General features: G+C 38.1%; 1 protein-coding gene and 1 long non-coding RNA gene across 12 annotated transcripts; both read right to left on the bottom strand.

The window, feature by feature from the left end:
* Positions 1 to 83,239: 83,239 nt before the first annotated feature.
* On the bottom strand, positions 83,240 to 268,141 carry RAPGEF2 (Rap guanine nucleotide exchange factor 2). Of its 11 annotated transcripts, none has more exons than XM_036381574.2 (30): positions 267,716 to 268,139; positions 210,752 to 210,822; positions 207,191 to 207,247; positions 192,928 to 193,011; positions 173,086 to 173,161; positions 170,764 to 170,931; positions 168,098 to 168,115; positions 129,405 to 129,536; positions 120,737 to 120,914; positions 118,916 to 119,052; positions 118,224 to 118,382; positions 116,460 to 116,612; positions 115,919 to 116,083; positions 112,818 to 112,925; positions 112,523 to 112,726; positions 112,313 to 112,421; positions 109,876 to 110,122; positions 105,316 to 105,473; positions 101,139 to 101,379; positions 100,502 to 100,885; positions 98,737 to 98,948; positions 98,533 to 98,656; positions 97,893 to 97,916; positions 96,681 to 96,904; positions 95,663 to 95,842; positions 93,773 to 93,925; positions 91,522 to 91,747; positions 89,376 to 89,935; positions 86,507 to 86,812; positions 83,240 to 85,345 (listed from the first exon to the last, which is right to left on the bottom strand). In XM_036381574.2, the coding sequence occupies exons 1-30, from the start codon at positions 267,782 to 267,784 to the stop codon at positions 85,320 to 85,322; spliced, it is 4,953 nt and encodes a 1,650-aa protein (XP_036237467.1). In that variant the 5' UTR covers positions 267,785 to 268,139; the 3' UTR covers positions 83,240 to 85,319. The 11 variants fall into 11 exon arrangements, with proteins under 11 accessions (XP_036237467.1, XP_036237469.1, XP_036237470.1 ...); XM_036381576.2 differs by having other exon boundaries at positions 89,376 to 89,869; XM_036381577.2 differs by lacking the exon at positions 267,716 to 268,139 and adding an exon at positions 232,073 to 232,168.
* Positions 268,142 to 271,901: 3,760 nt separating this feature from the next.
* Positions 271,902 to 278,737, bottom strand: LOC118686421 (uncharacterized). The gene is made up of 4 exons (XR_004980169.1): positions 278,638 to 278,737; positions 277,172 to 277,257; positions 274,334 to 274,401; positions 271,902 to 272,377 (listed from the first exon to the last, which is right to left on the bottom strand). It is a non-coding gene; the product is annotated as an uncharacterized LOC118686421 (long non-coding RNA).
* Positions 278,738 to 288,358: the final 9,621 nt, after the last annotated feature.

Here is a 288,358-nt window from a genome sequence, read left to right as displayed (position 1 = left end):
GGAAAGAACTCACAAAGAGTGCAAAATGAGAACAAGAGTCTATCCAGGACTGAGACAGCCTGAAACAGATGAAGGCAGAGGGGAGGCAGGAGGGGAACCACACAGTAGGACTGTCAGAGCTACTGAAGCAATGAAGAAGAAGCAGAGAAGGAAGGGGGAAAGACAGGTTTTAATTCCCTCTCAGTAAGCTTTGGCAATTTTCCTGCAGTATAGAAATGCCCAAACTAATTTCCAAATGATCAGTCTAGCTTGTCAGTACTACGTAAGGACATGATGATTAGTGAGGACTAATTTATCCTGTTTTCAGCCTCTATGAGAGTAGACATACCTGAAAGGCATGAATACACACAGTTCCAAATATAGTTCATTAAAGTATGAAATAAAGCATGGCTTAAATAAAGCTTGACAAATTTATAAACCACATCACCATGAGCTTATAGGCCAACACTCTACATGTCAAGTTATCACAGAACAGCTAATGAAAAAAAAATTGCTGACATAAAATATTTTAGTTTTTTAATAGCAATTTAAAATTGATTAATTCCAGAGCTTTTTCTGTGGTCTTTTGGTTTTGGAGTTTTGTTTGGGTTTTTTAACATGTTCACCTTGTCAGCTGTATTATTTGCAAGTACAGAAGGAAAGAACCTGACCCTCGCTCCAGACTCTTACCTGGACTCTCGTCCTGATTTTAGAAGATAGTTTCAAGCTTCAGAACAGAATATTCAAGTTGAAGAATGTAAGGGTTTTCCTTTCTGTGAAAGGAATGCTTTTGGTAATTTATTCATTGGAGAATTTCCCTACAAATAACCAGCTGTAGCACAGCCAGCTGCTCAGGGCAACACCAAGGAAGTTAACAGATACTTTTATAGGAACATTACTAAGCAATTCAAATAGTGGAATCAAAATGCAACTTTCACTAGAGGCAATCTTTGCAGAGCTGCTTCGTTGTTAGCTACTAGTTTTGTACTAGCTACTAGGTTTGTGTTGTAAAACTGTTCTCTTTCACAAACCCAGAAGGGACCCATTTGTGTCTCTGCTGTAACAAAAAGCAGGACATACAGTAAGGCAATAATCAGCAACAGCAAATGTGTTGGTTTTCTTGGTGCACTGTAGAGACCTGGCCACCAGTAAGCTCACATAACACAGACACAGTACAGGTGAACCAGCTTGGGAAATCTACCATTATTTTCTTATCACACATTATGGAATATCTTTTTTCTTCTCACCCTATGGTGATAGGCTATAAAGTGGAGCATTACATATATAATTATGCTATTTCACCAGTAGTGTATTCAGTATATAGTAAATATGAAAAAAGAGATGGAAAAGCTGTTCTTATAGAAGCACTGATTTTAGACTACACACTGGGACTTGAGGCCATACCTAAGATCTTGATTTAGATTAAATAGGTGTCAAGATCTTCCAGCTTCACCTGATCTCATACAATCTGCTCCACTTGGATTAATTTGGAAGAATGTAAACTCCTTCAAGGAAAGTTAAATGCTTTTTCTAGCAAGAGAGAAAATGGGAATATGTTTTGTCTGTAAAAGTACAAAGATAATGCCACATTGCTCATCCTCAGAATCCCAGGGAGTTTAAAATGTATCTAATTCAGAACTAACTCCTTTATTTTATATAAAAACAACATGTTAAATAAAAAAATTAAATAAATGAATAAAATGAAACAAAAAAAATCTGTCAGTCTGAGATGTACCCAAAAAAGAAAGAAAGCACAAAGCAGCTGATATTGTTTAAGGACCTACACCTTTATAAGTAAGTAGCAGTGAGTAATGAAGAGAGGAATGGTCAGGAACACAGATCTCCAGTGAAAGCATTTGAATGGTCTATCTTTGAAAGTTTATCAAAGCAGGAAGTTACTGACCATTCAGCATCATCAGTTTTGCTGAATTTTCAGAGAAAAAGGAAAAAAAAAGGTACCTCTTGACAGAAGTATTAAGGATCTAGTTACTGACATTGAAGGGAATAACATCCATATGCAGACTCAAATTTATGTAAAAAAATTCTCAACCTAGTTTTATGTAGACAGCAGCATTACATGTCAGCTTAAGTTTAGAATTATGCATTTTGTCCTTCACTGGGACAAAAGCAAAGCATTTCATATATTATTGCACCATGTCCCAGGGTCTGTATTCCAAATATAAGAGTTCAAATTTGGAGCTGTTTTGGTTTTAACTAAAATTTCTCTTTCCTCCCATTCACTTTCTTTTTTCTGGTCATAAGTAAAAAAAGAACTTTGAAATCCCAGAAATACTCAAATGTTATCAGAATTAATTCAAATCCTTGAAGCAGCATATTTTGAAGACAACAGATGTAATTAAATTCTTTTTGACCGGTATCCCAGTATCTTAATTTTTTACTGGTACATCTGTTAATGTGCATTTAAGTGTGTACAAGGAAAGGTCAAAAATAGCTAAGTGCAATCTTTAATTAAAGCAGCATTGACAAACATTCCATCAATTTGGCTGACAATCTCACTGACTGGAAAGGGATTTCTGAGAGGGTTCTCATTTAAATCCTTCTCACAATACAATATAAATGTACAGGAGATTTTTCTTTTCTCAGATCAGATCACCAATCCTTAAAGAATCCTATAATAAACCAGTAATACTTGCTAGAGTAATTTTTTACCATTTACTAAGATGACAGACAGCACTGACAAGTTTTAAACTCATGAGCACACATGGTACTGAACAGGTTGAGCACAGACACAGGATGAAGTCAAATTTAGAAAACACCCATGAGTGTGAGCTAATGAACAGCTTTAGGTGACATTATATTCTTTTTAGATATATTTCCATAAGGAAACTTTGGCTGCAGCCTGTAACTGAGCCTGGTGTAGGGAGACTCGCAGGCGTGTCTCTTCTACGATGACCAGAGATGAGTGTGCATAGAGCTTCCCTGGGAAGTTCACAAAGCCGCTGCTGTCCTAACTCTGAAAATCCTCCGCACAGCAAACAAGCATTATACCTCACACCTTGAGACAGAAATGTTACTCATCGAGAACAAAGCAAAATAATCCAATACTAATCAAAACAATAAGGTTTTACACAAATTTCTATAATAACTCAGGAATTTGATGACAAAATCATACCTATCTCAGTGTGATGCCCTTCCAAGCAAAATGTGGCACATCTTCAAAACACAGTACATTTATAGCAGTATCCAGTTTACAACCTGAACTGTTCTGAAACTAGTATTATTTTCTACACCATCGTTGGTATGAAAATTCTGTGCCAAATCCTATTCTTTTGACATTAGTATCAGAAGCAATAATTATTGCAATTATGCAACCATTTAATAAACCTGCCTCTGAAAATTGCTCCTTATATGAGACTAGCAGAGTCTACCAATGTTCATATTTGTGATGTAGCATGATAGTGCTGGCCTGAGAGCAGAAGACAAAGACATATTGCAAAATATACATTTATTCCCAGTACATACTTTTAAATGTATAGTTGGATGATTTAACACTATGATAATCTCATTCTTATTAATGCAGCGATCACAGTTGCAATCTCAATTTATGAGACTCATTCATTCACATCCATCAAGCTGCTAAGTCTCTGATTGCCACTGTGTTTTCTAAAAGAAATGTATTCAGAGTAATTTTAAATTTTAATGCCAAAGTATATTGCATTAGAAACCTCTCCCAAATACATCGTTTTCTTCTCAGTCAGTTTAAAATTGATTATTCATTCTACATTTTCCTTTGGTTGGCACAATTCAGAAAACATTTCTACTGACACGTTCAGCTCTCAAGCAATTGAGGTCCACCATGTTTCTAATGCCATGCTATTCCTGATGAGATATTAGAGGTTACTCCTACCCATGCAAAACATAGATTTAAAAAGTGGCCCTTGTTTAAATAAAAAACTCATTTGGATTTTTCTCCAGAATATGACACTAATGATATTTAAAAGGACATGTATTTTGATCACAATCAAAACAGTTTTTTAAAAATTTTTCTGTTGATCATTGATCATCCAGTTCAAAATTATGCTTCTTTCTCTTAACCCACAGTATCAAAGCTGGCAATGTATATCCCAATTTGTAAAGCATTTAAGGACATGCTTTTCTTTGTGTATGCAGAAAAAGCACTTTCCTAGGTTGAAAATAAGGATATTCATAAAAATGAAAGCATTCCCCAGATGAGATGTGAGAAAGTTAGTGGCTAAACTGCTAAAATGCAGTCAACACAAGCACGTGCTAAAAGTAATTGATTTATACACATTGTTAAATCAGAGCCTGAATTACAATTGCAGAGCCAATTTCCATGTCCTCAGCATTACAATTAATACTGTCAGGCAGCAAGGACTTACTAAAGGGTCTCTGATCCCTTTATTAGCTGCATTTAGTGTGGTCCATTGCTCATGCTCAAGTGATTAAATCATTTATCTGAACGGAATATCACATATACCATCACTGCACTGAGCCCAAATGTAGAATTATAAAACCATAGCATAGTTTTTGTTAGAAGGAGCCTTAAAGATCATCTAGTTCCAGCCCCCCTACCTTGGGCAGGTATGTTCTTCACTAGACTAGGTTCAGTACAAGCACCTGGAAAGTAATTTGTGCTCGAGGGCAGCCACATCAGCACACAAAAGATACAAAAATGCAAAGAAATCATTTGAAGCCATTGGTTTCTGAAAAAAGAAGATCCGCTGAGGATCCCCAATGTTACCACTGATCAGAGTCACCTGAAAGCATGGATCAGAGACCTGCTGATTCATAGCACATATCACACAATATTTTTGTCTGCCTTTCCAGGACTAACTGACTTGCAACCATGTATATTTTATTGCAATACAGAGTTTGGGATTTCAAGATCTATCCAAAATGGTCAGAAAACCGGACAGAGCTGGCTGTATCTAAGCAAGCTTTTCTTTGCAGAGACAGCGGAACAGGCAGTTCAGCAAATGTCAAGAAATAATGCCTCGCTGCCACCTAGGGGCAATCCAGACATTCCCTTTCTTACTGTCATAAAATCTTTTCTGAATCTTCTGCTCAAAATGCAGATATTCTCTATTGAGTTGCAAGGATAAAGCAGATTAATCTCAAGTTTGTTAAGCAGGCAATGAAGTAAATCAATGCTCTATTGGAGAATGGGTATTAGTTAACTCTCAGTCAAATATCCAGGTCCTTCTATTACCAGCAATGTTGTAACTAAACCCAAAGACTCTGCCATCCTGCCCTAGGGATCTCCTTCAGAAGCAAAAAACTGAGGTAAATGTAAGCATGTACATTTTATAACATACAGGTAAAATCTTGATTAATGAGCATCAAAGATGCAAAATCACATCGAGGAGGACAGTCTGAAACCAGTAATACAGATCCCATATATTAGTCTTTAATAAAAGGACAAGAAATACTTCAAAGAAGTCTCCAGAATTTTTTTTTCACTATTGCTACATTAAAATGCTTGCTGGCTTCTTGAGTGTTGAAATGTTGCTTCAAAAAATAATTTAAACACACAAAGAAAGTCTAGATATGTATAAGTAAAATTCTCTGTCTTCATTTATTTTTATAACTTTTATTAACATTATAATTTTAGCTGAAGTTTTCCATGGTGAGTGTCTGCACAGACTAATGGATTTGGGGAATTTTTGGTTTTAATAATTTAATATTTAATATTACTAATAAATCAACATTACAAAATGCAGAGTTTGGGTTTTTAACCTAATTTACTTTATGTGCTTTTCTCCTAAATTAAATATGTGACATTTTGATACTGTTAAGTAAACAATTTGTAAAGAAACTTGAGAGAGTTTGCAGGGATGGTGGCAGAAAGGTCCTTAAAAACTATTAGTTTAGTTATTACACTAAAAAATTCTAGTACTTGCTAAACTTCAAATTTAAACTCAAAGCTTTAAATTTTCTCAGGAGCCATCACTCACCCTATCTTTTGAAAGACTTGAGTTCACCTACATCTAGCCAGGTTCTACAGCCATGAAATAGGCTGTCACTTGCATGTGTCCAGCAGAAATTTTCAAAGAGCTCAGCAGTTCAGTTCTTCAAGGAGTCTGCCTAGGATGAGTGTCAAAGCTCCTAGAAACCAAAAATAAAGGACTGTATTCACAGACCATTGTCATTATGCATTTTCCAGCCAGTTCATGCAGGATTTTCCCTATAACTATCAAAGAGGTTATTCAAGCGATACTGGAAACCAACCAAGAGTAGAATTACTAGGAAGAATATTCTGAAGTGTCTCAGCTACTCCATTTTCTTTTTCTCCCTTTTTTTTTTTTTTTTGGTATTCCTTTTTTTTTTTGAACTCCCAGGGTTGTTTTTTTTCCTTGTTTAAAAAAAAAAATTATCAGAAGTTATCTTCAAGAGTTTAATCCCTGTTTGAAACAGACAAGAACCTGCAGTAAATTTCAGAGACCATGTTGATTTATTCAGGACACAATGATTATACTGGGACAAGTACCAGGAAGCTCAGTGCAGTCATTATACAGGAACTGCATCCATTCTGCATATGACATTAAGCTTATTTATTAGCTACTGAGTTTTTCCCTTTTTAATGACCATGTAAAATGGAAGATATGGAGGTATTTCAGTTCAAATTCTGTCCTAGAGAGAAGAAGAAATACAAAGCAGATGGAATGGGGAGGAAAACATCCCCCATGAGAAGAAGGCTAAGTGCAAGACAGGAATGATGGTTGTGACTGAACTGCAGCCTCTTCATGACAGTATGCTTTGAATACCATCTAACTTTATTACTGGTTAGGAATACCCAATCTGCATGACAGTCTCATAAAAATATCCTTCTCATGAAATGTATGCTTTTCACAGCACTGAAAATACACAAGAAACCGTTCTTTTTGCACAGGGAGGTTGAAATGACAGCTACCTCTCTGCTGTCAGGAGAACTGTAGTTGCATTTGTTCTCTATCTTCATGCAGGCTGCAGAGGACTTAAGGTCTCTGCTTTCTTTACCAGGTATTTTTAATCATATGTGCCTATGCAACCAGCAAGACTGAGACCAGCATTTTGTTCACTACCTTAGCCTCCCCAAAAGTGAACTGTGACTGCATTTACTGCCTGGTTATTCAGCTACTGATGTGAAAGGCTTTTGACTTTCTGTCTGCAGAAGATGATTCAGCTGACCATAACTTTCTGGCTGAATAGTCTAGAAAACAAAGGTGTGCTCTCTGGCACATCTTAAAACATGAGACACGGAATACAGACCAGATAGCTACAAAAAGAAAGAAAAAAGAAAAGCAACAAAAAAAGCACCATTGCATTCAAATACCAAACAGCCAGAAAAAGACTGGATAGAGTACCAACCAGAAAGATGCTCTGAACTGTGAAAAGGGAAATTATTTTTCATTGTTTGTTTCACACTGTGTTCAGGACAATAGAAAATTCCTTCTTTGAAATGATCAGCATTACGTGAAAGAAATATGATTCCATTATCAGTTTATTCCCCTCTTGAGAGGAACCCATAAACTTCTCTAAAATTGACTGTTTGGGTCAGAAGTATGAGGTCATTCTATTCTCTGACATAGACAGTATTGGTTCATAAAGAGGAATTTAAATGGCAGGATTATCTGTTTATCAATACATCTTAATACTTGGCATTATCATTGCCTTTCCCTCCTGGGGCTTACCTTCTAAAACAGATTTAACAGATTTAATTGTTCACCTCATATTATACATTATTTTAAGGACTGAACTCAACTGAAACTGCCTCAGCTGTAGTTTCAGATACTTACGACAGTCAGTAGAAATGCTATTCTATTTTGTCAGAGCTTTTCTCAAACATCTTTAATGGTACCCTGAGATGGCAGTGGTTCAGTGACTCTAGGGCTGAGAAGTGAGAGGTAGCAAAAATCCTCTTGTAAAGTGTTTATACTTATTCCCTCACTTTGGAGCACTGGAGCTCCTGCCAACTATTTGAAGTGTTTAGTTCTTCTTCGGTTACTGGAAGCACTTAAGAAAACTTTTTCTCACTCTTCATTTTAAAAAAATTAAAAACCCACATAGAATTGGATGATACTAATATCCAGGAGCTCACACTCTCTAGCTGGCAGTGATACCACTGCTTCCTCCCTCTGCACCACCCCAGCTGCTGTGTACTTGTATCAGTTGAAGCAGCCACAGCATTTGTTGGGCCTTCCATGTGATAGAAGCTGGAGCCTTAATCTAGCAGAAAATTAGTTATAAAAAAAAAATAAAAAACCACCAAGGGGTAGGGAGTGTTTTATCTTGGCTTATGGAACTCAGCTGGCTCCCATAAATGTCTGACAGGCACCAAAGCTGGCATGAGGGAAGGGCAGAACTGTGGAGCCAAGAAGAAGTGAAAAGGCAGAAGCAAAGAAATAGAGTGAAAAAAATTTTCCAAATACAACAAAGATTAATGTTTCCTAGGTCTATATCCTAAATCTCATGTTCACATGACCCTTTTTCTACAACAGATTTTCCTAATCTAGCAGGCATGTCAGTACAGTATCCATTTACTTCATCCTTGCATATCTGAAAACCAAATAAATTTACTTGGCATGAAAAGTTTTGGTTATATTTCTGGCATTCACTCCAAAGACATTCTAGTATTCAGAATAACACTTTATCTGCAATTCAGTGCACTTCAGAGAAGCAGGAAGATAATATGAATTCAGTTTGTTATCAGTATGGATCAAGAAATTGGTTCCATTTCCATAGCTGCAGAAAAATCAAGCTAACCCACATCATGATGCTATTACATCAAAACAAAATTTCCCAATAAACCACATCGAAAAGAATCGTATTTAGTAATGGTAATTGCAAATGTTAATGAAATTATTTGCTCTCAGACCATTTGAATGTGTGAAAGCTAATAATGGCACTGAGATACAACTGCTAATCATCGCAAGGTCCTTCTCATTGTAGTAATAAGCCATTTGCTATCAACTGTTTCCCTAGTTATTTCTGGTCCACTATTATTTTCAAAATAACTCTCTTACTGTTTGTCTTATTCGAACAAATTCCCCTTAGAGTCCTTTTACATTGAATAGTAATTTTGGACTAAAAGTAAAAGACAAGATATGGAGTGATTTGCAAAGAGAAACTAAGTCCTGGTCATAGCTCAGGGTAGCTGTGACAGCACTATGTAGGTGATAAAAACTGATTTATAAAATATAACCGATCATTAGACACTAATGTGCTATCGAGTTTAAGGGACATTTGTTTTTTCTTTGGAGTATTTTCTTTGCAACAACGTACAGCTGTCAGAGCTTCAGCAGATCTTGATTTTTTTGGCAGGAAAAAAAAAACAATCTGCAGTTCACTGAATATTTTCCAAGCATATTCCCAATTGCCACAGAGGTAGTAGACATCCTGGAGGGACTCCAGCTGAAGCTAAAACCAAGTAGTTCTTGGCATTGCAAAAATTATTTTGATACTGTCGAATACTCCAATAAGATCCAATAGAGAATTACAAAAATTCTGCTTCAAAGATTTCACAAATCCTTCTTTGGAGTTGATTAGAAGCCTCCAAAATACACAAGTGTTGCAATATGGGAATACAATAACTTCAGAGCTATGAATGTCTGAGATCTGCCACCATCTGCATCATACTACCTGTGGAGCAGTATCATACTAGGTCAGAAAGTTGGGCTACCTTCTAACAGTCAAGTACAAGAAAGTTTTGGATTGTTCTGTACTTTGCAAAATGCTTGCTGAGTAATTCTTACAGAAGTCTGTTCAGTGATCCTGACAGAGTTGGTGCTCAGGACAAGCTGCCAGGAGACTGCCATTTGTGTGAATTTAATGCTCAGATTTGATTCAAATATTGATCTTGTTTTCTAACTGAAATAGTCAAAGTCCAAGCAGTGTGTATGTGCAGCTGGTCAGCCATGTTGTGGGATATTTGCATACACTCCCAAATGGATGAAATTACAGGCATATCCAACAAGTGTCATCCAACTCAAAAGAAAATGCAGCTGTTTCCCACAGTGCATGAAACCTTGGGGTTTGCATTCTGTGAACGTTTAGGATTGACAGACTATCTGGGCAGCAAGGAGAGGTGAAAAGAAGGAGAAAGCTTGTTTGAAACAAATTAATTTAACAGTTCAAAACACTTCACACTATTTTCCCCAGCCTTAATTATAATTGACTCTGAAAGACACATTTTGCACATAAGAGTACTGAAGCGATTTAATCTCTTTTAACACTCATGGGCATAAAGACCTTATCATGGGATATCTAGAGAGAGATAACAGGCCCTAAAAGAAAAGTCAGAATATATACAAATGCTATGAAAACCTTATTCTCTCCTCCCAAAAATAAATTCAAGGGAGCTTAAAGATCTTTTTCAATCTAAATGATTCTATGGTGCTAAGACACACAAGCCCTCATTAACATATTTCAAACTCATAAAAGGGCCTATAAAATCCCACATATTATATGCAGTACTCCTTCTAAAACTTTACAAAGACAGTTACTAGCATTTGGAGTGATGAGTCTGACTACTTCTGACACTTGAACTGAATCTTATCTGAATCCTGGTCCTTAAAACATATTCTCTTTAGATGACGTACCTTTACAAGGATGTTGCTCTCATGCAGATACAGTTGTTCCAGCCATATGCATATCAGAACATAATCTTGGATATAAAAATTAAATAAAACTAAAAAGCAAACACCTACATGACCTAATTATCATGAGGTCTTGGCACAGTTTAACATAGCAGGCAGCAGAATACCACACAGCTGCTCCCTGCTCAATTCCCCTACATCATCCAAGAGGGATGGGAGACAGAACTGGGGGAGAAAATGTCAAATTTGTGAGCTGAGACAAAGAGACACTGTAACAGGACAGAAAAGAAAGAGGAACTAATAATAGCAATACCAATAATACTAAAAATAGGATTAGAATATACAAAGCAAGCAATTCACCACCTGCTGAATGATGCCCAGCCATACCCAAACAGTGGCCTCTGACCAGCTTTTGTCCTAGTTTATACACTGGGAGTGCCATTATATGGTATGGAATATCCCTTTGGCCAATGTGCATCAGCAGTCCCAGCTGCATATTCTCCTCCTGGTGGGGTGAGATGAGAAGCTAAGTTCTTTACTCTGTGTAAGCATGGCTTAGCAACAACTAAAACATCAGTGTGTTATCAACATCATTCTCATCTTAATTCCAAAACACAGCACTATACTGCTACTGGGAAGAAAATTACCTCTAATCCTGGACAACACTGCGACAGGTCTCCAGCTCCTCTTCACCCAGCCAATGGGTATCAACGAACTCCAAGTTTTCTGCAAGCCAGACAGACATGTTAAATTATTTCATCTGTCATAATGTCCAGATGTGATACTTTCCCCTCAAAATCCAGAACTATTGTCTTAACAATTATTTCTGTACTGAACCAGCTCAGCCTTCAGTCACCTTTTTTTTTTTTGAATTGCAGAGCAATTAAACTGTCCAATTGCAACAGATGAGATCCTCTAGAAAAGGTAAGCAATTCCAGTCTAAATCTCTCATATTGATTAACATCTTGTAGCTAGTAGCTTTCATTAATCACTAATAGAGCAATAGTCAATAGTTAATATTATTTTCAATGGGAAAAATCATATTGCATTTCTCAGCATTTCATCCAGCTATTTCAAATTTTGCTTTGGAGTCAGCTATTCACTTTAGTTTTATAGAATATTTTGAAGCTGGTCCTGTTACCAGACATTCACATTCTGATAAAAAGGCATAAAACTATTTTATACAAAATATACTTTTTACAGCTGTTAGACTAGATCTTATAAAAATAGCACCCCAAGACTGTTAATCAGGACAAATACAGAGATACTATCTCATCCATAAAAGCAGAATAGGGCATTGTATTTTTAAGTAGGACTCAAATGTATTGTTTGCAAATTTATAAATTTTTAGACATCATTTTCCCACCTGCAAATGAGAAATATTATTTTCAATTTTGCAAACAACTAAATAAACATCTCTCTTTTAAGCTTTGTCTCTTTAGATTAGAAAGAACTCATAGTGCCAAAGTACCAGCCCTGTGCATTAATACATCTGGCACCTAAAGCTAATGGTCAAGTTATGTATAATATGAAGATTAAAACCCATAAGAGAAAAAGATGGAATAAGTCGCTTGGGTTCATGGCCATTAATCTTTCATTTTCTGAGCAAATCTTTTTGCAAAATACACTTAAGTCACTTATGTTTTGAAACAGAAAAAGAACAAATATAGAAAGTTATCTTCAGTTAAGATTTGAAAGTGAAACACCTAGATCCTACAAGAGAAAGCAAGCACTGATCATAAATAGCCAATTCAAAGTTTTAAAAGAGTAGTGCATTTCATATTATCATTAAAATAACGCTAGTGCAGCCAGGTGCCCAATAGGACTATTCGTAAATACTGACTAATTTTAATATTTTGATAAATACTGACTTTTAGAAATCTTCTATTTCCTGAGAATCCTGTTGATTATTTCATGTCTAGGAATCTACTTGCATCAGGCAGTAGAAAACTTTCTTTTCCACCCAGTTTCATTTGCAGGTTTACTTGGGGTGAAATTATTTTTTTGTCCTTGTGAAAGTCACAAGGTACCTTTGGAACACCATGGGAAATTCCGAGAACAAGGTGCACACAGGGTAGCAAATCATATGGAAGAAAATATCCAGTGAAACAGGCAGCTCTCTCTACTCAGCTTTTCATACTTGGATGCTGGCAGTAATTGCTGACCAGTGTACTGTGGGTTATTGCACTCCTGCCTGATGGCTTTGCAGTAATACACTCCTGATAATCCTAATAAAGTACAACAGGTGAAACTTTCTATCTTCTTGTGGGGAAAGGAAGTGATATTTATTCTAAATCAATCTCTATAATAGCAGGATTTTAAAACATCGTCACTAATTAGCTCTAGCTGCTTGAAGGACTGTTTGGGGCTTTTTTTCCTCTTAATTATGACAATTTTCTAACCTCGTTTAGCTCTGCTATTGTTTGCTAAAATTTAAAAGCACAGCTGTCGCAGAGAAAACTTTGAGGCTCTGCAGCCTTTTGTATTTTTATTTAATTTCTTCCCTTCAAGAAGGACTTACATTAATGTCTGAAGCATTTAATGTCTGTTTACTAGTTAGTGGTCCAGTTAATGAAGCAAAGCACAAACTTCTGATGGATGGCCTGGTCAGGAACTACTTCAGAAATATAGTGCCGAACACAAAACTATTTAAATTAGAACCCCTTTCATTTTAAATAGACTATTTTATGCTTCTGAGGGGAAAAAAATTGAAAACACTCAAGTTTTAGATAACGATAATAACAACAATTATATATTATGTTGGTTTTAATCAGTATTTTGAAAGATTGAACAAATTGCTGAAAACTAAAAAAAAATCCAGATATTTCCCGATTTGGTTTCAAAAGAAAAACCAAATGTTCATCCTCCATTGAATTACTTTATTAAAAAAGCATGTTAATTTAAAACATGTTTTAGCAAAACACGTTCAACATGCTCTTGCAAGCCTAACATCAAGCATAAAATGTAACTGGATATTGCAAAAATGGAAACAGGCAGAAAAATTACTTGTGATTTGAGTAAAAAAGCTAAACCTTTCAATTATCCAAGGACAGAAATAAGACTGGAGTGAATTGGGCAGCTCTGCATTGTTATAGAAATGGATGAGAACAGCATGAAGGTGTTGAGGGAGAATTTAGGTATTTAAGCCTATTGACACTAAATTTGCCTTTCTAATTACCCTCTACTCATCCTAAAGACATGGATGCTGGAATTCCCTGGTCCTGTGGACCATGGGTTGAAAACTAATCCTGCAGTGAAAAAAATCCATCTCTTTAGGATAAAATTTGAAAAGCACCAGAAGAGAAAGCTTTGGAGTGCTGTCACAGAAATATTAATCTTGGGATGGAATATGAAGAGAAATCTCTGTAAGATTAAGAAATAAAGAGTAGTGATTGTGAGAGCTTGGGAAACTAATCACCCCAACTTGGATGCAATATAAATGCCATCATTAGGAACTGAAGGCTTAGGTAGTCTTGAACCTGCTGTAAGACAGATTTCCTTAATAAATACCCAGTGAACCAATGAAAATTGATGCTGCTTTGGACACGGGTTTAGCAAGAATCAAGGTCTTACAGAACAGCTTTTCATAGAAAATAATCTTGGCTGTGGTGATCAGAAACTGAATCAGTCTCTATCAAACTGCAAGACACACAACAGGCCTGCCTATGACTAATGTTTGAGATTTTAGAAAGGAACTAATGAAAGCATACACAGTAAATTAGGAATGCAAAGCTTTTAAAACACAGAAAGTAAGGAATTACTTTAAATCAAAGAGCAGGCACTATTTAGGATTTAAATTGCAAGGAAGAAAAAACGAAAGAAGCTAATAGAAAAAGCTTATGAGTTTTACTTCAGTGAATTGGCTGCTTTTGTAGACATGCAAATCTACCAAGAACAAAGACAGAACACTGTTTCTCAGGAGCTACAGGATATAGAAAAGAGGAAAATAGCTATTTTTTTGTGTGAGAGATTTCATTTACCATTAAAACAATTAGCACTAAGTCTTTGCAAAAATAAAGGAGCATGGGGGAAAAAATGTTACAGTGTGCAAATATAGATTTTATTGTTAAACAGAGTTTCATTAGAGATTAACGTTACTCTGATCCGATTACAGTTCTGATCTACATATTAAATGCATAATTTGCCTCCATCTTCTATAAAGTTAATGATGAGGACATTAGTGGAGAAAGGAGAAAAAAGGAAGGTAGTGCATAAGAAATTATGGCACCTGAGGGAGAAATAAATGCTAACATTCTTAATACCTCATAAAGCAAAAATAAGGCAGTCTGATAGGCCACGGTGGAATATAGAAATATGAAACTGTCACATGAAATTGACACTCCAATTGCTAGAATTTTTGGGGGCAGTATCTTATGACTGGAGAACAGTAAAGGTAGAACTAAATTCAAAAGAACATGAACAAAGACAACTTCTGGAACCACTAGACTTAATAAACTGATTTACAAAAATGTACCCAGAATACCATTTGAAGGAAGAGTTAAAGACAGAGAGACAAATAAAAGGCAGTAGAAGTTATAATGTGTCTTTATCAAGGGTAGAGCATCTCAAACCAATCCAGTATCTCTTTTCAAAAGTTATCTGCTTTATTAGACAGGAGAATATTATTTATCAGATATTTAAATAAGGCACTTGATTCATTCTCCCTGCAAAGAAAGTTTGCTAAAGGTGGAGAAGCCAGATGCTAATATTCAATTTCTAAAGCAGCTAAAGATGTGTGTTTCTAAAGCAGTTAGAGGAATCAACAACAACTTATACTGGTAAGTTAGACAAGGAATGAGGATAGTTTACTAAGTGTCTTATCAGTCCTGTGCAGTAATTTACTAAAAGATCTTCAAAAAATACAGGTGAAATCAGCAGACAATATAAAGTTGTACAGGATTATTATTTTTACAAAGACCATAACATCTTATAAAAGCATTAAAATACTTATGATTTAACCGATAGAATTAAATATAAATTAATAGTAGGAAAAGCAGATTCATGCCACTGGAAGATGATTACGAATAGTGATTACTGAAGTTATGAATGGGCTAATGAGTTCACAAATGCATGGAGAAAGACATTTGGAAGCAAAAGGCCTAATCAGAAATATTGTGTATGGTTCTGGACAACTAGCTTCAGTGAAGTTTACTTTAATTGGAATATCTGCTAAAAAGATTAAAATTATTAGAGAGAGCTAAGTAGGGCAATATCAGCCCAAGACTAAATGATAATGTCAGCTATAAATGCATATTTACAACAAATTCAGGAAAAGGCTTCCAAATAGAGTAATGATAGCAGGGAGAAAATTCTATTATTTCAAGACAAAGACTTATGACTTTATATATAATATTGTATGAGTAGATAGAAGAGTTATTTGTGATAAGAGCTCTTTTTCCTCTTACAAGCTTTCCTAGACAGCTACATATGTCTAAGTTACATGCACACATGGGAGTTATCCAAATCAAGTATCCAGGAGGGCTGGTAATCATCACCAGACACTGTATATAGAAAGGAATTCTTTCCTTATGATGGGTCTGCAGAATTCAGCGTTTGACTTTTGGGTGGTTTGGTTTTTCATGTTCACCACTGCAGCATGCAGCATAGACTAAACTCAGATGGGGGGTTTTATTATTTCTCTAATAGAATGTTAGTGCAGTGGACAGGACATACATGAGCATTCACATTGTCTGAGACTCATTACTTTTGTGCCTTTGCCCTTGTGCTACAAACCTTAATGTTATATGGTAATGGGAGCATTTCAATACAAGTGGAACACAATAGCATGTTAGCAGACATCTTCAAATCTCACTGAACTGGCTGTCTGTGCGGTTGCACACAGCTATTTCAGACTGGACATATCACCAAATGTTGCCTTCCTATATAATGCTGGAGTGTGAGAGAGAACACCATCCAACTCACCAACATCAGACAGATTATCAAAACAATGAGTGCTCAGACCACGTTGAATTTCAAACCTGGATACAGCTGAAGCAATCCATATTTATACACATATACATGGCCATATATATGTATGTATATGTGTATGTATACATTCCACATCAAATTAACACAAAAAAGGGGAATTGGCAAAGGACAAAAATTGTCAGGAAATCGAGAAGAAAATGAGCAACATTGAATTAATTGAAAATTCACTCTCAATAAATGGGAAAAAGCTGCATCAATTCCCATTATTGCCTTTATGAATGGCAGCAGAGGAAAAAAAAAGATACTGAATTATACAAATTTTTTTTGCTATTTTAAGTTAACACTCATGAAATTTTCAGTTTATTTTTATTTCTGATGCCCTTCCCATACATTTCTCACTGTATTTTAAAAAGTATAGTACATGAGGAAACAGTTCTCATTTCATTTTTCTGCCATCTAAATAAACATGAGCTCCACTGCAATTGACAAATTTGCAAGGGAGATAAAGCAGAATTCTTGGTGAAACAAACAGAACACTTTCAGCAGGTATGTCTAAGTGATGGTGACAGAATCATGTTGAGAGCAAATGGCTATTGGACCCAAGAGTTTTCTTAAATTTGAGACCCAAGGCAACAAACTCCCCCATTCTATCACCAGACAAACAGCTTATTGGGCTGAAGAGGAGAGTTAGATACCATGGAGCAAGGTGAACCCTCCACAATCCCCATTAAATCCCTAAGTGACCTCCCTAGAGCTGTCACAAAACCCATGTGAGAACAGTCACACACAAATGAGGAACCCATGATGTCCCACTGTCTGCTACAGTAGATTTCACAACATTAAAACCAGTGATTAGAGGATCCATGACAATGCTTAAACCTTAGCTAGCTGCAAAATGGGATGAAATAGAAAGAGATAATGAATATAATAAAAACAACTCCCTAAATGGGTGGAATTAATGTGAGGCATTGCTAGGTCCAACTGTGAAATCGGCTGGGACAATGTACCAGCTAAAAAACAAAGCCCCCAAGGGAGATTACAAAGACAGACCAGTGAAAGAGAGAAGGAAAACTAGACCAAAGATTAAAAAGGCAAGAACCCTTGAACAGAATCTCAAGAACAGAGAAATGAATTATTGGATTCCCGAAGCATTCCTATGCATTCTTATAGCCTCAATTCAAGGTCAGCCTACTGGCATTACACTGAGTCTAAATGAAGCATTACAGAAAGAAAAATAACAGTGGAAGAAGCATATTTCAACTCCCTAAAAAGGGAGGCAACCCCTTCCTCCCACTTAGGGAGAAACTGCAAGCCATTAAGTGAGAAAATGAGTAATTGGGCCTGATTGTCCAGGATGTGGAGGCTGATCAGTGGATAGATGATGATGGTCCATACATTTAAACTCCACTTAGTCCTCAGGGACAATTGGCAACATTTTTATTAAATACAGGAGCACAAATTTCAACAGTAACACAAGAAGCTAAGAAGCAGGGGCAGGAGATCCATATGGCAAGCAGCTGAGGCAAACAGTGTGAACTGTACAAGTGTGTGTTAAATTGCCAAGGGCAGTTTATGGCTCCCTAATGAGAGGCACATGGCAATTGCTCACTTCACAATTAAGGGCCATCATGAAAATATTTTAGGTTTTGATGTTTTAAATGGACAAACCTGGCACATGGTGACAGGCAGTGCACGTTCCTTCGGCTCAGACAGAAAGAGGGAATCTGCTCTGTGGCTACTATGCACAGCCCTTGCAGCACCTGACACAAAAATTACTGACGTATTGAAGTATCCAATCTCTATTGTGGCATGAAATAAAATTTCTGAAATCACAACTGGTGTGGAGAAAAGACAATCATCTTCAGAACCACTTCCAATTAGCTCACCTGTCTGGCCAGTTTGGTCACCAAGGTGACTGAGCAATTGACAATTTAGCCCCATTAACAGCTGCTGTACCAAACATGGCAAACTTAATATCTATCTTGCAAGCAGCTGCACATCCCTGGATGGGCAGGAGTCAGTACAAAAAGTTATGTTCTCTATGGATCCCATGAAGGGGTAGGATGAAGAGAAGTTTGTTGGGAAGGAATACAACATGCCTTAACAGATTCTCATAAGGATATAAACATTTGCCCACCACCACTCACACTGTGTTGGCTGAACTTCTACAGACAGTCACCTGCCCCGAAGATACAAAATTGTACCAATATATCAGTGATACCTTGTTGCATTAGTATTGATTAAGTTACAGTATCTGGATTGGTGAAACTTCCCCTGAGAAGGTAGGGAAAGGAGAAGGAGTAGCATGGCAAGTACTCAATAAAGCAGAAATTAATATTCCACCCAGAAAATGTCACAGACCAAGTAAAGAAATATTTTTAGGTACTTGGTGGATAGCAGGCAGTGCAGTGATTACTCCAGACATCCTATGAAAAATCAGAGATGTAAATGCCCCAATCAAGAAAGGAGTTACGATAATTAATGGGAATTTTAGTATATTGGAGGGTGTTTTATCATTTCCCATCCATTATATTCACTCTTTGGTTCCTCCAGCATATTTGCATTCTGTCTATAATAGTTTATGTGATCTTGAAAGATTTTAAGTTCTAAACATAAGTGGGAGCAGTGAAGCTCCTTTTAATGTGACATGAAGGCTACTTGGTAATCACACACCAGTCTTCTAAAGCTCTAATCAGAAAGTGATGCACAAAAGGCCGACATTTGTTGTTTTTTATTGACCTGATGAAACATTTTTAAAAAGGGGATACTCCTTCTGATCTGAAGAGGGCATCAGCTCAAATTAACTCTGTGCTTAAGGACTCTGATTAACCAAACCTTCCAGAACTTCATTTGCAAACCAAATTGCAGAGCGTACCTCTGCTCTACTGTTAGTCTACTCTCATTAGAAAAATTGGTGTGGAAATCTTGAAGTGATTAAATGTCAGTGTAACACATTTCATATACTGAAAGGCAAAAATGCCAAAGTGTCTAAGTTTAAGTAAGTGCTCTATAAGATAAGTGAAGAAGGCTGAAGACAAAATTTATGCTGCAACCAATTAATTAAAAAGAAAATTCTACCAGAACAGCTTGGGTAGGCAAACACTTTTGATTCTATGACAAGTACAACAGGAAATACAAGCAAACCGATTGACATATTTCTTGTGGTAATGGGCATTTGAATCCCATGGGCAGCTGAAAGAGCAAAGAGTAGAAAGTCTCTTCATGTGTCTTGCTCATGTATTTTGCCCATCTACAGCATGAATTGCTTCATCCAGATTTGAATTGACCTACTGTTCCATAGGAATGAACAGTGACTTGCAGGGGTATATTGAATGCCTAGAGTAAATCATACAAATTTTTGCTGCTTATTCACTTCATTATGAGATAGGGTTTTAACAACAGTCAATGACAGAAAAAAAAACATGAGTCACCAGCACTTTTCAACAGTGTCTGCTGTCTGAGCTATTACCCAAATATAGTGACTGCTTCAGTAGTTCTGCTATTCTAGGTGATGGAGAGGTAACAACAAAAGAACAAATGTGCCTTACTAGAAAATTTTATTTCCTTTGTTGTCATAGATATGTCATGATCAGAAAAATGATAGAATGCTGTTCTTGACCAGCCATATAATTTTTCTATTATCTTTTCTCAATTATAAAAGCATTGTATGTATATGAGAATTTCACAGCTCATTCAAAATCAGGGATAAATTTTACCACCAACTTTATCAGAGTGAGATCTTCCAACAACAAATCAATCATTTAGTAGAAGTCTTACATGAATATAATTTAACTGAAGACACACTGCAGTTACTCCTCCTGGCATTTCAAGTGAGAGAGTTAAAGAGAGAATCAGCCTTTGCTCATAACCAAATATGAATAAATCCAAACCAGAACAAAACCCAGCACTTCAATAAATAAAATCACTATGGCCCATGACCCCTTCTCTGCTTAAAGATAAATGAAGAAGCTCTAAAAGAACTTGCATCTTTCTTTCCTGATTTTTTTTTCTTTTATCTCTGTTATATTTAAGTTCTTTTACAAAGTCACTAGAAGGCTGGGCCTTAACAAGTCTTCTGCTCTATTTTTACTGACAAAGCTGTAGAGATAACATCTTAGAACAGGAGTGGGTGCAATGAAAGTTCCAAGTTCTCTAAGTGTTTTTTTGCCATGTGACTGATTATGTTCGATATTTCATGAAAATAAAAAAGGGAATGACTAATAACACTATCAACTGCTCACAGTGTATTAAGGATATAACACAATAATGGTTCCTTTAACTATCCTGTTTTCCCCCCCTTCACTCAACCAGGACTATGACAGTTGGTTAGTATCTCCCACAAAATAGGCACCTTTGTGACTGAAGACAGGAACAGGACACTGCATGCTTTAAGCAGAGTTTCTCATGATTACAAGAGAGATTGAAATTGTTATATTGCAAAGCATGCCTAACATCACTACCATTTTTATTGCTATAAATTCTTTGTTGATCGCTGTACAGCTGCCTTTTTTTTTTTTTTTTAACGCAGGCCTTTTTGGAGAAATTTGGACATTTGGCAATGAAAGTCATATGTAGTGACCATGCCCATGATGGCAGAAAACACACGCATCTGAATCTGATCTTCAAAGTACCCCTGTCAACATTCCAACAAATTAAGTCTTCCCAAAGACATCCTGACATCCTTGGTCTGCTTTCTCACAAAATCCATCTGGTAAATATCCTATAACCTAGATGAGATTTTCAACTTTAAATATTTCACTGTAGTAATATGTATTACAAATTATTAGCATGATAATTAATAGTTACAGCATTTAAGATCAGAGAACCTAATTTTTCATTTTGAAAAATAAGCAATATCCAACCTTAAAACACCTAAAATACAGCAGTTATATCCAAAATAAGCAGACTGAAATCAAAGTTCCTATCAGCCTCTTTATGCCTTTGGATTTTCCATATTTTATCAATGAGTATACAGCCACCAGGTACCTCCTCTTCTAAAGGTCTTATATCACGAAAACCCTCGACAATTTGGACTGCAAATGCCTTCCTTACAAGTCCATCCCCATTTTTTAATCAAGCCAACAAACAAGGAAGTAAAAGACCAATTAAAATGCACTGGATTGACTTAATCTATGCTGAAAGACTAGGAAGGACAGGACTGAGAAACCACTAATAACTGAGACGTATGCTTTTTACTTCAAAGATTTCAATACTTGGCTCAAACTTAATATTTTCCATGAGCATTTTGGAAAAGAATTAAAACAAGGGAAAAATAATCCCTAGATTTTGAATATCAAGTTAAAATCAAATAGAGTATGGGAATAGTGACTTGTCCAAAACTTCACAGCACGTCAGTAAAAGCAGCTTTGTTAAAGGAAAGTAGTAAGTAAAACGTGTATAAGAGTTGCGTTCATACTTTGACTCATCTTGGATGGCACAAGTTGAAACTAGACAGCAAAACTATTGCAGTTACTGATAATAATTTACAAATTTAACAGAATCCGCAGAGATGGAAGGGACCCACAAGGTTCATTGAGTCCAACTCCTAATCCTCCATAGAACAGCCCTGAGAGTCACACTATCAGCCTGAGAGCATTGTCCAAATACTTCTTGAACTCAGGCTAGAGTTCAAGAACTCGAGTTCACTTCTTGAACTCAGGCCGTGACTACTTTCCTGGGGAAGTTTATTATTAGTTTATTATTAACTGTAAGATTGAATAATTTATTTATAATAAATACACTCCACAACTTGTAATGAGTTGTTGAAACAAACATGGTGTTCTTTTTTTTTTTTCTGTTCAAGGAAGCTCTATTTCCTTGCTTTTTGGTAATTCCTGTGTTAGGGCACTGCCAAGTAGAAAAAGTAAATAACTTTGCAGTCAGCAGTGACTGAAGTGAAAAGGTAAAGCGTAAAAAGGAAGTTTTTCAGACATCCTTTGTTAATCATCATTAAGTCCAAAAAGAGAGTAACTCTCTTTTTCATAGCCAGACTCACATGTTTAAGAGAAAAAGGACAGTTTTCACACACACAGTCATTAGACAAGGAGATTATTTAAGATTTTTAATGTTTGAGTAAGTATGACTCAGAACGTAGGAAAGTGTAAAATGGCAGAAATAGGCACTGTGCAAGAGTAAAGCATTGCAGCATGGAAAAAATCATGGTAAAAGCCAACCTGATGCAACACATCATGATACATGAGATAAACTGATGTTTAAATACACTGGCAAAAGCATCTGTTTTAATATCAGTGTGTCCTTGACCTGGTGCATTAGCATGTCCAGCATGACTCCAGACTTAAGATTTTAACAGCTTAAACACTGTTCAGCGTGACTCCAGATTTAAGATTTTAACAGTTTAAATACTATCTGGATAAGAATTTAATCTGACATAGATGTAATGTATGTTACAATCGCAAAGGCCACAAAACTCCAACTAACAAAATTTGTCTTACTACCTTCAACCTTTCAATCTCTTTTTATAACAATCACCCTCCATTCAGCTACAAAGGAGCACTGGAGATTTATCTTTCCTGGGAGTTAGGATGAGTAATCTTTGTTGGCCACGCAGCACCCTCTGTTTAAGTTTCTTGAATTAAAAGGGCAAAGGATGCTGCACTGTTAATGTGCAGTAGCAAACCTACTCACCTCTCTAGCTCAAGGTATCAAGTACTTCTATTGTGTTTAGGAGAGTGGGTTTTTCACCACATTATGGTGGCTTTCTTTGGACCAAGTTATCTCTTCTTGTCGTCTTATTGCATAAGTCCCATACCTTCTCAGTGATTTCTCGTGGGCAGCACAACCAACAAACTCCAGCTCTCTCCTCACCCAGCTAACCCACTCTTTTGTGGCACTCGTCTTCTTATTGGACACAGCTGTTGCCTATTAAGGGCAGGGCTGTTCCTAATCTTTGGTGATTGGTACAGCTGCAACTCCTCAGGTGTGAGACTGCCTTCTGCACTATTCTCTTGCATTCTTATCCCTCCACAATCTCTGTGCCTTTTTTTACAATTTGTTGGTCTTTCTTCTGCATCAGACTTTAGCTGCCAATGTAAAAAGTTCTGACCTGCTGCTGTAATTCTTGTATATCTGCAATCGGATGATACTGTCAACCCCCAGAATTTTTAAGTAAATTTTCCGTCTTGCCATCCTTGCCTTTACAGCCACAGCCACAACCTGAGCCAAGTTATCAAAGATCAACTATTTAAAAGGTGTACACAAGCCCAGATTATTTTAGTTGAAACAGGTACACAGGTACTCATACAAACTGTTCAACCAGAAGCACAGAATAATCTCTCAAAGACAGACCCATTCATCAAAGTATTGCCTATAACCAAAAGAGGAGAAAAACCTCTTGCAGCACTTTTAGAATACCAAAGTAAAAAAAAAACAGACCTTTATTTGGAAGCTTCTAGATGTCCTGCTAGAGTTGACTACCAGGAACACCCAGCATCTGATTTCCACAATTTTATAAGGTTAACTAATTAGGCTATCTAACAGGTACATCCAATGGGAGATTCAGCTGCCCCAGTAACCCACCCCTGGGTCAGCCCCCTTGGAGCTAGTCCAAGGGCTTCTTTGCCCCACTTTTTGTTATGACTTCTCAGATTTTGGTTGGAAAACAGTGTTCTTCTTGTAGGTCCTCTTCCTGACAATAAGACTATGCAACATTTCAGGAATGTTTTTAGAAAGTCAGGTTATTGTTCTAAAATCTAAGACCAAGGGTAGGAAATTTACTAGAGTCAATTAAGGAGATATGGAACTATATAATAGTAGTTTACTGAGCTAGGAATATAAGAAAAATTTATAAAATCAAAAGTCTTTTGGGCCTCAAAAGTAATTCCTTTTCTTGGCACAGCTGTCACAGTTACTCATTTGTCCCAGAAAACAAACTAACTCCTCCAGTAGATCACAACACAAAACTGAGCAGATAACAAGAGATAACACACATTTCTAATAAAAATGTAATTATTATTTCCTCTGAAGTAATATGATTTCTGCATTCTGACCAGTCACATCCCAAGGTCAATAATTCAGCATTTCTGCAGAAGCCCTGAGAAAGGAACCCAGCTGTTTAGTCTCTGTTCTGCGATTCTTACCCACTGTTAACACTTTTTCAGTTTTGCAAGGTCTATTTACCGAGAGAGGTTCTAAGTGCTCAAAGGTAGAAACCAGCCTTCCTGTTAGCTTTACAGAATACTGTATTTAAGCAGTGTCAGATCAGCTGGAAAACCAAATACAAAACATTATTGAATAAATTATCATCTGTTTACATACTATCCAGACATACATGATTGCTAACATATGGAAAGAGAGGAGGGATAAGACCAGGTGAAGCCTAAGATAGGTTTGAAATAGACAAATTTTGAACCTGTTCCTTTCAAGCTTGCCAATATTGAAAAAGTGACCTGGGATTTCAGAACAAAAAGGTAGTTCTTCTCTTTGCTACAACTACTCACCAGCAATGCTTAGTTTCAGACAAGGAAGTAAATGCCTAATTCCTAAAGGCACTTCGAGACTCCAGTCATAATTTCATCACTTCCTGTGCAGAAGGGGAGGAGGAAAGGTGGAAGGATTTGTGGCTAAGGCAAAATCCTTCAGCTGGCTGAGAGGGGACCACACAAGACAGGACCACACAGCAAACAAGCCCGGGACAGCTGTCCTTCTCAACTGTGATGGTGTCAGCTGTGTGTGATACAATTGCAGCCTAACATGATCATCAGTCTCCTAGAGGCCTTGGCATGGGTTATCAGAGGCCAACCATATGGAAATCTGTTAAGGGCTGTGGAGTACTGTTTACTGCTCTTGTGGTTTCAGGCAAATGGATGTGGTGCTTCAATGCATAATTGCACTGATCAAAGGGTTTAAATATTCATGTGCTGAACTTAACTGGTCTTACTTGCTCCTGTGTTTTCACTAACTGTACATTTCGTTGTAGATCAGTAGGAGTCACTAGTTTCCTAACCACTGCTTTTTCCAGAAAACATATTTTCAACAGCTGAAATTGAAAGCAAGATCTATTCCTGCTGAAGAAATCAAATGCCTAAAAACCTATTAAAATGCCTTTTCCTTCTCTGTTGCATCTAAGCCAGCTGGAAGGTGTTGTCACCAGCACAATTTCTATGTAGCACAGCTAAATGTTGAGCAGCTTGGTGATGTTTGCATACTTTTTGACATGCCTCTCCATCCCACATGGTTCTTGAAGACTGCATTCTTTAGGATCTTAACATTAGCAAAAGATGTTTCATGCCAAAGAATTTCCCTCAGGACAAGTTGTAGTTTGTCAACTCCTCTAACTTGTTACTACTATGCTGACATTGACAAGTATAAATGCCTACTAGACTATCAGATTAATTAATTTTCTTCTTTAATGTCTTCTATAATTACAGACAAATAATTTTCAGGGCTAAATCAATGTCTAAACTAGATGCATTTTCCTCCAGAAAACTGGAATAAATAGTTATTTACACTTTAGCTCTGTAATGGTCTGTTTTGAAGAATAAGTACTTATTTTAATGTTGAGTTGAAAAAAAGAGTAAGACAGCTTTGCAGTTTAGACAGCAGGTTTTTTCAAAGCCAATTTGGATCACTAATTTCTTCTGAAATTGGAAAAAATCAACGTACCATGCAGAATTCAGCTGGAGTATCACTTATTTCAATTCAGTTCTATTGAGCAAAACCAAATTATCAGTTTATTCTAAGACTGCATATTATATTTAAGTGTTAAGGAAGCAAATAAATGAACATGACTTAACTACCTTTTTTGTTAATATATAGCCTGCTAGCTTATCTCACTCTAATAGTACACTCATACACATCGATAACAAATTTATTCATCCCAGATGTTGAGTATTTCTATCACTAATATCTAGAATTATCCCTTTTCTTAAAAAAAAAAGATTATTAAAAAAAACTAAAATAAAATGATGAGTCTACAAGTAAGAACTCAAATACATTTGAATTGCCTGAAAATTGAGGTTTCTTGTAGTTCTTGGAGGGATGATTCACTTGCTTTCCTCTCCTATGGCTAAATTGAAAACTATGATCATTCTTATTCTAAAACTGCATTTTATGCCATTACCTCTGCTTTAACCAGTATGCTGTAAATAATCATTGACCAAATCTGGCTTCATTTAACTTCACTGTTTCCATCACTCTGCTGAACATCCATGCATACAATCTTCTGGATTTGATATGTAACCAAACATGCAACGAGTTACTATGTTTGGAAAGCTAATGTAGGATAACACTTGAATTTCCTTAGGTGTTGCTTGTTTATATATGAAAAATAATGCAAAATTCTCAAATTCTTCTATAAAATATAATCTGGCAGTTACCTGAAAGAAATTTGCTAAACACTCAGGAAAAAAAAAAAAAAGCTTGCTATAAAATTTTGGCTATATAAAACTCTGTCAGAAAGCTGTAACATTGAGTGAGATGAAAAGGGACATTAAAAGGGACAGATAATTCCCATTTCCAGTGAAAGCTATAGCTGTTGCCACCAAAAGAAGGGACCACAATTCCACAATAGGAGCTGAAATTCATATGTGGCTGATAGAAAAAGCCTGATGGAGCATGGGTAAGGAAGTATTCTGTGATTGAAAGGAGTAGACAGTATGACAGAAAGATGTACAGTTGACAGAAATATATATTGCTATTCCTCTGTATTGTAATAGATACCATGAAATCATTTAAAGAATCCTTTTAATCCCCTACAGATTCCACTGACCCAGCAAAGCTATATCCTCACTTCAAGCTCTAAGAAAAACCACAGGTTTTTATGGAGTTTTCAGACTCACTTTTACATCCAAGATTTTTCTTCTTGTATGGGTCATCCATGGCAGAGTAACAGGTGTTTGTAAAATTGGATTACTTATCAGAAAATAAGCATTCAAACCTCACATAATTTCACAATGAATTTAATCACTTACAGTCTTGGTAAGTAAGTATCAGCTTGAAAATGCCATTTTTGTTTGGCCGAGCTGACTCAGGTTGCATGCACATGGTTACACAGAAATGATGCCTTATACTAGTCTCCCTGTTTCCAAAGACAAATTTTACTTATTTTGCTCCCACTGGAAAGATTCCAAAGTAAATATCCATTCTTCCTGCAATTCTTATTGAAAATGTGATGACTGTTGCTTTGCAAACTATCCCATTGAAACCCTGTAGGACATCTGGCATTCAGGTGATTTTGTGTGGATAGTCATTATTGCAATCTAAATTTAAAATAATCTGGCATTACCACTTTGCTACAAATTTCCCACTTCAGCTGTATTATATAGTTATGGAATAATTTAAGCTGGAAGGGATCTTTGGAGGTCATGTAAGCCAACCTACAAACACACACATAATCAAGAAGAGAGACATTGTCTCAGCACAACCTGTTTCACAGCTTTACAAAAGGGTTGAGCTTCACAAAAAGCTGGGTTGTGGGTGTTACAGAAACCAGTATCATGTATTTGGAGATAGGTAATATATAAGAAATCTGGTAAAAAGTCATACTAAACTTAGGTTTTTTTTTAATAACCTATTGAATTTCTTTATGTTTGAACCTGTCTGTAATTCACCATGAAATAAAAAAGTCCTCTGTAAATAGTGTTGATAAGTATTAATACGCCTCAAAGAGGATACAGTGAATTTTCACCTGTAAACATAAATACAGAATAATGAAATATGCTGAATTGGAAAGGACCCATCAGGATCATCAAGTTCAACTTCTGGCCCTGCACAGGATATCCCAAGATTTACCCCATGTGCCTGAGAGCATTATCCAAACACTTATTGAACTCAGAGAGGTTTGGTGTTCTGACCACTTCTCTGGGGAGCCTGTTTCAGTGCCCAACACCCACTGTGTGAAAAACCTTTTCCTGACATCCAGCCTAAATGTCCCCCAACTCAACTTCATGTCATTTCCTCGAGTACTGCCTCAGGTCACAAGAGTGACAAGATTGGTACTTGCCCCTCTGCATTCCCTCATGAGAATGTTGAAGACAAAAATGAGGCCTCCCCTCAGTCTCCTCTTTTCCAGGTTGAACAGACCAAGTGACTCCAGTCACTACTCATACTGCTCCTCCTCCTCCCTTCACTATCGTTGTTGCCCTTCTTTCAACACTCTCTAATAATTTAACATCTTTCTTACATTGTGTCACACAAAACTGCCCCTAGCACTCAAGATGAGGTCATCCCAGCTCAGAGCAGAGTGGGACAATCCCCTGCCTTGCCTGACTGGTGATGCTGTGCCTGATGCCCCCCAGGACAGGGTTGGCCCCTCCTGTATGTATTATACATACAAGGGTAGAAGAAATATATATTAGGGGAAAGAATATACAGCACCCAGAAAGAAAGACTTGCGTGTCCCTTTAAACAATGTGCTGTATCTTAGTTTTCTTGTGGTTGTCACTTTCTTCTATGCAAGAAATGTGGGCCTAGTGAAATACTCTGTTATTTGAGTACCAGAAATATTTCTTTTAAATACACCACAGAAAAAAAACTACTGAAGGAGAAAGAAAACCATCCAAATGAAGGAAGAAAAGATAGTTTGTTTACATGCTTTTCAGCTGCCTGTAATGTTTTTAGTTAAGTCACTTTAGACTTAATTAAATTTAAATTACTTCTGCTTATCAGACTGAATGGAAGTGCTTAATACTGATGTTTTACTATACTGTACTATAAAAAAGGAGTTTTATCAATCCCAAATAAGCACAAGGACAGAGGATATGGATGCTAATGCATAATTTTGGCATTTTGTGATTTTGCAAGCTGATTTGCAAGGCACTTTGGACACCAAAATTCCATTGAAGAAAATCACTGAAGAAAACACTCTTTTACCATTTCAATTATAAAATGATGCAAAAATTCAGCATGTATTTGGTGTGTCCTTGGCTAAAAAAGGACATACATTTTCTCCTGACCTGGTAACCTGGGATCCATCTACATCATTCTGCTTACAATATAAAACAGGACTCTCACTGACAAACCAAAAATTTTATGAAATACTGGAGCTATTTTTTTCTAAAATATCTCTAATTAGAGGAAAACATACTGAAGTTGGAGACCTCTATCATTTCAATAACCTGGTTTGAAATATGAACTCAGAAGTACTTACATCAGTAAAAGATAAAATACAGCATGACAGCAGAACGAATAGCAAGTGGGGTGCACATACTGTCTTTGATGACAAAGTATGTGAAAAGATCAATTCCATTTTAACTGTGTGTAAACCTTTGATCAACATGCTCATCCCATCAAAGGACAACTGGATTTCTCCTGGGATTCACTGTCTTCTAAAGTGACATAGGCACTACATAGTTATGCTGTAAACCATATGCTCAAGCTGAGGATACTTATGTGCTACTAGGATCTTTTAGGCTACAATTCTTCCACAATTTTGACAGAGATTTTAAACAAACAAACACCACACAAAGCTAATTTGCAAGGCAAGGAGCCTTAAATATTTTGATTCCTAAGACAGGAGGAATTCATAAAGATACAACATAATGCGTCCATATGTTAAAAGAAAGAATGTGGAGAAATAGATTAGAGATAGATTAATAGACTATAAAGGACAAAGTTTAGAGTCTTCCAATGATTTTGTACCAAATCACAATATCTTTGCAAAGAACCTAAAACAAAGACCCAATTGTTAACATTTTCTGAGAAATTCCTTAGTTCTCAATGCAATTTTAAAGACATCACATATTATTGTGCACTTTATTCACTCTGAGTAGGAACAAATGAATACCACCACTAGACCTGTTTCCCAAGCAGATGAATGTGCAAACACTCCTGGTGACATCACTTTATGTATATAAATTTAAAATCCATTTTACTTTAATTGTCAAGCACATGACTTTGAAACTCACTTTTTGCAAACTGTCATGACACTAAAGCTGAATTACATAAATGTAGATTGAAAGTGAACAAAAAGGGAACATTAAAAAGTTCTATAATTTAAAAATATGAATGACCTTTTGAGTCTGCTGCTACCAGAAAAAATTCAGTCATCTGTGTCCTCTTCAAAATCATGACCTAAAAGTGAAACTGAGAAATTTCCAGTCAGCTATTCAAAACTTTTTGTTCCCAAAAATGGTGCTGTATTATATACACTGTAAAGTGTATACTTTAATGCAGCTAGTTTATAACTCCATCAGGTGTAATGCTCTTAACATCATTCTTCTAATGCATAAGGCACAGCATACTTCCTCTTCCTTACAATTTTCATTGGTAGTTTATATTCCTCAAGCACTTCTTAAACTTGATATCACAGTACACCTCTGAAAATCCATAACAAACTTTACTGTGTCATTGCAATTGATATGCAGGCATACTGCATATAGCCAGCAGTAAATTTTTGCATCTAAGGATTTTCTCAGGCAATCTGTATATTTGTCAAAAGACATATTTAGAACTCAATTTTTTCATATTCAAGGGTATAGGCTCTAGAGTAGAGTATACACAATTTTATACCTATTTGGTACGTACAAACATGAAATGCAGATTTGTGGATATAGACAGAGTGTTTCACTCTAGCTATTCACAAATGTAATACACACATATCCAGAAATGAATATGCAAATCCTGGCTCCCCTGACGCAGTTGGCAGAATTTTTATTGACACCCACAAGGCCTAGTTTTCGCCTGTGATTACTGACCAGTAGACAATGTTTCCATTAGTTCAAATTACAAAAAGACTGAGGAGACACCTAATTCTTAAACAACTTAATATTTTGAGGAGTCCGTGTTTTCTTTCTGACTGAAAATTTGAAAAGTTCTCTTTTTATAGCTCAGTTGAAAGTCTCAGGAGCCTAGGTGTATTTGCAACTCAGCATTCCTTTTGTTCCCAGTAAATAAAAATGTACCTATTTAGATGCTCATCAATATTCAGAATAACTTAAAAAGGTAGCCAACTTCTAATATGGCTGAAAGAGCAAGTAGTTCCCCAGACAGTAATTTCTGAGTCCTAATGTTATACACATTATCCCACTGGTAGTAGACTAACTAGTAAGTAATGCATGCATAAACCATATCACATTAGCACCAGATTATTCCTGTAGAGATGTACTCTGCTTCTTTGATCACTAAGTATGCAGCCACACACACACAAAAAAACACCATCAGAAAAGTCTGGATTCAATACATTCTACAGTTCTGACTTTTTGTTCTTTCATTTTCATAGAATAATGTGAGTTTAAACCAGTCATATCAGTTCCACGTTACAAACTTTTTACACTTTGAAGATATTCAAGAGATACGGACTTCTTTCTAACAGTGAGTAATATTGCCCTTGGGGCAATATGTTTTCCTGTCCCTGAAATATTAGTTCTTGTGTCCCCCATTACTTCCAGCTGTGATGCCCCTGGTTATGTACTCATTATAGTGCCAATCTTGACACAAAATTGACAGTTGACTGAAGTAAAATTTAAATGACAACATACCTTGTTCACATTCAGAGATAAATTTTTTGCTGGAAATTCCAGTTGTGTTACAGTATTACCTCGATTCTTCCTTTTCTATAACTCTTCACTGATCCTTGACCCACAAAACTCTTACAGAGATGATAATTTTTACTTCCACTTTTGCAAATATTCCTGAGAGTGTGCAAACATTTAAAGACCATTACTGAACCTTTGCCTAATCCAATTACATTTTCAGACTGGTAGGGGTTAATCTGATTCTGTGCTGGACTTTTTGTTTGGTTGGTTTTGCTTTTGAAAGAATGTGCAACTCTCTTCCACAAATGCTGTACTAGAACTATAAGCTAGAAATAAGGCAAGAGACCATGTAACAGACAGAGCTATATCTCCACTTAGTATTATAGATACCTGCAAATAATGTCCTGGAGCCTACAAGCATCCAGGTAAATGTTATGCCTCACTTTCTGTCCCTCTATTATTTGAATTAACACCAAATATAAAGATGACATTATCTATGTCCATGAGAAGAAGGAGCCATATGAACACAAAACAAACAGCAAACAAAAGCCACAAACATGCAAACAAACAAAAAACCCCTGACTTAGTAGTATATTTTCAATTTTCATGTCATTGAATATGCCAATCAAATAACAACACTATTCAGTCATCAAGTAAAACTTGCCTTCCTTACCTTCATTCCTCTGCATATCAGTGTGATAATTGAAAACCCTATGTTCAATCCAACTAGACTCCAACTTTAATGGTCCACTAATCCTAGAAAATATTTGTCGCCTTTTGCATAGATTAAGAGATTACTTTAGCATCAGCTGAAGTGACATCCTACAGAGTTAGGTCAATATCTTCCTTCCTTTCCTGTTCCAGTTCTCCTTTCTTTTTTCATTACCAGCCTTCATCAAGTAGTAAGCCTGTACCTCAAAATCCCTTTGGAATTATGCACATTCTCTTCCCCTACGTTAGCAAATCCAGCAGGTTCCCAAAGACCCAGGATCTACTGTTTCTTTCTATTCCTGTACACATCAAAGAATTGTTTTGTTACTTTTTCTCCTCTGTGTGAAGAATCTGTAAGTTGCACACATTTAATCAGAAGAAATAGTTTCTGAGAATTGTTTTTTATAGTCAATCTTTTACTTTGTTGGGTTTTTTTTGATCTTCATGCAGTTATTGTAAATAGTGAGCAAATCCTCTTCTACAGCATGTCTCTGGGAGAGATACCACTACTCCACCTTACTTTCACCTCCATCTATTTCTGCTAAATTATTTTTCCACTTTGAGATATTTCCATTTTCCTTGCACCATTACAAGACAATTTTTCATATGATGACTGATGCAATTTCTCTAATTTAGACAAAGGAGCTTTGATCAGCATTCCAAATACATCTAGCTGTTGGATATACAGAACTCCAAATTTTATTTAACAGCATAGAACAATCATCTCAACAGGGCTGATCTATTCAAAATCTACATTCCTTGAACCTACATTGGCATTTCATTAAGCACTGGAAAAGAGCCTTTTCTGCTATTTCCTTTGTGCATTTAATATTAACATAAAAGAAACTGCTAAGCAGAGAGGTGTACTTAAGGTAAAGGGAGTACTCAATATTTATTTTTATTCTTTTGGGGGTTTTAATTCTGCCTCTGTCATGGATTTTTTTACCAAGGGATCTTAAAAGAAGACTTAACCAGGAAAATAATCTAGTTGAAAAGATTTTTTTATCAGCATATCTAAATTTAGGAGACTTCAAACATAAATTCTAATTAACATATCTAAAGCGATTGTAGCCATTTGCAAATGTTCAGATTAATTTCCCTAGGGTAAATACCGAGTACTATAGACATTCAGGAAAGTTTTCCAAGCTCAGGGAGACACTCTGGCCACTTCAGTGAAGATGTATTGTCTTAAAAGGACAGAGTCAAATGAATTAAATTTTCAATTTCAGAGCTACATCCAGGTATAAAACCTCTCCAAAAAATTGAGATATTGAACTAAAAATTTTGCTGTTGATCTGTGTTTAACACCTATTATAAGTACCTACCCTGCAACATTCTATCTTGTGAAGTTAATTTTACTCATAACTAAATAGCACATGCTCACTTCAGCAAACCACAAAGCTCAGAGCTCCAGGGACACTGCAACTGCAAAAGCCAAGCCAATGAGAGAGCAGCACTGCCCCAACATTCCTCTCTCCACATGCTTGGTGCCACTCATGTGCTTGGCACCTCAGCAAAAGGCAGCTTTTACTGCTCTGCTTAGGGTTAGTCTTGTGCTCAAGGGTAGGCTTCAGAAAACCACAAAGCCTAGACATCCTGGGACAAGGCAACTACAAAAGGCATGCAAAGGGGAGCACTTCATGTCATCTCATTACATTTCATTACAATCCTTTCATTTCAGAATTTTCCTTTATTTATTTCTATAGAATTTCATTTCATAAGAAGTCCACCCAAATCAGTTTGTTTTGATTTGTTCTCTGACGTTGAGATTTCATTTCCTTTTATGAAAGGAAATTCTTCATTTCATGAAACGAAATGAAATCTTGCAATTTCAATGTGGATCAATTTGGCAAAGTCTGGTCCATTTCCCTGCACTTCATGTTACCACATGCCATTTTATTGTTGGCCCTTTGGTGAAGAACTTTTTTATTTTCTTGAAGCATTTCGTTTCATCAGTTTCTTCTCCATTTTTTTTTTTACTTTGTTCCCTGATTTGGGGATGTCAGCAAAGTTCATTGTGTTATGTTTCAGTCCTTTTCAGTCCAGTGCACCTCGTTTAATTGTAATCCATGTGGTTGTAGTCACTCCATTTAATTTTTTTTTAATTGCATTTTCGTTTATCATCTCTCCCTTCCAGAGTGATTGTGAAACTTTCTCTTATGTTTTCAATATTTCGTTTTGTTTCATGAAAGAAATTTCTTCTCAGCACTGTCCCAAGATTGCTCACGCCTCACCTTGCTACTTGACACCAGCATCGGCCCAATGCTGGTTTTAGAGCTCCACCTAGGGTTACGATTAGGGTTCAGGAAACCACAAAACCCAGTGCTCCAGTGATACTGCAATTGCAAAAGGCATGCCAAGGTGAACATGGCACTGCCCCAACATTGCTCCCTCTTCATCCTTCTGCTTGGCACCAGCCTCGGATGAATGATCTACTTACTGCATTGCCTAGGGTGAGGGTTACACTTAGGGTTTCGGTTCAGAAAACCCCAAAGCCCAGAGCTCCAGGGACACTGCAACCACAATAAAGCATGCCAAGAGGAGCACAGTGCTGTCTTAACCTTGCTATCTCCTTGTCTTTCTGCTTGGCACCAGCCTCAGCTGAATGCTCTGTTTTTAGAGCTCCATCTAGAATTAGGGTTACACTTAGGGTTAGGGTTTAGAAAACTGCAAAGTCCAGAGCCAAAGTCCAGGGACACTGCAACTGCAAAAAGAGTAACAAGGGGAGTGCTGAACTGCCCCAGCATTGCTCCCTCCACACCTTGCATCTTGGCATTACCCACACGCCAGGCACCTCAGATTTAGGCACAACAATGTTGGGGCCTTTCCAGGATCACCTTTCCATGCCTTTTTCAGCCCCACTGTTCCTGGAGGTCTAGGCTCTTCTACTCTCTCAATGCTGACCCCAACCCTAATGGCAGCTAGGTGCTGTGGCAGAGGTCCTTATTGCCATATGTGGCACAGATTAAAAAGTGAGGAGCCAGCAATGTCACCACCCCACCATGAGGAAAATTCTTTGTTACATGAAAGGAAATGAAATCTCAATAGTTCAAGCAGTGTAATTTCATTAAATTTTGATTAGTTTTGTGGCACTTCATTTCATTCAATTCCATTCCAGTGATTTGACTTCCTTAAGTATTTTCTTTTTTTTTGTTTTAATTTTGTTTCATTATCTTTCCTCTTCTGTCTTTTCATTTAACTTCTCTACTTGCTTCCTCATTCTATTTCCCTTCATGAAACAAATTTCATAAAAAGAAACAAAATCTCAATATTTCACTGAGTATCATTTCATCCTGTTTCCGTCCATTTCTCTGCACTTTGTTTCATTCCATTCCACTCCTGCCACTTCATGGCAGAATTTTCTTTTTTTTCCATTTCATTTAATTTCATTATATTTCCTTTCCTGTCTTTTCCTTTAACTTCATTCCTTGATTATTAGCCATACCAATTAAATAAAAACCATATTATTTTATTTTCCTCACCTTCAGAAAATTGCTGCATTATGACAATTTATCAGAGGGGAAGGCTTAAGAGAAACTTCTATTTCACAACTCTGTATTTTTACTGTATTTTTTTTTTTTTTTTCCATTTTCTGGACAGCTGGATACCAATGAAAAGGGAAGAAGATGTATATTAAAAAATGATAACATTAACAATTCAGATTTCTCCAAATCTAATCCTTTTTTTCTCCTTTCAAGAATTACTGGCCAAATTCTCTCCACATTTTCAAGTCTTTTCCACTACATCACAAATGTCATTTTCAGCAATTAAAAAATGCCTGCAAGCAATTAGATTTGAGTTACAAACCATCTCTACCACAGTCAAAAAACATTTATAGTGCCTCTTACTTCCAAGTTCAGAATAAATATAATCTTCAGTTCATTGTCAATTAGTCCAGACCCCATAGTTGCGTGAAATCCAGTGGTAGGCTAAGTTGAACTCCATGACTTCAAAAATCTTTTCCAACCTAAGCCATTCTCAGGTTCTCAGAATACTCACCTCACTCCTGGCATTCACCTTTATTAGGATGTAAAACTTTACTTTAAATGAAGGAAAGATCAGACTAAACTAAAAACCACATGCTATGAAAATCCAGGTAGCTATTTTTTAAAGGAAATAAGTATTCTATATCACAAAATCAATTTTAATTGAATACTTATGCTTCAGCTGTTCTCAAAACACTGAGTCTAAAATGATAAGTAATATCAGAAATAGAGGCAAAACCTTGTTATAGACAAATGGACAACAATATTATGACATTATCTGTTTCTCATATCCATATTAAATTCCTACACATACTTTTGTAGTTGAAATTCTGGTTTATTACTTCTCACCTATTTCAGTGAGTTTATTTAAATGCAGATTTATCTCTCAAGTCATTTTGCTGCTGTAGGCACTCACCTAGCTCAAAATACTTACATTAGGTAACCACAATTTTACAGAAATGTGTCTAGTAACTGTTGGAGGTGGAAAAGGGAAGATTAGTTTTCATGTTTTCATACATTACTATGTGTATTGCAATAATGTTCTTAAATTGATCCTAACTTAAAACAATATTAAATAGAATAATTTCAAGTCTATATGAAAATGACATTAAAGTGCAACTGAAAGCAGCTTTTAAATGTCTTTTTTTTTTCTTTAAATTCCTGTGATTACCAAAAATATATTAGACCTGTGATAGGCTTTTTTGAAGAGCTTTAAAAGCCCATTAACCTAAAACTATTACAAGAAGCAGATATTTCTGAATAACTAGGTTATATTTCTCTAGGACAAGCTCAGCTTTCTTCCTTACAATCAAATTATTAGCAGGTGTTAGTTGCCTCAGGGAAGTACTATCTGCTTCTTAGTGACCTTCTCCTTAAACCCACCATCTATAGAGAAGCATATTTGCTTACAGAATAACAGAATTTTTACCCAGGGCAAGGAAATCTGTAGAGAAAAATTTTGCAATCACCTTTGACTAGAGAAAAAATAAAAGAATGTTTTGCAATTTTTAATGTCATTTAAGTTCACAAAATCCCAGGAAGGATGTAAATTTGCAGCAACATAGCAAAGCATAAAGTAAGAATTTCTAGTTCAAAATTGTGTTTGTTTCATAAATAATGAATGGTGTTTGTCACCATAATCAGAACCCTGATCAATTTTATTTTAATGCTAAGCTGAAATCAAAACCTCCTCAGGCAGCTGTGTCAAATCACTGCTCCAATGCAAAAAGCTCAGCAAAGGAATAGAGTACATGAATGCCCCTTTTCATATCTTGAAGGTCTCCTTGCATTGGAGACCACATCTTATTTTTTACAAATTTTTTATCTGCCAGTCTTTGCTCTTCTCATAAACTCAGATAAGACCCAAGTAAGCAAACCTAACTACCTGGATTGACTCAACTTCTTCAGCACTGAAATAGGCAACATGAATATGCCTACTTACTTAGGATGCCTGCATGTTGGCATATATTCTCCTCTGCTTCCACAGGAGCCATGGAGAACAGGAAATGCCGTTTCTTCAAACAGTGACTGCATATACTTCCATTTCCTGCTTCTGCTGCCAAGAAAACAGCTTCAAAAATCCATTGTCAGGGATGGACTCTATGGCTGCACAGCACCACGTGCACACTGAAAAAGATCACAGAATCACAGAATATATCAAGTTGGAATGGACTCACAAGGATCACCAAGCCCAACTCCTGGCCCTGCACATGACCATCCCCAAGAGTAACACCATGTGCCCTGAGAGTGTTGTCCAAATGAAAATGCATTGGTGAGAAGTCCCAAATTGCACAAAGTATACTAGCAACAGCATAGGGCTCCTTTTCTTTTTTGCCCCAGGGTATGGCCAATTTCAAAAATTCATGGCCAGATAACATTGCTGTAAGTATTTCCCCAGTTTAGCAAAGTGATATTCCCAAGAGTAGGATACAGAGCAGCTTGGATATTGGGCAACTTGACTATGCTGCAAGTCTGCATGTCACAATTCTTGTCAAAGTAGAAGAGGACATAAGGCAGCTGCTAACCAATCCAGGCTGATACAGCACAGTGTATCAATCCCTTCATAACTGCAGCTATCTCAGGAAATAATCAACCCAATAGAAGGAACAGCCACTGTTTAGCCCTCAGAACTATTTACACATTACATGATACCGTACCTGTAATCCTTCTGCTGGAGCACTACTAAACTCTCTAGTCAGTTAGGCCCTGCACAAATTCAGCATGTGACAACATTTTGGCACACTTCAGAATTATGTGTAAAACTCCATGCAATGTAATTCAAAACTACTACTACCAAGCTTCATCCCCAAAGTTCCTCAAATTGTTCAAAATTCATATATAATTTGGCATACTATGCAGGCAGAGGCACATGTATGAAGGGAAAATGTAACAGCATATTGTACCATCAAATATAGAGCATAATAAACTTTGTCAGCAACAATCATAGATGATCTTAGCATCTACACAGTTTTACAGCTCCATAAACCTAAAATTAGAGAAATTACCTTTTCCACAAAGTATATTTGGAGCTAACAACAATCCATGTTATTTCTGCAATTTTCTTAATGTAAAGAGATATAAGATGTAACTAGTAATATCAACACAATCTGTGTTTGACAAATCTGTTTTCCCAGATAAAACAAACAAAAAAATGCACAAAGATACACAGTCGCAAATACAGCGAAATTTCCATAAAAAGACACATATGCTTACATCCTTCAGTGAAGACATCTGGTGACATAAATCTGATTACAAATTTGATTTTCTGAAAGCAATACTTGCCCTAATATATGAATCTTTCATGGAGAAAGAAGTGTCTACAGAGCAAGTAACCTACTAGTATCAGAAAGCGCTGTTCAGTCTCATGCTCACCTACTTCTATCAACAGAACCATTTAAATTGTGGCTGATTAAACTACCTTTGCTGTTACCATGGGTTTATTCAAAAGTAACTACAAATAATGACCTAATACAAGCAAGCAACTACATATGTATAGCAAGCCTTCATCTTTTAACTACACCATATAATCTGCATAACAGACTGTTCAACAGGCACCCAGTTCTGTGTGAATCTGTGAATCTGCTACCCTCTAAACATTCCTCTTCCACATCCTCTTCATTCCTCAGTCTGCTGCCTCTTCAACATCCCTCCCAAACCCAATCCATCACATTCTATGATTCTATGAAAAACACATTGTATCCCTACACGTGGAATTCAATGAACCTAGGTAAAACATGCTGGTTTAGTGGAACAAAACTTATAAAATTAAAGTGGAAAATGCAGCTTAATGTTAACAACTGGAGTAGCAAGACTAAGTCCATAATAAAATGAAAGTCTACAGAATGAAGATATTATCTCTTGCATAATTGTGTGTCTTAGCTCTATGATCATGGTTCCTAACAAATGTGATTATCAGCTGCCAGAATGATAAGCATTTTGTCATTTCTGCATCAGTCCACTAAGCATTAGTGCTAGAAGCAGTAAAATTAAGAAGATGCAATAAAATGAAATGGACTTAACAGAATAAATGGTTACCAGAATTACTGAACCTAGTGCTCAACATACAAAAATACTACCACAGAGTACTCTGTAGTGCATTATCCTTTTTTAGCTACAATTCTTTCTTCATACTAAAAAATATTCTGAATTAGGGACATAATTTCTCACTTCAGCCTAGAATTTTTGCCTCTAACCACTGTGACTACCACTATTCAAGATGGCCAAATATAAACATTTACAGGACAAAATGTAGTCTTTCTACCTTGTAATTGATGGGATGCTGTACAAAACAGGAGGAAAAAAAAAACCAAGAAATTTTAATGTCCATAGAATTATTAAGGCTGAATACTTTTACAATCTTCTGGTATATTTCCAGGATGATAATCTGAATGGGGAACTCAACAGCCATCTCTGCCAGTATTTCAGAAAAGAAACTAGACAGGCTTATTATACACCTACACAATGGTTTAGACAGTTAAAGATTTTGTGAAGGCCCAAGAAATTGTTCTCCACTACCATGGTTTCAATTTTTTTTTTTTTATGCAAGAAAATGTTCATCAGTATCAAGGTCAAAACTCCAGACTCTCCCAGAAGCAGTATTCTATTCCAGGCCAACGATCATCTCATCAGGTATCTTAATTTTTAATATATTTCAGATAAAGCCTTTCAGAATGACAGAGTTTTCTTTTCTGCTGACAGTAACTGTTCAGAATTGCCAATAATCAATTCACAGAAAATAAACCATGTTAAGTTTGAAACAATCCTTTGTTTTCAGGTCTCCATTATCTTTTAAATTGTTATTACAGCACTGTGAAATCAGCTCCATGTAAAATAGAAGCAGTAGTGCTTTATTTAAACTCTTTTTTCCCCAATTTTTATGCCTACAAGCATGAATTTTTTTTAGATGTTTCTGCATTCCCCACTGTTTAACAAGAACCCACAACTGATTAATACTCTCACCTTCTCCTTTATTCCAGCTGTGTGAACTAAGCAGAATACTCAGGGTCATTTTATCTAAAGTATCACCTGGATTTATTAACTCAGAGCAAGAATCAATTGATCCTAAGCATATACTAAGAGATTTTTTATTTCCCCCCAAAAACCCTGGTGAAATTGGTGGTTGGGTCTGGAAGAAAAATGTGTGAGGGCCAGGAAAGGTGTTTGATGCACTAAACGATATTAATGCTAGTACAATTAGGAATTTAATCCCCCCTTTAACACTCAAAAGTCAGGAAATACAAAATTATGGTTCCTGTAAGTGTCATAACTCATGCTCTTGCATACATGCTTTATTTTATATTACACCCTGTTAAATTTCTAGGAACTACATGGGTAAGTTATAGTTCTTTTTCAAGTATTAATTTGAAATTCTTGACTGGAGAACATGAGGGCATGAAAGAAACATTCAGCAGCATGTTACAGAGCTACAAGCCTGTCTTGTCTCTACAAACAAGCAAATTATATGTAAAACTTGGTGGGTTTTGCTGGACCTTTACTATACTGTACTACATCATCAGACTTAACTAGCAGAATGTTCAGCAAGGATCAGCACTCCACATAGTCAAAAACTTCTGTGGTTTGAAGAGCATCAGCTGGAGAGGAGTTACTCAGTAGTCAAGATAGGGAAGGTTGAGTTCTTAAATTTCTACCTGTTGATACATCATAAAAACCAAAGAATTGCAGATATCCACTTGAGGGAAAAGGAGTGGAGAAAAACAATTCAACCTTTGACACTGAGGATCAAAGAAGTGGATAGAGAAGGAACTAATCTGAAAAACTAAATCATTACATTTATTCCACACATAAGTGCAACATGCCTCAAGAGAGAGCAACTTTCCAGCCTGTTAAGCTCATGAAGTTGCATGTGACTTTTTAAGCAAAAAATTGTTTACTGTACTTTACAATATTCAGTAAATGTTCACTTTCTTGAAATTTAAATAAAGTTAACTTTTCAGGAAACTCAAGATACTGCTTAAATTCTTACTCGTGGACAAATAACATCTAATAAAGTTATGCAACACCATTTTTTATTTTCTCCATCTTCATCTAATTGTTGCTTTCCAGGTGACATTAACTTATGTTAACATTCTTCACAAGCCATTGGCTTGAGTAGTTTTTTTATAAATGTGTTTGCTACCTCTCAAATGTCAGAACTCTCTAAGCCTAAAGTCATTCACAGGACTTATATTTTTTCTACCGTACTTGAAGCATATCCTGATATAACTAGGAAACAGAACAGGAGTGTAACACTAATCTCATATTAAAGCATACATAGCCACAGGCATTTAAAGACATTGTCATGCTATATCATAGGAAGAGATAGTACAAATCACAGGACTTCTTCCTACATTTAACACATTTCTCAAACTACTCCTTTTAGCTCTGCTCTCTCATTTTTTATCCATCATCCTGCAACAGCAGCATTTGGTAATGCTCCATGTTTAATCCATGCGGCATAAACTATTTTACATGTTTTGGCAGAAGGTAACTCTAAGAGAAGGATATCACCTGACTCCAGAATATTGGCACTATATTAAAAAATATTTTCCTCAAAACCCTCTCTCCTTCAGAAAGTTAGAGCATCTTCAGAGTCAACAGGTCATGCTCCATTTGGCATTTCTATTACTCTCCAGCTGAAGTGGATCAGCTACAGAAGAACCTGATTTTCCTTTGGGGTTTTCAGCATTGTGTTTCAAGCCCTTCTTTTAAAACACAGAAAAATCTGGAAAATAGAACTCTTTAAGTTTCAACAACAATCCAAATTTAACAAACTTAATCATTACACTTCATAATTTTAGTGTTTGAATTGTGAGATTGAGCTCCTGAGCTGGCGATGTTATAAAATGCTAATACTTACCCTGCATTTTTCAACACTCAGAGAAGCAAAAGATTTATTTAAAATAGCACTGGTTGCCAGTCAACTCCAAAAAGAGAGACTTGACAGACCTGTCCCTGGCATAGAGATGTCATTTGATATAAAGGAAGCAACATTCTCTTTAGCTCACCCCTCAGAAATACCTTTAGTACCAAAACAGCCTCTAGAATCAAAAGCAGGTTTTGCTCATCTGCAATGACCAGAAAGCTTTGAGCAACTTCAGCTTATGTGCTGTGTTCTCTAGCAATTCCTAGCAGACTGGTACACAAAGCAGCTAGATCCTGTGCCTTAATGACCTTCAAATGCTTTTTGCCAACACCCAAACTCTTGAATTTGGCCTGGCTGCAAAGATGAGCCACTTGCCCATTACCGAGTGACTGAGAGATGGGACTCCAAAGAAAAGAAGGAGTGCAAAAGTAATCCAAGCAAAAAAGCCAAAGCCTGGGCAGAAGTCAGAGTTGAAGCAGTTTATTGAAGCCAGAGCATGTGAAGTCCGAGCATAGAAATAGAGGCTATTGAAGTCATTGAAGTCAATTATTGTTCGTCAAAGATGAGTTTATACACTGTTGCAGCTCCAAACAGTTACAGCTCTAAGCAGTCATATCCTTAAGTAAGAATTTTCCCACTAGTTACAGACAGTCTATTGTTTTCATTACTTAGCAGCCTTACAAAACTACATGGTTTCAAAAACTTTGATATGCTGTACTTTCCCAGTCTCATATCTGTATTCACTTATACCACAGCCTGTATCCAACCAAGGCCAGAATATCTTGATCCATAAGCTCCACTATGCTCCCTGTTCTATCTCCCATTTGGTTTCCCACAGCCCCTGATAAACACAAAAGAAGAGAAGTACTTCAGCCTTTACCATGTGCTTAACAGCTTTCCCATTCCCATATCCACCTTAGCAAAGTAAAGAGAATAGAACCCTTTTGAATGGTCCTTGCGAGCCATTTAAATTTTTTTATTATTATTTAGTCATCTAATTACAACCCTTTTTTCAGCCTTTGTCTGTGAACTTACAAGCATTCTGCATTTCTCTGTCCACATATGGTGCATTCCCTGCCTTACTGTACTGGGGCTCCCTTGAGAGCAAAGCCTCCAAGCATTGCTACAATGCATTCAGCAACAAACCCAGCAGGATACTAATGGGCTGTCTTCATTAACCTTTGCTGATCTAACTGTGCTCTTGTACTTGCACTCTGCACATTTGTGATGTCTCATAAAGATTCATAACAGGAACTTTAATGGCAAAAGAGCCTGTACACTAAATAGCTTATGCAACAAAAAGGAAGAGTGGCTGCAAGAAACAGTACAGTTTCTAATTTTTCTCTCATCAAAGCAATGGCAGCACTTGAAAGAGCAAACTGAATATAGGAATGGATCAATAGAGGAACGGCACAGGTGATGATTAATGCAGGGAAATGTCTACTTAGGCACAGTAACAGAAGCTGCATTCACTAGGTATCCAAAATAAAAGGCAACATGTTCTGAGAGAAAGCCATCAGACGGCATCAGTATTAGCTCATGAGGTACAGACAATCCAGCATAACATCTGCCTTTCTCAAAACATTGCTGTCATCCCCCATAATGCACCATGCAAGCGAGAAAATTGAGTTGTCACCAACAGAGGTAACTTTTGAGGTTAAATACCTTGCCTTTAAGATACTTGTGTCATTTAAACTCCACATCAGATTTTTCAAATACTGCACTCATAAAAGTTGACTAGGTGAAATTCAAAGGAATTTTTAAGCCATGAAGAAGGATGATCAGGACAACTTAGAATTTTATATATTTTATATATGAAAACAATAAAATCTCCTTCTCACTTTCTTAAGTAAAGATCCCATACAAGTTAGTCTCTTAGTTTCTCACCTTCTTAGTGTGATAATGAAAAGTCTGTAGGTTACAATGTAAATTAATTAATAGTACTTGATTACTTGTTTGATACAAAGGGAAGAAAAACAAGAGCTATGATACAGTTCAAAGACGTGGTACACCATAAGTAGACAGTTACAGTTGAATGAACATAAAAGCTATGAATTTTGAGCTCATAAAAGCTATGAGTTAAGACAGCTATGTCAATAAAAACAAGAAAGATATTTTTAGAGCCATCAAAGATATGTTCTGTAGGTCAAACAACATGATGATGAGTTATTAGCATTAGCTTATATTAAGAAAAAGAGAACAACATAATAATTTTTTATATTCCCTCTTTTATTAGGCATTTGGTAACTTTTTAGCTGCCATCTCGAGGAAACTCAATAGCTGCTCTCAGTTGGAAGCAGCACCTTTGCCTTAGACCATGAGGAAAATTAAGCCACAGCTCTCCTTTAATTTAATCAAAGTCTGCAGAAGCCTAACTGCAATGTGCAAGTGGGAGAGAAAGGGTATAAGCACATAAAGTCTGCAAAACCTAGAGGATGGAGACAGAATTCAAGCTTCAATAAGTATTTACTATTTCTGCTTTGTTGAAACAAAGCAATCCAAAACATTAGCAATTCATGTCATGTTCCTGCCCTGATTGCCACACCTTGTGAAAGTGCAACATGTCTTTACAAATACTCTTCTAAGCAAAGGAAAAGCTTCATCGCTCATTAATAAACATAAAAGAGTAGCTTTACAGAAATTTAGCCACAACATGTTCAATAATTTCAATGGAATCAAGCAAATCTTCATATTACCCTTTAAAAATGAACTGAAATAAGAGAAAAACCTCTTAAAGGGTCAAATGTTTTAAAGGTTTTGCAATACACCATGGTGTGGCATACAAAAATATTTTAAAATGGTAGTCTTTTTGTGGCTGTTTCTATAATTTTTGTATATTATATGAATAGTTAGTAGATATTATTTTCATTAAAACTGTACTGTTGAGGAGGAAGGACCATACTTCCTCCTAATTACAGTTCTTCATAGATGAAAAAGATTACAATAATTTGTAACGATAACTAGTGATCTGGAGTGTTGTTTCTCTTTCATTTCAGAACTCAGAAATATTTAAGACTTAAATTACCTTTTGGATACTTTGGGCTTATTAACACCAGCCCCACCCTCCCACACCTCCCTCAATGCTGTTAAAATTGATTCACTAATGTTTAATCTAAAAACAATTAATGTATGATGTGAAAGGTTAAGTTTGAGATAAGGTGTGGTACAAAGGGGATGGCAAGCACCCTGATGAGAAGCAGACTGGCTGAGATTTTGCAAGCCAAGTGTTGACGTTGTTGTTCTGCCATGGATGAAGGGGCTCATTATCCCAAAGATAATTGCCACACCAGTGAGGTCACACGAAACATGGCTGTGATTGCTGAACCAGTATTGGAACTAATTAACAGTCAAGGCTGCAGACAGCTGTTATGTACAGACCCCCACTTAGATGTACAGCCTGCCCATCCCATCAGTGTGAAGCATTAGGTCACACTCTTTTTGCTGCTGAGTGAAAACATCATCCCACCCATCAGAAGAATAAACACTCTGGTGTTACTTTTACAGCATTAATATTCATTCTTTCAGTCATCTTGTACATATTGATGGTCATCAATCATTTTATCCCCATATCAATTAATGATTTGGCATCTCCTTTGTTTAATGTAGAAAAAAAAAGCTGTATCACAAATTAGGAGTAAACCTGAAGTTCTAGAAAGGGCTAACTCACACTAAGAGGAAGCAACATTTTAATTTTCCATCATGACCATATTTTCTGCTGTCTCTAATTCTGTATTACATTCCTTACCTAACAAGTTGAAAGCATGAATTGAGACCTATCTGGTGCTTTCAGAGACCTATCTATTTTTCAGCCACACGCACTTTACAGGGTTTTTTGAGCCAATAATGCAGCAGTAAATTCTACACTTGCAAACTTACAGGCCTCTGCAGACTCACCCTTGATTTTAGCGGGTATTTCAACAAGAGCACACACAGCCAGCCAATGGAGGTCACTGATGCAACAGGGGATTTTCCATAACAGCAGTAGGCAGGCCAGATAAGTAGTATTTAAATAGTGTTTTCCAGATGCTTTAATTTCTTCCAGCTTCTTCGACTGACTTCTGGTATGTTCTTAACGCCTTGAAAAGCAGCCATTGAAACTTGACAATTCTGTATTTCTGTAACAAAATTGAGAGAAGTTTCAACTTTTTGCCCTCGTGAATTCAAGTCAAGCTTGGTATATCTTTATAGTCAAGAAATACTTAATATCTTTAAAAAATTTGGATTACCTTGGAAAAAAATGGGTATGTTTTCCCTTTCAAAGTTGGTTACATTTAATCAGAATAATCAGAATAATTTTCTAAGAGAAAGCGAATTATTCTGGGGGTTTTTGCCTTTTTCACCAAGGGGAAAAGATTTTGCTTTTAAGCTGTTGTGAGACAGTATCTTTCCTACTTTTTTTTCCCCCTCATTTCACTCACTGAACCAAAAAAACCCCAGCTGTCTTGATCCCAAACTTCTAGCTTTATTCTCTGAATCATTTAACCATTACAGGATCTCCTTCCCAAGACTGATGTCATTCCTACACAAGGAACACGTAAAAGCCTGAATCCCAGAATGGGTAAGGTTGGAAGGGACCACAGTGCGTCATCTGGTCTAACCTCCCTGTTCAAGCAGAATCATCCTAGAGCACCTGGACAGGATTGTTTCCAGATGGTTCTTGACTACCTCCAATAAGGGAGACTTCATACACTCCCTTGGCAACCTAGTGCTTTTTTACTGTGCTCAGTCACCTGCACAGTAAAAAAGTTATTCGTATTCAGGGGGAATTTCCTGGGCATCAGTTTCTGCCTGTTGCCTCTTGTCCTATTGCTCAACACCACTGAGAAGACCCTGGTTCATCCTCTAATCTCTGAGGAGGTCCCCTCTCAGTTGTCTCTTTTCATGGCTGAACAGGCCAAGCTGCCTCAGCCTTTCCTCACAGTCCCTTCATCATCTTTGTCATCGTTCACTGGACCCACAAAAAGACATGTCTTTTTTGTCCTGAGGAGCCCAGAATTGGACACAGCGCTTCAGATGTGGCCTCACCAGAGCTGAGCAGAGGGGCAGGATTACCTCCTTTGACCAGCTGGAATGTTCTTCCTAATGCGCCCCAGGACACCACAAGGACACAAGGGCCCTGCTGGCTCATGGACAGCTTGGTGTCCACCAGGACCCCCAGGTCCTTCTCAGCATAGCTGCTTTCCAGTAGGTCTCTCCCAGCATGTTCTGGTGCAGGGACAGGTTATTCCTCCCCAGGTGTATGACCCTGCATTTGCCTTTGTTGAATTTCAGTTGGTTCTTCTCTGTCCATGTCTCCAACCTGTTGGGATCCTTCTGAATGGCCTCAAATGTAGAGAGGCCCTGCTTTCACCTAACATCTATCTGTGCTCTGCTTTACTCTTGCCTGCCATTTGGAATTTCTGCCACCCCCTGCAGTTTTTGAAATCCTTGCTTCTTTTCAGAAGGCTTATGTTACACCGAGGCTAATACAATATTTCTTCTCTTGGCCAATAATGTTAAATAAGTTCAGTTTTTGCTTCAGGTATGTCTTTTTCCCCCATACCTTCTCTCTAGTTTTTTTGTCAGGTTTGCTTATCATAAATATGTATCACTTGGGCTAAGACTGCCTAGTTTTAAAAGCTAGCCATGCATTTAAATATGTATATTATACGTACATAAATACATATACATGTATTTAAGGGAGTATTTATGTATTACACTGCATACTCTTTACAGTGATCTGCCAGGTTTTTCTGACCATATGAAGGTAATCAACAGATTCCACTCTTTGGAAAAAAGTCAAAGGTAAGTAGTATAAATGGTTAGTGATAGCAAAGCAAAAATAGAAAGAAATCCAAGAATGAACCTCTGGAATCTATAACAGCTGTCACAGAATGGCTGTAAATGGGTAAAACCTACACTGGTAAGAAAATACAGTGATAATAGTTGTAGGGGCTGCAAGAGGACTCCATACAACACAAATCTAACTGGAGAAAACTTCCAAACATTAAGAATAGCTATTTTGAATACACAGTAGCTAGTAGGGAATCTTTTGGGTATCTAAACCTGGAAATGACAGCTTTCAAACAAATCCCTAACTGTAAAATTGTCATTGTCTTCTTTATCACATATACATGTGTTTTCATGCCTTTGCCTTTTCCACAGTTCAAAGACTGATTTATTACCAGAGGAAAACCTATTGAGAAAGGCAAAGAAGCAAATGCAGGATTCATTCAGGCTCTGCTCTAGTTCCAGGTCCTGAGATCCTCCATCTCACTAAAATTATTCTGCGTGTTTGAGCTTTAGAAGTTCTGGAGATTTTAACCTGGAATAGATAAAAGATAGAAGAAGAGAGCAAACTCAAGGCCTGACATAGGGAACATGATACTGACTTCAGATTTTTAAATGCTGATTCAGTGCTTGCCAGACCAACTTACTAAATAATTTCTAGCAAGAATCTAATTTATTCATATACTGCTCTAGAGTGCACAATGTCTGTGTGAATCTTTTGAAAAGTCTGCTTTTAAAAAAGTTATTTGATTTTTTTTTATGGAAGGGCTCAAAATGTTTTAATCATTGAAGCAGCCTTCCTAAAAGAAATCAAGTTTGGGTTTAAAGGTATAAGCATATTGGCTATGCAAAGCTCTAGGTTTTACCTGTTTTTATGTTATTATGTATAACATCACATCACTATAATCTAATATTCTGTTATGGTGTCACAAAACAGAAAAAAAGTCAGAGCAAATTGATTACAGATCAGCAGGAACACAGCAGCTGAAAAGGCATTACAGCATATATGCATACATAATGTATATTGAAAACCTGAAAATACTGGAGTCCTGGATTTGCTTGAAAATGAGAGCAAACATTTTATAGATGTATCAGTTAAATGTATAAAGAACCTCCAAAGCAGTCAAGAATAGGAAGTAAAAGGAGAGATTTTCAAGTTTCATGTGAATCCATCTCTCGTAACAGCTAGTTAAGGTGGATTTGCACAGCAACAAGATGGAACACAATGTAAATATTTTTAAGGGGAAATTTGGAGTAATTAATTTTTTTATCAGTAACAGAAATGAAAGTTACAGTGCTGTGATGCTAGGAAACTATACACTAGCATCTTACTTGATCAAGCATGTGCACACCGTGGAAGAACCACTGGAGAGCAACAAAGATAGGGAACAGAAGGTCTATTAAAAGAAAAATGACAACATGGCCCTGGAGAAACTGAACGTGAGCTTGACATTCTCTGCTTCCCATCACAGTTTTGCCTGCAGTGCAAATAAGCAAATTTTAAGCAGATAGATGCTTAAATTCTTGACAACTTGCCTTTTAGCACTCTGATGACAGAAGTTTGCTGCTTCTGCAGATGGTGAAGTTGGCATCTTTGAAATAATTTAACTTACACTCATGAAAATTTAATAAATAATAAAAATTTATATAAATACATTTAATAAATTAAAATAACTTTTAGAATTTAATATTTTAATAAAATAATTATACCTACTGGGTCTCATAAACCATTCTGTTTCATCAGAAGGTGAGTGAAGCTATATAAACTACAATTACATCATTCACCCTCCTCACACTACACAGAGATGCCTGTTTTGAAGACTTATCATAAAGTGGGCTCAGTAATAACTAAATAAAGAGGTGCTCTGTTGCTTCCCAACAGTATGACTATTCATATTGTGCTTCTGTCCATCATATATATTTTACATTTATTCTCTATAGGGTCAAAATGTGATCCAATATACGGTTCCCTGGTTGAAGTACCTTAATGATAGTTTAAGAAAATGTTAAAGAAAATACTGAAACACATGCTCATTAGGTCTGCAGTGTAAGAGTCTGTTCTGCTACAGTGTTTGGATTAAAATTTAGATAAGCATTAGTAATGACAGTACTACAGTTGGTAGAATATTTGCTGCACAAAAAGAGCACTTTGAATAAGTATGCAAGAAACTATACTGAATTATATTGGAAACAAACTTCAAGGGACTATCGGTATAGCAGAGCTATGGGAATGAAAGTCCATCTGTATTCCTGCTTGGCTAGTTTTGGACAACTTGAACAACTGTATGTTTATATTTGTAGATGAAATATGCTGTTCAACAGCAGTGGTTCATGGTAGCACATAGAATCCAATAATAAGGATATACATTTTTGCATTCATTTTACCACTTTATTGCATGCTGCTTTAAATTTTGTTTCTGTTTAGTAAAGATATACAAAATCACAAGATGTTAGGAAACTATTTTGAACTTAGTAAAAGAGGCTGTACAGATGATAAAGCAAATTATCATTGAAAGGTAGCAATTAATTCTTTTTTTTAAAAAAAAGGTAAAACATTCTAAAAGTTCCACAACCTATAATAGCAGGCATAATGGTTAACCACCAGAGCATTCTGGGTCCAAGCCCTAAGGCAGCAATAAGTGCTTACCACAAGCTGTCCCTAAATTGTTGAATGGAGTCAAGTGGATGCTCCATGATGGCAAACATGAACATCTGGACCATGACCTAGGTTTGTTAATTTTTTCCTGTTTTGTTCTAGACTGAATATACCATAAATTTTCTCTGATATTCACTATCCCTCTCTGTCATCTCCAATTCATGCAGCAAGCAACCAACTATCACCCTTCTACCCCACCTCTGTCATATACTGGGGCCTGGCTCTCCCACTCTGCTCATGGAGACAGCAAGATTTGCTGACTTCTTTACTTGACAGGCTCAATTTACACTATTTATTCTTAAAAAATATAAATATCTTTGACTAAAGACAGCAGTGTTTCTGAATGTATCAGAACATCATGGCTTTGAAGTGTTCTTCCACAGTACAGAGAAGTAGTAGACATAACTTGAGCTACTACGGAGGAGCACTTTTTGGCAACACTACTAAACTGAGCAATTTTCTAACCTTTAACACTGTTAATGTTGGTTGGGGCGGGGGGGGGGGGGGGAGGGGAAGACAGAAATTGCCCCTTTGTCTCAAATCTAATTCTATGACATCCTGAAACAACTGTGCCTATTTCTTTCCTAGGATACTTGCTTCCCAGTGAAAAATTAATATATTTCTACCCCAACCTGTTTGACAGATGTATGCACTTGCACTTGAATGGGGTAAAAGTACAGGAGGGAGTCAAAATTCAGGAAACGGAAATCAAAGGCATTTCCATGAAATGAATGGGAGGGGAAGGAAGGAACAGGAAACCAACAGGAAACACCAAGTAAACCAAAAACCAGCCCTCCCAGTTTTCCTGAACAGTGATAAAAGCAATGAGATAACAGTGGGGTTTCTGAGAAGCACTCTGGCATTTCAAAGTAATCCCCACCCTGTTCTCCACAGGAAATTGGTCTTCCTTGCAACAGCAGAGTATAGAAGGATACATCTTTTTTGGGCTGAGAAGCTTCCAGGCTTTTCCAGAACCACAATCTGCTTCATTTCTATGTAGAAGTCATTGTGGTAACTGAACCCAAACTAGCTTCTTTTACAGTGCCTCAAGAAAAAGAAACTAAGGTAGTACCAGCCACAGTATTATCCCTGATATAACTCCAGTCACGTTCCCTTCACTGGTGTTCAGTTCTCCCACCACCAGTAACACTCACCATAATCTTCAAACCATGTGATAATGCAATCCGATCCAGAGAAGCAGTCTGGCCTCGGGCAGCCCTCCTTTGCTCTTGTCTGAACTCTCCATTCTTCCTCTTCTGCCCATGCTCAGTTCAGGAAGCGCAGCGCACTGCCAGCCTCACAGACCAGTAGAGGACGAGGTTTGGAAAGGCTGTACATGGCACCAGGCGAACATAATTGTCTATGCACAGCCTGGCTGGAAAGAGGAAGAGAAAAGCAACACTCAAGGAAATTAACTCAGCCTGTCTGGCTATGTAAGTGCCTGTTGCCCAGGGTGTGCTCCTCTACATGAATCACTTACATTCTGTCCTGTCTTTTTTGCTGCTAGCACTGATTAAAATTCCTTTCCAATTCTTCTTCATCCTTCTTTTGAATCAAAGTCATCTCATAATAACCTCAGCAAATGCTGCCACCACACTGCAGCTATTTTTTCTTCAGACAAAGCTATTTGCCCATTTTATTCCAAGTAGTTTCACAGTAATGGAAACGCCATTCAGAGATGAATAACTTAATCCTTCCTCTTAACAGCCTTCCCTATCACTTCTATTTGATTTGGTGTCTTTGCCAGCAAAGTATATATTTAACAGATATTTTTTGGGGTAAAGAGCTTATTTTCTAAAATATTTGTACAGTAGTTAGGCAAAATTATGCTTTTTTAACTGCTTTCATTTCAAGGATAGCGTTATGGACAAGAAGATAATTTAAGTCATTACAGCCTGTCAACCAAGATCTGTTCACTTTGACTTTTCAGGTAATTACGCTTTTTTAATATTTATAGTGTAAAGGATATAGAGAAACAAATGGATGGGATTAACAGCATAGAGCAATTGCTGATTTTCTAAGCTCTAAAGCAATGAATATAGAGGACAAGAATGAGATAGTATATTTGAAGAAAGGCTATCCAATATAATTGTTTGAAAAATAAGTATATTGCCATTTACTGGACAGTCTCATCTAATTCACATTAAACTTTTATAAAAAGGCATTACTATTTTGGAATTTAGTCTTCCTGACACAGCACAGACTGGTATGATACCGACATCAGTCACATACGTGTCTGTCTTGTGCAGACTGTAGAATTTAGAAATCTAATTCGAGGAGAGATCTGCTACATTTGGTGTCAGACTTCTAACATGGCTCTGTTCAACACAAGTAGGCACACAACAATCAGCAGCCTGTTCCAGAAACTCCTAGGGGGACAGTTGGCTTTCTCTTACCTCCCCATGCAAATGTAACACTAAATAACTACCAGTATATGCCAGGTATTTCTCTTAATGCCAGAAATATACATATATGTATGTTAGCTTAAAAGGAATGTTAAGGTATCTTTGTGGATCATTTCATTCTTGTGGTCTCCCTGTCATAAGGGCATCACAGTTATCGGGTGATACCAAGGTTATTAATTCCACAAATTAACACTGCTCTGTCTGTTGCCTATTCCTTGGTCAGGCCAGCTAATTCATATCTCCTGTATTTTTTTTTCCTTCTGGAAGCAGCAGAAACTGCTACTTTTGAACATGGGACTGTCTGGAATGACAACCTCACTCAATGCAATGGTCACATCTCAAGACACTCCTGTTGTTCATAACTTTCTTTCTATTGCAGGTACTTCTAGCCTCATTTTTATGGATTAAGGGTAGCGACCAGGATCCTAGAAAATACCAAGGTTTGGTTTGATTTGCTTTCGTTGCCTCGATCTATACCTACAATTCCTTGTTCACCCAGACATTTGTTGTTTGGTTTGGTTTTTATATTATGGAGCCATTTTTTGTTTTCAATTTCTATTTGAACAAATGTCACAGATGATAAATCCCACTTCACTGTCCCCCTCCTGTAATTTAGCAGAGTTTAGAAGGGATCACAGGTTGAACCTACATACTCCTTTAATAGGCATTCAAGTATTTTGATGTCATTTTCCACCAAATTATTATGTATGAACTCATAGACTTTACATACTACGCCACTACTTCACTGCAACCTCATAGATTCTTGACTGGTGCATTCTCTAATACTACTACAGCTCTTTCCTATGAGTAGCCCAATTTTTTGGGAAAAAAAATTCTTTTTAACCTCAACATTACCAGATTTAGCAGTCACAAGTCCATTTTCACAGAAACACATTTTTTGCTTTTTTCCTCACGTCTTTTAAATATTTCTGTCTCGTGTTTCTTTTTATCATAGAGAAGCAGCTTCCACTAACACATTTGTACAGGTAGCACTGCCAGAGTACATGAAGTGCTCCAAAACTAGTGACACATAAGACTAATACCAAACAATCTCGGTGTTTGTTGTAATATAATGCTTATAGACATGATAGAAAACAAAACACTAGTTAAACTGTGTCCTGATTATTTTCCAGAGAGCTCCAACTCTGAATGGGTCTCTTCTTGCTCAGATTCTTCTTCTCAGATTATTTTTTTAGTTTGTTTTCTTCTTTTATGGTGTATGAACCAATAACCACTTAGGCACAGATTGGCAGAGGGAGTCGATTTCATTCAGTGTCTGCATTCTAACCTCTCAGCTTTTCATCATCAGGGTCTCTGTGCTTCAAAAGTCTATCGAGTTGGCTTACAGGATGGCTATGATATAAGTCTGTCACCTCAAGCTGATTTACTAGCACCTGTCCCCTGATACCACAGGTACTAATGCACTTCTGCACCCAATAGAAGCAGAGAATTAGCACTACTTCTGATGACTTTTGGATCAATTTAATCAGACTAACCATATGGATCATTTCAGCTCTCTTCTCAAACCTGTAATAATTATACTCTTTTTCAATCAATCATTGCCAGCCAGCTGCACTGAACTAGAGTTCTGTGACTGGCTCCTAATTAATTCTCTTTAAAATAATTGTAATTTCTGAGTAAATAACAATCAGGATCAGATAGATGAAAAGAATTTTCCTTTCCACCCCCAATTACCAGCATAAAAAAAAATAGTGGATGTATCCTTGGCATATCTTGCCCAGAACAAAAAGTTGGAACACGTTACCATCTATAACAAATGCCACTTGTTTATACAGAGCAAAGCTTTTTCAACCCAGAACTCTGTCTCTTTCTTGAAGGAAAGCTACCTCCAGCACATCAATTAGGACAGGGTAATTTGAGTTCAGCCAAGTTAACATAAGATTTTCTTACAAAAAGGAGGAGAGCCAGACTAAAAAGCATTTTGAAGGTAACATGCTTGTTAACATGCTTGTTGCAGGCAGATATGGAGAGATCCTTGGTTTACATCTTGCAGCATTTTCATTATTAAATGAAATTATTTCATTAAAAAACAAACAAACAAAAGAAAAACCAAAAGAAACAAAAAACTGAAAAACAACAACAAAAAAAAAAAAAAAAAAACCCCACATTCCACACAAAGCCCAGAAATCTAAACTCCACACCAGCCTCTAAAGTAGTAGCCTATCCCTGCCAGTAGTTGCTGTAAGTTTTATATTCAAGTTAGCTCACAAGCCCTTCCTGCTGGCTCCCAAGCGCCTGTGATGTGTGGCACAGAGGGGCTGGGGCTGAATGGGATGGCTTGGCAGCACTGTGGCTCCAGAAGCACCCACACCCATAATACAACCCGTGTGCTAACTTAAGGCAGAGCAGGTATTTGGGTTTTGTTCCCCTCACCACATCAATTATGTATATAACAAAACAGGGTTTCACAGAATCATAGGGAGGTTTGGGTTGGACCCAAAGGGACCTTAGAGATAGATCATCTACTTCCAATGCCCCTGCCATGGGCAGGGACACTCTTTACCAGACCAGGTTTATTATCTCAGAGCCCCATCCAAACTGGCCTTGAACACCTCCAGTGATGGGACATGTACAGCTCATCTGGGCAACCTGTCTCAGTGCCTCACCCTCACAGCAGAGAGCTTCCTCCTAATAAGCTATTCTAAACCTCCGGTCATGTAATGTGAGCAGTTAAAAAAATCATAAATATATACCAGTCTATATTTTTATCCATCTGCGTGCATGCTTTGACGCAGAAGCCGCCCAGCAGCACCGCACGACCAGCGGGGCTGTCACGCCGGCGGCCCCGCAGGGCGGCGGGGGAGGCAGCTCTGAGGCGCCGTTCCTGAGGGCACATCGCCACCTAGCAGCGGCCCCGCGCAGCCGGCAGCGCCCAGCAGAGCCGCCGGAGCCGGGTTAAATCAGGGCTCCCAGCACCCCGAGCCTGCCCTGCTGCTGGAACCCTGAAGGGCAGGGCGGCAGCGGCCCCTGCGCCCGCCCCGCCGGGCCAGCCCCGTGCCCGGCCTGGGCAGTCCCCGCAGAGGGCAGGGCCTGGCGGGCCCTGGCAGCGCCCTTATCCCTCGGGTGTCTGCGCAGCACTTGGCAGCACCCAGCTCCTCGCTGCCCCTCCGCCCTCCTCGGGGACTGATGTGTCCCCGGGTGAATCTGTTCCTACGTGTCAGTGCCCTAGACCATCTCACGTGGGTGAGATAGTGGCATCAGCCTCCCTTTTTCACCACAACCCAGTGATCAGGCCCGCTGTAAGGTAATTTGTGGGCAGCCACTCTCGTGGAAAAAATCTCAGTAAAAGTTCCTTGGATTACTTTCTCGGTTTCTTCATTGTGCGGCTCGGACCCTGCATGTGTCTGGTCGTGGCCGCCTCTCCCAACACCAGGCAGTAATTCCCTGCAATAAGCCTGTGTCAGGATGTGGCTGTGGAGCCGCACCCGTCTCGCTCCCGTCTGCGGGGTGGAAGGGAAAGAGTTTTGGTGTTTGCATCCTGAGTGTTTCCAATAGATAGACATAGCTGGGGTGGTGTAAAACCACACACTTGTTGAGAAGGAGGGCTGAAGGAATGAATGGAAGCTCAGCAGGTAGAGAAGAGAATAATTTCAAATATTATTTCAAGATGAAATAATTATCAAACTCTTTTAACCATCCTTTGTGGTCATTTTTGCATGTGAGCACACAAGCAAGACAGAGACACATTCAAGGATATTTTTAAAATGTCTTTGAGGTGGGATTAGGAATATTTCTTCATGCATTTCCTAGGCAAAAAGTATGGAGCTTTCCTTTCCAAATTGAATTTATTATATCTTGCAAGGTTTAGACTGCTGAGACTGAAGTGAACAAACTCTTTTGTGAACCTGAGCAAACCTGAAGTCAAAGACACCCCTCACTGATTTAGTGTGCAGTACTGTACACTGACACTAGCTATTTTTTGCTCTATAAACCACCTTCAATAGTGCACAAGCAAGTTCTCTGTTACAGAACCCTTACAACTGAACATATTGTTGAGCAGCACAGCGAGCTTAGAATTAGCAAACTGCATTGCAAATATTTATTTCAGTGTCTCCTCCAAAATGCATTTTAAAAAGAACCTCTCTTTGAACTTGCACAGTGGCTCTATTGATCTTTCTCCAATACATTTTTAGAAAGTGTGACACTCAGCTATGAATAAAATACCTTCAAATTACAGCTGTGGCTCTGCCCCAAAACAATGCAAACAGAAAGTCATCTCTTCCAACTGTAGAGAAAGTTATTTCATCCCAGACACAGATCTATTGCAGGCAACATTTGGGGGTTTATCTTTATCATGGTCTCTCACATTTCAGTACCACTATAAATTCCTTTAAAAATATGCCCCAGAAAGGGAGAGTCAAATATATGAATAAGGTTGAGATGATTGCATGTCCATATACAGAAGATTATACAAATGGATGGATATATGCAGCTATTCTAAGAGAGCATTAGAAGTAACAGGAAGAAGGAACAGTAATTGTTTCTTTCTCAGATAAACAGAACACTCATAACCTTTTATTCTTAACCTCTTTCTGTGAGGAGCAGAGTAAATGCACTGCATATTTCTAGGGGATGAAAACTTTCGTAATTATAGGAAGTTGCTTCTCTACAACTGTCCTGGTAATTGCACACTGCTTCATTGCACAGTGTAGATTCATTCCCATTGTTATTTTCATGAAATAGGGAGAGCTCTCTGCACACTAAATCAAGACAAGCTTTGTTAGGTAGGGGTGTTTGGGGATGATTTCCTTATCTGTGTCTTCATATGCCTCCATGTCCCAACAGACATCTTTCTAAGCAGCAACCAAATTATTAGTACATAACTTATGCTTCATTAACATTACTCTGCAATTTACCAATATTAAATGTGTATCAGAGTCATTTTCTTGTTTCTTCTAGCTAGCATGACCTTAATTATTCTGATATCATTTCCCAATAGTCTGTGTCATAGTTTTAAGTCCAGCTGGAGATGAAACACCACACAGCCACTCACTCAACCCCTCCTCTCTTCCTCCCTCATCCCAGTGGAATCAGGAGGAGATGTTGAGATAGGAATAGATTAATAATTGAAAATAAAGAAGAATACAATAGTAAGGCTAAGTAATAATAACAATGATAATGAAAAGGGGGAAAAAACACCAACTGATGCACAAGGCAATTGTTCAGCACCTGCTGACCGATGTCAGACCTCCCTTCCTGAACCCAAACCCTGATCCCCACTTTCAGGTAACTCCCTCCTGTTTATATACCAGGCATGACATTATGTAGAATATTCCTTTGGTCAGTTCGAGTTCCAGACATGCTCCCACCCTGTTTGTTTTTTGCATTCAGAGCATGAGACAGGAGAAAAAATGTCCTTGACTTAGAATAAACTGGACTTAGCAAAAAACCAAAACACCAGTGTGTTATCAACACCATTCTCATTGTGAATCCAAAACACAGCACCGTAACAGCTACTGAGAAGAAATTAACTCTACCCTAGCTGGAACCAGGACACGCTGTTACACTGGAGATGACTGGCTCTAGCAATTTCATATCTAAGCCTTCACTTTTCCACCAATTTACTGTATTTATTTTCAGCAAACTCTGTCCTATTGTCAAAGACTGCAGCATCTGGAAAATAGGAAATATACGGCAAAAAAAATTTACTAAGCATGATGACTTATTTAGTTGTAAGAGTATCTAGTGAGTTTATCACAAGGAAATAAACACAATATCACAACAAGTAACTTATTTGTGGTCTTTTTTCTCTTCAGTGCAAGAAAAAAGATTCTCTGTATACCATATTGCTGGTAACATTTTTTTTTTCCTTTAGCAGAAAATATGAGGTATAATGTTCAATTTAACCTGTGTTTTTGGCTTTTGTGAAAGTCTGAAGAATTTTTGCAATGTCATAATTATCTAGATGCTAATATAATTCTGTTCTCTCAATTAGATTTTCCAATGCCAAGTCTTCTTGTCAGATTTGTAGGTAGATAATGTAGTTCTGAACTTTCCAGTGGCCTTTTGTTAACTCCTTACAACCACCTATTTTCTCTAGGGCTCATGTTCCCTGTAAAAGTCATGCCCTGTAACAGGAAAAAAATTTTCTGCAACTATTTACAGCTCATCCTTCTGGTGAAATCTGGTGAGATTTGAGTGAATCTCAACAAAATAGAAGTTCTTGTTGCCACATTTTCGCATCTTTGGAGTTTGCATGTTTGTTCCTTTCATGTTCCAGTGTCACTCAGTGCACAGTCAGTGGAGATCAGCTTTCTCTGGTGAGGCTAGAGAAACAACCTTTCCATGTAGGGCAGGGAGCTACTGGAAATAAAGAGAAAAAAAAATCTATACGAAAATACAAAATTAATTAGTATTTATCTGAAATAGTTAACTTGAATGCACCATTGTCAGCACAGAAAATAGTTCATGTTATCAAAATTAAACACTTAATGTAGCTGATCTATGGAGTTTCTGGAGTTGTTAATGTTACTAGCTGGTGAATTTAGCTGTCAACAACAGGTAGTGGTGAGACACCCTTCACTTCAGCACTAAGGATACTGAAGAGGAGGGGAATTGTGGAACTCAATGGTGGAACAAGAAGCACAGATGAAAGAGTCTTGAGCTGATGCTACTGGATACTTAAAAGAATTCCTTATGGATATGTCTGTAAAGTACAGACTGCTCCACACTCCAGCTTTACTGGTGACACACAAAGGGAACAGTCCCTACCATTACCTTATTTTCATATTCGATGGGAGAACCCAAACGCACGTGGCTGGTCTCCCCTGATTTAGCAAGCACCTAAAGTTTGAGAATGACTCTGTGTGTTTCAGGTAGGTCCAGAGACCAGAGAGGTAGCAGCAACATTTGGGTACAGTGAAGAATAGTTCAGTTGCCTACCCACATACCAACCAAGTACTGCTACTGCATCATCTCTAAGGTCTGAGAGCTAGATTTCATAGCAAATACAGATATCTAACACCTGATCTCATTTTCTCTATTATAACAGAATCCAACAGCAACCACTCTTGTAAACTTTAATTCTTGTTCTTCTAGAATTGCAGTGTGGTGGTCCTCCATTTTAGGCACCTGTGGAAGTAAGTATTACACACTACACTGAAACAGTGCAGAAAACTTTAACACACTGTAGAGACAAGTGCCTTTAACATTGTTATTTTATGTCATTAAAGATTATTAACAAGAGGAAAAAAATAGTCATCTTCCTTTCACTAATTGTCTAATGAGCAGAAAACTTACAATGCAAGACTACAAAGACTCTTGTTATATTAGTCATTTTTGATACAAGATTAAACTTTAATAAAAGGACTGTAAGATCTCTCAGATGTTCCTTTTTCATATGATAATTAAACTCATAGTAGATATATGCCTTCAGTCCTAACTACAATATCCTATTACACTAATAATATCACTGCTAGTAACATAGAAGATACTATTAATACATTGTTATTTCATCATTCATGTGCAAATCAATTTGCTTGAATCCAGTAAAATAACATTTAGGATTGAAACATCAGTAATTTAATGAGGAACATATACACAAGATCTTTCCCCCAAAAATCAATGTCTAATTTGTTCGTGGAAAGAGCAGGTGATTAACTGAAGACATATACTTGAAAATAAATTGCTCTAGCTTAGGATAAAGACATCTTTCTTTTTCTTGTAGGCTCTATTTTAATTATTTTTAAGTTTCTTTTATCTTACATGGGTTCCTGAGGGAGAAGTTCTGTCCACTTCTGTGCACATCCAAAGTAGTATACACTACTTTGAATCCATGACAATGCTTTCATTTGGGACAGGAAGGCTTAGGTGAATTTAAAAAGAGTATTTGAAAGGGGTCCCCTCTCCCACTCACTATACCTTCATGCTTCTTCACTCTAACTTCAAGTTTCAGGCTACTTACCCAAAACTAGTATCAGGGAAGTTCACATCTTGCCAAGCACTGCTGTAATTCTCTGACAGCCAGGACAACCTTTTTTGAAGTCACAACTTACCAATGAAGCATGGCAGCATGTGGCTGCATGACACTGTAGTCTACCAGGAGACACTGTGGTAAAATAGGAGGAAATTTTTTTAATGAAAACTACTTAGTCCTGTGAACCTGACATGGTTAGGGTTGTCTGTTTATTCATTTCAGACTTTTCCTCATGAACAGAACACTCATCTGTGTCTGGAGAACATTGAATAGTTCCTGGAGCACTTCTGTCAGTATTTCACCCAAGAGGAATCCATTTCACTCACATTGAGAATGCTCCAGGATGCAAAGCAAAGTACAGTAGGTGGGAATAGTCAGCAGATTGATCTCAAAGGAACACACGAATATGCACTGGCACACTGACATCAGCTCAGCTCTTGAACATCAAACTCCCTCCTACTCAGATGCATTCATGCTTCTGACCAGTGACTTTTGATTAAATCCAGACCTTAATATTAGATTACTTTTCAGCCAGGCATTGTCTTTTTACGTGTATATTTTTATAACCATTCAAACTACAAAGGAATCCATTCTGAGTTGGATCTCCTGAGTGCTGCCACACAATAAATACTAGGCAACAAATGTGTAGCTGTTTCACACCAGAGACCCTTTTCCAAAAGGGAAATTTAAGTTAAATCACTTGCACTTAATTCTGATTCATGGCAGTGTAAGGATACTTACACCATTTTCTTTGTAAATACATCTTCCAACAGAACATTATGTTTGCATAACTCAGGGTAATATATCCCTATATTGATAGTCTACATATGCAGTCAACTCAGTCTCTCTCTGCAGAAACACAGGATCCTTGCAGTCATTCCTTCCAACACAGCAAGGCCTGGGCTGTTCAAATGAGTCATACAGCTCAGTTTTCAGAAGTTTTTAGGTCACTTTGGACACATTTAAGCAGTAAATCTTGCGGAAACAATGGAACTTGTAGTATGGCAATATTATAGCAACAAAGCTTAGCTACTGTAGCATTCAATATTTTGGTACTCTAAAATTAAAACTTGATTTAGAATATTGGACATAACAAAGAATCAGCAAATGTTTCTTGGTTGGTATGAAGGCTTTAAGAAAAGACTAGAAAAAGAAAGAAACAGGTTCATGTCACAGAATAGCTGATATTTGCAGTAGCTATTTTGGGTGGAAAAATTTTAGGACTCAGTTTAGTTGCCCCTAGCTCATGTCCAAGTATAGCATACACATACTCACTGCAATGCCAGACACCTTTCATAGACCAGATGGGATTCCCTGTGGCACCTCCAATAAATACCAATGCAGGCACAACTGAACTTAGCTCCAAGAGTGAGAGCCCTTACAGACAGAGGTACTGAATGTAGGTATCTAAAAGCCCCCTAACCTTGTATCGAAGAAAACAGGGACTTCAATCAACAATCTGAATGGAGAGTAGACCCAGACAGTTACTTGATAAAAATTAATGTTAACACTTATTCACCTCATCTCCCTGGTGCACTATTTGTAGTTGAGCTATATCAGTATTTTGCTCTAAAACTGCAGAGGACATAGAAGGAAAGCACCTCTGTGCCAGATGCAAGCCTGTGAGCCTGCAACATTATATTACCCAGTTAGGTAATATAGAGGATAAATAGTTCAAAATGGTAAGAGGTACTGATTTGAGGGTTTTGGGGTTTTTTTGTTGGTTTTTTTTTTGTTTTTTTTTTTGTTTGTTTGTTTGTTTGTTTTTGTTTTTTGGGTTTTTTTTTTGTTGTTTTTCGTTTTGTTTTTTTAATTAAGTGCAAAAATAATTAGGGAAGGTACACTAACCAGTGTACCATATGCTCCATGTTATGTGGAGCAGTTGGCAGCTGAAGCCTTTTAACATGTAACTTACCTAGGGATTTTACGTTTGAAGCCTTACAGAGAGAGGTGATGTTTAGATTGCAGAAGTGGTAATCTACAGAACAGCGCCCTGTTTAGGTACATTTCCTTAAATTCCCCTTGGATTGCAGCGTCCTCTGGCTGTGAACTTCCCGCGTGTGGCCCGGCCCGTGGGGAGCAGCTGCTCTGCAGTTCCCACCAGCCACCGCTGCGAGGCGCCCGCTCACCGCGGCACGCAGCACAACGCGGCTGGGAGCGCCGGGAGCGGCCGCAGGGAGGAAAACTCCAAAAGTCTTGGAGAAACCGAAACAGAAAGAAACCGGCTCTCTAAATCAGCTTTACATTCCTGCAACGGGTGCTTCAAATTTAAAGTCATCCTCTCCCACTCTCCTCCACCTTGCGATAATCCAAACCAATAGAAAACAATGAGCCAGAACTCTTTCGAAATAAAATTATTTTCAGACCTGAATTCTAGCTCTATGTTTATTCTACAAACACTATTAAGCTTCATTTTCCAAGAAGAATTGCTAACACTAGATTAACTGATCTTAAAAGTTACTTTGTGTGTTGGGTTCATCTGTGTTGCAGTAAAAAAAATTCATTCTGCCTAGAACAGATATACATATATAAAGAGAGAAATCCTGAGCATCTTAGGGCTGAATTGAATTACCTGCAGTATTAGAAGAGATGTGTTAATTAAGATCAAACTCAGAACTCACACACCCATATGTACATACACAGAGACCAAAAAAAGCGATTATTACTTTACCTTCTGAAAGCTCAAAGGCCCTAGAGAAGGAGAATAAATTTAAACTGCAGACAAACCCAGGTCAAAAGTGTTAAATGCTTCTTCATCTCTCCTAGCTCAAACAGCCACTATGTTAAGTCTAGTAATCATCTACCTCTCTCTTGCATGACTGCAACAACACCCTTCAGCTGAATCTTTTTAGATCCAACAAAAGAAAACACCGATCCTCAGCCTGGGAGTTGCAGGTGCACAGGTGGCTGTTGTTGCTGGAGTTCTCTGTGGCCACCTTGAACTATTTCAATGGTATTCAACTTGCTGACACAGGTGTCAATAACACCTTCTACAGCACACCCACAACCACACAAAAAGGTATGATCTCAGGAGGAGCATGCTGCTTTTAAAATTATATCCCAAGAAATATTCACTTTCAGCCAGGCACCACAAGGACCCTGTCAACCCAGTTGCCAGGTACCAGCACAACATTATTGGTTAACTCTGCCCCTGAGCAGGCCTTCTAAGTTATGGTCAAAATCAAGCTGCAGACCCTAGGTGGGCCCTCTCTGTAAACTATTCTGTAAGATAAATAGCACTGACATATTAGGTTAATGTGCCCAGTTTGGCAATAAATGTAATTTCACCTGAGTTAACTTCTTGCAGTACCAAGAGTTTTACAAAGTCTGTCATAGAGTAGTGAATGAGTTTGAAGGGCAGTGTCCTCTCTCTTTCACATTTGAGGGTTTTCATCAGATAGTCTCATGTTCTTCACAGACACCCATTTCCTTAGAATATATATTCTTGCATTCCCTCATAACACTTTACTGACAAAGTCTTGGGGTTTTGATGTGATATTAAACATTATGATTGACTTCATTCCTCTACCTCATTGGATACCAGAGTTTAGCTCCTAACTTCTGAGAAAGTAAACTGAAGGTAACCAATTTGAAATCAGCTACCTGAAACTGAGAACTGAATTTTTGTTTAGTTTTTATTTGTTTGGTTTGGGGGGGTTTTCATTGGGTGTTTTGGGGTTTTTTGGGTTTTTTGGGGGTTTTTTTGGTTCTTTTTGTGATGGTGGGTTTGGTTTTTCTTTTTTTTTGAGAGTGAGTTAAGGGAGTTTATTAAATTTAGCATTATTTTCATTACACAATCTATGTTGGAATTTTGTCTTACTTTAATGACTTGAGAATCACTTTTATTAACTATTTACTCACTGCCTTTAGATTTTTTATGTAACTGTAATCAGGAGTTCCTCTCCGCTGAAAGCAAGATGAGCCTTTTGCCTTTGCATTAAAAACATAACTTCAGTTTATGCCAAGAAAAAGACTCCAAAGATGGAATCAAAAATTCACTGGGCTCACTTGCTAAATACATACAGAGAGTACAAATGTTGTCATTTGTGCACACAGGCAGCTTAAGTAAAAGACAAGAGAGAGCACAGATGAAATACAAGGAAAGTACTTAGACTAATATTAGCATATATCACCTGCATTTGCATCTAGGGTCTAAATGGAGAAAGTAAATCTCATGTTTAATCCAGTACCAGTTTCTCCCTTCTTATTCTTCTTTGAAGATCCACTTGCAGCGTCACATAATTTCCAGAAAAAGCTATTGTAACCAAGAGCTTGGCTGCAGTGTGAGTATGGCATCATCTGATCCAGCATTTTACAATACTGGGGAGCAAGCAGACTCTGCGACACAGGCAGAACCCTACACTCCTGTGCATACCTGGCTGCACTGCCTGCCCAGGCCTGGGGACAGGGCAGGAAGCTGCTCGAGGTGGCAGGACCAGTCAAGTGCTGTGCTGTGTATTTCCATAGATCAGTGAATCAGCCAGTCCCCATGCAAAGATAGCCAAACCTGGAGAGATAAAGAATGATAACATGAGTGAAGGCTGCAGTTGCCAAAATGGGATCATTTTGCTCTGCACCACACCCTCCCTGGCCACAGATTACTTTTTCTTCAGCTGTGTTACCCCTCACTCTGGGAAACTGATCCAGCTACACTTTTTTCCCCTGAGGTTGCTTCTAGTCATATCAGTTTCTGTATCTGGCATATCAAATGTCTGTGCTAACACAAAATGCAAACAGTTTTCCCAAGATGGGGCTTAGATTGATTTAAGTAACTCTGGGAAACTGCACATTGTGGGGTAGGAAGGGACACACAGAAAGGAAAAGCAGAAAAAGCTAATTTTGCTAATAAAAAGAAATTCAAACTCAAATATTTTTCATCAAAATGTCTAATAATTCTGCACAAAGGATGCACTGGTTTACGTCCTATTTTGGATGTGTGAAACTTGTCATCTGAGAAGTAATTTCTTCTTAAAATAGACCAATTTCTATTCAGTTATACCCTCATATTTTAGGATTGAAAACTTATTATTAGACTCTACAACATTAGGATGATGACTGTAAGAAGTACATTGTTTGAAGACAGCTTTTTGTCAGGCTCGTGAATGAATCTGCTAATAAATATTACTTTGAAACATAACTACAGCATTTTTAAAACCTGCATGTGACAGTTTTGCAGCTGCAAACATTCTCAGCTTCCAAGTACACATTGCAAGCTGTGCACACAGAGATGTATAATGTACTGAAGGCACTTGAAATTTGGCTGATGTTATTCTGCAGGAAAAAAAAAGATAAAAATTGCTGAATAAATCCTAGAAATACCAATAAGGAGAAAAAAAAAAAAAAAGAAGAAACCTAAAAAGCCCACCTCATTTTCTCAAAACATTTTTTTAAATCTTCCCACTGAAATAGACTATATTTTTTCTATACCTAAAATAGGCTATAGTCAACTGATACAAGTACATGGAGTTTCATATTATACAATTAATCTGTTGAGATAATAAGTACCAGCTGGATCTATCCCCAACAGCAATAACAGTATGTAAAGTATGATTATAATGTAACAGATTGTGAAACAGAAGAGATGGTTTCACTTATTAAAAGGCCCTTATGTTAATTCAGTAAGAGAAGAGAGTTCTGCTAGTACACAATGCTTCTAGCAAGGCCTCTATGGTAATACAGTAAATCACTTAAAAGGTGAATTCTCCAAAAATATTGCCCATTAATATTTTAGGAGCTTTATTACACATGCACTTATATGCAAATGTGGGCCCGCTGCTGAACGAAGCAGAGTCCCTGGTGACAGAAAAGGCAGATTGGAAAAGGCTGATGTACCAAATGCTGCCTTCACCTCAGCCTATTCTAGCAAGTCTGGCCTTCAGAACCCCCAGCTGCCAGAGATCATGGGGAAAATCTGTAGCAAGGAAGCTGTATCCTTGGTAGGAGGTGATGAAGTCAAGACTACTTGGGCAACCTGGATTTACACATGTCCATGGGTCCTGATATCCTACAAGTCCATGACAACCTATAAGTGCTGAGAGAGCAGGTAGTTATCATCACAAGGCCACTTTTGATAATATTTGATTATGGCAATTAGGAGAAATACTCAAGGACTGATGAAAAGTAAATATCCCCCCTGTCTCCAAGAACGAGGACTCCAGGTCCAGTCAGCCTACCTCAGTCTCTGGCAATATGATGGAGTAACAATTCCCAGAAACAGTTTCCAGTCGTATTAAAGACAAGAGTTTTAAAGGAGTCATCAGCATCACTCAGAGAAAGTAATGCTCAATACCAAGGAGATAAACTTCTAAAATGACTGGTCAGATAGATGAAAGGAGAGCAGTAGATATTATTTACCTGGACAACAATAAAGTTTTTGCATTGCTCATACAAGAACCTCATAGAGAAAACTGAACAAGCAATGAGATGGACTGAAAACTGGCCGAACATCCTGGCCCAGGGGATGGAAATTGATTGAAATCTAGCTGAAGAGCAATAAATAAGCAGTACATATTTAGGTCAACACTCCTGTGCAACATTTTCAATAATGGTTTGGATGATGGGGTGGAGTGGACCCTCAGCAGGTTTGCTGGTGACACTGAGCTGGGAGGAGTGGAGGATACGATGGAGGGTTGCATTGCCATCCAGAGGGACTTGGACAGTCTGGAGAAATGGGCTGCCAGGAACCTCATGAAGTTCAATAAGGGTAAGTGCAAAGTCCTGGGTCTGGGGAAGAACAACTCTATGCACCATTGTATGTTGATGGTTACTCAGGTGAGAAGCAGCTTTGAGGAAAAGGACCTGGGAGTCCCTGTGGACACCAAGCTGACAATGAATCAGCAATGTGCACTTGCAGTAAAGGATAGTGGATTCCTGGACTGCATTAGGTGTGTTGACAGCAGGTTGAGGGAGTTGGCTCATCCCCTCTTCTCGGCACTTGTGAGGTAATGCCTGGACTACTGGCATCCCCAGTGCAAGAGAGACATGGACCTATTAGAGAAACTCCAGTGATGGATCATTAAGATAATTAAGGGAATGGCACATTTTTCCTCTAAGGGAAGGGTTGAGAGTGGCTGTTTTTCCTATGATTCTATGTTTGTCCTGGAGAAGAGACGTTTCAAGGTGGGTCACATATATGTGCACATACATCTGGAAGGAGGGTGTAAAGGTGACAGAACCAGGCCCTTTTCAGTGATGCCCAGTGAGAGGACCAGAGACAATGGGCACAAACTGGAACAAAAGAGACCCTCTAAACACAAAGAAGTACCTTTTTACTGTGGGGGTGACTGAGCACCAGCAGAGGTTGCATAGAGAGATATAGTCTTCCTCCTTGGAGCATTCAAAAGCCATCTGGCCATGGTCCTGGGCAACTGGCTGTACGTGATAATGCTTGAACAGGTGAGTTTAACCAGATGACCTCCAGAAGTCCCTTCCAACCTCAGCCTGTGATCCTTGAAAACTTACACATGCTATGCCTTGCAAATGTTACATGTTTTAGCAGGCAAGAACATGTACGCAGGCACAGCTAAACATCATGCACAAGGAGCTGGCAAGCAGAGACACAGAAAGCCATTCCAAATGTCAAGTAGCTTAAAGGCAGATCTGTGTTCAGCAATGAGTAAAAATGAAAACAGTTTACATTATTTGAAAAGGAAAATTTTTGTTTCAATCTTTTATGAACTGAGTTTGTTTCTTCTTTAGGCTTTCCAAAAACCATTCTGCTGAGCAGCATTTACCTTGATTTTGAGATCTTTAGAGCTATTCTAGTTTATGACAGATTTTGAAGTTATGTGTTTACCACAGCTCTTGTTACCTTCCAGGGCGAAGATTTTTTGTCTTGCTATTGGCAACTCCTAATACATCACTGTTCCTATGTGTCTTCCACTACTAAATTATATTTGCAGATTTCGTTTTTTTCATCTAAAGGCAATGACCAAGTAGTCAAGTGGAACACCAGCTTGGAAGCAAAGCTAGTGGGAATAATTGGCCTGTTTGCCAAGTGTCTGCATACCAGTCCCCATCCAAGATGGCCTGCTGAGTGCCAAGAAAATTCAGTCACACACTTGTTGCTGATAGTTCAAGTTGAAAAGAGCCACCTGCTGTCAGCTTGCATGATGTTGTTTTTCTAAACAAGGCTTACAGCATTTGGTGCATGTTTTTTCCAAAAAAACTCCAGTGCCCAGATTTTTGCTTCCCATTACTGATATTATAATAAAGCAGCTTGAAACAGGCTTCTTAATAGCATGTTTTGCAGAAGGCAACTGCTTCCCCAAGGATTTAGTAATTTCTGAAGAAAATCCATAAATGTTGATCATTTTAATGATTTGTTTAAGATATTAATGTCTATTCCTGAATAAGCAAAATTTACTACACTATATTGTACTCATATACAACTCTCATCTCTTTGAAATGTGACAGCACACCTGGGATTATTTTCAGTATTCTGTTGATGTATAGGAAATTGCATGGAAAAGCTTATTTGGCTTGAAATATCAGAAAATCCATGCAGGAAACAAGACTTTAAAAAAAATAAAATTCAGTATTTTCTTTCTCACTTTGCAGTTGCTGTCTCATTTTTGGGTTGTCTTTTGATACTGGTGCAGAACAGCACCTGACATAGACACCTACTGTAACCAAAAAGTTCTAACACTCAAACAATCAGAAGTGGCATCCATGAACTTATACTGGAAAGTTAATATAATTGAAGTAAGTTTACAGAGACAAATATTTCATTCCAGAAAAGAGACCTCAGCTCTAGAGATTACTTATTGGCTAGTGACAATGTTTTCCTGTGATAAAAGCACATTTTTGATGCAATAAGGTTTGGACACATACACAGATGTTCCTGGAAGTACTGAAAAGAATGATTTCATTCACTCACCTCACATCACAGGTTTCATCTTCAGAGTAACAATCTCCAAATGTAAACAGGATACGTGTGCTCCCAGAACTTGGGCTTGAAGGCACACTACTCAAAATGGAATAATAAAGACATTGAAGCTGTGTTATTTGTAATAGTTTAAGTAGGATTAGACAGGTAAGAACATCACATTCTCAACTCTTCTATTCTCCTTGGACATGCTAACCATTGCCAGGAACTCAGGGCTGCCTCATGATCAAAGAGGCCAAAAAAAAACAAAGAGAGAAAAAAAACCCTCCTGCAATTTCAGCATATCTGAAGTTTACTCTATAATAAACATAGCTCTTTAATACACAAGTAGTTACCATGTGTGGATACCATATCATTTTCTAAACTTCAGCTTTTTTTTTAAGCCTTGTTCCTACCTTAAGAGAAGATTCTCTTTTTAATTTTCTTTACAAAACTGTTACTTCAAATTGAAGAATTGTGCAGCAGTATCTTCAGGCAAAATACCTCCTCCACAACTAAGCAATCATGTTAGGATTTTTTAGGCAGAGACATGCAGCACTCTAACTAACAGAGAAACCCAAATAAACTTCAGGCCTTCCCAGAAGAAATGCAGTTCTGCAGAGCCAGCACAGGAGGTCTCCAGCACACGCTGACACTCATCCTTCAGCCTGTCCTCATACATAAAGAGGAATAATACATAATGCATTTATACAGAATGCTTATAAAGCATTTCCAGGTTAGCCTACCTCTCCCTGGAACAGCTCGGTCCACATAAGTGGTGTGAAGCACTTAAGTTGCAAATCTTGCAGAAAAGACAAAACAGATGTGGGAAGCATTGGGGCCCATCAGCTGCAGGCACACAGGCACACCCTCAGAGCAGTCCAGTTCTCATTGCTGGAGTTCCAGCAACTATAGTCCTTCCTCTTCATCCTGTCTTCCTCTTCATCCTGCCTTTCCCTTCCCTCATTTCTGCTCTGACTATATGCAATTATACCATCTACCTGTAATATTCACGTGTAATGCTCTTTTTGGAGCACATTGCAATACTTGGGCACAAACTGGTATCAGGAATATCAGGAGTACAGCCTTGATTTCCCTATTTCTCTCTGTCACTTTTCTAAACACAATATCTCAATGCCATTTTATCCCATCCATATTATTCTCCAGATGTTTTCTAGGTGTCTTAAGAAGGTAGCAGATATTTTGGGTACAGGTAAGAACCTGATATTTTGTCAACATGTGGATTATCATAGGTCAGTTTGGGTTCAAAGGGACCTTTAAAAATCTTCTAGTCCAACCCTCCTGTAGTGAGCAGGGATATTTTCAACCAGACCACGTTGCTCAGAGCTCTGTTCAACCTGACCTTGCATGTTTCCACAAATGGGGCATCTACCACCTCTCTAGGCAGGTCTTAAATGTTCCAGTGTTCCACCACCCTCACTGTGGTGGACATTTCTTCCTTATATCTAGTCTGAATCTATCCTTTTTAGTCTAAAATCATTACTCCTTTGCTGGGATTGAGAGACACAGACCATTCTATGCAAGTAAAGCCAGATTATTACACTAATCACTGGTATTTATAGTTCTCTAAATTCCATACAAAATTTTCTACTCAGACCCCTTTGCCCCTGTTAACATAGCAACACAATCTTTTTGGTTATCAAGTCCCTGTTACATTCTTTTGTGCCAGCAATGTCCTTGTTCCATCTTCTCTCATCAGAGTGACCAGACATGAATGTCTTCTCACTTTTGTTCTTGCCTTGAGTTTCACTCTCCCACAGCTTACACTGTACCAGGGCCAAGAGGTCGGCAGCACTACCCAGCTCAGTTTCTGTAGCTGTCTCATCTTCCACACTCCTTCACTCCTACCACTACAAGTCCTGTTAAATTTTCAGCCCTGAAAGGCCACAGCAAGGTCCCCCTGGAGTCTTCTCCAGGTTGAACAACTCCAATTCCTTCAGTCTTCCATCATAGCAGAAGTGTCCCATGCTTATTATTATTTTTCATGGGCCTCCTCTGGACGTGCTCCAATATGTCCATGTATTTCCTGTGTTGAGGGCTCCAAAACTGAAGCCAGAACTGCACCAGAATGGAGTAGAGGAACAGAATCATTTGATGTGGCCACTAGGTGCAGGACGTGCCCTTGGTGAAGCCATGGTGGCTGTCCCAAATCACCTCCCTGTCCTCTATGTGCCTTAACACAGCTTGTAGGAGCATCTTGTTCCATGATATTGTTGAGTAAATCAGCCTTCCCCTTGTCTCTTGTCACCCATTTGCCAGATTTGCTCATCATGGGCAGGACGCTTTCTTTGATCTTCCTTTTCTAGCTGGCTACCTATATATGGCTCATCTTTGTAGAGCTTCAGGTGCTTCAGTGCAGCCAGCAGATCTCAGAGCAACAGGCTGAGGGCTCTCAGCAGCACCCTGTCCTTCTAACCTTGGTGTGTCATCTCACAGCTTGTCACATGCAGTCCTGCTATTATCCCTCTCCCTCGTCAAGTCTAGATTAAAGCTCTGTCACTGAGCCCCACTAGCTCATGAGGAAAGACCTCTCTTCCCCCTTTGAGAAATGTGAATCCCATCTGACACCAGGATGTCTGGTGCTGTGTAGCCCATCCCATTATTGAAAGATCCAAAACTGTTAGTAGCATCAGTCATGGAGCCATGTTTTAATGGTATGGTCTCATCTGTTTTATCCCATGTAGCTGCCTGGAACTGGAAAGATAGAGGAAAGAACCACCTGTGCTCCAGATTCCATTACCAACCATGCCAAGGGCCTGAAGTCTCTTTTGATTGTTCTTGGACTACACATTGCAGCTCCATCGCCACCCACACGGAACAGCAATAATAGGTAGCAGTCCAAGGCTGGGAAGGTTCCTGGTGATGTCCTTAACCTGGATCCCAGGGGAATAGGCCTTGGCAACACCTGCACTGTACACTGCAGCCAAAGGAGACCATAAACATGCCAAACACACTGTGCTTGCCTCAAGCCTTGTTTGTCCCAGCCCCCTACCCTTCTGTAAATGTGTGTAGATGGGTTATGAGTTACCACATCCAAGATGAAAGGGAGACCCAAAAGCAGCTCAACGTAATAATCGTCAGGCAGAATCAGCCTGTCAACTTAAAAAATATGTTATCATTATGAATACAAGTCATTTGATTTTAAAGAACAAGATTCCAGTACTGTTTTCTTTGGGTATTAATTCTTATGACATAATTTTAAGTAGTAATTTTCTCATTTTATTTTATGCCTTATTTTCTGAATTGTATTTTGTTCTTTGTATTAGTTTGAATTAAATTTACCACTCATTTATGACAAGAAATGAGACACGTAAACTAAAAAAAATCTAATCTCACCTGTTTCTAGCACTAATGGCTAGGGAAAAATTTGTTCTCATCCTCTCTTCCAAAACCAACTGCTTTCAAGCCTTTATTTGTGTGTATTACACATGTTTTGCATGCTTTTTATTTGGCCAGAATGTGAGTATACCTAAAGATTAATGAGTGAAGGCCAGATTAGCATGATGTCTGTTTTGTGGTTTGGAACAATGCTCTTCCTCGTACATTTTTCTCCTTGGAATGAAATATGCCATTTTCTAACAAAAAAGTTGGAAGTGCTAAGTTCTTTTTTTTCTTTTTTTTGTGCTGGGGAAAAGTTGGGGATTGAAGTAAGCATTCCATTTGTTCAAATTGTGCAGACCATTATACAATTATCAGTCTTAGTCAATTTATCACTATTTTTCTTTCTTATGTATGAAGAGGTCAATAACTTTAACTGAACTCTCATCTTTGAAAAATCCAATTTATTCTAATAAGAATAAATGCTATGTCATCAACATGCAGTATTCTGCAAGTACATATTTTTAGCAGTTTTGTGAAAGTTATTGATTGGGTACATCTGGCCAATTCCATGTTTCTAAAATCCCAGCACATTTCATTTATAAAATAATATTTCAGAAAAAAGGTGACCTTCACAGAGCAAGCAGTGTATTTTAAACTATTTAAGTGTGCATCTATAATTTAAGAAATCTGCAGAGAACTGGGCGCTTTTTTTTTTTTTTTGTAACCTTGGTAATGCAGAGCATGGTTTGGGAAAGAAAAAAGCCAAGAGCTATGCACTGATATTATTTTATAAATGCCTACTGCCTTTCTTACAGGGTCTCCAGTCTAAATTAAGCATACAAATTGGATGTAGTAAATGAAGGTAAACAGTGAGGAGGGACTGAAATGAAGGACAGATTGTGCTGGTACAGTGCAGTGAAAGATTATATATGGAACAAATATTGGTATAGGTTAAATTGACAAAGACTGCAAGATATATAGCTGAAGACAGAAGAAAAGCAGTAAAATAATGTATAAAACATTAACCTACAACCCTGAAACTCCAAACAGCAGCAACAGCAATTTACTTGACTATCCTAGGTGAATAATCAAAAGAACACCACTGATCACTAGCTAAGTCAGCTTTATGCCCTTGTCTCCACAAGGACACAAGGCAGGCAGGGATCCAGCAAGGCACGGGAAGTGGGACAGCCCACAAGAGAGCCTTCAGCCCAGCAGGGCACAGGAGCTTGAACTACTGTCAAGCAGCTCATTTGGATGAAGGGGGGACATGACCGCTTTCAGCAGGTCAGCAATTTGCATTCTTCCCATTTATTTATGTGTCCCTTTCACTTATGCGCACTTTCAGAGCCTCAGAAATATGAAGAAGCTCCTGCTTCAACCACAATGCCTTTTTGGCATGACCCACACCAAATGGCAACTTTCATAATTTTGGACAGGACCCTCTCAGCTCAGAGCTACAGGCACACCAGAATGAACTGAGATTTCTGCTGTGATGAAATTATATAGCAAATCATAAACCATTGGGATAGCTCACTAGAGCCATATGAAACAGGTCTACATCATAATGAAACAGTGTTAGAACTAAAACACTGGATAATACAGTTGGAATATCAGGGAGCATGATCAGGGAATTAACAGAAGATTATCCTAATAAAAAGGAGTGTAACTTTTGCTTTTAGAAATCTTGTTTAAAAATCCACAGCATTATTGGTCTTCCACTGTTTAGAAATAAGCAAGTTTATTCACTTCACAGTATAAAGTGTTGAGAATGCCAACTACATTCCCTAGAAAATGATGCACTTCTTACTTTGTCTTTGCCAATTGGACTAAGGAAGACCTATCAAGTATCTGCAGCAGAAACAGTTGCAAATTTGAGCTACTCCATATCCCAGCCACAAAAATTATTCCTTTAGGAACATCCTATCAGGACAACCAGTACACAGTATGAAAGATTGGTTTAAGAAAAAAATCAACAAGTTAACATTGCAGTACTGGCTGCCATGAGAAGAATTAAGAACTCTAACAGTACAAGCTAGGACAGGATCAACATTTTCTTTCATAGCCATCTGACTGATACTGAGATGCATTCTCAAGAGAAAATGTCTCCTTGTTGTCCAAAGACACCAACTGCTGCAAATGAAACTGTGCCCAAGAAAAGTCCATCTTAAGTGTCAAGGGCAGCTTGTGCATGCAGCATTAGTGCACTTCAACACAAGGAGAAGAAATTGTTTGTGACACTCAGACTAGCAGGAGATGCAAAGAGGAATAGCATCAGCACATCAGGAGGCAGCAAATACATTCAACTGCAAAGATTTCTTGAGCAGTATACTGAAGTTGAAAGTGAAAATTCAGCCAAAGCTATTAAAATTGTGAGGACACAGTCATCAGGACAACACTGAAACCAAGGACAAGCTTACAAGCATGAAAGGAATAAAGGCTGATGCTGCTGATGCTACATAAACATCATTGAATTCCTGATTTCATTTAAAGCACAAATTCAGAAACCTCAACAACCCAAAACCTGAAATTAAAAATTCAAACAGCACTTAGGTGAATAAAAAAGAAACCAAAAAAAGTACTAAGAGCAAACAATGCAGTGCGACATCCTAGCAGCTTAGAGGTCAGCAAAGATTTAAAAAGATGCAGAGTGTGCCATACTTACTTCAGGGAGAACTCATTGCACTCACAATTAAAAACAAATCCCGCAAAACAAAGGCTGAAATTAGAAACTTAAATCAAAGGCTAGTAGTTGCAAAGACACCAAAATAATGTCTGCATCAGATCCAGGTGATTTAAACAAACACTAATCACCTCATACTCTTAGTGATAGTTATAGACAGTATCACTTGACTGAATAGAGTAACTTGCTCTCTGCAAGTGGACTGACATGTTTAAATTAATATTTGTGCACAGTGACTTCACCAGTTATTCAAATGGGCCCTTAAGGGAGCTTTGCCCACAAGTGACATTTCTATGTCCCTAGTGCAAAGATAACATGAAGGAAGGTATAACCATAACCTTGAAATACCTGTCAGAAATATCTAGAAAAGTATAATTAAAATAGGCAATAGTACCTACAGGACACTTACTGACCTCTGCAAGACTTAGTCCAATCCCTTACTGGAAAAGTATGATGCTAACTGCCTAAAGACATTACTCCAGCTACTCAGAAACTATCAGAATTTGCAAACTGCTGCATTCTAGCTGAAATGGCAGTGTTACAGCCCACCTACATGCCACATGAAAGAAAACAGGGTGTATCCAATGGACTCCTTAACCAAGGTAGCTCTACAGTATAAGCAACCAAGAACTGGACACAACCTTCAGTGAAGACCCACAAGATTTCAGAAGACATTAAATATGTGACATGCCAGTTTTCATAAAAACTATTTAAAGAGCAAAACATAAAACTACACCAAAAAAGCTACGCCAAAAAAGAATGCCTATGCACACCACTCTGGAAAGTCAACTGCTTGAAGAGCAAGCACCAGAATGGAGACATCCCAGTCAAACAAATGTTGTAATCACAGAATATTATGAGCTGGAATGGAAGCACTATGATCATCAAAGTTCAACTCCTGACCCTGCACAGGACAGCCCTCAGAGGCACACCATGTGCCTGAAAGCATTGCCCAAACACTTCTTGAACTCTGGTAGGCTGGTGCTGTGCCCACTTCCCTGGTGAGCCTGTAATACACAACATGGAGATAGTTCAGTCCTGTACAGTCGTCAACAGTATTTTGCAAAGAAGCATGTTTTATAGAGAATGCATACTGGTTAAACATGAAAAGCAGCAAAAATGCGATTTACAAAAAATAATAGACTAAATAGACCCTTTTAATTATACAACAGACCCCTCTGCCCTGTAAGATTACTGTTTGCATTTGAGAAATCTGGCCAGAACCACAGCTGCTCCCTCAGTTCCCCTCCTCCCCAACTCCTTTCACTGGTTCTGAGCCACACTCGACTTCTATCAGAGAATGACTTCAGCACATAAAAAATCCAAAAACTTGTATTCATTAGCTCATAACAAACTAAGACTTATGCTATGAATATATTATGGGCACTACACAGAAACATGAACAACCCAGCTTTCAGGCAGCAATTGAGAAAAGGGCTATATACATACAGACAAAGAACTGGAGTCTGAATTTGCCCTAAGTACACTCCTTTCAAGCTTTCTGAGCACTAAAGTGCTGCCTCCTTCCATTGTTTCTGAGGACTACACACAAAACACACTTTTGGAGGAAGGAAATGGGTGGTGCTGTGTTCTACAAAGGAGCAAAGAGAAGCTGTGTGAGAAAGCTGCTAATATAAGCCACAGGAAGAGGTTAACAGGGAGGAAGAATTATGCATCTAAAGAACAACAAGGGAGGCATGAGAAAGAGGAAAAGCACGTATGTGCTGGGAAGAGGAGAAGCAGCAAAGTGCACCCTTTCACAGTCAACAAAGCACTTAAAACATGAATGGCTTGTTGGATCATATTCAAGACCAATAAATACATAAGTCATACAAACATGAATGTCGGTAAAGTCTCTGCTATGAGCTTTTCAATAATACAATGACTGATTTGCCAAATGAACTTCACGTGGACCAAGGCATAGCATGCAAAACCTCAGGAAGCTTGGCAATTTTGCCAACATTAATTGAACATAAAATAAAATTCAACATTCTTTTGAAACTTTTATGCTCAGCCTTAATGACAAAGACTTCTACCAGTTTCAGGGCTGTTCAGTCTAAACATTCCACTGTGCTACTACCTCCCCTCAGGGAGCTACAGGAAAAAGGACCCCAGCTTTCCTTGGAAGTTGCAATTCACAAGTTTTCTTTTTCTCCTCTGCTAAGAAGGTACAGACTTTCTCAAAGCACAGCATCAGAACCTGAATAAAACTCTTCAGCCCAGTTCTCCACTGATGTTACTTACAATGAAATATTCACTTATTTCAAAGGTTACCCAAGACACAAAGGCTGTCCAGAATGTGTCATCAGCAAGGGTAAGGAATAAAACCAAAACAAATTTCTTAAGTAACCAGGAAAACCTATCCTCTCACCCAAACCAAAATAAGCAAAGGAAACAAAGATTGACAAATTAGTATATTGGAGGATGGAGAAAAAAAAAATCAAAATGAACAGAAGTCAATCTGAATTAGACCTTTTCATTGACACAAAAAGCCAGAGTCTTCAACTCAATAAATATCTCAAAACCAAAATGAGTCTGCAGTGTAACTATATGGCCAAGAAAGAAGAGAGCTCAGGAATAATCCATCTATAGCTATGTACTATAGCTACTGGTTTTGAAAGAGCTAGTATTTGATACCACAAACCAAATAACAAGACCCGGTGAAGCTGTCACATGAGGAGCTACACCAGGGGACCGAAGAATTACAAACATATGAGAAATGTGGTGGGGACAAACAAGTCATCAGTCTGACCTAATCTCAAAATAGAAGCTTGTTTATAGATCCTGGAGAAAATACAGAAAGGGATAAAATGCAAGGGAGGGGCAATATCAAATAAAATAAACCATCTACCTGCACCAGAGGGAATAAATTATGTGCTGTAAATCATGGAAGTATCAGTTTGGAGAGGGACTACTGCTGGAGGCCTTGATGATCAGATTATTACCTTAATAATGAACAATTATCATCATAGCACAAATGGCTGAGAGTACAGTGTTGGAAGAGACTGACAACAGATCAGAATATTGTAAGAGGACAATGTGATGACATGATAATCACAGTGACAAAACTAGAATAAAATTCAGATCAATATGCAGATCATGCTTCATTTTCAGCAGCATTTTTAGACATTGACATTAAAAGCAAAGAAACCAGAAACAACCAATTAAACGCAACAAAACTCCCCAAACAAACTGCACAGGATGCAGAGAGCATACAGAAGTTTCCACTCTACCTGTCCCGCTTAAGTTTGGCTTATTCTGGCAGGACAGATAGGAAGAACATCTGGCCACTGTAAGGTATGGGGACAAGAAAGGAGAAGGGAAGAGAGAGAGCTGCTCAGCCCAAAGAATGTGCAAAGCAAAAACTACATCCACATATAAACCGGCACATGGAGGCTCATTATCTTTTGGCAACCAGAGGAATGGATCAGCCTCCCAAGTAAGAAATGCAGCCTCAGCACTTTCTCCTGAAGAGTAAAACGTGTGTCAAGGCCACATGAGGGTTCCCAGGACTGTCAAACCAGAACAAATCCAGTTCTACACTGATGTTGGAAGTAGGGCCTCCATGTGGAAGGTTGCTTTTTATCAGTGCAAGTTCCTGTGTTTTACTTGGACTCTGACCAAAGACACCAAGGCAGAAAAGCCATCCTGGGCCTCACAGCCTACCTTCTCTTAGAAAGCCACAGTTCAGAGCATCTTACTTGTTACGCAAAACTCAATAAAACTAATTAAGAACTGCTCATATTGCTCTAGTTATGAGAAAAGCCTCAAAACATATTGCATACAGCACCTAGGCAATTTATCTCTGCCACACCTATTGACCCTGGCACACGTGACAAAATTTTCTTGGAACTGTATCAGAAGATAACAACTACATATCAAAACAGTTTGGTAGTAACTGAGAAAGCATTTTAAACATCACTACTCCAGTGTAAGTTTCACTGAAAAAAAAACTTACTTTAAATAATGCTGCACTGGCTTCTTTTCCAGTGCAGATATCCTAGGTAAAAAAGTGGATGCTGCAATAGTATACAATGGGGTTTTTCCTATACATACACATATATAAAATGGAGGTTTATATATATAATGTTTTCATATACATACACGAAGGATTTCATTGGCAGCAAGGGCAACAGTGCTGCAAAGAAAATAATCCTCCTTTCACACATTAAATTATCGAGGCCAAAACTACACCTTTAAGGATAGACCTAATAAAGAAAGAAAACCCAAATTAATTCTCAAAACTGAAAGAGAAGACTGAGCATGTCAAGCCACCTATTAAAAACCTGAGGGAGCTACGAGTCTACACTTAAGAAGAAGAAGAGAAGCCAGCACTTCTACTTAACACAAACTTGAGTTTTGACATAGAGAGCCAAGACTCATTTCTCTGCAGAGACCGCAGTCTGTGTGTAGGTGTGTAGAGTGTCACTGTATTAATTTAATCCCAGGAAAATCAGATGCGAATAGTTTAAGATTGTGTTGTTGATGGTTGCTAGTTGTTGAATATCTTAAACTTATTCCTACATAATCACCACATATAAGCAAGAGAGAACTTTAAAGGTTTTCATATTCTAGTAAAAACTCTAAATTTTCATTTATCACATTTTCAGTGGAAAACAGAAAGTAACAGATTCCACCTTAAATCAGCAATAAACCTACTTTCACTCCCAGCCTTCTCTCAAAGCATGCAATTTTTAGAGACAAGACTGTAAAGTTTATTTAAAGAACAATCTAGAGATAGGGGAGCAAAATTATATTAATCATCTCACATGGCTGCTGTCTCCTGAGGGGGTCAATTTTCAGAGTAATTTTAACAATGTTCATATTTTCTTCAATGGATCTGTGTTAGTTAATTTATGTTAGAGAGGCTGTTGCTGCTACTACTTTATTCACAGAAGTATTTTTAATGTTTCATTCCATAGCAAGGAATACATAAATATTAATACTTGCAATTAAATCATTACTTGATTTCTCTAGAGTTGATTTTGTTTCAACTATGCAACAATCCATATGAGACAGCCTGGAAATTTATTGCATTTCCTACCAGTCTTGAAGAAAATAGAGGGTTTTTGGTGTTGTTTCTTTTTTAAAACAAAACCTCTTCCTCATCTTAGTTTGACCAAATATCTGAGTCTCAGATTTACAGATGTAAAACACGCATGCTTCTCGAAATGACCAAGATGAATCCATTGAAGCAGTACCCTCAATACTTCAGCTTTTACAGATTCGTGCTGGCTCCAATGTGCAATATACTGCATAAAGGAGTAGCCTCTGCCTCAGTAAGTTTCAGTAAAAAAAAAGCCATAAAAGAACACAGATGATCGAATGTCATTTCTTCAAACACACACAAAAAAATCCTTTCATTTCAGTGCCATTTTGGTGAATGCAACACTAAACCCCAGCAATTGGTATTTACTTGCCTGCATTTTGCTGCATCCACTCAGTTAAGTACAAAATTCATATTACATACTACAAATATGAAACCTCTTTCAGATATCACACCAAGGCCTTTATTTTTATTGAATCAGTTCCTGTGTGATGTGGTTTTTATCACTCAGTCCATAACAAGTTAAGCTATCTATATTGGATGCTATGTTGAAGATGTCTCTATATAATGTGATCTAAAAATACTAATTACAGTAAGGAGGCATAAACAGGAGAATAGGGAGCACTGCCTAATTCAATAATATATCGAGCACAGAGAAAAAATTGACAAGTGTGCAAACACCTCAAAAAAGTTGGTAAGAGGAGTTATTTCCCTATCACTGTGCCTTTAGTACTACTGGAGGACAATCTTGTAAGTAAAAGATGTAAAAATGTGTTTTCATTCCACTAATGTAAAAACAAATTTTAATCTTTAGCTTGTTGAAATGTACCCAAATAAGTATTAGCCACAGATTCACAAAGAGTAGTTCCACTACACCACACAAATCTAAATATCCATAATTTCTTTCCTTACAGTGCTAGAGATTACAGTAATAAAAACACAATGTTTACAAGTCCTATATTTTCAGTGATTTTTAGCGTTCTTATAATTCTAAGTGTGGATCATTTCTAGAGCTATGTTAGGAAGACTTATATCTAGACAGCATTTTGTTGCTTCTCTTTGCATTGAACTAATTTTAGACTTGGAAACGCCACCTGCCAGGCATTTCAAAGCTCGATGGGATACGGCTGTTTATGGCTATAGCATGACCATTTTAAACCACTCTTCTGCATACCATTGGAAATAAAGAGTCTAGCCTCTGGGAAAAAAATGAAATCTACAGATTTAATATTGAATTAACATCAGCTTTTAATACTGGGGAGGCTATTGGGTAATATTTATTATTTGACATACCTTGTTCGGTAAAAACTCAAATGGATCACCTTCCATACTTCTCCCTACCCAAATGTTAAAACAGATATCCCTTATTTTTACACTATTTAGAATATAAAATCAACACAACCTTAACTATAAAACTGTTTACATTCCACATACACCTAAGTCCATACCTTTTTTGGCATCTCAAATGTTTCTGCTGGTGATGCTCACAGTATCAGTCATTCTCATTCAGCAGTACACGCACCAAAGTTTTCAAAGATTATCAGCAGCACAACTGTATATCAAGAAAAACTCCACACCAGTGGTTTGCCCACATCACTTGGCAATGTCCCTTTAATATTAATACACAGAGAAGTAAAATTTTTTCATAAATTTGTTCAAGTATGTGGAACATGTAAAATGCATAAGAATCAATATGGACTTCATTAATGTTATATTTATTTATTTTCCAGCTTCATACAAACTGGATGTAGAAGCATAAACATAGTACATTTCTACCATTTTCAACAAAAATATAACCAATATGTACAATTATTGTATTAAAAATACAAAAGGATACAGACTCCACCAATGTCTTTCTAAAAGACATACAGGTACAAGTAGTATCAAAAGTATGAGGAAATCACCAGTTAATTGTACATTCTGCACTTGACATCACAGAGCGAACTGAGATTAGCAGTCCTATGGTCTACAATTACTTAATGCTTATATAACATTTGTGCAACTTGTGATAGAGCTAGGATTTTGTATTTCTATACGCACATGAGGTCCATAGCCTTGAGAATAAAACTGGCAAATAATGCATATTACATGTAAAATTACAAATGCATAATTGACAATGTTATATATAAGCAAATAGACAAAAGCTATGATTACTGGAGAGAGAATTAAATAAAGCACTGACATTTGTTTGATACAGTGAAAAAACACTGCAATTTGATCTTTAAAAGTTGAAGCTATTTACGTTTATCTACTGATCAATATGATCAGCTGAGTTCAATGGAAAAAAAAAAATCCAAGACCAGCAGTTCCTCACATTTGAGTACTACTCGGATTGGCAGCCTTCACTTCTCCGGAGTCTGTGCAAAAACAACTCAAAAATAGAGGGGAGGGTCATTTCAGTCATTATAGGGTTAATAGCAGCTGTGAGCAGGTGGTTGCTACACATTGGCCTTCTCTACACATGCAGTGTTCCATGAAACCATTAACAGTTGTGACTATTTCTGCATTGCAAAGGCTGGCAAATCTAACTGTGTTATCTTAATTTTTTTTACTTAAAGGCTCGATTATCCCCTAATGTTGAAGTCAATAGATGGAGGTTATTAGATCAGTGTTAACAGCTGACACGAGCTGTGCCATCCCAACTTGCCTTCACTGCAGTGTTATCCAGTTAACTTTTATTTTAATATAACTACTATATAGTTTAAAAATAAAAAGTATATAATTTAACAGTGGGGTTGCCATCTGTCTTATTACAGTGGGACACTTTTTTTTTAGCATGCCATCCTGTATTCCACAAAGCACAGGTATGAGACACACTGTGTCCTCTTGATCACTGACCAGTTGTGTTTCTGCATTTACACCAGACCCAAATGAGGATGCTGTTAACACTAACATTTACAAACTTGTGAAGATTCCAGGGTGGGACACATTAAGAGCAAAGCCAGGTAGTCAAGGAAAGGCTGCATCCTACAACCTCTACCTTCCCTTCTGCCCTGCTCAGCCATGTGATAGCAATATTCTTCCAGGAGCTCAGGCTGGCAACCCTACTTACAGGTGTGAAATAATACTGTAATTACTATTCAGATGCACTATTTGATCTCCCAAACACAAACATACAAAATTGTAACAAAGGCATTGTAAACAAGCAAATAAGCACTGCCTCCTTGAAGGATCTCAAAGCAATTTTCTCTTTGTAGGTTAAAGGCCAAACGTAATTTGACAACTAACTTATCTCATTATCCCAATGAGACTAAGTGCTAGGATTGTGATTAAAATCTAAAAGGAAGATTTAAAAAAACCCTTCCAGGCATTGGGAAGTGCAGCCAGAGTTAATCATCCTGATGTGATGATCTTGGAATTTGGAATGATACTGTGTGATGTGGCAGACAGCGACAGTGGTAGCTTGGAGATTGCTGCACTGTGCATTTCAAGCAACACAGTTTGAAAAGTGCCAGGGCGATTTCTTCACAGTATTTCACATGCAAGGGGAGAGGGGACAGAAGGGGGAGGGGCAGAGGAAGAAGCCCCATGCTGCTTTAAGGCAGGGAAGGAGGCAAATAGGTCCACCATCCTTTAATCATAGTTCCAAGGCTCCTATTCTAGGGACGTCTTCTTGTGCTCTCCTTTAAGGTGGCTCACTCTGGATCCAGAAAAGCCCAAGTCTTAGACAGCAGAGACTTGTTCATCTTCTGCAAACATAATAGGATAAGGGAAAACAGAGTTTAGTTTATAAAGAATAAGACTGCTACCGAATGAAACAAGCTGTGCATGCAACAACAACTGTGTGTATGGTGCCCATGTGCTCTCAATTTCATTGTGCAGGTATATATACTTTAAAACAATCTAAATTTCAGTACATTTCAGGTCTCATGAGACATATTCCTTTGGAATTTTGATCTTGAAGGAAAAAAGGGCATGCTTAAACTAAGCTAGATGCAGTTATTCATCCCAAGGAGCACAACAGATACTCCTAGATAACTAACAGCTTCAGAAAGGCATCTGACATTTTCCCCTAATTATATCTTCAATTTAGTCATCATTAGTAGAAACAATTGAAATTCTCAGTCATGGTAACTCTCAAAGTTTGTGGCAATTCAGTTAAGGTAGACTTCATTTTTTTCCCATCATGTTCAACTGCGAAGTTCATCCTGCACCTAAAACCTTAGTAACTAAGCAGTTAGAGGGAGAAGGGGAATGTAAGTCTATCATTAAGCAAAATAAAGCATTCAAGTGAGCGATATTGGCACCACCCTGCCTAAATTTTGAGGACCTAAAGCTGCAATCCCGCTACATTTGTTCCCCATGGAAAAACATCACAGTTGAGCTAAAGGATAAAGATGTAGACACATTTGTAGGACCAGCAAGGTAGCGAGACAGCACTGGGCTCATCATGTGAAACAGAGTGGGAGATTCAGTGTTCACAGTGTAAAGAGCTTCAGGTAGAATGTGAGCAACTATCCAAATAAACCTGAGCAACAGTGCTCTGCCGGGTGGATGGGCAAGTATTCTGTAGACCAGGATACTTTTTTGATCATTAAATACGTGGTTAATGTGGAAAATCTTGGCAGGCAGGGCTGTACAAGGTGAACATAGGCATCTCCCGAGAAGCTGCCTAAGCCAACTGTTTGGTTGTTCAAGATTCAATTAGGAACCTACGTTCCAAATTTTAAATTACATTTTAGGATGAACTGAATTCCTTCCCTTCCAAAAAAGTTAACAAATAGCAAGTTTTGAAATTAAATAGAGTTCAAATTATGGCAAGATTTGTGTAATTTGCTTTGTCTCCGTGTCTGAAAGCACTGACCCGTTTTGCATGCAGCACACTCAAAATCTAACAAGTAGAAATTTACCATCTTCCTCTGTGGAAAACCCTTGAGATGGATAGTGAGCAAGACGTGGGTCTGACTCATTTGGTTTATGCCACTGAGGTTTGTTCACGGGCCTGCCAGTTGAGTGGCCGTGCGACTGCTGCTGTGGAGTTGCTGTCCCATGAGTCTCACATGTCCGTGCCACCATTCTACTCCTCTGAAGTGCCACGTTGTAGTCTGGAGGCTTCCTGGTTGGATGGGAGCCACCTTCTGCAAACTCAGCAATGGGTATTCCTACATAACCAGGAGGAGTTGGAGGTGGTTCCCGGTATCGACCCTCTTTTCTTGCTGCAGGAAAAACAACAGGTGATTGTTAGAGACAGGATGAGGAACATGCTCAAAGGAAAATAGACAGTTAAATGCTAAATAAATATCAACCAACTCAACAGCACAGGAAGAGAAACTCTGAGTAACAAAGGTTAACTATCATATGCTAGACAAGGAGCTTGTGAAAAATAAATCAGTCAAGAAAGTACAGAATATATAGCATACACAGGATATACCTATTCTTCCAGCAGTGAAGCATTAGTCTAACAAAAATCATCAAATTTCATGGGGAATTTGTTCAAACCTCACAACTGAAGCAGCTCCATCAATTGTATACAATAAAATGTACAGTGATCAAAGCAATAAAGACTCAGGAGTCCACAGAAATAGTAAACATCAAGAATTTTGGCATCTCTCCACATGCATGATTAACTTAATTCTGGAGGTGGATGAAATTTTTAGTCTATAAAAACTTGCATCCAAGAGCTCATCTCTTCTGTTTTTAGCATCTTGGAGGGGAAACAAGAAATACATCTGATACATTATTTTCTTCCTACAAATCTTACTACTTAATGAGGCATAAGCTACAACTCTAAGAGGTCAGGAAGAGAAGTGGGCTTCATCATTATACTATTTGCATGCACTGCTGCCTGCAGCCCCTACGGTTGTATTCTCTGCAAAATCGAAGTTGAAAGTATTCCCATAAGAACAATGATTGAATATTACTCTACCTAGGAGATGGAAAGACCACCACCTAGCCTGTGGATATCACTGAGATGTAACTGTTTACCTGAACAAGGCTTGACTCAGGGCATACTGAGAAGCCCTCTCAGAGAGAATTGTAAAGGAAAAAATATCAGTTAAGAATCCTAAGCGTCTGCCGGGACACACAACAGATAGACAAGAGTCTATGTTTCAAAGTACTTAGAGAAGTCAGCTGGGACTTTGATACTGAACACTTATTGTGGGCCCAGCCTTTTAATATATGACCACTTTAATGACAAACCTTACACATACAGCAGGAAAAACCATTGACACAGACAATTTACTTGGCACAGCTTGTCAAACACTGTATATTCTTGCATAAGTGCTGATGACAACACCACCCTGCATCAGGCAGGATGAATTGACTGAAAGGTCAATACAAGATTAAAATGGACTGGTGCTTCTTGGATGCAAGTTTTTATAGACTTAAAATAAATCCTTGGTATTACAACAAAACCAAACATTTTCCAATAGAGTCTAAGTATTTTTCTTGGACAAACTGTTTAACTGAGCAAAGCAGCATGAAGAAATTTCTGAGAAACTTTATTCAAAGATTTCTGAAAATAAGAAGTTCTATAGAAAAACTCTATCGTAGAAAAATTCTATTGAAGTACTGCAAGACATCAATTAAGTACAAAAGAACTATGTACACCAGAGGGTTCTCTGGGATAGTGATACACAGAGCTACATTTGTAGGACAGTTAGTTAATAGTAGTGAAGGGCATGGAATTGTGTTGGTTTGAATTTTCAGGTGTCTTTAATGTTCTTTCAAGTCTATAAAAATGTATTGGCAAGCATTGCCTTGAGAGGCAAGTTTGGAAGCACACCTGTTGCACATTCTGGAGGAAACTAAGGGTATCAAAGAGTAAAATTGGAGATTGGCATGAATCCATTCACCTTCTTCTTCCTGATAGCCCAGGGATTTAGACCTGCACCCAAGCTTTGAGGCAAAAGGCTACTGCTAAGCAAGATACTCAGGCAGAAGATGGAAAAGCTGTTTATCACAGTGGTCTCAGCATGAGCTCAATCTGGCAGACATTCAGCTGTGTCAGCAAAAAATGGCTTTTAGATAGTTCTTCATGTTAACCTGACAAAAGGCAAAGTGAGGGGGAATGAAAGGAAGAAAAGAGGCAAAAATTCAGAGGTATTGGATGGCCCACAGATTAGGATGCATAGAAGGAACAATATGATAAAAATGTTAAGCTCTGCCAAAGACACCTTCATACTAATTTATACATTATCTGATCTTTCCATTATTGAATGCACAGAATAGTATTTCAGCTCTAACTTCTTTGAAACCTCTTCAGTTTCAGCAGTCCAAAGAAACATTTCAGTTGGCATTTAAGCACAAAGGGATCCCATTTCAGAAGTAAGGAATATTCACAATTATCAGACAAGTCATAGAAAGGTATAAAGTAAAACACTTCTATAAAAATCAGGCCACATTTACTAAGACTTCTAAATATAGCCTTATGGAGCCTTACTGTGATGAGAAATTCAAATTTCAGAACTGACATCTAAATACATCAACCTCTCAAAATACTGCCCAGCAGTTGAACTAGTTTTTCGATGTATGGGAGGCTCTCTTGAAACACAAAGGCATCGCCAGAACTGAGAATCAACAATAAATGATATTTTCTTTTCCCTAGCAATAAATGCTTAGTTAAAGGGAAAAATTTGAGACTACAAAATGTTCAGTTTTGCTTTAAAAATTAAAAAAAAAAAAGAAAAGAAAAACAGACAAAAGAAATGCAGAACAATATGAGAAAACTTAACCAAATGAATTAAAATACTTCATGGCAAATGAAACTTAACTTACCAACAAGCCCCTTGGTACTACTTGATGCTGCTGCTGTGTGGGCAGGGACAGGAGCTGGCTTTGTCTCCTCTGCTGGTACAGACGTTATGCTACTGGTTTCAGCTTCAATCGAAACATCCTTCCCACCCCTCCGCTTTATGGTACCTGTATCACCCTCGGAGTCCTCTCCCCAGTATCCTGTGGAAGATGCCCAGCTCGCTCTGGACTGTGCTTGATCAAGGCCCTCCCTACCTTGACTTTGCCTGCCATACTTTGTGCCATGGTCAGGGAACATCAGCTGGTCCATGTGGCCGCCTGAGGCCCACAGTCCCACCCCATCTCCTGAACTATCAAAATGAGCATGTCCAAAAGGCAGCGTCTCCCAGCTCCTCTGGTGCTGGATTGTCTGGATGTTGTCATGAGAGCCACTCGAGCAAGAAGTCCAGCTCCCACGGCCGCTGTCAGCTGCGTCGAGCGAAGCTCTGTCCCCCTGGTCCTGTGACAGCTCTTCTGTACTAGGAGAAGAAAGTACAGTTGCTCCAGCATACAGGCCTCTGGTCTCTGACAGCGGTGCGTATGAGCTGGATACACATTGATGAGGGGGACAAAAAATCCAGTGTTGGAATTGGAAATCATGAACAGGACGCACAAAGAAACAAACAAAGAAAAACAAAACATGGTGTGGGGTTGGACTAGGTGACCTTCATGACATTTTAAAGGTCCCTTTCCACCCAAGCCATTCTATGATTCTGTGATGGAAGATTTTGATGCACTTGATAGTACTTATTGTTTGCATGAATGGCTAATTCAATTTTGAGGATATAACTCTTTTCTTTCAATAAAACAAAAACAAACACAAAAAACCAAACAAAATTGGACCGATAACTTGCTGAAGCCTTACACTTCAGTGGTGTAATTTCAAAAGGTAAAATCTTAACTTCACAACAGCCTTTTAAGACAGGCAAACCACACAGACACACATACAGAGAAACAGACAGAGTTGTTCTATCGCTTTTCCAGTCATGCTGAGCAAATGGTTCAAAAGCTAGAAACAGAATTTAGCAGCAGCTAGCTGATAATCAGGTTGAGATTTTGGATTTTTTTTATTCTGCTTAGGAAACTGTGAGAGCTAACTTTTCAACATTTTCTGCAAATGGAAATGTATTTCAACCTGAGTTTTGGAAACACATGCTACTTCACAGAGCAAGTATGTTTTCTGTAGCCTTTCAGTGATTAAGTGAGCCTGACATGATCCCTTACACAGCAGCAGATAAAACCAACAAAGTGTCACTTTTGCTTAGCAGATATCCAGGCTCCTGGGACTTACTCTTCCAGGGCACCTTCCTATGCAGACTAGAACCCTCTTCTTCCAAATATTTAAGACATCTGAATAAAGAGTTGGCTTAGCCTGAGATTCCCAAAGCTGAAGTACAGCAGTTTTGGAACAGGTCTGCCCTTCAAAGACCCTGCAGGATTAAAACCCCAGAAACCATTCAGAGGGCTGAAGCATCCAAATAACAGCTCCCAAAAAAAAAAAAAAAAGTAGATGGAGACTAAACCGAAGCCAGAGCTCCAATTATTTTCACACCAAGGCTCACTGCTAGAGATTTAGAGAACTCCTCACAGCACTAGCTTCCCCACCATTACAGAAGTTAATTACCTAGAAAATTACTAGAAAACCAGCAGCGTAATGTGAATTTTAGCTTCCAATTATTGTTGACTAGAAGAGATATTTGGAGTAAAATATTTTGGAGTTAGACAGATATGCACTTTTCCATGAAGCAGACTGGAAAATTGCTAGCTATTTCTGTTCTCAGTTTAACTCTGAATAATTGTTTGAATATCTCATCTAATTCAGTTAATTTCCCATGGAGAAAGCAGGCTAGGATACTATTCTGCCACAAAGTGGGTAATCTACGGCACCGCTGAAATGCTCAGATACTAACATCTACTGAGGTGAAGTCCTGTTGCTTAGACCTCATCACTCACTCAGGAGTACAAAACCTTTTCTTGGCAGGAATGGAGCATTATCACAAAATGAAGCACTGAAGTAGTAGTTTTTTAAGAGCAGAGGAGAAAAAATATTTGAGAGATGCATGGACAAATATACACTCCACATACACACAATATGAAGTATAATGTAAGTAAGCACAAATAAAATTCTTACCCTAAGCTGTATTGATCTGGTTCAATCATGATTCTTCTATCAATCCTTCCCACACCAAGATTTGTCTCCACAATGCTGACAGAATGCCTCTGTCTCCTCTCATCATGCAGGGGGACTGGCATAGAGTCAAAAGAGGAATTGCTGACAATACTAGATCTGGAAGAAATTTCACTGTGACCAGAATCTGAGAAGTTATCCACAGTGCTGCTTGGAGCCAAAGTGTAGCCTGCAAAGGGAACATGGCATTAATCAGACTCTCCAAGATGCCTGCTCAATTCTTGTCAGGCCACTGGCAATACTGCAAAAAAACTAGCACTAAAACAAAGCTACCATTACACTTACACAGCACTGCAAAAGATAAAGATAAAGATACACAGCAAAACTGTTTGACACTGTCTTTGGTATCTTAATTAGATACAGGATTGTGGGAACATGTACTACTCATTTACAAACCAACTGCTCTCCTCTTCTAAATTCTTTTCAAATTCATCATCATATCCTCACATTATGAAATATTACTTCTCAAAATCTGCCTGTGCATAAACACTGTCTCCAAGACTGGAAGGAAAGAGATCTCTGGTTGAGATTACTGCTTAAAGTAATCCCAGAGACCCTCCCATACAGTCTTTTTATTCTGCAAAGCTACACTACAGAGATGAACAGATACATGAAGACCAGATGTCTGGGCTGACTGCTTATTACGTATCTTAGCTGAGAGAGGGGCTGGTTTTCAAGGTTTTTTTGTGATACTTGGCTCACTAATTAATTCCAAATTCCATATTACCAGAATTATGGTGAAATTTGGAGGTAGGTAGCACTGACATGGCCTGACTGAGATAAAATCTGCAAATCATGTCATAGAAGCAAATTCAGCTTTTCTTTCAGTCTTAAACAAATTGTGCTGCATGTTCTTGTCAGCTAAGTTAAAGATCATTAAACACATTCACAAGTCACCACAGTTTTCATATTTTGCTTTCACTCTAATCCTAAGTGGCAGAATTACTTCAACTGATCTACCCCAATTCACTTGCTGAGAACTAATGCAGGGAATTAATGCTGTCATTTTTATCTGAAAGAACATATCATTAGCTTCATATAACCATCAAACCAAGGATGTTTTTTTAATCATGTTTATGATTTGCTTTTTGAGGAAATAAAGTGCTGTTCACACTGTGAGTCAAGTACAGAATTCCAATTCCTTTTTCAAAAAATGCATAGGCCTGACCATATTTATATAAGTTCACTCTTTGCTAATGTAGTATTTGGGAGAAATAATGATGACAGCTCAAGGTGATATATCCTCTACATATTATCCTCCTCCCTCTCTCCTTAGTAAATAATACTTCAATAGAAGTCACTTCAGTCCCTGAATGTGTATTTTCAGTCCCCAAAAATGTATATTTTACCATAATGCTCTATTATGTAACTTCAAACTAAACTTTTATGCTATCCTGAAAAGAGAACAACTTAGAAGTTACATGCAATACATCTAGCCTATTATATTTCCAAAGTGTGGAAGTATGTTTAAATTACAGGACAATGCCTCCTGTATTTTGTAAATTCATAGCCAGAACTCCAACTACCATGAAAAAAAACCAAGAAAATAGTTTTTTTTCCTAAATTCTCTTTAAAAATAACTCTGTGAAATTACTTAAAAAGATCTGGATCAAGAAAGCTCCAATGTATAATACCATTCCTCAAAAATTCATACACATGATTTAAATAATCAGGCTACTATTAAAATATTCTGTAGTATAAAATATAAATTACAATACTAAATATTCTGATTTTAATTCCAAATACCTTAAGCCTTTCTGTCATAAGTAGGTCACATCCCATTCAGATGCATGACAGAGCAAATAATTCCTCTGATAGACCAGTGTGGTCAATGCTGCACAAAGATTTTAAGTTTCAACCTGAACACCCCTCCACTGAAGGCAGGAAACACTCATCATTGGAATATTTTTTTGTCAGAAGCAGCTGCAGTCAGAGTGATCTGCTGCATCAAATCCTGTATCATACCAAGCTATCTTTTCTGGCTTTTGATCACCAGAGGGCTTTCAGGTACCCTTGAAATCAGATTTACAGCTACCTTTCACATATGCCACTCTGCACCACATTTTCTGCCCTCTTGCTGACCGTACGTGACAAAAATAGGAGCAGCAGAATTGAGTGTCCAAATTCTCTCTCAGAAGCTTCCAAAGTCCATGAGCTTCAAGAAACAGGATTAGAAATACTGAACATCTACTACCTTTCCTTGGAGAGCTCTGTGGTGAAGTAGGAGGAGAAGAGAGCTGCGAAGACGCACTTGAGACAGCGTCTTCAGATTGTTTCTTGTGACGATCCAAACTTCCTTCTTCCGATAGTGAAAGGATTTTCTTTAAAGCTTGTGGGGAGTTAATGCCTTCAGGTAAGAATTAAAGTAGGCAGATGTTAAGTCCAGTATAAATACATAGTTATATTTCACAATGCACTTACAGAGCAGACACCCCTCAGGAAGAAAAAGCTACATATTTTTCCTGTATATTGCTGAGTTCCTGACACCAGCTTAAATGAAGCAAAATGTTAAAACATATTCCTGTTTAAAATATAGTGCTTTATTTCTGCATATTAGTGCAGATGACCTTTCATTCTGGCCACTTAAGATAAATACTTTGCCAGAGAAAACATGAAGATTTGATGTTGCAGAATACTGTCTCAACATATAATTGAGGATACGCATAGGAATGGTTAGTGAGAAACTTGAACTAAAATTAGCTTAAATACAGACACACACCCATCTCACTGGTTAGTGACGATTTATATAGTAAGAACTTAAACTGCTCTCCTGTTTCTTTTCTATTCAGAGTAGCCTAGAAGGTCAAAGGAAGTGGGAAAGAAAATTAATAACGATTAGGCTTATGAAACAAGGCCATCCTGCAGCTGCCTTTCTCTCTCTCATTTTTGAGATCTCTGCACCAGCTTATTTTGGGAAACTACAGAGTAAAAACATCCTGAAGATGATGTATGATGTAAAGATCTAGGACATCAGGAATAGCTTTTCCCAGACCACAATTATTCATCTTTCTCTTCCCCTTCCCTCAAAGATACACCTTGGGACAGCCTTATAAGTGAAGACAGAGTTTCTCTGACAGTCTTGCCAATGTTTGTGGTAGAGGTTATTTCCAAGCATTCATGGACTTTTATCTTTGATCTGTTGGATCACAATCCTGCTATCAATAATTCACAGCTGCCTGATCATCCTAACCTAGTCAGTTTTCAGAAACTTTGCCACTATGAGCAAAAAATTGCAGTTTATGAAGCTTCAAAGTCCTTTCAAGATTAAAATTTAATGGTAAAATCAACAAGATCTAGATGAATATTGAATTGTTTCTTGCTCATTTTGCTGCTTCTGATGCTTTCTTGCAGCCTAAGCAGTGCATGAGGAAAACCAATAAAGAGTGAAATCAGAATTAAGCTCTTGTGCAATAACCATCATGAAAAAGTAAAGGCCAGTTATGCTACATATACTTCCTAGGGATTATGGGAACAGTATTACCATACTTGTGATTTAAAGAGTTCATTAATAGTGCATACATGTTTTGTACACATGTTGGGACACAGATTTGGAAATCAGAAGAAGTTCCTACAGTCTGGTGCCTTTCTGTAGAATATGGAGGCAGCAACAACTGCGTAACAACAATAAAAAAGCAGAAGGGAGTAGAAGCCAAAGGAACAATTGTCAATGTGAAAGTTCAGACCCACATTTCTAACAGTACTGCCAATTCAAGCAGGTCTCAATTGCACCTTAAAAATCTAACTTGTGAAGAGACACCAAAACTTCTGAGGCATCTCAAGAAGTCCAGGTCCTACTTCCTCTAGAAAAGTTAAGGCAAGATCCCAAGGCAAACAGTGATAAACATTTATTCTTTCCAGCTGTTAGCAATGGGTAAATACTTACACTGATTAAATTGACTGGATGCTTTCCCTAGATTTCTTTCCATTTCTAGAGAACTATGCCCAGACACCACATGAACAGATATAACCTGCGTATCATACTACCAGAAATGGAAGTCAGAACCTTATTTGATTAAAAATGTCTTCCCAACACAGGCAAACAAACGACAGAAAATTACACCAAATTCTCCCTTGTTCCACCTACCGAATGGTGGGAGGTCTTTGACTGGCACCTTCTTGCGAGAGGGGTAGAGAGACACGGCTGGGACCTGCAGTGCTTGGTTTACTTTGTGCTGCTGCTGCACTTTCTGCTGGATGCCTGCCCGGGGAGCCACTGGTGACGTTTCAGATTTCCCAGATCGCTTGTCTCCCGTGTTCTTCGGCACTTTGCAAGAAAGGGGACAAAACACTGAATGAATGCTAGCCAAGGACACAGTGGTGTTTTAGTCTGAGCCGTGCAAAGCCCTCTGATTAACAATTAAAAGATGCTGAAATACTTGTCCAATTAATACAGCATGATATCTTTAGACAGAAAAGATGAAGAGGAAAAGAGAGGGATATGTAACTCCATTTAAAATATGTACACTATCAATTATCAATGATTGTTTTCTTTCTCAAAATAAAGCTCTGATAAATAACCACTGTTACAAAAAATATGACCAGAAGTTATACTGGGCTATCATAAGGACTACAACTGATTCAGAGCAGACATATAATTACTTCTTTTTGCTACCCTGCAGGACAGGAAGGGCACAACATACAACATTTCTTAAAATCAAAACGAAATGGATATCCAGGATAAGTTTCCCCTCTGCTGCCCCAGGTATAGCCCTCCAGGTATCTCTGAAACACCTGGACATAAGAAAATCCCCTACTCTCTCAGAATAACCATATTGTTATTCACACTAATAGCCTCAGTATATCAGAAATATAGAAGAACTTTTGACTCCTCTGTACCCTCTGTACATACAAATCTAAAAACCATTGTGCACTTCATTGTGACATATTCTTAAAGCCTTATCAACTGTATGTATACTATGCCTCTATCCTGTTAATCCACAGATTATTTCCTTAGGATTCATAGATGTTTAGTACTTGAAAATGACTAGATAAATAATTTTCAACTTTATTGTCTAGTTACTGTTCCCAACTAATTCACTGAACTAGAAACAGAGTTATATTGAACACTTTTCTTGAAATCCCCAACAAATGACAATGCTCACATGTGTTTGTGGCTGGCTCACACTGCAGAGAGAGTGTCTGAAGGCTCTCTTCATCCATTTCCAGATCCAAGTTTGAGAGATACTGCTTCACTTTCCGTGCCATCTGAGCATCTTCATAGAGCTTTTTAGCATTAAGAAAGGAGCTGCGACGGACCCGCTTTTTATGCCCCCCTGCTTGTGCAACATCCAGCACAGCTGCGTTGGCACTGCCCTGGCTGAGAGACCTGGAGTGAGGGGGGCAGAGGGGGGAAGAAAGAGAGCAAAGGTATGACTTAGTCCAACATGATATCGCCCGATAAACGTGAAACATGCAAGAGATTGCATGAATGTCAGTCTATGTCAAAGCTTACATGCCTCATTCCAGTAAGTCAAACAGCTATAACAGATAGAAAGATGAGGGCCAGGAAATCTTTTAATGGCACAGATATTTTAACCTATTTTGCTCCAGCTAGGCAATAACACTTCACACGTCTAGAAAAGCATTCAAGGTAGCTCTCTCACATAAGCCATCTACTGAGAGGACTGGAGCATTAGGAAAAGCTCATGCAGTGAGGCAGTGCTGACAGAAGACTATAGGTGAGGTTTAAATTCAAATACATATAAATACATTTTGAAAGCCCTCTGTGTTTTAAATCAGACTGTATACAAAATGTACAGCTCAGTTTTACAGAATAGAACTTCTTGGTAGCTTGCAAGACTGAAGAGAATTTTGTGAAATAAAATGATTGGCTAGTTCATGATGAAATAAATGTCATGCACATTTATGTATATCTATATGAACGCTATGCATTGATCCTAAATTGTTAAGGTAAAAATGATGGCTAATTGTAATATGAAAGTAAGTTAGTCAAGCAGATACTTCAAGTTTCAACTTTTGAAGTTGATTGTGATAATTGTTTAATAGATATAAGGAAATTAACAGCTATTTTCAGCTGTTGCAACCTTGTCATTTTGTAATTTCATTTTGACAAAAAGTCTCTTCCTTCAGCAATTTAAACTAGAGGTGGGAAAAAACACTCCACTTCTACCTATGACCACTTAAAAATAATTTACAGCTTCTGTGTTTTAATCTCAAATCAAATGTATTGTCAGTAAAAAAGGGTTACAAAAGAAAAAAACGTCAAAGCACCAGAAAATTAAAGAGCAAGTAGGAAAAAATGCAAATGGTAAAGGAAGAATGAATGTCTGCGTGTGTTGTCTCCAACCACTTACCCCAAACTCCTCCATTTCTTCTTCCTGCAAGTGAGAGCCAGGAAGAATAAAGCATGGGTTTAAGAAGAGACAGAGAAAGATCACAAGCTCAGAAAGAAAAAGACCAGACCTCAGGACAAGCAGTTCTGGAAGCCCACAAACATTAAAAAGAGCCTTGACTTGGGCATACAATCAGATATTACAAACTCTTCTAGCTTAAATTAAGAAAAAAGAGTATGCAATAAGCTTGTCAAATATGAAGCCAAAGAGCATTCACTCCAGGTCTTCTAACACAAGTAGCTGACACTGCTTCAGATACATTACCACTTCTACTAAATCCAAATTATAAGGCTGACACCCGTTGATATTTCAACTAGACTAATATACTAATATGTTTTCAAGACAGTTTCTCTCCCTCCCACAGATAAAATCTCATTTTTATGACGTGACCATCAAATATGGAATAGTAAGAAACATTTTAGAGTATCAATAACCACAAAATGTAATGGTTTCTTCAGTTTTAGACCACCACATCATGCTGGTCAATTGCTAACACAAAAAATTCATACTGCTCCAACAGAAGGGGCACATAAAAGTCCCTCTTGCTGCTACCCAGCCTTCTCCCAGCTGGGGAAAGCTCTGCCTGGTACAACACACTTACCTTGTTCTAAACATGAGAGCAGGATCCATGTTCACGGACGCCATGCGACCCACATGGCGTATCTCCTTCGCAATCATCCGCAGCTTCTCAAAATTCACCAGGCCCTCCACTTTAGAATCATTTCCTACAACCAACATCATCAGTGATCAGGCAGGAAAGTTACTTTTCCTTAGCTAGTAAAAGGTGATATACTTCTGCCTTTACCTTCATGAAGGAATGTAAGGTCTTTTTTGATGACAGGAAACAGGGGGATAATAGGGGGCTGTAGGTTTTGGCTGTTAAGGACGTTACGATATTTTGCCATATTCCTAGATGGATCAAACAAGTCCTGTAGATCTTGAAATAGTTTTTCATACTTGCTTGGAAGCTTCTCCCAAGTAGTTCGGAGCCTTGCAACTGGTGCCAAATTCAGGCCACTTGAAACAAAAGAAGTGCAAAGAAGTTAGAAGAACAAGAGAAAGAAACAAAAAGTCCTAGAAAAGACCATTTTAAATTTTGTATGGTAGAAATGCCACATAGCCAGAATACATAAGCACAGCAGTATCAATAAAATAACAGAAATTAAAATAATTCTTTTTGCCAGCATATATTACAGAAGATCATTTTTATAAAAGCTATAAAAACTGGAGATATCTTCATGATGCAACCATTAACAGAAAAAAGTTACGCTTGGATGAGTAATTAAACCTTAAAGAGGATATGTATTTGTTACTTAAGAACAGTGTCTGAGTTTGAGCTAAGACTATCATAATCTAAGTACCTCAGGATGATCACTTATTTCCAGATTAACAAACTGGCAGAAAAACCATCTTCCACCTACATGATGATGTTCAGGTGGTGACAGCACACCAACCCACCTTCTTTCTGCAATAATCCTTCTGACTTTGTTCTCTCAGGATGAAATTTTGTAAAATTCTCTATACCACAAGCTGTAGCTGGTACAAACCCCCTTTTTCCACTATAATGACATTGACTGCCTTGCTGTTAATTTCTACCTGGTGGGAAAGTCTGATACCTAGAATCTTTCCGTCACTCAAGTTTTTTCTAGCAGAGAGGCGCTTATATTTCTCCTTGAGATTGGCTGAAATAGCTGAACAAAATCTCAATATTTTGATGTCTCAGAGATGCTGACTGATCATCAGCATGGATCCTTGACTTTGGAACTTGCCCTTATTTGCTGAATAGTATTCAAACCTACTCATTTTTTTCCTACTCACAGTAAAAGTGTCACATTCAATCTGTTGACTGAATGTCAAGATGATGACAAGACCTTGTGTCAAAGACAGTGATAACACTGTCAGTTTACCTCAACATACTTGAGCTTTTTCATGAGAGACAATATAGGGGGATTGTTTGTTTTTGTTTGGGTTTTAAAGTAAGTGTATAAACACAGACATTAGAGTTTTCTCCCTCCCTCCCTTCTCATTCCAAAACTAAGAAAAGTTTTCTGAGATTTTCAGTACATTTTAAAATTCTTATTACAAGATCTTTATTTACAGACTATATTAGGGCATCACAGTCTGTCATTGATTATTTTCAGATTTCCATGAAAGAAACTGCTGATACAAAGAAAACAAAATGCAACATATTATGGCTGAATGAATTTAAGGTACTGGGCAGTAAGACAAAAATGAGCTGCTTTGGGGAAATTAGCTCATTCATTTGCAACAATTGTGTGGTTTTCCTGTTGTTTCTTTTGATCTTTGTCCTTAAATAAATGCATTAGTTTCTCTAGTGCCATGTTCACCTTGCCACACTATCATGAGCAGTAATTATGTAACACTAGCATTTCAAACAATATTTCAGCAAACATTTCAAATTGCAGAAAATGCCCTCCTTAGCAAACTGCCACGCAGACAGTTGATGCTAGCAGTATAAACTGGTTTACTCTATTAAGTACTTTTTTTTAAGACTAAAGTAAGTAAGACTTTGCTTTTTACTGTTAAGTAAAATTATTAGAGGGCAGTACCTAATGATGGCAAACATTGAGTTGAAGTTCTTGCATTCTCTGCAGTGTAGCGCTATCTTAATGAAATGCTTAATGATCTTCATCCTTTTCAGCTGGTTGGTTTCTCTCAGAATCTCAGAAGCCACCCAGAAGGTTTCTTGATTTATCACCTCTTCAAACCTTTTTAGATTAGTGCAACCTGTTTTTGATTTGAGTTTAAACAAGTCATCTATGTATTCCGTGGGTTCGATATTACGGAACAGCTCAAAGTTCCTCATGGAGAGTTGAGTAGCCACCTCAACAGTACTGAGCTGTAGTAGGGAAATTTGGCTTTCCCTTAATAACTCTTGGGCATCTTCATCTGAACAAAGAGTTTCTGTTTCCATGTTGTTCTTCAGGTAATACCTGTAAAAACAAAATTCAGAAAAAGATATAATATAGATATAGTATACCCAGATTAGTGCTGAGAGTTACAGCAATGATCCAGTTGGAACCTGAGAATAAAATGAACTTCACCAGGCCTAGGTATTACTGAGATGTTGCATAAGCAGCAATGTGTTGCAAAGAAACAGAACATTAAATAATTAAGTAACACTCTTGAACAAGATTTTCACTTGATAAAGTGGCATCGTCAGCTTTAGCTCAGTCTCCATCTTACCTGCCACTCAGCTGTATCCTGTCAGCAAGCTTGGAGAGCTGATCAGGGAGCCTCCTTTGCTTGATGACACCCTCAGGTGTGACAGAGACCTCACACAGTGAATAGGCATCAGGGGTTGCAGTCAGAGCAAACTCCCTGATGGCCTGGATGACCACTTCCTTTGCTGTGGTGTCCTTGCTGATCATTATGTAGCGACTTTGCTGGTCTGCCTTGAAAACCCGTAGAACTTGGTCTGGTAATTCTGGAAAAAAAATCACAAGCAAGTCATGCAATTTAGTAAGCAAAGAAAAATAAAAACTCAATGGTATAAGAATGAGCAAGTCACATTGAGTTTAATTATTAGTGTTATCAGTTTTTACTTCAGTAAAAGTCCTGATGAAAAGCTAGGCTCTTACTGATAAAGAATATCTTCAGTTAAAAACTAGTTCTATAAACATCCAGGAAAAGAAGCTAGTTAGGCTATAAATAATACAAAATATTATAATTTTCCAAGTTTGGACAGACAAACTAATGAGCATGAATATATTGAAATCCAAACCCATTGATCCACTGAATTTTGGTAGTTATCACTGTATTATTAGGGAAAAAAAAAGATAAATGAAATTATACAGGTATCCATCATTGGGTTTTTTAGCCTCAGGTATTTTTAACTGACAAGTATTTCAAATAATTTAATTTCTTTCCTCTGATAGAAATAAGCTTTTCTAGTTTTGTGAGGCATGACATCTACTCATTTTTCTTTAATATGTTTCTTCATAAAAATAATTAAATTTGTTAGATTAAAGCAGTCATACAAGCAAGAAAACATATAATAACAAGAAGCCATCTAAATGAAGGCTTCTGAAATTACTATAATGAAAAAATAGTGGAAAAAAAACCTGCTAAGTGAAAACATTCACTTTAGTACAACTAGAGGATTTTTTGACAAGACCTGAATGTGCATAACATGTATTCAAGTTACTACAGAAAGATCTATTCAGCAGCAGAAATCTTGTGACAAATGAACAGAACTGAACACCTCCCCACTGCTCTTGCATGTTTCCAAAATAATAATTTGGAAAGCATTAAGATGAATCTCTCTGATATGAGTTCATTTACATGCCACAAAGGCTTTTTAGGCTTAAATATATTATTTTTCAAATTTCATGCAACTGAGCCTGTAACTTTGAAACTCACAGTAGTTTTTTGCAGCTTGAGAAGCACTAATACTAGAACACACTAACACTGTCTGATTACATCATCAGTTACACATAAAGGATATCATTACTGGCCAGCTTTTAGCCCATCCTATGCATTTGAGTCAAATGCACAAATACTTCACAACAAGCAAGCCAATTTTGCCTTTTATCACCAACTCTACACTGACCCATCTTCCTTCAGTAATTAGTTGAAGAAGGATACAGAGCAGAATATTTTCTGTAATATTTTCTACATTTTTTGACATCTGGAGGAAGGCAGATGCCAAAGACACAGGCTTTTGGAGATGTTGTTCAAAACCAGACCCTTCTCCAGATCTTGCTGCCTCTTGCTGTTACAGAAATATTTGCCAAAGAAATGCTGTGAAGTTGAGAAGCTACTGTAAACAATACCAAGGTGAGAAATTGTTTAACAGTCCCTAGAAATAAAGTGTTTTGTGCAACAATAAAATAACCTGCTCTGCTGGGTCCCTGAAATCAATATGAAGAAATGCAGAGGACAGCAAATAGAGGAGTCCCATCTTTGCACTGCATTTTAGCACCCAATTTCTCAGGCTGCCTACCTATGAGAGCTGTGAGGAAAAGCTCTACACAGAACACATAGACGTCTGCCAGCAAGTGAAATGATTGCAGCTATAGCAATGGTAGCAAGTAATTCAGCCCACTAATTTTTAAATAAAACACTTGAAGAGAATTGTAATCACCCCCCTTCACTGGTTTTCAAAAAGGGAAACTGGAGTGGCAGGCTGAAGAATGCAATGCTGTGTGATAGGAATCTATTCCTCAGAAAGATTGTGAGGGGAAAGAAAAAATACCAGTGACTGGCAGTTCATCATTACTCTATTATTTTGACTTCCAATCAAATAGCAAAGGCAGCACAAGAAAAGAGAAATCAAAGTGCTATTGAACATTTAAAAATAAACCTTTAAAAGTATATTTGAGACAGCCTGATCCAATCAGAAGGGAAACTAAAATGACTCCTTGCAGATTTCAAGCTGTTCACACTTTCTCCTCAAAGACTACTCTTCTAAAAGGAGCAAGTTGTTTTATTTTTTATCCTGAGGGATATTTCTCATAGCCTCAAAGGACAGCTGCTCTACCCATTTCTCTTTCTCCTCCAGTGCATTCAATTTCTTGCAGGCTGCCTCCATTTCCATCTTTAATTTAGACCAAGGTAGTAAAAGGAATTAAAACTGCAGGCTTTAATTTTTTCAAGTCTTGAAATATATAGAAATATAATTCAACACTTCTATATACAATGCAGCCATCTCTAAAGTCCTTAAGGTTTATGATTTTCATTTCAAGCCCCCTTTTCCTTCCTTTCCACTCAGGAAAAGAAAAATTACCTTAGAAGTACTGTCAAAATATTCAGCGTGTGGACATTCAGGCAAATTTTAACCAAAAAGAAAAAAAAAAAACCCAAACAAAACTGACCCAAACAAAAAAAAAATTATTTTTTTTAATAAGGAAGAAATACATTTTTTCTACAAAGACAAACTGTTAAAGCATTGGAGTGACGGCATTACATCATATTGATCTCCTTCCCTCAATGCAAAATGCAAACAGTTGAACCTTATTCATTTATTAAGCTTTTCTGAACTCCATCTGTAACACTGAAAGGTCTTTAGGCCTGCAATGGCTTTCTTTCTCATGGAAGTTTGTCTGAGCTGCTTGAGTCAGCAATGCCCACAGCTCTGGAAGTTGGCCACTTGCTGCACTTAGCATTAGCACTTTAATTAGCTAAAACTGTCTGGTCTAGGTAAGTGGCAAGGTAGAGAAAGGAATTTTCATCCATTTCCCATTTATAGTAAAAGTCCTGATGAAAAACCACGCTCTTACTGATAAAGAATAGCTTCAAGGTGTTGGACACTAGTCACTGGAGAAAATACAAAAAAACTATCCACCTTCCAAGTCTCTCAGGAGCAATCTTAGGCACTGGGGGAAAAATCAAAAACCGCCTCCTTGCAATCTCCTCTAGCCCTAAAACACCTGACTTGGAGTAATGTTCAATATCACAGTTTCAAGCACAATGATTGGCCAGTGTGTAGGCTGATATTTAAGCACCATCCCTTTAGCTAATCCTTTAGGTAATGTTTGAAACCCCTCAGTCTTAGGAAGGAACTGAATTTTCAGTTTTACTTTTAGGTAATTCTCTAAAGATTAGGCTAAAATAACCAAGTGTCTGCTGAGCTACCATCACTATATCCTGCTCCAGAAGCTATATTTTAATAGCAAAGACTTGGATACTTAACTCAGGAAAGGTTTCCCACTAAGAACCTTCCTGCAGCCAGATAAGAGCCCAAATCCCAACCCTACCAGGAGCTCCAGCTAAACCGTTTTTATAAGATAAGGCTCACAAGTTTCTCATAGTCTCCCCCTATTTCTCCCTCATTCACTCCTGTGCTTTGATCCTCTCTAAATGTGTTCATTTTTTTATCTATTTCAGAAAGGGATTTTATATTCAAAGAATCTGGCATACAGCTGTAGGGCAAGGTGACTAACAAGAAACTTTGAAACTCTGTCCCTTACAAATGTAGAACAAATTATATAAGTGTGTTCAGAAAAAAACCGAAATACACGTCTTGTGTCTCAGCCGAATATGCTTTCCCTTTACTATGAGCTAATGATCTGCTATGCCATTTGAAAATATTGCAGTCTTGAAAACAATGATCCACCAAGGCAAATTATAAAATACCAAGCAAAACAGATTATTACTGACCAAGAATACTCAAGCAGTAAGAAGCACTCTGTATACAGCATACATGAAAAACAGACATCTATTATATGTAGGTAAAGTATATTATAGCAAATGGAATAAATCCTCACTCATGAATATGTGGCTAATTTGTGTATGACAGCAAACAGTTAATAAAAACTCACATGCCTCTTCAGACTACAAATCCACGCACAAAAAAACCCCAAACCTGAACTATGAAAAGAAATTAAAAGGTCAAGAACTACAATAAGAAAAGGATCCTTACCTGGAGTAGTGTTAAAGTCTAAGATGCGGTGATGAGACTGCAGCAGGTCGGGATTACTGGATGACAGGGTTCCACTGACAGGTAAAGCAGGAGGAATGTGCTTTGTTTGCCTCAGTCCTACAATGCTGTCATCCTGAGACTGGCCAATTCCAATGTCACTGCATCCAGAAAGAAATAAAATCAGGACTTACAGACATTCAGAGATTGGCTATACTAGAGGGATGCAGTGATGTCTCTAGTGCTACATTTTCATACTTTCAACTGTTGATACAGCAATTGCTATTTAGAAGTCAAAGTTCTCCAGACAACAGGACTTGCTCTGTGAACAGTCCACTCAGAGTGACTCGATTTGCCTGCTCACACTGCCAGAAGATCCTCACCACTAAGCTCTGAGGAGTTGCTAGGCTCGTTTTTAATGATTTTGGCCAATATGTTTGTTCAAAAGGTGGTACACACCTCATCATTCTTGCACTATCCCATCACCCAAACTTTGAGTAATACTGCTGTCCCCTCAGTGCTCTTTTCAGGCCTGGACTTCACAGATTTTTGATCCCATCACAGACAGGAATTTGCAACTATATTTGTGATGTATTGTAACCATACTATATAAGATCTGTCAACAGACAGATGAGAGAGGATCATTTGAGATCATTTGCTTTTCCCACCCTGTATCACTTCTCTGAGTTTCTCTCCACTCTGTGTGACTGAAATGACACTAGGTAAGGCTAAGCTAAACAGCCACACTTGGGTGCTATAGGTATCCTCTCCAAGTACCTGGCAGCTGTAAATAAACTAGTCTGTGATGAAGGTGAAGTGTTTTATCCATTAAATTGTGTAAGGCAGGGTTCCACAGGAGATCAGTAGTGCTAGATGGATCAGAGACAGAGCTATCATATTGTTATAGTAGGCACTGATTTGCTTATTGCTTTTGAGTTCATAATAACGTGAAGCAGAACACCAGCCACAAGAGGTAAAGCTGGAGACAGCCATTGAACTTCTCTAAATATACAGATCAAAACCCTTAATAAAATACTCAGAGGGTGTAAAATGTTGAATAGCAGTCATTATAGAAAGTGAAAAACATTAAAAATGTAGCAAGTATAGGCAAGACCTCTCTAAAAGCCAAGCATGTCTAAATCTGTATCTACACATTTGAATAAAGCATAAACCAGAATTTAGACTTCATTGCAAACGTTACAACTAAGCCAGTCTAGTAAATTAAATGATGCAACACAAATCACCACTTGTACCCTAATGCTGGGCACTTAAGCCTTTGTCTCTATCCATCCTTGGAAAACCTAAACAGAAGTAATAAAAGCTAGATAATTACCCTGATAGCTGTTACAGCATCAATATCCTTTTGTGCTTACTGATGAATAACTCTACACCGTGCACCCTTGTACCACTTCTTTAAGTGCTATGAATTGAACAGTAGTCTGGAAAGCTAGAACAGTATCTGAGCACTAAAGACACATTTTTAATGACATAGACACAACTGCTTTTGAGAAGGCAATGCATGGTATCCCTCTGTGTTGTGTTTGGGTTTTCTCACTGTTTTCCTTCTAAAAAACAGATAACTCTGTATTACCAGAACACTTCTATGAATTGTAAATCTCAAGCCATGAGAGTGACAGAAACACTCAAGTCCACTGGAAACAGATATAGGATTCTCTCTTAATCAGAAGTTAAGGTGAATCTGAACATTTGTATTTTTGTACTTCCACATCAAGCACAAAATACTGTGACAAGCAGTGATAACCTACTCAGCCCACAGCACACTCCTGCTAAGCCACAAGCAAGTAAGTCTTCACTACAATCAAAAGAGATGCCAGCAATCAATATCAGGTCCTTCAAGCAGGAACCACTCCATATTTAAAAAAAAGAAAGCAAACAAAAAACCCTGCAGCCCTAGTACCTCAAAATGTTTTCTGGTGGTTCTAAACTACTATATACCAGATTTCATAAATACTGCCAACAACAGTATTTTCTCCAAATTCAAATCAAATTAAGACAGTGTGAATCTTATATTAATAGTTACACTTGCATTATGCATTCCTTTTGCAGTTCACCAGTTTATATAATCTTATACCTATCCTGTATGTTATGACTGAGGCAGCTTCAGTAAAGTGGATCAACTCTGAAAATGTTAGGTTTAAAAGCAAAAGAAGTGTTTAAAATTGTGCTTGAGTTTAAGTATTCATATAAGAAATTGGAAATCATTTACTTTACACTCAGTCTACTCTATTTTTAAAACTTAAATTGAAATCTGAGTTCTAACCTATGCAAACAAGTAATGAAGTCTAGAAATATCAGATAAAAAGGGCAACACTAAAAAAATCCAGGTCCCATGAAGATCTACTGTTAGGTAAAATATTTTTATTATGCCAATGAAAGAAGATTGTGGTTTTAAGGAAGCAGCATTTATATTGCTTTCTGTATGCATCTGCCATGCAGGGAGACACTAACATTAACTAAGAAATAACTTTCCTGTTGAATGACAAACAGGGTAGAAGGGATAATGAAATGACAGAAGTATCTGAATGCTGCTTCCCTCAGAACACAAAATCCTGTGGACCCCACTGCAGGGCTGCAGAGAGGAGAGAGACAGGGGCTGCTGCTTTGTCTGGGATGCTGCTCTATGGACCAGGCAGAACTTCACCAGAGAGGGAGGTGGGAATTGTGTTTAATCCTTTTTTGGACCAATTGAGCCTACAGACCACAAAATCACTCTGTGTCAGAAAAGTAAACAAAGAGCTCCAGTGGAGATTGTACCTGTAACCCAAGAGATGTCTCACAGACACTGAAGAGAAGATTTCCCTGTAGGTGCAGAGGAAATGGTGCTGTTTGCTCAGTTTGGGAAGTTATTTAACCTTATTGAACTAAACAGCAGGACTGAAGGAAGTCCTGCTCAAACTGATTCATCTTTGGTATACTGATTTGATGTCTCATGAAGCAGACAAGCTCCCTCTAAGACTGACCTCATTCTAGTTTAAAGATTGGTTTTGTCTGGCTACATCCTCAAGGCACTGGAGCCTTCAAACTCAAAAAACAGTGAACAGTTTCACCTCCCAAGCCAGCTGAGTCGTGGAGTCTTTAAATGCCTACTTTAACTAAAGAGTAAATCAGCTTTCTCACCCCTCTTGATTTTCTTATATGCAAAAATGTGAAACTAGGTGAAGTCCCTTAATATATTCAACACCAGTAATTAAAAGGAAGAATGAGACTGATGCTTTTACACGATAGAGGAAAGAAAAGCACAAACACTAAACTCTATAGCTACAGATCTCTATGCAGAAACTCTGCAGACAAAAACAACTGAATGTCAAGAGGCTTTGCAGACAAACTGCTATATATAACACATAAAGCAGAGCTAGCAAAAGAAAATAAAATAGGTCAAGTTTTTCTGAATCTTACCCAAAGAGGTCCCTGCACAGAAAAAGTATAAAAATGAACGTACATAAAGGAAAAAAAAAATCAACATGAAAATTTTATGCAAATGCTATGAACCATAGTGACCAATGCAGAAAGACCTAAGTATGCACAGCTCATCAGAGAAACACACATGCAAGACCAGTTAAATAAAGGAAAACATGCTAAAGACAAACAACACAAACAGAGGATTTACAGATTCTCCTCTATTGGAAAGGTACTGCCATCAATTCAAGAAACGGCCATTATTTGTGTATAACAGTCTATATTAATTTAATAAATTATTACTAAAATTCTCTATATAATTTTCAGAATGGTTTTCATTTAGTAGGCAATATCTAACATCAGTTAAGCAAACTTTTTAAGTAATGGCAGGGAAAAAAGCCCTTCATTTTCAGCACAAGTGTCTTTTTTTTTTTCATTTACACATAATAGTTTATTCCTTAGTGGGACACAGGAAAGAAAAATGCAAGAGAAAACTGATCACACAACTACCCTCTACCATTCGTTTTTCCCCCATCAATACCATTTGCCTTGGCCAAGAACCAGGTTCCCATAATATCATATAAAATTCACTCTTCTATTGTTGCCAGCAATTTTCAGAACTCTATTTCTAAAATGTGTTTATAGAATAAAAGCTATCAGATAGCATATTTTGCTTTCATTAAAAAAAATAAACTAAAAAACCACACACAATTCTATCAAAGAACCCAAATTAAAATTTTAACCTCACACTCCTTACAGCAGTACATAAAAATTCTTATACACCACTGGAATGTGGATACATCGAAATCTTAGCTCATACCAACCCTTAGCAAGTAACCTGCTGGCAGAATTATTCTGAAATAATTTCAGTTAACAGTCCTCTTAAAAGAAAAAGGAAAACGACATAAAGAAGTATTTGGTCATTACTTGATCTATAAGAAACAAAATACATCTAAATTGATGTCAGGAGCTGCACTGTTGGCAGTCTATGCTTGCTCAAATATTCAGAATGGCTTTTTCTGATATTTTTTCAGATATAAACATGATTTGTATTAATAACTAAAAAAGTATCATCACAAATTATAAGTTCATTAGGAATTCTTATAATTTAATGCAAAGGAAATATTTAGGAGGAAATAAACTCACTTGTATGGTTTCTGAGGCAGAATGCTGATTCGAGTCTTGTCAAGTATCTTCTTTAACTTATTTCTTCCCCCAACTGTGTTGGCTTTACTTTTCTTATTTACTTTTTCTAATCCTATTACCTGCTCCACATCAACAGCAAGGTCAGGGATGGAATAACGACTCGCCTTTTTAATATCACCGATTTTAGGCAGGTGGGGAGCACCATTTCTTTTTTCCTCTGACAACCTTGTTAAGAGTTCTTTAAAAACTGCACAAGACAGAAAAATGGAGGTAAGAAAAAGGACAAAAATGTAAAAGAAAGCTCTGTGCACCAGACCAGTTCAATATTAATCATTAAAAAAAAAAATAGGCTATTCGGTCAATTTCAGCATTAAATTAATTTAGGTATAAGACTTCAAAAACATTTTTGCTCTTAAAAATAACATTCATTTTCTGTAGTATGAATCAGAAAAACAGTTGATTGGCCCAGCCTAGAAGAGAAATACACAGGTGCCCACATGGTTACACGGATGGTATCAACAGAAGGAATTTGACTTTTTAGTCTAAGGACAAAGGCTTTTGCAGAAAAGCAGCATGTATAAAAAGAGCACATTAGAGAAAAGTGAGATAGAAAAATAAAAATGAGAAGGAAATTTTAAACATAGAGGCAGCAACAAAAGCTTTCAGATGGACAAGAAATTATTAGCAACAGCATCAAAAAAGGAAAACAGCAACACAGCCATAAGGAAAATAAAGCAGGAGACTACTGAGACACCTTGGATGTTTGACAGGGCTGTTGTATCCATCTGCCAGAAATACCAAAAAAACCTCTCATTGTCCCTCAGCTCCCTAGCAAAGAGTCATCTCTGAGGCAGAAATATCTGATAAATTTGTAAATTAGTTCTTCTACTGCAACTTCAAGCCTCAAAAAAACCCCAATACATTTAAATAAATCATACAAAACTGAACTGGAGAGCAAGTCATGTATTCTGAGTGTTAAAGAGGAACTGTCCATACAAAAATGGAAAAATCCACTGATGACTTGATTTGTAATAATAAATAAAAAGTGATAATTAAAACTAAGGAATTGTAGAAAAACATAGCAACAATGGCAACTAACTAAGGATGAGTATTAGGGGCTATGTTTTACTGTTTTTTATTAATTCTGTCCTTAATATTCTCTCATATCTAGAGGTACAACAAATTACCAAGAGACTTCAAAAGCTTGAAGTAAGACACTGAAGTGGAGGAGAGTAAACCCAGCCAATAACTGTACTGTTGAATAGGACTTAGATGCTGGAGAGAGAAATTAGGTAAAGATAAGAAGATGCTGTTGAAAAAAGGAAACTGCTTTTGGGATTTTTGGAGAAGAAACTCTGCATGCAATACACAGAAAATAACTGCTCTGGGACTGTACTATAATCTGATTTCATTATTTGCACTGGAGACACAAGATAGGAAAAAAATTAGAAAAACACTTCTGAAGCAAGGAAGAAATGGAGTTTAATCTTTAACAGAGTAAAGCAACACATGAAATTCAAACACCCAGTGTGAGGAGGATAGCTACAGAACTTAACACAGAGAAACAAGAACATCTGGCTAAAAAAGCATGTCCAAATATATCAAGAAATGTCTCTAATTATTAGAAACAACTGAAATATTAGAATAATTACTGCAAAGCAAAAAAAAAAAAAAGTCCAAGAACAATGAGTTTTAAGACTTTTTGGCCAATGACTTCTGGAGATAACATAGGCAAGCTAAATCTTCAGTTAGTGCAGCGATGTGCTGTGGTGATATTCTGCCCTACTTACTTGTGATGAAGAACCCGATCCTGAAAGAGATACTCAAGGAGCACATCACTAAATTGTGTAAGTAATCCAAGTACCCAGTGGTAAAAAACCAAACCAAACCCCAATCTATTCACTACTTATGATGCTAACTGAGGTCCTGAGCTGCTTGAAGACTCTTCATGTGTACTTTAGTACTTGTTAGAGGGAAATATGTAGAGAACAAATACAGAGGGTAGAAAGAATCTTCACTTAGCTGTCAGGAAAGGTTGTAATAGTCTTGAGCTTGTTAAACTTAGAGTGGGCTGAAAAACTATGAGTAAATTCAGCAGACAGAATAAGACAACTGATCAGCTGCAATGCCTGAAAAGGCTTCTTTCTTAAGAGAGAACTAAACATTATATATACAAGCAGGTTTTTAAAGTTTGAGCTACATGGTCAAAATAGCTCCTCTTAATCCAGAAACATACACTTGTGAGAGGGAAGTCACATCATGTAAATCCCTACTCAGAAATTTTTCTTTGCAATTATGAACCTAGGTATTTCAGGACCTTCATGTTTCCTTTTTCTATTCTCTCCAGTACAAAAGAGTTTCAAACAAAACTATTTTAAACTATTAAAAAAACTTAGATCTCTATTAAAACTAGAATGAACAATGCAGACAAACTTACCAAATAAATTGGTTTTCACAGTGATAGACAGATGAGTGTTATTTCTAAGGATTTCCATGGCTTTTGTCAACTGAATGTTTTCAAAGTTTTGACCATTCACTTCCAATATCTAAAATTCAAACAAGTTTGAAAAATTTTCATGTAGTGAAGAGAAAGGAAACAAAAAAAAGAGGAGGGGGTAATGGAGGGACACATTTTAAAATTACATACCTGGTCTCCACGTTTCAAGCCTGCTTCTGTAGCTTTGCTACCAAAATCTACACTGTCAACAAAGATTCCAAATCCCTTTTCTGACCCTCCCAGCAAGATAAAAGGCAAAGGGGCTTCTCGAGATGGCTTTGTTAAGGTTATCAATCTTCGTTTAGCTTTAGCAGCACAAGCAATATTTAACAGCCTCAAATGTCCACCCATTTTCTATAAGAGAAAAGCATAGTAAGTTATATATAACAACAGCCTGGCTATTCCCTGTTATCCCAAGTTGTCAGAAAAAAACCCTCACTCTTACCTCCCTCTCCAAATTGTTCTCAAATTCTTCCAGAAATCGAGTCATAGCAGGATCTCCTTCAAAATCATTGAAGTGATTGTTCACCCACAACAATACTACCCGTGTAACCTGAAAATGCATCAATATTATAAATACATTGCTGGAATACTCAGAACAACACTAAGTGCCAAGTCCTTTAAAAATACTGGTCATTATAGCTCCTGTAAATTTTCACTGGAATCTTATATAATACATATACAAATGTATTATTATATACTATATTACTATACTATTATATTATTATATACATCCAAATCAAACTTCACTAATATGCAATTATATATCAGGAGAATAGAAAAAAATAAGTATCAAAATTGCTTTCACTTGTATAAGCAATTGTATGCTGTATTTCATAATGAATGCTGCAAGTCAGAAAACACTGGCTGTATCAAATTTTATTAATAAGAAATAGGCACAACAGGTAGAAGGCAACAAGGTAGATCCACTTCTGACTTATAACAATTTCCTGTTCATGTACATTTCCAAATCTGCTTAGTTCTCCAAGCACAGGATCACAAAGCTTACAATACAGCCTAATATTGGCTCTTGAATCTCCTAAGTCTTTAGATGTGCCACCATTAACTTCATTTGTCATTTAGCTCTGTAAAAGTGCTCCTCTATGTTTATAGAGGCAGGAAAAACAAGATATTGCAAGAAGCAGGAAAGATGTTTTAACAGCAAAAACAACAATTCCTTTCCTTAGAGCCAATCTTTCCATTTACTCCTCCTTTTTTCCCTCCACTGGCTACTCCCCCCAAGCAATTTTGATGATAGAGTTGAGAAGAATCTTAACTGGTATTTTACAGTTTCTTAGGAAAAAATCTGAAGAAATATTATTAATTAATACTAATGAAGGCAAAGCCACAAAATAAGAGTTGCATTTTTTAAAACTATATGCTTTTACTCTGATATTCTTCTTTTAGTATGTGATTTGACCTGGAATATCAGCAGCAGTTGTCCTGACAAAACAAAAGTGTTTTGGTGTCTTGAATTAGTATTGATTCATGCTATTTTTAAAAAGTTGCTGAATCCAAAACAGTTGTGCCACTCAATGCTACCTCTAAAAATACAGCTGCATTTCTTCTTTTATGCTGGGAAAGTAAATCAGTAGGGATAAATCTCTAAACATTTCAAAACCTAATGCTTAAGAACAAAGTCTCAAACAATTTACAAGTCTCATACTAATTTTAATTAGTGCTAATCCCCACCCATTCTTCGTGTCTGTACAAAATCCAAACTTCTGCAGTCCCATGTGCTAAAGGTCTGACACCAGGCATGCAAAACCAATCCCTGCCACCCTCAAAGTTTCTAAGTAGTTTTCCTTTTACCCCAGAAAGGAAATTAATTCAGAAGAAGTGCTGAAATTAATGACCAAACTAACCAAACACTTCAGAACTCCTCAAGTTCAGATTTCAACTGAAGGCAACTAGCCAGCTCTACATGCTGCAGCTCCCAGCCACAGGAAAATACTTGAGATTTCCGCACCTTTGAAATTGAACTTCATTCCTGTTAAACAGTTTTGATATTTTTCATTACTGTGGATGACACTGGAAGATCCAGACAATGTCTGGTTAAATTTAGGGTAATTGCAGATTATTAAAACTGTCTGGGAAGTTGCAAGCTGTACCACGCAATGTATTCTAAACTACTGCAGTGACAGCTTCACTGTCAATGCTGCTTTTAGAGTTGGGACTTACTCATCTACACCCAGAGGACACTGAGCTGGGAGGAGTTGAACTCTGACTTCAAGACAAATGCTCTTACTTGTGTCACAAATCAGGAACAGCATTAAAAGAGGATTAAAGCTGTAAAATCAAGTAACTTGCTGCAGAGCAAAATCATTGCTAAGGCTGGATGTCCAGTGTCCCACTCTGAATGCTCCTGAGTACTCATCATCTCCAGGAAGTTTCACTCACACCTTACTGCCTATCAGCACCCAGTACAAAACAGCCAAAATATTCCAGATTCCTTATTCCCTACTTGCTTATCTCCACTTGTGCCAAGCTGTTCTCTGCCTCTTGCCTTTCTGTCAGTGCTGCTGGAGGTCAGAAAAGGTTGGTTATTGAGGCAGCAGAACAAAGCTGTTCTGTGTTCAGACTGATACAAGCAACTGTGCTGGCTCATGCTTTTAGAGGCTGAGGGGATTGTCCATTGGAGGACAAGCAACATAACTTTAAAGATGAGCTCCAATATCATAACTCTGAGCAGTATTAGCTGCAAAGCCTATCCTCTGTCATATAGAAGATCCTTCTGTCAAGGCTATGCTAATATTTCTGGAAGAAATACCCAGATTTAAATAAAAGCTGAAAACTAAATTTCTTTTTCACTGTACTAATATAATTCCCATGGTTTCAAATTTACACAAATCAGGAAATTTTTAGTATTCTTTAACATAAGAAGAAGTTCCATACAAGAGGAAATAAAGAAATACAGTTTGAAGGATGATAAAGCCTCAATGGCCAGTGTGCCAAAACTGGATGTGCCTTATTCTTCCATCATGGAAATTTTGTTTAGGGAAGATATCTGATTGCTTTCTTGTGTTTGGGTTGGGCTTGGTAGCTTTTTTAATGCTACATAAAGCACAACAGATTCTTAACAATGCATCAATTTCCTATTCTCTTTTAAAAAAATCATTTTTACCATGTTGAATTAACTAACAATATGTACAGAAAACACAGAACTTAGTTATATGCTCAAACTTGGAGACACAATAAAATTCTACTGAATTACATTAAATAAAAATACTCACAATTGTAAAAAAAGCTTCCTGTATACCTGTAGGCAACTAAGTTGTAAAAACACAGCAAGATAAAGCATGGGTAATTTACCTTGCATGAACACAGTAATATTTAAATAAAATAAGGGAAATAAATGTTCTTAGTTTTAGCCATATATTCTACCATTAAAATATGTCACCAGCTATTTGTATCTTATTCAATTTAGTCATTCTCTCTAAAGCATATTTTATTCTTATTAGCTTATATTTAAATGTAAATGGTAACAATTCAGGAGATTTTAGCTTATATTTCAGTGCAAATGGTAATAATTCAGGAGATTTTCACCTTATCCCTGAGGCTGGGGTCATTGAACCACTCCAACAACTTCTTGCCCACTTCCATTGGGCTGGAAAGAAAGGTCCTATATGTCAATAGGAAGTCTTCTATAAATGTTGGGTCTACCACAGAGTGCTCTTCCACCAAATGCATTGTTAACCTTTCAGCTGTTCCCTATTGAAAGCAAAAAATTGAAAAATCATACTTATTAACACATTTTCAACACATGCAAATTTGTTTTCTTGTAGCATACTGAAGACTCATCACACTAGAAATACTGCCATCCATTAACTGATGTGCTAAGCAAACATAACAGCTTGACCACTGTGTTAAGAAATATAAAAAATTTTAAATTATGTAATTTATCTCTATAGAAATCACCTAGTTGTCAACATGCATAATTCTTTTTAAACATCTAGAAATATTAACAGTCCATTTTCAAACATTTATTTCTACAGTATACATCTCAACTGATTCTGACCCTAACTTGCCGAGTTATGAGGTTTACAGAACACAGACTTTTTCAAGAGACTCTCTCTTTTCCTTTTACCTTGATGACAATGTGGCCTTTCCTCGTTCCAGTGCGGTCCAGCTCCCTGTGCTCCTTCACCATCACAATCTCCCCTTCCTCTTCCACCTTCTGCATGTTCTTTTCCACTTGATTGAGGATGCGGCAATAATCTTGCTGGGCTATGCAAACGAACTGGAAAAATCATCACACACCAGCATTAAAAGGTTAAATCTTCAGAAGACCATTTAGACTCAAGGTGCAAGTACTCAATCAATGGGCAAGATAAAGTAGCTCCTCAACCTGCAGTGAGCCTTTCCAGTAGTTTTTGTCTTTCCAACAGTTCAGCCTTAACAAGCAGATGAACAGACAGGCACAGTACTGCCAATACAATCCTGCAGTTAGAGGACACCAAGATCCATCAGAGCAATATGATTTAGTATTCCCAGCCATTCTTGTTCAGCTGCTCTGACCTCCCCACTGCTGGAGATGAAAGCCCAGCTCATCTGTGGTGTTTGGAAGAGTTAAGTGGAAACCCAGCTTTTATTTTTTGTGGCTATTGTTTTGCTAAATAATCTTCTTTTTTAATAGTTATTTTATTGAAGTCAATTAGTAAGAAAAATAACATTCATTCAATTAAATAGTGCAGGCACGAAGAAAGAAATTACTTCTTGGCTTAAAGCATACAGCAGGAAAATTATTTTCTACAATCATCAGTTCAGCCAAGAATAAGTGCAAGAATAAATATCTCAAGAATGTTCCTAATACCTACACTGTGCAAATATAATTAAGACCAACCACAACAAATTGGAAAAAGACTACATTGTACACAAATTGTTATACACTTGTCTCTTTTGGGGGGCAAGGTTAAACTGCCTTATTATATGAATTTGGGTATTTAACTGAGAGGAACAGTGCTTCTTATGGTTGAAACGTTGTTAAATCCTTATGTACATACTTAGGACAAGAGCCCAAGAATCAGAGACAGTATTTTCTCTTTAAATTCATTTACACACCATTTCATTTTTCCAGCAGCTAGTAGTAGCTGAAACAGAAGTTCCAGGTTTGGATTTGCTGAAAACATTACTCTAATGAGAAACCATTTATGCACATTTTGGGACTTAGATGGGCAAGCTAAACCAGGTGACTCTATGAACACACATTTTCACCCCTTTTAAAGGTCATTTACTTGAGCTAATTAGCCATCAGGACCAAGCAAAATGCTTAATTCACCCACAGCTCTGCTATAATTTTCTGGATGGGAATAAGCAAATAGCAACCACATAACCAGATTCAGCCAGTAGTTTTATGCTATGAAAAGCATTCTTTACATCTGACTGCTTGTATTACAGTAAACATCAAAGCTTTTTCCTTGAAAGGTCAGATTAGCCAAAATTAGATCTTTCACTCAAACCAGAGGAGATAAAGTTTGTATTACTCTGATATTCAGTAGCTGAGTTGAGTAAGGAAGAATGGCTATTAGCTGCAGAAGGGAAGGAGCCTGGCATGGCTAATGGACCTTGAGATCCTACTAAGGAACATTGGAAGCAATGGATGGATGGCTGGTGGCCCTCAAATTCTAGAAAAATCATGTAGACAAACATCTTTATGCAAATGGTCCTTTACCCAGATAAAGATAACTCCATTTCCCAAGCTGTGAGTATGCAGGAGCCATACTGCCCAACTACTGTCCAGGGTTACCCACTGGATATTTTACATGTATTCAGTTTAAAATAAAACTGGGTCTCATTATTGAGTTGCACTACACCTGTGTGAGTGTGAATTTGCATGTACCACAGACACTACCTGGCAGTCATCCACTTTGGTTCTCATCACTCCTTTCATATATTCCTTTTCCATGGTGGGGGAAACACCAAAACTGTTCCCCATGCACAATATCTCTGTTCTTCCATCAGGGTATGTCACCTCCACAGAGCCATTCAAAATGACTGACCAGGAATCCAGCTACAAATCAAATATTGCAGGATATGTGAAGACCAAATCACTTAACATTTTAATATCATACTATATAAATACAACTCTCACAACTGTTCTAAGGCAAAATTTATTTTCTAGCACCTGTTAACAATTAATAAGCTAATTTTCCTTAAATGTAGAGCTATTTCCAGCTCAAGAAAACTGGGATCTTAAGCTCATCTTTACTATTAAGAGGTAATGCAAGACTGTGGAAAAAATAAAATAAGAGGAAGTTTTAAAACAGCACTTGAACACTGAAATAAAGTCCCCAGATGAGCTCAAATAGGCAGGAAGCATTTAGTACACTACAGAGAATGCTTTCTGGTTTTATTGCTTAAGAAATGTGTAGCGCTTAAACAAAAGCTTTCAGAAAATCCAGAACAAAAAGAGTTCTGATTTACCTGAATGTTGGTTTTTTTTTTCTCTTTTTTTCCTTTTTTTAAGTAACAAAAGAGGATCTTAACTGTGTGGAATCTGGAATGTTTGGTATAATAGGAGAGTCAAAAGCAACTTCTACTGACCTCTTCCCCATCGTTTAGTACAATAGTTCCTGCTCTCTCCACAACTGCAAACACCATCACAGCACAGAGTTCTCTCCTCACTGACATTGTCATGTTGGCAAAAGCAGGCAATTGATGCATGAATTCCAGTAGTTGTTCTGAAGGAGAAAAAGCCCACTGAGTCGTGCATGTCAAAACAACAAAGCACTGTAAAGACAGTTCTTCAGCAAGATGCCTGAGGCTGCTTAAGCTAAAATGCTGCACAATCGTTTCTGTATACTAATAAATCATGTACAGTGGCCTGTTTTAATTACTGGGTATTTTGTAGACACAGACTGGCTGGTCATATCATCAATAGAAACCCTGCAAAGTAAAAGTCAGCATAATGGAAGGATTGTAATGTAACCAATAGCTCTGAATATAACCAGTGATATTTTTAATACCCCAGTCAGGGCAATAATTTCATTGTGACTAGAACTATATAAAACACAGCAAGACAAATGTCACAAAACTGAGCAAGTTGTTTGGTAAAGCCAACACCTCCTAGTCTAGGCTTAACAGTAAACTGTACTTGATCATTGTCTGGTGGTTTCACCAGAAAGTTCCTTTCAGATGGACCAGACAGGATTGCTGTCTTAAAGGTGACTACTGCTGCTCTGTCTTCTACCTGCACTTGAGTTGCACTTCTACTCAACAGTGAGCTTCCTGTATTTTCATTTTTTATGCTGTTCATAACTACAAAACTTAATTTTAGCAGTCCTGCCAAGTGATTATATGCCCCAAAATCGTTTTTGCATCCAGTTTGATCTAAAATGTCTACTGAAAGAGTTCAGTAGGACCCCATCTTTTCTCTATTTTTTTATTTACTCTGAATTACAGAAAGGTTGTGGTTAAAAGGGACTTCCAGAAGTCATCTGGTCAAACCTGCCTGCTCAAGCAGAGCCACCCTACAGCCAGTTTCCCAGGAACCCATCCAAACATCTTTTGAATATCTTCAAGGAGGAATACTAACACCTCTCTGGATAACCTCTCCCAGGCCTAAGTCTCAGCAGAAAAAAAGCATTTCCTAGTGCTCTGATGGAGCCTCCTGTGTTTTAGTTTGTGCCCTTTGTCCTCTCACTGGGCACTACTGAGAAGACTCTGGCTCCATCATCTTTACACCCTCAACCCAGGGTATTTCTATACATTAATGAGGCTGAGACAGGCTGAAGAGCCCCAAGCCCTCTTAGACCTTCCTTGCATAAGAGATGCTCTAGTCCCTTAATCATCAGATAATCAACCTTAATCATCATTTAGTCATACTTCAATAAAAGAAAAATATCTCCCCCAGTGAAACAGATAAGATTAAAATTTGGATTCTAGTTCTGCTTTGCTTTCAATGTGTTTACTCCTATGTTAACATAGCAAATTAGTTTGATTAGATGCACATTTATGTTAAGGTTTTAAAGGCTCCAATGTTTGCAACAAATATCAAGTCACAATGTCACAACTGACAATTAAAAATATACTGTGAGAAGCAGTGCTGACATTAATGTCACCTTTGCCAAGGTTCTTTTTCCAGTTTTCAATGACATCTCCTTCATAAACCTGCTCTGATATCAATTAGAAGCTGAAGCTTGAGATCAAAAAGGCCAGCAAGTAATAGGTTTCACCCATATTATATGCATTTTCTTTAATTGTTCACATTATACATATACTTATACAAAAAACAATAACAATAAACACTAACCTTATCAATTAAAAAGGCCAATGATTAAAATAAAACCACAAGCTCAAAAATTAAAGTTTTTGGAGGTGAAGAAGAACATGTTTGACAAAATTTTACTACACTGCAATACTTACCAATGTCATCATCTGTCCTGTCTATTGGGTCTTTCTCCAAGCAGTCTCTTACAATATCCCTACTCATCAAAGGATCTGATGCCCTTTCAATGTCTTCTTCATCATCATCATCCTCAGAATCCACAGCTGTCTCTGGCAATCCACTGAGATCCATATCACCAGCCTCACTTTCTGTAGCCTAATTAGTGCATAAACAATTAAAAAAACATTCAAATATGTTATTTACTGCTGCAGTTTTCTGGTTAAATGTACAGAGATGAATTCTATCATCTACTAAATGACCCAAATTTATTCAATATTTTTATATTGCTTTTTTCTTTTTATATCTTTTTAAAACAACTAACAATTTATCAATCCAAACCCACTGTGTTTAAATATGACTTTTAACATTTGTTTCAATCAGTCACACAAACAAAGGATTCAAGAGACATTACTTAATCTGTGGGTCTTGGGGGGATTGAAGGCTCTTACATTTCAAGCAGCAATGTCTTGAACTGTTAGCCCAATATAATTTTTTTCAATAAACAGTTTTCATTTGACAATTTCTGTGCTCACTCCAAATTTACAGACACTTAGGAAAGCAACATAATTTTAAACAGACAGTTTGGGGAAATAAGAACAGCATCAGAATGCTAGAGGAATTTTGCTATCTCTCAGTCACCTAGGACTGTACTTTTGTTTTACAATTCCAGTTGAACATGGCTAAATATGGCTTTCATTTGTTGATAAATTGCCTAAGAATTTACAGATGCAGAAAAAAGCAAAGTCATTGCTTAAACACCACAGATGGACTACCCAAAATATCTGTCAAATTTAACCACCCCCAAATTATATTAAAATGAATGAAAACATAGTCCAGACTAAGGTCATTAGTATAGCACCTAAAGGTAAATATATTTTAATTTGATATTTAAATATTTCAAAAATGATTGAGTTTGAAGACTGAACACTTTAATAAATCCCACAAACATTTGTCTGTCATGGCTGATACGGCTGCCTTTTCTCAGAACCTGATTTAATACCACAGCAGCTGCCAAGGCTTAGCTATGACAATTTTTAAGGAAATGCAAGCTTCTAATGAGCAAGTTTTAAGCCATGGCTTGAGAAATCCAGTTTCACAGGCCTTAAAGGGATGGTTTGTTTCTGAGACTCTGGGAGCACACAATGCATTCACATCTACTTGAAAAATACTACATGGGACAAACACACCTACTAAAGCTTGTTTCATCAATCTATCTCAGACTGGTGAAAAAGACAACCCACAAAACTAGGTCACTCTCTGAACACAGGGAAGGTAAGAGAAATTGCATTGGTAATTTTGTAGAATCATCTCCCCTATTCCTGCCTCCCTGTCTGTGGCCGACATCTGTCACTTTAATGCCACTATACACAGCCACCTCATGAACAGCAGCATATGGCTGGAGATGGATCAGGGGCAGCTAGTGAGAGTCTTAAATGCTTCTGTCCTACAGCACAACACAAGCTTTGTAACTGGGCCTTGTTAATATAAAAAAAAGCATGATAACAGCATCTATGCAATATTCAAATTATTCTCACTTTGCGGTTTTGGGTTGGGGTTTTTTTAGTTGTTGTTGTTCATTTTGGGGCTTTAGTGGCTTTTTTGGTTTTGATTTTGTCAAGAAAAAATGCTGCTCATTTTTTAACCAGGATAAGGAAAGATGTTACTGGCATAGAAACAAATCCCAAAACATAGCACAGATAGCAGTATTTTATGAGCAGTCTTACTGTGTTTAACATGCCCATTCCCTGTGATACATTTGAAACAGCTGCTGTAACTACTCTTTCAAAATAGCCTTCATCAAAAGTGACTGGTGGAAAAATTAGTGGTGATGAGTCAGTAGACACACAGCTTATGACACCAATCTGTCAGAATCTGAAGTTTCCAGCAGTGACAATTCCAGTGACAGTGGGACTGATTCACAGTCAGTTTTGTAAACCTTCCCATCACTAACAAATGCCCCTCCTACCTGCCCAGATTAAGCTCACTCAAAAGCACAATAGCAAAATTATTGCAGACCTCAATTTAGTCACACAATGCTAACAGACAAGAAACTTCCACCTATTGTACAACATCTGACTATTAAAAGATAAGTTATTTTACTGTCTTAAAGCAATTAAACAAAACTGGAAAACTGTTGAAACTATTATCAAGAAGAGTCAATGCTATTTAAAACAAATTCTCACACTGAATTAAATGCAACATTGGACTCAGAAAACACTTTACAAATACTACCAAAGGCTACAAGATTTCCCAAAGATGATCACTATTTACACTTGTTGTTTCTTTTTTTTTTTTTTTTTTTTTGACAACTGAAGTTATTGGTGCATGGAAAGCAACTACTTCTAATTTCCTACCAAAATTCCAAACCATTGCAACAAAGAAGCTCAGCATTGAATGCAACAATCTACAATGTAATAAGAAAGTTTGTTAATTTAGGACACCTTTAAAAACACCTTTAGAAGAAAAAAAATACATGTTTTCAAACAACTTTCTGAAATTTCTATGACCATGCAAAAGATAGAAAAGAAAGACAAATGTAGCCTTTCTGCATGACAAAACAAAACAAAAAACCAAACCAAACAAATCCATGTCCCCTCACCCCAAATCCACAAACAAGCAAACAAAAACCAACCAAAAAAACCAAACCAGGAAACTAAGAAAACCCTGAGGTCTCCTTGTGTTTATGCATCGCAAATAGGTTTAGTAGCAGCATGTATGATGTCAAGTATTCAAGGTCCTCTTGCTGAGACATTAAACTTCATGACCCAACTACTCTGAGTGCTTTTGTACCCCCTTCGCTGTAAGAAAAACCAAACATGTCTGCACAGGAACCCTTGGTAACTAAGCAATAGCCTTGCATCTGTCTAAGATTAAAGGGAAAACCCCCATGAGCTCCTTCGGGCATAGGGGATTCCTTATGAACCTCAGCCACCAAAAACCCAAATGATGAATATCCAACAGAATTTGTACTACAGTCAATCATGAGGCTTACATCTTCTCAGGGCATGTAACCAAGGATGAAATACACCTCAGAATTGCCATTCTTGGGTGCATGTTGTACTTTGCTTCTTGGGCAATAAGAGGAATTAGTTTCACTTAAATAAATCTGAAAAGATTGCATGCAACAAAAATGCAAGAAAAATGTTGGTTGCAGCCTGAAGTACAAAACAATGTCTCTCCATACCAACTGTGATAGCAAATTTCTCATGTCATCTTTCCATTTTCTGTGGAGAAAATTATTGACGCTTCAAAGCAATCTCATAATAGTGACATCCTAATATTTTATTTGTCACATCACCAACATGACAGCTAAGAGACTAAGACAGACGTTTTCAAGCCTGAGTTGCAGTAGTATTTCATATTTGACACCTAAGGAGAATCTGACCAGTTTTAAGCAGTGGCCATAAAGTTTAATACAGCACCAATAAAAAACTAGCTGCTTCAACTGAGGAGGATCTTGAAGTCCAAATACACTTCCAGATTTAAGTGATAATTAAACAAATACTGTGAAATAACCAGGGTAAAGATGTAAACTAAAAAACCTTGTCTAAGTTCTTGGTTAGCCTTTGGTTCCTTGATTGACATGAGGAAGAAGGGGAGGATTAAGAAAAGAAGAACAGCATTCATTCTCCCTAGGTCAGACTGGGGAAATGATGGACCCTTCTGGTCACTTTAGATTGGCAGGAGAGGAAACCAGTTAATGCCAACTCTACTGGCCTTTGATTTTTTAGATGCACCATGACAATGAGCATAATGAGAGAGGTGATGGACTACATGAGCAGCTCAAGAAGATGACTTCATTTACTGCCTGACTTCCTCTTCCTCCACTTAATTTTTGAGTTTCTTGAGAAAACAGATTAGGAGAGGTTAAGGGCGATCTCTACCTCTACTCAACCAAGTAACTCTCACTCCAGTGAAACAACTGCTTCATCACACACTCCTCACCCTTACTAAGGGAAACAAAGTGGGAAGACTTGGAGAGCTGCATACATGACTGGCTCTGTTTTAAGTGGCCTTCATAGTTTTCTTTCTATACTGGTTTGGGAAAAACTTCCAACTGATGGTAATATTAAGAGAAAAAATAGAAAACCTGTAAAATAACCACACTAACTACTGATCTCTTTTTATTTTAAACAGACTATTTTAACCTTTACTTTTCTAGAAATTTAATTACTTTCATCAGGAAACATTGTGTCATTTTGAAGACTAAATTCCCCTTGTAACTACTGTTAACAACTGAAATCAACAATCCAAAATCTCTAAACACGCAAGAGAAAAAAGACAGGGACAAAAAGAAAAAAAAAATAGAAGAAGCACCTTGCACAACCCAGAAGTATGTTCATTGCCGGGTGCACTCCTTCAATTCCACAAAGCTAACAAAGAAAGAAGCCATGCTCAGTTCAAAAACACCATCTCCACATTACTTTTCAGCCACTGTCATTTAAGGGCTAAAAAATGAACTAAAAAATGAAAATAAGAATGTCTTTTACAGAAACTACTAATTTTTACTTTCTAATTTTTAAGCTGATACCAATAAAAACACCAAGAACACTGGCTCTACCTGTCTCATTAAATGACATGCAGAAGTCACGTTAGCTTGAAATATTCCCTCATGTCATATAGTCACATTGGATTCAGTGTCTCCACAGAGAGAGAAATCATGTCTGGAGTTTTGTTTTAAATTAGCTTTCAGATGACTAAACAAAGTTTACAATATCAATAAATTAAGTTGAAATTCAATCCATGCAACTATAATATGTATTTGTTTATTAGATAGTTATCACATGTACTACAATCAATTACAATTATTACATGTACAGAAATCATACACAATCTAAGGTAATAACATTATTTTTTTGTGCTACACTGACCCAAGTGCAAATGTCCAAGAAATACCTTAAAACTCCTTCAGTCCAAGATTTTCACAGTTCTCTCCATATTTTTTCTTTCATTATCCACCCCAAAATCTACAACACAGCAGCCCACATGAGTCACAAAGTCAGTCTGAGCGATTTTGCTCACTGACGATGGAAATGTGTAGCAATGCAGACAACCCACCAGGAACAGCATCCCCCCTTATTGCCAATGATTGCCTCCTTCTCAGAACAGAGCAATGTCTGCCAGGAGCACAGGCATACAGAACATGGACTCTGGAAGCCACAGAGCAGATTAAGAGGCCCTGAATTTACAGGGGTGATAAAGAACTGCATTGGACTTTGTTGAAAAAGCAGGGCTGGCAGTCCACAGGACAATTCACCTGAGCTGTTCCAGCCACTCTGGCACCAGCCAGAGCCCTGCACTTCAGCAGCTGATACAGTCAGAAAGAATGGCTTTATCTTAAGGTAAAATGTCTTTATTTTGCATACAGTGACTAAAGGGCAGGCTGCATGGACTCTCTGGTTTGAGACACAAAAGACTGGTCTCACTCAGGAAGAGCTGCTGAAGGGTGGACCTTTCTCCTAGGAGCTACCATATCAGAATCATGAGAAAACAAAGCTGACATCTTGAAAATTTCCAAGCAATAGGCACATCCTGGGAGGGTCTCAGAAAGGATGTTCCTGGTTTCCTGTACCGACAGTGGTATCTAGGCAGGCACTGAGGGCATGTAAGTGTGGCAGGAAGCCACCAGTCTGAGGACAGGATAAGGCAAAGAAAGGCTGGCAAAGAGCTGAGCCAACACAACAATGCTTCCCAAAACAGGCAGGGGCAATAAAACACGTTCATGAGCTTAGATCTCCTCACTCTCCAATCATCTGGTAATATATTTAGCAGCTATAGCAGGAAGCATCTAGGAGCATATAGGAACAGGTATATGTGTTCATTTAAGATTCATTAACTAAGCCTAGAAATCAAGAGTAAGCAACCATACACGAGATGTCAAAAAAAGACAGAAGCAAGGAATTGTTCTTGGCAAATACAAGCCAACACACGATCTACTGACATTCAGCATTCCCTTCCTCTCAAGTCACCCTACAGAGTTTGTCACTTGAACTTATTTCCTAAAATAAAAATAACAGTATTTAAGGACCTTACTAATTGGCACCTGATATGTTTTTGAAACTTGGGTGGGGTAAACACAAAGGTTGATTTTATTTTGGTAAGTATTTCTTATCCTAAAAGAAGTTCTTTCATGTGCAACGTTTGACAAACAAATTTAGATACCACATTAATATTTAAAAGGAAGTATTCTCAGTTCAATGCTGAAAGCATCTGAAGATTGAGCTTCATGATTTATTTAAAAAATCTTAAAAGGCCATGAACATATTTTCACTGGAAGCAGCTGCTCTTAAGGCTACAGAATTAATACTTACGGAATGCAGAACATGACATTACCTCAGATTTCAGCAGTAATGATCTAAATAACAATATAATTTTTAAAACAATTTTTTCTATCAACTGCAAGACAAGATGGTGATCTTTCTAAATCATTGCTTTCTACCTAGCCATCATGAATTCAAGTCCACCCCACTAAACAGAAAAATACCATTATATACAGAAAATCAAAGAATCAAAGGGATAATGATCATGAGCTTTACCTAAGACTTATCAAATTTGAAGGAAAAAAATAACATGTTGATGACTTGATTATGGTTTTCTAGTTTTGAATAAACACTTGAGAGAGAATTGCAAGGCAAACAATTGAGAGAGAATGACTGATTCACCCTCTCTTTAAAAAAATATTTCTCTTTAATCCTTATCTTGGCCCTAGAGGAGTCAAATCACAGCCATTTTATTTGGTTTTGGTTCAGGGGTTTTTGTTTTTGCAGTACTATAACCTAGCCCAACACTGCTGCATTACATTCCTTTGTGACTGAAACTGAGGCCAGAAATTAATGATTTACCAGAATTTGAGAAATCAAGGTAAACAATACTTCGTACCATTAAGTTAAATTCAAGAATTTAAGAATCTTATCAGTTTCCACACCTGAATTTACCATTTCATTAATAAACATTTCTTCAAGTATATGTCTTAAGACAAAAAGATGAGGTTGCATTCTACAGTACATGGTCATATTTCTGGATGTAGATATGGACATAGGTTATTCATACTTTGACATTGTGCAATTACACAGTTCTTGATAAAACTGTGCCAAGTCACCTTTAAATGTGATATTAATTGCAGATTAATTGAAGAAACTAGATAATATTTTTAAGAATGGACTATGCATTTTGTTTGTAAATTCAGTTTAAAAGAATACTTAAAGAGTAAATTTTGTCTGTATAAATACTTCAGTATACATTACTCTCCAAACACCAATCAGTATGTTGTTTCCAACAGTGCAAATGAAACTAGTAGGAGTCATAGACCAGGTTGGCAACTACATAGAGAAGTATTTTTCTGAGGTTTCTTTGGTTCTTTTATGTTGTTTGGTTGGTTTTTTTTTTTAATTGCACAGAAATTCAATTATCTTTTTCACAGTTAAGAGCATTTTGCTGGAAGTTTGCAAAAAATTACTTCCAACTTATCTCGAGAATATCTGTATGACTGTAACTACATGCCACCTACAGCTGTGCCTCTAGAGGCACTTGTTATTTTTCTGTTAGAATGGAAATCTTTGTAATGAAAAAAATGAAAATCTGTAGAAGAGTAGAAGAACAAAACTGATTTTACTTCTTTAGTCTCAAAATATAAACCTAAATCATATCTCAAAGTAATCCTGCCTTCAGAAGAAATCTGACAAACCTACTTGACTGACAAATGCTATGCCTTAAGTGTTCAGCTAATTTGATAGTTTTGCAAAAATAAACCTTTGCATTATTGTAATTACTGTCTAAATTGAACTGTGATCTTTTTATAGCCTATCTTCTTTCACAAAAAGAAGCCTATAAGCTTATTCACCTGAAAGAGATTATATTCTTCAACTATGACCACAGCTGAACTTTCATATTTATAGATACGCTTTTCCTGTTATTTAAATGACTACATTTGCCATTTCAGAAGCATCTCAAAAAACCATTATTCCTCTTCTAGTTAACAGTACTTCATGTTGAAGTGGTCTCACTACTTTATGATTATTTTGACAGAAATATATTTTAATTGTATTTGATTCCTTCCTTTCAGAATAACAAATTGGTACACTTCCCTATCAGGACAGCTCCTCCTCCAACATTGCAAGAACCATAAACATCAAGTGAAAAATGCATAATTCCTCATTTTATTTCACGTTAGACTTTTTTCCAATTTATATTTAAACCCTGGATCAGTTTCAGAGTCTCTCTAAACTCAAGTTCTGCCCAATTACTAGCACAGAGCTTTACAAGAAGCAGCCACCTCAGAAGTATAACTTTAAGAAGCATCAGCAGTTCAACCTGCCCACCTTTCTGAGGATGGCCAGGAGAGGAAGCACTGCTAAGAGGTTGGCATCACGTTTCTACAGGGTGGGGAAATAGAAATATGCCCCTGAAGCACGGGCTGCCCGCTCCATATTTGTTTCTTCCCACCATTGAATAGGCTCTACATTATGAACCCAAAACACCTAAAGCCTGAAATCATTACAATTCAAACAAAAAGTATTTTTTTTTGAAGTCTATTGAGTACTTCTTCAAGTACTCAAAACTGACAAGAGGCAATAGCAAGGACATTCAGCTATTAAGTGCAAAACTGATGGCAACTGCACCTCCCATCAGCATCCCTTCCAGTCTTACCTGGTAGATATCAGAAAGGCTGCTGCTTCCTGAATCACTAGTGATGCTACATCCTGAATGACTAGATGAAACGTGGGTCACCTGTGGGTGGAGACTGTCAGTAAGGTGCAGCTTTGTGAAATCTGCAGGAAGCTATAGGTGGAGCAGAAAAAGCATCATTACAATTTGAGGGAGATACACAGCAAAATTAATTCAAATCATATATGTCATACTTTACTCTCTGCCAGTACCAACTATTTAAGAAAACCACTGGGGCTTGAGAATGCAGCATAAAAATTTAGAGTTATGCAGCTTTTTTAACTCATGCAGAGGTCAGCAAAATACCACCAAATTGTTGCAAATATAAGAGATTCAAGAAAAACATGTATCTGAGGACAAACATTAGTGAAGCAATATGCCACAACTCTTCAGTAGCTTGCTGCGGGGTTTGGATAGAATTAAAATGTATATGGAATATTGTGCTACTTCCAAAATCAATGGTTTCCTGCAGGATGGGAGTTAACAAGGGAGTAAAGTCACATACATCTTTAAAAAATCAACCAGCACTGCTCTGGATTTGGTAAACTCTTGTTTCTCAAGTTGACAAAATACATTAGAGACAAGGAAAATCCAAGTCACTGAGCTATCCATTATACTTTGAGCCAAATAATATGACAGCAAATAGGAAATGTGGGAAGACAAAGAGCTATAATCTTGAAATTAGTTGGCTCACATGCAGTGCTGAAGAATGAATTGAGACAGTATATTTGATCATTTAACAATCATTCACCAAGATTTGTGATATATATTTCTACTACTGCTTTATGCCCACAGCTCCCATGAAAATCTTTAAGAACTGTAAACATTTCCAGACTGCAGAAAGCGAACTTTGACAAAGTAAAATATTTGGTGTCTGAAGAAATATTTAAATGCTATTTCAGGAGCAAATTACTCTTCTCCCCAAGAAGCCTGTATCCCACAGCTAGTTAATAAAAGTATGTTAATGTATCAATTTTGGTGTGCAATAAATTCTTCAATAATTAAAACCAAAAATCTTTGTTCATTAATTTTGTTTCAACTCAGACAAGGCAGATTCTCTCATCTCTAAGAGTTGTGTTTGTATGAAAAATGTCACATGCAGTGTGTCCATCCATGTCAATTATGAATGCTACCTTGGTGCTTGCTCTCCCTGGATGGAAATGGAAATAAGACCTCATTCAGCATTAAGAGAGAATAAGCCAATCAGTATAAAAGGTTAGGGAAAAAAGTCACAAGAGAACATGCTAGAAAAAATTATTAGCTCTATACAGCTAAAGATACTGAATGGTTTTACTGCTGTTTGCCTTGTTTAGTTCTGTTTATGGAACACACCCTGAAAGAACTTTGGCTTTAGGATTTGCAGTGAAATTACAGACAACTGCAAACCTTAGTCTTATTTCGACTGACTGGCATTTCCTATTCTAATACATCTGAAAAGGATTTCTTCATTATCACAGAATGACTGCATCAGTGATAGCAAAAATGGCTGCATTTTAAATAATTCTTTCCTAGTATCTTACTGGAAAGAGCAGCGAAAACCAGCAACCAAATACTAATAATCCTAAAAAGCTACAGTAAGCCCAGAGCTAGATTTGATCTTCATCAACAAAGAAAAGGCAATTAAGAAAAGCAATACTCTAATACACACAGCCATGAAGGCTGCCTCCAGAAAAATCTAGTTATGCTCACTACTGTTATTGAAGTATCAGAAGGAGAAAATACAGCATTATGGACTGCATTATAATATCTGAGGTCTTTGCTGCTTTTCTTTTCAATCTGTAAGTTTGAATTATCACATAATGGAACCATATATACTGACATTCAGGCCACTATACAATTTTTTTTAATCCTTTTTGAGCCATTCTGCAAGTAAGTACATATTCCATAGGTAGAATGCAAGGGAAATGAACTGCCACAGCTTTTGCAATGTGTTGCTGACTGCTTCTCAAAGTACAGTCTCTTGCAATTGAAGAAGCCCACATTTATTTCAAAGTAGAAATCCTACACAGTATTTTAAGATACAAGCACAAATTGTCTAAGATTCACACATTTAATGATAACTTACACAGATATATTTTGAGGGTTTTACCTTTTATAAAGCACTAAGTATTGCAATCCCAAATAAATATTAACTCCATAGGGAACTGTATATGAACAGTGTGGCACTCAGCCAAACATGTTCAATTTTATAGTGCCCTGCAAATATCTCCATGTCATTAACAACAGCATTTATTTTTTATCAATGCATTAAAAATTTTAAAGAACCTTTCATCAAAGCAAATCCAGTTAGTATGTTAAAAAGTTAAATCGAGCTATATTTAATATAACGATTGCACTCAGTGTTTTAAATGAACAGCAGGGATTTGTGTGTCACTACTGCACATAAGGCAAAAGGAAGAGGCAGAGGATTCCACAATAACTGGAAAACACTGCAAATAAAAGCAAGCCTTCTGAATCTTTTTGGCTGTAGACAATCAGCTGAATGCTTGGTGATTACTGGTTTCAGAGCAACTCCTCAAGTCAAAGCCATGCTGCCTGAGCTGGACTTGCCAAGTGGTGACAGAAGATCAGAAGCAGGCATTTTTCTTTAGGCAACCTAACTAGTCACTTTGATCCTAATCAAATAGGACTATTTACAAGCAGAAAGCACATGCTCATATCTTTGCAGAACACTACATGTCTGTGCTACATGCCCGAGAGCAGCATCCACTTCAACTGCCCTACCCCCCAAAGTTAAGGTGAGAGACTGCATGAAGAAAAAGATAAAATACAAAAATTAAATAAGCTGAAACATTTAAACTGTAAACACAATGAAAAACGTGTGTGAGAAATGCATACATTTCTATTTTAGTCACGCACTGCTGTTTAAAACACTTCATATTTGCATTGTACACAAGGGAGAAAAAAGTAAAGTACTGATGACAATGAAAACCCACATCTGCTTAAGTCTTGGTGGTGGGCTTGACACCAGATGCCCACCTAAGCCACTCTGTCATTTTCCTCAGCTGGACAGGTGACAGCAAATACAATGAAAGGCTCATGGTTAAGGACAAAGAGAGATCACTCACTGTCGTGGGCAAAACAGACCCAATTTGGGGACAAATTAACTGAATTTGTTATCAATAGGATAATGAGAAAGAAACTCAAATCTCAATGACCTTCTCCCACCCTTCCTTTCTTCCAAGGCTCAACTTCACTCACAAATTCTCTGCCTCTTCCCTTGCAGTGCTGTGGAGGGACAAGGAATGGGGGCTGTGGTCAGTTCATCTCACTTTGCTTCTACTGCTCCTCCCTCCCCGGGTGGAGGACTCTCACACTCTTCTCCTTCCAAAGAGGCAATTCTCCATCATCATCATCACCTTCAAAGGGAGCCCTTCCCACGGGCTGCAGTTCCTCTCAAATTGCTCTAGTGTGGGTCCCCTCTGGGGTCATAATTCCTGCCAGTAAACCTGTTCCAGCGTGGGCTCCTCTCTCCACAGGGTCACAAATCCCACCAGGAGCCTGCTCCAGCATGCGCTTTCCACAGGCATCCACCTGCTCTGGTGTGGGTGTCCTCCAAAGGCTGCAGGTGGAATTCTACCTCCCTGTGGATCAACATAGGCTGCAGAGGGGTACAGCTGCCTCACCATGACCTGCACCACAGGCTGGGTAAATCTCTGCTGGGGCACCCAGAGCACCTCCTGCCTCTTCTTCTGCTCTGACCTTGGTGTCTGCAGGGCTGCTCCTGTCACATTCTCACTCCTCTCTTCTGTGGCTGCAATTGCAGTTTTTAATCCCCCTGTCCCTCTCCCTTTCTTATCCCAGAGGTGCTGCCACTATCACTGCCGAGTTCAGCCTTGGCCAGTGGCAGGTCTGTCTTGGCACCAGCTGGGTTTGGCTCCATCAGACATGGGGGCAGCTTCTGGCAGCTTCTCAAGGAAGAAGGGTTGGCCCTGTGGCCCCACACTACCAAACTCCAGCCACACAAACCCAATACCAGGTAAACCCTTTACTCTTGGAACACGTTTGGTGAATGTTTTTCAGGTAAGCAGAACACAACATTCAACAAGCAGCAAAAAGCTGGCCTACCCCAAATCAAGATATTTACATCCAATTTCTTACTTGCATTAGAACAAGATTAGATAACATCATGAAACCATGCTATTATAACTCTGAAAAAATTTCCTAGGAACCATCTCCAGGCAGTTTTAACTTCATGGCAATAGGTATGTTTGCCGTGCTACTGAGTATCACATTATTATTAAATTATTAAGCACTCTGTGCTTGTATTGAGCTATTGTTCCGTTCCATAGTTTAGTACTGACTTTACTATTTAGTATAACAGCACAAAGAAAAGTTTTCTTGTAACATTTACACAGCTAGATCTAGCACATGCTATATCTACCAGACCACAAGCAGGATAAGAAAGTCTAACGACCTACCCCTGCCTCAGAAACATCACCCCTCACAGACTGACACCACCACAAATGGTGTCAGAACTGAATTCTCACTTTTATCTTGTTTTACATTTTCATTAAATGATGCCTAGTTTTAAGAAGTTATTCAAAGTAATAAGGATCAAAAGCAGCTTGTATATTTTTTACATAACAAGCACCACACTTAAGTACAACAGCTTTGCTGAAGCCAACACCTACAATATTTCTTAACTTCATTACTGAACACCTTTAGTCACACCATCAGAAGGAACTGGCACACAGAGTAAAAACGTAGCAGGGTAATTTAGAAAAATTAATGCATGATTTGTTCTTAAGTAAGCATAGTTTCAAAACACAGTATATGTACACTAGTTTAAATAATTCATAATCATTAAAAAGGTCAGAAACTGTCCTGACAACCTAGTCTCAAGCACAACCTTTGTAAGTGACAAACATTAAGGTAATATATGCATAGCTCTAATCACGTGTAACATGGACAAAAGTTTCTAGCATAAAACATGACCTGATAAAATAGTTATGATCTAAGCCCTAGTCTTAATTTGACAGAGGTGAAAACAATATTTTATATTTATAATGTAGCTATTAATACACAAGTATACCTACATAAGTACACCCATTTATACATATTGCACACGTGGATAGAAACCAGGGTTAAAACAATACATCTGGGAACTCCCAATTTTTACTTCTTGAAAACCCTAAAACCAAAAAAAAACTTAAAACAATTATGTGAAACTATCTTAAGGGAAAAGATATATATCCATTTAGAACTGTACAATACCATAAATCCTATCACATCTTCCCATCTTAAAAGCATCATTTTATTACTTCCACCCTCCAAGTGAATCACCATGTTATGCATGCAAAACTAACAATTACTTTGCTCTGAATATGTTCCTCCTATTTTAAGAACATTACTATTTTTTCCTACCCTACAGCATGCCTTTCATTATAACAAAAGGCATCTTCTACTCAAAGCAATTGCTGGGCTTATCTACAAATACAGTATATAAAAAAATTAAATAAAATTTAGAATTTTATTTTTTAAATGCAGTTATATGTGAAAACAAGTATAAATGCAACAACGTGAAAGACAAACACAAGAATGTCATTTTAAATTACCAAATGAATTCTAGTTAGAAAGCTTCAATATACCACTCATTTTAAGGCAAACAAAGAAACAAAGCATATAAACAAAGTCTTCTGCTGAAGGCTGCTCAGCACTTTATGAAAGATTTATAAAGCCTGCAAAGTGTCTGAAGCACATTTGCAAAAAAGATGGGATTAAAGAGAGCAAAGGTGTAACATTCTGTTATGCAATTCCCAATGAATGATTTTATATGTAAATAAGTGCCACTGAGACAGACTGAGCAAGCAGACATAAAACAACACAAACTATCACCTTTAAAGCCTCTATTTCCACTTTCTGAAATTAAAAAAACACAAAAAAGCACTGATTCTTCAACCTCCAAACACCTGCATCTGAACACTTATTCTATAGCAGCTCTTTACTGATAAAAAAATAAAAGCTACTAGACAATAAAAGCCACCATAATAAATATTTTTTTTAAGTTTTTTATTCCTTTTACACTTAGTCCCACAAACCTAAGGAAGTAAACTACAATGAACTTATTTTGGGATTCTGGGTTTTTTTCATGAAGAGAGAACAACAGCAGGCAATTAAAAGCAATACTGTGCCTTAGTCTTCCTCATTATTTTTTTCCCCACCCAAGATAGAAATCCTGAAATTTTTATTTTTATTATGAAAGTGTAGATCACAAAGGCAGTATTCTTCAGTATCCTATAAAATTATTAACACTTAATTTCAATATTTTATAGAAACATTTTTTATATTAAGGGTTTGTACATCTGTTGTATTTTGTATTTTAATGCTATGCCCATATTTATGGTATTTAATAAGATAAGGAAGAAATATTTGTAATAATGCTGGGCATTCATCAACTTGCTATTTCAACATAATTCTTTCACTAACCAAGAGAGACATCAAGGAAAACATTTTTATGGTTGAGTGATTTTAAACACAGCAGTAAATGTAAGTAATTACAGAATAATAAGGTAATTTCTATCGATTCTGGCTACAGACCTGATGCAGGCTGACATGTCCATGCAGAGTTAAATTTAAACTAAAAGTGTAAACTATATACAATTAAAATTAGGATGCAATTCCCAGGGAAGCAGGATTTCCTTGCACCTAGAGGTGGAAAAGATTGAGAAGCTTCTATATATTTTCTATGAAAACTTCTGCAAGACTTAAATAAAAACCTCCCGACTTGAATTATGTCTTCTGTACAATCATTCGCTTTACACAACAATACCTCATGTATTTTTCACCTCCAGAGTTTCCTTGAATAGACATTCTTCTGTGAAACTGTGAAACTTCATAGACACCTAATCTTAAGACTGTTCTTCATCTGGAATCCAGCAAAGGACACAACCTGTGTTCTGAAAACATTGCATGTAGATGCTACTGCTGCTAAGCAGCTGTTTGTATACAAAGCCCACAGAAGAACACCTCTAACAAAAAAACAAACCAAACCAAAAATAAAAAGAATGAAAAGTATTATAAGGACCTTTCCCAAGCTCTTAATTCTTTCCTCCACCGGTATTTTGCTATAGCTAGCCTCCCAGAAAAACTATTCAGAGGTTCAAGCTATTGCAATGGGAGCTGCCGGTCTCAGGGAGAGAGTGAGTGAATGCACAGGAACTTCATTCTGCTTCCCTTAGAAAACACACACTGACTGCCACTTACTGCACATCTCATACCCTCAGCAGCTAATCCTATGAGCACTTCATGCATCGAATCCTTTGCTTGAAGGATTATTGACTTCTGCAGAGAGACAGGGGTGGTAAAATTTAAATGGGTGTCTGGGGAATGAAGAAAAACCTCTCAGAAGTAACTCTTTTTAAAGGAAAAGTAAGAAATACATCACTGAAACACGTCCATTTATATTTATTTCAACCACCTTCTCTGCTGTATGTCTGAATGTGTCAGCATTTGTTCTTCCTTTTGGAAGTATTTGAATCAAAGATTCAATGCAGCATTTCCTATTAAAAAGTATCTTCTTCAGACAACCTGGCATAAACACTATTCCTTCAGGAAACACAAATGTCAACTTATTGGCAACAGCTCAAATGAAGTCAGGGGGTAAAAAAAGAAAAACTGTTTTATACAGGTGTTTACAGCACCAGTGAACCCCAAATACAAAACAAAAGCCAGCCAGGATGGATTTGAGTTCAATCATGCTAAACTAAACTGAGTAACGTTAAACAATTTTCTGAAGTTTTCCTCAGATTTCTGAAAATCCAAACTCAAACATTTAAAACATATAAATGATGTTTAGAATGAACAATATAAACATGCAAGATCAAAATACTTTTATTCAGCATTTACTCAGAAGCCTATCTCAAAAAATATCTGGTTAAAGTGTAGCTTCTTCACTGGTCAACAAATGATAATTCAAAGGATAATTTTACTTTTAAAATATGGTTTTAAAGTTATAGCAGTTCTGCCACAGGCATCAAGCTAAAAAAACGGTTCTACAACTGTTTTGACAGTGCATATATATTTAAGTATCAAGAACTCTTTGACATCCTTAACCACATGTTTCTACATGGTCTCATAGTTTTTGTTCCATACAGTGCAATGGAAGTGAAATCTTCCAGAAGGGAGTTAAGTAGGATTTTCAAATTTCAAAATCTCCTTTTTTTTCTTTTTATTGGTTTTTAGGGGGTTTTGGGGGTATTTTTTTTTTTGGTTGGTTGATTTTTTTTTTTTTTTTTTTTTTTTGGTTAAGTGTCTGGTATTTTTACATTATTTGATTGCTTTATTTCATGAAGTGATCCGATTTAGGTCCAATCCTATTCTCAGTCTCTTTGAACTACTGTGAGTAGCAGAATCTCTGTTCCAGTGTATTATGTCCCTATATTAAAAGAGTCCCTATTCCATAGGGATACAGCCTATCACTCTTGGTTGCACCCTGTTGTCCCCCCAAGAACTTGCATTTAAGTGTCCTGACAGAGGCTGCACAGCCACCCCCTCCCACAAACTAACAGCTTCCCAATAACACTGAATAAAATTGGGAAGGGAATTCATCTTGTGGAAATCTACATAATGAAAACCAACAAGCAGGGACAGACACTCACTGATGACTGCTTTCCAAGTTGAAGGAAAGACTGTTCTGAGGCATTTCAATTGACTTCTGAAATATCTCTAGGGAAAGAGAGTGGAAAACTGAGTTCAATCACTGAACTTCTGTAAAGGTTTCCCATTACTTGATATACATGGGTGAGAAAATAATAAAGCTTGGCTTTGCAGAGATCTCTCTTGGGAATAACTGATTTTCATACTAAGAAAATGCATGTTCCAGTTGATGTTTTTCCCACAGTAAGTATTTCTAAATACTTCCTTTTGTGGCTGTTTGGGTGCTTAATACACTGAGGACTACTGCTGGGTTGGAAACTCAATGGCCCACTTTCAGGGCTTCTGGAGCCTTGTAAGGTTAAATTTTGAACTCTTTGGCCTATTACAAGTAACTGTGGGAGAGGAAGGAACAGAAAACCTGGTCACAAACTTTGTTTCCACAGGAAACCAGACAAAAGATTCATGCCTAGGAAAATAAAAGCAAAAAAAAGTTCAAGAACACTTTAGTTCAAGAACACTTTATGTGGGCACATATGTTTACAGGAAATGTTAATTCAAACATTTTCAAGGAAGATGCTTTAAATCCTGAAGAATATTTTAAATAAATAATAGAACACTTGTGTATATCTCATATACAGACTCACTTTGGATTACTTACAGAGCAGTCTCACAAGTGGATATGGAGGATGCTAAAAAGCAATCACACCAGCAGGGGTAAAATGATGGCACCCAAACCCAGACTTTATTTTCAGCTTTAAAGCACTGCTCAGAATTGAAAACCACAACAGAAAAGTAAAGAGTTTAGCCCAAAGGTGAAAACATATATCCTGGGCAGATCTCAAATGGTTAAAGCAAAGACCTATGAAATGCCTACAGTTCCAAGCGCTGAAGCCTCCCCATCAATAGGCTGTTCTTACACCACACCATGTGTTGGTGGTGGGGTTTTTTATACCTGATCACAGAATACTTCACAATTACAGCATTCTAGCCACTCTAACAAAGCTTAGTGAAGTTTTTTAAACACTGATGAAGTGATAGCTCAGTTTTGAACTGAATCCATTCAACCTGAACTACTGCCCTTCAATATTGAACTACATCACTGCACTGAGCTAACTTACAAGAGTAAAAGATATGTTAACTGATTCTAGAATAAAGCAAAGTAAATTAAGGGCTACTTCAGTTATTTTCTTAATAATGAGATATGAAAGATGGATATACAAAATATCTTAGAACTCCACACTTTTGAAGCGGAGGAAAAAAACCTCTTGGCATCACTGTGCAAAAAGACACTGCTGATAACAAGAGATGAGCAGTAGGAAGAGATGTGAAATCACACACTTTAAAACAAAAACCAACAGCCTGGGAAATTCCCTGTCAGAAATGACTGTGAAAAAGTTTCCATGTATTAGCTGATCAGAAGGTGACTGAATTGTTCAGGTGATGCAGCAGAAGGAGAACCCAGTATGATCACAGCATGCAATCTCCAGAAATACAGTTCTGGGCTCTTCTCCACCACCCCAGCAGAGACCTTATTTGGAAATTTTGCACACATTCCCAGCTGCGTGTTTTAAATAAAGATGGCTTAAAGCCATACACATACATACAGTCAGAAAAAAACTATCAGGATTATGAGAAGAAAAACTAATACTTGACAAAGTGCAGGAAGAGCACAGCTTTCTCAGCCCACACTGAGAGAAAGATCACTATGCAGAAATAGAAAGGAGGAAAAAAATATTTTCAGTACAAGGCAATGCAGGTGTAAAGCCTAATGAGCAGGAAGCTGAAAGAAAGCTGCTATCTAATGAACCACAGAGACTCTCCAAGCCAGACTCTACAGGAGCCGTGGTAGAGAAGGCTTTCAAACTGAAGCCAGGCAAAGTTATGAGTGTGCTACACAAGTGTGTAATGGCAGTGACCCAGAAAATTCTTTCCAGATCCATGTCACTCATCCAAGCAGAAAAGTCTGAAGTGAGCCTGTTGTTTGATATACTTAGTGTTCAGAAGCATACTAACCAACAGAGGAAGAAAAAAGACAAAATCCAACATAACTAACATAAAAACATTTTAGTTGTTCTTATTGGTAGCTTCTTAGTAAACACCTAAGTACTGTGTAAATGCCAAAGAAATTTTTTTAAAGATACAAATATTTAGGGAGTTCCTGTGCATAGATGCAAAAACTGAGCCCTGTCTCCATAAAATACCATATTTATTGAATGAAATTTGATGAAAATTTAAAGAGAGACATGACTAATTCACAAGCAATTAAATGGAAATTTTGTTTGAAGTCTGATGGCTGCAGCCATGTCAATGCCACCCTTGGAGTTTTAAGTAAAGGATTATCTTTGCTTTAGAACATCAAGAAAGAGCTCAGGAGAAAAGTGGGTGGAAGTTTCCACTATTTTCCTTGACTGACAATGGAAGTTGCACACTTCTGCTTCAGCTCAAATAAAAAAAAGAACACAAAGAATTGCAATATTACAAATGACACACACGTGGACATGAAAGCCCTTGCTAAAGCTTGTTTTTCAAAATATTCTGATTGTAGCATTTTCTAATATCAAGAAAAATGTATATTGCCATAATCACTAGTCTCAGCTTGCTAATTGCACAATATTGAGCATTTAAAACAATGTTACAATTGTTTTTAAAAGTTGGACATCTACAAGGCAATTAATTTTGATTGAAAATGGGGATGATGTTATTTTCAAATGTGAATTTCCAAAGAAAGACTGCTTAAAAAAGAAGTCTGTAGATAATATTTTTCAGACCAATGCAAAAAGTAAAAAGATTTCATATTTGCATCACAGATAGTATAGGTAGTCTTCCTAATTTTCTGGCTAATGAAGAAACAGTACAGTAACAAGATAAAATGTGTTTTAATGACAACCATTTCTCTTTATAAATGATTAATGTTGCAAAATCTTCAAATACTATGATTTTACCATAAATACAATTTTTTAATGCTATACTAACATGACTACTAGTCAAACAGTTTTGTTACTTATTTTATGAGTTTTGCAAGTGCAAATGTTCTCATGCCATGGCAACACAACAATGGGGAATGTTGCTGTAACACCCCAAGCTTTGCTTGCTACTTTACTTTACACCTTTCCTCAGATGGTAGTCAAAGAAAATTAATGAAAATGTTTTATTCCGACACAAGTTTCCAAAACTGTATGTGCTATCATGCCATCATGCATTCCTAATACCTCCATAGTTTCTGTTCTGTCACACAGAGCAAGATTCCAACTTCTATGAACAACTCAACTATTGAGTACTATAGCCAAAACCCTTATTAGTGTGTCACACTGTGATCATAGGAAGGGAAATACTAAAGGATCATTCTTCTTCTTTTCATCAAGGCATCTTTAAGAAGTGCTACAGTGCTCCCTAAATTCTGGAGCACAGTGCAGCAGCAACTGTGCAAATCCATTTAAAATTATTTACCTATATCAGCACAGAAGTATCTCTTACAGTAATAATATCTCCAATAAATTTTGAAACAACCTGCAGAGATTTTCTTTGTAGTCCAAGTGACATTTACTCAAAGCTGTATTATGTAACTCTAAATTTCATTAGCCTCCCACCTTGTTGTTTTTTTTTTAAATTGCCTAACTTTTACAAATATCCACAACTACATTATGAGATAAGCAAAACAACAACGCCCCACATGAGGCCTGTTATAATCAAGGCTGCTTTGGAGTGAGCAGACATTGTCAACTGAAGCACCATGTTATTCTGCTTAAAATGCTGACATTCATGTGTGACTTTTAGAAATTCATCTATTTGTGTCTGTGCAGGTGTGCACACAGAGTTTAAATCATCCCTTATGCTCCTGCCTTGCGTCAACAGCATCCTAAAAACACGACCCATGTAAAAACTTACATACTCTACTGACACCATGAAATGTTTCAGTGGTGTTTATTTAGGAAGAGATTTTTACATCACAGATAGCCAAGCTGCAGAAAAATAAGCAGTACAGAAATCAGGTTGAAATACCAAGACCAGAAACTGCAGCCCATTCTACAAACACAATCAAGTGACATTCATCTTTTTTCTCCCATCTACCAGAAGTTAAATGCTGGAGTTGTGTGTGCATTTACATGGTCAAGGTGTGTGCATTTACCTGAACTACTGCACTAGGTCACCTTGCCATGACCAGATAATTTGAGAGCCAAACCAACTGCTCATTTACAACAGCACTGAAATGGTAGTAGCTGTTTGCTGTAACACATGGGGCAAGAGATTTAGAAAGTTACTTTCCTAAAAGTGGTAGACATTTTAGTCATTACTACACTAAGCATGTTATCTCTGGATGCTCAACTGAATAAAACCCCAGTTGGAGCACTGAACATCCACTTTAAAAAAAGTTCTAAAAATAATCATGCTACTCTAACTCAGGAATTCCTAAGTTTAGTTTTCCCTGGGTACCATCATCACAGAAGGAATACTAATGTACAATACTAATGGAAGTTGCAGGTGTAGGAATGACATTTAACTGCCTAAACAACCTCTTCCTTCAACAGGAAATAAGTAGATAACTAGATTTTCTATATCCTACTGCTGACATGCACGCCACTGTTTGGGAAACTCCACTTGAGTAATCATTTATTTAGGAAAAGCAGCTGTATTTTTCAGGGACCTTGAAAATATCTGCTAAATGGAAATGTCTAAAAATCCTTTGCCCTGAAATGCAAGAAGTCTCTAATCTTCCCACAAGACACAAAAAACACCATCCCAAGAACAAAATTAAAAAAAAAAAAAAAAAAAAAAACCAAAACCAAATTGTTGTTTGTAACAAAAACAAACAACACAATGAAAAAAAAAAACAACCAAAAAAAACCCCCAAAAATTCCAACAACAACAATATTATCAACTATTGAGAACCTATTGATTTGAAAATGAGCAAGACTGAATAGGACAGAAATTCCCAGAGTCAGATCACAGAAAATATTTGCACAAGTCATACACCAACAGGCAAAGAGAGGTACACATAAATAGAGGCTTCCATAGCTTTCAAAAGAAACTAACACTGTTCTCATTTTACTTTGACTTTCAGTCTGCTCCTACAGCTGTGAACAACTTCAGTTTTAAAATAAAATATGAGTCTTTGCTGCTTTAAAAAAAAAAATCCAATGAACAACCATTTCCAGACACAGAGTTAATTATTTAAGTAGTACATTTTACTAAGGCACCAAAATCCATAAATTCATGCATTTTCCTTTTCCTCCTGGTTCCTTAAAAGTGAGGACAACAGAAAAAAGAATATTCTACATTATTTATGTGTATTTAAAAAGAAAAGATCCCTCTACAGTTAGCTACTTATTCAAAGGCCAAAAAACCTAGCTGAAAATCCACTGGTCAAGCAGGATTTTCAGCAGGTCAAGACTGAAAAGGTGAATGAGACACATCCCAGTCTGACATTTGAATCTTTCCTGAGCAACCTAGCAGAGAAAAGAGCTACTGCCTGCCAAGAATTTGGAAAATATAGGTTCCTTTTCCCCTAGTTTGTTATCAGAAATACATTAAGATTTAGAGGCCAAGCCATACCTTGATTGGTGAAACAGCACAGGCAAAGAGTGCTTGTTTTGAAGAGCCTTTATTTAGCTCCTTATATGTAACGAAAAAAATCTTACATGTAAAAAAAATAAAAACCAAACCCTAAAGAAACCAAACAAAAGCAACCCAAAACCAAAAAAAAAAAAAATCAAACCAAAAAAACCACAAACAAATCAACAAATTAACAACAAAAAACAAATCAAACCAACCAACAAACAAAAAACCCACCAAAAAACTCCTGAATAAATGAAGAGCACAAAGAACTTACTTGGACTAAAATGAGAACAGGGCTGATGGTTCAGCAATCCTAGGATAAAGCTAACTAAGAAATAATTCCCAAAATTCAGTTTAAATTTCACAAAATCTATAACGATTTTTTTTTCCAAACATGACCAAACACATTCAGATACAATGTCCTTCATCAGCCAATTTTCAAGCCATCAATCCCACGACCAACAGCAAATGTATGACCCAGTTCTGTACCCAGGTTCTCTTTTCCAGGCTTCCCCATGCTCTTTCAAATCACCCTGCATTAGACCTTCCTGACATTCATGCAACCCCTACAGCATTTGGCAGGCTGGCAGGCACACAGCAGCAGACAGGCATTTAGGAAACAATGCCATGGATGGAGGCCTAAGAGCACAGCCCAGCTCCCATTCTTCTGGCTCTGCAGGAAGAACAGCAGCACGGAACAGAACGAGCCTATTTTTAACAATAAAACAAGCCAACATGAGCACACACACAAAGGGAGACCCACAAAATAGAACAACGTCACTTTTATGAAATCATTCTTCGGAGGAGGAATAAAAGAAGAAAGCTTTAAACCAATTCTTCTGACTTGCAAGGTCACAGTTTGGAGTCAAGCTATAAACTAATGAATCCTACCTAGAGTGTTTGTCCAAAGGACCCAGCACACAGCACCTATGCTTGCAAGGGAGTGACAGGCTGCAGTCTCAGATAAAAGGAGGCAGTGTTTATACACTGAGGGAAAGAAGTCCCAGGCTGAGGTATTTGACCATCAGGTTCTTGTCTGGGTTTGCAGCATGGTTCCTGGCTGTCCCTATGTCTCTGAAGATCAGGTAACTGCAGTCAGAAAGAGGATGCATTACTGCCACCAAATGCTGGCATATGGTCACCAGCCAAGCCTGGGACAGTTGAAATAAGTCATCTACAGGTAGAAAGCTACAAGGGCTACATGGAGCTACATTTTATGGCATTTGTTAGCTTATTAACAGATCCTAAATGCACATATAATGTAACGTTTTGCTCTTCTCCACATTCTAACTCACAAGCCTGCTTTTCCTCTATTTTGAAAAGCAGCTGGCTCTTGATCCATGTTGAGAAGCTGGAACTGAAAGAGAAGGCTGGTGTTAAACCAGTTTGCATATTCCCAGTCCAAAGGAGAATGGTTGTCTCCATCTGCATCTAAGAGCTGGAAGTGCCATAGAGGTATGCATACATTTGAGTGTAGAGAGTCACAACTGTTTTCACATTCAAAGCAAAATCTTTTTGACATTTTGTCAAATGGTTCACAGCTTTCTGCTGTTTACAGAAGTCACTAAACAAATTCAGAAGACATGTAAGGAAAAATCAGAAAATCCATTTGAATTAAAGGAAGGGTAGTCACACTCTATACACCACAATGGACAGGAATTATGGAAATTGTAGCAGATCAAATTATTTTATGCCTTTTTAAGGTGTTCTGGACGGGGTTTGGAAGGAACACCATATTACTGGAGACATCAACTTGACTGCCTAAAACTCAGGACTTGGGAAATGCTAGAAAACTACTCAGTCCAAGCTGTGAGGTTTAGCAAGCTACTTCCCATTTAGGAAAATCCTCTTTCACTTTTCATGAAAAGGGAACCAAACATAACAGGATTTTGTGTTCCAACATCTGCAATGGAGACCAGCGATTGCAAAAGGACCTAAGACCTTATTTTTAGCTTTTTGGGCAGCTTAAGGTTTAGGCCAAGTATAGAATGCCAGGTTAGCTGTACACCATGAACCAACTGGTTCCTGGCAGCAAGATTGATATTTGCAGTGAGAGCAACCCAAAAAGACAAATATAGCCTTTTGCCCAATGGACCAACATTCTTGCTAATGGAATTAATTGATTCTTGCAGTCTAGTAACCAAGTCCAGCACCACAAGAGTAAATTACAAACACACACACAGAATTTCCTATGTTCCAGTTATTTCACCAAATGTTGCGAACCTTCATCTTTCCCAAGTGACAAGTAAAATCAAATAAATTTGGGCAATAGCTGATTTCCTTCCCTACACCTCAGACTTATTAGGGACCAAGCAGCAGCACTGCTTGTGTTAGGTACTATTATAATGTAAAGCAATTTACCTTCAACATCACCCACATAACAGCAATGCAATCTCTTGTCCTTCATCTGTCCTTCTAGTATCCTCATACAGAACAGGGGGATTGGAAGGAATGATAAACACTCCAATAAATTTTAGCTTCTGGGCACAGGATCAGCTTTCACAAGTAACCCACTGAGCAGAGACCCCTTCAGCACAGTTTATTCTTCTCCTGGTTCTCAGCTGAATCATCACTATCTCAAAATGAACAGCAAAAAGACTACTGGCAAGCTGACAAAACTGGAATAACCACCAACTACCCAATTCTGGGATACCATGCGAGTGCCAGTGACATTTCTGTAACAGACTGATAGATTAAGCATGCAGAGGTTAGAATCCTAAAACCTCTGCAGAACTCCTGGAGTCATGACACACTTCTCTTGCTCTACACATTCTTAAATATAATATTGACATCTTCTTATTATGCTACCATATTCTTAAATATAATATTGACAATGAAATGTGGTGGGTACATGACTCTTTGGTCAAGGGTAAATCTCAAGACATTCATATTTCGTGTTTCTCAAATCCTTAATATTAACCATATTTCTCAAACACTGGAAATACTGGTTCAGTATTACACTCACTTGCAGAAGTCCTGAAATACCCTGTCAAGTGGGGCTTTTTTTCCTCTTTCTAGTAGTATTACTTCTATTAATTTCAAATTTTAGAAAAAGCTACCAAGAATCCATTGGTAATAGTACATTAAAGAATGTATGATAGTAGTCTGGTCATATATCTGCTGCTGCAATTAAGGTATCAAAAATAAAAATCAGATTTTAATAAAATAACCCTAAAATCCTGAAAATCTTGTCTTTATTTCAGTGAAGCAAAAATCACACCCATGTGTATTCAGTGAGGGATTAGTAAAATTAGCTCAGTTTTTCAAACATCAAGGATGCTGTTAAGGGGCAATTTGTAGCAATTTAAAGCCTAGAATACAACAAGGAATAAAAAAATTTGCAAGACAATTGAAGAAAAACTTCAAATAAGCTTTAAAAAAATTACACTTCAGAGTTTCCAGCACCAACATCATGATCCCAGAGTGCTGACGGTCTGAACATACCTTAAACGTTTATGCAATTCTAGTTTAGAATTCAGAAATCACACTTACTAATGCTCATATTCTTAAATCATTCCTGCTATCTCTTGATATTTCATTGATTTTGCAGACAACCTGCAAAGTTATCAAGTACAGAACTATTCTGCAGATAAGCCTCATGTAAGCAGCAGAATACAGAACATGAGACATCTCCCCTCGCTTTTGCTGCTGGAGTGGTACCAGCAGCAGTCACGACTGCAGAAAAAAGCAGCACAACTCACAGCATTTTCTAATCCTCTTGCCGGCTACATGTTTCTTTACATATCACTGAGATCCCCTGCCTTAGATAATTAAAAATTAAATTTCCCAAAAAATCTAACTTGCTTCCTCTCACTGGAATATTTTTACCATTTTGTTCACTAAACTGTTGAGTTTACATCACTTGGAAATGAAGTACCAGCATTAAGTATCACTGATTAAAACCCTTGAGCCAGTATTCAGCAAGGGACTGCAATTATTTTGCAGGTGGAATAATGAATTTGAGATACTGAGGCACAGGATTTCCTTGGTTTTCTTAGTGCTTGCTTCTAGTAACAATGGACTTCATGCTACTCATTGTGTATATTGTGAATTCCATATTTAACTTATTTTTAACTTAGGCTACTTAACACAACCCATTATCTCTGCTTTTTAGAGTTTTTCTTCTTCCTATGCCTTTATTAACTCATAGACTCAGGAGCAAGTCAACAATATGTTAAGGGATTTAGGATTTTTTACTTCTTTTGATGTTTGGGATTTTTGGTTGCTCTGCTAGTTTTTGGTTTATTATAATTGTTGGGTACCAGCAGCTCTCAATTGCAGCTAGATTTTCAGCACATCTGATGATCAGGCAGGAGTGCCAACAACTCAGTAATAATAAATAGCTTTAGTCTCGCAGTCTCAAAATAGCATTTTGGAAGAAGCTGACTTTCCTTTTCAGGTTCACATCTGCATTGTGACTATAAATGCCACATTCCAGTATGCAGCATCAAAAACATCACTCTGCAAACACTCCAACAGCACCACTACATTTGGCCACTTTAGAATATAAACCAGAGCCATAATACGAATATGTTGTGAGGTCTGAAACTCTTACTTCATAAACTTGGTAAAAAATGTCCTACTGTGCAATATTCTACATCAACTACCCATGTTGACCTGAAAAAATTTTAACTACTTCATTACAGGTAAATGGCAGCCTTTCTGGTATGGTTTTGAGGGTTTTCTTTTTTTTTTTTTTTTTTTTCTTTTTCCCTCTTCTCCTCTCACTTTGAAATATACTGTGCAATCCCCAGGCATTGAAGCCATAACAGAAAGATAGCAGGACATCTTCTATGTGCCAAGGATGCTCTCATTGCCATCTCTACAGGTCACTAAATGCATTCGCAGTCATTCCTCTGAAATGACCCAAATTTTGCCATTTATAAGCTTTAGGGGAAATCTTCAGTTAAATGCTGTCCTGCAGAACAGGAATTTAGCCAGAGTCTACCACAGATCTCTGGAAGGATGCCAGGCAAGTCACCTAGTATCAACCTTTTGTATGATCATTAGGCTGTGAGTGCCTGAAGTGGGCTGATACAGAATACTCATGCAACAAAATCCATCCTTTGAATGCTTACTTAGATCTTCCTGTGCTGTGGAATGACCATCTTAAGCTCTCAAAATTCTGCCCTTATGTTTTGCCAAAGATTTGCTTCAGCAGACCTTACTGAAAAATGAAGATAATGCCACCCCCGCAATACCTTAATTATTTGCCTGAGCACTGTAGTTACAAGCTCTTGAAAAGCCACAGAAGAGAATAATATTTATGCTTTTCTCTTCTGAGTAAGACTTGAATAGTACACCATAAACACAACCTGGCCTTTTGAGCAATGAAGCTGGCCCAAAACATCAAACAGCTGCTCATTACAAAGCTATCCACCTCGAGATAAATCTTGCAGAAGATACATGGTCATGCAATTAAAGACTCCATCATAATGCACTTATAAAGAGGTGAAAGACTATATTTCTAATCACATGAAAAATCCACAAGCCTCCAGAGAGGAATTTTTTTTAAAAAATATGCAAATTAAAAGGAAAGGAATAATCAGAAGAGGCCAAACCAGAAATCTGGTTTCAATAAGTGCTAAAAATAAAGGTGCCGAACAACCAAAGATGATAATCTGTATCAAGTCCCAGAGAAATGTAATTCATCAAGATGAACAAAATCATAACCATCAGCAGCTGCAGCAGCTAACAGGTCACTACTACCTAGACAGACCTTTTTCATACATCTATTTTTTGTTCCAGATACAGACATAGAAATGAGCTTAGCAACTGTAGCCATCTGATCACAACACCACACCTTTCCACAACTTAGTAGTGCAGTGTGATGCTCACTCAAAGGACAAATAACTACATCATCCTACATTTATTATAGGAGTCAAGGAAAAATACTGATGATCTCTTCCAGTAACAGAAAAGGATTTCTAGAATAGTTCTAGATTTCTTAGGATAGCATGCCAACAGGCACCTTTACTACACATCAAACTAAAATAACCATGTTTGAACAATCCTCATTCAAGACTTCCTCAAAATATCACTCATTTCCTTATCTTTCCTGGTAGGGAAGGGACCCCTGGCACATGACCACAAATCTTTGTGAACTAAAATATGGTAGGAACAACCCAAAAATTTGAAAAATAAATAAAAATACTGCTTCCAATATTTTTAGTAATTCAAGACAGGTTGAGCACATCAAAGATGGCAGCACGCATGACCACTAAAGAAGTGTCACTGTGCCAGCAGCAAAAGTTGTCCTTTAGCAGACTTTATTTCAATTACATCTGAAGTAAAATTACACGTTCTTACACGTTGTCCATAAGCCACTCCAGTGCATTGTGCAATTCATGAGTTGTTAATCAGTACACAGTCATATAAGAACTATGCATCTCAAGTCCCATTTTTACAAGTCATTATACCTGTCAATTTTTTCATTTTGTTTTTTTTTTTTTTAGTTGACCTTGAGTAAAGTTCTTACAAACAACAGATACAAAGGAAAAACAGAAATGAGGTCAAAAGCTAAAACCTTACAAGGCCCAAGCCTACAATGGGAACCTTCATGCATGAGACCATCATGTGATTTTTTTTCTACATAATAAACCAGGTGTAAGATGCAATGTGTGAAGCTTTTCAAGAGATTGTTTGAACATCCACAAAACAGTATTTTTTGCAACATCATTCATCTTCCTAAAATTTAAGATTAAGAAAATTGTAATGAAAACCCTACAAAGCTGGTTGAGAGGACTCCTATAACCAGCAAGGACACAGCCAAACATAATGAACTTACTTTAGATGCCCCATCCCTGGAAGTGTTCAAGGCCAGGCTGCATGTGGCTTTGAGCAACTTGGTCTAGTAGAAGGTGTCACTGTCCATGCCAGAGGGGTTGGAAGAAGATGGTCTTTAAGGACTCTTCCAACCCAAACTATTCTCAGATTCCTTTAATTACACAAAATCTGGTAAATTACATCAAATACAAGAACAAAGCAGAAGTATTTTTGCAACAGCCCTAATTTCATTTTTCTGCCATCTTTCACCCACAGCATAATTTTACTCCCTGTTAAACAGATGACAGTAGTTGTGTATCAAGAAACATCACTTTCAGATATGTGCTTGTAGCACTGATTCAAACTCCTCCAATTTATGAAATATGAGGCATGTAAGATCAATACACTTGATTGATGCTGCTGACTTTATTTTTTATATTAAAAAAATCTAGGAAACACAAGAGCATTTTTACCCTTCCTCTCTCCATTTTCACCATGATTAAGACAATGGCCAGTTTGCATACCACTTTCACATAACAATAGATTTAAACCATATCCCTCATTCCCTAACTAAACTAGTGTGAAATTAAGATTTAACAGCATTAAGTAAAATTAATTCACAGAAATTTGTGAAACCTAGCACAGGAGATTTTTGCATTCAGTTCCAGATTGGAACTGAATTTTGCATTCAGTTCCAGCAAATCAAGCTGTGAGACTCTGGGTGGGGATGTGACAGAAGTAATTAAGCCTCTCTCCTTGAAATAAGTTCAAGTCAGATATCAATAAAATATTTAGAATTCTGGGAACATACTAACATAAAAATAACTCATTACCAGAAATGAATAATTCAAGAAGTTTTCCCTCTTAGGGAAAGTAAGATAAAGTCTTATGCCTTGGAACTCCAAACTTCCCTTCCCTCTCTATGAAAAACTTACATCTTTTAATCTTACCTTCCAAGGAAAATAATGTCTACCTGCTGAACAGGCATGAAAAGTTTCATTGTTAATGCAGTGTTTTTTGCTGAGCTAGTCTGTGTGCTAACAGTTTAAAGTTCTATATAGTCTTTAAACTAAGTCGTTTTTTCATGCAAAATCTGCAACTGCATGTCTGATAGTATGATTTCTTTCTCTTGCATATATGGGGACATTTATAAAGCAATACCTTGACCTTTTTCCTTTTACTATTCCTACATTTTAGTCCAATATTCATTTTGGAGAGTGAAATTCATCTCTGTGATTTAAATACCTTAAAGTTATACAACTAGAATATGACAGAGTTTGTAATGTAGAGTTTCTGAAAAGCTAGTTTACTTTTTTCCTTTATCTAGAACTTAATCAACTTAACTTATCCTTAATCTAGAACTTTTCATTGACATTCTTTGGAGAGGAGAAAGAGCAGGAAAACATATGCAATACATATGCAGCTTTTTTATTTTATTCCTATTTGCAAATTCAAAGTATCCTATTCTATTTCAGCTTCTTCAGTGCTTGAGTTTCAGGAGGAAAAAAGGTGGGTTATGTTTGGGGTTTTTTTTAGATTAAGTTCTAAATATTTCATGAACATCCAACGGTTTGGTTACATGAACTCACTTATACTTAGAACGTAATTAACAAGGGAAAGAAACAAAACAATCTACAATAAGAAACTGTGATATGTTGCTACATATGTAGGAAAAATTCACTGGACACATTCTAAAACATTTCTAGATTACTTTCTGTATTTCTACACAATCAACACTGAATTCTTGCCAAAAAAATGTTCTGCCTTCAGAAAGTTCCTGCTATCACCTCTTCCCACTATTTATGATTCTTTAACTGTATCTGCTGAACATACTGTTCACATTCCCATGTACATTCTAAGACACAGTAGTCACAGAACACACATTCATAATTATCTTCCCAACAAACAAATTTTAAGATTGAAAACTATATTGAATCATATAAAATCTAGCATGAAGGTTTAAACATTTTAACTGAGCAATAAGGTTCTATACATTTTTATAGAACTTACAGAACCTTTTTGTCATGCAAAACCTAAATTTCTAATTCCTGACACCTGAGGCCTTGTTAAATAATGTTTGCTCTTCTGCTTATGAATGCATTTTTCCCAAACAATAAACACAGGCAGCCTATGGGATTAAAGCATGACAAAGGTGTAGCTGACTCATGGGATCAATTAGAAAGCATCAGTACTTATGCCTTTTGTTCGTTCCATGTTTTACTAACAGTTCCTGCATTTCAGCATAAGTGTATCACAGATGTTCAACGCCATGCTACAAGGCAAAACTACACTAGTACCACACACTAGACAGAATAAATCTATTCTTATCATCACCTACAATTATATCACTTGTTATACAGCTTACATATTGCTTTAAAGTTTTAACAAATGCATAATGATTTTAACTGAATGCTCAAAGCCTCCTGCCCAACCAAAGCATGTCAGCATTTTTCCAGCTAATTTTTAACATTCAAAAAGATCCTAGAGAGTTGCCTTTTTTTAAGCTAAAAACAATTTCAAATACAGCCACCGACATTAATGCCACCTCAGGTGCAGCTTTCCCTCCAAACCCGCTATGAAATCCACAAGCAGGAAAGGCAGTGAGCAGGACGACAAGCAGCTTCAATCTCCATGCAGTTTGCCCGTGACAGGTTATTGATAGAACAAACAGAATTTGCAATACTTACTGAGTGTTTCTCCTGCTGGCCCATAGCTCCATGGTTAGCTGGGATTGCAAGTGGTTTCATAATGAAGAAACATAAGCTGAACTGAATTTACACATCATGTACCAATTTCTTATGGATGGCAAGTCACCCTCTACAGCATTAAATTAAAAAGAGGCGGAGGGGGTGAAACCAGGCTGGAGCTAAAAGTGTCACTAGTGGTAAGCTCAAAACCCCCCTCGCACTTGTAGTGCAGAGCAGCAATCCGAACGACGCCGTTCGTCTCCATTTTTGCCACACTCAAAGTCGAAGCGTGTCAGGACGCACAGAGCCTGATGAAACCCTACATATCCAGCATCCATTCAAGGGAACAAAACCATACCCTGAGCCTGAGGAATGGGAAAGGGAAGGGGAGGGGGGGGGAAAAGGACGAAAAAAAAGCTAAAATGGCTGACTGCACAGAGACTCCCTCAAAAAGGCTTAATAGAGTATTATATTGGTCAGGGTGCGGGAACCAGCCTCCAGCACTCAGCCAAGCATTGTTAATACTCCTGTTTCATTTGCAATCACACACTCGCAAATGCAGCCTCCCCCCTCCCGCCACCACTACCCTGCACTCCCCCAAAATCAGGGCAGCAGCGCACACGAAGAGGGACCTCCTCCCCTGGCTGCTAATGATGCTGACAGAGTAGTGACCAGTGATCTCTGTTCCACTCAGCTAACCAAGTTTGCACAATTAATCTCAGCAGCATGACATTGATGGGCATTTAATTTTATGATGCCTGTTCCTCACAATCGAGACAAGCACTTCTACCGCCCAAAGAGTCAGCAACAAAAATACAACAGTTACACACACAAAAACCCAGAGAATCATGAGTCTGAATGCAATACGCCAATATAATTACGTTATTGTGCTTACTTTGGAAGACCATGGCTGCAGGCAGTTGGCATAGCAACGCACAAGGAAAGCCATTTCCTGGGTAGAAAGAATGCTTCCTTTTCTAAATAAAAAATTCCTCTTAGGATACAAACGGCATTGCTGCTTCCTGCAGAAAGCAAAGACACTGAAGTCTGTCTCTTAACCTGCACACAGGCACACACTCAATGCAGTTCGAGTGATGTAAGTGGATTTCTCTCTCTCTCTCCTCTCCCTCCCTCTCCCTTTATCCACCGAAATATTCCAGTCAAATGGAAGACACATTCCTAGAGGCTCGCCCCCTCTGATACTTAACTGTTTCACTCATTAAGGTAGAGATGGACAATGCAGATAAAACAGCAAGCTCCTGCCTGTGTCTGGTATCAGCCTCGGAAGATCAAGGCATCCCCAGAGGGGAGGGATCCGTTCGCTGCTGGCTCCTAAGGATATCACTGAAGTCAGGGTGGGAATGAGGAGCCACGTTTACCTCGCCAAATCCTGAACTGAACACGACTTTTCAAGAAGATAATGCTATAGCAGAGAGATCACCTCCCTTCCCCCCCCCCATCCCTCCACCCAAAAGAGAGCTGCTGCAGAGCTGTAAACATTTTTATCACGTATTTACAAACAGTGCACTTGATGAGCTCGCTCCGATTTTCAGCAGCTTCGCCCTTTCACAGGCCAGAGCCATCCACCCACAGGGTGTGGGAGGTACATGTCCAGGCACCTTTAACATACCATTTCAAGCCTTTCTGAATGGAGCTGCTGCTTCTCCTTGCACACTGAATACACAAATTCTACTAAAAACACACAGGTATGAGATCGACATAAACATGGCATTTAGAATTCTCCCCTCAGAATGTAACTGCATCTTAAACTCAGAAATGTCTCCAGTCACTCCCATTTACACTACACCCCTCCTCACACTGTATTGGTAAAATCATACTGCAGATTGCAGAGGAGCTGAAATGCAACAGGGATGTGCTCAAGCAGTAAATTGTCAGCCCCATACAATGCACCTCTGAAGTGCCCCAGGTTTGTACCACTTGACACAGGATTGACCAAGCTAAGCACATGACCCACTTCCATTAGGCTTCAACTTTATACAGTTCTCTGTAACATCTTTACAACACATTCTTTAAAATCAGAGACCATCTGGCTTTACAATAACTTCAAAGTATTTTTTGCCCTAATAAGGACAATAGAAAAAAAGATGGAACAGTTGTTACAGAGGCAAAATACACAGGAAAAAAATTGGATACTACAGAATGCTATGTCATACAATCTGCAGCTGCCTTCCCCCAAATTAACATGTACACTGATAATGAGCTTAGTTTGTTACACACTGATTTCATTCACTTCTGGCAATGATTGCTAGCAAATGAGGCTATAAAAATTAGTGAAAATGAATTCTAGTAATGGTGGAGAAGATCCTGAAATAATCCAGTCTATTTTTTGCAAAATTCTTCAATGGACACAGTTTCATATACAACATTTTTTAAATTGAATGTATTTACATTTATGTGACTTTAATGACACTTATGCTCTTGGTCTTTAATATATTCTAAAAGATAAGTTATTCTTTAAATTATTCAATTACAGCAATTAGTTTAGAATTTTGAAAGTCTTTGTCATGTGCCAGTGCAACTAACAGATGATTTTAGAACATTAAATTATGCTTAAGCCTTGTAAAACAGTTTAATGCTGAGCACAACCAGTTTTCTGATGAAGTGCTGATTAGAAGTAGCAGAAGATATGAATTCTAGGAAGCTAAGGCAAACCCTCTCTAGTACAAAATTTAAAAATACTACTTGTTGACAAAGCAACTGAAATCCTCTTCAGTCTGATTGGGTGGCCTTGTGGTTAACTTCATGAGCAGAATATGAGTATTTTATGCTCATGTTAAGAACAAAATGAAGCTCTGCCAAAACAGAAACATCTCCCCAGAGCAGGAAGGCAGCACATCACTTTCTGAACTCCATCACACACACAACTGTCAACATGCACCCTCTCTGCATCACTTGATATTTCCAGCTAAAATCCAGCATAGGTTTCTGTGCCATAAGCCTTCCCAAGTAACATGGAAACATGATTAAACCCATCAAAATAGTAGTGAAACACAAAACTTTCATATAATATTGCCATGAAAAACTTTCTTATTACTTATGCTGGTCACCACTATATACCTCTACTCATCTGTTAGTAAATAAAGCCAGTAGTTTGTCCATGAAGACAAAAATTATTAATCTAACAAAGTTTAATTGACATTTGCATGCATCAGACTGACAAAAACTTTGTGGTTTCCAAAACAGAAAAATAAGCCTCAAAATGTGAAAAGTGACATTTATGAAATTAGGTGAAGACAACATCACTCAGGCAATTTGTGAGTCAAAACAGCTTTAAGAATAAATGGTTGATTCCATTCCCCTACTCCTTCCTCCTCAACTGTCACCATTTCCAGGTATGGTGTGACTGTACATACTGTCAATTTTCAGTTCAGAAAATACTCTCATATAATTTATTTAAAAAAAAAAAAGTATAAGTCCAGTGAATTGTTATAGTTTACAGTGAAAAATGATTGGAATTTAAATCAGTGTAAAACACAAGAACAATATACTGTGGAAAGTTTCTACCATAAACAAGTATAAATATATCACAGAAAACCAACCTGCAACTTTTTGATCATGGGTTTTTCAAAACCCATGTAAGAACTCCTTGCTTAGACTTAAAAGTTTGGGGGGGGAAGGCAAGACAGTTTTGCAAATGTTTTTAGGCTACTAAAGTGAAACGTTAATACACCTGACATGTAATAATTGCACATGATGAGCTATCCCTGGCTGCTTTCAAAATACTGTATTTATTTTTAAAAAATCTAGCGTCCCTTTATGAGTCACAGAAAAGAACATTAAAAAGCCATTTCAAAAGCAACTACAAATGTATGGACATCCTAGGACTACCCCATAGGATTAGGGATTCACAAGCAAAACTGAATTCTAGGTGGAAATTGGTAAAGACCTCAGCAGCATGTATCATCTGACTGTAATGTCTCTCAACTATTTTACATTCTAGAACATCATCTCACATGGATATCATTCTCCTAAGCAGTGCCAACAATGCCTGGAGTATTAAACCTTTTTAGGTTAATGACAAATGCTGCAACAACAGATTACCTCAATTCCTATATTTCAAGCATTTACCTGAACTCACAACTATTTACAGAAGTACTTAAATTTTTATACACATTACATACACAGAGACCATTCTTTTCCTGAAGTACCTCAAAATCCAAAAGTATCAGCATATTTTCCCCTTCCCTTTAAACACAATGTACAGTATCATTTCCTTCATGCTCAAATACCTAGTCAAAAACCAACAGAACACTCTAAGGTCACCGAATTTACTGCCACTGCATGACTCCAGTAGCTAGAAAAAACATTCACAGTGAAGGGACAATTACACAGATATTACACAGCTGTGTAGGTGGAATAACAGACAGCTAAATTGAAGAGTGCAAAAATGGAGTACATAACTTTAGGGAAAATAAGGCAGACCTATCTTCTTTTTTGCCCATCCTCCTCACTTGGAAAGAAGTTTAAAACTTAAATTTAAGCTAAGGGCTATTGGACGCAAAACTGCTAAAGCTCCCAGGAGCATGCTTCTGAATTTTATAGTGCTGGGGTTCTCTGCCTCCCACTAACCTTACCAGAGAGATTACTACATAACAATCTGTTGCTCCCATCAGATTTAAAAACACCAACTGAAACCACTAAAACCCAGAACAATAATTCACTCAAAATGCTACGATACACTTATATGTCCCATACAATACATAAATCTTATTCTAAAGTATTTAGACAAATTTACTGCCTACAATTTAAGTCTCTGGCCGTATGACCTGACTTCACGCAAGCGAGCTCCTATTTATCACCATAAAGCAGACATGGGATGGTCTAGGCATACCTACCCCATTAGTGTTTTCTCAAGAACTTTGAGAAATAAATAAATAAAACTGTTAATAAAACTGTTGAATAAAATAAACTTTAAATAAAACTGTTGAATAAAAAGAAAATTACCAATATGTTCTCCAAGGTACTAAAATACCACTTTGGTCAAAACACGCGGATAAAGTAACAGTATTTGGCATGCTATTTTTTTTTTAATTCCTAAGTCTGTGGCACTGCCATCACTGTAACGATGTCCACTGCACAATTGGTAACACCAAAGCAAGACTTATAATGCACTGGCATGTGCTGTTTTGATAACATTTACTAATGTTACAGACCATTTGAACAAATGTCCTTCTGTTGAACTGCTGCTGCAGATGAATCTATAATCCAGATCTTTAAAATAATGAAAAGCCCAGAGCAGTCAGGCTGGTGCCTCAGCTGGGTGGATGTGCCAATCTTCCCTCTGACAGCAGACTCATTTGTCACCTTCTGTGCACAGCACAGCAAAGTTTTTATTTGCATACTGTCCATCTTAAAATGGGAGCAACTTACAGTATTCATCTAAACTACTTGCCATTGAATCCTCTTATGTTTGATAACTATATTAGAACAGATATGAAGAAAACCTACGGATGGTCACTTATCCAAAATGTGACAAGATGTCCTATTTCCAGAATATCTCTCAAAATCATATATTACATACATATATATATTATATGCATGTTTGTCAAGTCACTTTATGTGATGTTTAACTGACTTACCTGTGATTTTTACACAAAACAAAGCGCTCATTCTTACACAAGCATAAAGTTGGATGTATGGCTTTAAAACTATACATTATCATTATTTAAAGTTAAAAATAAGGCATAAAATTTGCACTATTAATGACTTCAGTTGGCAGAATGATCACAGATTAGTTTCATTTCTTTAACTGTTTCAGTACTTCAGAAGTAGAAAAAATGCATTATGTCAGGATAGATGGAAGTTTTCCCAACACTTACAAAATTTTCTCACGTTGGCGTAATGACTAGATTTAACAATGGCATATTAATTACATCAGAGAAGGTGAGAATGTGCTTTCTGTTCCTAAACTGGGGAGAAAAGCATGAAAACGAAACAGCAGATACACTTTTAAGGTGAAGAATCATGATGCCAAGCATACAGGAGTAGCAAGTTTTCTTTACCAGATCTAAACAGCACTTGGACATCCATACCTGCTGGGGACAAGGTTCACTACTGAGATACAAATCAGCCCACTATCTTGGAGGAATAACAAACCAACAAAATATCCACAAAAACTCCCACATATCATCATGTCCATACCAATTTCACAGCAGGAATCCAGGGACATAAGTCCTTCACTTAATGGGAGGCAACTCTAAAATTTCACATTCTTTGCTGTAGAACAATGCAGGAAAACTTTAAAGAAGGTGGATGACTGCATAACTCGTCTATGTGTATCCTACTGCTACACTGTTAAAATGTAAAAATAAAACTCAGATATTTTTCTGAGGCCAATCAACTGTCCACATTCTATATTGTTACGGTCACTAGTAGTTCCATTGAAACCTGTTACCTGAAATACACTGACATATTTGCATTGCAAGGATGATTGTGGTGGCACAGAACTGAATGTATCTGAGACCAACCAAGGCAGGGGAACAATTATTTAATGTCTCGATACAAAGTATTGATGGATTAAAAACAAACGAACCCCACAATTTGCAGTCTCCTGTAAATGCTAGCTGGCATTCTGTTGTTTTTTGTTGTTCATTTATTCATTAGGTGACTTCAGCAGGAGTGAAGGGGCAGTAGTTTTGTTCTAAGCTAATACAATATGCTTTTCTGAGGGCAACAAGGCTGGTGAGGGGCTTGGAACAACTGTAGGAGCTGGGCTTGTTTAGCCTGGAGAAAAGGAGACTCAGGCTGACCTTATCACTCCCTCCAACTCCCAGAAAGGTGCTTGTAGTCAGGTGGGGGTTGGTCTCTTTCTCCAGGCAGAAACTGACAGAACAAGAGGACACAGTCTCAATCTAAGCCAAAGAAAATATAGGTTGGATATTAGGAAAAAGGTTTTTACAGAAAGGGTGAAAAAGTACTGGAATGGTCTGCCTGGGGAGGTGGTGGAGTTGCCATACCTGGATGTGTTTAAAAAAAAAATGGATGTGGCACTCAGTGCCATGGTTTATTGACTTGTTAATGCATGGGCTGGACTTGATGATCTTGAAGGTCTCTTCCAACCTAGTGATTCTGTGACTCTGTGTGTGTGTGTGTGATTCTAGCAGTTTCTTACTTAGATGTTTTAAGGGAGAATCTGAAATTTTGTTCTAGGTGCAGATGTAGACAGGACCAGCAGAAAACCAACAGACTGCCTGTTCATCTTTTTTAATGTGGACTTGGACCTCTCCCACAGTAGCTTGCTACTTATCTCTGTTTGAGGAAGTTTAACTTTGAAAGAGCTGGTTCCTGTTAGAGAGAATTTTCACTCACTTCAGCTGTCTGTTGGAAGGAAATAACTGGTTTTTGTCTCCAGCCACAGTCTCATGCCAGGAGACTCTCTGAAGAGCCTACTCCAGGGGTTCCCAATTAAAATCAACACTGAAGAGTTTACCAGTGTAACGTCATTTTCTTTTGGGAGAACTCTCTCCTTGTGCCCTTGCATATCCTCTCTTGTGTAATGCACCATGCACTAACATATCTTGAGAGCTTTGTGCCCTGCCTCTAGCAACTGAACAGAAATAATTTATACAGATCTCTCATCAGTAACAAACCCATGCAATTTCATATGTCCTTTACTTTAAAAATAATTATCAAGCAAAATTAGCCAAATTGGTTTTATATAGGAAAGAAGTCAAACCACAACATCATATCCTTCAAATAAAGAAAACTTAATATAAAAGTCTAAGAAATGCCCTTTCCCTTTCCTTGTCCCTAATTAAAATAAATCAGGAAGCCAACTACCATCACTTGATGGATGTCCCATTTTGCAAATGTAACACTACATTTTTTCCCTTGCAATTACAAGATCAGCTACCTAGATACAGAAGTGTTAAATAAAAATAGGTAGAACTGCACCTGCCAGACTGAGTTTCCCTTGTAATTTGGTTCTACACTGCTTTGTATTCCAAGACTGGTGTCAGAATTCTTACTTTTAAAGTGGTCTTTTGTGCACCACAGATCATTCTAAAACTTTAAAACCAGTTAGCTGCAGGCCTTTTATTCACCAATTAGTGTTCAAGAGTAATACATAATTTAGAAGTAAAAGGAAGGAAAAGTAAAATATTTTGTATTGTAGGACATGCATACACACGTGCATATAAAAAAATGAAAAAGTGTGAGAACACAATATGTGTAGGTTTTCTGCCAGGCACATCAACAATACATATAACACCTGCCAGCTGTTCCAGCTGCATGTTAAAACTTTACTGTCTGAAAATTCAAATATAATTTACACTAACCACTCAAACCTAAAGCCCAGCTCCCAATGCCCATTACACATACAACAGAATACTAACACTTTAACTAGACCTTACATTTTAAAAAAGGGTTTCTAAAAGGAAAAAAAAAAATTAAAAATTTTTCCATCAGAAAAGTGCAAATACAAGGAATTTAAAAAGTGCATAAAAAGTATGTTTGCACCATAGGGTGGTAAAGGACAGGAAAGAACTCACACCAAGCCTTGTGGTAAATTCAAGGTAACTACCCTGCTTTACTTAGGACTTGTCAGCTCTCCTGAAATGAACTGCTACTGAATGAAGGATGCAAGCATGGATAATGGCATTTACACTCAGCAGGATCTAGCCTGGGCACTGTAATACACACATCTACCCAATAAAGTTTATCCATCACACATTAGACATGCTCCAGCACCTCAATGTCCTTTTTGTAGTGAGAGACCCAAAACTGAACAGAGGATTCCAGGAGAGGCCTCACCAGTTCTGAGTACAAGGTGACAATCATTGCTGATCCAGGTAAAAATGCCATTTGCCTTCTTGGATCTTGGATCATTACATTTTCCCCATGTTCAATTCTATAGTTGCTCTAGGATATTTTAGCTACTAAATTTGTTAATTTTTTTAGAGCTTTGAAATTCACTCAGCAAAATGATAATTTGAAACTAGTCAAGTCAAATACAAGGCTTTATTAAAAGTACTCAGAAACACCTAATAATACTAATAATTTTATCTTTAAGTCACTATGACAAGCTCAGGTCACATAACAATGGCTCGGATGCTTGAGGAAAAAAATGAACTGACAGCTTCTTTCCATCCTTTAGTGGCAAATAACTGCACTACTATTATCACTCATGATACTGGTCTGTACAGAAATGCCAGCATTGAAAGGATCTGTATTGGCATTCTACAAATATAATATGACAGATCCCATTTCCCTGTATGTACTTTATAGATAAACAGTGTTTCTAACTGAACAACCCCATTCTAATGAGGATATCCCTTTACACATGTATATATTTGCTTTTTTAATTTTCCTCAGCTCTAATCACAGAATCTGCTGAGTTGGAAGGGACTCACAAGGATCATCGAGTCCAATTGGTAGAAATACAATATTTGTATTTCTTAAAATTGTGCAATGATCAATTTAGAAAAGAGTTATGAAAAATCCATTTTTCTGCTGCATGGACAACTTTATGCTTTGATGACATACCTCACATTTAGTTTTACACCCTACATCTCAGAAAAACAATCTTTTGTACAGTATAAAAGAGCACATCACAAGTCAGTATCAGCAATAAAATTGTGCTACTCTAGAAAATCTAGCCTGTTATTAACCAAAGTTTTACGTATGTGTGGTCATTGTCAACTCTACAAGCTGTAGACAGGACCCAGTGCATTAATATATGAAAAAAAAAACCCTCAGAAATATTACTGACACTTCAGTTGCAGAAAATACTGCATGGCTTCAATGTTTCTCTCAGTTTCCACTTCTAATCACAATTACAAATCCAGTTATGACGTCAATCTGAGCCCTTCCAAAGGGAATGGAAGAATAGTAAATCCCAATGGATATGAGAGTTCTGCAGTAAGGATGATGTAATTTATAAAAATAGACAACCTCTGACAGAAGCTGCAAGTTGAGTAAATAACACTGCATGTCATTAATTTTGCATTAGCTTGCCAGTAGTAATTACTAAAAGGATGATGAACTAACAATTTTGCTTTGCTTTGGGTGCTACACAAAATAAAATGATAACATTGCTCATATATTAATAATAATACAAAACTTAATACATAACTTGAAACAGTAACAATCCCTTACAACAGGGGTGAAGAAAGGAAGCTGTGAGGCTAAAAAGGTAGTGTATTGCCAGAACACAGGAATGGGAGTTACTTATTGCCATTATAACGTTACCAGTGGATGCTCCCATGAAGAAACATCCAACTTCCATAAAAACATGGTTACCATGAGCTGGCCAAATCATCTCAAGCATTTCACATTTCAGGTGAAATTATCCCACCATTTTTGTAGTGTCTCACTTCAAAATGCACCTAACATGTATAACACAGTCACATTCTTCAGGAATTAATGTTACTGCATGTGTTCAAATATACAGACTATGTCCATCTATTTAGTATTTTGCATTACTTCCTATTATGTTGTGCACACCAAGCTCAATTGCAATCATGAGCAGATCATCACTATCATGGAATAATAAAAGCAGTTGCTCTTGAAATTACACACTGGATTTTGTAGATGAAGAAAAGCAACTTAACAAATATCCTTCCTGGTAAAAGGACACTTGCACTTGGCAGTATTCAGAATTAGCCCTTTTATTAATGGAACAATCAATACAGTGTATTTTACTTTCAACATGAACACTAGAAATGTTAAATGAATTATTTTATGCTGTTTTGTTATTAATAGAGACAAGTTTGTGTGGGCAAACAAGCATGCATTATCTATGCTAACACGTTTCAAACTGCATACCATGCTACCTCTCATCAGCAATACTCTGCAAATTTAGGTGTGCACCCAATTATGCTTTTCTGCTGACATTACTTAAATTAATTTGTGTCATAACCAGGAACAGAGTGAGTTCAGTTCAACTTTTATTTAAAAATAAAGGCAATCTTCTTGCCTTCATTTTGCCTAAGCCACAGAGGAGAACCTCCTCAGTTTCCTTCCTCTTCACATTTTTCCTCTGTCTGGAGAAATTCAGTTACCAGCAAGTTCCAAAATCTAATCCATTTAAATAGGTCCAGGTACCATAACTCATACGAGCCTCTAAAGCCAAAACCTTTGAACATCCTGCACTCCAAACATTTCTGACAACCAAGTCTATTTGTCCCCACTTGTTTCTGTGGGCACTGTTTTCCTTTGTAAATATACTTGCAACACTTCTAAGGTCAAAGATGCTTAAAAAATTCTTTTTCCCTCCAACCTCTCCACATCCTTTGCACCTTTTCACAAAGTCAAGCTTTCATTGTGTCTATCACACTTTCTTGCCCACTGTCCCATCAAATAATTTTCTTAGACTGTGGTTCTTTCTCCCTAAGAGCAAGCTTTTCTTATTGTTAATGTGAATACTCATGACCAAATCTGCTGTTTGTATTTTGTTTTAGTAAGTGATCTTGTATTAGAATGGAAGTTCTATATATTTCTAAAAATCATCAGAAGCATTAAAAGCTGCAGCTATTTACAGGCTTGAAAGATTGACAGTGTTCCTTTAAACAGATTTCTTGTAGACTGGGTATCTAGCAACCACTTCTACTGACTCAAACTAATTTAAAACAAGTGAAACTCCACAAGACAACTAAGTATGCTGTGACACTGGAATCAACTGACTACGTAAAATACAATGCACTAACATGAATACAGTTTATCAAGCTACTGCAAAGTCCACACTGTTGAAAAGCAAGCACATGTGAGGTACTTCATGATCATATGTGTGGTCCATGGAAAGACATGCAGCAACACGCATTTTACAACATAAGCAAACATGCAGAGAAGCAATGGTATCCTGCTGGTTCTTAAGATTAAACCTCATCCCAACTTATACTGGACTTCTCCAACAAAGTGCAAAAAATTGAATCAACTTCTTGAAATTGTCATCTCTGTTAACAATCAGAAAACACTGCTTGTCATCTTATAAACTTCTATATCACTTCAGTAGCCACACACTGAATAAAGGAAAAAAACCAGGGTTTTGCATCTAATTCAGGCAGGAAAAAAAAGGGGTTTTTTTTAATCTTTCCTAAATGTAGCAATATGAAATACAACAGTTTTATAATATTATTTTGCAGACAAAAGAAAGGTAAAGGCAAATTAGTTTCATAAAACAATCTGAACATAAATTTTCAATGCAGGTATTTTAGATTCTTGACAGACAATGGGAATCCAAAACTTTTCAGAAAAAAAAAGGCTACTTTGCCAATGTTTTACACTATTAGTTTTAAAATAAGATAGGAGCAGGAAGAAAGTTTTCTACAATTTGCTACTAAATGAGTAGGCTCTTATCCTTTTCTAAAAATAGCACACACACACACACAAAAAGCTTGAAAAAACTCTCATGTTTATTTTTTCAGGGAGTCATGGCTGCAGATCAGATTTGACTCAGCAACATTAGACACTGTATAATTTCCAGCCCTCCTCTCATTCACATTTTCAGCCAACTCTTCAAATAAAATCCAGAAGGAATACTTGTCTGCCCTAAACACATCTGACAGTGCTCCACAGCAGTGTGTGAGGATGAAATTGTTACATGCCTGTAACTGGGGTGGAAGCCGGGGTTATCGATGGCTCTGTGCCCATTACTCTTTTCTTTCCAGCACCGGATAAAGGGATTGTCACCCCACGTGAATCTCAAGCTGAATGGGATAAAGAAGGCTACTAAAGGCAGAGAGCCCTTCTGCAGTGATTTCAGCAGCTGGCTGACAATGCACTAGCAGCAAATTTCATAAGCCTGTTAACTAATTCAAATCTAGAGAGATTCACACAGAGTAAAACACCTCACACCATCTTTCTGTCCAGGGCTATCCGCAGGTGCTTCAGCATTATTCTTACAGGCCTACCTGCAACTCCTTAAATACACCCCAGTAAGATTTGATACTTCGCCTTTAGCAAGAAGACTACAGTACAGACTAGCAAAAGCCCACATCTCAGTTTACATACCAAGTCTAGAGAGACACACACTATCACAAACCAGGGAGTTACAAGTCACAGCTTGTAATCTCTATGCCACTAAAGAACAGCACCTTATTTTGGACAAAGTGATCTTTCCTTTATGAGCTTGTGTCAATTTATGCCAAATATTCCATACATTATATACAGAATAGCCAGCTCAGCAACACTCAGACTGAGCATGACTAATTCTTCACACATGCATTGAAGCAGCCACAGAGTTTACTGGCAGTAAGATACTACAAGAAAGTCTATCCTTTATTAAAATCATTCCACAGGTGACTATTCACTTTAAAGTATATTAAAAAAACCCAAAACAACAAACAACAGTCTAAAGCAGAAGTAAAGCCATGTAGGTTCTCAGAGAATGGGTTCACACTTGTTTCAGTCAAATCATTCTAAACAAAGGCTTTGCACTGAAAATATGATGTAGCCTTAAGTATACGTACACACAGAATGAAAATCTACATTCAGGAGTTAAAATCCTATTTCTGCTATTAAGTAAGGAGGCATTAACACTAACCTAGTTAAAGATGCTTCTGACACATGAGAAGCACAAGCAAACATTTTCTAGATTCATTTGAGAACAGCTCAAACTTATAGGCTTTAATTTTTTCTTTCGCGAAAAAGAACTGATCAATTTTACCGAACTATACAGGTGGCAAAAAAAAGGATGTAATTTTATCTGTGTCGTAAAACACATTCATTTTATTTCCATTTGCAATGAAGTTTCTATTTTCCTTACCCTAGAAACCACCAACACTTGTTCTAAAAGTAATATGCCTGAGTACCGATACTCAACATTAGATTTCATGTCAAATGATCTTTCAAACATTAGGGTAAGTTATAAAATACTACAGAGTCTTTCAAATTCCTACCATAATTTGAGAAGTACATTATCACCCTTAAACATAGTGTTTTAGTAACCATAGGTTACTCAGAATCATGCCACTGAAAAACTGGGGAGCACTGATCTGAAGATAAGGAATTGGGTTCCTAAAAGAAGTGTACTATACATTTTGAAGGAAGAGAACAATTCAGCCCAGAAATCACTTGTTTATGATACTGGAAATATATTGAAATTTCAACTCTCTAAGTGTTTTAGATAAATGAATTTGACAATGTGACACAGAAGGAACTTTTAAAATAAACACATTTCCTGATAAAAAAATAGCAGGAAAATTGACAAAAGCAATGTTTGAAGAAAGGGAGAATTTTTAACCTAAAAAAAATTAAGTCATTTCAATTTGTTTTCAGCTCTATCACAAGAGATTTCTTAAGCATAAAAGTGGGGACATTTGACAATTTAATAATACACATTCTTATCAAACATTGTATCTGATGGATGCTCAGAATTTATTTTGGCATTGACAGGTGCAAATGCCCCTTAAGTTTAAAAGATGCCACTCAGATCTTCAGATCACTTTGAGAGCATTTGAGGATATCTGATATCAGGAAAAACGTACATATTTTGTTTGGTTTGGTACCATTCCAAGATACTTGACTTATTTGGGCATCTTCTTCTCCCTAGTTTGGCAAACCTGTGTTTCAGATAATGGCACTTCAGACATACTTTGCCTAGAAAATCCAGCCTCTTTATACTGAGTCAGTAGAAACCATCAGAATGGAAGACAAGCAAGAAACACCATGGCAAAGCCTCTTTAGTTTCTTTACTGCTCATCCTGTCACACTCCACTTCCCTGTTTTACTGACATACAGGTACTAAACAGTGACAGGGGGCCAAGTTTTTAAGTCAAAATCAAAGATTAAGTCCTCTGAGCCATGAAGGAGATACTTGTGTAAAGCACCTGCCAAACACTAAATATTTGATATACACCCTTTGTTTATACTTCTAATTTCCTAAACATCACAGGATGCCAAAGCAAGGAAGGTGAATCAAGCTGGGCAAGAGACATGGTACTGTCAGTAAATGTCACAATTACACAGGTATTTTTACATCACAATGAGATTGCTGAACTATCAAAGCAAAGGCTACAAGGCAATTTTAGTCATAATGTCACGTCAGTATTATGGCATCACACCGCAAACCCACGAGTAAATTGTTAGTGGACCGTACACAGTAAGTTACAATACCTGAGGTTTAGTGCATTCCTGTGAGCCAAAATGAAATGAATGCCATATAGGAGGAAAGGAAAAGATGAACATTATCAGACATGCCATAGTACATTCCACCACTATGAAGATAATGTTAAAATCACGTTAATGAGGGTCCACTATCCCATATAGTTGGCTCTACTGCAGAAAGCCATGCTGCACCTGAGAGCACTGCATTTAATTTTTAATTCTTGAAAAGCACACCATGCATCTGCATTTCATGTCTGCTTTTATGCTATAGAAAACTTTCTTCAGAAAATACTGTTTGAACCTTCTGAAGAAAAGCATTCAGAGCCTACTGCAAATAAAGCGTAATTATTTATCAACAACCAATACAATAGTTCTACATGCTAACTCTATGGATTTAGGGTAAAACAGACTATAGGAAAATTACACATTGTGAAGATTTTGAGGATCCTATGAAAGCAGCTTTATTACTTTGAGTCTTCTATACGTAATACCTAAACTAGTACACATGCACATGGAAGAGTAAACTTGAAAAAAATTATATCATATTAATCCTTTTTCAATTTAATTTAATGCTTTCATCTTTTTTTATCAAAAATTTAAAAATTAGAAACAAAAATGACACCCTGACAGATACTGACCAAAGAATGAATGTGCAACAAGTCCACAAGATATGTGCTATAATATCTTAAATTCCTATGCATTTCCAAAAAAATCCTGCTTTTTTCAGTCAATTTTTCAAGAAATTAAGACCAATAAAATGAGGTCAAAGGACATAAAATAGGAAGGGCTAAAAGACAATGCAGCCTGTAACACGTATGGTGAAAGCAATAGAAGTAACATTGCTAGTGGAAGTGAATGAGGGAATAATGTCTACAAGATCACCAAATACTGTAAAAACAGGAGGAAATGGACCAGCATGAAAAGTCACTAAAATGTAGTTAATACATTGTAAAATTCATTTGAGCTTATTTGACTCTATTTGCCTTGATAAAAGTAATAAAGCCAGGCATAAGTATTATATTACACTTGGAAAAGCAACATTTTACTGCAATTATTGTAAATTTTACAGTTTATTTGGCAATCTCTTCCAACCTTAATATGAAATCTCTCTTGCAATGGATTTCCCAGCACATACACAAAACCATTATGAACTTGCACAACAGAATAGCACAGGATGGACTTTTGCTTTTTAGTACCAGTTAAGCTTACAAAAACTCATCAGGCACACCTGAAGTGAAATTTATACAACAGGCAAGGACCTACGAATGCAAATGGCACTGTATAATCTAAATATTGCCCTTCTAGAGTTAGGTACAATTCACACTACCACTGTTTGCTAAGCACAACACACACATCTAAATAATATGAGCAAAAGTAATTATTTCTGTAATTCCTACAAAGTACAATACCACTTTTCCCCCCCCCCCCCAAATACAGGCCAGTAAAATGCTTTATTTTCAAACCAAGTCAACTGGCTCAATTCACCTTAAATCTAGAGGCAATTAAAACTGCACTGAAAATTAAACCATTAAAAGCTGTTGTATAAACAAAACCAAATTGTTGGCATAAAATGTAATTATTCGAGTCATGAGGAAAAGCCTGTATAATTAACAGATGCAATCAAACATCTACACACTTATAGACACACATTGAATATACAGTGAACTGGCAAACAAGTCAAGGAATAAATGGTAAGGAAAGAAAAACTGAAAGAGCTAACAACTGCATTGCACCAAAGATGGACTTTTAAAATCACTAAAGCTCTCATCCTGCAAATTTATGTGTATATGGCTTACATTGTACAAAATTCAACCCGTGGAACTCAATGAGATTAAATATGCACAAAGTCATTTATGCCTAGGCCTTTATGGTTCTACCAGATTTAGGGCTTAAACAAATAAATGAGAGCCAAAGACAAACAGCTTTTCCCGTATTTTGCTCACAGTTGTAATCAATACAAAACAAACATATTAATCTAATAGAGCTTTTCTCAGTTTAAAAGCCATATAAATTATTTCATGGAAAAAGTTTTAATTATTAGTTTATTTTCATCTCAAGAGAAAGTCTGGAAACATACGTAGATTCCCTCCCTCACCCCCAAAGGCAATCAAGTAAAATTACCAAATTATTTCCTCCATGATGGGCCAACTACATAGCTCACTAAAATCCAAGTATAAAGGGCAAAATACCATCAGAAGTTCATTTCAATTTTACATTTCAGTTCTCGATTCCAAAAAGAAATGACAGATTTAATCCAATTTGGTGTACTGCCATGCAGCACAGTCCTTTCCAGGCAACACCTGTTATCACATATGTGAATGAGTGCTTCACTAACTGACCTTTTAACACAGTACACTGAACTAATTCTACTCTAACTTAATAGAAAAGGAAATGAGAGCAGAATTTCCTGAACAATTTCCCATAATGATCAGAACATTAAAAAATAATACACGACATTCACACTCATAAGAAACGTACTTTCAACTCTGAACTGAGATGCAAGCTGCACATATGTTCACGCACTGATGGAGCCACATTCACAGTTATTTTGAAGGGAAACCTCCCCACAGAAGCACACTTGAAAGGCACCAGCAAGTTTAGTCATTTTGACCGTGTTGTTTTCAGTAGTTTTCCTATCTATGACTTATTGTGAACCATAAATACAGACAGCTTACCGTATGGTAGCCTCTAGGTAGAGGTGGCTTCCCCACAGGATAAGGGTCAACAGTATCAATAATTGTTTGTCGCTCCCCTTTCTGGTTGATTTTCCTAAACCTCCTTCGAGATTGCCTGTGAGATGCTTGACGCTGGAAATACTCCTCATTTTCTTCCATGTAATCAACCTACAACAGATGCAAGAGAGTGTGTCTTTCCCCACAAGAGAGAAAAATGTTTCCTCTTGTTGGAAACAGAAGAAATCCTATTTTCAAAAAGCAGCAGCCAGCTTTGAGTTTGCTGCATTTTCAGCACTAAGTGTGAAATCGCTGCTAAAAAAGAAATAGAACAACATTAGTATGGAAAGGATCATAGAATATGATCACTTTTTTAAAAATGACAGAAGAAAAATTCTTCCTTCCTCGCCCCTTTCAAACACTTGCGCAAATACAAACATTTCACCAATCAATACATTCCAGAAAGAAAACTGGTACAAGAGAACACTTGCCTGTTTCCCTATTGACATCTATTCAGCATCTTCCCTAACTGATCCATGGCAAAAGCTTCACTCTTCAGGCAGGACTGGTTTTATTATTTCAAATATTTTGAAGGCATAAAAGAATTTCTAATAGACTGGATTTGGGCATTCAAAAAAACCCACTTCAAAACAACAACAGCGAGAAAAAAAATACCTATTAGGTATATCCTTTTATAAAATTAGTCTTCTCAGTTTCACTGTCTACAGAGTTTGAAGACTACTTTACTACACAACAGTTTGCTGCTATGAAAATATTTGAACTAATAATTCTGGTCTTCCCAGAAGAGAATGATCTTTTTTCAGTAATTTGGGTGAAAACCAACATCTCTTCTGTGTTTACCCTACTAATAGAAACCTTACTCGAGCTATTTGAGACTAACAAGGAAATGAAGAAAAAAATCACAGCTTCCATCATTGACTATATAGGGGGATTCAGTTAATTCCTGTTACTCAATTCCATCCCTCAGGATGAGAGATGAGGCACCTCGCAAGGTTCCTGCACATTTTTCAACAAGGAAATGTTAGACAAAATACTCCTATGAATTTGCAGCTTATCCCTGTCAGAAGTGTCACACATCAGTCAGCCCAAGTGACATAGTAGAGCCTTCAGTGCACTAACTCAAATGGATGAGCACAGCTCCTGGCTCAGCAGAAGAGCAGGCAGTGTCTACCCCCTCTGCAGGGAGGATCAGTTTCCCGTCTGACACCTTCACACTCACACCCTGCTACACCTCTTGTGTGCCCAAACAACTCTGGGGACAGGATTCTTTCTATTCAAAGTACAATTATTCCTCTGAGAGCCTGAGTGAAGCATCCAATTTCATCTTTCCAGAACTGTAGTGGTTACATTTTTTGGCAAACACTTGCCTCTGACCTAACATTATCCATCAGTCCAAAAAATTTCTTGTTGTTTACTCATCTCCTTTCCCAATACCTATCTTTATACCCCTCTTCCTTATAATTTAAAAGGGAGTGCATGTGAAACAGGCAGACATTCACACAGCTACAACCAGTGAAATTGTATACTTCTAGAAAACAGAACTGGGACAACAAACTCTTTCCCAAATGGTCAGATGCGAGCTACACAAACTGGAAATAAACAATCCTAAAGTAATACCACATTTTCCTGAGCTTCCACAAGTTTTACAGAAACTGCTACTTTTTGGGAGAAAAAATGTTAGTTAGTGTCACAGTCTATATTTAAGCTACCTACATGGCTTAGATAATTGTCATGCCTGTATTATGAACTGGTCTGTATCTCTGTGACAGAAAGAAAAAAAATTAGCCCACCAATTCTGCATTTGTTCAGATGGCATGCCCTAAGGTGTCAAATAAAACTTTTAAACCTGTGAACCCTCAGAGACAGTGTTCTGCCACTGGACTATAGCAGATGCTGCTAACAAAATACCCTCACCTTCACCCAGAAAGGTTGACAGAATTTAAAAACATTCAAATTTATTCTTAAAAACCTGGGACAGTTGAGATTAAATTTAATTCAAACATTAATTACTTGAACTAACCTGAAATTAAAACTTTAAAGCATCTAGGTTTACCAATAATAATAATGAAACTGTTTCAAAAAAAACCAAAAAAACAACAAACTATTCTGCCAGCACAAGAAAACTTTAGTTTTACATGAAATCTGAAAAAGTAAATGTAAGAACAATATAAATTGTAGGTATGACATCTCATATTTATTAAAAGATCATGTAGAAACCATAAAATCGTAAGTCTTGTTGGAAGCTGAAGTGTTACCAAAGCTAGTCTGTAAAATTTGAAAGCAACTGACTGAAAATATTCTTACCACAATCATTTCAGATGGCTCTAAAACAATGCATTCACATCCACGTCTGAAACTGCCAGCAGAACGCTTGCCAAAACTGAAAACCAAAAATATTTCAGTTAGAAAAGAAATCAGAGCTATAACAGAATTCAAAAGCATATTTACATCTTAGCCAGATATTGTAAAGCAGAGAAAAAGCATACATACCTGTGCACGATAGAAATTTCATGCACATGTCCTTTGACAATTAACTGAGACCCAAGGACACTGAGAGCTGTCTGTTTTGTATTTACATAGTTCCCTAAGAGTATTTGCTAAATAAGTCTATTAACACCAAAACAAGTGTCAATCAAGAGCTGTCTACTGAGGAGGCACAGTTGATTCTGAGCTGCACTAGTGAGTTTGATCTAGTGTCTTCTGGCATTACAGTATTAAGTTACCTAAGCTATCTGCATTTCTTTAACCAAAGCTAACTGGCATACCAAAGAAAGAATTAAAAGGCTGACCAACTTCAGTTAGCTCTTTTCTACTTTAAATGAATTAATAAAATAAGGAAGATGAGTGTATTCCCAAATTAAATAGATGAGGACAAAAGGTTGTTCTGCCCTTTCCTGAGACATTCTCATCATAGTGGAATAATTAAGCATACTATTTTGTTCCCTGTAGGAAAAAACTGAAAGGTTTTTTGGTTTGGTTTTTGGAGTGTTCTGCCCATATCAGATGTACCTGTGCACCTGCAGGGTTCACTGCAAAGAATCCTCAAAGTGCAGATGTAAAGGTGGAGAGCAGAGAACCAGTACATGATTCAGAGAAATCCAGGACCTCAACACTTAGATTCTTAATCATACACCATCAGAGTGGAAGAAAGGCAACCAGCTAAAGTTTGTGTTGGGGGTGTGTGATTCTTCCTCTGGGTACAAATGCCAGGTCAGTGCCAGACCTTTCCCATTGCAGACTGGAGGGCAGGACAGACACTAAAATGCCTGCAACTTCAGGACCTAAGTTTGCTGTAACCAATCCACCCTAAAATAGCTGAAAGCCAATATAACTATTTGGCTTTCCCTTTCTTCCACTTGGAACTGTGCAATAGACTTGAGAACCCTTCCTGTCTGAAGCCCCCAGGGCAACACCTTGAAAAATAAACCAAACTCAACAAAACTGCAACATCTGAATTTTAACCAATGCTGGCATGTGGCAACACACTGAAGCTACAGTGCTGGTGAAAGATAACTGTTTTAAGCTTTATTTCCTAACTCACAAACTGCAGTTCACAGTTCACACACATCATTCAGAGCAGTCTATCTAGCCAGTTCATATCTATGCTCCTGTCCTGCCTGGCAATCAGTAGAAATGAACAATTTAACTGCTACCCCAAAGGCTAATCTCTTGACAACAGGACATTTACAGGCTCAAAAAGAAGGCAGTCAGATATTGAAAAGAAATGCCAGCTGTGCTTATTCATCAAAATAATAATCGCATTTAATGGTACATGGGACTTTTACAATAGAAAAAATTTTCCAGAATACTAGGCCTCTTGAAAAGAAATATTCAATAAAGAGGTCTCTGAACAAAATGCTTATTTTCCTGGAGGCAAACACATGCTTCATCCTACAGTCCAGCAACAAAACACAGGGTTCTTTACTCTACGATACCATCTTGAATTTTATACAATTTCAGCTACTCTTAAAGACACCAGAAAATGAAGCCAGTATACTGATTCATTAAACTGTTGCACGAGTGTCAAAACTTATTTTCTCAGCCAATAGTCTGATTCATACCACAGTTTTTCCTTACAAAGAGAAAGAAGTAAAGAAAGGAGAAAGTAAATCAACTCAACGATTGAAAAACGAAAATGCAAAAAATGGTGATTAATAAGTCAACTTATTTGATATTCTAGTTGGAAGCACACAGCAATATTCTCTTCCCACTTAGAAAACACATATTGCTGTATTTTTGCCAACCCATTTTTGTAGCCTTGGACCAGGACACCTCAGAGAAAGCACTCATTTCTACAAAAAATGCATGTACACTTTTCAACTCCACCTTTCTTCCTCCTCTATTGCTGTCTGTAAGTATCAACTTCAAGCTTCTGTCTGTTGCTAATTGCTGCTGACAAGCCAAACTTTCAAGCTTTGGCAAACAGAGTGAAAATAAAAAGCTGTGTTTTGGATGTGCTTTTCTATTATTGAATAACTTGTTTAGATTTAGCCTTTTAGCACCAGAAGTAGTTAACATATTAAGATAGAAGGCATGAATTCAGTTACTATAAAGAAAATTCTCAATTTCTGCCCCCAAACAACACGCTGGCTTTCACAGCAAATAACTACGCCATTCCTGGACTATTCAGACTCCTATGACAGCACAAAATTAATCAGAGCAGACAGTGCATCACATGTATATATTATCTTTGACCAAAGATCACAAGGCACTTCAGGCTGTAAAGAAACTCTCTAAACTTTGTGAAGTGCTGTAAGAAAGAAGACAAGTAAATCAAGGCACAAGAAAGTCAAATGACCTTTCAAGCGTTGCACTTCTCAGATGGCCACACCAACTAAACCTCCTGACTTCCAATCTCTGGTGAAAATTCATCACCAGTGAGGAATTCACATAGTCAGTGAAAATTAGGGAACTCTCTTGTTAATGTCCACTACATCTGGGCACATCAGAATTGTCCATCTCTGACTGTGGTAGAACTTCCATCACAACAGTGCATACCATCTCTCGCAGAACCACACTCGAACACTTGAAACACGTTTTTTGTTTGACCTGCAGCTCTGAGAAACAACTGGCATCTTAGCGTACTGCTAATCCTGCTGTTTCAATTCATAAGACTGACATCAAAGCCAGTAAGTTGTATCTGAATTAATTTACCAGAGTTTCCCACAGGAGCAAAAATAAAAGACCGACCAAAAAGTGCTTCAGTGACAGTCTTCTTCAAAACACCTAGCTGCAGCAACTTGCCACTCAGTAGAGGAGGCCATCAAACAAACTCAATTTAATTGAAAACATGTTATTTGAAACATTAGCACACAATAAGAAGCAGCAAATACCCAGCACATGATACAGTCTGTTTACTGAGCTCATAAAAAAAGTCCAAAATGTAAAACCTTGTATAAAATTCTTTATTATAAGAATGTGAGGAACTGGAACAGTTGCCCAGAGAAGATGTGGATCCCCTATGCCACGAATTGTTCAAGACCAGGTTGGATGGGGCTCTTGAGCAACCTGGTCCAGTGAAAGGTATCTCTACCCATGGCAGAGGATTTAGAATTATCTGATCTTTCAGGTCCTTTCCAACCCAAGCCACTCTCTGAAATACCAGAAGAACAACTTCATATAAGGAACCACGAGCAGTCATGTAAACTGGCTTGTGGGATGTTAGGTATCACACAGAAACAGTGATATACCTAACATACCTAACAAGCAAATAAAGCTTCAGTGGAAGGGCTGATTGATTATCTTCTTAATATCAGCTCTACTTCAGTAACTTTGACTAAACAATATTCTTTACAGAATTCTGATGCTAGACTTTCCATAGAAAGTGAGTTTGACTACGCAGATTTCTCACAAAAAAGTCAACCTGAGTACTAGCTAGCTAAAGTACAATGCAGAGAGCCTTTATTAGCAAGTTTCAATAGGTCAGGGATTTGACAAATTTACTTCTTCCCTTATCACAGTGTGAGATAAGCCTGTGCATACAGAGGGCATAAGCTTAAACCCCATTTTTGTTTTTAAAATGCAGTATTTTACATTATATACACGTCACATATGGTTGTATCATACCATTCCATTTAAATCAAAATTGTCTTATTAAGCCTAATTAATTTCAACTCTTAAATATAGTTTGTTTGCAGCTATTAAGGCAATGGTACATCTGAAAGAATCACAGGTTTGCAACTATTTTCTCTAAATCAGTGATGTGCATAAGAGAACTTCACCAAAGGAAGATAAGGCAGTTTAAAGGTATCTTTGCAATTGTAGCTGTCAATATAGGATGCAGAAGTTATAACAGTAATTTAGAAAGCCAGAAGGGCTGCCTGGTCAGGATGTTGCTGTCTCACCTAAATTCCTCCAAGAACCTTGTTTGGCAGCAACTTTTCCAACACTTTTCTTCCCTAATACCACACAAGCTCTGACTTGACAATCCCCAACTATTATGCTTTACAAATGCTCTCCTCAGTACCTGTCCTAGAGATAATTTCACTTCTGGAGTCCTTTTCTATCACAGTACTTGTATTCACATAGGGATACTGAATGCATGATGTGAATATAAAACTAATTAAAAAAAATAACAATACCAACTAACCCCCCCCCTAAAAAAAGAGAACAAAATAAAACAAAACAAACAAAAAGCCCCAACCCAGACAACTACCTAAAGATATAGAACAATATTATTTACAGGAATCTACTTCATAGTGTACAGCCAGGTATTTTCCTCAAGCAGTTTCTCCCTAACTATACTATTCCTTTAAACAGTTGACAAAACTCTAATTTCCCACTTGACTATTCAAAAGCATTATTTCCAAATGTATTTCATTAGTATTAAAAAACCCTGGTTTTTCTCACTGTGTATTAAAAGCAGGTATTTTAAGCCATGTAAGTAGTTTACAATTTCATTTGCATTTTAATGCATTCTTAAATTGAATTTACACTGATCAGAGATGACAGTTCCCCTATCCATAAGTGTATCTTACTACACACGTTTCTCAGCTTACAACTTGTTATACTGAAAACATACATAGCTGGCTAAAGGACAGAGGTATCACTTTTCAGGTTTCATGCTAGTTAACAGAAGACAAGTTTTAAATGAAAATTAAGGGGTTTCATGTTTGCCAAGTTTCTATTCTCAGTTTTCATTTTAAAACTCTTCACTGTTATGAAACTACAGTAGTTTAAATGTGCCTATGGCTAGCAAACAACAACACAATAATTTAGGACCACTGTCTGCATTTAGTCCCCTTCAAATTGAATAGATTTACTAATAAAACAAAACAACAAAGTACTTCAATTAAATGAAACATCTAAAGCCACAGGCAACACATGCATTTTTATAAGCACTTACACATGGAGACAGCCAAAAACTTGCAGGTATTGAGGTGACTTGTTCTTTCTCTTATCATCATGACATTGGAGGACAAAGCAGTTTTCTCCAGACACGACCCATCCATTTCCCCAGGTCCCCAGACATCCTCACACACGCTCACACAGATGCTCTTTTCAAAGCTCACAGGAGAGGCAGCAGCTACTGAAGAGGGAATGTTTCTCTATCAGCATTCAGCCCTGTCCCCTCACCCTGGGCCTCCACATTCCTGTTTTCACGTCAACCCAGCTCCCAAATGGAAAGTTATTTCTCAGCACTGGAATGTAAATGCATTCATCAAAAGTGATGCAGAATCTGAAGGAAACCTCACAGCACCAAGAAAAGGGTTTTCAGTGTTAAGCCCTGTTCTTTTTTCCTCTTAAAAATCAGAGATCACTCACATAGAAAATTCAATTTCACTAATGACAATTTTGCAAAAAGGACAGACAGAAATTTAGGGTTTCCTCTACAATGTAGTCCTAACTTTTATTTCTTTTGATATTCCCTACACTACATTAGCTTAAGGTTTTAGTAAAACTACTTCTAAGTCTCACAAAGATAGCTCCACAAAGTATGGTCATCTCTGCAGCGCACATTCTTCTGCAAATAATAATAATAATAATAATACTGTTATAGCTTTATGTGTATGTAATTGCAATATTTTGAACAAAGCTGCTGGTTGAGAATAAAATCTATATAATTGATACTTGCTCTGAATCAAAAAGAATTTTCTATTTAGACAAGTTGTAATGGAAGGAAAAATACAAGTAGCAAATTTTCTTGCTCCTCAAGTTCTTAGAATCTTATAAGGTATATGTAAGCAAGGAAATTACTTCCTTACAGATCTTGCTGCTTTTTTTTAATAAAAAAATTACAATATAATTAAAGTAGAAATGTACTGGATGATTATTGAAATATTTTATTCCAAAACTCCAGAAATCAAGATATTCAAAAATTTTCTTTGTTCTGAAGTTTTCAAATGGTAGGTACAATAGGTTCAATATCACTGAAGTGCAGTATTTGCCAATGCAGAACATCTAAATAAACATGGAGATTAAAGTAAACATTATCCTTCCCCACCTCCATGCAACCAATCTCTTTATCTGTGCAAGACTGTAAATGAATAAATCCATAAGCACAAGGCTATGCACAGTTCAGTTCAGTTTCTCAAGCTTTTAACATATTCATGATAAAAATGGATCTTAAGTTACATAAACCCTATACTTCAAAGCACTTTTTGTGAAAATTACATTGCTTCAATTGACACCTACATTTAGAAGAATCATAGAAAACTACCAAAATGAAATACAGAGGTATTGCATGAAGCATATTTAGAATTTGAAGTTATGTAAGCCAAAGTGTCTTCATTTGCTCTTAGGTAGCCCTCACCCTGAAGAAATGCTATTATTACCATCACCATTTACATTCAAGTGCTATCCACTTCATTTCCAATCTTCCTTCTATCATCTAGTTCTCAATATCAGAGCAGAGAGGAGTCCCCATCCCATTGGATGGATCATGTGCTGCATGTCCCACCTGCACACTCCACTTCCTCACAGCAGTGTCGTGACTGAGGAGGTCATGGCAGGCACCTGCTTTCAATCACTGCATCAATTATTATCTGATGATACAGAAACAAACATGAGCAGAATGTCTGCTCTCCAAAAAATCCTAAAATCAAATCTTGATCTAATAATCAACATTCAACTAGCAACAACAACATCAAAATATGAGTTAGATTTAGTTGTAAAGCCAACCAGTCACACTGAATTCCTTGATGAAATATAGAGCAGTAGTAAGTAGACGTCTAGAAGGGAAACAAAATGGGGACTATTTTTTAGCTCTCATTTAGAGAGATAAGAAGGGATGCAGGAGGAGAAACTTGACTGACTCTTTTCCATTTAGAACTACTATATTTCATTTTGGTATGTGCAGATCAGAATGAAAAGCATCTGTCCCTCTACCTGGTTTATTCTAGCTAGGTTTCTTTATTTAAGCTAGGTTTAGCTGGGTTTCACATCAGTGTGCTCTGAAACCCAGACCTCAATCCAACTCATCCTTGCCAAGGAAAAAAAGAAAGTAACAATTAAGAAGCTCATGTACATGCACAAGCCATTCCCAGGGGAAGGCATAAGTGCTCTGATGAAAACTAAATTTGGCGTGGCCATTTTCTGACCCCTCAGAAAAAAGGCAGAGCCCGTCATGCATGCAGAGCCACTCTAACGTGAACAGCGCTCCACTGGGATGAGGCAGGCAGCAGGGCTTCCCCACGCTTAGAGCTGCACACTGCAAACTGTGAAAGAAAGAGTTTGTCAGCTGAAAGACAGGGAATCTTCATACAGAACATCAAATTATCTGATAATATAGGCTGACTTCTTTGATTCTCATTTGAATTAGTGCCTGTCTTTTAGGAAAAGCAAGTAAAGATGCAAGGGAAGCCCAAGCTGCTTTTGACTTGTAATAACTATTCTTTTTAATAAAAATATAGTGGTCATCTGCATTTCAAAATAATAAGTAGATCAGGTTTTTTTTTTTTCTTTCAACTTATTTAATTCCTACAACATTATTCTATTTATAGCACTTTTTTTCAGCAAGTTGCTACTTTACTGAAATGCTTTTCAGTTGAAAGGAAAATTGAGATGCTGGCAAGTTGAAGAGGCATTTGCAGAACTGTCACTACTTGCAAATCCTGGAGACATGAGCTCACTGCATACCATGGATAAGGATGATTAGGCTTATCCAATGTCATATGATAGCTTAGGTGTTTACAGTCCCAGATACAACAGCTCATGTGTCAGGGAAGGGACTCACTTGCGATATCACAGCTAAGTACACGCCACTTAATAATACCTGGGAGGAGTGTTTCACAAGGGAAAAAAGCCTGAGACATCCCTGCAGCTCCTTGCTTGACCAGGGACCCAAACCCTCTGCTGCCTGTGGGGGAAGAGGAATCATGGTGCCAAGGATAATAACCCTCCTGCTGCAGCAGGAGGGTGCAAAGAACCCAGCAAACAGACAGAGACAATGCTTGATGACTAACCAGGCCATATTAAAACTACAGAATAAGCACATTTATAGTAAATTAATGCTTTAAATAATTCCTGCTAAAAAGGCGTAGAAGTTAAACTCCAGCCGGAAACTTTAGTGAACCTCTTCAGTGTTTTGAACATTTTTAGTTAGCATCCTTACAGATGACAGACTATAGAGCTTTATCTATGTAATACTCATGGGGATTTAATTCTTATGCAAATGCAACCCAGATCAGAGGTTGCATTAATCTGCTAATTTATAGCTGACTACTGAAAGCACTTCAAAAGACGTTCCTGAAAACACACAGTGAATAATTTGAAATTAGCTAGATTCTAGAGGTTTGTTTCCATAGGAAGTCCTCTCAGTCAACCCTAAAACATGTGATTTATGATCATCACACAGTTTTTCTTTTATAGCAGATTACTGTTTCGAAAAGTGAGGTTAATTATAAAATTTCACCTGGTTATAAGAGTGAATATGGTAGCAAGTTTGACTAGTTTAGGTAGAAAAATTAAGTAATTGTATAAAGTTTCACATTTGTTACTTTTCATAATGTAACATCAAAACTAAAACAATAAGCTGAAAAATGGTTTAAAATCCCATATGAAAAAGTGCTTTTAAGAATAACAAATTGTTTTGCAAATTTACTGTAGAAAGGGTAGAGTCTCAGGGTCTTTATAGCAGCAGGAAATCCTGAATACTTTTCGGAGGAGAATACCACTTAGTGTTCCTTTACAGCCCTTTTATATATACCACACTAAAGAAACATTTTGATGGCAGTCTTCTGTCGAATTCAAGATACATGTTCACAGACTAAACATACAATTATATAAACAAACAAAACTGGAACCTACTAGTAGAGGCAACAACTAATTTAGCTTGTTGCAGCAGTTCAGCTTTGCAACCTATCTAGAACAGAAAGCTCGGAGGCAGGTACCTCATCAGCACACCTGGGAATAGACCCATCTTTGGGAAAAATTACCCTTATTTTAGTTTTAAATTAGAAGTCCTCATATTATTTTATCTCAGAAAACATTCCAAGATGAAAGGTTTTTTCCTAACCTACTTTTTATCTTATTCTTTCAAATAAATAAATAAATAAATGAATAAATGGTTTGAATAAAGACAGCTTTGCTTATGCTTCATGTCAATGACGTCCTGTGTTGCCATGGAGATTGCTGTGACATCACAAGATCTACATAATGGTCTCAAAGAATGAGAAGTTGTTGGAAAACATTACTTAAGAGGCAAGACCTTGTCTAAACACAGCTTGGCTTATTAACATTCATGAAATTCATTAAAACAGAGGAGTATTTTTCCAATGTCACACAAAGACTTTAGATGCTAGTTCCTAAATGAAGACTTTTTATATTGAAAAATACATAATAAGCATTTTTACATCCCCCCTAGAGACTTTCATAGTTAAGGTATTATAAATTTTCATGTTTTTTTGAATTACTAAAATAACTTGACACATCATCTAGGTTTTTAGAAGTAAAACAAGACCATGTCTATTGACACTTTCCACACACACTTACACACTTAACTCATTCAATACAACTAATTCATTCACATGGAAAGCTAAACACTTTCCTTCAATAACAAGTTTCCATAAATTAATGTACAGAGCAGATGTATTCAAGATACATTTGTATATTTGTGAATGAATAAACAAACTAAACCAGTGCAGATGTAGTGACAATATTGTTTAGTTATTTATATCATAATTTGAAAATAAATTATTCCTAACTTGAAATGTTATACCATGTCTTGTACCCCTAGATTTGTTTTTCAGAAACATTTGGAAATTTTAGTATCAACTGAAGGAAAAATCTCAGACATTTTCAAATCTTCTACAATATGGAGCAACACTTTGTTAAAAAGACAATTTGTGGAAGAATTACAGTAGTGGAGTCACGCTAAGAATCAAGACAATAATTCTAATTCCTTTCAGTTATTCTACAGTCCTCCAAATACACAAGTAAACATCATCATTACTTCAGCTTATCTAGATGGTTGTTCAGCAAAATTAAGTTTATGAAAGTTTAGATCCTGAGAGGTTCACACGAGGCAAAGAAAGGGCAGTGTCCTCTGTCCCCTCTCTCTGCCTGGGTATAACTTCTCATTTTGGTATTCTTTATGCTATATTTGCACACAGTTCCTTTTGTTTTAATTTTGAGGTAAGCAATGACCAGATTACTTCAGTTCATTACACTTCTAAAACTTGTCAGAGATCCTGAGAGCACATAAAACAAGCAGGGTCTTCTTTTGACCTCAGCGAGAATCCTATAATGCAGCTTTCCCAAGTAACTGAAGGGGGCTTTGATGTTTTGCAGGTTTGTACTACAACTCAAAACCTAAAGTACTATTAAATTGAATCAGAGGAAATCTTAAATCAGAAGGAAGAGATTACATAATAGGACATAATATCCACTGTGAAAAGGCAACTATTTTCTTCAGACAAGTACCTATAATTAACTATGCAAGCAGTAGCAGATACCCTGATGTAATGGGTCTCACATTTAACTTTTAAATAACCATTTACTTTATTATACAGAGAATTTTCCCCTACTTAATTTCTCAAAAAGAATTCTGAATTTTTTTCCTTATCCCCATTTATACGTAAGAAATTTATTACAATTTTAGAAGACAGCTTTTTAATATTAAAATCAAAACTGAAATTTTAGAAAAAAAATTTCAAAGTGTGAGTACTGTTGAAATAAAATATATCACATAATTATAATGTACAGAAGAGCAGTAAAAGCAAAAACAAAGATGAACAATGTTTCCAAGATTGTTTAGATGTTGCTCTTAATGACTTCAAATTGTGACATGCTCCATTAGAGACCCTAATGCTGAGTTTAGAAAGGTGCTTCTAGCCAATGAGACACAAAATAAGCTAAAAAGAAGAGTCAGCAATGAAACCATACTGTTTCAAGGCCAGCTTTTACAGCAGCAGATTTTAGAAACCAGGCAATCAACTAAACAGCACCAAAATTTCTGAACAAGAATAGAATGTCATCAGGAAAAAAAGTGAGTGTTTCCAGTGGAATTAATCTTTTTTGCACCCAGATGGATGGGTGAGGTAAGATAGTAATAAAAAAGTCCAAAAAGGCCCCACCACTATTCCAGCATATTTTTTTCAAAAATTAGTCAAAAATTTAACCCAATTTTTTTAAGATTTCAAGAAATGGGATCTGAGAGTTGGTATCAGTCAGAGTCATCAAAGATTATGTTGCCTCTATCAGCTACCTTAAAGGATTCTCCTTTCCTCTCCTGCCTTTCTGCTCAAAATTATGCCCCATGAATCTGGGTTGTTAAACTCTTCTGCTTATTTTTATTTTTTCCTTATGGTCCTTTTCAGTTACTTTGAGCTGTTAAGATGCATTCATGCTTACACAGATAAAATCTACTGCCTGTGTTCTCTTAGATTTTGTTTTTCATTGGCATTGGCAATATCCCACTGAAAAATTTTCTTTATACTTAATCTGTAAAGCAAATGCAAAAAATAACCTAAATTGGTTCACAGGCAAAACTCTCCAAAAAGCAGTGGTCTGGATTTAGAATGCTGAGTACTTTGTTTCTATGCTCTGTATCACAAGTGCCATTTTTTCATTAAAGTAGATACACTTCATTTTGAGGTATTTTCACAAAGCCACAGTTTCAATGAGGAAGATAAACGCCACTGAAGTGAATAAAGCAGAATGTAAGAAAAGCCTAACTCCTTTACTTATTCAAATGCACTGACAGTGGCATTTAGAAGTGGCAGGAATTGTCATCTTGACTCAGCTTTACAATTACCACGCATGAAACTATGAAACACCAAACCCAAGGATCCCTTGAATCTGCAAGCTCTGCACCACCAATTAATGGTGTCTCCCCAATGGAAAGCATATGAAATGGTTGTGAACGTTCCACAAATGCCCCTGAGCACCAGCAGGTGATCCAGACCTTCTCAAGCCCATCGTCGGGTCTTTCACATAGAAAGAGACAGAAATCTGCAGCTGTAAGTTTATACATCTAGAAACTGGTATAAAGTTGGCATTTGTGAGAGCTCCTGAAGTTTGCTTTTCTCCTACCATGGGCATTTCCACCCCTGAAAGCCTCCCTCTCCTGAAGAGGAATCAAAACAACTCAGGCTCACTGAAAACATATTCAGGTCATTTGACACTTTTGGCTTCATTGTTATCTTGTCATTACAAACTTGGCAGAAAGCCTGGTAGCACCAGACACACAACGCTGAATTTCTATTTTTGTTTTCAAAAGATGCCAGTGTAATAGATTAAGTCCCTTAACATTTTATCAGCTCCACAAAAACAAAATTCCAGTAGCACTGAAATATGACAGGAACAACACCAGACACCAGCCAATCTCATCATTTAGGAACTGTCTCCTCTTCTATTTCCCAACACCTCAGATACTGTCATGATCAGTCTCAGACCTCAATAAACTCTTCAGTTACTCAGCAGAACAGAAGATGGATGGGATAAAGGATAAATTAGCTGTAAAAATAGTTTTATTTATTCATATTCAAAGAAACCTGCACACCATTTTTTTCAGACTCTAAGGACACTTTTGGGTGACATGTAGCCTGTGCTCTGAATCGCAAATGTTGCTGAAATAGCAGGCAACCCCACAAGACCCATCAATTTATGGCTCAGCTAATTCAGCTCAGCCAGAGCTGACTGTGTCTGCAGTGATGAAGTCAGCCTCACCTGAAACCCTCCCCACATGCCCTGCCTGCCAGCCAGCTCTCGGGGAGCTGGGCTCAGCCACAGCCCCACGGCAGCTCCAGCTCCTCCAGAACCTCATAAGGAAGCCTGCAATGACCCACACGAGCAAGTGCTGGATTTCACTGGCAGCACTGACCATCATACCAGCAGGAGATGAGCAAATTCAAGGTAGATGGTCAGATCAGGCACTCCCAGTAAAATGCTACCTCTTGTAAGCAAGATTTTATTTTCTCTAGGAGTTTGAGTCTCAATAAGTAATCAGTCACACTGTGCTGTGATACACCTAATTTTCTGCTTGCAGGTAACAGTAAACATCTCCATCCAAAAAGAAAAATGCAGTCTTTTGGGTAAATGCAGACAGAACAAAGCAATTAGTGTTCATTTCTCAATGTCTATTTAAAATTCATTCTGATAGCCACACAGTTATAAATGGACTGACATCACTACTACTTCCAGCTTCCTCCTTCAGCTCATGATCTCAGTCTTTCCTAGATTAAACCCTAAGATCACACTCCTGCATGCCTCAGTTTCAATTGATGGGACTGAAATGCTGAACCAAGGCATTCAAACCAGACAGAGGACAAGGCAGCAGGGAGGTCAGCCCACAGCAATACCACACTCTATGCCTGCCCACCAGCCCTCAGAGACAACCATGAGCCCGGCTCCAGAACATCAGCAGCTTGATACAGACACACCAACACAACAAACAGGTCACAGGAAAATCCAGCAGCAGCAAAACCAGAGAAGTTTTCTATTCAAGACAGAGAGTTTCATGGGCAACCTAAACCCAAAGCATGCACTTCCAAGTAACTTCATAAACAGACTTTAACAGATGTTCTCTGAAACTATAACCTGGGAAGTTATTTTTCTCTGTGAATGTCCAGTGTATGGTCTTGGTTTCCATCACAATGCTGCAAATCCTTAGCCATAAGCAACTCAGAACCTGGAGAAAGCTAAATAAGCTCCACACAGCTCTTGATCAACTCTCTCTGCAGCTTAAACAACTAAACCAGCAGTGCCCAAAAGTACAACTCTGAGCCTCCCACAAGTCCATTGTTCTAAAATTCTGTTTCCTGCTCAGGGGAAAAAAAAATTTAGGGGATTTTATCATAGTTTAAATATTTGTGTATACTGATCACTCCCAGTTAAAATCCCAGTTTCATTCTGTTATCTCATAGGTGTCAGCCAGTAATAGCCAATATTAATAAATTCTAGTTGCAAATATATGAGTCATAGTGAGAGAAGGATTTTATCATTGTGATTAAAGCTATCAGCATAATTTTACTGACTCAAAAAAATCAATCAAAGGCAATTCCGTATTCAGAATATAAATACACCATCGGTTAGATATATGTAAACCACACAAAACAGCATGATTCAGACATCACAAAAATTAGGAAGTATGTTTGAGATACATAAAGCTCTATAACTGCATGTAGATAGCCAAGGGCTCTGCTCCAGCACCATTACACTCACATTCATTACCTGTCAAAATAAAAAAGTCTGCCAAAATCCTGAAAGATTACTTTCATAAGTTAATGAGGATGCACTTGGATGAGGACAAAACATTCTGCATAAACTGAGTTTTTCTATTGCTTTACACCCATTCAAAAGAAGTCCATAATTTGTTCAATGACTCTCTATTATGATTAGATATTCCACTCCATTTTTAAGTTGTTTTAGTATGGGAAAGACCAGAGGGCTAAACCATCAATATTTAAACACATACATCCCTCTTAATTTTGAAAATCATGAAAAATAGATGTTCTTTCACTTTCAAAACTTAAATCTTTTAATTAGAGGAAAAAGCTTAAATAATTGCTCCTGTATGTAAAATCTGTGAACTTGCCAAAGGGAAAGCAGCTTTCCATTGCCATATGAGGCAGTGAGAGGAGGACTGGTTGGAGGTAGCAGCAGGGAAGGAGAAGAGGCTGCAGGAAGGAAGCAGCAGATGAGCAAGCAGTGCAAACTAAAGCCTGGTTCACGGGTGGCAATCAGCACAGCAGGATGCCCGAGCAGCATAGCACACACTACCCAGACAGGCTGGGAAGCATTCTGGAGAAAAGCAGAAATCCCCAAGTACCAAAGCCTGAGAAAAACTGCCCAGCAATTCTGTATTTTGTTGCTGCTAAGAGATGGCTGCATCCTCTGGAGGCCAAGAGCAGGCACGAGGTCCAGGAGACCTTTTGGTGATGGAGCTCCCATTCAAGGAACACAAAAGAACCCAGTGGAGTCTACACTAGAAGCAAAGTTCTGGTAGAAAAACCACACAGGAACTCCAAGCAAATGGCCAAACATGGTGAGAGCATGCAGCAGGCCAAGGCAAGCTGGAGGCCATTCCAAAAGACATTCAGAGGGACTGTCACATAGTTGCTGTCAGTGGCCATGTGAAAACACAGGAGAGCCAGGACAGCCCCCAGGGAATTGCATTTTCTGCTCATTTATTTTCTGGAGTTCATACATAAACTTCATTCTACCATGTGAACTGCTTCAGGGTACAGATGCCCAGGGGAAATTAGGAGGGCACTGAGTGTTAATTTGTGCTAGTTTGATGGTCATGGTGGGAGGAAAGAATTAAGGAATGTTTAGTTTAACATAATATATGCCTGATATGTTAAAGTAAATGAAGAAGTATGTACATACTAATGGGAAAAATGAGGGGAAAGGGGTAGAAGGGAAAAGAGATGGTCTCCCTCGTATTAAACTGTCAAATTTCACAGTTGTAATTCACAGAAATTAACAGGAGAACAAGATAAAGCCTTACTTCATGTCACCAAATAAATGGCAGCTTTAATTGTTCAGAGTACAATTCTTTAAAATCATGGACTGTATATTTTCCCAAAATAATAAATTAAAGACAATAAAATCCAGCCTTATCTTATGAACACTATTTGCTAGCTGATGGCTTGGAATTTGAACAAATACAAGCTAAACTGTATTACAACAGGGAAAAAAAATTAAACCCATGCAATTTTCAAAAAAAACAGACACGGTTTAGATGTCAAAGTTTCTAAAGCTAAATACTCGATTTAGGACTTCATGTATTCCAATATCCCATCTTGAACAACTTATTTTTTTTTTAATTTGGAATTAAAGACTTGCCTAGTAGCTAGTTACAAGTAATTTTACAAGTCATCCAGTTCATTATAAAACCTTGGCAAAAACTGGCAGCTTTGACACTCATTTTGAACTGTTTCAAGAGGTAGCTATTTTCCCATATCTCATATCCTACAAAGCTGGTTCATTTTGGACTGCTGTGCTATTTTTTATTTACATGGGTTTTAGTAGTATTGCTGCTGTTACTGTCCATTTTATCTCATTGCTGCTTCCAGTAAATTGTTCTTATCCCAACTCATGATCTCTGCCTTTGTGTCTCCCACCAAAGAGGGGAGGGAAGTGAGAGGTGTCTGGTTTGGGAGACTCTCACTAGGTGGGGGGCACTAAATTAGGGTGTGCTGCTCCTAAGCCACAGCAGTGTAAAAGCAGGGGGGTGGTCATTTCTTATGCTTTTAGACATCTTTGTGGTGGGGGAAGAGGGTACTTTTAAAAACATTCTTATTGTCCAACTATATATTAACTATCTGCCAAACCCAGTGTCTCTAATGAAAGAATTTTAAATGGTACCTTACACTAGAAATGAAAGCCAGGGACACAAGGATTTGGAAGAAAGAAATACAGTAAGTTTACCTGACATGATATATAAAACAAAAGAGCATTTCCAGTGGTACTCACCAACCACTCTGAGGATGCTGTATCCAAAACTAATGCAGGCAATTCAGCTATTAGAGGACCCAAATGCAAATAATATGCTGAGCATAGGCAGTCAAATGCACTAAGGTACCTGCAAGTGTCAGTTCAAATCTAGTGAGAGCCCACTATCCTGTTCTTTACTAACTCACATGCCAACTACCACAAAGTTTGAAGAGTAAGGTCAAATTCTGCACAGGACTGAGAACAAACCTGCAAAGCTGTAGGCAGATTTGTCCACTAGGTCTGTCTAAGTTACTCTGAGATATGACTTTTGCTCTGGCATGTAAATACATTCATTTTAAAGGAGTGAAATCCAAAAAAATAGCAAATGCTCTTGAAATTCAGGGGTTGGAGTGGGGGTGGAATTAGTGGGATGACAACACTTGTTTTATTTTAAATTTGGTCAGCTACTACCCAGCCATTATTCAACGAAGGTGAGCTTGAGGAGGTCAGGACAGGCATGGGGAAGCCCTCAGTCTGAGCAAGGACCAGCAGCCCAGAGAACCTGTCCAAAGGGATTTACTGCAGGTGCATGGGGCAGGTTGACAAAAAAAAGAGAGAATAGTTTTAAAGTGGGGGAGAAAAATGAGGAGTTTTGGATGGTGAGATGCTTAGGGGTGAATTACATTTGGCTCTGGGAAAAAAAAGTTAGGGAATGAGAATTTTCTAAGTCAATTGTATTTGGAGAAAGGAAGCATACTTCTTGCTTTCTACATATTTGATTGCTCCTACACAGACTTCTTGGCTCTCTTAATCAGAAGCTACACATGTTGCAAAATAATATCCTAGTGGCTTTTTAGATGGGCAAAGATTAAATGGATTAACCTGAGAAAAGCTCACATTAAAATAGTGTAAATATTAATTTACTACTGCAAATTTAGTTTACTCAAATGACAAACAAAATCAATTACTTTGCAATGTTTAGGTCTCTTCCTATCACTTGATGTCAATGATGCATGAGGATGTGCTCCTTTTGCTAAACCATAGCCAGCTCATTTCAGCAGTAAAAGGACATCAAGATGCACAAATTATGCAATGCTCAAAAAGGCCCTTGAAGTTTTTACCCCCTGTATATGCAAATAGTCAGTTTCAGCAAACACTTATCCAGTAACCATCTTCTGTCCACTTTTGACACTACTGCTCAGATTCCAGAATATCACCTTATCAGTTCTTTCTGGACAGCAGCCTTTTCATTAGGTCTCACTCTCTTTTTTCTGAGCACCCTAAAATCTTACTTTGGCATTTCTGCTACTCATTCTCTTCTGCCTGGCTTGTATAACTGAGTAGTTTGCTATTTCTCTCCCAGCAGTTCACTGGCAGCATAAGTAAAGCTGGAAAACTTAATTTTCTTCTCAGGCCATTTTCCCACTAAATAAATCAATCAATAAATCATTTATTAGCCACCAATATTCCAGATCAGAATTTTCACCTGGGTGCCCTCTCACTTTTGCCAAGATTTATATTCATGGATGAGCCTAAAGCCCAATTGCAACTTACTCATTTAGAAAGAAAAAGCCCCGATTAACCTTGTCCTAAATTTTAATAAGGCACTCACCTACCATTCAATGACTACAGCTTCTAAGCACAAAGCCCCTCACTAGAAAGACTCTGGTTTTACTCTCCTGAAATACTTTCTATCTCATATAATTAAAGTTCCTTAATTTTGCTTTCATGGACTTAAGTTATCTTTTTCAATTAATAAATTGTCTCTCTTGCCTTTGCTTCCCAACACACTAGATTTGGCATCTTGACCTCACCCACAACTGTAAAACCTATTTGTATCACAAATTCCATGCCTGTATTTCACTAAGGTATTTCAAACTAGGATTCACTGTCCCAGATGTCATTTTACACATTTCTCCACATGAACAGCACTTAATGCTGTGCTTACTGCCACAGGATCACAGATTACAAAATCTGTAATTTTCTGCTCATTCTACCAGGAAGCTCAAGCTCATCGTTTATCTTACTAAATCTCACCTCTCCTCAAGGTGCCCAAGTGAGTGAAGGCAATATTGCTGTATTTCAGAGAAACAGAAGATATTGCCATGGCCTATATACAGCCACCCCACATTAATTCAGATATTATGCATCTCTTCTCCTGGTATCATCAGATAGCACTTTCTGCCAGCTTTTGTCCTGGCACTGCCTGCTCATGGATGACATATGGGACAATTTCCACTCTGCCAGAAGTTGGGCTCCTATAATCCCTTGTTGTGCTACTTTTTCCAATAATCAGTTCTGCACCTTCAGCATTAACTATTCGATGGCACATCCAATATACCTTTTTATCAGCAGTGCCTGACAGACACAAGACACTTGGTTTCACCAAGAACATGCCACCATCATCAAATGGAAGTCCCCAGACTTGCACTGCTCTCCCACTAGAAGGCAGATTTGAAGATCTAATGTCTCATTTGCCAACCAACACTAGCCATGAAGTGGTTTCCCACCTTTTAAAATTGCAAAAAAAAATTCCATTTCTTTCCCTATCATGATACTGTACATAGATGGGTCATTCTTTCATTCTGCCTTTCACAAATTTTATTACATGCCATATATGTAATATAAAGCAGCCTTCTATGGTAGTCTGAATGAATATGCATATAACCAGCATATTTTAAAATAATTCTGCTCTGCTTCCATTAAAATGATCAAGCTTAGTCACTTTAGTCTAAAATCCTTGCAATCACTTGCATTTTTTTCCATAGCTCAAAATAAGTATTTTTTTTTTTTTTAACTGGGGCAATATAAATGTTGAGTACCTCACACTCAAACTTTTTTTTTTCCATCTAATAAACTGCTCTTCATTGAAATCATTGATGTTATACAGAAGCAGCAAAACCTGCAGTAACATCATCTAAGAATATACTAAAACATGCACCAAAGATTTGTGCAGAGTAAGTAAAGGAAAACATCCACATCCAGATTCTAGTGCATCCTATAATTTGAAGTATGATTACTCACAGGAAGAGACTACTCAGCACTTCACTCCATTTCTCAGGTTTTTAGGTTTGGTTTTTTTTTTTTAAATCAACAACATCTGCATGACACTTTGGACAGTTATACACTGTCCACAAAGACAGACTTTCAATTCTAGCTATGGGCATGAAACAGTTACCACAGCTACTAAAGGCAGGAGATGTGTGTTTAGATTTGCTCTTCTGTGATTCATTAAATATAAAACACTGCCTTTTAATTCTAAAAATTCTCTACATCTCATGATTTATGTTTAAAATACAGAATGTAGTACATTCATAGCTGACATACCTGCTCCTTGGAAGAAACATGGATTCTTTAATGAAGACTGAACCAGACAGCAGGATATACCAACAGGTACCAATATCATCAGGGCTGGAATAAAAAAAAAAAAAAAAAAATAACATAGTTTAAAACACTTGATTTAAATTACTCACAGCAGTACCTGAATTTGCACTACAAAGGACATCAAAGAGGCAAAAACGCTCCAAACTATGGAAGGAAGACACAATTCAATTATTTAAAAAATAATTCCATGAAACTATTCTAATTTACACCTGCAAACATATACATTATTAGAATGCTCAATTTCATTTACTTGACTTTATTAAAAGCATCTATCTATTCATTTGGTAACAGCCCAATTCAAATTAAATATAACTGTAAGCGATTAAAGGAAGGCAAGCTACAGTAAATATGCTGTATTGTATTCTATCAAATGCATTCAAGAAGAATGACAGTTCTTCAGTTCTTGCTGAAGAGAGCTGTAGCATCTTTCTCTCTATAAATAAAGGCATCCTTTCCCAATACTAGCCATCCTCTTCTCAAGCCATTCTTCAAGACAGAAATTTTCCTTTCTGCATCAGCATGCCTTTCTCCAAGGTTAGAGACATTTGCAGATGGCAAACCTACATCAGATTTGCCAGTCACCATTATCTGCTGCTGCTAAGCACTGCCCCTTTCACATCTCTTCCTGGCACCAGAACAAATTCACGACAGAAGGGGCAACAAGTTTCTCTTCCCCTCTCTTCAACCTGTAGAGGAGCTGGATGAGGAAGACTTTGTCATCCAGGCACAGTTCATTCTACTGTAGATTCAGATGTTGCTCCTTGAGTAATACAAAATCCTTTTCATATTAGACTCTTTTTGGATAAGTGAGTTCAAATAACGTCTGGACACGAAAATAAAATAGCTGCAGTAGAAGTCTCACTCCATGTTGACAGTGCTGAGAATCTCTCCGCTGTACTTCAGTTTCTACCACTCCTGCTTCTTCAGAGAAACTGACTAATTGAATTCATGACTAATGGAGTTCACTGTTATGAACTGCATGAGTATTCTTATGGAAAACCACATCCCTAGTGACACTAAGAGATGCAGATTAATGAATTTGTAGCACCTTCATTTTTTAAATTATATGTCTCAAGTCTTTAGCAACAACTAGGTCTACTTCAAGTAAGAACAGCCTACATCTTTTAACAATGATGACAGCATAGTATTAAAATCTAATCTTAAATCTTAGTAGGCAATGTACATGTTAGCAGTGTATTTTTCATTTTAAGAACTGCAATTTAAGAAGTACATACACAGAGGTCCTCAAAACAAATGTGCTAGTCTAAAAGAGCTGAGAGCAAACTGTCCGATCTAAAAACATGTTCCATTTTCATTTTCCACTGTATAATGTAAGCCTGAGAGAGAAAGGAGAGGAACATAGAAAATTAGCAGAGGAAATTGAGGGAACACAATCTATGGCCAAGAACAGAGGAACTGAACAAGAAGATGGAGATTGTATTTCTTTCCTAGCAGCCAATGTCCTGACCAGTGAAGTGATGCTGGTCAGCCACACACACCAGAAGTTACAACATCTTCAAAATGCAAGATTTCAGGAATACTTCTTTATATTGATAGACCATAAAGAACAAAGCAATAACACAGTCCCACTGCTAAAACAACAGCATTTTGATTCACATATCTGAAGTGTTCTAAGCTGCCTATTCTGAAATGTGCCTCACTTGCTTCTTACATGGGTCTGTATCACCCTCAAAATTTTTGGTCTAGAAAAATCAACACTGGGCATAAGTGCAGAGAACCAGGTTAAACACAAAAAAAAACCCCAGCACTTCCAACAAAATATCATTCCTAAAAACATTAACATGCACCTGAGTAAAGTTAAACATCTTCAGACTTTCCTTCTTTCCCCACTAATCCTATGCTGACAGGCACACAACAGCACTGCTGCTGAACTGGAAGTCTGTTAGGGTTTTTATTATGTTCTTTAACACCTGTCATTCTACATACAAATAATCTGGACTAATTATCACAGTTGAAAGTTTTTGAAATAGAAATTTTCAGCAATGGATACAGACAAAGTCATTTCCCAAATACCTGGGAAGCAACTGTACTAGAATGTGAATAATAATTTTTCCATGTGGATTACAGCACATTATATTATCACATAATAAGTTTTGTGGTCTTGGGGGTGGTTTATTCCTTTCCTTTTCCTAAAATCTGGCAGTTTGACCAAGTATTAAAGTGTAGTTAATAGAACAGAACATGAGGTCACAGATTTTATAACTCTAAAGCAAAAGTAATCTAGAAGATCTTCCCATGCTTCAAGAAAGGCATTTCCAATGATAAAATAATTGAAGTAGAAGAAAATTAGACCAATAGAAATTATTTTAACTTTTGCAAATCTACTAACATCCAAGCTCTTATGTCCTCGTTTGAAGACTTGATTAACTTTTTGAAATCCTCTCTCAAACCACCTATTTGTAAGGGGCTCCAGTTATCTTTTCTCATTGGACATCTTTTAACTCCAAAGAGAAAAGCAGCTACTGGCTTTCACAAGCACCAGTCAGTATATATAATGTATACAGTCAGTATATTCAATATGCAAATGCTTAAGACTACCTTTTAATCTACTTTTGAATCACTTAACAAACAAACAAACACCTAGAATGATTATTCATTCAAGTGAATGGTTTGATTTCTTCTTATTTAATCACACATAGCATGACTCTTCACTCAGTCAATCGTCCATCTCTTCTTTTTGCCAATTCACAGGTTTATTCTCTTTCTCTACAAGTTGTCTCTTCAGAAGTTGTTGGTACTTCTCACTTATCCATCACGAACATCATACTTTATCCACTTTGTAAATAATCAAATTAAGCATCTCCTCATTTGACAGCTAAACGAACTGATTAAAAAATAAACCAAACTTGAGGAATACCATGTAATTGAATTTGTTTTCCCTTTGCTTTATGTTTACTTAGAAACTGGTTTTATTTTTACAGTTACCTCTGAGAATTTCTAAGCTCTAAGCTATTTAAATCATGCATATCTACTGAACTCAACACTTTAATTATCTAAATAAAAAAGAACTTCAATATAGCTGTGTCACAGTAGTGGAATATTACTGCAGAATGTGTCTGCATTCAAGGTATCTTCCCTGAAATACACTTTGTATTCTTCTAAAATTTTTACTGTCAGCCAAAACATCATAAATATTTCCAAGTCTTCAAGAGCAAAGAACATAGGTAGGGTATTAATACTCTTCATTTTTTACAACTAGTAGTGTCTTAATATAGTCTTGAGCAAAACATCTGAAAAAATCCCACATGTATAGCAAACACATTTCTTTCTCCAGAACCCACACGCTTCTCTCAGAAAAAAAAAAGGCAAATGAAACACTGATCTATTCCTTTCATATGAAAATATATTTAACTCCTGCACTTTTAACACTTGTTACACTCCCAGTTGATTAGAATTAAGGCTCAACAAAGCCATTTGGCAGCCAGCTTTTGCTAGACAATACTGTCACAAGAAACACGTGCAAGTCTTTCCATTTTAAGGAAATGGAATTCTGGGCTTTCCACAATCCTATTCAAACATCATGTGGCTTTCAATCAAGCTTCCATGTTTTCTGTACTATGCTTGACATTTGTTCATCAACAATGCATTTGCATTCTTCAGGACTTTTGTGCCTGTCATGAAAGACAGAAGAAACTATAGAAGAAGCAGATGCTGAACTACAAAAGTACTTCTTCAGGCCACCTGAGGACTCATGCAAATACCCATTTTACCCAGCAGAGAAGACTTAGATTTTAAAGGTTTTCTTTGCATTCACATTTTACATTCGATTTTAAACATTAATACTGAATTCTAGAGAATAAGTCTAATTGTAAAGTTTTCTTTCACTGCTAGAATAGTGCCTACCCCTGGCAGCCCACAGAAGACTCTAGAAACTTTATTTGTCCTAAAGATATTTCTTCTGCCAAAGAGACAACGGAAAATTGTTCTTAAAAGGCTTTATTGCAGACAGGACACTTCCCTGACTGGGTTTGCAGGAGGGCATTAAGTCCACATAAGCACTTCATCAGGAATTAGCTGAAGCAGGATTGATGCTGATGACCTTTCCACAAAGGCATCCTTCAAGAGACAAGGGGGTTTTTTTCAGCTTAGGAGAGTGAAGGGGAAGGTCCATAGCACCTGTCAGTCAAGCTGATGTAAAAAGGAAAGACATCTGCTGAGGTAAGATCTTTCCTATTACTGGTTTAGTAAGGATGCCACTGCTGGCCAGCATCACCACAACCACTGAAGCGGCAGCTGTCACGCATGAGGAGAGTGAAGTGCAGTGAAAGCTCCACAAAGCAATGGAGCTGCTGAAGGGTCTGGAGCAAAGTCCTGTGAGGAGCAGCTGAGAGAGCTGGGAGTGTTTAGCCTGGACAAAAAGAGGCTCAGGGGAGACCTTATCACTCTCTACAAGTGCCTGAAGGGAGGCTGTGGCCAGCTCTTCTTCCAGGCAACAAACAATTGGACAAGAGTTAGCCTCAAGGTGCCCCATGGGAGGTTTAGATTGGATATTGAAAGGGTGGCCAAACACTGGAACAGGCTGCCCAGGAAAATGCTTGAGTCACCATCCCTGGAAGTATTTAAAAAACGTGTAGATCTGCTTAGGGAGAGGGTTTAGTGGCAGTGCTGGGCTAATGGTTGGACTCAATGATCCTAGAGGTCTTTTCCAAACTTAATGATTCCATGATTCACATCTGGCTGAAAGCAAAGCTCACCTAACCCAGCAAACAGCACTTCCATTCTAGTTTTGAATTCCTCTCTGCTCCCTCCCTCTGCTCTTGCAGGGCCATATGCACAGTGGGAATAGAAATAATTGAAATCAGGAACTATTGACACACGTTCATTTCAAAGCAGGCATACAGAGACCTTTCCAGGCAAGACTTTACCCTACATGTTAGCCTTAAGTAACAGAATACATTGCTTCAAGTACCTAAGACTGAGGGAAAGTTGTTGTTTGTTTTGGGAACTTTCTTCAGCTCAGCTCCTGTTCTGGATATTTATCTGGATGAAACGTAGGACTGTTAAAAGTTATACAGCCTACCAAAAGCAGCAAAGATACCCACTTCCCTAGTTACAGAAAACAAGATTTATTGCCAAGAAAGTTAGATGACACAAGCAATTTATCCTGCAGAGAATCAGAATGAAGTCAACCCCAAAGTCACTCATTAGGGGCAGTAAGAGCAACAAAATCAATACACACTCATTCTGTCCTGAGTGTGTAAGCTTGTGCTTCTGCAGAAACAACAACAAAAGGACTCCAGCACCAGATTTAATGTTCCTCTTTTGTAACTACTATGACAGAGCTACCCACTGATAAATTTGAAGAATATTCAGTTTTAGCAGCAACCTTACAGTGGTGCAAAACTGAAAGCCAATACCAAAATAGCCACCAATGTGCAGGTTTTATTCATAACCTGAACTTCAGTTGAACAAAATTTGAATAAATTTCCTTGAAATCTTAACTTTTGTATTAAAACACTTTCTAGAGCAGAGGATTTCCTGGGGAATCTATATATAATTTCCCAGAATGCCAGAAAACTTGACTTACAGGAATTCAGGAGCTAGAAACAGAAAGGCATAAATTGGATTGCCATGTCTTCCCATTGTGTGTCCCTGCCCAGCTTCCTTGACATAGTCCTTTAACACAACTACAACCTACAGCCAGACAGGACACCTTTCTGCTTTGGAAATCACACAAAAAAACTGAGGACAGAACTATACAAAGAAACTTCAACTAAGAAACTAACTAAGAAACTTCATAGCTGACACTAACCGCTCTGTCTGGAAACTTCAATTGTGTCATTATGCAATGGCCTATGACATCACTGGGTTGTCAGCCCTGATGAGTTTAGACAGTATTTTCAGACTGAGGTTTTCACATTTTCTAGCATATGACTGTTTTCTCTGAGACCTCAGAGGCACTCAAAGTTCAAAAATCAAGAGAGCTTATAAATCTCAAGACCGACAAAATCCGAGAAGTTTGCAGGCTTTCTCACAGTCTCCAGCACTCGCTCCAAACTCTTCATGCTATGATCTATTTATGCCCTGAGAAGGGGCAGCTTCTTATTCCCAAACCAGCATGTAGCTACATATACACTACTTAAAACTAAAGCTTTATTTTCTAATTAAAAATATTTTATTTCTATATAAAGCAATCAGCAGCACTTGCATGCTTGCAACTACACATTTGTAACTATATATGTGAATTATATATTAATGGCATATCAAAGAAATTCTTCACAAGAACACATGTCCACCACACATATCAATTCTGTCTACAGAAGCACAGGTGTTCCAATTTTAGCTTTCAGTTTCCTGATTACTTAAGGTGCTGAAAAACCCTCCAAAATATTAAACTGCAATAAATATTTAAATCAACCTGTTGAAAGGCTAAATCAATCTCAAATATCTATACCATCTGTAGTGTCTTCCTCTATCCTAACAGGTCCTGATATATCACTTTCCTTTAAGACTTCTTTAGAAATAGCTAGATTTTAAAAACAGCAATCCATTTAATTCTCATTCTCCATCAAAATGAGACACAGCACTACTAAAACCTCTGGAATAACAAATCATATTAAGCACAAGCTTACTCACTCAGGTTCAACTGAGATAATGAACATCATAAGTATGTACAGTGGCAAGAATTTGCAGGTCTTTTTGATGACTGCTGACAAACATGCTTTAATTCTGTCAAATAAGATATCACTTCAGTGCAAAATCCAGTACCTGGACTTGAAAGCACATGCTAAACCAAAGTCTTTCCTCTATTGCCCACCTTCTGATCATTGGCTTCTCAGCCAACTCCTTTAAAACAGCACATGAAAAAAGCTAAGTAGCATGCAGGTCTCAGTGGAAACAAGCATGGAAATTACTTCCATATAATTACTGCTTAATATTCCTTTTATACTTGTGTCTGTCCTGAGACAGACAAGTGTAAGCAACAGAGGTGTCGTTGTCACTCCACCATTGGACTTCCAGCAACTCCAGATGCTGGAAAGACCCTTAAGTCACCCTCAACATCAAGAATTTCCTTCCATTCAGAGCTATTTTCAAGCTAGAAGATAATAAGGTCATGGATTCAGCAAGAACAATTTCTTGGTTGTGAAAAAGCTAGTTTGATTTATGGAGACAATAATTCTTTAAAATTCCAACCACTAAAGGATTCATTCAAGAGTTACATTAAACTACATATAATACCATTCTCCTACCATCTGAAACACTTGTAATTGTTTTGATAACTTACAAACCAAGGTGCACCTATTACATTTTCATGTAATCATACTCAGTGTTGTTCAAAGTAGAATAAACTCCAGAAAGTAAGCAGAGTCATTCCAAAGACATTGCTCATGTTCCCAGGTCTCCACTTGAGAGAAGCAGAAACAATGGAAATTTGACATGTCAGAACTGGGAGCTCTTTCAGACATTTAAGCACTACATAAGAAAAAAATCCCAAAGAACATTGCTCTGCAAGCTCATGCTCCATAGGATCTTGTTCCAGCAGATTAATCTGTCTGTTTCTCTTTGCTCGTTTTAGTTATCCTCTCCATGCTGAGAGCTATAGGTAGTTTATTGTTTTAACTGAATTATCATTGCCAGAATTAGACATTAGCCTTGAGATACCCTGGGATGTCAAACATGTCCAAGTTGAACAATTCTCTCAGGTAGACATCTCATTGCCTGAAGATCCTGCCCACTAGCACTGCAGTGTTCAAACACAGAGTAACCAGAAAACTGCTTACTAACACTGTCAGCACTGCCTCTAATCCTCCTTATTAAGCCAGTAAAGCAGTTACCTGACATCTGCCAGACCACTTCAGATGCTCTTGAGGTATATCCCAAACACAGAAGATAAAAGAGATTGATACTTGATGCATTACTCACACATAATTTTCAAATATTTTTCTTCTTATAAGAACACATTGAATAAATTTAAGAAAGAGTTAAAATATATTCAGTAAGAAAACTAATAACTCAGAATTTTGAACTTCTGATTTTCACTAAACAGTGTGCATATTTCTACTTATGTCCATGATTATATAAGACAGATGGTAACAAGATGAAAACTTGTGTCTTGACTCCTGGTAGCAACAATGGGAAATGCAAAAGAATGAACCATAATAAACAATTCCTCAGCATTTATGAAAACAAATAATCAGAAGAATATTTTTCTTAACAGTATTTAAGTTATTTGTATTTTTTTTCACTTCCGAAATAAAATCAGTGAAATAACACAAGAATGTTGGTCAAATTAGAGATTATTACAGAGAGTCAGTAACGCCTGTCGGTCTAAGACAGTGGATTAAACAGGCAATTAATAAATACATTATACAAACATATGCACACAAGCTAATTGACCTATTGTCATTGAAGTCTTGATATTAAACTTGTACCATGAATTAGTCCTTTGTATCAGAAGAAAAATTCAGAACAAAAATTATAGTCTCCTAAATCACCAGAAAACAATTACAGAAGCAGCACAATAAAATGATCTTACACCCAAAACACTCTGAAGGCAAGACAGACAAATCTGTCCTTATATTTTACAACTTCCTAATGCGTCACCAAAACCAAAGCTTGGAGTGCCTCAAAGTTCTCAGAATTACAACAAAAATATGATAGCTTTCAGTGAAACATTTATAGTAAAGAGGGTGCAAAACCATTACTTCAGTCATCATTCAAGGAAGTCTCAAAATCAGGTCAAACAATAACACAAATTTGGAACTGGCTGTGCAAAGCCAACAGACTGTAACATTGATCACTGAGACTATTAAGAAGCCTTGATTCAGTGTCTGTTTATACAGAGACAACTGCCAAGTCCTTGAATGTGTTTATTTTAATGATAGACATTGCCTAAAAAATCCCTACCAAAAATGTATCCACAACACAACACATAAATCAGGCTCCTGATTTACTGCAGTGCAGAACTGGCAGCATCCCAATGATATTTTGGCAACTGCCCAACTATCAGAAGGCACAATACACCTTTAAGAATATTTTCAGGACAAAATAGAAGAGGCCAGCCCTGCTGCAGAACTTCTTTGCATTATTAAATGTACTGCTGCAGAACTTCCACAGAAACCTAGGGATGTAGAAGAAGCACAAATGAATACATGTATTGTCTGCAGAGATCTACCTGAAAATTCTGATACTGACCCAGAGATCATAGAATCATTTAGGCTGGAAAAGACCTTTACAATCATGAAGCCCAGCCATTAACCCACCACTGCCTGTGTTCAACACTAAAACCATGTCCCCAAGCACCACATCTATGTGTTTTAAACACCCCCAGGGGTGGTAACTCAACCACTTCCCTGGGCAGCCTGTGCCAATGCTTGACAATCATTTCTGTCAAAAAATCTTTTCTGATATCCAATCTAAACCTCCCCAGCACAACTGGAGGCAAGTTCCTCTTCTCACTTTTTACTTGGGAGATTCTCTAGCAATTCCTTTTTGTATTCTTTTAGGACTTACGTTTTCTTAAGTTATCTGTAAGATACAAACATATACAGCTATAGACCACATACATTGCATCCATAAAAGCACTCCCTCTTAACACAGTAAGTTGGGCTCATCAGTGCTGTTCAGTTTAAAAATGACAAGACCCTGAGATTAGTTCAGTTGGCCAGAGCAGAGTGCTGATGATGCCAAGGTTGTGGTTTTGATCCCTGCATGGGGCATTCACTTAAAAGATGGACATGACAATCCTTGTGAGACCTTTCCAACTCAGAATATTCTCTGAGTGTGTGTGTGTGAATAGCTAAAGATAGTTGCAGCTCATTTTTGTCACACTTCAAGTCAGGCAATGCAGAAATGTACAGCAACTTTGGCATAAATTTTTGTTGGTTTACTTGCAGTGCTTCTGTCCTCCTGAGGGTCTTCAGGGCAATATGTTACCATGAAAGAACCATGAATTCAATAAATGACACTTTTATTGTAGGACATAAAAGCGTGACTCTTGGATTCCCACTCTTAAAAAGACTTCTCACAGATCTATTTCTCACCTGTCCTAGCGCAGAACTGCTGCCCTGCAGCATTGTTGAGACATTCTGCTCTATCCCATGAAAGACACTAACATTTTTATCTAAGAAAACAATCAACGTTTGACTAGCTACCAAGAAGTTGTGCTCCTTTATTCCCTTTACAGACTTCCTTTGTTTCAGGATTTGATGGCTGGGCCAAGCCAGTCCTGGAGAAGGCTGCATGACTATCCCCACACCAGTGTGTTTGGGACTTGTGATTTGCCATGGTGATATAATTCCAAAAACTTGGCTAAGGCTAGATGGTGATATTACTGCTAATAGACTTGAGAATTTAGTTCTAATCATGGAAATTTCAAAAATAATCAGCTGAAATTACATCTCTTTTTTACAGCCTTCTCCACTTCTCATCCCCTTTTCCCTCCCCATTCCACCACCATACAAGCACTACAGTCTTAATACAAGTAGATGTTTTTCATTACAGACTGTACGACAAATTGGCAATGAGGAAAAAATCAAGACACAACGTAACTAAAGCTTTTTGTCTCACACCTGCCTACCACAGTCAATAACTTAGAAACTAATCAGCTTGCTATTTCTCATTTCAGCTGTGAACATTCTCTGTAGTAATAACTGCATTTTACACGCAACATTTTTCCCCTCCAATCTCCAGTTCATATATACAACTTCTACTTACCTTTCTCCACGCTGAATTTTATTAAAGGTTGCAAACTGAATTACGTAAAAGCACACAAATATTTTGACATTAGACAAGAGCTTTTTCCAGCCAGACATTAACACTAAAATTCAGTTCAAGATGTTCAAGAGATAACTACTCTTTTTTAAACACTTGTCCTTTTTTAAGAACCACTACCATCACAACCACTAGTCTACTAAGTAGTCTACTGTTAAGAACTTTAATCAAAAATTAAATCTTCTCAGCAGGGACATGTGGGAGGTAGGAGCATATATCCTATCAGGACTTCATTTGAAGGATCTCTTAAAAAACCACACTTCACAATAACCTGGACTGGGGTTTCCTTCAAATTTTTAAAAACAATACAAGCAGTAACTAAGTTAGTTCCAAATTAAATTGCTCAAACTACAGGCAATGTAATCACAAAACTGTGTTGTGCTACAGCCTGGCAATTCACAAACATCAGGCTTAATTACTGAATGACTTTAGACTGCAGGTCAGCAAACCTTAACATATTTTCTGCCAATCCAATATTCTTAGTGAAAAAATAAGGGAAGCTGAAAAATATACAACACTTCCTTACAGAAAGAGTAAACCAAATACCACTGATGCATACACACAGAAATATCAAACAGCATGGCTGAAAAACACACACAGCCCTCACATGACTAATGAGGAGGAAAAAAGGGTGCTTGTTTCATTAGACACGTACTCATTTGCTTACATCCAAAGCACTTATTGCCAAAGAATCCTCTGCCATCATAGCACAAAATTAAATTTTGATCTGAAAAATTTTGTTCAACTGTAAAGAGGTATAAACACCCCCTACAAGTCTGCTAGAACTTTGTTTTCTAAAGAAAATGCTAATTGGAAGTTCACTGTTGGTGACATCGAGAATTACTATCATGCAGATATGAAAAGAGGACATTTTTTCCTTTGGACTACTGATAAAACATAATAAGTGACCAAAATAAATATATTTTAATGAGATCTCTAAGTAGATTTTAATAAAGGTAGCAAGTTAAAAAAAAACCAAAACAAATATGCATGTCAAGTAAGCCTCAGTTCTAAAGTTTTGCTTTGCAGGTTTTAAGCCCTTTTGTCATTAACTTCCCATCAAATGAAAGGAGTAGAATGACTGGCAAATGAAGAATAACTCAAGCTGAACTGCCACTTCTAATAACCCAGTTTCCATTTAAACAGTGAGATGGCTGTAGGGTTTGGGAATTTGTCACTACCATGTACACCCGCTGATAGTAAAGTAAATGCAGATGAGATGAGCCAATTTTAAGCAACATGCTCCTTTTTATCCCTTTGGTCATAGAAAAAAAAATCTATAGAGCTAGTATGAAAATTAACAACTTATTTTTTTTGTTTTTTTAATGTAGGATAAAATAACTGCTGTGCTTGTAAGGAATGCACATAATTATTTTCAACATTGCGTGCATATGCACAACAGAAATTTACTTTTTTGTAGATACCACTGACAAAGCAGACAGACACACAGTTTTCACTATTAAAAAATTTTGATCAAATAAACAGAGCAACTGCATTAGTCTGCCCATTAGCATTTAGGGATAAAGATTTAGCTTTTCTGCCCTGAGACATTAAGTTTTGCCTGAGGGAGGTCAAACACACAGGTCAATTAACAGCTCCAACAGTTGCAGCTATTTTAATAGATATAGCACCCAATTTCAGATTTCAATGCAAATATACCATCAGCAGGCAAAGGGAAGAAGCTGTAAGTTAAAAAACAATCTAAAATGTTAAAATCTGATGGTCTTTTAACACCTTAGCCTTCATGATGAAAACAAGAACGTCAAGTGATAACTCTGGTAAGTTCATTTAAAAGTAACCAGGTTGCATGTTCCAAGCTGATTTCCTACAGCTCATAACTGAGTGGATCAATCCTAGCCTGGCTATCACTTTCTTCTCTCCTGTAATACTCAAAGAATTTTTCCAAACCTGTACATAGCAAAACTGAAATAGTGTTTTTTTAGAAGAGTACATCTTCAACACATAGGCTGAATTTGTGAAACAAAAATAAGCATCCCTCCAAGTTCATTACCCTAAAAATAGAACACTGAAATTAGACTGCAGGTTTCATGGGATTTTCTTACTAAGTAGATCTCAAAATATTCATTAAAAAACGTAAAGCTACAGCTCAGAGTAACAGAACATATATTTTTAGTTTCAAAATATGGAATTTTTCTTTTTTTTTTTTAATAAAAAATAGTAATTGTTAACTTTCAGGTTTAGCCCATTAAACATTACATCAAAGATGTGAAATGCTAGAGCAAGCACATTTTGCATTAGCATCTATATCCAGAAACTGCCAAACTGCCCATTAAATCTTTTGAATAAATCATGGGGAAAAATGTCAAGAAGCAACTAAATAGGAATGACAGACAAACAACCAAAGTGAAGATGAAGTCACATGAAAGGAGTGACAAAGGAAATCAGTGCAGAAGAAGTGCAAAATGCACTTCCACTTAACCCAGATTTCACAATCTCCTGTTTGTGAATTGTATTTTCTCAGGCACGTATTTCCTGTAATTTTTGCCTGCATTGAGTATATGGTTAGCTAGCAGTGCAGATTATTTCAGCATATAGTCCAAATTTAAGTCAGTGCTTAGAATGACCAAAATACTGGGTCTAAACAAAAACTCTGCTACAAAGGAGACATGAACCAACTGCCTGGAGAAGGACAAATCACCAGCACAATGATCCCTTGCAAATTAGAGTAAAATAAATAAAGATTGTATTGGTCTAATTAAAATTATCTATCCACCTATAGATTTTATCTATCCACCGATAGATTTTGACCTTATGTATTTCCCATACATAACATTACTGGGTTTCATTAGACCTTAATTTAACTTTGCTGAATAGTCAAGGTCCAGCATTTGAGTTTACTCAATCTCATTTTCCTCCTGATGCTCCATATAGGAAAAATTCCACAAGTACAAAAGAAGGCATAGAAGTGCATTCTTTGTATGCTTAAATGTTCAAATAATGCCAGACAACTTGGAGAAAAATATGCATTTAGGGTCTGGGTTAGGGGCAGCAAATAAGAATCTGAGAAACATTTTGTTCCAATAAATTGGTTCCATAAATGAAGCAATCACAATTCTCAGCTCTCTACTGTAAATCTGAGTTGACACTAGAGCACATCCCTGCTAATTATAAACCATGTTAGATTTGTCAATTTGGCACCACTGGCACGAAAAGCTGATCACTACTACTTTCACAAAACTGAAGTAAGACTAAATGACAATCCCACATCCATATATTAATTTTATATAAATTTAATACAACATGCATCACCAAGCAAGAGCCACTGTTAGCTCTCTCCCTGGCAGCAGTAAATTTCTCTGGTGTTTGATGATGAAAATGAAGTGGATCATTTACAGTTACGTTTACAGACTGTGCACGCTAGGCAAGGAATTTGGGCATTGAACAGTCCTCAGCTCACTTTAATATACATTAATTCTTTCAACATCATATAAGAGGAAGCAGAAATACTTACTAGTACAGAACTTCATTTGCTTCATGCCTTTCATATCTAACAGTTTCACACATCAGTCTGAAAGAGAATAAATGAATTTTAGTTATGATTCCTATCAGTGTCACAAAGACTTCACTTTCTAAAGTTACTCAGCATTTCCACAGGTAACTCTACCACTTACAGAAACTAACCACTAATTCAAATCCAAGCTGATTCATAATTCAAGAGAACAAATTGTAAAATCTAAGCATTTAAGTTATTTGTTCATCCAAGATCAGATTTTATATAGGATACTAGATGCAGGTGTTCCCATAAAAATTCTAAAAAATAAGGAAAAATTATATCGATCTAATTTTCCATAGTGATGTGATAAAAGCAAGTAGCTTCATAAAAACAGTTCTGAATTTTAGAAATGGCTGGAAATGTATTATGTGCAGCACTAATCAGAGATAAAATATAAAAACTGCTCTCTTTTTCAAGTCAGGCCCAATAGGTAAAACAAGAAACTGTGTTGCCTGGTAATCAATAAAATATATGTAAAATAAAAAAAATGCTTCTCATTTTGCTAAAATTCAGCAACTTGAAAATTACCATGAGATTTTAATGCTAAAATCCCAGAGGGCTCAAAGTGGAGAGAATTTCCTGCAGGAAAATCTTCTGTCTAGAGGGGAGGATTAAAGTGCTTTCGTATTCACTGTCTGCCTGACAAATGTGGCATAATAGAGAGCAACTCTAATAGAACTTACCACATACTAGGAAAATGCAATGTTAACTTGACACAGAAAAATCACAATGCCATTTCTGTCTACTGCCTCAAGGAAACAGCCCTGCAAGTTACTGGGGGGGATGGGGACAACACAAATCCCACTGCCTCCCCTGGCCTTTCCATAGCTCTGAAGCAGACTGCAAACCCCTAGGCTATTTGACAGTCAGACAGAGATTTACCTAAGAGGCTCATGAGAACATTCAAATAAGGAACTATATTTAAATTCTGCAAATAAATTTTCTTTCCTCATATAATCCATCACCAGAATCTCGGTATATCAATGACCAGCTGCCAGCAATAATATCCATAAGCAGGCAAAAGCACTCAAGAATTGCTACTCAGGCAAAAAGTCTCCAAAAAGTTGATTTGAGACCTGTAAGAGTTGGTCTGGGTTTGACACAACAATCAATTGCCATTTCCTAGATCATTCATTCCAATAGTGAACAGACTGCTACAAAAGTCGCCTTAGCATTCATCTCTCACAGGATTTTACTTATTACTTCAGCCCACTAAGAAATAATGCTCCTTCTGTTCAGAAGTGGCAGGCTTAATGTGGTATCATGACTATTCATAAATCATTAATAGAAAATTGAGATCTTAATTCTGTTTGCAGATAGAGAGATATAAAATTTAGAATTAAGTTTTACTACCACACCCTGGTATTTTAGATCTACGCTTTGGACCATCTTTGAGAACTTTTCTCACTGAAAAAAATGTCCCTATTGTATGAAATTAAGCATTATGTACTGCATATCAATTTCAATCTTTTTCCATCTTGGCACAACAAAAAACTTTGAACCACAGAACCATCTATTTTCAGACACTTCACCATAAAATTGGGTCTTGTCAAAATCTTTTACAGACACTGAAAAGCTACTGTCTGCTTGTACCTCCTGGGTTTTCATCCTCCCTCTCTGATGCTGTTTTGAGAGGGAAGGGGAGCACAGACATGAAGTCACTGGTGAGAAGAAACCAGAAGAGAAGTCATTGCTAAGAGTCAGATTTAAAAATTTAAATACTGCTCAAGGATAGTCTGTGCCCTACTGGTCTGGAATGATGCTGGGCAATGTGCCACATAAGAGCAGGAGTCACAGGAAACAGAATCACTTTAACAAGCAAGTTTTGTTCCCCTCTGAATTGGGATAGAAGGAAGCACATTCTTGATAAAGTCACACAAGTTCACCACTGGCACTGAGTTTTACAGCATTTTGATCTCATTATTAGGACAGCAATAGGGGAGAAAATGCCTCTTACAGAAGGTAGCCAAGAGTTTCAATTTTTGTGTTACAGTTAGAAATTACAGTAACCAAGTTGTACAAACTAGATTGCTTCCTCTTTGAAAAATTGAATTAGTTCTGATCAATACTGGTGTCCAGTTTTTGCTCAATCACTCAAGCGTGATCTTTATCTGTTTCCTCAACAAATGTAATAAATTACAGATGAGATCACCAGCAAGCCATATGGTAAGTTATTCACTACTAGGGGCTACATTGAATACATTCAGTTTTAATGAATCTCAGAGGTTTTTGTGGCATTCCACTGCCACAAGAAGAGCTGTATCCTAAAGGATACCATAAAAGCTTTCAGTCCAACATCTGCCGGGAGCCCGGCCTTTTCCATGTATGGTACTGTAAACAGAAGCTCTCTTTGAGGAATTCGCTATGCTGGGAGAGCGAGTTCCACACATTCCTCAGCAAGAACCTCATGCTGCACAGGAAGCCAAGAAGCACACATCAACATACCACACAGCCATATGTGCACACTTTGATCTTTGTAAACAAGCTAACATCAGTTTAACCCCAGCCATGCAAAACTTCACGTGCTAAAAGTATTGCATATAACAACATAACACAAAACACTTCAACTGACTGTAACCATGACCTCCTTCCAAAGCAAAAGTAATTACAGAGACTTCTTTGAAGTTAACATTCACATTGCAAAATGTGTCTTGAGCACTCTGAAAGAAAGAAAACCCCGCCTTTTATTTTCTCTGAATTACAGAATATTGGCTTGGGAACGTGGACTCCCACAGAATGACGAAGCAAGAGGCCAGAAATTAGAACCTAAACTAGTATTAATCAATTCAAAGTTGCTTCAGCATCTTCAGATGTGGCAAATGTTGGCAAAGCTCAGGATATAAAACAGCAGTAATTCACCCTCTCTACCCACAGGGCATACAGGAGATGTAGCTGCCAGCCTTACACTTATTCCCAAATACCCTTAGAAACCTCTGCTGTAAGATGCTTGTGGGAGGACAACTGCAACAATTACTTAAAAATCAAACAAAAAAAATCTTTACAAAAAAAAAAATAGGAAGCTCTCAGGAAAGTTTTGACTTGAATTAATTTGCTTCATGAAGCATTTTAATTAAAAGTGTGGATGACATTTATCAAATATCTTTACTAAGTATTATTTGCATGTGTTGAACATAACAAGTCTAAAATTTCCACACAAAAGCAAGCACAAACTGAAACAGAAGTTGACAAACAGACCCTGCTCTCATGACTACTATATTACATAAATGATTTCATCAGTATATGGACTTGTACTCTGTATGTAAAGCATTTATTTCTAGTCCAAAAGTTTGAAAGAACAAATGCATCCATAATAGACAGAAATAGGATGGAACAAATAGAGATACACTGTCCAGACATACAAGGAGGAAACATTAGAAAAATAAAGAAGGGAAGAAAAGAATGTAGTGATGTGCAGATTGAGGTAGGATACACAAGAGTAGTATATGGTTACCAAAATTACTGTTCCTTTGCCTTGTTAGTGCATTAACATATATGGTTTTTAATGACACAATATCATACCTTAGCTGATGCTCTCTCAGATTAGACAATGCTTCCATTCCATGTAAATACGAATACACAATCTCCAAGTCCTACAAAAAATAAGGAAAACATTTTTAGTATTCTCAGTTTGATACAAGCTGTTAAAATAATGATTTCTAAAGCATCCAAAGCTCTTTTAACAGGGGTAGTAGGGACACTTCAGGAGATTAAAGGCAAACTGCAAGAACACCTTTGATTATAATCTGGAACCTCACACGAGGAAGAATGATAGCATGTCCACATCAAATACAGAAATCTTTCTGCTTTTGCTGTCATTACTCTATGTCTAGGAAACAAGCCTAGTTCAGAACCACAGTGACCATTTTGCAACCATCACAGTCCTGCTTTCCAAAGCCAACATCCCCAAAACTTTCATTTACTTTGCAAAACAAGGTCATAAGAAATCAGTTTTTTTCATGTTCAGGAGAAAAGAAAAAAAGTACAACAGAGTCTAACAAAATACTCTTATACAGAGATATTTATAAAATTGTATCCTCTTCAAACAGCAGATAATCTACAATCTAAAAAGAGAAAAAAATGCTGGCATGAACAGAAAATTACTGACATAATAAGAAAAACCAAATATGATCCTAATTATAATATGGTGAAGTTTTATATTCAACCATTGTGGACCGCCAATATCCAGCTGACAAAACATTAATAAAGATATGAAAACAACATCCAAGACTAAAACACCCTAAAATGCAACTGTGGAAACACTAATGCCAGGCTAGAGGCTTTGCTCAAGTTATACTTAAAATACCTACAGCCTTTAAGAGAAAGCTTCAGTGAAGCCAACAACGTCTATTTAGAGTGATTTATCTTTGGCTCATGGATTTCATGCTGTTTCATCACCCTTTTTCTTATTTTAAGATTTGCTAGTTGAGAGACAAAGTATGATCCATAATTCATTAAGAATCTGAGCAACAGTCCTCAACCACTAACTGAGGCAGACAAAGTTGAGAATAAACTAACACCAACACAACTCTCGTAACTTACTGTGAGAAGATGTTTTTCAAGGAATGGAATATATCAAAGCTAGAAATTTATGCAAGATTTGATCACTGTGAAATATCTGTGAATTTAAAACTGCCTAAAAATACAGAAATACTTTTTCAGACACAATGAAAGAATGTTCTTTGGGCAAAGACAAAGAATTGATGTCGCAGAGTGAACCTGAACTCAAGAAAGAAAAAGAAAATCCCTTGAAATACATTAAGTGCAGAAACATGCTGTACTTGTTAAAACCATGGCACAGATCAGAAAAGATACCAGGAGTTACACACAGTGGCTAAGGCTAGATAGATGTCTCTCATTCTGTTACAAAAAGAATGTCTTTTTCTCACAGCAGAAAAGGCAAATGATCCATTTGAAAAAGCAGAAGAAACACACAAGCCAAAGTGCTGCAATTTCACTTCAGTTTTGGCCCTTCTGTTCCCTTGCCCTCTAGAGGCTTTGGTCCTGCAAACAGCAGAGGGCACATCAAAGACAAAAGTAATTGGGATGGAGGGACTCTGCACACACAAGGCTCCGAAGAGAAAACACAGCAGTGGCACGCCTTTTTGCTTTTTTCCCTGCAAATAAAAGTGTGTGGAAAGACGTGTCCTGCTGTAGTCAGGGACCTGCTCAGTGGCCAGACAGGCTGGAGCTGAGCAGGGGCTCCTGGGAGCCCTGAGCTGGCAGCAGGGTGAGATGGCAGCCAGACAGTCCCTGCGGCACCACTGCGCTCATCCAGACGTGCCGCACTCCACGGCACCAGCCAGCAGCTGCCATGGGAAGCTGGGAGGGACCACTGAGGATCAGATGCTCATAGCAGCATCTTACATGGAAAAGAGCCTGGCCAGAAAGTGCTGCTCTAACCCATTTCCAGCAAGTCTCTCGAACAACAAGCAGAGAAAAAAGGAGAGTAACTTTCTGCGACCATCTTTCTCTGGAGTGGCAGAGGCTATCTGCTCTAAAGTATTCACAGAAGAATAAGCAGAGAAGCAGTAAGGATGCTAGCTTACAGACCCAGGAGTGGGCCCATGGGCATGTGGTTTCCAAAACTGATGGGTGACACAATGCTAGTGACCAACCCTAGAGATGTTACAAAGGAGTGATGAACACAGGTTGTGTTCCGAGAGGAATGCAGCTGAAGTGACTCAGTGCAGGGGGAAGGCATTAAATCAGGGAAGGGAGTCATAGAGCCATAGAACACTTTGGGTCAAAAGGGATGTTAAAGATCATAATTCCAACACCCCTGCCATGGGCAGGGTCTCCTTCCACTAGATAAGGTGGTTCAAAGCCTCACCCAGCCCAGCCTTAAGTCATTCTGACCAATTTCACAAGGAACAAGGTATGTTTAGTGAACTCTTTTTTTAAAGTAAGTAATTCCCTTTCCAAATACAAGTATACTTGTCAAATATTTGGAAATAGAACATCCCATAGGTCCCCAGATGAGGAACTCCAGATTGTGGAGGTCCTTGACTTAAAAAAAAAAAAAAATAAAATCAAATTTAAAAAAATCTAAAGAACTCTAATAAAAGGGAGAGGTGAGGGAAAAAACACAATTAATGAAGTTTTTACTTGTGCTTCCATCATAGTTGCTGGCTAAAGATACCTCGTCACTGAGAGAACTAAGGTGAGGGGCTTTTTCCAGTTTGGAAAAAAAAAAAAAGGGCAGCAAGAAAACATTCTAACATCTCAGCTGCCATGCACTGGATATTTCTGACAAGTGCCATAGTGAGCCCATTCCTTAAGCAGTAGCTTTCCAGAGGCGTCTGGCAGGGAACAGCTCCCTCTAGCACCAAAAGTTTGGCATTGAAATAACAAAAATCCAGCAACACTCCTTTCAATCAACTTCTCCACAATGCTGCAAAGTACAAAAAACTAAAGTATGGTCAAAAAACCAAATATATATTCACACATGGTCAGTAGGCTCTGCACACTTCCAGTCAGCCTGCAGCATTAAAGAGGGGGAAGGCAATTTTAAAAAAATAAAATCAGAATGTCAAGTTATTGTTGTTAGGTCACATCAGTTTTCCATTTATCTCAGGAAAAATTGCACTGCGCTTACTTGGCAAAAATATTCTTTATTGAAGATAAATAGCTGTTTCAACTTAATTGAAAGTGAATTGACAGAATGCAATAGTCCTTTGGAAACATCTGTGCCAAGTGTGGCAATATCCTAAGCAGATTCCAAGTGCTTGAAATGAAACCTTCTCACAAAAATAACACACACACACACACATAAACTTAGGCATGTAAGCTATGAAAGTTTTTGATATTCAAAACCCTAGAAAAAATGCTAAACTTCTCAATTTCTCAGGAAAAGAACTCCATCTTTAAAGGACACGAGATGCCTACACGATTTATGCCGACTAGTGAAGCAAAACCCCTAAAGCAGCAGCTCAATGTAAGCCCGCTGTGACCTACACGAGCAGTGCTGCAGTGTCCCCGAGAGCCACCTCCAGCTGATGCCCAGGCTATGCAGAAGAAGGTGAGTGACAACAGCACAGACGCTTCCTTGGATGCAGCTTTCACAAGGCGTGTTCCCAAATCACCACCGGAGGGCAGCCCGAGCCACCGAAACTCCAGAGAACGCCATTCTCTCCAGTTTCTCCCTTCATTGTTTCCAATATTAACTTTGTCAGAGTTTGAAGACGCCAAGAGGAGCGACGCTAAATCATCACCACCACAACTGGGTAAATATTCTGCTACAGGAAGGACTACTTACCCAAAAGCACAGAGGAACTACCAGCTTTCTGCTTCCTAGGTTTATCTAGCGGCAGAATTTAAAAAAAAGAAGAAAAGGTAAAAGCCATGCAAAGCCTCAGCTGATCTTGCTGCACAAATGTTGTGGCAACAGCTTGAAAAAAACATCTCCAAACCCAAAACTTAAATGCAAAGCACAAAAAATGTGCAGCTTTTAAAGCATGTTTTTATTTAAATGAAAGCTAAAAGACTGAAATCTAATCTACACTTAAATCTGTAATGCAGCCAAAGTCATATGCTTGGGTTGCTGTGTGGGAAGTAACACAAAATTTGTTTAATTCAGTGTTATTTCTTAATTTACTTGTTTCCTTGGTGTCAGATGGATCACTTTAAAGTTCTGACTGTACTTTGAAACAAAACAGACACTCAAGTTCTAGCACAGCTCAACTTCAATTAGATCTGCAGAAACATACTGGTCTGCAACCTTACCTCTGCTCTCCATTCTAATAAAAATCTGTCTATGTTTATGCCCAGACTTTCTATCCATTTGATTTGTGCTTCAAACATATTTGCCAGTTACACAAACCAGAGAAACTCAAAACCAGAATGCTGGCCCCAAATTCATAATAGCTTAATGAAGACATTTTTTCTTTATTAAGGATAGAGCTGTGAAAATTTGCTATTTTGGACTGAAAAATTTAAACCTCTCTAAAAATTGCAAGCTTACACTGGTTTCAGTCCTGGTTTGCATTAAGGTGTGAAACTATAGGCCAAAGTCAACTATTCATCCTTGCCACAGTTAAGCAAAATCCTGAGAAATTCACTGCTCTCCAAGTAAGAAATTCACTCATTTCTGTGATGTGGCAAACAAGCAGACAGCAGCTTTCATCTTATGATAGTTTGGTTTCTTTCAATCAAAAGGAAAAATAGAAAACAAGCTAACTTCTTGATTCCTGGTCTTGAAGGACAGGAAAAAAAGCAACTTTTCAAAGCACCTAATATTCACCTGAGGCTCAAAAAGATCTGCGTGCTGAGAGTGCAATGTATTTTGAAAGGCTGATCTCTTAAAAATAACCTATCTTTATTTCACACTCAGCCAACCACCAGGAGAACCAGGCTCCAAATGGAGGGGGTGCAACCACTCCCCATCTCATGTGGCCCTACCAGACCTCACCCCAAGCCCAAGTTTCACTGCTGCGACGCCAGGAGGTCCCATCTGGTCCCTCCATGCTGATTCCTGCCACCTCCCTGGCCCCAGGGTGAGCACCTGCTCACGGGGACCCAACTTTGAGCTGCTCTCTTGGCAGCATCACACTCATAAGCTCCAGTGTCGAGGCCAGGGAGGCAACCCTCCTGCAGCCCGGAGGAGGTGGGACCTCCAAGTCTTTGATGGGCTTCAACAGACCATGAAACTGCTGGCAGGAAGAGAGGCATTTCTATATGGCTGACTGAACAGTTATTTTAGCCCAGACTGGGACCTTCCCAAATTGTGATGTACTAACAAGAGCAGCAATGCCAAGTTTCTTCTTCTTCTTACTGAGCAACGAAGCCACAGCCCAAACCCAGGTTGTTGAAGTCCTGCCTCTCTTTCACATTGTAGTTGTAGGATCCTCTCTTTTCCCTTTTCTTCACACACCCAATACCTGAAATCAAATTACTCTCAGCCACTAAGGTAGCTATACCAAGCACTTATATTCCTTTTTTTTCCCCTCTACTACTGATTTAGCACTGGCCTGTCTGGCTGCCTGTATTGGCTCACTGAGGCCAAAGCAGTGTCAGCACCACCAAAAGAGACTGGACCACAGCAACACCAATCCCATCCAGCCTACACAAAATCTTCCACGAGCACAGAAGAGCTGTGGCCACTCCCACGTAGGTTTGTTCCCATCTGGCACACTGGAATGCCAGGCTCTCACGCAGCAAGTCATCCTCCAGGGACAGCAAGGTGGGCAGGCAGGGCAGGGATTGGGGGAGCACATGAGCTACTCCAGCCAAACCTCCCTCTGCAGGCAAAGCCTGAGGGGGACTGAACACTCACCCAAGGGTGAGCTCACATCTTGCAAATACTGACCTGCAAACCACAGGAGCAAACCACAAAAACTGACTTCCACGGTGACAGAAAAATCCAGTATTGCTGATACCAAAATCACTGCCATGCACACATGAAGATGAATATTTCATCTTCACCTCCATTGTGCCAGCAGTGGAAAAAAACCCAAACACACTCATAGCTGCTGTGCAGGAACATGCCCAGATATGTACACACTTATCACTGAGCCATAAAGAGATTAAAAAGAAGTATTTGTCTGCAAATTTTTAACATTCTTTTTCTTACACCAGGACCTTCAAATTCAGGTGGGGGCACTACCACATGGAAAGCCTGCCAGTATCTAACCTATTATACTACCAATTTCATTTTTCTTTTTCACTGTAAGCTACAACAACATTTTTCTGCAAGCCATTCTTACTATTGTACATAAAGATCTGTGGCTTAAAATAAACTAAAGCCTAAGTTATTTGGAATAATTTAATGATGCTAAATTGGCAGCTATACAAGAAGAAATTAAATATTTAAGTGAAATTACATATGTTTAATGGCCCTCATTTCATTCATACATGACTGAAATTCCATGGGCCATGTTTTAAGGAAGAACATACATTTTGTAAATTTACCTGAAAGTTCTGGAAAATCTTACCATCTTAACCTGTATGCATTTATCTCAACTAATATGCATTATATTCTGGGAAATTTCTGACAAAACATCACTCCACAGCAACCAAGCTTGGGAATCAGCCTTTACCAGAAGGGAACTTACAGACCATCCAGCCAACCCAAGCCTTCACTTCCTCTAGGCAGTGGAGAAGAGATATTGTATTGATTGTTAGGAGTTGTTGACACACAAAAATTGTTATTTTTAACTGCACCATGGGGAGGGTGGGGATATTTGTTCTGGGTGGATTTTTAAACTAGAGGAACAGGCAATTTTTATACGGAACTGAAGAACCCATGCATGAAGCTAATCAGGAGCAACTCCAAAACCCCATAAAGAAAAAGGAGAAATCCCATTTTCCTGGGAGTAGTCCCAGTACAGAACAACAACATACTTTTACAAAGACTTAACTGAATTACTGCTTCAGTGTCAGATGCTGGAGAAACACCATAGGATCACAGTAAAACAACTGCAGAGAAATATGATGTTTCAGCAGGGTACTGAAATCAGCTTTCCTGTCTTTCAAAGATACTTTATGCTGAGAATTATTTTCTTTCTAAAGAGCTTCCCCTCAAAAGACAATTTCATTACATGCTCATTTTTGCATTTTAGAATTTTTTTTTCTAATTGAAAGTGTATAAAAATGAGTTGGAAGGTTTGACAACCCACCCACACTAACAGACTTTTAACACTGTCTCAGGAGTAGTCCAATTGATTCAACACATCCTGCTGGTCATAAAGCTTTCAGCAGAATAAAGAAAAAAAAAAAAATTAAGACATTCATTATTATAATCATCCTTTAAGATGGGGGAATGAACATGGAAAGGGTAGATGGGAAATTAGAGCCTGCCATGGCATAGAAGTCCATGAGCAAAGTAATGAGTGTAGGAAATTACAGGGTAGTGCAGTGCATTTCTTGTCTGCCTTCCGGACTCTCAGAAGTCAGACAATTAAATGCTTAACACAAAAGCCCAAGTTCTGTAGTCAGGAATCCAAAGGTTGATTGCATGTCCAAATGCAAGAAAAAGATCCACCACAAAAGATCCTTCCTACTGACAGCATAGTCCATAATTATAAAAGGCACTTCAGTTATTCATCATTAAATATATATATGTATTTATTACCAGTAGTTGGAGGTTTGTATTAAGGCTGTTAAATCCATTTTCACATTCACTGCAAAAATATTCACACCTTTTGTTGCAGAGGGGATTTTTAATGCTAAGGAGAGTTTCAAATTGTTTTGAGATAGGGTTACTTATCCCATATTTTTCACCAGCTATATGAAATGACACCCAGTATACTACTAACAAAAATAAATCTTGCACTAACAAATAGATCAGTTACCAAACATGCTAGTATTTATTTTTAAACAACTACTTGTAGCAGAGATCAGTTTTATGTAAGTTTATTCAGATATACAGTACTACAATGATTGGCAGCTTTCAATTAAAAAAAAATTATTTAAAAAAAAATCAGGAACTGAAAAGGGAAAAATTAATTGAAACACAAATGTCCTGGAGTTAATAGTCAAAAAGTAACTCCTAGTTGACATCAAGTTGTGATGGCAGATGCACTTTAAAGGACATCAGCCTAGAGATCAACATCACAACTAAGGTGGCCAGGAAAAGAAGACCATGGTGGATCACCTAAGGCTGCCTTCCAAAAAGAGGGTCAGTAGTTAGCTGTGCTTAGAGGATTCCCCAAGAGCTGTGAGAGCAAGATTAAGATATGACAGTTCTCAGATACTTTTAGTAGTGGGTTTGGGGGGCTTTTTAAGAGTGCTTAATTAGTCTACAGGTTTCATAGCAGGCCGGTTAGTATCCATGGAACCAGGATACTCACAAGGACTGTAGTTCACCCAACCTATGAATAACTAAGCCAGGCAAACAACTTGCCATGAAGGAGCACATCACTACAAATTTGACCTAGACAAAACAGTCATACAAACTCCCTTATAGTGAGCAAGGGCAATCTATTTTCTGAAGAAAACTAAGTTTCTGTAAAGCATGGTCCTGGTACTTAACATTACAGCCACAGCTGCACAGTATTCCTTCTTCAAATGCATCATTAAAAGTGTTGTGATCACAAATCCCAACAACGCATACTTCATAGCATACTGGTATTTATGGTGGATGAACACAGGGTGGCCCAGATGTGTTAAATGGGGCAGGTATTCCAAATCATGAGCAAAAATGTCACAGGGACATAGAAGAGGTGCCTTTCATCAACTGATATGTGGTAATTGCTCCTGTGAACACTTTAAGCTTTCCCTTGTGAACAAACTGTAAATTCAGCCCCAGGATAAGGCAGCAATGTGGCTGAGCTGATGAAGGGGTACCCAGTAAGCCCCCTCTGCACAATCACCTGTGATCAGCTCTCTGCATCTGAAGCTGCAGCAGTCCCAACTGCCTACGTTCATCCAACTATCCAACTTCTCAGACATAACTGCATTATAAAATGCAATGTCTTGCTTTTAAAACAAGACCTTGGAACAAACCTCTTCTTGTGCTGTTGGGAAAGAGCGGCCCAGCAATGAAATGGGGGTTTCAGCACTGTCCCAAGTGCTGAATGCCATCACACTCCACCCTCTGGTTTGTGCATTTCCTCCCAAAACCAAAGAAACCCCAAAACTACCCAGAAACACAAGCTCCACTCTCGTCAAGGAAAATCAGTTCCCAGGCACAATTCAATCCCAACCCAGCCAGCAATACACTCCTGCAGAACCACCCAGAGCATCAGGGCCAGCTCCACTTTGTGAACTGGAGTTTCTAGAAGCCCATGATGCCAGGGGAGCCCCTGACCACTCCTCCAGAGGTTACTTGTCACAAACCACCACCACTGAGCTGGGTTCAAGCAACGAGGAGCACCGGGCTGCAGCTCCCATGGCTTATTACCATGACAACCCACATCCAGAAACAAAGGGAACCCGCACGCATTCAGAGCTCTGCTCTGCCAGAACTTACTACGAAAATATCTCAGTAGTACTATAATCAACAGAAAATACAGTGACTTGTTTTCTGTGGCTGCCTTACAATCATTTTATATCGCTGGCTTACAACCAACCAAAGCAAAAACACAAAACAAACAAAACAAAAATAAATTCCTCTTTCCAACCACAAAGGCAACAGCGAGTGTCTCCTGAAGGAAAATTGCACTATTTCTTTTTGCTTTTGAGAGTTTGGGGTTTTATTAATGGGAAATAATGTTGCTCAGTTTCTTAATGTTTATGAGTTTAAAAAAAAAGAAGTAGATACAATAAAACCATAAGGAAGAGGGAGAAAATATTACAGCACAATTTTGAAAGTTTATATCCCAATATACATCCTTGACATTCATGCTTTTAAAGAAAGCATTAAAATTCATTTAGACAGATAAAATTTTCCCAGAAGTTACACACACAAGATAGCCAAGAGTCATGTTCTTTTTCTTTGTTAGCAGATACATTTGCAACATATTTCAGAGCATTGCTTCCAAGAGATATAAATCTTACTCGAAGCATCAACAGTAGGTCACATGAAAATTATTCCCAGGCTATCAGGCAAATGATCATACTGAAGTACATACTTGCATGTCAAATCATTCTTCACCCAAAAATTAATCTCAAAAGCTACTGGTGGTCACATCCTTCCAGAGCTGGCATTACTCCTCTGTGTAAAGGAGGCAAACAGATAACTAACTAAAGTTCTAAAGTACTTTCCACAGAATACACATCAAGCCTGAATTTAATTCTTATTTTCTGAAACAGAGATTGCATTTAATAACTCCAAATTATTATCTTTTGGGATTCTTTTTTTCTCCTCCTATAAGCAACGGTAGACTTTTGAGAGGGAAGTAAGTTTCAGGTTTGTTTGTTTGTTTGTTTTTAAGTATTACTCGGGGTTGAATCTATTTCCTCTGACTTCAGCACACACTCTCACTCTTAGAGCAGAGCACCAATCTCCTAAGAAATCTGCACTTCAAATGGGCAAACACCCACAGAGGTCTGTAGGATCATGGTGGTGGTGAAGCACAGCCCCTCTCAGCCCCCCCGCAATGTAAATGCAACTCCAAGTACCATGAAACCAGATGGAAAACACAAGCTAGTGCCCTTCCACTGCTGAATGGATTGGACTTCCATAAATTCAGGCTCGATGTTTATTCTGTGGAAAGTATTTTAGTCGTTTTTTGCCTCCTTTACACAGAGGAGCAATGCCAGCCCCGGCAGGATGGGATGAAGATGCTCTCTCGGGCACTGGGTCCATCTGACACCTCAGTGAGCGAACCCCGCTTGGCACAGCTGCCTCCTCTCTGTCTCGGGCTATGCTGTGACCCTTTAGTGGTCCAAGTCCAACAAGGAGAAGCCATGCAGGCACCCACAGACAGCCTGGCTGGGGATGAGCTGGGCTCACCCCGTCTGCCCTGCCTCTGCCTGCTAAGGGGAAGTGACACAGAGCAGCTGCAGCTCGAGTCACTCAGCACTGCCCTTCGAGGGAAGGAAGGGCTTGAGGGTCTTGGTTCAGTCTTACCTGGCTCAGCAGCCACAAGGGAAAACCATCGGAACCACAGGGAAGTTTGAAGAATACAAGAGAAATCATACAATGAAACTTCATTCTGCCAGCCCCTAAAAAATCCCTTCTGGAGGGAACAAATCATTCGGCTGCTTTGGCTGTACTGTTAAACCATAGGAGAGAATCTGGAACCACCCTTCTCAAATATCCCCCGTTAGCAGCTCTAGATAGCTCTTTCTCAGCTCTTTGAAATCCTTTTCAGCTCATTACACCTGCTGAAGGCACCCATCAGATCCAAATCCACTTCCATGCATCAGACAGCTCAACACCAAGACTTAACACCTATACCCTTTGTCAAATAGCCAGCTCCATGCTTAAACACTGCATTTGTACCACAGAACACAGAGCTGGTCACACAGACACGATTTCCACTATCACACACACAGGAGATCCCGAAAAGGCTGGAAGCTGTGAATTAAGCTGATCTGCCACATACTCTGTTCCCTGACTTGGCTGGTCCTGTGCACGTTTTTCAATAACTCTACCAACAACCATAAAGAGACAGAGATATTGCCAGATATTTTTTTGTGACCAGGGACTTAGAGTTAAGAACACAAGGCATCACAAGAGCAGTGAGTGCTCTAGGCTGGCCCACAAGCCATCTACTGCATTAGAGTTTAATTTCCACAAGCTGCTAGTGAGATATGTGGCTGTCACGCCACAGATGATTTTTATTTTTTTACCGAAGTTCAAAAACGCCCCTCCATATGCTGTACTCGTTTCTCTCCCCAGAAGCCCCAACAAAGAAGGACATTAACACATGCACCTGCACAGCAGGTGGTGCAGCCTCCAAAGGACCAACAGCAAGTGTTGTGGGATTGGGAAACCAAGCACAGCGACACATGAAAACCCTGTCCACAGGACAACAGCAGGCAGCCTCTCAGAATCTTAATCCAACCCATATTAAAGGGAAAGAGGTTTTTCCAAAGTCTTTCCAGAGTAGGACCATATGTCACATGCTTTGCTCAGTGCAAGTTAAACACGTGTTAGAGATACAACATGGAATTTTTTTCTTGTATAATAAAACACACCCCCTTGGTTTCATAACAGTATTTTGGCCTAGTTCTTGAGCATCATTTTTTATAAACTTTATAACCAGTTCTTGATACATAAAACTTATCAGCTGATTTGCAAACTAATTTAGACTGAGCATATGAGAGCCATCCATTTACCACATCTTAACAAGATACTGCTTATCAACTCCTGAGCAAAGGACATTTGTTCTTAAACCAAGTGCATACCTTCAGAGCAGCTTAAAATCATGTGTTGTCGCCAAAATCAGACATTAAAGGTATGCACATTCCTCATCAGAGATTACTGCTTATCTCCAGAGTCTAACGACTCACTCTTAACATTAAAAACAACTCCAAAGAGAGCTCAGGTAAGGCATGGCAGTGAAATATCACACCCCTCCCAAAAGCACTCAGCTGGACAATAGGTGCAATCTCTGCCATCGGAACATCACATTCAGTGGCAAGAAACCCTTCCAATTAGGAACCCAACTCTAAGCAGGTTTGAGCACCGCATCGCTATCTAAGCATTCCTAAGACTGTACTAATAAACATGACCAAAGCTAACTAGCTGCTTGCACAGCCCTAGAATGCCCTAAAACATGGAAGAAACAAGCACCTTTCCATGTTTTTTACCCGAGTTTGCCGCAAGAACACAGGAATGACAAACGCAATTTCGAACAGCAGTGAACCTTTCCTAAAGATACAACGGCCTATGGTGATGCTGGATGACAAAAAAATGGGAGACCATGCAGAAACACTGCCACGTCCTCCAGGAGCCAGGTGGCAGCCAGGAGCCTTACTCCAGAGCATCTGCTGGCAAGTGTGGATGCACCAGGCTCAGCAGAGACTCTGAGCTTTGGGCTAAGAGCAAGAGGGATGATTAGTGCCAGTGACTAAGAGCAGAGGACTCCTCCAAGGGCTGGCCACGGTCACTGAGGTAAATGCCTGCAGAGGGCTGGGAGGGCGAGGCACAAGGACACCACACCTGTGGTGCTCAGCTCGAGGAGCTGAGATCCAGGCAGGTTTGTTATTAGCTCTGCCCTCCATGGCTGTCTGTGGGTACCAATAGAGCTAATTGCTGTTTCTGCTCTCTGCTCCCCAGCCCCACTTGGAAGGGCTCATTAAGTCAGGAGTCAGGCAATACCCACAACAGCCTCCACTGCATTTAGGCAGCACTTCTCTGCTGGAGAAATAAGCCACAGAAACACCGAAGAGTGAGATGCAGAAGGCAGATCCACAGGGAGTCAGCTCAGGAGCAACAGAACTGGATCAAAACTAGCTCTGTGGAAATCCAAGGTGCTTTCTGCATCCTGTTCACTAACCCCAAGTCTAAAAATAGAGCTCAGTAATTACACCATTCCTACATCATCACAAGTTTTTCTCAGTATGCCTGCTGCCTCTCAACCAAAGCATCCTGCAGGACCTGACCTCTCTGTGAAAAATCATAACAGCACCTGTAAACTGACAGGGAAGCCTGTAAGTGTTAAGACTTCTTCTTTGAAGACAACATTCTCAGTTAACACAGATTGTGATTATTATTTCTAGTGTCACACATCAAGGAGTGGCTTGTCTGTCAGATTTTATCTACTTAATCTACAAGTGGTCAGCAGTCAGACAAATTATCTAGTTTAACAAACTGTAGTCAGACTGCAAACTTTTCATCCACAACACAATACAAACAAGTGTTTTCAGTCTATAAAGTCATTGTTTCTACACACAAGACCCATGCAATACAGCTGAGAGCTTCTGACAAAATAAGGTTTTACCTTGTCACATTAGTCCCTCTGCCTTACCTCCCTCACCAGCATTCTTAACCCATTTCAAAAGTTTGATTTCTCCAGAAAGACGTGAGGCTTTCAGCTCCTTTGTGAAACTATCAATTGCTGAGGACTGGCAAATACATCTACCACTTGCTTTTTCCTCATCCTTAATTCAAATAAATTAATTTGGTCCATTTCTAGTGTGTTCCCTTCTGTAGTTTCAGTAATACTAGCATTCAGCTCTAACAGTCACAGAGTTAGTTGATGGTCAGCACAGAAATGAATTAGAGGTCTCAAAGCAGCTGCTAGAGGCAAAACAGCCCTAAAGAATCTACCAGGGGAGGAAAGAACTTGTCACCTCTCTTGGCAGTCTCAGATACTTGAAAAAGTCTGAATGAATCCAGCAGCAGCTCCAAGACCCCACACATTTAATGGCAAGCCAAATCCTGCAAAATCTGGTAAAAGTTCTGCAGAGTTTCCAGCTGTACTTTTAACTAAAGCTTTTTGGCACTTGTGAAGGTACGAGGAGCAGCCAGGAGCTCCTAGAACGAGCGCATAAGCTGGATGTGTCCAGGAGAACAACCAGCAATGCAATCATTTTCTTGTAAATTTTGTAAATACTTTATATCTGTTCTCAAATAGGGGACCCTGCAGCTTCAGTTAGCTCAGCTGGTTAGAGCATGGTGCTAATAATGCCAAGGTCATGACTTTGATCCCCATATGGGCCATTCACTTAAGAGTTGGACTCAACGATCCTTGTGAGTCCCTTCCAACTCAAAATATTCTGATTCCTTCCCTTCTGTACTTTGAGTGCACCAAGACTGCAGTGCTTACGCTTTATCTTCCCACTGCTGAATGGACTGAAAATAAGGCAAGATTCGGCTGTGGATCTCTGTCACAAATAATAAATTTAAGCTCTCTGCAGTTTGACTCCACTTTGGCCAAATACTATTTGCTCACTTAGATTAGCGCACACGGCGGCATAAAACCTGCCTTGCATGCAGTTTGGGGGAGCCCGCACTCATGAATGCCCTGCTAAATTAAAATTCTGCCCTGAAGGATTGAAAGATCTTTTTGCAACCTCCCAGAGACTGCCTGATGATTGCAAGCTATGTACTGATACAGCACATGTACTATGTGCTGTCTTTGCCAGCTCTGCTCGGGTGGGTACTGTACAGATGAAAGACCACACTGACAGACAGACACAGTTGTTCCTCCAGTTTCAACAGCAAGTTTTGCCAGAGGAGATTCCCCAGAGTTACAGTCATGATTTAGCTGCCTCTGCACAGTTGTCTAACCCAGGGGTCAAGGTCTGCACTTTTTTTTACCATTGACTTGTACTTCTCTTTCTGCTTCTTTTTTTCATGTTTTTAAGAGTTAACTTACAAGTCCAGAACAGCAAATGGCTGTTTTGGGGGTTTTTGGGGGAAAGGGTTAGTTATTGAAATAGTACATTTTAGTAGATGAAGAAGCCATCGATTTCTAACCTTAAATTACAGAGCAGTTTCCTTCCAAGGATATTTTGATTTTCTTTCCCACAGCAGATGAGAAGACTCTAAGCTCAAGCTTTAATGCAAGAACACATACTCTGTGAAATTATTAACTTGCACTGTGAGCTTACAGAAGGTACCAGCTGAGTAAGAAGTAAGAGGGTGGCTATTTGAGGTTAGCTATTTACTAGGTTAAGGTTACAGTCACACACAGGGCACGTATGGAGCACAGTTAGCCACAGAAGGGTATCAAAAGCCCATGTGCCCTTTAGGGAACCAGCTGATAATTCCAGCCAGTTCAGGCTCAACATGATATCCTTTACTGTATCATGGGGCTGCTGGAGGTGTCAGGCAGGGTGCTCCTTTGGCATTTGGGGGAATGGTCACAACTGTGAGGGCACAGGGACGTGACAGGACAATGCCACTGTAAGAGAGCCTACAGCTTTCCCCATTCTGTGCTTTCTGGAATTAGTTTTCTGGAGTAACTTCAAGGATATTAAGTGTTTGGGGACTTAACTACGTCATTTTGAAGTTTTAAACAGTGGACTAAAGCACTTTCTGAGAAGCAGGGTTGTACAACAGATGCTTAGGCATTTCTCCTTTTGAAGCTTTGGCAATAGCTGATCACCTTGTGGCACTGGTATGGTTTTACTTGGTAACTGGGAATTCATCTAAGGCCAACTGGTCCTAGTTGTGGTGTAAGTGATTTAGAATTCCCAAGGGACTGAGGAGCAAATACTGCATTCAATGCTGATCCAGAGACATAACCAAAGAAATAAGCACAAGTCACAGTAATAAATGAATGGAGTGGCAGCACATCTGATTTCAGAAACTTTTCAGAAGCCTTTTATAATTATCTTCTTCATTCATTTATGCCTACAAAGTCTTGGGGAAAAAAAAAAACCTTTCACAGAAGAAACTTGACTGAAATTATAAAGGTTTATCAGCAAATAAAACCTGAGCTTAAGCTTCATTTTAGATGCTGTCAAGAAAAAAAAAATTGAGTACTATGCTAACAGCCTTACAGGAACTGATGAAACCTGCAAACCTGATCCAAAAAGTCAGAATATAATTCAGAGAAATGAGATAATAGGAGCCGAAGCTTCTAGCAAACCAGTCCTTCAAAGGTACATATCAAAAAAGTGAATCAAGTGAATCTTTTATTACAAGATACTTATTCTTTTGATTGAAGAAAAGAAGGCTTTTGTACACATCCTGCATATATATCAGTTTTTGTCTTTTGGACTTATGAATCCACTAGCTAGTTTCAAACTTTTTTTGACAGCATGGAAGATTTACAATAGAGAGAAATAATGAAGAAATTCAAATAAACTGGAAGGAACAACCTTAGAGGATGAGAATCACAAGGAAGGCACAACTTGAGAACATCAAACACTTGAAAACACAAATATTTACACAGATTCTTAAACTCACAGACTAACTCTTTAAATATTAATAAACCCAAAACTGTAAAGTACTTCATACCAACACAAATGACCTGAAACAAAAGATCAGCTTTTCCAGGCTTTCCAAATTAAAGTTAAATATTTAAGACAGAGTTTTCCTTGGTCCAGTAACTAAAAGTGAGTTCTATGTTAGCAAATCTGAACATCCTACTTGCTTTCAAGCTATGATTATACTTCTGTATGTTACAAATAAAAGGTGACCTCAAGAAAAAAGGAGCTTCGCTAATTTTGAAGTAAACACAGCTTACCCTAAATTCTCAGATCTCATTTAAAAAGCCATGCTTAGATCTCTGATAGGTAACATTTTGCCCAACAAACAGGGAAAGGACTAGCCCAAGCTCTCACTGTTGGCTCTCATGGCAAGCTGGCAGAGGGCTCAGGCAAGGAGAAGCTGGAGCAGTTGGCAATGGAAGACCAGGAAGTCAGTATCTGGCTGTCTGACAAGACAATTTTCTGGCTGTAATCTCATTCTCTTAAGCAAATTAAAAGAACAAAAAATGCTCTCATTGCCCTTCTGGTTAACAGTATTTCATTCACTTGAACAGCCTGCTGTTTGAATCCTTAATACGACTATTACCAAGAATAAGTTTTATTTCTGACCTCAATCCAGCAGAAGAAAGTCTCAGAATTCCCCACAACACTGAGATGGCCCACGAAAGTCCAACTTCACTCCCAGAAAGTGCTTTGTTGGTGAGTGCATGCTTTATTGAAAACAACAACATCACATATGGAAAAAGGGTTACGGCCAGACCTTTTACACAACGAACACAATAATCCTGACCAAGCAGCAGCACACAAGACTTTTCTTCTATTCTCTATTCATTTGATACTAAAAAGCACCCTAAACTAGTCTGAAGCAATTGTAAAATGCTGAAAATTCAATAATTGGAAGCAATAGTCTTGCAACAAAACATACACAAGATTTCCAAACAAGAAGTATTCTACTGCCCCTGGTATCACCGCTTCTCTCCAGAACACTGTATTAATAAAGGGCATGAAGAGGCAAATCAATAAAGCCCTTTTGGTAAGCATAAGCTCTCAGAAAGAAGAGACCATGTGATTGTCTGAACTCCTAGGCACCGTTCAGCAAGAATCACGTTACTGCAGAAATACATTGTGACATTATTACAGTTCCTGATTTAGCCTCGCCGTGGCTCACAGTTTACAAGCAACCACAGCGACGTGTCAGAAGATGCAGTGCAGTGCCTGCACTTTTTAAAAGAAGTCTATATTTTTTTCTTTTAATATCTCCTACATGAACATTTCAACACCAAATCCCACTGTTAATATGGTTTTAGAAGGTTCTGCCTCAGGTCAATATCTTGAAAAATAACACTTAGATATTTATAAGCTTTTTATGCAACATGAAAAGCAAAAGTAACCAAATAATACATCTGGTTGTTTCCTACTTCACAGTTACAACACGAGAAAAAAAAAACAGTAACTGTTTTGAGACCAAGCACAAAGATGTCCTAATTACTGAAAATCCCTCAACAAACCTAAGCAGCAGAGCAAGATTAATAGTCACAAGACTCAGAGATTAATCTATTTACCAAAGAATCTGTGCAACAAAGCAGTCTAATACTAAGATTACTGAAGCTAGATTTTCAACAAGATAAGGGTCAAGACACCTAAACACTGCAAAACATCTCCCTAATAATGACTTCTTATAAAACTAAAAATACATTCCAGAAGAAAAAGATATTACCTTGATAACTTCCATTTAATATGTCTAACTCAACAAGCAAAACGCTCTAGATTAATTAAATCAAGAGCCAAAATTACTATAAACACATTACAATGCAGGCCAAATAACAAGCTGGCCAGTGAAATAAGTCCTTTGTTTTTAATTACCTTTAAAGTACAAGAATGGATGCCAAAGGTAAAAAAACAATTTTAAAAAAATGCCTTACCGAACTCCCACTCTCCTACCCATAGAAAAAAAAATCCTCTGTGTTGGAACAGTGTAACCATAGGTACTAAACAGCGTAACCAATCAGCAAAATAATATTTTATTTTTTAAAAATTATCTATTCAATATATTCCACAATTCAGATATGGGATTCCCTTCCAAAAACGTTTATAACTGCTTTATAAGGAAAGAAAAACAACCAGTGTCAGACCTAGAACACAAACTTACCAAGCTTAAAAAACATATAAATATATAAAAATAAAATTAATATAAAATTAAATTTTTAAAAAAGGCAGATCAAGTTAGCTGAGCCAAGAGAAGGCTCTGAGGTACCCAGACTGGATGACCTGCCTGCAAGCAAGCATCACATATCAGTCTTCCAAATCCCTGTTCAGTGAAAGGTGGTAAAGTGAAATTCAGTAACCCAGAACCTGGAACAAGACATTTCAAACTAGAAATTTCAAGGGCTACTGGAGTTTTTGATATGTAGATTGTTTAAAAACATTCAGTCCTCTTATGAAAGAACTCAGCAAATTTTATCACTTACACCACTTCAGATGGCTTTCAAAAGACAAACTGGCTGTCAGCTACATGTATGCTACAGAAGACACCAGAGTTCCTGCATGTTGGTTGATCTTTCCACACTTAATTATTTAGTCAGAGACTTCCACTTGCACAGATTTCAAAGGTATGTGCTCTAAAAAAAAAGAATATCTCACAAAAAAGACCTTAAACCAACCTAGCACTGTTGCCACTTGAGTTTGCACTAAAGAAATAAAGGCTCACTTCTAATGCTCCTATCATCCTATAGATACATTTAACAATTTACATTTTCTAATTTGCACAGCATGAACTGGATGAGAAACACCTTTCAGCTCCTAAGAGCATGTGCTACACGAGGGGGAACTGCACTGAGCTGCATTCTGTGCTTCACAGGCTGCGCTGACACCACTCAACACCTGACTGAAATGGCACAGAAAAAGATCTCCTGGCTGCTCATCCACAGACTTCCAGGGACCTGTAATGAAGCTCAGACGCTTTCCTCAGCCTGGGAGAGCTCTCCCATGAAGACAGAAATCATTCCTTCCATCTAGGGCATCCAACAGAGGGGAAAAGTGAGAACAGAAGGTTTAACAATCCATTACAGCTCCCAAATTCCGTGCTGCAGATTCAGAGGTCAGCCAGCTGGTCCCAGAGGAGCATTTCCTAGCTGAAAACTACCATCAGACAGTGCCACCCACTCCCCACTGTCATCTTGTCAACTGTCTGCCCCAATGACCTGGTGAGCACTGGACAGAGGCACCTGCTGACAGCACCCCTGGAATTTTCCCTACAAGCTGAACTTATTCAATGCTCAGGCCTCAGTCATCAGAAATTGCAGGCCTGTGGAAATTGGTATTTTTAATGAGCCAAATGCTAAATACGCTATAAGAATCCATGAGCAAACTCAAGGCTATCCTATGACTGTAAGCACTGATAACTTCTTCATTTACACCTAGCTCAAGAACCAGCTGCACCAGCCACATCTTCCATTTCTTTTGGTGTTAAATTATTATTTTTAATAGCGTTTTTACAGTAGGCCTTCATTTTCTCACAGTCTAATTAACCAGGAGACATGAAAACAATAGGTCTTCTTGCATGCAAAGACAGAGGATGCAGCTGCTTCCACCTATAAATAAGATGTTGTTGTATCAGATGTGACTGCTATTGTTTCAGCAGTCCATCGGTTACATGAGAAGATTAGAAGTAAGGGTCAAGGTGTATTTTTTCCTTTCTTTGAATTGACAGGAGCACTACCTCAAAAGAAAAAAAAGGAAAAAAAAAAACACAAAAAAACCACCCAACCCAAAAAGGTGAACAGAAGAGAAATACAATAGTTTATACAAGTCTCATATTTTCCAGGTTCTTGGCATAAGACAAACCTGAGCTGTAATGACAGAAAACACTGACAGTGGAACTAGTTTTGTATTTTAATCATAATTTATGAGATTACGGAGCTGTCACATACTGCATGCACATCCACTGATACTTTAAAAACACCTGTGGGAAAATGTAGATCTGAGCTTTCATTAAGATTTTTGTAGTTAATGGCCTATCTGTACATATTGACTTGTATTCAAATCATACCTCAGATTTTCAAGAAGAAGCATAGAACAAAAGCTTGTATTACTCATCAACTGAGATGGCAGCTTAGGAACATTTTATCAGGAACATGAGTTTAGGATGGGTTTAACATATATCACACCCCAATCCAATCCACAGGTACCCAGTACTTTAAGCTCACTCCTGAGTGATGAAAAGAACAGGAGAGACAAAAATAGGGAAGCACAAGAAAATCCAAATGCTTTCAATACTGCTTTGTGAAACTGCATCTTAAGAAGAGAAGGATGGATCCCAGGGTCATGAGTAGTAGAAGATGCACAAAGAAGGGGAAAAAAGAAAGAAACACTTCCTACCCTTATCAGATAATAGAACTTCACTGATCCATTCTCAAAGATTTCCTCTCTGATGTACCTTTTTCTTGCAATGACACCAATTATATTAAGCCATACCACCCCCTAATCCAAATTAGCACTATCGTAAATTAAATTGCATTAGAAACACTCAGACATTTCATCAGTACCTTTACTTTACAGAAGTATAATACAAGCTTTTCCTGACAAAAGTGTAATAAAGTACCAGTGCTGCACTGGCTATAATACACTCACCATTGGGATTTGGCTGCTCCATGTGTTACCCTGAAGCTGTTGGTGACAGAGGACAGTTCTGCTTTGGAAGAACAGCAACACTCCTTAAAAAGCTTGTTCACCTTACCAAAATGTCTTCTAGTTCCCTCTTCCCAGCAGCTCCTACCAGCCAGGCTGCTACAGGAGGGGTGTGCCTCCAACCTCCAGAGAAACCTCACCCCTCAGACAAAAACATTTCCATCTTTCATAATGCTTCTAGAACACACACTCACAGGCAAATTCCAATCTGGCTCCAAATTCAGGGACACCTGAGCTGAAAAATACTGCACCTTCCCACACAGCCTCAATTTAAGATATACATGATGTATCTTCCTATATGTATATAAGGAAGACAGACAAATACAGATATTCCTCACAATCTTTGGTGGTTTTTCTGCACTAAGCTTCATACCACTGTGGCAAATTTGAATTAAGTTTTGGGTTTTCTTCATGGACTTGTATGACAGGCAAGCCTTCAGAAATATGGTGGGGGCAGCAAGAAAAAAATTAACTAAAAATAGGGTTAGGGAGAAGAATTTTCAAAAGCACTTGAGGCAGAAACAAGTGTTGCAGTCAGAATGAAAACTAAGCAATTCTGAGTAAAAAGCACAATCTAACAGACCCAGAATGAGCTCAAATTTAGTGAATTCATCATAAATATAGGAAAAACAACTCTGAGCACAATTCTGTTTTGCTTTTTAATCTCAAAAGTTTACATGTCTTATGTTGGAAGAAACTTTCTCTTTTGTGCTTGCTAGCAGGAAACCCCTATTTTTACATTCAAAAGTTCCAGAAGCCTCCAGCATTAATTAGTGACTGCGTTTAGCAGAAAAATGTGATTTCCATCAACAGTAACAAAGTGACATCAATATTCACCAAGTGTTTTACACTATTCTTCAGATAACTGACCTGCTTTTTTCTATTAAAGAAAAGCATTAAGGGCTGCTAACAGCAAGTTGTGCTGCCTGCACACACACTCATGCCTCCAACAAAGTTCAAACAGAGGAACAAGCCTAGACTCAAAACTGAAGTCTGAACCAATTCACACAGCCACAGATTACTGATGATCTACTGCCCTTTTAGTCATGGCTAAAACCCTTTGGAAAATCCTTTTAGTGCTGAATCACACAATCTACCAACATCTGGAGCTATCATAAAAAAAGTACCATTTAAAAACAGGCTAAGTCACTCACTGGCTTTTAAGGGCAAACTATATGCACATCATACAACTCAGAATTATTTAAGTTCTCACACCATTTTTCAGAAAGGAGCAAAATTTTCCAATTCTTCTTGGAAAAAATAACATTGGAGTATCAATTAAAGTATCAAAACAACATTGGAGTATCAATTTTCACAGCTTGCACATACATCAGTAGTATACAGTAGCTATACAAGCTCATCAGCTCGACAGCTTGTCGTCAAACATTAACTTTTACAACAAGGTATTAAGAGTCTTTACATCATAAAGTTATCTTAACATAATACTTACTTGCCACTAATCTTTTTCCTGAAAAAAGTATTCTTATTTTTGGAAAACGCCCTGGACAAGGTTTCAAAAGTGCATTTTTAAATAATGTTGTTTGCTTGTTTTCCCAACTGCCCATCGCACACATTTCACCATTTAAAAAAGATGCTATGGTAAACAAAGAACACTACAACACTCATGAAGCATCATCCACCATAAAATAATAAAGAGGTATATTTCTGGTTTCAGACCAAGTTGACAGAAGCTGTATTAGACCAAAGGAAAAAAAGATTATTGCTTTAGCATATGCTCAAAGCAGAGCAATAGTATGGTGGGTCTACTTTAACTGAATACCAGAGAAGGTGTTGCAGCACCAAATTCATAATCTGAATTAGGTACCATACACAACATGACTGAACTGAGTATCTACAAGTCCTTTTGTAAGACTGCTCCCTGTAACAAGGCCACGCAACATTCTCATTAGAAAGAAATATTTCAGGCTGTCCAAATTTATAGCTGCCAGGTGACTTCTGGGCAGATTTTAACGTAGGTATTTCTTGTGTTCCAGTATAAAGAAACTCCTCCTCCTCCAATTTTGGTTTTTTTACCTACTCCAACCACTACAAGCATAAAATAGGCAAAGCCATATATCGTATACACTGAGGTTGCTTTGTTATGTATGAGCTACTGCCAAAAGAAAGCAGAGCTGTAATAGCCACTTAAAATAGAGAGCATAATTGGAGCAAGTCAGCTGCAGCAACAAACACAAAGGCACGGGGGTAAAAGGAAGCACCTTCCTTACTGCATAAGGAAATATCACCTCCTTCCCAGCAAAACAAACTCTGGGGAAGAACAGCTCCAGCAGTACAACCCCTCTGAGCACTTCCACCACAGGAAAGACAGGATTATGAAAGATCATGAACTATACTGTTCTCCCTGCTTTTTTATTTCCCAAAGGTATCACAGTACCAGCAAATTAAAGGAGCAATTCCTTCCTCCTCTCCTCTGCACGGCTCCCAACCCCCACGGACTTGCTACACAAATGTTTACGTAGCCTTTTGCATTTATATATTTTGATTGATTCTGCTTTAGAAAAAGTCTCATACTACTTCATTGTCTCACAAATAGCACAAACAGTTAAGGTCAAATTCACTTTGTACTTGTATTTGGGATTTGAATGCTGAAATGGTGGAGACTATACAGATTATTACCAGCCCTACAACCTTTCACTGGATTTGTGCTCAATGAATAAGCAATTGCAATTTCTATATTTTGTGTACAGTGTGCAGTTATCATGCTGCACACTGAGTAGTTATTGTCTTTTAAGATGAAAATGAAAACTTGCTATTCCAGAATAAGAACAAAAAAATGCATCTTTCTTTGCTTGTCTATGAATTTTTAATATTTCTTTTTAGCTGAATAGGCACTATCTTCTGAAGGGACTTTTGTAGACCTTCAAATTTAAATTTTCCCACTCATATTGTAGAAGACAGACTTGCAAGTGCAAAATATTGGAATTTAAGGCTTACTGTTACTTTGCAGGAGCACACTCTGAGAAATGGTTTGACAGAGGTGTTTAATATCCTCCATAAAAAGAAAATCTTCTTGCTCAACTAATTCAAGGTTTTGCACTCAACCTAGAATCCCAAGATCAGAGACACTACATTCATTTTAGTAAATGAAATTAGGTTCATTATCTTCACTATTAAGTGCTTGAACATTCTTCAATTTCTTTAAGAATAACCATAATTTTATCAAGCCTCTCTTATATTGTTGTTCTTTTTATAATTACCAGATGAATTGGGAAAAAAGTTACTAAGTCATTTTACACAAAATTGAAAACTTGTGTGAACAAGTTTACACTTCTCTCCTTATCTGGCATCACCAATACTTAGCTTACAGCATTTGCTTTGGCTATGACAGCTATATGACAGCTTCCTTCTATGTCCCAGGTAACAATGATTTTGAAAAAAACACTGACAGAATCAAGGCAGCCTGCTCAAAAATTTGATTTACAAACACCCAAGGCATACACAGATGCAATTTGATCATTTATTTATCCCTGAGAAGAAAGGAAGGCATATACTGAAGACCAAGAACAAAATGAGATACATGGCTTTCACATCCCTATTTTGGCAAAATCTCTTTACTTTCAGCCAGCCCGTGTTTACATCCATTTGCAGGTGTTTCAGTGCTCAGATATTACCAATGCAGTTTCAGAACTCATTCTGCTACACCGGTGTCTTAAAAGAGTGACGACAAATCTTGACAGGTATTTTTGAAAAATATATCTTTACTACCTTCCCACACTGCCAAGAACTCATCTCCTCTCTTCCTTTGCATAAGCAGCTCCATAACAGCAGCCAGTTTGTCACCCGGATGTGACAGAAACTAGTACCATCATATATCAAATGGAGCTGAAAATTGCAAAGCAAACTAAACATCCAAAGCTTCCTCAAGTACCTTAGTAGACAGTAAGGAAAGAATCACAGAATCATAGAATGGTTTGCTGATGAAAGAGACTTTAATATCAAGTTCCAACACTTCCAGGGATGGGGCACCCATAACTTCTCTGGCAACCTGTTTCAGTGCCTCACCACCCTCAGAGTGAAGTATTTTTTCCTAATATCTAAACCTACTCTCAGTCTGAAGTCATTCCCCCTTGTCTTGTCACTACATGCTCTTGCAAGTCCTCTCTCCATTTTTTTTGGCAGGCTATCTTTAAGTACTGGAAGACAGCAACTAGGTCACCTGAATTCCTCTTTTCCAAGCTGAACAGTCTCAATTTTCTCAGCCCTTCCTCACAGAAGAGGTGCACCATCCCTCTGATCAACTTGGTGGCCTCACCTGGACCCAACCCCAACAGTTCCATGTCCTCCCTGTGCTGGGAGCCCAGAGCTGGATGCAGGGTTCCAGGTGGGGGTCTTGCCAGAGCAGAGGGACAGAATCCCCTCCCTCCCCTGCTGCTCACACTGTTTTGGATGCAGCCCAGGACACGTTTGGCTCTCTGGGCTGGGAGTGCCCATGGCTGGCTCATGTCCAGCCTCTCATCCACCAGCACTCCCAAGTCCTTCTGGAAAGGGCTGCTCCTGACCTGTCCATCCCCAGCCTGGGTTGATATTGGGGATTTCCCCAACCCAGGTGCAGCACCTTTGTCTTGTTAAACCTCACAGTGTTCCCATGGGCCCACTTCTTGAGCTGATCCAGGTCCCTCTGGGGATGGGATGGCATCCCATCCTTCAGGTGTGCCAACTGCACCACTCAGCTCAGTGTCATCTGCAAATCTGCTGAGGGTGCAACAGGGCTGTTCCAAAATGTTTAATGGGAGATTAGATATCATCTTATTTATATCTTTACTAATAGCCATGAACAAAACACAACACCGGATGATATGAGAGGTAAAAGAACAGCCATTAGGAGGAAAAAAAAAAAGGACATGGAAGTGTAAACAACCAGATGCAAAAGACACAAAGGACAAAGGCTGATGTTCTAAATCTGAGGGGCTGATCACGCCCAGGTTCACCCATTCTTGGGGGTTCCAGTGGGTCTGTCAAGTGATGGGCACATACACACAGGGCACAGAGCCTCTGCAGTAGCTTCACTGAAATACAGCACATAAGGAAACAGTCTTGTCAACTATTATTATAATATACAAGAATATAGGGGTTTTGATCAAATGTAGAGGTCACAAGGAAAATAAAAGTCATTACAACACATAGGCAACAATATACCCAAAACTCATGTTTTTCGTTACGTTTGGTTACGGGTTTTTGCTGCTTTCTTAGACAGGATCCAGAAAGACAGATGGTTGTGACAAACACCACACAGAACACCATTACCACTGTAGTGCCACATAGAACACTTGTAAATATGGAGAACATAACAAGTTACAAAGAAACACAAAATCCAAATATTTAGTTAAAAGGGAATACAGAAAAGTAGTACAGAAAGGTATCACTGTAATCTTTTCATTATTAAACTTTTTTCCAAATTATGCCTATAACAAATGAAAGCATTTTAAAAACCAGTCATACAAGATGAAAAAGCATTTATGAACTAATAAAAAACAACTTGCTTACTATTTGATAACATGACAGTTTTGAGAGCCCATAATATAGCCATGAGAGAAGTAAACACTATGATAACAGCAAAACCACTTGAGCCTTTCTACAAATTGCTCTCAAGATCCAGTCTAGCCATTTCCTTCAGATTAATTCAAAACCAGGAGAGCTGCAGAAAAGAGTCTGTTCTGCAAGAGAGTATTCCCAAAATGCCAGCTATGGTAAAACACAGGAGAGGTCACAGGCAATTGCAGCTCTCCAGAAATAAAGTTAACTAGAATATACACAAGGCTATTAAAAGACAAAGCTGACCTAGTAACACAAGCACCACAGCAATGGGAATTTGGAAAGGAATACAAACAGTTTAGGAAATACTCTGCTGCACAGCAGTCTGACACAGCAAAAGATAGATTTAGTCACCCAGTGGCCTCTTTTATTTCAGTCCTAAAAAAAGCTCAAGTGTATCATGTAGAAAAAAAAAAAACTCTCTTCTCATTTTATTAATAAATCAGTTTATTAGTTGAAGTCCACCACATGATTTTTGATTGCTTAGATTTGGTAATACTTATACTACAAATTCTATATACAAATTATTATAATTTATACATGCTTACCCACATATACAGTTCCTAAATGCTTGTAACTTGAACAACAAGATCAAAATTCTGTATATTGTCTTCATTCTGTTTTTAATAAAGGTTACATAAACCTTTCTGTCAAGGACAGAAACAAGGAGAAACCTTTAAAAGAATGAAATTGCATGGAGTTAAATTTGTTTTCTAGAAGTAATAAATATATCTGCCTTCTCCTAATTTGGTGTCCATGAGGAATCAGTAACGCATCAGCCATCTGCTCTTTATGAGAAAACACCTGTAGGGGATGGTACAATGGCTTGCATCATTGGGCTACAGCTACTTTAACTATTTATTACCTCAATAATTAGAATGGCTGGCTTTTAAGATTATGGTTATCCTTGCCATAAAATAAAAAAGGAACAAAGAGAGCATGTGACCAAGCACAAGCATTCTACCAAGTCAAAGAGCAGTAAGCACAGTGTATTCAACTATTTGTAGTATTGGGAAGATTTGTTTAAAAAAACAAAAAGGGAAAAGAAAAAAAAATAAAATCACAAAAACCACTATAACTGAAATGCTAGCAATGTTTTGTTTTTTTTTTAATTCCAATTCAACTTCACTGCCCATTTTAGAAGAGCAATTTGTCAGCAGAATAGAGGGAAATTAAGTCATTCATTTCCTGCTATTAGTACTATTAGCAGGCAGAATGGTGCCCTGCCTTGCTCAGGGGAGTTTAATAGGTAAACGTTTATACTGCATACTTTAGTGTTTGGAATAGCAACATGGTTTAACAGACCAGGTAGGAAGTTTGTACAACTCACCGAGGGTAATGCTGCCTGCTGCTCAGTGCTATCACTCACTCCTCTCCAGCCCCTGCCCTGTGTCTGTCCCAAGCTAAGCTGCTTGTTTTCAGCTTAAGAAACAGGGCATGTAGATGGGAAAAGTAACAGACACTTGGGATTGCACTCAGGTGTCAATCTGACAATTATGAGGTCAATACTACTAAGGAGAGAGGTATCCCCAGTTCCTCATTCTTTAGTACCAGCCCAGGCACGGTAATTGGTTTCAGGATTCTCAAACCAGTAAGTTGAGTTCCCTTGGATCTCTTTGCCATCTCAGCTCTGGCACACATCCTCCCCTATTATCCTTCCTACCTTTCGGCACCACAACGAGGAGGAGGAAGGTGACATGATTAACCATAGATCATTTTCTTCCATGAGGTGAAACAGAGAAATTGTATCTCTTGCATACCTCTGAGACAGAGTCCTTTTTCAGCCTTCACCCACACCCTGAATGCCATGAGTTACAAATAGGTGAATGAACTCTTCTTGCCATTAAAGCTTTCAAAACACCCCACCGTAATAAACATGCCTACCTCATGTTGTCAGTAAGAACAGAGTTGCACAGACTGCAATGACTGAATTAAAACAGTTGAAACAGAAGCAAAGACTTCACTGTGTGCAGTAGAGCAAACACTGAACCTAATATAAGTGGGGTTTTCCCACGTCCACTTAATAATTTCTATTACAAGATTTTTCTCATGAGCATATTTTAAGTTTAAAATGCCCTTTTTTCCACCACCGTTCATCAGCTGCCTGTGTCAAGATTCATTCTGTGTGCCAAGCATATTATTCTCCTCCTGCAACTCTGAACTGACACCAGTTCTGTAAGACATTTAATATAAAAGGCCACTCATATTTGTGAAAGGAGTTCAAAAGTTGAATAAAACTGGACAAAAGCTTTGACCAGAATTTTGAGAAAATAAGTAAGGGCAAGCAACATTTCAGAGGGTGTAATTTAAGCTTCATCTTCTGGAGACCAACAATTTTGGATTTCTCAGAAACCCCATACAGCAATAACTTATTGCTCAATTTGGGTGGTACAAAGTATTGTTTCTCCCACTTTCCCTCCTCCTCCCAACCAGCTCTGGGCTATTCAAAGGGACTCAGAAGAATTTAGAATGATGGCAGTTGTGTTAAACTCATGTTTCCTAGCTTAGCATCTTCAGTGTATTAAGCATTAAGCTACATTAAAAAGATGATAGAGGAATGGATCAGAAGTATCTATGCAGGCTCCACTACTGAGAAAAAAATAAGCTTCCCACATAACAACTTTCTGAACAAGTCAAAGAAATATCAATTTGTTCATAAACCTGAGTTCAAATATTATTTCGAAACACTTGTTCAACGACAACAAAACCAACTTAATATACTTGTATCCCTTTTGATAAACACCTGAGATCACAGAGAAGCAGGGCTGCCTCACAAGTAACTCCAGCACCATTCAGCACTCAATAAGCCCATCACAATCAACAAGACAGGAAAATCCTCAACATTTTCTTTGAAGATGAAAGAACTACTTCCCCAATTTATCCTTTAAATTTTTTTTTCTATTGAATTTATTTGCTGTCAATTAATCTTTCAATTTGGTCCTCTTATTCATAAGAAATGAGTGAAGGAGAAAATCAATTACAGTTAGGAAAATAGCAATTTTATTTCCTCAGCTCTCTAGTTCTCATGCTCCACAGTTTGAAAAACATTGCTAAGATATTTGCTCTGTTGAGCTATAAATAGGTTCCTTTGAAAGAAGGAAGGAGAGATGGATCTGTAAATTCCAAGTTCAGTGCCCACAAATGAGACTAGGCACACAATTACAAACTAGTTGCAGCTAATATAGATAAAGTTATATTTTAAATACTAAGTTGATAATAAAAGCTCTGTTATAAGCAGAGTCCATAGATCCAAAGTGGGAAATGTAGAAGGAATATAATTCAGATTCATTCACTAAGTCCAGACACCAGCTGATCCTGACAAATACAGAGATATTACTAGCTTGAGATTTTTTTTAAACTAGAGAACCAAAAAACCAAAACCAAAGCCTGACAGTCAGAGCTATCCATATCTGTCAAATGAGGCTCAGAAACAGCTTTTGGTTTTGCTGAAGAAGTTTGTTTCTGATATACATTCTTTTGCTATCGTCCCAGCAGCACCCAAACAGGATTTCCTGGATTAAACTCACTTTTCAGCATTAAATAGCAAGCACAGTGAACCCAGCTCCAAAAACATTGACATTAACAACACAGTGCTTATCCTTTGCATAGCTACTGAGTGATGAGTCCGATCACCTGGACTTCTAAAAGAAAAATATTACCCCTCTTTTTCCCTAAATTTCACTACAATTGGAAAAATCCAAAACGTTTTTGTTTAGTTCATTTAAAAATAACTCCTGCTACAGGCAAAAGCTCTAAGAGGTGAATGAAGGGAGAAACTTGGGCTGTTGCACTTTCTGGGAGGCTACTGTTTGGTGGTATCAACTCCCCAGCTCCACCAGCTGCTGCTTTAGGGACAGAACCTATTTAGGGAACTGAACGAGATCATACTTGAGCATATTGATTTGGTGTAAGGCCAATTTCTGTACACCGTCTTTTTCTGTTGTGTAAAAGTTGTCATTTGGTGTAGCAAACAAAAGACTACAATTGCTTTAAGGAAAGCATAGCTTAAGCTGATTCGGGAAGTGACACCTCTCTCATGACCAAACAATTGCCATTTATTATCTATAACCTTCCTTGCCACAGCCAAAGATGAATCCTATACATTTGCACTTCATAAATATAGCAATAGCTGCACCCAGGAGCTGGTCCCACACAGCAGCTGTGCTGTAAAAGTGAATCAGAGAAATCAAGCACCAAAAAGCTTGCCCACAGCATCAGCTGGCACATCCTCCACAAGCACATGCACACCGGCTGCCTCTGCAGCACAGCCCTGGCCACCTCGTGCCACCAAGCAGCTGGTGAGTCACCTGTTTGTCATGTCCTCTGCAGCAAACTCTCTCTCTGCAGTAATCTCATCAGAAATACAAGCCTCTGAACATTCTGATTCCATTCGTCTCCCTTCCCCTTTTTCATTAATTCTATAAGCCTTTGTTCATCCACCATTCCCCTCTCTAGGGTTTTCCATATTCCAGGCCAGAAAACTCACAAGTCATCACGATCACCTTTCCCTTCTTTCCTTCCCTCCATTAAATAATGCAAATACAACAGTCAATCCTCACTCTACCTCCTTTAATTTCAAACTCAGAATGAGAAGGTTTAAGGACACCTTACCAGGACCATCAGCTAGATTACAACAACCATTGAAAGTTAGAGGGTGAAAGCAAGCAAAGGGTTACAAGGAGAAGGTGAGAAGGAAAACAGTTCTAAGTGAGACTGAGTAGGAGCTAGGCAAGCCCTTGAAAGCTGCCTTCAGGAAGGGTTACAGACCAGCAGAACTATCTTTGGCAGCAACTCGTTCAAGGGAGACAGGAATTAGCGGTCATTTTTGGTTTACTCTGTAGAAATTAATTTTCCTTCATCCATGCTCTTCCAACAGCCCTGCCAGACACTCACACTGATGTAAAAAGATACATTTGATACACTGAAATGTATTGTTACAAGTGTTTGTCTCACCTTCCTTACTACACTACAACACAAACCAACAATTTTCCAACACTCTGAGATTCCAGGGCCATCCTAATACCTCATAACCTGTGCCCATCCCAATGCTACAGTCAGCTTTCCAGTTTCAGGTTTACATCTTTTGCCAGCACTCAGATCACCCCAGCCTTCCTCAATCATGATGGCTATTTGGAAATCCTCTTTGGTAATTAATTTGGCAATAGTCTTTGGTAATTATTTGGACTGTATGTTTTTTGGGGGAAGAGCAAATTTGGTTGTTTGAAAAAATTGCACAATTTGAGCAAAGATGAAGCCATAAGACTGAACATAAACATACCCTAAAATAAGTTATAGCTTCTAGAATATCCATGCTCCTGTAATGAGCTGCATTTTGTCTGAACACACAGAAGTCCCTGACTGTTGGGTTTCTCGCACAAAAACCCAACACATGGGTTGATATGACCCATGATAGGGCACAAATGCATCATTTTCACTTGTTTTCAGGGAGAAAACACTCTAAGAAAATGTCTTCCATTAAATTATTCTCCATCAGGCAGCTAGATTGTATAGTATTCTGAGGCTTAAAGAACAGACTAAAAGACTCATTCTTCTTGAAAGATAGGTCTTTACTAGGAAAAAAATGGAAGAGTTCCCATCTGCAAACATCTTTCTTCCTGCTTGGCGAACCTCCCCTAAATCTTCAAGAAAACAAAACTGATTTTTTTAAAAAGTAGATATCCACTGGGTATTTTTTATATGATCAACAGGATGCATTTTTATTTGGAACTGCACAAAAATATGGGGATGTAGTCACTATTTTTAGACATGCCACAGCAACATGGAAATATTTTCATGACAACAAAAGCCAAGAAGTTAAGATATCTGACTAATGACCTTTAATAAACTCTTAAGTTCCCTTGGACAGCGTGCATTACATACATTATTTTGTTTGGGGTAAAATATCTCACTTTCTCTCTCAGTAAAAATCATGTATTTATTTTTACATCATTTTGTATAAAACAAGGCTTTGAAATCAAGCTACAGACTTGACACACCTTATGATAAACCCTTGCAGGTCATTGCCCACAGTATAAACAATGGACTACGTAAGCAGAGGGGAAAAATTGTCCTTAAGGGACAGGTTTTGGAAAAAGAGAAGCTCAGAGGTTAAGGGGACAGATGGGCAGATGCCAAGAAATACATATAAAATTTATATATTACCTGTATCTATTATCTATTCAAGAACCACTATAGTGTTGGAAAGCATCTGAGAAAGGTATAGAGCTTCTATCACCAAGTTCAAGCATTACAACATCCTAACTAAAATAACAGAACTGCAAGCTAAATGCATTCAGAAGGTCAGAACAAAGAGAACTATCTCTTTATGCCTCATTTAATTATCCAACAAAAACTGTGCACACCCTTTTTCCTAACAATCTTGTGTTTAATGCAGCAGCATAATCACACCACATGGCTCAGGAAGCCTTATTACAAGTACTTAGCAAAAATTCTTGTTTATTTTTTCAGATTAATTAGCCAGTAAAGTTTTCAATCAACCTGAAGCTTGTCTACAGAGAAATTGCAAGGGAGTTTATACACTACAATGTATTTTAAATATTTCCAAACATGCACATAAGGAGTACCAAGGTTGTAACATCAAAAATACACTTGTAGGATGCAGCATAGCCTTTCCAGTGGAGAAAGACACTGGCATTTCAAGAGTTCTATTTACCAGGATGGCTCTGCTTAGAAGGTGCTGCACCTGGGAAAACGACAGAAGAAGAACACATACGACAAATATTTCAGTTGAAAAAACATATTTTTCAACTATAAAAATCTCAGCTAAGGCTCCTAAACTATCAAGCATAGGGAAGGTGCCATAAGAAAGGCCTTTTCTACCCAGTCAGCATCAACACAGCTAAGTCTTCCACTATTGCAGGTTAAGAATTCTTTGTCTACCATTAAGACTTGTTAACTTGCTATTTAATTACACTCTAATATTAAACATCTACTAATTTTTCTCCCACAATATCACTGTCTAGCTTCTTTAGGAGTTGAGACAATGGACGTATCACAAAAAAAATCCATCTCAAAGAGATTGCTAGGATTGATAACCTCGCCATCACTAGGTAGTACCATAAAGATATTATAACAAGTTAATAAGCCCAGAGCACAAGAATATATTTGCATACTTATTTTACAGTGTTTACTTCCTTCCTATTTGCTACACGAGTGAGCTGGCATTACTTCTTGCAATTAAATCCTGCATTTTAAATGACAGCATAAAATTGCATATATTCCACCCAGCAAAAACCAGGCCTCTCCCGAAGCCACAAAGACTGCTTTTCTTCTGTCATTCACTTGTCCAATATGCAAAGCATAGCTGTCAATCAGCTACCATCCCTGACAGCATAATTGCTGAAGAGAACGTGAAAAACATGAGGAGGGCTGGGACCAAAAGAGATACCAGCAACATTCCTCCTCGCACACTTTAGTACTAATTGAGGATTCTGCTTCATCAAGATTCCTTTCCAGTCGCTATTAGAGCAAAACAAGGAATTCATAGAGGAAGGTTGAGAAGGCCTTTAAAGTCAGCAGTGCCAACTAAGTTTTGGTTGCAGCACTCCTACTCATTTCAAAACAAGCAGTAGCATCATTCACCAATAGATGCCTCATCTTTGAGGAGCTGGTTTGTCTTTACCAACAGCTCCAAGATTCCATTTGCTATCTTCTTACCTGGTCCACACTCCCCTCTCTCAGCCTGAGCATACGAGCGAGTTTTCCTCCATGAATGCCTAACAAAACTACATCTCACTGAATAAACGGCATCTTTCTTCTCATTTCCCTGCTGCCAATTTAGTATTCTATTCGCAAAATTTGTTAGAAAAAGTTTAAGGTGTCTGTTTCACATGCAATAATACCACCCCTCATAGCACTCGAGTAAACATTTACATCATGGAAGTTCTTTAACAGCTATGCAGCACAGAGGAACTTTCTGGATCTGCACAGATTTCTGCAAATCATGATGCAACAAAAGTGACATTTTTGACTACTGGGAGGCAGCCATTCCTTACAGGACCCAAAATTATCTTCTCTTTTCAGTTTATGCTGACTGCAAGTCCAGCTTGTACCAATGCAAGCATAAATTAGAAATACTGGTGCATACTAAGCCATTTATTACGTTTTTTTAATAACTCAAAGGCCTGTTCCAAATCCCTAATTCAAAATTTCAAAGAAGGAAATAAAAGCAGAGATTCTCTATAGCTATATCCAACTCCAGGCTTTACAACTATTTTAGTATCCATGATCTAGAAAAACATTTAACATGTTAAAAAATATATTTTGAAAATTTTATAAATATCATTGACTTGCACCTGACTAATTCTCAGCCTTGAAAATACCAGCCATTTACTATTTACTGTTAAAATGTTATATTATCCAAAGAATTTCTGGTCTTCATACTGAAGGTTATTTATATTCCACTTCCTGAAATGGAAATTCAAATTTTCCTGAGATAAAAATGTTCATGACTCACTGCAGGGGTTTTGCAAGACATCCCTTTAAATCTGAGCAAGTCAGGCGGTCTGGGTAGCTTATATAAATCTGAAGAAAAACATTTTCTTCAGGTTCCACCAACACGCCCATTTCTAGAGTTCTATTTTCCACCCAGCACAACTCATGCTTTGATAGAGATAGCACACAAGCAGAGGATGTTGTTTGAGTAATTTTAAGTGCTGCAAAAGTTTAGAAATACAAAAGACCTAGAAATACTAAAACCCCCGATTTAGAAACACTATGGAGTTGTCTTTTAGATATAAGGAAGAATTTTATTTGTTTTTTATGAGAGGCCAGTGAATGACTGGCACAGGTTGGCAGAGAGTGGTAGATGCCCCTTCCTTGGACACATTCCAGGTCAGGCTGGCCAGCCTGACCTAGCTGAAGATGGCCTTGCTCTTAGCCTGGCTGGACTCTAAAGGTCCCCTCCAACCCAAACCATGGGGTTCTTTTGGGGCTTCAAAAATAAATAAACAAATAAATAAATAAATAAACTTCAGAATGGCAACAGAGAGAAAGGGAACTTGCAACACCTCAAAGAAGCAACAGAAGCAATTTTGATTCGTGTCCTCCCTTTCTCTTCTCTGGAAACACAGAAAGAGAACTTAGTAGATAAATTTTCTGCAGCTTTGTTCAAAAGGCAGTAAATTAATTCTGATGGCCTCAGCTGCATTTTTAGAAAAACCTTTTGCTAGTATATTTGCAGCAAATGAAACTTATAAAAGTGAAACATCTCACATGCAAACTCCACTAGTTCAGACAACTTAGGAAGCTGCTGTATGACTAAATAAAGTATATTTCTCTGCTTAGTAGAGGGAAGGAATTTCCCCTCCCAACGCCCTAAAGGCTTTTGATGCATTTTTTTCCTTTTCACAGAAGAAATGATTAATAGCTATGGCTTAAATCCAATGTACAGTTTTGGCAGCTGCTGATGGACTGCTCCATCTACTTGCTGCTCCCTCTTTGCTAAGCTCAACACGTGCTGTTAAATGCATGCTGTCAAAAGTGCTAAAATGATTCACTTTTAAATGTGGTAAATCTAGATAGTGACTACTTGAAGAAGTTGCCTCTTAACTGCAGGTGGAGAAAACAAACAAATATTTTTCCTGTCAAATAGGGCATGGCAGCTTTCAAAGTATATAAAAAGAACCATCAGGTACGAAAAAGTTGTAACTTTTTCCACTGTCTACAGAGGAAGCTGTAATTAAACAAATTGCAAACCTTCCTACGAGCAACAACACAGCCATGAAAAACAAGCTCTTACAACTACTGGAAGTCTATTTTTTGCCTCCACAGTTTACACAAGTAGCATTGTCTCTAAAATTACTGTTTAGCCATGATGGAAGAAGATCTGTTTTCAGATTACCAAAATAAAACTTCTCTCTTGAGTACAGTCTGGAACCAAGAATTAGGAAAAACTTTACTTAAGAGATTTATGTATTCAAGAACATTATGCCATGATTTTTCTTTCAATCCCTTGCATGCAATACAGCCTTGCAGAGAACAAGAGCATCCCAAACACAAATACAGATGCTACTCCTAACACTTCAAAATCATTTAAAGTCAAATAAATGCTTGGCTGACTTAAGATACCAAGGAGTAAATACATTTCATTTTCAATAGCAACCAAAGGTTGAGTCTTTGTCAGGTTTTAGAATATGTTCCTGAACAGAAATAAGAGAGCCTATAAGCTTTCCTGTAAAAGAACAAATTGGAGATAATAGGCATCCTGAAGTGTTATTTATTTTCTTCATACTTTCAAGTTTTATTGAATGTATTAATTTTTAATGCTACTCATGTTTTGAAGCAGTGCTAGCAGTGTATCCAATGCCAGCACCAATAATTTCCTTCTGTTTTCTTTTGGTTTGCCTGGTTTTAAGTAAAGAATTAAAAATGTAATTATTCCATGTAAGGATATTTCATTGAAATTGGAAGCTCTTGCTTGTTTTAATTGACATTAGCAATGTTAATTTCAACTTCAATTTGGCATAATTGGCAGTTTTTAAGCAACACAAAAATGTAAGTATTTAAATACTTTAAACTTGTATTTGCAGATCCTATATTTTCAATGAAAGTGGGACAAAAACATTAACTAGCTCTCCATTTTCTCTCTACAAGCACTGTTTGGTAGCCAAGCATAAATGCATAGAAAGGTTGCTTTTCTTATTAATTCACTAAAACTATGTCTGTTCTACCCAGAGGAAAATTTTATCCTCCTCCTCAAACCATACAATCCCCTACAACAGCAGCACTTCTTTTTGAAAGACATGCCAGACTAGTAAAAATCAGAAATAATACCACAAAAGGCCCAGTCAATCCATGCTCCTGCTCATCCTCCTGAAATACAGTCATTATTCCAAGCCTTACTTTGAAGTCAGCCTGCCTAATGGTTTCATACAGCAATATTTACCACCTTAGCGTTCTTCCCTCACCCTTTCTGTCTTCCAAACATGGTTTGTAGTGAGTTGCACCATGTTTTTGTAATCTATTGGAAAGTTATAGGACCGTTTCCCACATGAATAGCAGCATAGTGAGATGAGACATACCTATTGACACCACAGACATCCAAAAATTAGCTTAATTAGCTAACAGTCATTTAAATAGTCATTAATTAGCTTAACAGTCACTTAATAAATTGGTGAAGTAATACTTGTACAGAAAGAGAGCAAGGAAACTACAAACACTTCGCTACATTTTATTAAAATGAAAGCTGTTATTATCACACCTACACTCTCTCTCCAGGCAGGTCTATAAAAGTAACAGGCTGCAAAGCAGACAAGCCTAACTGACACAAGTGGAGACATTTGCAAAAGCTGCTTTGCCTGCACAGTTACATCTCTTCTCAGAACAAAATGAATATTTGGTGATATGACATGATCTGAAGAATTTTTGCTCATGGGAAAACTGATCAGCGCATAAGCTAGACTGGTGCCATTATACAGGAGAGCATCACTGACATTCCTCTTCCTTCTGAGCATCTCAGTCCAGACAGGAGAAACTCCCACAACCTACTGTAGGCAATTTATATATGACATTAGAGCCTATTAAATCAGCACATGAACAGCTTTGCCAGTACAGTTAATTTAAATTGTGGAGATGCTCAAATCCAATTACATTTAAAGCATATTTCTACCTGAATCTGAACGAAAACAACAAATAGTGGAGAGAAGAAAAAAAGTAGAAATAAGCTAAAAACCTGCTCACACTGAAGAAGTTGTTCATACCATTTTTTGCAATAAAAGATATTCACATACTTCCTTCTGCAAATAAAAATTAATAAGGTTATCTTAAAAACTTATCTCAATTGAATTTCAGCAAAACCATGGGATGAATCGCTATAAATTGAAGTCTACTTCTTTCTCCCTACATAACCTCTCTCTGAAAGTTAGTTTCTTCTGCCACTATGGTAAATGAAACAATATGTCTTCCTAAAAAACCACAGATCCAGTGCCAAGTGCTGGAGGCGACAGTTAACAGAGGCAGCAAAAGAAGCTACCTGAAAACCTGCACCATGTACTCTGACCTCCTGTCCTCTTCCACTTCATTCCTTTTCCTGTGCTTCTCATCTGGGCTTAGCCTTTAAAAACCACCAGCCTCTTAAAATGCCATTGTTCTGGTAAAGTGGTTAATATTCATCCCCTACATGTGAAATGTCACACACAGTAGTACCTGCTCTGTTGGCTGCTAGGCTGCTTCTGGCGAACATCACCGCACTTCATTATTTAACAACTTCCTCAGCATTCAGAAACTGTCTGGACTAGTGGACTGAAGGTTATTAACATTTTTAAATGCCTGCAGCTAATATTTCCAAGTTGTCCAAGACAGTAATTATTGCCCTCATTATTGCTAAATATTGGCATTTGGTCATATGATATAATCCAACATATATTTGCAAGCTGGACTTTACATTTATTTTACATACAAACACTTTTTCCCCCCTAAATAAGCCACACTAAATTCCTCTTAAGAGAAACAGGACAAAATATTGATACCAAATTACCTTTCTTGGGTTTGGATAATGGAGAATACTCCTTTAGGAAGAAAAGGTCACATTAACAGGGAAAAAACACTAATTGTATGCAGAATGCATTCTACAGAGTTACAGGATTCTGTTCATTTGGGGGGGGGAAGAATTCCAGATGGTTATTTCAATAAAAGCCTTCCACAGACAGCAGCACAGTGATGCTCAGGTTGATGCACAGCACCTCATCTAGGCAAGAGAAAAACATCCATTAGCAACAACCACATCTACATGCACACCTCGCCTCAACCAGCATAACTATGATAAAACACTTCCCCTCTCTCTAGCTAGAAAAAAGGGCCAGAGTCAGAGTTACCTGAAACTGTAGCAAGTTCCCTAACAAAAGTCCACTTAAGTCCCCCTGATTGCAAAGATATTTTCACTAATAATCATTTTTTGTCACTATCAAGACTGACTGGTCTAAGTTTTTATCTCACTCTCAAATTTTGTTTATTTTTACAGACTAACCATGGAGAACTAAGAACCAACACAAACATAGGTTGCAACTGAATTAGCTACCCAAGACTGATTCTTACACCTTCACCTACCAAGTCAAACTGCAGGACCTGGAAGATACACATAATAATTTTCTCCTGGGTGTGTTTCTCCTCAAAATAGGTGCACATGGGTGGCAGAGAGACAGGCTTAGATAAAGCTATTGTAGTATTTTAAAATTAATTTTTAAATGACTCAGCTAATTCAAAGGGCCTTAAGGTCCCTCTGAACAGCAGCCTACCACCAAAAAGCCTTAACATCTGCCTTCTGAAACAGGCAACATCTTTCAGCTGTCCACAGGGTAGCCAATTACAGACAAGTCATAGTGCAGAAACACCAAAAGATTTTTTTTCTCTACATTGCTATCATTGGAAGTATTGTAATTTCCAGAGATGCTCAAAGGAGCTAGACACGAAAATCCATGGCAGAGTTTATTTATAAGAAGTCAAATTATCTGGAAAGAGAGCACTCACGTCCTTGGCTTGATGTCCCAGCTCTAATGGCAGTAGACAGCAAAGCAGCCTGGCATAAAAGTATTTGTTTACACATGAAAAAATATATCTTTACCTTCCACTCTAAGTTTACACTGACTATTAAAGCATTTCTTCGTAAATAAATCCACAATTTCTCCCACCTCTACTTTGGCAAACAAGAAGCAGTTCACAGAAAATCCAAGAGATGAAGCTTTATTTCTCAAAACTATTTGGAAATCCAACTAAATACCTCCAGGGTTCCACTAAAAATGAATAATACTTGATTCTGGATGCCACCTGTACTTTTAAAGCTGGAATATGGTATTTGAATAATTTATGTGCCAGCTGCTTTTCCAAATTACATCTTTAACAGACATGGGGAAAGACTGACAAACTGCTACCCACAATTCCAAATATGAAATAATGATTTGGAAAGTACATCCTCATTCTTACAGTCATTTAAGGTATTTTACAGTCCTCCTACACAAAGTGGAGAAGTTTTGTTTCCTTTCTTTTAAAGGCATCCTCTATTTGTCCAAACAGAGCATGACTATGAAATGTTAGATGAATAGTCACTGCGACTCACACTAACTGAAGACAGCATCGTGAGGACAGAATAACAAAAACCCTCCACAACTGAACATATAGAGCATATTCCTGCTGTTTCAAACATTCCATGCTGCCAAGCAGCACCATTTCAGTGTTGCTGTGTTAGTTCCAGTTGCCCTAACACATTTATTCATAAGGCAAAATGAAACAAAACCAAAGAAACCGCACACACCCCACAGGACAGAAAGGTCATTTTCTTTATTTTATCCAAGTGCAAACAGATGTTTGAATAGAATGAGTTTTTTAACATAAACACAATCAGAGATCATTTCTAAAGTATGTAATTTCAGAGTCATGTTGTTACTGGGAACTTTATTTTTTTAATAAAAAGCAAATGTAAACTACAAACTATTGATTAAATAGCAATCTCAAAAGTAATAAGCTAAGAAAAAAAAATAAGAAGGGGTTCTAGGTTTTTTTTTTAATTTCAGCATACTAAGAGATGCCAGGGCAATTGCTAAACCACCCTTCAGATTTTGACACTACATGGGATTTATAAATCCCATATAGCTTTTAGGCTGAAGGAGGAATCTGTCCATAAGCAGCAAGTACGCTTTAGTGCTTATGACAGGCTGAATTCCTTTTAGCCCTTAAAGCATTTTTCTTGCATTGTTCATTACCAAAGTGAATAATGTTGCAATTTTAGAAACTGAGTCCTAGCAGCATAAACCAATCAGAAATAGTTACACACACAGAAACCCTGCAACCATGAAAAGAATAAGAAGAGCAGAGAGAATAAAACAGTAGAATGAGAAGAATAAATGAGGGGGAAAAAAGATTTAAAGTTGTAGTTGATAATAGCTGGGAGATTCTCAGCTGGAGAAAGGAAAAAAGCCTTCTGTTCATCAAAGAAAAGAATTGGGTGATGGTGGTATAATATGCAAGCTGAAACGCACAAAGGATGACCCACTGTGTGAGGGATGCTGTATTTAACTAGTGCAACGTTTTTACTGTATCTGCCTTCTTATCAGGTCACTATCTCACACCTACCTGGAAGATTCTCACTATTTTCTTTATCTGTCTCAGATCAAAAGACAATTTTCTGGTTAGCAGGTGGTCTCACACATCACGTATTACAGACAGAGATCCCTTTTGTGGTTTTTCTTCTTTTCCCTTTTTTGTTTGTTTGTTGGTTGGTTAGTTTCGAGCTTTTTAATTACAGGAAAAACGTTTAGCAAGATATTCACAGAAGATCATCTTCTCCTGAGAAGATTAATTAAAATGGTAAATTAATCCCCCAGGAAAAATTTCCTTTTAATATTGTCAAAGTAAAGAATTTATAAATTAATTAAGTTGGAATGTATTCGAAAAGCTACTGCATGTGAGTGTTTGTCCCTGAACAGCAGGCTCCTAACTAAAATTTTCTAAATGACTCACGATTGCAGCATGTCTAAGTTTTGTAAGTGCACTCTGAGCAGGTTATCCTTCCAGAGAAGCTGCAATGCAGGCATTGCAGGGCCATGCTGTCCTCAGAGCTGGAATTTGCTGAAATGACTCAACGCCAAGGAGCTGCTCCTGAACACCGTGGTGCTGCCTGTAGACCACCACACCTGATGGTCTGTCACTGGAGGCAGTCATAGATCATCTACAGACACTACTTTGTCATTTTTCACTCCTTACAGACACTATTTTGTCTTTTTCTTCTGCGGGGGAAAAAAAATACAAACCCACACATCCATCACAAAAGACAAATGTCCATTCTGATGTTTTAGACAGCAGATACTAAACCAAGACGCCGAGTAGCAGATGCAAAAAGGATCATCTTCTGCACACAACATGTAGCCTCTTGCCTTACTTTAAAGCTGCAAAATCCACTCATTAATTGGAATACAAAATCGCACATTTTAACATGCAACTAAGTTCCAGTGGTTTCAAGGCCAACTTTCAGCAGACAGCAAAACACGTGAAAAGATGCCTGCCATCCCCCAACAATTTACAGCTGCAAGACAAGACAGAATTTATGCAGATGTAAAATGGGTTTTTTGTCATAACTGTAGGTCCCTGTTATTTTAAACAGTTAGCATTAGGAATACAAGAAAAAACATGAAAGCAGCCTAATTATTATGGTGACTACTTGAAAGCAAAAAAAAGCCGTAAAAACAAAAAGTTACTCTCTGTTTGCAAAGTCTATAGAATATTTTGGACAAAAAAAAGGAACAGGTCCACCAGTTCACAAAACCTCTGATTACTGGAAGTCATATGACACTTGGGGTTTTATCTCTTCTGTTAGTTAAATACAGATTTAAAAACTCATATCCCAGTTATCAGGGCACCAGAAAGGTCAAAACAGTACCAATACAGAAAAATATTTTCTTTGTGATTGTTTCCTAAAAAATGCCACACTACTTTTTCAAATAAATTGAGAACATTCTGTTCAGTACTTTGAATTTCAACACCTACGAAAACTTTCAGACATACAGAGCTGGCTTCAGAAACCTCTTTCAAGGGGCACTGCACACTGGGGATGAGACAGTTTGACAGTGACAATTAAACTCACCGCAGGTTTTCCTAAAACCTGCTCACCACAACGCATTGCAAAGGCTCCTAAAGCAAATGCAAAGTACTAAACACTAATCAGGCCCATTAAGAAAAGTTCTACAAAAGCCAGACACACAAATATGAAGTTAAACAAACTGTTCAACTACTGCTGACGGTCCTAACTCTAAATATAGTTTACTGCATATGGAAATACGAAACAATACAAAAATAAAGTGAGATGACAAAATAGTCATTATAGACTAAATAACATACTGTCAAACCCATATTCCAAAAGGAGTTACTTGTCATCAGAGGTTTCAATAAGTAACATAGGTTTAAATAAATTTTAAAAGGAGAACATCACAAGAAGACTTGGGTGCATGATGCTTGTTTAGTTAAAGACTTTAACAAAGTCTTCAAATATAACCTAATTTTAAATTTATTTATTCCCCAGATGTACTTTACAGTGCATGCTTGCTAAGTGGTCATACCACAAGCATACAAGCTCAGTTGTAGTGCTGCATAAACAATAGTGCTAACTTGACTAAATAGAGCTGCTTGTAAGAAATCAATCCTGAATTTAAAACCTTGCACTGCACCCTGACTATGAAAAAAACAGTTTAGTCAGAAGCTTTCATTGCACTCCCACATCTTTGCTGCCCTCAGGATTGCTGTACTCTCTCAGAGGACTAGTTTAAGTGGTTAAGCCTTTTGTTAGTAAACTGGAGAGAACCTTTTTCAACACCAGAACTCACCAAAAAGTACATGTTTAATGATCATTCACTTGTTATTTTCATGACCTCCAGGGTGGGAGAAACCTTTCTTATTTAGATCCTCCAAGACCTTCCATAGTTGGTAGAAGCATGGAGTGGGTGAGCATCTCCTCTAAATGTATCCCTATGTAAACAAAGTCATAAAGGTCATCTGAAAATCTAAATGGGAAAAGAGTCCTACCAAATAGGATACAGCCTATGTTCCTCTGCCTCCACATAGGAGGCTCTATTAAAATGAGAAATAATTGAAACTGAAGTGGTTACTGTATTCTGTGTTTTAATCAGTCATCTAAGTCTTGTGGACACCGAGAGATGATTTTTTAAAGTTTCAGTTTTGGAGGTGAACCAGGATATGCCAGAGTCACAGCCTGATACTGCAGAGCTGAAGATCTGTGTCTCATTGTGGAAAAATACTTTCTGTACAGTTCCTTTTGGGAAGGAGAGGGGACAGGACATTCCAGAAAACCACAACAAGTAGCATTTTTGGAGGAAGGCACTTCCTGACCTTAGCTTTCAGATAAATCCCAAACTGAAGACATCTATAAATAGAAGAAACAGGAAAAGAAATCAAGTAAGATATCAAATGTCACTTGTTTAAAGCAGAACTTTCCTTTCTCCTTAAAAGAAACCGTGACACAGGTTTCCTAAAGCAATGCACAGTGTGCAAGTAGCCATGTCTTACCAGCCTGGAGACTGGCCCAGCTATTTCTTTACTATCTCCTGGCTCATTTTGCAACCAATTTAGAAGTATTTTTCACTAGTGTTCATAAGTAACATTCAGACTTTTCAACACACTCAGGCAACTTACCACAGACTCTCAAAACCATTTTGTCACATTAAATTTAACACATTATGATATGGTTGCAAAACTTAATAAGCCCATCTTCTACTATTTTACATGTTCCGCAGAGTTGGCAAGTTTTAGATTATTTCTTTTAGAAACAAAGATTACCCTGGAACAACCAGGGTAGGTAAAATTATCTTGAGAATGGCATTTCAGCAGCTATCTAATAGCAGACGGGACAGGCCAATATTTGGCTGACAAATTGTGATAAGCACGCTCTAAAAATAAACAGCAACTTATGAGGCACCAAACACCACGGAGCTGTGGCTGTGGGGTTTTTTTTTAATATAAAATGGAAACCTCATGCAGTAAACCAAGGTGCCTTGTGAAGTTACTCATGGTTAACAGAAGTAATACTTCACCTAGAAGTTATTTATGAAGGCCAGGGTAACCATTAGAGCACCTGTTTCACACAGACCTCCTTTGTTCAAAAGAAATGTAAGGGAACTCGCCTGCTGGAACGTGGGCCAATGTCAACAGCAAATCCAACTGGATTTATGCAGGTCGTGTCACCATAAACCACGTTACTTTCGTCATGGCTAAATGTTCGTTTACTATCAAAGCCAAGATGGATTGTAAGAAAGTGCCATTATTTTCTCTTCACTTTCAAATTCACATAAAATATTCATTCACATAAGAACATTAGATGTTAAACAGCAATGTTTGCTTATCAAACCTGGTAAAGGTAGAAATCTGACATATGACAATTCCGATGATGACAAACTCGAAGTATTTGTATATTTTGTTTCAGAAGTGAAAAATAACCTGTATAAGGTACACTGTATTGCAATTTATAAATAAAGGAGAGTTTCTTTCCCACTCAGAAATAAATAAATGTGAAATAAATTATTAGCCAAATCACCCAGCTCCAAGTGCTCACCTGAAGTAATGACTAAGGCACAAAATTCAAAAAAGCACTACAATAGGGGTTTAGAAAGGGAGAAACTACAGGACATCAAATAATTAAGCCAGAGGTTAAACCATAGCACAAGGCTAGATACAAAGAATGACTACAAGAAGGGAGAAGGACTCATAATTTGCCTGGGCATTCAGAAACCTACTTCAAAATGAAGTATCCTATCCCGAAACTCAATTTTCTTTGTTTTGGGTTCTTAGAACTGTTTTTCAAAGCTGACAGAGCATTTCTACCCCTTTGTGCCATGCATTGCATCGATCACGTTTTCCAGCAATATCATGTAGTCTAGAAGTTTTTCACCTACGGAAGTGATATTCCCCTAAAAGTCATCTTAAATGAAAGAGTTGAACAAGACTCTTAAAGAGGATTTAGGACAAGTGGAGACCAGCTATCTGTCAATACTCAGCCTGGTAAAATACAAGCTAATAGCACCAAAATAAATGGCTGTCTAAAATACAGCAGATATGGAATATCCTCCTCTCTTCCACCTTGGCAAACACCTACAACAGAGCTAAAAAAACTCTCACCCTTCCCTTGGCACTGTTACCTCAAGCCATTTTTAACAGCTGAGCTGGAATTGTGCTGCCATCTGATAGTTGTTGAGTGGCCTACGACCAAGGAGTTGGCATCTTCCAACGAAGTCATCTTGAATTAAAACAAGGCATTGGTGCTAATTAGCAGCTTTCAGCACTAAGGGAGAAGCCATGGCAAGGAGAGAAACTCAATTACCCTCGTTCCAGCAAGCGCCAGCTCCTGGTCAGCATGTAGCTGGCGGAGCCCCTCGTGTTTCCATATCCATGGCACACGTGAAATGCTTCAGTCTCCAGATCAGACCACTGCGGGCCATTCACACAGAGATCTGACCTTTTGTGCTTTGTTCAAATTTGTGACAAATCCATTGAAGACCCCCAACAAATCTGGTGCACTATGCAGCCATGTGTACCATAGGATCAACGGAGAACACAAAACGCAGCTCAGACTGAGACCCTCACAACTACTTTCCTGTAACTCAGAGTGAAAACTTTCTCACTGGGAGTGTTTACCATCTGCTCACCAGCTCCTCAGCAGTGAACACATTCAAGCTACTTAGTTACTGCACTAATCGAGTTTAGAGAGAGATACCACCTGAACATCATGAACCAGTGTAAAATCTTATTTTCTCGTTTCATACTCAGAGTATCATCTATGAACTACACTCCCATTTATTGTTTTTCTTAAGATAATATAATTTCAATTGACGGGTCGCTTACTGCCTTCACTGGTGAAACTGCTGGTTCCTCAACAGGAAATCAACAAATGTGTCATGATCAACTACAGCACTTCAGCTTTCGGCACCTTGTTATGAATTTAGCAACTGGGATAAAAGCCCAACCACGTTACACACCTTTGCACACATTCTGCTTCAGCTGCATCCAGAACCTGCTTTTTATTTCCAGTTTTTGACTCTCTTTGGAGACTGCAGTTCCTCCAGAGTTGAAGAAGAATTCCACAGAGAGAACTCCCACTGTGGTTTAGGAACAGTACTCCCCAATTTAGTGCTCTTACGGAAACATTCCAAAGCACATGGTGCTTACTCACTCTCCCCTTCCCTTCCCCTGCAGCAGGATGGAAAGGGGAATTGGAGGCACAAAAGGTAAAGACCACGGGTAGAGATCCAGATATAAGAACAACTACAACAGCATAAGAACAGACATGAGAACAAATACATTTTAATTTTGCAGGTAATAGATAAAGTTCAAAGCTATTTCAACATAAAGCACCATCATACACGAACACAATAAAATGCCAGAACTTTGAAACATTGATGTAACTATTTAAACCAAAGTCCATCTTTTTTTGTTACTACAGCTATGGCACCTTCAAAAACTGCCTGAGCTACTGCACAAATAGAAGTCAGCAATGGCATGCTGTGTCTGGCAGCACCTGCCTGTCTTACAGCACTAGTGAGAGAATTCACTTTGAACACTCACAGCACCACTGGCAAGGGACAAAAGAAGTCTGTAATACTGCACAGACAAGCCTCTCTCTCTCAGTTCAAAATGCATCTAAATATTTACTACCATGTATGCTGTGTATTCTGACACATCTTTTAACAAACAGCAAAACTCTGCAGAACCATTCAAACGAGTGCTGGCTACTCACATAATGCAATGTGTGACTGATTTCTGCAAGGTCATGTATTTTGAGGAAACGTTCTGGGCGGGCAAGGGAATGGTTTCCTGACAAGATGAAGCACTTACCTCAAAGTCAAAACAAAAACAATGGAGGGTACATATTTTAGGTACGTCCCAATAGATTTAACATACCAAATGGAAAAATGTGTACGCCTTTTAAATTGCATGCCAACAAAATTGTCACTTCTTTGTTTTGCCCCCAGGAAGAGAGCCCACAAGCACCCAATTTTCAAATACTATACAACAAACCAATACAGATAAGATTCAGTATATACATTATACTGTATATATATTCTGTAAATACAGACAAGATTCAGTATAACAATACAAAAAAAACCCAAGCTCCGAGCCTTAGCATCTCCCCCACCCAATTCAGTGAATGCAAAGGTGCCTCTTAAGTTAAAAAAATTTCTCATTTTAGGAAATTCATCAAGAATAAATAATGTCATAACATTACATCCAGTTTACTTTTTTTTATACTTATAAACAGTGTTTGAAAATGGAGCACCATATACTCTCTGGGAGAGGTTAAGGTATTTCAGAGGTTCCTACACACAACCATAAGCATTTCTTTTCAATCTCTTGTATCATAGGTCTTCACAGCTTCAGCTGCACCAACACAAACATTTGAAGCCACAATCTAAACCAGACTGAGTCACTTAAATTTTAGAAAGCAAAAACCCTACTACACAACCTCTCAAAAGTAAGGTCCTTTTCTTCCATTCAGCTAACAAGATTGCATCACTCATCCTGTGTTTTTTGCAGCCTCACAAACAGCTGGATGGGCAGGAATGAGGCAGCAGAGAACGTCAGCATGGAAAACAAAGTGAGTGAGCTTTGGTGGGTGCCTGGCATCCATCCAGCATCAACCCACTACAACTAGCTCTGCCGCTAAAGAAATACAATGCACCACAAAAGATTCAGCCTTTGGTTTCAGCAAGTCAAACCTCAAGCAGATATTGGTGGTACAGCCTTGTTTTCCCATCAACTGCTTACAAACCACATTTCTGTAACATTCTTTCTCACCCCTCTAAGTTTTGAGTTATTTTTTGCGTAACAGGGCAAAAAGTGCGAATGACTAATTTCAGATAGAAAAGGCTACATCAATATTTTTTTCCCAACTACAGTAAAAGCAAAGTAAAATGGGAGACTAGTATCCCTAACAATAAAGAACTGCAAATATAAACTAAAAAACAAAACAACAAACTACTAAGCAAACAATCCATGGGTAACAGGAAACACTGTCCTGTTTAGAAATCCAAAAAGACTACATAATAAATATTTTTATTAAGCAAAGTTTATTTTAACTTCAAGACATACAAAAAGCAAGCAAACAGAAACAAACAGCCTGGTAAAGACAGTCAACAACAGGCATGCTCCACGAATGTGTCTTCCATGAAACTTAATACACATTCCCAGGTAATTTACACTGAAACCAGATGCTGTTTCATTGTGTTGTTCATGTTTATCAGAATACACACAAATAAGAGAAAAATAGGAAAATCATGCTGTCCACAGAAATATTGATATCAGAATATTCCTTTAATTTTTATCAGTGCTGAAAAGCAAACTGATGCCTTTTTCCCCCCGCTAAAAGCATTTAAATATTTTAATTTTTTTTTTCAATTCCTTTAGTGTTTTGCTCAGGTAATGATATACATGCTGACCTTTCCTGTTGACTAGAATTCCTTAGAACTGCTCTAAATCAAATATTTAATCACTCTTACTCAGGTCAGACAAGACAGACACACACAAAGAAACACATCTACAGCTCTATGGGCGTAACAGAGATACCCAGAGAGAACAAATAGCTAATTTTAACTGCAAACAAAGCTGTAAGAAAAGCACTGCAGTAGGGCTCCTCTCTCTCCCTTTTCAAGAAAAGTGGTCAACTTCACCAACTTCAGAAAAAGGGAAGCAGAGCACCACTTCCACTTTGAGACTAATTCAAATACACCCCTTCATGCAAAATATACCCAGCAAATTAAATCTGCAACACTGGCTGCAGCAAACAAGGCGCGCAGGCTCAGCTGCCCCTCACAAAGCATCTTTGTAGAGCTATCTTTCTGCCAGTGCTCCTTTTGAATTCCCAAACAATACCTTGCAAAAATTAGATCTCCTACTGTGGGAAAGTTCCCAAAACACAAGCCAAAATATATTTTCTCATGAGGATACAAAAAACCCTCAATGAGGAAGTCAAAGTTCTTACAATGACTGTTCAGTGTACATATAGTCATTCTTGAAACATGCTAACAGATTAAGTAGCAACATTCTGATTTAGAGAAAAAAATATTAAAATCAGATCAGTAGTTCAACAGAATGAATAGCTATTGCTAGCAGTTACTACTCAGTAATTTGCATAAGCATAGACTTTTAAAAACTTTTACGCATACAGCCTTTTTAAAACAATGGATGTCAAGAAACAATAACTCATCAAAGAAACCTTAGCTAAGGGATAGTGTAATAAGTGCAAAATAAATGAATCATTTTTAGAAGTTACACTTAAATCATCTTTTTTTTTTCCCCTCAGGTACCAAGGGTTCTCCATGAATAAACAGATAATCCACAGGAGACTCCAACCTCCTACTAAAGAAAAACATGATCTTGGGAAAATGCGTCTATGTCCTTTACTTTTGCTGACCTACACTTTTACACCCAAGACATGAAAGCTTTCAGTCCTTTTGGTCTCAGAAGCCCAGCAGACGATTTTGCTCATTACTAGTTTTGGCAGAAGAGCAAGCCTATCCACAGCAAGGAGTCTTGCTTTACCATAATCCTCCTCCACCAAAGCTTTTCCTGCAGCACCACTGGCTACACCCCACAGCAGTGGGGTGGGTGAGGATGGGTGGGAGCATCCTGGTCCTTTGGCATCACAGAGGGTACAGACACGTGCTCTGATGTCTGAACAGCACCTCAGGAAGCAAGTGGACAAAACAAGCTTGGACTGAGTAGAAGATCCCTGGGCTTTTGGCCCAGCACTGCTCACTTCAGTACATTTCCTAGGCAAGAATGCTACGGAAAAGCTCCCAGTTTTTAAGTGCAGGAAAGAGACTGTGTCCACAAAGGCTGAAAAAAACATGCTCACAGGAAGATACTCAGCCCAAACCCAGGGCAAACACTTCTTCAGCCACTGCAGGGCAGAAATCAAAAGCAAACTCTACCAAACAGATAATTAATCAAGTAGGAAATTACACAGAGCTTATCGGCGCTGCAGTTAAACCCTCACTTTCCCAGTTTCAAACCGGCTCGGATACGTACAGCCAACCGAGCTGCAATCTTCTGATGCAATGAGAAAGCACACAAGTGTGTAGGATAAGGCTTCCACTCATATTTCTATGCTATAGCTGAAGCTTCCTGATCATACCAAGCTCTTTGCAAGTGTTGGCAAAACTCGTATCATGAAAAGATATGGAAATTTATTCATGCACAAAGTACTAGCCCTATGACAGGGCAGAACTACTGCAAAAGAAATTAAAAAGTCAATCAATACTCTTGCCATCCTCAAAGCTCTTGGCCATGAAGATGTGAATGGCTATGGGAAAATACACACACACACCCCCATTAGAAAGACTGGGAAACAAGCATAATCTTTCAAAACAAACAGGATACTAAGCAGCCCATTGCAGTACATACTCTTAGTTTTGAAAATGACATGAAAATTGACACTGCAAGTTCAGAATCAAACATTCCAGGGCTGTTTCGACAGACTGAGATTAAAGAGTTCACAAGAAAATCTGAGCTATGCAAGGATTTTCAGCTTTACTTATCAGCCACAAAAAGATATATTCATACAAGTAAGTTTGTTGGGCATGAAATAATGCTGCATAGTAATACTAGCTTGAGAAAAACATTAAGAGAAAAAAAAACATACACTTACTTCCAAAATACATTCTCTGATATTATTTCTGTACTAAACAAATAGATTGTTTGCCTTGTCAGGTAAAGGTCTCACTTTTTCCCAATAGTAGTTTTAGGTTTTTATGCTGCCAGTTAAGTGCTGAAACACAGCAGGAAAAATCCCCATGGTTAAAGGTCTCTACATACATGAGCCTACAGTAACTTGTTTCATCTGTATTCACCTCCCCTACTTACAGCCCAAGAGCCACAACAAGATATCACTTAACCTACAGTTTTTCAGACACATTCAGGGTATGTTAACCATTTTGAACAAGTTTCCAAAACCCTACAGCATCTAGAGGTTTGTTGGTTTTTTTTAGTTCAGACCAGCTACCCTTACAGCTGATTTTATGGTGGCAATTCTACTTGAAGCCCGCTGCTAAGCAAGAAAGGAGCCCAGATCAAGAACCAGCAAGAACCTTTCTTCATTAAGCTGCGTTACTAACGATGGTCCCAATGTTAACACAAAACATAACAGGCTCATGACCCCACTTCAGAGTTAGTCACTGCAGTCAGCAGAAAGCCTGACCACCACCATGGGAAAGCACAGTTAGGAATCTCATTTTGTTGGCCAAATGGGCTCCCCAGAAAGAAACAGAATGTCCAACCTTGCAAAGTAAGGCTGCTCCTGAATAACCACTTAGCAAAGCCCTGAGATGCATTATGGAAAGACCACTATGTCAATGGCAATGCAGCCAAAAACCAGGCATCAGCTGCCACAGCCCTTCATTTCTCAGGGCTTCCAAGAACCAGCAGGAGAGTTTAGCAACAGAATCAGTTGTCAGCATTATACTGCTGTTAGCAGCCTGATAACAGGGGTTATCCTCCTCTGTAAATGCTCACCTCGAAAATACGGCAACACAGTAGCATGCTGACAGTGAAGAAAATCTGAAAGCACAACTCAAGCTCCAAAACATTTTTGTTTTTCCAAGGAAAGAAATCCCAAATAAACTCTTTTGAAGAAGATCATTTTAGTCTTCTAGTGTATTTGATACACAGACACATAATCAGCCTGAATTTAAAGACTCAATATTCTTTTGCTAGACTCACATATAAAACGCTTAGTTCTTCTGATCCCATTAAAATACACACACAGCCTTGTATTTTTTTTAAGAGATCACTGTAGCAAGAAGGAAATGTTCATTTCTGGCTTATCTGAAGATTGCACACAATCATGCTATCACTGGTTACAAGTATAAAAATAACACAACTTGGGAACAAGCTGAAAGTTTATTTGGAAAAAGCATAGGTACATCCTATAATTAAACTATTTTTCCTCTCAAGTGTTCAAGAAGGGAGTATCTGCTTTACAACAGCATCCTGTTTAGATGTCTTCTGACATTAAATGACTCATTAGTATCAAACTAAGGGCTACTGTACAGTTCTCCCTCCGCCCTGAAGAGCTGGTGCGATGCTGTTACATCCCTGCTCCTCGTTACTGCTGTGCTGAACTGCCCTCATGTACCACACCAGCAGTTTCCAGAAGCAAACCTTAGGCATCTAACATATATAAGGCACACATTCAAAAAATTTCTTCCTGCAGACATCACCACATGGCATGAAAACAGTGAACAGTATGCAGAGTTTCTGAAGCAACCAGCTATTCACATACCATGCCATGCAAATGAGTTGTCAGGATAAAGAAAGATTAGGGTTCAGCTTCTCTTGTTTGAAAACAAAAGCAGCCCTATTTTTTCAACCAAGCTACACCAGTATCAAACTGCATGCTTTCTGAAATGGCCTATGATGCCAAAAAGAATTTGTTTTGTAAAGACTTAAAGCTATAACAGTCCATGCAAAAGGATGTCAGGAGAGAAAAAAACTAGATCTCGATTACTCACAGCTCAAGGGCATAAAACCATTTGTAATTTATGAACATTTAAAAGTTAGATTCCCCAAAGTAGTTAAATTAACTTCCTAGTTCACATCTTCAAAGAGAAAATGAATAGTTTAATACATCAATTAAAGAGAAGAGTTACACAACAGGCATGTTAAAGTACAGGCCACATATATATCCTTTTCTTTTATTTCTCATTTTCTTTAGCCAACAGAATATTAGTTGTGATTCACAAAAGTCAGGAACACTCTGTAAAGGAGGATATACCAAAGAGATATAAAGTTATAAATTTACAAAGGCAATTGCAGAATACACTGTTTATCTCAAGGAAAAAAAAATCAGTTCAATCCAAAATTACCAAGATACTTTTGCACTACAAAAGTTCAAGCCAAGTGAAGTTTGCTTTGCCCAACAATGCTTATCAGACCTACTTCTCGAAGTTGTACATACTGGCTATCATTCTGTCACTCCTGTCCTCTGAGCCTGCAGTGAGGGCATGGTGCCAAATTTGCACCCTGACAGTCCAGGGTGAATTGTAATGTCAAACAGATATTTACCTCATCATGGTTTGGGAGAAGCTGAGCCCCAAAGAGTTTGTTAACATAAGTAAGAAGCAAATATGCTACTAACATACTTCTCTTGCTATTTCCTGCACTGACACGAATATGATAAATATATTTTCTCTTTTCAACCCTCCCTTGACTTTAAAAAAGCCTCATGACTTCCCAAAAGTCAAAATTAAGTAGCTATCTTTTAGAGATAGCATAGCAAGGACAGGAAAATACAAGTAAAGAAACAATAAGTTACTTTAAGGGGAGAAGGAAAAACAAGGTCTTTGTACCTTTCTATGTATTTTTTTCCTTTTTACATAATGATGAAAGATGATGTGCATAAGCATATTTCTTTCAAATTCCAATACTGTTGTAAAATAAAATCAAACAGAGAACCAACAGCAGAAAACTAATACACACAATACAACATGGACCACTTACAAAAACACCAACCAAGTTTTCTGCTGCAAGCCCAGTCTCCCCAGCAGCAACAGGAGAGCACCACCACTTTCAAGTATTTCCAGTGCTAAGAACACATTAGATTTCCCACATACTTGGTCTTGTCTGTGGATTATTTTGGGCCAGTGTCAATTTCATGGATTTAAGGGTGGGTTTCTTTTCCTGTGGTGATTGCCACAGCAGGCTGCCAGCGTGCTGATTCGGGAAGTTTCACAGCACTAATGCAGCCCTGGTGTTCCCAATTTAGCTCTCTGCTCCGTGCCCTTCACTGGGCTTTATCCCTGCACTCAGGCTGGATTCTTCACTGCGTCATTTCTTACTTTCTGCCTTTTTGTGCTTCCTTATTATCCCTTCTAGACAGCAAGGCCAGTCAGCAAGGACACGAGAAAGTTTACTGGTTCACATGGCACAGACCATACCACAGGGAAAGCATCATCCCCCAAGCCCAGCCTGGTGGCCCCACAGCCTGAGCCAGTGCTTTCTGAGCATCTGCCTGCATCTCTCCTCCTGAGCACCCCACCATGCTTCCATAACCATGTCCTGAGGCTGGACACTGCTGGTAGGCACCCCCCAGCTGCAAGCTATGTCTCTACCAATTCAAGTGACCTCGCTGCAAGTTTGCAGAGAGTGTCTTCTCCAGGACAGAGCACTCAGCCTCCTTCAGCTTTCACAACACACTGAAGGGCTGGGTCCAGCACTGAAGGCAAACAGACATTTGGAAAAGGTCAAACAAGGACAGAGAAACAAGTTTAGCACTACAAAAACATGTTCCAGAAGCAGTTTCCTTTTTTATATAAAAGAAAAAAAAAAAAGAGTTGCCAAAAAGGCATGCCACATATGATACCTATGCAGTCAGTATGTTTTTCCATGAGAAGTTTTATTTTCTGACACATATTCCATGAACATGGGGATAAAAATAACATTACCACAATGACGTATCTATAGTAGGAGGAATGACTTATGGGTGCTGAGCAAAAGTCAAGGTTTCCTCTTTGCCCCAATTTAAAATCATCACCAGCCAGTCAGACGCCTGCCAAAACAATCAGTAACAGCATCTCTTCCCCAAAACCCGAATACAGGGACTGCTCAGAGAGCAGGACAAGCCTTTAGAAAATAGGACAGATGGCATTACAACTCCAAGCAAAGTAACTCCTTGTATCATTAGCTATTGAACCGCGGCTTGATGTGGGGATCAGTGTAAAGCTTATTAGTCTTTAGACAGTTGGCAGCAATAGCCACTGCAGCAACCGTTCGGGAGCAGAAGGAACTCATTCAGTTTGGTTGTTTTTCAGGTCATGTTAAGTCAAAATGTTTCTGTACGCACTCCACTCCCCAGCTTAACCTTTCTCAGCCTCTCTAAGCGCAACTACGCTTACAAACGGCTTCGACTCACACACTCCTCTGATAAAGAGGGCTCCAGGAGCACGGCGCAGGTATCTAAAAAATTCCTGCCTGGTGCCATTGTGTAAGGATTTCACCCTACTTTGGAGAGCAAGGACTTGCCAAGAATACCACTGACCTCAGCCCCTACATTATGAAACAGCGCTGCCAGCTCCAGCCAGCTATGTAAAAGTAGGGACTGAATTCAAATCCTGAGCCACCCGTACTCCGGGGCAATAACAAAACACACACACAGAGGGAGTAAAAAAAAAAAAAAAATTAAAAAAAATTTTAAAAAGGGAAAAAAGAAAAAACACACCACCGAAAAATTATACTCTAAGTTCATTTTCTTTTTACCGGAAGCAACCCTCAAAACAAACCCAGCTGGCGTTTCTCCCTCTCCTTCCCCCAAAATTAGGGAGCAGGAGGAAAGTTGTCGCGTTAATGCGCGCCTTCCCTTCCCGGGAGCTGCCGGCCGGGCATTCAGCGCTGGGGAGTGTGGCGGGGGCTGGCAGAGGCTCAGCCCTGCCCGCGGGGCTCGGGGCTGCCCCGGCCGGGGCTGCGCGGGGGCAGCGGGGCGGCCGCTCCGCCGCCGCGGGAGCCGCGGGGTCCGGGGCGAGGGGCGCTCACCTGGGGGCTCCGCTCCGCCGGGTTCTTCATCACCGCCTGGCGGAAGCTGTTATCCACGTAGGACGCCATCGCGCCCCGGCTGCCTCCCGCCGCCGCCCGGGAGGCGCTGGGGGAGGGCGGCCGCGGCCTGGCGCTGCGCGGCCGGAGCGCGGGGCGAGCAGCGAGCGGGGAGGCGGCGGCGGCGCGCAGGCAGCGCGGGCTCAGCAGCGCCGCCGCCCGGAGCTGCTGCAGGCGGCGGCCGAGCCCCGCCGGTGGCAGCGGCGGCGGCGACAAGGGCTCGGCGCTCCCTCTCGAGCCGGCTCTACGCCTCCCGCCGGCCCGCTCCGCCGCATCCCCTCGGGCAGCAGCGTCGGCGTCGCCTCCTCCCTCCTCTTCCTCCTCCTCCCATCCGGGCTGATGGGGGGCTCCGCGCCCGCCTCGGCGACGGGGAAGTTGCCGGCTCGGGGAGGCGGAGCGGCGGGGGGCGGGCCGAGGCGGGACGGAGCAGGGAGGGAAGGAGGGAGGGGGGCGGGTCGCCGGGGGTCGCGGCCGGCGGGGTCCCCTCCGGCGGCGGTGCCTCAGCATCCTCCCCCTGGGAACACGGCCTTGCCCGGTTTAAACACCAAAAAGAAGTGCGAGCGGCCGCCGCCATGGTCCCCAGGGACGCGCATCATCGCGGTGCTCCCTGGTCACAGATACCAGCAATGGGCAAGCTGGACGCCAAAAAAAAAGAAATAAATAAAATAAAATAAAGACTTGATCTGCCGAGTCTAGTGACTTCGGGGAGGCCACCTGTTGTCACGCTTCTCCAAAGTAATCCGTATCAGCCGGCTGTCCCCTCTGTCATTGCTATATGGGGTAAAAACGAGGGAGGGAGGGGTGTGAAATCGTTAATTTATCACTGTTCTGGGGGTTATTTAGAGGCGGATGCTCCTCACGTGAACTTAAGTTTTTTATGAATAAAGGGTCTCGCAACATGGCTGATTTTCTTTGTTTACCACGACACCGAGCACGTCTCAGCAGCAGCCTGACAAACGCGAAGCATGGCAGTATTATTAGCGTGCCATTAGCGGCAGGGTAATACTATTAATGTATTTGCTTTCACAAGTGATGTGTACCCTTCGCTGATACGGATCACGCAATGTAAATAATGTCAACACTAATAAATCTGTTTAATTCCCAGTCACTAGAAGTCACATTTCAATTCCAAGTAAGGTAGTGTCATCTTTATTTGATTCTTTTCATTTGTGAAATTTCCCAGGGATAACCATCTTTGCCTTACAAAGCATACACTGCTAGTAGTCCCAGGAGAAAATATGTTACACTTTTAGACATAAGTGGCTCTCAAAAATGCTGTGTCTTCAGACAGTAATCTACTAAACCTACTCAGTTTCTAGATATGGCTCATTAACAAGGATAGCTCTTTGGGCTAATCCTACTCAGATGTGTCAGCAAAATATTTTTGCAGTAATACCAATTATTCTGGGTAGATCATGGGAAAATACTAGGGAGTGCTCCACATTCCCTACATCTTGCTTATTGGTGCTTACTATAAGTCCTTATGGGGGATTTTTAATTTTCTTTTCTTTTCTTTTTTTTTTTTTTTTAGTAACAGATTGGAAATGTCATGTCCTTTGCCCTAAAAAAATAACAGTTTAAATATGCCTTGTGTTCATCATCCAGAGATGATAATAATTCCTTCAAATGAATCAAGCCTGCAGCTATAGAAAAGTGCCAGCTTTTCTGAAGCTCAGTTTACCAATCCGGAGTGCTGGAATTCCCTTTTTTTGGGGGCATATGTATAGGAGGAGTGCCACAGGAATGTGAGGAATGCTCTCTTGGGCTTCACTCCTCAATCACTTCAGGGCACCCATTCTCTGCTGCTGCAGCCTAGCTTGCCTGACATCTTTATATCTCTACATCAAAACAGAGCTACCCACTCTATTTTAATATGCAATTATCTTTCATTTCAGACCTATTAGCTGTAACAGCACCAAGTCAAGTGTTTTGCTCTGGTTAATTTTTTGCTGTGCTGTCTGGTAGCACAATACCTGTGATTCATAGGGATGTTTCACATCAGAGAATGGGATTTCAGGGCTCTCATTGTATTCTGATCAGTGTCACAAATCTCAATGGTTATAGATCTGTGTCAAAGGCCTATGACACTCTACATGAATTGTTATAAATGGGAATGAATGAGAGAATTGTACATAGAGAACTATGTACAAATATACTCAACAATGTCTCGATAATATTAAGGATGTGTTGTGTTAACACCTTTTTTAGTGTCTGTAAGCAACATATTTGTATAATGCAAATACTTCTGATTATTCATATCCTCCATGGCAGATACTAGCATGTCCTTTATGCTGGGCTTTTTCTCTTGCTGAAATCAGTCTAGTTATTTCTGAATAGAAAAAAAAAAAATCCCAACAATAAATCAGTAAATAATCATCAAGATTCAGAGTAAGGACAGTTATTACTTGAGAAAACATGCAATTATCTCCAGAAACCCCCATTTTTCACTACAAGTATTCAACAAAACATAATTTACGGTATCAAATGTTCTTGCAACTTACATTTTCTCTTAGTCTCACTCTCTTCCTGTGTTCCAGCTTCAACAAAAAATCAGTGTGGTTTAAAATACACATATATACCAGGACATGCCATTCATTTTGCTTATTGGTTACTCTTCAGGCTAGGTAATACTCTTCAGGTGTTATCTAGTCTTATGCTAATTTACAATGGAGTGGGTTTTTTTGGGAAGGGGAGAGGGGTGTTTTCCTGGTCATGTTAATACATTACACAGGTTTCCTACTCATCTTACACCAGGAGACCAAGAGTTAACTGTACATGCACAGTACATATGATGTTGATATTTCAACAGTATGAAAAGGCTGCAACACAAAATATGACAGCTCAGCATAATATCTTTTTGGCTAGCTGTAAGTAATAGCTATATTATTTTATAGAAGCATTTTGCCTTAGGAATACAGGGTATCTCCCCTCCTGAATATGTCCATTTCTTTCAAGAGGTAATTTGAAATGGTCAGGTCAAACAGCTACTAAAATGCTAAGAAAACAAATTCTGCAGTTCTGGGAGCATTTTGTTCATTTGCTAAACCTCATTTTTAAGAAGATATACTTCAAAAAGCTTGCACTTGGCTTAGCCACATTCGTTTCAATTCATTACACCTGTAGTTAGTCACCCACAGTTAAATGCTTGGTTTGCTAGGGATGTACCAGTCTGTCTTGGTAAAAAATAAAACATTGCCACTTTGAGGGAGTTTAGCAAGTTGTATACAGTCTATATGGTTATAAGCCCAGGAATGCTCCTTTCTCCCATTTCTTGGGTAGGTACTTGTTTCCATCTATCTCCTGGAGATGGCATGGCAGCTGCAGCAGATTCATGCAGTTAAACTCCAGCCCTCAGGATTACCCCTCTCCTTCCCAGATCTTTCCTGGCACCTTCTTGGCAACCATAAAAAGATACTTCCATAACTATTCATGGAGGTAGACAGTTATAGGGGAACAGAGGTATTGGCCTGGTGAACCTCTCCAGAGCTGACCTTGAGAACAGTAGCCATCCCCTCTGGACTGGGCAGAAGCCAATTTTGTCAGATTTTAAGTCAAAGATTAATTATTTTACGTACAAGTAAGGCCACTACGAAGGGGAGGTGATCTTATCCTTCAAATAAGATTAGCCTCTATGCTTTTTCTTTAGGGTGGCACCATTTCCAATAATGACTCTCACCTTTTGGGATTTATACATGGCTGGGATTACTACCACTTGCAATTCCAGTTTTTAGTACCTTTTGCATTATGATGAAGGGCATGTGAGTTTGCTTGTTTGCATGTTTATTTGTCTGTTTGTTTGGGTGCTTTTTTCTGTTAATTTTTTACATAACATCCTCTGTCATTGTGGATATTTGTCATACAGTAATCACTTATGCATGGGCACAATATGGAACAACCACTCTGCACCTCTGATAGATAGAAAGCTAACACAGACCATAGTAAAATAATCCTTGAATGTTTACTGCAGGTTTTATGATCCTTTTATACTCATAAGATGTATGAAATTCTGAAGGTTACAAAAGAGAACGTGGCCTGTACCATAAAGGAAAAATCATTCTTTGTTTTTTTCTTGAAGGAAAAACTGAAGAATTTTTGACTACTATAATGCATTTCAGATATTTATTCAGAATTTGCCACTATTTGCATAGCTACATCTGGGAATATTTATCATTAAACTTCTGCTGTAGCTGCAGATGTATGCAAACCAGCTTTAGCTAGTTAGATTAATACTAGAGAAACAGCACTTATTGTCCAAGTATTTACATGATCTTGGAGAGGAATTCACAGTCCACACAGTGCTCCCTTCAGCTGTACTGATAAAGGTGCCCAAACAAAAGGAAAGGTGGCTGTGCTGCAGCAGCAGCACCCAGGAGGCCTGTGCTGCACACTGTGTGAGCACTGAACAAATCAGCAGCAACTCTTGAAGGTCAAGTGTGTGTTTCTGAAGCTCTGGAACATCTACACAAACTTTCTCTGTGCTTGTGACCACAGTACAGGTCTGCCCCTCATCCCTCAGGAGTAAAAGTGGTGATGGGAGGTCTTCTATCCTGGTACTGGGAAGGTGTGCTCCAGATCTCATGTCAACATCTGCCCCAGCTTCTCCTTCTGTGAAAAGAGACACCAAACCAGCAACTAAACTTCTGAGATAAAAAGAAGCACAGCAAAGTGCTGTTTCTAGTAACAGTAGCAGCAGCATTTTGAGGGTTTTTTTAACAGAAAATGAACCACAGAGAGACAGTGAGATTGCATCTTTTGCACATGAGGATGTGTGGTGGAAGAGGTTGGTTCAGTGGGACTGTACGAAGCACACAGCAATAAGTCAGTGCTTCACTCCTGGTGTGCTCTGGGACAGGCTGCCAGTGTGGAGAGGTGCTCTGTGTGGGTCTCAAATTGCACTTGCTACACAGTGGCAAAAGTATCAGAGAGACTAAAGCCAATGTTGTTTTAGATAGATGACTCTTTCTGAATAATGTATAGGTTAAAAAATGCACTCCATTCCTTTCCAAATAGTCATCCATCAACTAACATAGGCAGGATACACATAGGAACCATTTCAGCTGTTGAATGTATATCATAACAGTTTCATGAACTATGTATTTGGTGTCACATGTATTTCAAATAATGTATTTCAGTAAACGACATCTCAAATAAGGAAAAAATATTTCCTTCTTACTCATTGCCTTTGAAATTTAAATTACTGAACAAATTAAAGCCCAAACTTACATTTCATTATTTTACACTAGACCAATATATTTCCTAAGAGAAAGCACAAGCTTACTCTTTCTGAAATAACTATAATTGCATTATTTAAAATAATCTTTTGAAGTTTCTACAACCCAAATATTACATGATTATGTGAAAGAATCAAAAGTAGAAATTGTCTAAAAGTCAAATATAGGTGGGATTACTATTTATTCAAAGCTGGCCAAGTCTGTAAAAAAATTTCATTCATACATATTAATGATAGATAGCCAGATGATCATTATTATCCAACAATACTGCTTTTCATAAAACACTCAATGATAAAGTTACCTAATAGATCATGCAGAATGATAAATAAAACATGCAAAGCTCTGCTAGGAAAATGAAAAACATAGGAACTTTATTCCTGCACCAGGATATAAAATATTTATATGAGAAAAAAATGTTGTTAACATTGTTATTAAGAACTTTTGCTCTCAGTGCTCTGTTTTCAGTACTAGGGTTCTATACTAATTGCCTAATTTTCACTGGCTGCCATCAGAAACCTTTTCATTTTTCTAAAGTCAGATATATTATATATTATATATTATATATTATATATTATATATTATATATTATATATTATATATTATATATTATATATTATATATTAATTATATATTATATATTATTGAAGCATTTGTCTTCAGCTTGTACTAGCTGTTTAAAAAAATATGAATATATTTATAACTTATGGCATTACTGGAGGGCATTATTCTACAAATTAATTTTACAGCTGGTAGCATTTTTCCATAATGAATTATTGATTAATTATTCCAGATATTGCCCGTCCTCGCTCCAGCACCAAGCACTTACTGCACTGCTAAGTCAGGCCATGCTAGAGCTATTCCTTGGACCAAGTCCCCAAACACCACATTCCTGTCAGTTTTCACCTCTTTGCTCTTGTCACCATCTTCCACAGAAATCATCCACGCTCCTCCCTGCTTAACACACTGTGGTAAATCACAAACACGTTCCAACATAATACTGCCAGCACTTATTAGAAGAGCATTTGCATTTACATTGCTTCCTAACAACCTTTATGAATTATTGCTTTGCCTTGAAATTAATAGTCATTGTAGATACTGTTTATGTGGCTCAGCCTCCTTCATCCTTCAGTCACCATTTAGATCTGTTCAAAGCATATGGGGATGTGTGGGTGTGTACTTAAGTGAATGTTTCTCTGCTGTGCATACATATCCTGGCAAAGCATATTCACACCTATATCATAATGTGACAAGTACTAGGTACCAATTTAAATGGATAGAATCAGCTTTAAGTTCAGTGAGTTCTATAAAAGTTGGTGTTTTTGTTACTTACAAATTAGTGATACCAAACTCCATTGATTTGTGTTCCATCTATTCTTCCAGGAAGAAACCATCCAATAACTGGAATAAAAGAGTTTTAAAATCCAGTTTTACTCTGTCCAAAGAAAGCATATTCCAGGTAAATGGACACTGAGTTAAGCTACCAAGGTGATCTAAGCTTATTGTGAAATTGTTTTGATCATTCTGGACAATTTAATGACAATATGCCTGACCTTGTGTGTGCAGAGCTCCTCACTGAACCTGTATTCAAAGAATATTCTTTACAGACAGATCATAAAAAAATTACAGACTTCAGGTTCAAAACACTATTATGACCAAATCTGTTTTGTAGATTCTACAGTCTCTGTTAATGTCAGCAGTGAAAATTAAGACTTTCTATTCCTTTCCTTTTGTAATGTACTTAATACAAAGAGATCCCTACTTCCACTGCAACCTTCAGCTTCTGTACAAATGCATAATGATAAACTCAAGGATAAAATTCAGTTGTCCTCCAGTAACACAAGAAATCCTCCAGTAACACAAAAACAGAGACATGAAGGACCAGACAAAAACAAGCAGTACTGCACTCTTAAGCAGTCACTAGCTCTGAGGTAGAAGTTTACACAATGTATTCCCAGTGTTCCTTGGATCTAAGACAGATAGCAACAACTTATCAGTTTCCCTCAGGGTTTTTATGTTAATTTTGTTATTTGTTTCATTTATGTAACAGATTCTCATAATACTCCTTAAACATTCAGTAGCTAGCTGTGATAAACACTATCTTCCTACTTCTGCAACAACTGATTTGTGCTGAGAACATGCACCACTGCCTTCTCGTGCGGAAGAACATGGGAACACACTGCCTGTTTCATTTTCCCTTTCTAGAAAAAAAAATTAAAATAAGAAGATAAAGCCTCTGTCTTTGTTGCTGTGCTTAGCACAGCAAGTAGCAGAGGGAAGTTGCAGATGAAGATCTGTAGCCGACCAAGTATATCTTGTAAATACGTTTTCTAGGTCAGGAAGAGAAACTCACATGTGGGAAGTAATTGGACAGAAAGAGGTAGTTGAGATTAACGCTTTGTGGCAAATAGATGACTCTCTGGAACATGCAACTTTTGAAAAATACAGGAACTCTCAAAGGTTTTGTTGGAGAAAGCTATTTGCCAAGAATTTTCCCTTTTTTTTTTTTTTTAAGTTGGCCACTTACAAGACTTCTGACATATGCTGGCACCCTGACTGGCATGACAAGAGCCCTGTGCACTGCCACTGTAGCCACACTCCTGCTATCCATATTTAAATTTTATCTCTCTTCCTTCAGCTCAAGCTGGCTGGAATGGAGACAGTCCTGTGTATTTAGTCTTTGGGATAAGGAAGTCTTGAAATACTTCATAAGTACCCTCCTGCAAATAAACTGGAGGGTGGAGATTGGCATCCACCACGTGCTCTTGTTTGTGCACAAGCAGCATTCACACGAGGAAGCAGATTCTTCGGTGGGAGAAGAGCTGGCCTGGATCATTCTCCTGTTCAGCGTATCTTTGTTTTACAGCCCAGGTCCTCATCTGATTAAAGCCCCTGTATTTCAACGAGACCAACAAAATCCTGCTAGTTTTAAGCAGCTAAGCACCTTCTCCCTGTCTCTGATCCCTGCTGGGCTTTTAAGGAGTTCTCACAGTGCTGCTGCAGAGGATGGTCTCCAGCTCAGAAAAATAATGCACTGCTTGAAGCCCCCAGAGAGAGCCACCTCTCCAAGGTGCACTCAGCTGCGCCCTGGGAAGAGCTGCATGACGAACAACAAAACAATCCTGCCCCTGTTTGCCCAATGGCGACATCTGTGTCTCGTTAGCGACGCACAAACTGTTCAAACAGTTCTGCTCTCAGGTGGAAGTGAGCTGTGCAACTTCATTCCGTTGATGTGAGTAGCTAACAATGTTGCCTCGAGCCTTTGCATTAGTACTGCATTCAGGTATGAGCTTAGATTCCTCTTGCTAGGGAGCAGAGGAGTTGAAGCACAGGAGAAAATTTCAGCTTTAATAATCTGTCTTGGTCCCTTGTGTTACAAAAATATTCTCAATGCTCCAGAAGTCAAGTATTTACCTGGGTACTTTGTTTATTTTCAAATAGACTTTCTGAAGTTTTATTTGAAGTACCTATAATCCTTAACCCACACTCATCACTAATATACTCTCAGGGAGAGTCCCTCTCACCTTATATGTAAATCTCTGACACTGATAGTGAGTTGATACTCCTGGTCAATATAAATACAATTGATTAAAACCACATATAACAGACCTTCAAAGTGCAAAGAGGGGCCTTTCAAGCAAAAATACCTTTTTTTTTTAAACCATCAATGATGCTACAGCTAATCAGTTCATTTGAATTTGGTCTAAAAAAAAAGGTATTTTTGCTTGAAAGCAAAAAGTTGAGTACTGAAGATATCCAAAGCTATGCATAGCTTTGAGCTATTCATTAAAATACCTCACAGTATAAGCACATGTATGTCTTTTCTTCAAAACTATACAGGTAAGTCATGGCCCTGAAAAAGTATCTCTTAATCTCAACCCAAATGATTAAGGTTAAATCATAAGGTGTCTCCATCTTCTAGCAGGCATTTGCAACTCTTTTGAAAGCAACTGAAAAGACTTAATTGGCCTAGATGCACTCACTTGCACAATTATAAAGTGAAATCAGGTAGCTGGCATTAAAGGCTAAGGATGTAGGAACCATAAAAATGTGATAACTTGTTCCACTTGTAATTTCCCTTAAGAAAAATTTCACTAATTTATGTGCCCATCATTTCCCTGAATTTACCTGAAACACTGTATAGTAGTCATAAAACCAGAAAATTACCCACTTTTCCCTTTTCTCCAGAGTACTTTGTAGGGCCAGATACCTTTCTCAGAGAAACAAGAGGGAGATAAGATGGAATATCAAAGTATTCTGGAAAAAAAAAAAAAAGAAACTTTTTTGGGGATAAAAAAGCACATATAGCAGTTTATACCATTCCAACCCTTCACCCTACTGTAGCAGCACCAACCATGCAGTGCAGTCCTACGTGACACACCAGAGAGTTCAGTTACACTCAACATCTTTCCTGAGATGCTGCAGAGTCCTTCATTCTATTGACACAACTATGCAGGTATTCACTCTGTGAAAAAACCCCAATAATCTGAAAGAAATCAATGCTTGCCAAAGATAGGGAAGAGGGAACAGAATTAAAATATACACTTGCTTTAGCCTATCAAGCTTTTCCCTCTGCAGGGCTTGGCTAGACAGGCTATTTGCCTGTCTGTTTACCCAGAAAGCATAAGGTGGGTTCTGTCTGTGGAGCAAATCCTTGTGCCTGTGGACTCCCCCAGCCAGCCCTGCTGGTTTATTCAGAAGAGCCTCACCATCTCACAGCCTTAGCAACTATTCCTCATAGGGCCAAGTGGGCTGCTGTTTTCCAAGCAAAATTTTCCAGCTACCTCTGCAGGCCCTAAGGCCCGCTGAGGTTACAAAGACCTTAAATGATGATTGTCAGACAGCCTTCGAGGTCTTGCCCACTTAGTTTAGAAACCACATCCCAGAGTGGTCCTGGCCAGGTTACCTGTGCTGGTCAACACTGGGGACTTCCACTGGCTTGTCTGTGCAAGGTAAAGCATGTCAGCACACTCATGCCAGTAGAAGCTCAGTGCAAATACATAATTATAAAGATATCTTTTGCTGCTACAGCTTATTTCAGCCTCCTCACTAAGATGAGCTACAATATTACAAGAATTTTCAGTCGAAAGGAGTTCATATTGGGACTGTTCAGGTTATTGGAGCTGTTTTAATTATAATCATGCAGTCAAAGCAGAGGAAAAAAATAATCCTGCACTGTCCTTTCAACTGAGAAGGCATTTTTCATCATTCTTCCTATAATCATTTCCCTCTGTTTTGAAGTATGGTTTGAGGCAAGTGCTCCAAATCTTCTATCAAATTTGAGTTTCTTTGACAATCCCTGTAGGCTCCAGTTCTCCTGTATTAATTGAAGCTTAGTGCAGTAGCATATTTGGCCTCATAAATTTTAGAAATGCTGCATTTTTATCTAGTAGTACTATAACCTGAGATACATTTTAATTTTTGATGTCACTAATCGCCTCTTTCATGGGGGAAGGCATGTTGCCATGGTGAAGTCTTTTAACTTATTATTTTCCTAGGAACACATCACAGAAGAACATTAGGAAAGTGTAAATAATTCCTTCCTTTACAATGCTCACAGTGCTATACATCTTTGAACAAGTTACTAACATGTGTCCCTCCTTGTTATAACACACATAACAAAACTTGGGCACCTACCTTGTGGGGGTGTTTTGAGGGCTGGAGCTTGTAAAGTCCTTCTGAGGATGAAAAGCATTATATGAGCATTGAGCACTAATCTCAGCCATGTGGACAAGCCGCGCACATTCGAAGTAAAAACCTTTCTAATAACATCCATCTGCATCTTGAATACAAGAAAGAAATTGTAAGACAGCCTGTCAATGATCAAGGCTTTTTCATGCAGCTCACCCTACTGTTTGGCTGCTGGCCAGCCCAGAGAGCCTACTGAGGAAAATGGCTCTGAAGGAAAAAATGTGCATGTTAAGCAGAGGACAGCTTTTGTGAAGGGTGAGAAAAAACAAGACAAATACCCTTGAATACCAAAGCGCTCTCTGGTACATGAAGGAATGAAGTGAGACAAACTGTAAGGAAGAAACCACAGTAGGAGAAGCAGGAGCCTTCTCTTCTCACTAAAGATAACTCAAGCCTGTTTGCACTAAACTGCTGAGATAAAACACATTTCCACTTAAGGACCAAGACTGGTTTACATTAAGGATGTTACTTTGGAGAGAGGCCGGGAGAAGCCAGGGAAGGATTTATTTGGAACTGCAGCACCTAAACCAACCAAGAATGCATGTCAGCCTTCAAAACTCTATTAATGACATCATAAAGTCATTCAAAATGGTTTGTGGGGCAATGCAGCTGGATCTGAGCTTGCTGAGGGGATCTGAGCAGCTCTTCAGTGGGAGTGATTTTTCTTCAGTGGGACTTATCTCACTGGCAAAGGCACTTTAGCTCAGGGCACTGGCTCCCTTCTGTTACAAGCCCCTGTGCAGAGTCATCAGCAAATTCTTTTGCCTGATATATATATATACACACACACATATATATGTATCCAATGTCAGAATTAGCCCCCTTACTTCCTCTCACCAGTCATCTACAGATTCATTTCACTCAAGCTGTGCTCCAGCTGTACAGCATTGCAGTGCTGCAACAAACATATGGAGTTTCAGCCAATAGTCCTCCTTCACTTCCTACAGACTTTTAGTCTCTCTTTTTCCCTGCAATGCTTTGTGCCCTACCTCAGATGCAGCAGCATTTAATTGAAGTAAAATATGGAGGAATTAAACTAATGACAAGTAATCCTTAATCTATCATCCTACCTTTAGAGACTTTTGTGAGGAAAGATTTCTTGTCCTCCATTAAAATGTTTACCTGCAAGAGATTCCTCCTCTAAGAAATCATGATTTACATTTAGATAGCACCTTTTATTCTGACAGCTTGTCTTTACTGAAAAGTTGATTCCAGTCATGACTCCTGTGTAGCTTTTAATTCAAATTCCTGCCATATAGAAAGAACCCAAACCTAAATATTTAAGCAGCTTTTAATTCACATTATCTTGCCACAGATCAATTTAGCACAACTCATCAACTGCTAACATGATCAATAATTAATGTGGCTGCAGGTCATCTACTTCAGAGTTCTGTTAGTCTTTGTTATGTCTTCCTGCAGGTTGCTGCATGAGAACAGGCCAGCTCTTCCACAGCTCCCTGGAGTGAAATCCATAGAGGAGCTCAGTCCACTGAAAAAAGAAATAAAAAAACCCAAGGAACAAAACCAATTTTAAAAACCCCAAACCCCACACCAAAGCAAAAGGCTTTAAATATGCTCTCAGAAGTGTTCAGGCTCCAACAGATGAGCCCTGGTGAATTTTCCTACCGTGGTGTATTGTGTTACTAATCCCAACATTTGATTTCCTGACCTCCCCCTCTCCACAGCAGGGATGGCAGAGGAGCACATGTCCCCATCTCAGCTGTTCTAGCACAGGGCCTGGCACCCTGAGCCAAAGTCTTTGCAGCTGAAATTGAGATGCCACACTATGGACTGAAACAAAATTATTCACCTAGGTGGGGGATGTATGTTGTTCATTTTGAAGCTCTTTTACAATAAAATGAGCAACCAAGCCTACATAGATAGGAAAAGTAGACCATGTGCTGCCTCATATCTCCCTCCATCTCTGAAACAGACCTCTCCAACTAGACAGATTATTTGTTAGGCCTGAGGAAACCCTCATGTCTACCATGTGGCTGCCTCAAAACTGCATGTACTTCTGCAATATGTTTTACTGACTTTGCTCTTCTTGCTGCTGCTGAAAATTTTGAAATCATGTGATTTAATCTGCAGTACAATGACACAGCAGCTGCATTTTCCCATCTTCTCTCTTTCTGTGATTTATTAGGCTTTTTCTACACAAAATACAAGCATGCCAACTAGAAGGGTGATCTTTTACTTTGAGAATTGTGGACCACCATCAGTTGTGGAAGAAGTTTGCCTAGCATAAATAGAGACAACAAAAATAAAGGTTACCCCTCTTCTTGTGTGCAAATCAGCAGCAACATAAGCACACCTAGCAAGCATGGCATGGCTTGTGTAATACTTCTTCATGTGCACTACTATTTTCAATGGCTACATTATTCCTGAAGACAAGGGCTTGAGGATGAAGCCAGCCTTCGAGCCTGCCTGTGTGTGCTGTGTGCAAGGCAGCCCAGCACAGCATTGCAGTGACAATAGGAGGCTGTGACCAGCCCCTGGATGTGCCTGGCAGAGGCTGGGTGCACTCCCAGCCCTGCATGACAGAGCACGAAAAAATGTGTCTTGTGGGAAAGTAGAGGGAGGAGGAGTGAAAATGGGAGACCAGACTCCCATTTGAGAGGAAGAGGAAGAGAGACTTCCCATTTGGGAAGAGGAAGAGAGTCTGAGGCAAGTCATACTGGGAGGAGCAGCTGAAGGGTCAAGAGAAGACAGCAGCAAAATGTTGATGAACAAGTAACCCTTGGTGATTCAAAGCCAGAGTCCCCCAGCTGAGCTCTTACTCAGAAGATCAGCATGTGCCAGTGGGCATGCACAGGCAGGCATTGCCAGTGCTCTGAAAGTGCCCTGTAGGGATGTTTGGGGAAAAGAAAACTATTAAAATGACAATAAAGGCGCTCCAGCACAAAAATCAGAGCTGCCACATATGTTTAACTAGAGTGTAAGGAACACTGATACTCTTGATTATTCATTAATGAGAAGTTTATTTCAGATGTGGTTTGAAATATACTGGAAATCTCTTGCTGAGCATTTTTAATATTATATGTAGTATTGCTGAAGCATTGAGGACTTCTATTGTGTCATACCAGTCCCTTTTGATTCACACACACAGAAGTGGCTTGTGGCCTAAGGTGGTTACAAGTGAAAATAAATCAGGAGACAACAGATGGAACCAGCAGCTGGAGGATTGGCAGAAATCAAGGCATCTCTGACAGGCATGCCAGACAGATTTTTGTTTGGGACTCCTTTGTTCCATATTTTTGCCAGCACCAAAAAAACCAAATCTCAACAAAATTACTCGGTGAACCATAGAAAAAGCAACTCTAGAAAAAGACCTGAGTGTCCTCAGATCAATTTCATGCACTGGAAGATCCTGAAGAGCCACAGGTGCTGCCCAAGATCCACCTTTTCAGACAAAGACCCCCTGAAGCAGGAATTAGCAGCTGAAACCCAGGAAGTCAGGCTCTCCACAACTCCAGTTTCCTGAAGACAAATAATTCAATTGTCAGTGGGCAGTCTCCAGCAGACTTATGAAATGCAGGGAAACAGATGTGGGCCTCCCTTGGAGCCAGCTCTCCAAGGGCACCTGCAGGGGCTGCCACCCTGCCACAGCGTGGGGACCTGCCAGCCCCAGGGACACTGGCACAGGCAAGGGACTGATATGTAATCAGGGGAAGAGCAGGCAGCCCCTGTGGCGATGGGCACACACCCTACTGCCACCGTGCAACTGGGCTGGACTCCCCCGGGCAAGGAGAGGCCACACGGGCCACCCTGCCACCAAGGAGCATCACGGGGAGACACGTGGGGAGTAGGGGCTGGTGCTGGGGTCTGGAGCCCTTTGCACAGCAGGGATGCTGCTCCAGCCTGGAGCAGGACTGCAGGACTGTCCCTGAGGCCCTGCAGGTGCCAGGGACACAGGGACCAGGGCAAGGGCAGCGTCACTGTGTACCTGCACTGCCAGGGTCTGTGCAGTGGGGCAAACATGACAGAGTGGGGATTAAAGCACAGGCAGCACAGCAAAGACAGATTAAGCAGTGACATGAAATGTATGTTAAATGGCACCATAATCTCTGTTTCATGGCAGACTGATGCCTAAAAAGAAAAAAACATAATTTTGATGTTCTCATTTTTCATAGCAAGTATCTGGGTATTTTTCAACCGCAAGGGATTATTTATTGTGTGCTAGGCACATAAAGACATGCACACCTAGGGACAGTAACATGAACTGGATATTTTTTCAATGTGGAAGCTTTTATGCCTTGCCCAGCAGTTCTCATTCATTACTTAGAAGCATGCCCTGCACCTCCATATTCAAGAAAAAGCCCTGGCAGTGTTCAGGGAGAAAATGAGGTTCTGCTCCAGGGGCTGAATGAAAACCTCCTGCTGGGCATCAGCAAGGATTTCTCGGGGTTTCTAGTTAAAAGCAGCTTCAGAGGTGTTATCCTACTACAGTTCCATTTGAATTTCAAATGTACAAGTGTAAACGAGCAGAACCCAGAATATAATTGATGGGCTAACAGAAATATGTGTCTTTATTAAAAGAATTTCTGTGTGTTTTGGAAACTGCTTTCATAGTATAGTAATGGTCTGTGTATAGACTCATGTTTAACAATGATTTTATTTAGAGACTGATTGATACATTTCAGTGTACTTATCTCTTGTAATAATTAAACAAGGATTGCACAACTGGCATTTCAATAGTCGATTTCTTTCTTCTCATGTATATAAGAATATATAAAGAATATGTGTATATATATATAAATTTATTTATACATAAATTATATATATATAGTATTTATGTATATGTACACATACATATTTATATATGTATACATATATACATATTTATATATGTATATATATGTATATATATCAATATATATCAATATATGTATAAATATATATATATGTGTATATATATAAATATGTGTATATAATCAACTATAAATTGAGTTGCAATACAGTATATATGCTCCAGTAGCACTGAACATACAAGTATGTGCTCTTCAAGCTATACACAGCTTCTACTATTGAGGTAAAAGTCACAGGAACGTAAAATCAGTAGTTTGGGGTCAGATTAAGAATTTATATAATCTAATATCCTGGCCAGAATTGCTCTTAAATCTCATTCACAGGTTTTTGCCTTGCAACTCCTTTGAGCCAAAAGATGACTCGACTTAGCTATGAGCTGTGTGAAAAAAATAATTCCTTTTGATATTTAAACATGATTCTAGGAATTTAATTCTAGGTTTTGGCTCATGAAATGTTGCAACTGCTCCTTATTTATCTTCAGAAAGGTCATTATTTAAGAGCTCTCTACGACACCCTTTTCAGTAATTTCTGAGAGAGAACAGGATATTTCTGTCAATTTCCTGAAGAGAAATGAAGTCAAATACATTGACTTTGATTCTAGATTACCATTAGTTTTCTGTTTTTAAGATTTAATCAGCATAGGTAGATAAGTATATCCACATCAACCCCTTTCTATATCTTTTCTCCTTTTAGGAGATCATTTCATGAGATTGAGAAGAGTGGGGAGTCAGAACTGCACAAGATAATCAAGAATTAGGTGCGGCACCAATATATTCAGTGGCATAATATCTGGAGGTTATACTGAATTGTCTGCTTACTAAAAGCCAACATGATTCTGTCCCCATTCTTTGTCAGAAGAAGCACACAGTGGTGAAATTGCATGGTGTAAGTTGTATAAATAGCACCCAGAGAGGAAAACAGCCTGTCAGTTTACCTACTCAACTCTTCTGCTGCATTGTTAATACCATTAAAAAAACTGAGCAAGTTTCAGGAAAATGTCAAGTTGGATAACCTTATTTCAACCTAACTACTGTGCTACATGCTGTCCTAAGAGGTTTTTCTGCCAAAGAGCTTTTCTACCCTGCTTTCTATCTAATATCATGGTAAGGCTGCTGTTATTCTCAGTAGATGGTGGATTACACTCTCTTAGGGGCATAGGTTTTCTGTAGAAAGCACTTTTCCTGAGAAACTTACCTTGGGAAGTGCTTTGGACCCTTCTTGCTGACTGTCTTTAATCCAATAATGTCACTACAGTATTGTGTGACACGGGCATCACTCCTGTGGAAGATTTGTGCCAGGCAAGTCTGAGACAAGAGGAACAGTCAAGGTTATTTTTAAAGCACCAGAAGTAACTTCATCTCAGCAACATCATCGCTAATGGAGAATGCACAGCTTGCTATTAGTGACACTGATACCTTGTAAAAGGAAAAGTAAAATTCACCTGCTTATTTATAGAGTTCTGTTGCATGTAGTGAAGCAAGTGTGTTATTGCAGATTTACAAGTTAGCAAGTGGTTCATAATTAGCATATTATTCATATGCAGTGTAGGACTCTTTAGATAAAGAACCAAATATCTATGCTCAAAGTTCCTAATATTCCAGATAGGTTTTTATGCTTACTGTTCCATTTCCAGTGGTTTAAAGATAAGAAGATTATTTTTTTTAAATCTCTTAGATAATTCCTTAAAAATAAAATAGGATTTATTTATGCAATGGTATCTGTAAGCTTCTTGGTTCTGATTTCAACAAAATATAGTACTCCCTTGTTATGATCCAATTTTTTAAAAAAATAATGCACTCACATACCTCTACAGCTGTATCTTAGAATTTCTACTGATCTCCTGATCCAGCTCACAACCCTGAGGTCAAAAGGGGCTTGACCTTCTCATGCAGCCTCAAAAACCATCTTCTCAAGGAAGAAAAGATGGTAAACTAAGTAATAAACCTGACCAAGCTGGACTTATTCACTATATCATTTCTGTTTTTCTCATGATTAACTGCTTGAAAGACTGTTAGCAGCTGATAGGAAGGTAGAGCTTGTTTTTATTTCTTGTGCACTTTTCCAGCCTCAGACTCTTAATGGAATTTAGGAAAATAATGATAAGCTAAAAAAAGCAGAGTTAAATAGTGCTTGAAGTACAGTGCAGTAGGTGACACAGTGCAGTTAGTTACCTTTGAAGATATCCAACTGGGGTATTAAAAGAACACTTGGGGTTTAAGAGCCCCATTATTTCTGTCTTCATTACATATATGTAAAAAGCAAAGTGCTAAAGAGCAGCCATGGCTACACATGAGTCTGAGCTACCCTGTTCTATGCAAGTGCCCCAACTGATGCATTATTTGTGATGTCAGAACCTCCAGAAGGGTTATATTGCAAGATCAAATCATCCTTCCGCAGCAGCCTTCCTCTGCTGACTGCTGTAGCCCCTGTTTTGCAGCCAGTGCCCCTGGGGGCCCAGAGGCTGAATTCAGTGCTCTGGCTGCAGTGCTCCTCGGGACAACGCCAGCTCAGCACTCCTGACCTTCAGCCACTTGCTCTCATCTCACGCTGTTTGCTTTGGCACAGCCGCTTCTTCCCGAGGCACCCCCCGAGGCCACGTGGAAAATGAGATCAGTGAACTGATCTGTGTTAAAAATAAACCAGGAAAAAAGCCCCAAGACCATTTTACCAGGTGGTTGGGAAGCAGTTGTTTCAGTGCCCTTGGCACCCCAGGTAGGCAGGTGGAGGGGCTGGAGCTGGCCCTGCTGCAGGAAATGGCACGTGGCATCCCATCCAGCTCTGGGGCCTCAGGCAGCTCTCAGAGGGTGGATTCCTACACCAAGGGGGTATTCAGGAGGCTAAGATACCCTAGGTATCTTTTTCTCTAAAGATGGGCAACAAAGGGAAAAAACAGCAGAGATGCAGGAATTGTTGATGCTATGCTGTCCCTGATGAGGGGAGAGACATATTTGTATTTGGAGCAATGAAATTATAGTCTGTCAAAGAACAGCTTTTCATTATTTCTTTCCCTTTTTTGTTCAAAACCTAATATTTAGCACTTTGTCTGGCTTGACTTAGTAATTTTAAAACATAACATAAAACCTTCTCATCAGTGATTTAGAACCACAAGTCCTGGGGCTCTGTTTTCTGAGCAGCTCACTCTTCCTGCAAAATCACAGAGTACCTTCAGCTTGTGTGGAAATTAATAGGTTCTGTTGTAAACACATGTCTAGGGCCTGCTTATGCTTTTCATTAAGCCATCATGAAATAGCTATTGCTAGATAACACCAGCTGTGGCCATTTTATCCTGGAAAGCAATTGGGATGTTTCAGTTAAACTGGAACGAGGAACTACAGAAAAAGAAAAGTCCACACATGGAATTAATTTGAAAAGAGCTAATCAGAGAAATACCAAGCACAACCCATGGTATTTGCTATATATTTATATTTTTAAAGTTAGGTTAAAGATGTTCATCTCAGGGTGATAAGGCCAATTTTGGCCTTTATTCTCTGAAACTTTACACAAAATATGCACAACTATATTCACCACGATTAGCAATCCCTACCACCAGCTTCAGCTGGTCACATTAATACCATCTGGAAGTTACTGTTTGGCCAGTAGAATGAACTATTTTTGTTGTTGTTGAGGGAGTAGGAGATGCCCTAATGGGTGTTGTAAATTTAAGCAGTGGCTCTGTATTTAGCAATGATTTGGTTCTGTGCTTTGAAATATGCCCTCCTAGCATATGTGCTTACTGGGGAATAAGACTGCTCAGATTTATGTGATTACTTATTTACATTAGTATAAATACAATTTAATGTCCTAGCTTATAATTAATATTTCAGGAATAACAGTGAAACAAAAGGAAAACAAGCCTCAGTGTTATTGAAATAATTGTCATTCTTACTATCATCTCTTCCATTCATCATTCTAGGACTATACCCACAGCTTTCTCCAAAAGCTTGATCAAATATCTATGTCCTTCACTGTGCCTGGAGAATCAGTGCATCTGGACCCAGCTAGGGAGGCACTGCAGAGATTTCCAGCCTGCACAGTGTGTGAGCTGCCAGCTCTGCCTCTCTTTATCTGACCAAGAATAGCCCAACGCTCAAACGTCTTTGCTAAGCCAAAACTGTTGGGAGGCACTCAGTCCCTTGGGAATCAAGCCAGGGTTTTTCCCAGTGACAGATATATTCCATCTTCATCCTTATTAATGGAACATTTATAATTGATTTCCTTTGTTTACCCTTTCCCTTCTTTTTGCAAGAAAGAACAAAAGCCTAAACTTTGCTTTCTGTATGACAAACATGAGGGAATTCCTTACAGAATGTTAATCACACAGTGGGAAGCACTGAGCATGGCTTTCTATTAAATTACAATTCCATTTCTACCAATTATTGAAATACATTGTTTGTTCTGAAGCTCAGACAGAAAAATAACACATGTAATTAGTGTGGATTCTTGTCTGAAAAGGTGAATGTAGTTACAGGACAGTTCACACAACAGAGGTGGAAAATAATAAACCTGATGGAAATCAAGCTGTATTTTCTCTGGCAGCAAAGTTGGTTTTGGAGGTTCCTGCTTTCTATTATTGCACCTATGGCACATAATCACAAGTGCACTGTGCCTCTGCACTTGTGCTAATGTGATTGTTTTGAGGCTGTGCTGTAAACTGGATTAGTGAAACAATTTTAGGAAGATTTCCCCACAATCTCTAAATAGCACTGAAAAATGCTGTACATTAGCAAGACCCTTTAATGAGGAAGCCTTGAAACCAAGCTGTGCATCAGCTATTAACTCAGAGGAGTGCACTCAGGTAGTACCTACTCCTCAGAGCTCAGCTGCTGATTACAGGATGCTGGAAATATGGATATGATGT

Source organism: Molothrus ater, chromosome 4 (assembly GCF_012460135.2).
Source record: "Molothrus ater isolate BHLD 08-10-18 breed brown headed cowbird chromosome 4, BPBGC_Mater_1.1, whole genome shotgun sequence".
Lineage (NCBI taxonomy): Eukaryota > Metazoa > Chordata > Aves > Passeriformes > Icteridae > Molothrus > Molothrus ater.
Note: the sequence above shows the minus strand (reverse complement) of the source record. Positions and strands in the feature narration are given on the sequence as shown.

What these genes read in the sequence shown, in the direction of transcription:
- RAPGEF2 (XM_036381574.2), bottom strand. Translation starts at nt 267,784, where the DNA reads ATGGCGTCCTACGTGGATAACAGCTTCCGCCAGGCGGTGATGAAGAAC. An exon ending in TCAATGTTTGCCATCATTAG is followed by an intron (nt 98,949 to 100,501) that starts GTACTGCCCTCT and finishes TTTTGTTTCAAG; the next exon opens with TGGCCTGAATTTGGCACCAG. An exon ending in ACAGAGCTCTCCAAGGAAAG is followed by an intron (nt 91,748 to 93,772) that starts GTAGTAGATGTT and finishes TTCCCTTTGCAG; the next exon opens with GCTACACTTTGGCTCCAAGC.